The sequence below is a fragment of the Paroedura picta genome, chromosome 9 (genome assembly GCF_049243985.1).
Source record: "Paroedura picta isolate Pp20150507F chromosome 9, Ppicta_v3.0, whole genome shotgun sequence".
In the NCBI taxonomy this organism is placed as follows: domain Eukaryota; kingdom Metazoa; phylum Chordata; class Lepidosauria; order Squamata; family Gekkonidae; genus Paroedura; species Paroedura picta.
Genome location: NC_135377.1, coordinates 71,876,932 through 72,135,076, shown reverse-complemented (window position 1 = coordinate 72,135,076; position 258,145 = coordinate 71,876,932). Strand labels below are relative to the sequence as shown.

General features: G+C 43.6%; 2 protein-coding genes across 4 annotated transcripts; both read right to left on the bottom strand.

Moving 5' to 3' along the window:
- Positions 1 to 14,717: 14,717 nt before the first annotated feature.
- Positions 14,718 to 159,461, bottom strand: LOC143845171 (GDP-mannose 4,6 dehydratase-like). 3 transcript variants are annotated; one of them, XM_077353319.1, is made up of 8 exons: positions 158,554 to 159,441; positions 128,381 to 128,425; positions 126,241 to 126,328; positions 125,156 to 125,265; positions 65,909 to 66,101; positions 64,811 to 64,915; positions 48,834 to 48,961; positions 14,718 to 14,741 (listed from the first exon to the last, which is right to left on the bottom strand). In XM_077353319.1, the coding sequence occupies exons 1-8, from the start codon at positions 158,677 to 158,679 to the stop codon at positions 14,733 to 14,735; spliced, it is 804 nt and encodes a 267-aa protein (XP_077209434.1). In that variant the 5' UTR covers positions 158,680 to 159,441; the 3' UTR covers positions 14,718 to 14,732. The 3 variants fall into 3 exon arrangements, with proteins under 3 accessions (XP_077209434.1, XP_077209433.1, XP_077209432.1); XM_077353318.1 differs by lacking the exon at positions 14,718 to 14,741 and adding an exon at positions 25,037 to 25,087 and having other exon boundaries at positions 158,554 to 159,447; XM_077353317.1 differs by lacking the exon at positions 14,718 to 14,741 and adding an exon at positions 35,381 to 35,503 and having other exon boundaries at positions 158,554 to 159,461.
- A 65,180-nt stretch (positions 159,462 to 224,641) lies between these two features.
- Positions 224,642 to 225,448, bottom strand: LOC143844167 (uncharacterized). Its single transcript, XM_077351165.1, has 3 exons — positions 225,130 to 225,448; positions 224,891 to 225,010; positions 224,642 to 224,757 (listed from the first exon to the last, which is right to left on the bottom strand). The coding sequence occupies exons 1-3, from the start codon at positions 225,308 to 225,310 to the stop codon at positions 224,642 to 224,644; spliced, it is 417 nt and encodes a 138-aa protein (XP_077207280.1). The 5' UTR covers positions 225,311 to 225,448.
- Positions 225,449 to 258,145: the final 32,697 nt, after the last annotated feature.

Below are 258,145 nucleotides of genomic sequence, written 5' to 3'. Positions count from 1 at the left end.
TGGCCAGTGATCCAGCAGCTACACTGGTTGCCAATAGAATTCTGGATTAGGATTCAGGTTTTGGTATTTACCATTAGCGGTCTAGGCCTGATGTTACTAAGGGACTGCCTCTCTGCCTATGTCAGGGGTAGTCAAACTGCAGCCCTCCAGATGTCCATGGACTACAATTCGCTGGCAGGGGCTCATGGAAATTGTAGTCCATGGACATCTGGAGGGCCGCTGTTTGACTACCCTTGACCTATGTCCCCCCAAAGTGCAGTGTGCTTGAAAACGTCTGACTGGTTGGTTGTCCCTGGCCTCAGGGAAGTATGTTTGGCCTCAACTAGGGCCAGGGAGTTTTCAGTCCTGGCCCTTAATTGGTGGGATGAGCTCCCAGAGGAGATCAGGGCCATGTCAGAGCTGGCAGTGTTCCAAAGGGCCTGTAAGACGGAGTTCTTTCAGTGAGCTGTTGGTGGGGGGCCAATGATCCGGTAGCATCTTTGGGCCTCCCCAACGAAGGCACCCCCCTCTACTAATATCCAGCCTGGGATAAGCTTATTGGCAGGGATAAACCTTTTGGCTGATTATGATATATTGCTGTTCTATTGATCCTTTTAAATATTAATTGGTTTCAATTGTTAAAGTATTAATGTTTTACTGTTTTAGCTGCATCCATAACTGTATCCATGTACACCAGTTTTGGAACAGCGGTCTAGAAAATCAGTTAATAACAAACAGCAACAACAAAACTTAATTATGCACATTTTAAGATATTAATAATATCTGAAAATTTATATTATAAATGCATGTACCCTCTAAGCATACTGGGATTGTAACACACGTGCACATAAAAAATTAGTCAGCTGACAGCTGATGTCCATAATATATTATGTGGCAAACCTTGACCTTAGTAGCCATCACCTTTTAAATAAGAAACAGATTTTTCAGCCCCACTGCCAGTCTAATGCAACAACTAGAAACCTGATCTTTGCCGTAGCCTTTTCGAACTGTCAGCGGTCGACATAAAGGATGGGCTTGTTGAGATCTGAGTTTAGTTATCATTCACTTGCACAGAGCTGGAAAGGGGGGGGGGTTGCAATAGGACAAATGTTCCATGTATACCTAAGGGGGAGAATGGATTCTATAAAAACACCCTTTTAAATTTAGAGATCATTATAATTTAAGTAGAACATAAATATCTTGAGCCATGAATTCCAGGATTCTCCAGTATCCCAAGCATACTACAGTTGAGTCAGCAAATACAAGTTAACAATCCATTCTTTTTTAGTTAAATCCTATAATACAGGGCTGCTCATTTATCATTTTGCTTACAGAAGCACATATCAACAGCCTTCAAAAAAAAAGAAGTCATTTTTAAAAAGACATAATAATTCTGTATTGTATAGAAAAGTACCTGAAATCAATAGTGATTCCTTTTAAAGGGCTTACAACTGTTTGTAAAATGCTAACAAAAGCTGCTTAATGCAACTTACTTCAACCTCACACTATGATTACTAATTCTTCTTGCAATACCGGGGGAGAGAGCTCAAGAAACTTGAGCAAAAGGAACATAACAGTCAGGACCTTCCCACAAGTGAACAGACACAGTTTGTTTAATGGCTCTCTAGAACAGAAGAATTTTATATCAGATCTCAAGCTTCAACTTACACAAGATGCTTTTTAAACAAAAGCAGTTCCTTGGATTCAGGTTCACTTTCCCCCAAATGGTCTCTACTGGAAAACGTGAAACAGCCTGCCCTTGAGCAGAAAGACCTCTTTCCACGTGCAGAAGAACAAATCAGGGTCCCACCCACTATTTTAATGAAAAACAAGACTTATTCTGAAGTTTGATGCTTATTTAGGTATATCTTAGTGCTTTGTCACTTCCGCATCTCTTTGCACCGTGAAAGTGACACTGGTAATCTTTTTGAGGAAGCCTGTGCTTAGTAGAAGTGAACTTTAGGATGCCAACAACCAACAAACGCGCACACACAAATCGAGTGCATTTGTTCAAATGCAAAAGAACCACAATATAACTATGCAGTCAACCAGTTGCAAATTGACCGCAAACAAAGCAATGCCAAGAAAAGGCAAACTTTTTAAGGAGAAAAAAGGATCCCATGACGTTTAAGAAAATATCGAAGGCATCATTTGATTATCCTTAATCCAATTATTAAAACGTTACTACTTACACCCCTGAAAAACAAGGAGACTTTAGATGCTAAAGTCGAATAAACCAGAAGGGAGAGAAGCAAAAAATAGCGCTGCATTAAAAGTACTTGGAGGCCAGAAGCTTTGAACCTGCATTTAACTAGCCATTCCAACCTCATGAGGCAGGGATTGGAGAAGTCAGTGCTGGGAGAAACAGAGAACTCATTGTTTCCAGAAGCGAGCTAGCAAAATGCTGCTTTATATTTCCTCACACCACAGACCCTGTGCACAAGCCCTGGAAGGAGGAGGAGAGTTCGCCATCCAATTTTCTTCCCTACTATAAACTACCCCGAGCCCTCGCTCCTGGCATGCAACCTGTGGTAAAGGATGTTATGATGGTGAGCAATTTATAACTGGAAACTTCTGATTTATGTGGGATGGGAGCGTTTTCGAGCCCTCCCCCTTTCTGCCCACTCCACCTTGGGCATGGCAAGGTGAAAGTGTTCAAAGATGGGAGCCAGCACTTCCATCAGGCCAGCAGGTAAACATGGCTTTTTTTTTAAGGGAAGCTCCTGTTATTCCACACCTGTTCCCAAATGTTTATGCTGTAATTAAAGATCAATACGTACTTCGGAACAGATAAACATACCCTGTACATGCAAACATGCAAGGCACAAGGATGTCTCTGTTATCGGACCCTTTATGGTGCAGATTGGCATCCTCAGAAGCTGGATGCCAAAGATAACGAAACTAAACACAGGACATCAAAGAATGAGAAGCAAAAAATCACTGGCAGCCAATAAAAACAAAATTTCTCCTGTAGAAATGAGTAACAGTTTGTCACAAATTGATAAGAAGTTCAAAAACAGTTTAAATTATTTTGATTTGCTTTATTTGTAAAATTCCCACCATCGTACAGAGCAGGCAATCTGTTGGCTTTCGTCGATGGCCTCCATCTTAATGTATGCTCCATTCATCTCCCCCCTAGCATGGAGGCATCCCCTTGAAGTAGGGTGACCAGCTCTGCTTGGGGGGAGACAGATGGAGCATAGTGACAATATCTCAGCCCATTACTCTTGGGGTTCCACAGCTGAGGATGCATCTGTCCCAATTGTCCAATCCTGGCATATTTATTTCCTTTTCTAAGATTTCCTCCTACAGTTGAGCCTAAACAAATGATAGCCGTATAAACTTAGCTTGTCATTCCTGTATGGTCGTTAAATCTGTTAAACATCTTCATGATGTTGTGTCCTCTGCCAATAAGTGTGGACTGGTAAGTCCCATTTCATTGTCTCTGAGGATGGGTGAATGCACACAAAAGCTTACATCTTGAGTAAAACTTTGTTGATTTTAAAGGTGCAACTGGACCCAAATTTTGTTCTTTTACCTCACTAGTTGTCTGTTTTTCAGTCAGCTGCAGATATAAAGTCCTTTTGGGAATATAAATATATTAAAAAAAAAACAGTCGGCCAGCTGAGTGATGAGGTGAGACCTTGGGAGATCCATTTCAAACTCCCATTCAGTCATGGAAGCTCACTGGGTGATCTGAGACAACTCATTCTCTCTCAGCCTAACCGCCCTCACAGGATACACTGGAGAAGAGGAGAATGCTGTAAGCCATTTTAGGTCCCTACTGAATAGAAAAGTGGGGTATAAATATGAAACAAAAACAAATTCCGCCTTTTTCACTGTTTTTCTTATTTAGTGCGTTTAAAAAAATCTCATATACACATGATTCAGTTTCTGTGCTTTCTGTCACCAAGTAATCCATTCATGAACATTAAAAAGTGTTAAATACTACCAATTGGAAACCCTTCCAGGGCCATCACAAAACCTGTGTTTGACAAAACTCTGGTTGAAAGCTTGACCTATAGCGTTATTATTATTATTATTTATTTATTTATTTATTTATTTATTTATTTCCCACCACTCCTGGGAAGCTGGCTCATGGTGGGATGGTGGGTTACAATATCAGTCCATAGGCAATAAAATAAAAACCCATTTAAAACATTAAATATGGAGATATAAAATACAACAAGGCAATATAACTTATCTACCTTTCCCACCAATGCAACTCCCAGCAGAGGAGGTGAGAAGGAACCATAACTGAACACCATCAGATGTTCAAGTGATCGTATCTGCTTCTTAATGAGGGGAGGCCCCCAACTGATCTTCTCTCCGTCTTACAGGCCCTGCAGAATGCAGAAAACTCCCTCAGGGCTCACAGGTCTTCAAATGCCTAGTCTAAACATCCCACTGTGAACAAATTGATGTTGATGGCATGTTTTAAATGAAGTCATCAATTCTATTTGTTCATGGTGGTATGTTTAGACTGGATATGTGAACAAAATAATGCTCTAATTCAGGCTTTCTCAACCAGGGTTTTGTGACGGCCCCGAATAGGTGGGAGTTAATTAAGCTTTTATGTATTTTTAAAATTTGTTAAACATTTATTAGGTGATATAACCATATATAGTCATATCAGCCTTCTCCCTCCAATGGCCAATGATAGGCCTGGGAAGGGAAGGGGCCCTGGGTGGGCACAGATCTGCTTCCCAACCATATTCTGCACAATCACGCCACTTCTGAGGTTTCTCAAAGCCTGAAGAATGTCTCAGGGGTTTCTCAACAGTAAAGAAGTTGAGAAAGGCTGCCCTACTTGATGAAGGTGGTGATATGGATGACCGAAGCGTCTGTCAGAGACAGGTTAGTAGTAATTATAAGCTATTCAGAAATCGATGCCTGGATTGATTTGCTTCTTTCCCTATGCCCTTCCTGCCCCTTTTCTTTGCTTGCAGTTCAACAAGCTTTCAGTTTGACATACCAAATGGAAAAATGCATGAGTGTTAACTAATGTCATTACCCCCCAGATTTTTGTCATCATGGGGAGATGCCCTACCAGGACATCTGAAGTTGGGGCGGAGAGTGAGGACGCCAGCAATGAGTTTTTGGGAGATGACAAGCCCCCAGGAACGGAGCTCTACCATGAGAACAGACACCCAACACAAGAAGATGGCGGTAAGGATTGAGAGGCTGAAGTGTTCCCCCAGCATGGAACTAAAATGCATTACCATGAGGGGCTTGACTGGAGTGGAGGGATATATCCTCCCAGGCAGCCTTGGGACTGGCCTGCACTGGCTCCTAAAGCAACAAATTTGGCAAGGGCTCGCCAACAAATGCCAGCAGCAGGAAAATGCTACTGATGTCCTTACTTGGAACCTGTTTGGATTGGGATTGCGTGACATCCAGGATAGCTTCTTCCCCTCATAAAAGGGTCTGGATGCAATAATGTATTGGCAGAAACTGGGAAATATTTACATTTAAGGAGATAATATTCATTGAAAGACTCGCTCAGCCAATCAAACAATAATGTATTATGTTCATGGACCAGCTTCTTCTTTGATTAAAAGGTGAATCTTAGAAATTCAGTTATCATTTGCATTTATAGATTGCTCCTATCGCCCCTGTCATTTCAGCACAGTTTATAGTCATTCATTGATAACGGACACTTGCTATTCAGAGCATGATAGTTTTGTTCACCCCTGTACTTTGGTATTTCTCTTTTGAGGTCTTTACCCCTTTATATGTATTGTTTAATTACCCCATGCTACTGTAGAGCTTTTCTGTTTGCTGGATTAAATATTTTACCCTCCATAGTTCTGCAGGGAAGACTTGAATTGGCCTTATTCTGACAGAATCTGACCCTGTGGCCTTAATAATATGGACAAATCATTGCATGTTCTATTTGAACACCATTTAAAACTAATATTAGGGAATACTATATTTAGGCACTTATTATGGATCAGGCACTAGCCTGTACTTTGGCATCTCTATTTTACCTGCTGATTGATAATGATTTTAAGATTAGTTTGGCAGTCACAAAATTTGTTCCAGTCTATCCTTTGCATCCAAAAAATGAGGATGACTATTATTTTTTCTTCCTGCTCCAGAATGACTGACCAGGGCTCCACAGGAGCTCTGGAGGGGGCCCCCCTCTGTCTTAATGGACTCGGCCACAAGCCACTCCCTTTGCTTCCTTTCCCCCCTCCTGAACGTGACTGAGTTCATCCGTGTTCATCTGAGTTCAAAATCTGCCTCTAGTGAGAAGTTATACAATCATGGGGACTATTTTTCAAACGGAACAATATTATAAAAGTGAAAGGGCAATTAGTCCTTTTGGATTCAATCATTTCCTGCCATTCAAAAGGATGGGGCAATAAACGCACTAATTCCTACTAAGTTCGTTTTACATTTAACTGAGTCCTGACACGTTTTCATTAGGAGATTCTACTGAAATCAGTAAAATACACATGGCGGGTGGATTTGGGTTAGTTTATGACACCCACCTCCCCTAAACAAATATCCCTGGATGTAATTTATGCCGTTCTTTACATCACCCCAGGAATTCTTCCCCTTTTTCTGTAGCTGAATCCAAGACTAAATGGAACTTGTGTCAAATAGCACTGAAAACTTGAATAGAGAAAGTATTTGTCCACACCAAAAGCTATTTAAACAATTATTTAATTACCGCACCCCTTTAAACTGCAGTAAGCTATGCTGCAGTCCAAAGGTAAACCAACTCCCACCACACCCCAAATGAGCTTAAAGCATTCCAGCTGGGAGTTATTTGTAATTTTCCTGGACCCTGCCTCATGTTAGGTATTCTGACATTTTTATTGCCTGCTGTTCAGTGATAATGTGCAAGCGTGTAGATGTATTAAATTAAGAGAAAAAACAGAGCAGCACATACAAATGGAAGGACAACAAAACAGAAGCATATGTTGGGGGTAAATACATAAGAAGCCGCTGCCACCAGGTTCACAATCGACGTTAATTGTGGAAATGGTCAGGACTCTCCCTCACACGGCCAATTCTAATGGGAGTTCTATTCACATGACGCAGAATTCAATAACTGCACTTATATATACTGAATTTCCAGCAACAAATATGTGAAGATTTCAAATCAGAGGTTTGCAGCTGCAGCAGCCATCTGCCCTCCCATCCATAAAACTCAATTTTCCTGTTTTTTAAAATATTTTTTATCAGAGGTTGAACATTTTTTGTGTGTTCTGTTTACCTGGTATCATAAACAGAAAAGTGGTAGCAGGTTAAATTATTCCATCCATCCATCCATCCATCCATCCATCCATCCATCCATCCATCCATCCATCCATCCATCCATCCATCCATCCATCCATCCATTTGTTGTATTTATATACCACTACTCCCAGCAATGCTGGCTCATGGCTGTTTATATATAATAGATAAAAAGCCCATACATCTTAAAACATAATAAAACATTCTAATCCCAACTAATCAACAATAAAATTCCAGTCTCTAATGACTGCAGCATAAAACAGTATCCCATAATGCTTCACTGAGCCTGTTTTCTGCCTACAAATGCTGATGCCACAAAGGAAGGGGACAGAATGTTAAAGGGGCAGACATAGTTTAATACAGAGTTCTGACCCTGGGGGGGGGGAGCAGCCTGATCTTTTCACCCTGGTCCTTCCACCTGGTCTCAACCAAACACCTGGCGGAAGAGCTCCGTTTTGCAGGCCCTGCAAAACCCAGAGAGTTCCGACAGGGCCTGCAGCTCACCCAGGAGCTCATTCCACCTGGTAGGGGCCAAAACTGAAAAGGCCCTGGCCCTAGTCGAGGCCAGGCCTACTTCCCGGGGTTCTGGGACCATCAGCAGATTCATACCTGCCGAGTGAAGAGCCCAGCGGGGGACATAAGGAGATAAGCATTCCTGCAGGTAGGTAGGACCCAAGCCAATTAAAAAAAAAATTGGTATCTGCATTAAGAAAGAAAGCTACAGGCATGACTATTTATTGGGAAAAAAAACACCTAGTTTCATGCATTTAACTGAAACACAATTTATTACACAGAGATAGACAAGACATTTTAAAATTATTTCTGATAATACTAGGGTCAAAAAAGAACACATTTCTCCCAGCTGCAACCATCTTCAAAATGGTCTGTCTGTCTATCCATTGCAGCTAAAAAAAATACAAACCCTGGCTATTTGCATTATTTATTAAGAGCCGTTCGTGTGACAAATTATTTAACTCAGTGATTCCTAATAAGTCAAAGAACCGGCAGTTAGCTAACTCAGCATGGGGGCTGTTTGTGACAATTTATAGATTCTCTCAAGCGGTGGCAGGCCTTCAAAGCGTCATTGGGGGAAACCTTTTAATGAGCCACTTGAGAGGACAAGTATGACACCGTCCACATGGGAGGGATCCTCTTGGCAGCCTAGGCCGTTCTCTTTCCCATCCTGAAGCAGCTGCTAACATGTTTGCTGTACATGCCGCTCGTAACAGTGAAATATAGAGTGTTAAAAAAACGAGGGGAGACATGAAAGTCAGTTGTGTATCACCCACTGAATTCTCTAATCAGATTCCTCTCCGTTTAAAACGTCAAACCAAACAGATGAACTCTAACAGCAGCTGAAATGTGGGGAAATGCTAAAAGCCCCAAGGCTTTGGCTTCTCTGACCCTTTGGTGGTAAGGGGATTGTCCGGCTACAGGTCTCTTTCTTCCGTTATCAGGAGATTCTTTTTTTCATGAACTGGTGTGATAGTCACACGACGGAGGCTGGAGAAGTGCCGATGCAAAATTCGGATCGGGAGCAACGTGAAAGGAGCAACAGTATAAGAATTCAGATTGGCAACTTGGCCAAACTATATGAAAAGGGGAATTTCATGACCCACATGATACATTTAAAAACAAACCAACAAAAAAGAAACACGGGCACAGGAGTCTGAAATTGGGAGCGGGAGATCAAGGAAGGATGGGCAGCTTAAAGGTTCTTTCCTGCCATTTGTTCTCTCAAAATTGCCTTCTTCCTTCCTAAGCAGCTTCCCCACCTAAAGACCCAAGCACAGAAAGCAATCTGGGGGTTGTGCTTTTTGAGAGGACAAATGGCAAGTAAGGAGAAACCATTCTGGTCGCCCTTCGGGATTTAATAAATCACTTCATTTATAGTCCACCTTCCCAGGCTGAGACTTAGAGCAGGTCACAAAGTATAAGATAATGCATTGATGGAAAATCCCAAACAGCAATTGCAACTAGACTAGGACCACAGAAATTAGACAAGATATGTCACAGGCAATGCAAGGAAGGGGGGGAAGAACGACAAAAGTAGAAATAATGCAATAATAAGAAGAGTTGGTTTTTATACCCTGGTTTTCCCTACCCAGAGTCTCAAAGTGACTTACAATCGTCTTCCCTTCCTCTTCCCATCCTCTGGACATTTTCTTCTTTCCCAGGGGTCTATCCTATTTAACATTATTTGACTTGTTTGTTGCTCCATGGATACAGGCCATCCACAGGAAGTTAGGATTTTATGGTCTAGCCCAACAATTTCTGTTCCCTTTGGATTTTGACCATGCCAAAGAATTGGTGAAGCCAAGAATACAGAAGGTGGAAAGACAACATGATTGGAATCATTAATCCACTGTATGACGCCTCTCTTCTAAATAGATTATCTTTTATGACATCTTTCTAATACAGAAAACTGTGAATTAAGAAGGGCATTTATGTTATTGGACTACAATGCTCTCCCTTCAGCATGGGTAGAAGAAGAAGAGTTGGTTCTTATATGCCGCTTTTCTCTACCTGAAGGAGGCTCAAAGAGGCTTACATTTGTCTTCCCTTTCCTCTCCCCACAACAGACACCCTGTGAGGTGGGTGAGGCTGAGAGAGCCCTGATATCACTGCCCGGTCAGAACAGTTTTATCAGTGCCAAGGCGAGCCCAAGGTCACCCAGCTGGCTGTATGTGGGGGAGTGCAGAATCAAACCCGGCATGCCAGATTAGAAGTCCACACTCCTAACCACTACACCAAACTGGGTAGAGGGAAAATATAATAAGCTTCCACCCCAGGAATGTACTTGCATTTGCCAGGATGGTAACACCGAGAACACCGAACATGTGATTTCTGATTGCTGTATTTACAACCAATTGCATCATGAGTTGCTGTATTCCATCTTCACTGACTTAAGGGCTACTTCAAGATAAGCCAAATGTAAGGAACTTCTTTTGGATAAAAATAAGAATTTATCCTACATTATCGCCCAATGTGCAAGATTAGCAATTAAATGTAGCAGTGCCTGGCTGAATATGTACCAGGGTTAGGATGGATCTATTGAATATATTACAGTATTTGCTGGCGTATAAGACTACTTTTCCCCCCTGACAAACATGCCTACAAGTGAGGGGGTTGTCCTATACGCCGGGTGCACTTCAGTTGGGATAGACATAGCTGCCCATAGTTCTGTAATGTAACTCTATATTTTGAGTGGAAATGTTGGAGGGTCGTCTTATACGCCCAGTCGTCTTATACGCCGGCAAATACGGTAAGTATTTTGGAAGTTTTAATATTTTGGAATATTTAATTGTATATTACTATTTTGCATTTTGTACTGGTTGCTGACCGAAATAAATGTATCTATCTACTGAAAATGGCAGGCACAGCAAATATTTAGAAGCCATGGAGACCTTGCGCCTGGGGTTTGTTGAGCCCTAATTCAATTGGATGGCTTCTCAATCCTTAACTCTGATGCAATCGTATTTGTCATGTGAAACTTGGAAGGAATTATAGGTAGCTAAAGGAGGCCACCTCTGCATAATAGATTAAAACCCAGCAGGGTTTATATATTAAAATGTATTATTTTTGAGGATCAGGCAGTTTGCATTTCTATTTGTGCATATGCATGTTAATATTGAATGATCTAATATATGATAGGAAATAAAGCACATGTAACTTAAGGCAATCATTTGTATAGAAGAAGATGTGTTAGTTTTTATACCCTGCTTTTCACTACCCAAAGGAGTCTCAAAGCAGTTTATAATCACCTTCCCTTCCGCTCCCCACGATAGACTCCCTGTGAGGTAGGTAGGGTTGAGAGAGTTCTGATAGAACTGATATGTGAGAACAGCTCTAACAGGACCATGCCTAGCCCATGGTCACCCAGCTGGTTGCATGTGGAGGAGGAGCAGGGAATCAAGCCCAACTCTTCAGATTAAAGGCTACCGCTCTTAACCATCATATCATGCGGGCTCTGTTTTGCATGATCTTTTCTCCTTTACAACATGCATTTAAATATTTTTTTTAAATATTTTTTTTGTGAGGCTTGTGAGCAATGTTCTGTGAGCAATTTATCAGGCTATGTATTGAAATTCTTGTTTGAATATTGCTAGGTGAAAATCGATAAGTCCAAGATAGATTTTTAAATGTCAAAATTTAAATGTTCATTAGCCACGCTGAGTTTTCTTCTGTCTATTTTATTCATTGCTGATGGCATAAACCAGGCCTGGGCAAACTGTGACCCTCCAGATGTCCATGGATTACAATTCCCATGAACCCCTGCCAGCTGGCAGGGGTTCATGGGAATTGTAGTCCATGGATATCTGGAGGACCACAGTTTGCCCACCCCTGGCATAAACATTTGATTTTTTTCCATTACCCAATTATGCAGATCTAAGGAACAGCCTTATAGTGACTCAGAAGACGATTAAAGTACATGGTGGCAAATGCAGCCTTGCGGTCTTTGGACAGATGTCTTTCCCAATCTTTGTCATCCTTCAACTGAAAATAGTGATTATTCAAGATTATGTGCTATTTCCAACGGTAATCCCTTCCTTAAACAACATGTTTGGGTTGCAGCCAAAGTTAGTTGCTTTTTGTGTGTGTGTGTGTGTGTGTGTGTGTGTGTGGTGGGGCACGGGGAAAGTCCGAAAATACAATGGAAGCCCAAGCATCCATTTTGAGAACCAGAGTAAACAGAAGGTGTTAAAAGCAGACTGTTGACAAGCAGTCCCAGGCTGCCGATGTTAAGCAGATGCAAGGGGATGTTGAAATAAATGAAGGATGAGGAAGTGCTCGTAAAGATAGGGTAATTATTGGTTAGATATGTCAATAGGCAAAATGTGTGTGTAAGAGAGAGAAAGAGAGAGATGCCATTGTCTATTTTATTTCTAGATGTGAGCTAAATGTCTAAACTTGCTGCTTTGTAAAAGAGAACTGGGTTTGGATGATTCAAGTGGGTAGCCGTGTTGGTCTGAAGCAGCACAACAAAACAAAATCAGAGTCCAGTGGCATCTTTAAGACCAACAAAGATTTATTCAAGGCGTGAGCTTTCGAGTGCAAGCAGAGTGCTCACGCCTTGAATAAATCTTTGTTAGGCTTAAAGGTGCCACTGGACTCTGATGTTGCATTTGGATAAATTTAAGATTCAGTTTCTTTTGACGTTCCAGGACCCTGATATAACTGAATCAGTTGCAAAGTTTTTACATCTTGCCATGAGAGAAGAAGAAGAAGAAGAAGAAGAAGAAGAAGAAGAAGAAGAGTTGGTTCTTATATGCCACTTTCCCCTACCCGAAGGAGGCTCAAAGCGGCTTACAGTCGCCTTCCCTTTCGTCTCCCCACAACAGACACCCTGTGGGGTGGGTGAGGCTGAGAGGGCCCTGATATCACTGCTCGATCAGAACAGTTTTATCAGTGCCGTGGCGAGCCCAAGGTCACCCAGCTGGTTGCATGTGGAGGAGGAGCAAGGAATCAAACCTGCCATGCCAGATTAGAAGTCCGCACTCCTATCCACTACACCAAACTGGTGTAGAGATCATGAATGTATTCTGTCTCACTCCAAAGCGTTATATCTCCCTTTGTTTACTCTGTGTTGCAGTGGGTCCTCCCGTCCTTTCCCTCCTTATATTTTATTTCTTCTAATATGCCAAGAAAGGCTTTGTTGTTGTTGAGAGAGAGAAAGAGAATATGCAGTAGGAACCTATCAGAAAACTTAACAAGACTCTTTCATATGAAACCTGTTGCTTCAGGAATGGTATGAAACCAAAGCTGGTAAGATTCGGTGGAAATGAACAAAGACACACAACACCTACTCCTTTGTATTAAGCATCATTGGTTTTGCTCGTGGCCTATCCAAATCGTCTACACATCATTTCCTCCCTATGGAAGAGAGACAGGGAGTAATGCAGCAGGGAGCTAGATGCAATTGTTCCTAGAGACAACAGCAAGACACCCCCCCCCCTCCGCCCTGCAAATGTTCACAGAGTCAGCTCTATAGCACTGTCTTCAATTTTGGCAATAATCGGCATGCAGCTGACGTTGCTTCTCACGCATTGTGCTCTGCATGCCTGTGAGGATTCTGGTGCTAATCTTTGCTCAAGCAAGCTGCCCAGCCTGCACATCTCTAGGTACTGGACTTGCAAGATTCTCCTAACACTCTATGCATTTAACATTGAGCAGAGTTTTTCAAAAGGATTTTCAATTAAACCCACAAGTGCTTTAGAGAGATTACATGTAAATAAGTAGTCATCGGGAGTTAGAATATCAGGGGAAGGGGTTGTTTTGTAAGAGGCCAGAAAAATGAGAAGTCATTTGTAATTTGCTGAGGCTCTTCCCGAGAGGAAGGGAGAGGTGGGGGATAAGAATTCTAGTTTTCTCTCCGACTGGACAGACACCAAAGGGACAGACTTCGACACATAGCTCCTCATTTGAACAGTTTTGGCTCTGCATATATTTTTGCACTCCGTACATCAAAAACTTTCTGAACTAATGCAACAAACGAACTCACACATATTTAAAAGCGGCCTAATGAAAGCTGTATAATGGCACAGAAAGGAATAAGATAGGCTAACGAAGAAACTCAAAACCTGAAATGGTCCAACTTAAGAAAATGAGTTGCAGAAACAATATCATGTATTTTGAAAACCACATGCATAAAACCTGGGCGCTGCCTTTTACAGTTGTGTCGCAGGGATAACATCGGTGTCTACTGACATAAATCCTGCCAGGTCAAACTGAAATCTAGGGACTCAGATTACATTGTATAATGAACAGCATCTGCTTTCATCTCAGGCACAGCAGGGATGAGGGAAGAGGCATCATTCAAGATACAACAAATAAATCTGCAACCGGCATGGCACAGCGAGGCTTCTAGTGGGAAAGATGATGGAAAAGCACGAGGAAAATGCTTTAAACAAAAACAGCTGCATGTATGTATAAGTAAATTTAACACGGGAAGGATTTTACAACAGCAGCAACAACAAAAAAGCCCTATCTGGAATGGATGACAGGGTTAAATGTGCATGTCTGAACTAGATGTAGACATATTAGAACAACTTAATATCATGGGTGGTCAGCAATTAGACCAGGCTTTCTCAACTGGGGTTTCGTGAAACCATTGGGTTTCTTGACAGCCTTGGAAGGGTCTCCCGAATGGGTGAGAATCAATTAATTTTTAATATATTTTCAAAATTGGTTAGACATTTTCATTTTTTTTATTTATGGTCATTGATCAGCATCAAAACATAGGTAAAACCACAGTAACATTAGTAAGTTTTAACAACTAAACATTTATTGAGTGATGTGACCATATGGCCTATGATGGGCCTGGAGGGGGTGAGAAGGGGAAGAACCCCAGGTGGGAATGTACACAGCCTTGCTTCCCAAGCATATTCGGTGTGATCGGGCCACTTCTGGGGTTCCTCAAAGTCTGAAGAATGTTCCAGGGGTTTCTCAATGATAATGAAGTTGCGAACGGCTGAATTAGGCCATTAGGGCCTGATGGAAGCATTCTAAGAAACCTAGATGCAAATACAAAACCAGAAGTGGAGTGACAATATGACCAATTAACTAGTATGTAATGAAAATGTTAACCGGTTACCTGATTAAAATACATGTGGAAAACCTTATTAAAGTTGCCTTTTGGGAAATACCGAATGAAAAAAGAAGAAGGTAGAGAAGAAAAGTTTGATTTTATACCCTGCTTTTCACTCCCTGAAGGAGTCTCAAAGCAGCTTACAATCACCTTGTCAGTTTAATAATCAAAAGCTAGTTTATTATAAAAAGCACTGGTTATTTTTTTAAAATACTCAAATTTCAGACTATTCTCTATTGAATAACCCATTGGAAAGATGCCTCAGCACATCAGGTTCAAGGTTTGTCCAATACATTGAAAACATCTATTAACACAACTTCATTCATGCATTCTGCCCTGGACCTGTTTGCACTGTTATTGTCCGTTAACTTTGTTATAGGTTATTAATGTTAATATTATTATTGCTGTTATAATACGTTCCATGTAAACTGCCCTGAGCCTCAGGGGAGGGCAGTATATAAATACTGAATGAATGAATGAATGAATGAATGAATGAATGAATGAATGAATGGTCTGTAGTGCTACAAACAGAATACCATTTACTTATTTACATATCATACATGCCATTTACAGTCCCATTTGCATCCCTAAAGGTAGGCTGTTCATGAGCTTCAGATACACGTTGGAAGAAGGAAAAAGACAACTTTCGCCCTGCTCTGCCACCCCCCCCCCATCAAATTTTGTACAGGGAGACAAGACCTAGTAATCTAGATGCACTGGAGTGGATCTATCAAAGATCTCAGGTCTTGAGATCATGGCTTGCTATTGCTATGAAACAAATTTTAACAGTCTTAGTGTTATAGCCTTTTAAACCTATTCAACAGACTCAGTTGTGCACTTAGTTGTGGAGCTGCAGCCTGAATTTAGCTTTTCCTGGCATCAGGGTTCATGCCAGCATTGGTTTAATTTGAAGTGTCCCTCTAGTTGGCCATCAAGACTGTGTTTACACAACACTTGCGGTGGGACCACCATGCCCCCTGTCCCCCATGCCACAACCGCTGCCATAAGGTGCAATGGAACCTTCCTGCCCCAGAGTTGTGCTTCTGCATGCACAACTCTGGGGTGGGACGTGTGTGCTGGTGGATTTCTTCCCCTGTGCATATACAGGACACGGCAGCACATGCTGCCCCGTTGCTAGGAATTGGCGGTGGCCTGGTGTAGCCGCAGCCATGCTGTCTTTCAGCGTTCTGCAGGGCCTGCAAAACAAAGTTCTTCCGTCAGGTCTTTGGTTGAGGCTGGGGTCGGCGAGGTACATTGACGGCTCCCCCCCGGGCTTCTTGAACATCGTTAACCACCTTCTTCTCCGCCCCCCACTAGCAATGGGGGTGGGAAGGGGATTTTTGCTTCCACCATGTTGTGATGGAATTTAAGTCTTTTAATGGGCATTTTAAAGGGGTTTTAAGACATTCTGACCTGCCACGAGCAGCGTAAAGAGTGGTGGGAAATAAATTTAATAATAATAATAATAATAATAATAATAACAACAACAACAACAACAACAACAATAATAATAACAATAGGTCTGAGTGTCGCTCACAGAGGCTTCAACCCACATTCTCCAACCCACCTCCACCTCCCCCAGTTACAGTGTATCCTCCTTTCAAGCACCAAGAATGCTTTCTGATTTTGGACTAGCCCCCCAAAAATGCACATCTAGAATACCTGGGATGGCTTTCTGTTGTTGTCTGCGGTTTCAAATGCTACCTGAGATAGTGCCCAAATCTGTGACTGTTGCAAGACAGACCAAAGATTCCCTGGCCTAGGAGCCCTAAGGAATCCTTGTGAAAGTAAGGGAACAATACAGGTATACCTTAACAGGACAATATGGCCGCTGTAGAACTGTGCTCATTTTTCCTGGCTTACATAGATGGGATAACGCTCCTTGTTGCACCAGAAGAAAAATCGTACACAGCACTGATTGGCTGCTACCTGTACCATCACAAACCCTATAACATGGAATGGTTTTAAAAAATCATTTAAAATTAATGTCAAGCATACAGTTTATCGAGCGGTATGTTCTGTGCTCTAAATGTTTTTTCAAAGGTATCTTAAAATGTGGCATGTATAAAACATTTTTTAAAAATCTTATCAAAATAATAACTTTAATTCTGATAATACTAATTTTCAAAAGGTCAGCTCATAAGGCAAGTATGCAGTTTTTATCAAAGCTGGAAGGTTTCTCAAGGTTTCGGGCAGATTAAAAGTCTCAGCAGCAAAGAGTAATAATAAAGCAACAACCAGCATTTATGCCAGAGTCGCATACTCTACAGACTTGCCATCAGAGACAATTAAATGATCACCTTAAGCAGAGGAATTCAAATCATTTATGAGTTCATATTAGTGTTCTGAACACTGGGAGGGGGAGGGTGTAATCCTGGGCTACCATTAAAAAAATCAACATTTCCCAGACTTTGAGAGAGATTACACAAAGAACGATTTATCTTTTTATAAAAGTGATACATTGTAACTGCTGGATGTGTTTGACCTCAGAGCTGATTGCTCCTCCCTTTGCTTAAATTTAATTATAATCACCAGGAGGCAAACTACAAAGGTTTATCTATGCAGGCAAAAAGAATTTATTACTTTATTTATAACCTGACTCCCAATTACAGCTAAGGAAATCCGTGCTGCTTTGAGTCAAGGCAGAGTATAAATATTTCAATAGATAAATATAATATAGTCAGGTTTTGTGTGTCTCCAGTTTGCTAGATAAGGAGCCGCGGCCATAATTCTAAAACATGGCTAGATTAGTATCAGAATGCACAATGAAGCATTCTGGTTAGGAAAAGGAGAGTTGGTTCTTATATGCCGCTTTTCTCTACCCAAAGGAGTCCTAAAATGGCTTACATTTGCTTTCCCTTTCCTCTCCCCACAACAGACACCCTGTGAGGTAGGTGGGGCTGAGAGAGCCCTGATATTACTGAAGAAGAGTTGATTCTTATATGCCACTTTTCTCTACGCGAAGGAGGCTCAAAATGGCTTACAGTCGCCTTCCTTTTCCTCTCCCCACAACAGACACCCTGTGAGGTGGGTGAGGCTGAGAGAGCCCTGATATCACTGCTCGGTCAGAACAGCTTTATCAGTGCCGTGGCGAGCCCAAGATCACCCAGCTGGCTGCATGTGGTGGAGCGCAGAATCAAACCTGGTTTGCCAGATTAGAAGTCCACACTCCTAGCCACTACACCAAGCTGGTTACATTGGATTTGTTCTTAACAGAATTACAAATGTACTTCACCATGGATACTCAGCAACAACTTGTCATGGAAGTCCTGATCAATTGTTGAATGTCCAGGTTCAAAAGCTGCCTCCTCAAGCCAACCCAACAGTCTCTCTAAGAGATGTTTCATATACAATTTACTAATGACGCTCAAGAATCTTTTAGCAGGATCCGAACAACTGTCCTCCTTATTATGGCAGTATCGTTGTTTGATGTTTAACTGATCTGGTAAATACTACTATTACCATTACTACTAGTAGTACTACTAGTAGTACTTCTCCTGCTTCAAATACTATTAGGTTTACAAATGTGTTCAAGCTGTAAGGAAACTGTAATGTGATCGATATTACAATAATGCCTTAAAAACCTAAAGATTTATGTATTTAAAAACCCTTATTTAAATACATAATTCAAATACACGAAATCAAGCTGTAAGAAAAAGTTCAGGAGCAGGTGCTCTGAGACTGCAACTGAAATTGTGCAAGGTAGGTCTACAGTTTTGGGGAACCCCCATTTTGGGGGAATGGTCTCTAACACCACTTTACTCATCTCAGTTTAATTAATCACAGGCTGTTTTAATCAGGAACATAAAGCCCTTGAAACTCTGCCCTATATGTATTTTTAGTACTAATATCAATGTGAAAAAGAATGCAATGCCATTCTCATGTAAAAGGTCACACTGTCTGGTTACTGTACACAGAGATTAGAGTTAAATGCCACAGTAGACTATGTAAACTTAATTGTAGCAGCCTAAAATGGGCTTTATTTTTAATAAATGGCTGTTTGTACGACACCCCACTTTATGCAGTGGGTTGCTTTAACAGCTGGAACAAAAGTACAATATATTATCACATACCCAGCAATTCGACTCGCTTTCGTTTGCATCCATTATCACCCTAATCTACAAATTAGATCATTTTTAAGAACTTTGCCATGTCTTTTGAAAAAGTTGTCTTAGATTAAGTCTACTGTGCCTGTTTTTATTCAAACTAGTCGCTTGTAGCACAACATATGAATTTAATAAAGTGTTGTATTTGTACTAAAGATGTCATATGTCAATATTTACATTTTTAATTTCTTTGTAAAGTATGTATATAAAGAGAAGGAAAGCACAGAAGCCAAACTGTAATGAGATGCTTTACTACTAGTATTGCACATGATTTAGGACAGAGGAAAAAATTTTGCACTTAACTGTGGGCAGGCTTGTGCTTACGTATGACGCTCCTTTTTTTTCAGCCTAGGGACCCCATCCTCTGTTCCTTTCCCCCTGACATTTAGGGTGAGGTGTACCCTCTACCGTCTCTGATACCTTCCTGTTTGGGCTCAATGCTGCTGCTGGTTGTCCCCCAAATACCCACTGCTGACAGCTCTGCCCCCATCCCTAAGGATGCTCTAGGGCAAGGGTAGTCAACCTGTGGTCCTCCAGATGTTCATGGACTACAATTCCCAAGAGCCCCTGCCAGCATTTGCTGGCAGGGGTTCATGGGAATTGTAGTCCATGAACATCTGGAGGACCACAGGTTGACTACCCCTGCTCTAGGGCTCCTCAGTTCCCTAGCCAGTCGCTGCAACCACTGTGGAATAGGGTTGAGCGCTTCGGCTCAGTTCTGCTGCCTCAGTGATAGCTGAAGCCTGAAGGCACGTAAGAGGCCAGCACCGTGGTGCGGAGGTGGTGCGCCAGCTGGTGGCTGCACATAGGCACAGAGCTCTGTGCCTGTGTGTGGTCACCGGCTGGCGTACAGCTGCTCCTCCTCTCCACGCCGTGACGCTGGCCGCCTTGGGCTTCGGTGATCGCCAAGGCGGCTGAACCGCACTGAAACGCTGAGCCCTATTGTGGACCAGTACTTTCCTGGGCCTTAGTGTCAGGGGATGTCTCCCAGCCATCTTTGCACCCAGACATTCCTGGATGGTGAGATCCAAAGCATGTACAGCAGCTACCAGGGTAGGGTCAGGGCCAGACCCCAACTACTGACAGTACACAAACCCATACCTCCTCAATGCAGATATCTGGGAAGTACATGAGATATAAGAACCTTTTGATCAATTTGTTTTCTAAAAAATGACATTTTCTGCTTTTGCATTGGGAAAGAAAAACATAATCCCTGAAACTTGGTGTTGCCTTTAATCTGTGTAGATAAGGTGGCATACAGACGTTTCACAGTGCAATCCTAAGCAGAGGTTCATTGAAGCCCGTGGGTATAGATGAATGCAACTTTGTTCACTCTCAAAAAAACAAAATAGTTCTGATCATAAAACAGAGCTGGACAGCATCTATAATATTAAAGAGTTGCCAAAACCAGAAAGACAGAGAATATGTGATGCAGCATGTAAGAGAAGTCAAACAATGCCATCTTGCACAGCAGTTACTACAATCTTCATGGCAGGTCTGATCGAGGAAGAAATTTCAGGGAGCTGCAACAGGAAGGGGTGGTGGTAAGAGAGCCTCATTCTCATTTCACTGACAGCATTTCACCTCCACGGATGATTCAGGACCTGGGGACCAAACCCTATAAGGAAAAGCTGAGAAGCTTAGGACTGTTCAGCCTGGAGAAAGGAAGGTTGAGAGGGACCATGATTGCTCTCTTGAAGTATCTGACAGGTTGTTACTTGGAGGATGGTAGCGCGTGGTTCCTGTTGACAGCAGAGGACCCACAGTAATGGGTTTGAACTGCATGTAGAAAGGTCCTGGGAAGATATCAGGAGGGAAAATTTCCCAGTCAGAGTAGCTCATCATCGATTGCGTAAGGAGGTAGTGAGCTCCCCCTCACTACTGGTCTTTAAGCAGTGGCTGGACAGAGACTTATCCTGGATGCTTTAGGCTGAACCTGCATTGAGCAGGGGTTGGACTAAATGGCCTGTATGGCCCCTTCCAACCTTATGATTCTATACATCAAGTGAATCGGGGTCTATAGTAAGAGGGAGAAATTGCTGAAAATCATCCTGTAAGTGAACATTTACCACTGTATCCCACCTTGTCACTTATTAAATTAGCAGAAATTACTATATAACCACTATATGGGAATACTTCTTCCAGTATGGTGGTTCAAGATATTTAGAGCATACAAACAATGTCCATGGAATTCTCCCCAGAGGTATTTTTCTTGGCCTTCTATTATGAGCTCTCACCATTCTCCATCACATGCCTCAAATATTTCTATCTACAGCAAGGAACTCCCCAATCCTAAAAACATGTAGAAAAAGGATCTTCAGAAATCATCTCAAAATGGGTATACAAAGTATCCTTGGCATCTTAAGTAAGCTACTTACAACTGTCATACATTTTGTAAAAAACCTTGATTGTGGATGCAAGGCCAACAAGCAAACAATTATATTCATATTCAACATTCTCATGCATGAAATGAGAGAATTTTCTGCAATTTGAGTGTATGACAACATGAAAGTAAGCAACTTTGAGGTCCATCACAGTGACCCAGAGCTTCTTGGATAGTGGAGGAAGGTCTTCTTGCAAAGATAGCATTCTAAATGTTCATAAATTAATATATTTATTCAGGCCCTTGGCCTCAAATTGGCCTCATTCCTCCTCCTGCAGTGATAGAACCCTTCTGAATTGAGGATGTGGCTTTGTTGTCTAGAAATATAGCTCCCCATGCAGGTGTGGGAGGAGAAGAGTGTTGAGAAGAAAATGCCAAGTAATAACCTTTGTTTGTTGCAGACCAAATCCAACTATCATGTTTTAACATGAAAGAATGCTGACAACCGTTGAGCAAAACATTTTGGGTTAACTAGTCATTGGTCCCCAGTACTCATGGTTTGCGGGTTACAGGGGGATTGTGTGGCCTATTTGGCCCTCTTTCTACTCTGTCTCCTATTCTGCCGCGTATAAGGCTGCCTCTGGGAGGGCAGGAAAGCCTGCTGTCTCTGCTCAGAGTCCCTAAATGGTCGAGAACTCTGAAATCTTGGTGAGGGTCTCTGCCAACACCTTTGTTTCGGCATCTATCCCTAAGGATTTTGTGTATGCTTTGCAGTTTTTAAAGAAGTTCCATGTTATAACTGAAGAAAGGCTGTTTTACTATTATTCTTTTCTCTGTTTTTAAATCTGCTCTGTAATCAATGAAGCGACGAATTTTCAGCTTGCTGAACAGAGTCCTCTCTCATCAGTGGCAAGAAGAGAACTGAAGGAATAGTGCTGACCCCTCGACATCATGTGACTTTTGGCCTGGCAAGGAGGGGGATCTAGAACGATCTTAAATGGCTTGCTAGCTCCTCTCCATGGCAGGCCCGCAAAGATGCAGCCCCCCGCCCCCAAGTATCTGCACAAAAGCCACGATGGCAGAGGAGCATTTTCAAAAAACCAAGTGAATTGTTGTGAGTTCAAGGAAAGTAATTATATTTGTTATCTGAAGTCAAGTTTGAGGCCTAGACTGGTTGATTCGACATGCATATTCACCACCGAACTGCACTGAAAGCCACACTCTTTTCATAGCTAATCTTCACTGACAATTTGCCTCCAGCTACCTGTAAAGAGATTTTGACCATATTGCTAGTTTATATTAACACTGCTGTTAAAACTCATGGCAAGGTGAATAATCCCTCAGAAAAAGTACAAAAGTACAAAGCTGAGAACTCATCAGCAATTTCTAATCATTGTTAGTCTACACTAGGGGTGGCCAAAATGTGGCTCTCCAGATGTCCATGGGCTACAATGATCATGCTGGCACGGGTTCATGGTAATTGTAGCCACGGACATCTGGAGAGCCACACTTTGGCAACCCCTGGTTTACACTCCACCATGGAGGAGCAGAATATAAATTCAAGGATGTAAAAACCGCCCAATCATATAAAGTAGTGGTCCCCAACCTTTTTGCAGTTGAGGACCGCCTCCGGGGGTGGGGGAGAGCCGGCGGCCCAGGCACCACGCACGCGCAGCAGCTGTGTGCAAACATGCATGTGCAGAGTTGCCGTGCATGCGCGTTTGCGCCAGCAGGGGGAGCAAACGCACGGCAGCTCCGCGCATGCGCGTTTGCATCCATCGGTGTGCCAGTGGCCGCGCCTGCCTCTTCCCCCCCTCTTGCAGTGAGAAAATAGATGGGCTGCGAGCGAAGCGCCTGCTTTGGCGGCAAACTTTGGCGACTGCTTTGCTTGCGGCCTGGCAAGCTTCTCGCTGCGGGGGGAGGGGAGAGGCAAGCACGGACACCGGCAGCCCGGTATCGAGGCCTTCACAGCCCGGTACCGGGCTGCAGACCGGGGGTTGACGACCTCTGATATAAAGGACCAACCATCGGGGGGGGGGGAATAAATCTTTGGACATTTTCACAAATGGGAGCCTGTTTCAAAACTGAGACTAAAAATGTTTGCCATACTTGCAATGAAAAGCAGTGTATTGACGCTAAATTGGATTAATTTATTTTAAACCGTGTGTGTGTGTGTGTGTGTGGGGGGGAGAATTAATGAAGAGAAATTACATTAGCTTTGTCAGGTCTTTAAAAATAATCTGGGCAAATAGCTGATCTGCTATGAATCTTTTAATGAAGCATAAACTTTTGGGATACTGTAACTTGTTAAGCACAATCTCACGCCTCGCCAAAAGGTGAAAACTAGGAAGGGTGGTTTCTAGTAAGCAAGATGAGAGATTTGGCAAAGGAAGTTTTTTGCTTCATAGTCAACCCTGTACAGAGTTAACCGCACAAGGAATTTATATACCCTAGTTTAAAACAGTTACCATTATTTGCATAACATATTAACTTTTAAAAATGACATGTTCCAGATGATTTGTTTCAGTATCGCTTCAGATACCATAGCCAATTTGACTTGTAGTGGGGAAAAAGGACATTCTTTTTGTCATTTGAGGAGAACGGCTAAACTTTAAATGCATGGTTATAAGTCAATTTTGATTCTTGAAACAACAATATCCATCTTCCCAGAACACACAAATGCTACACTTCTAGATAGATATCTGTTTGTGTATGTCTCTTTGGAAACACATACACAGTTTTGTTTCATATGATAAGTATCAAGCCTTGACTGACATAACAGTTTGCCAGAGAAGTACCTACAGGGGAGAAAGAAGAAAATTTTGTGAGTTGTTCAAACTGGGGGTGGCAACCTCTGATCACAAACACATGTTGCTGGTATCACGAGCACTCTTCTTCCATGTTAGTTGTCTTTGTTGTCTTCTGTAAACTAGGGCCAATGATGAATATAGGAAAGGGTTTAACCCATACTATGCAGGGCCACTTTATCCATGCAGCACATGCTATAGCAGGGGTAGTCAAACTGCGGCCCTCCAGATGTCTATGGACCACAATTCCCAGACGCCCCTGCCAGCATTCGCTGGCAGGGGCTTCTGGGAATTGTGGTCCATGGACATCTGGAGGGCCGCAGTTTGACTACCCCTGTGCTATAGTGTCCTTAAAGAGGGAAAATGGGGAAGGAGAGAAGCTCCAGCCCTGATCCATGGGGGGGGGGGGAGAGGCACCGTGCGGGGCCCCTGGAAGGGTGGGGCCTATAGCATGTGCTGCATGGATAAAGTGACATCCTTTCCACTTTTGGGGGCCCCTCTACCTCCAGTCTGACTGCTCCCACCGCAATTCTACTCTGCTAGGACCCTGCAAATCCTTAAACTGGCTCTAGGGCTACCGCCCCCCCCCCCAAAAAAAATTCTTAAACCACTCTTGATACTATGTTTGCAGGATGGACAGAAGTCTCCTATCCATACGATATATATTTTCACTGATCACAACATCTGTGGAATCCGCACCCGCATGAATACTTATTTATTTTTTATTTATAATTGAAATTATATACCACCGTTCCCAGCAAGCTGGCTTGCGGTGGTTCACAATAAAATATTTAATAAAATACAATATATCCTAAAAACATCATAAAATACAATTCCAACCCATAACCCCATAATCCCACCCTATAATATGCAAAGCTCACTTACACCCTATCATTTATCTCAGCACTACTGCCTGGTCTATCTGCCTCAGTAATAAGTGCTCTGATTTCCAAGGTCTAATAAGAAAAAGTTCTTTCCAGTACTTTCTAGGTAAGGTTCCTTACCTGGAAATATCAGTAACCATCTCTGGGACCATCTGCAGATAAAAAAACATGTGCTCTACTACTGAGACATAGCTTTTGACAATATTTATGTGCAACTACTATGCGCGTAAGAGCCTCTTGTGGCGCAGAGTGGTAAGGCAGCAGATACACAGTCTGAAGCTCTGCCCATGAGGCTGAGAGTTCAATCCCAGCAGCCGGCTCAAGGTTGACTCAGCCTTCCATCCTTCCGAGGTCGGTAAAATGAGTACCCAGCTTGCTGGGGGGTAAACGGTAATGACTGGGGAAGGCACTGGCAAACCACCCCGTATTGAGTCTGCCATGAAAACACTAGAGGGCGTCACCCCAAGGGTCAGAAGACTCGGTACTTGCACAGGGGATACCTTTACTATGCGTGTACACAGCTATGCTTCCCAGCTACATTCTCCATGATCGTGCCACTTCTGGGGTTTTTCAAAGCCTGAAGAATGTTTCAGGTGCTTCTCAATGGTAAAAAAAAAAAAAAAAACCGTTGAAAAAAGGCTAGATTACAGTCTGGAAAAAGTCAGGCACTGTTTCCCATTCTATTGTCGTAATCATATCTGCCTTTATCACTTGTCTTTTGCTTTGTCAGTTTGAAATCTTAATAAAATACATGTAGAAAATGAAAATATTTCTGCATGGTGCCCAAGGGAATCATAGCTAGCTATCTTGATCAGGAAGAGGGTGTCTGGGAATGAAGGACCTACAACAGAGGAAGGAGAACAAATAGAGAAAGGCAGAGGGAGAGTGAAATGAATCTTTGCAGAGTGAAAGATGTTGCAGACCACCCAGGAGAGAAGAAAAATAGTATTCCCCAAATCCTCTTACTGAGCACAGTGGTTAAATGTCCAGTTTTAACTATTAATATGCTTTACATCCCCACCCCCCCAAATCCAGGCTTAAAATATTATCAGCACTTACAGGAAACAATGTGATAAGAAGTTAAAAATCATAACACAAGTCTTCCAGATTTCTTTGATCCCCAAACAAAAAAGAACAGCAAACCTTGCTGCTGTGTTAAAGAGCTGAGAAATTATCATAGGCTTAACAACATATTACAGTGTAGTTGTTGTTAGGTGCGAAGTCATGTCCGACCCATTGCGACCCCTTGGACAATGATCCTCCAGGCCTTCCTGTCCTCTACCATTCCCCGGAGTCCATTTAAGTTTGCACCGACTGCTTCAGTGACTCCATCCAGCCACCTCATTCTCTGCCGTCCCCTTCTTCTTTTGCCCTCAATCGCTCCCAGCATTAGGCTCTTCTCCAAGGAGTCCTTCCTTCTCATGAAGTGGCCAAAGTAACCCCCTCAAATTATTAAATTGAATGCAATTTTCCATTACACCTATATAAGAAAAGATTGCCACCTAGATAAGGACTGAAATATTAGTTGTAGCGATAGCAATGTATTTTCTCAGGATTATGTTTCTCAATAAAATAGTAGCTGCATTCAGATATTTACACTCCAATATTCAGGAACTTAACTTTTTGCTGTGTCCAAGCACATGCGTTGTTCCAGTCTCCTCCTTCAGGCTATGTTTCTAGACCTAGTTTTAATTTTAGTTTGCAATCCCTGCTTGGTGGGGAGGGGGGGGGGAGGAACCTTAGCTAGCCTGTGGACCTGCATTTATTAATTGTCGGTTATTGTGCTTACAGTGCAACTCTGGTGGGCAGGAGGTGGGGAAGAAAACACTAAGGGCCATTCCACACCAGGATCTATGTAGCAAATTGGTTGCGGAACGAAAAAACATCATTTTAAATAGTGGAATTCGTCGTTATGCATACCTGCCTTTGTAGTGGAATCCAGTTGCGTTTCTATCGTTTCCCACAAGTTTCCGGTCTCGGCAAAAATCGCTAGCCAGGAAGCGATATTGCCGAGCTTTGTCCTGCCCCTGGCCATCAAGCAGCCAATGGGCGGCTGTTATCATGCTCCCAAAAAGCCCCTTTCCCTTTAAGGAAGGTTTTAAAAAAACACACACACACACGTTGCAACGAATCTGCGTTGATTTGTTGCAACGGAGAGACCCATCTAGCAAGCAGGTGGTGTTTGAGCTGCCGTTTCATTGTTGCCACGCTCCCCCCAAGTGAACCCCTCCCCCCGCACAGGCGCGATTTTTGGCCGAAAATAGAGTGAAAAATAAAGGGAAAATAAACCAGCAAACGGGGCTGTGTGTTGCTTGGTGCTTTGTGACTTCAAACAGCTCTGGGGAAGGACTGCAGCCAGGCAAGCCTTGCTGGGTAAACGAAGGCTCGCCGGTGCGTTGATCTCCTCTCACTCCGAGAAAAAAAAATAGCAACCGCTTCGCCGGAAAATCAGAGGAGAGAGCTAGGGGGAAGGACTTTGCAGAAACCGCAACAATGGTAACGCTCAGAACTTTCCCGCTAGTATTGCAGATTGGTTGCAAGAGTGTAGCGCTTTCCGGAGGGTGAATCCACTTTTTGGGATTTCCCTGAAAGCGCTACAACGAAGCGCTTTTTGCGGATCGGTTTCAGGACTGTTGCAGATTGTCAACGACGTTGTGCATAACAGCAAAACAGTAGCGATTTCAATTTGCAACCATTGTGCAATTTTGAACGAGTGCGGAATGGCCCTAAGTCAACTAGCTACTATATTTCTGAAATATGTCAGCGCAAGTCAGAGTTACATTGACGTAGCTGCTCTGCTGCTGTTGGTTACTGTCACAGTCCCACAGTGGCTGCCTATCAGCACAGCTGATGGAAGAGGAGAGGAAGATGATGAAAGCCACTTTGGATCCCCATTGTCTTCCTGCTCTAAGGGGGGGGGCGCTCTGTCACTTAGGGGCAGATATCTGGAGTTACTCTGTCACTCAGGGGCAGATATCATAGAATCACAAGAGGTGGAAGGGCCACCCAGTCCAATCCCCTGCAGTATGCAGGAAATTCACAACTACTTGTCCGGCACAGTGACCCCAATCCCATGCCCAGATGATGGTTACCACAACTAGAATACCTGGTTAGTGGGGGAGGGGTGCTCAGTGAGCAGGGGATTGCAGAGTCCCCAGAGTCAATGACTGTGGGAGAGCTAATGCAGCAGAAGTCACCTCCAAGGCAGCTAACAATTTAAAACATATGTGCTAACATTATGTTGTAAAACCATTACTACAACCCTCTCTTGCCAACTTCCCTTATTAAAACTAAAAAGTTAAAAATAGGGTTCAAATAATCGAGTCCTCTGCCAGAGGACCAGCCTAATCTCACCAGCCTAATCTCACAATACCAGGATACCCAAAGCAGAACCTCCAAAGATGATTGTAATGGCTGGACAGGTTTATGAGAGATTAGGAGGCTCTTTAGGTAGGCTGGTCAAACCACACAGGTCTCTGAAGGTCAACACCAGAACCTTGAATCGTGCTGCAAACAAATGGGGAATTGGTATAGCTGGGCCATGACTGGAATGATAGGACCCATAAGATCCACTCTAATCAACATCCAGGCTGCAGTGTTCTGTAGCAACTGAAGTTTCTGAACACTTCTCAAGGGCAGTCCCATGTAGAGTCCATTGTAGTAATCTAATCTAGATGTCAACAGGTTATGCACCACAGAGGCAACCTGCCACAATGCCTATGCCAGCTATTTATCTGATAGTTAGTGCAATGCTATTTTGTAAAAACGCTGGTCTTATAGCTGCTGTGGGTTTTCAGAGCTGTGTGGTCATTGTCTTGTAGTTTTAGTTCCTCACATTTCGCCAGGCAACTGTGGCTGCCATTTCAGAGGTAAAACATGGCAAGATGGGACTCTGTTTTCACACTGGGAACTTTGCTGCTCCAGCTCCCATTCAGGAGCAAAAATCCTGGGCGGATAAGTTGAAATGGGCCAAATGCTCCCCCATGCGGGAGCAGGAAGAGGTGGGGCTACAGGCTGGAATTTGAGCCGGAGCAGGGTGCCCCACCTCTTCCTGCTCCCACATGGGGGAGCATTTGGGCCGGTGCAACTCAGTGCCAAAGTTCCCATCTTACCATGTCCTGCCTCTGAAGATGCCAGCCACAGTTCCTGGTGAAACGTCAGGGACTATAACTACCAGACCACATTGGCCACACAGCCCGGAAACCCCACAACAGTCAGTTGAGAAAGCTTTCGACAATACACTGTTGGTCTTACGTTGGTACACGAACCGTTCTGGATGCTGAATTCATTCTTCTACTGAACCAGCAATTGAGATCCCCTCTTTCAAAAACCTACATTTATAGGAGAACAAACAAGGGATACCCTTCCCTGAAGTCAGAATCATTCCTGTCAACCAACGAAGAGCAGCTAATTATCTATCACTCTGGATGTCAAATAAAACTGCTGTCACTTCACTCATGCGCTTGATCACGCTAGCCATGTAATCAACACCTGAGCGCACTCAGAGCCCCCCATGTTGCCACCATTCCGCAGAGCATCGAAAGCAAGTCGCTCCCAACCATAACGCTCTGTTCCGATTACCATTCTAAATCAAGCTGCTAATTTTCTGTCAATTACCACCCCTACCGCCAGCAACGGGAGAGCTCCCCGCAACCAGATCCATCTATGTCTGGCAATGTCAACACACTATCTAAGCGCATGGTCTCCTCCTCTCCAAATGACCGTAGCTATCGTTTCCAAATAATGCCTTTGATGCTGATATCAGGACTGTTATGACTGTTCAACTTGATCTGTTTTCACGCTGCTCGAAAACCCGTTCGATGTATGTTTCCAACTTTACCTCGGGCCGGTCTCAGCAATCTTGAAACTGCTTAATTTTTATCTCAACGATATTTTGGAATTTAATGCAAAAGGACTGAGGAAATGAACAATGTCAGGGAAAGGCTTTTTGCAGTACGAAACACAGAAGTTTATTTATCATGTCAGCTTTCTCCTCCCCTGTGATTAATGTAACTCTTTTAACAATTACGTTTGCTGCTGCTCCTTCAGTTACACGCACACACTGGATTTTTTTCTCCCGAGAAGGGCCTTAGCATACAGTTTTGTCTTGTTTTCACCTAGTTCAGTGTTGTAAAAATTGAGAAGACGCTCGATTCTGTTTTCTCCCACCTTTCCTCCCTCCGAGTCTGATCCTCCACCATATACTTGGGTGGGCAGATTCATGGGAAGCTTTCGGTTTTGTTTTTTAAAGTATGGCCACCACCATGCAGTTTGCTACTCTCCTGAAGCACATCTGGGCTTTATATCAGCCCTTTAATTAATCCTCAGTGAAAGCCAAGCTATGACATTTTGACTGGGCAGGCTCCAGTTTTGGACAGGCCTTGATTTATTGCAACTAAGTCTCGACCAACTTTGATTTATTTTAGCTTTGGGGAGAAGGGCATGCTCTGAACAGAAAAAGCACTGTTGGACACAGAGCACACGGCGCAAAGAAAGGACCTCCAACTCCTGTGGCCAAACGACAGACAGTTCAGACAATCTGCAATAAAAAGGTACCGTTGCTTAATGTATTTATTTCTCTGAGAGAAAGGATTAGTAAAAGACCCCAAGATTAACACAATTAAACAATGCTACGCACATTTAGCCAAGTTCAAACTATTTACCAGACATGCCAATGAAGGAAATCCATGTCTTATCTCTAAAAAAAACAATAAATCCCCAGTTACTCATTTCGGTTAATTATGGCTATCATCCGTATTCAGAAAAAGGCAAAGAAGCAGAGCCCATGGTTTCCCTAATGAGTTGCTTTCATTAGAAAGGATGTTCCATTGTCTTCCAATATGGGCTGGATGGATGTCATGCTGTATCAGATCTTCCTTCATCACAATCAGCATCTCTTTTGATGATTAAGCAAGTATCTGCTGCCAAGTTTTCTGTCTACAAAGAATAAGGCGAAAACTGTACTATTCACTTAAATCATGTAACATGCCTAAGTGCACATTAAACGGCCAAACTAAGCTGCTTCACAAGATCCGTACTGTAAAATACTCTTAAGGATTCTGTTCTTTGCCGTTTTAAAGATGCAAATAACTCTAGAATGATTCCATATCTTAAAGCAAACATTTATCTGTGAAATGTTAGTGAAAGCTTAAAAAAAATGTTAGGTTTCTCCCCTTTCATTATTTTCCTTTCTCCCATAAAAAGACAATGTATCACTCGCTTGGCCAGAAACGAATGTGGTCATGGTTGAAATGATCGAGAGCAATTTCATAAAAGAAGATCTCACAACGGGTTTGTGGATATTCAATCCGTCTATATGTTGAGGCTTTTTAAAAAAACCTTTGCGCTGATGATTTACAGGACTGATCGTTTTATCATTTTTATTTTCAAAATGTTTTAATGGTATTCGATTGTGTTCTGCATGGTCCAATGATGTAAACCACCCTTAGCCGGTTCGCTGGAAGAGCGGTACAGAAATTAAATAAATAACTCACGGCATCCCCTCGGCAGTCTTGGAGGGCAGATACACAAGAATCCCTTTTGCAGAAAGACTATGTGGAGGCGACTGAACACGTCTTCTTCCATTCTATAATCTAGCCCAAGACAAATTTATTTCCCAACTAAAAGATGCAATGCCATACCAATCTAGATAAATCGAATAGTAAATAAATAAATAAGAAGAGGTTTTTTTATACCCTGCTTTTCATGACCTAAAGGAGTCTCAAAGCAGCTTACAATCACCTTCTCTTCCTCTCTGTACAACAGACACCCTGTGAGGGTGGTGGGGCTGAGAGAGCTCTGACAGAACTGCTGAATGAGAACAGCTCTGACGGGATTGTGACTAGCCCAAGGTCACCCAGTTGCTTGCATATGGAGGAGGAGCGGGGAATCAACCCCTGCCTTCAGATTAAAGGCCACTTCTCTTAACCACTACAGCAAGATGTTGTTGTTGTTATGTGCGAAGTCGTGTCCGACCCATCGCGACCCCATGGACAATGATCCTCCAGGCCTTCCTGTCCTCTACCATTCCCCAGAGTCCATTTAAGTTTGCAACAGCAAGATAACATATAGCAAAATTAAACAAGCAACTCATCCACAGGATGATGGAGCATTAACATAGGTTTCATCACCTTTAAGACAAGGCAAAGCTAAACCACCACATGACTTATTTAAGCCATGCATGAAAGGTGGCAGAAATGTTAGGGACAGCTTCCAAATGTGTGACGAGTTCCACTGGGAGAGCGAAATCCAGAAAATTTCAGCACACACTTGGAAATAGTACAATGAGATGTTATTATTTAACTGTAAGACTTAAATAATCTCTCTGTAAGAGAGATTCCATAACCCAATGAAATCAGAGTCCAGCAGCACCTTTAAGACCAACAAAGATTTATTCCAGGTGTGAGCTTTCTAGTGCAAGCACTCTTCCTCAGGCTTTGTTGGTCTTAAAGGTGCCACTGGACTCTGATTTTATTGTGCTACTTCAGACCAACACGGCTAGCCATTTGAATCCATACCCAAACAACTGAAAGCACAAAGTGGATAAGATATTTGTTTGAAAGGCAATTTTCTGAATTGCACACAATATGAAAGTAGATGTTTAACTGTTCTGAGGTAGAAGATGCTACTTTTAAATCTCAAATAACTCAGAAGAAGTAGAGTGGCCCTTAGATTCTGTATGTTTTATGGACCTAGAGCAGGGGGTCGCCCAACCTTTTGACACACGGGGGCCGCATTAGCAAGCCCAGTGGCTACAAACCAAAATGTAACACAATTATTAACCTACTTATTTAGATCAAAAGTATACACTCAAAGGAAAATGAAAATGAAGAAATGTTAACTTTAATGCACTCGATTTTGGAACAATGTTTTACTGTGGAATCCTTTTATTTAGCTACACCTGCTTACCTAGTCAGAGTAATTTTTGTGGCTGTTTTCTGTTAGCCAAGTCATTGATGCCCAAGTCAGGTTTTATGACAGACATTCTAAAAATGTCATGTAAATATCTGTACACGTCAATTTCACAATTTTCATCTTGGAAAAGGTTTGTTCACAGATGTATGTGGTGTGAACATGCCTGCAGCAAATTTCTTTTCGATTGATAAATATATCGGGTAGACCAGAATAGAAATCTAACAGACTATTTTCATTGTCAATTTCCCTGGTATGGTCACTGGCTCCATATGAAAAAAGTTACTTCCATCTTCTGGCGCTACTTCAAATGGGTTCTGAAACATTCTTATTTCCTTTCAACGCTTATGGCAATCAGCAAATATGTTCTGAAATTCCACCCGCAATTGGTCCACTTGCTTTGATGGGCGGAGCCTCTAGAAATATTCAGTATGCAAAACACTTTGTATCCTTTTTTTTGCAAAAATACCAGGCATTTTACTGTCCTTTTCCTGCCGTTCTTTTGCAAAAGCAGACCTGACATCTCCTGAGCCCATTCACACAGCAACTTTACCTTCCTTATAGACATACATACCTTCCACGTGGTAATTCATGGAGAAGGGTTGTTAAAAAGCTGAGTGATATGGGGGCCTGTGCTTTGCTGGCTAGCAAAACTTCTAGAATGGCCAAAATGATATTATGGAGCAGTGGTCCCCAACCTTTTTTCGGCTGGGGACCAGCAGGGCAACTGCCCCGCCCGTACAGTGTGCATGCGCGCCCAGGCCGCACATGCGCGCTGCGCGGCCGAAATCGTGCATGCGCGGCACTTTCGCACATGCGTGCATGCGCAACAGTGCCTCGCGTGCGCGATTTCGGCCTCGCAGCGCGCATGTGGGCATGAGCGGCCGGGCCGCACATGCATGGCGCGGCCCTGATTCCCTCTCCCCCCCTCCCGCAGTAAGAAGCTTCCCGGGCCGCAAGCTTGCGGCCTGGGAAGTGTTTTACTGCAGGGCGGCGGGGAGAGGGAACCGCGGCCCGGCGCCCTGGCCTTTGCGGCCCGGCACCGGGCCACGGACCGCAGGTTGGGGACCACTGTTATGGAGGATAAGAACAAGAGGGGGCTGACAGTAGGAACCATGGAGACCCAAACAAACAATGTTTTTATTGTCTTTTTTTGCTTTGAAGGGACAGGATGAACAGCAGTAGATGGTGCCTCTTGAGGCAGGAAGAACACTGTGGGTCTGAAGGAAAATGCCCTGAGAATGATAGCAAAAATAATGAACTGGAAGGGGTGGGTCCCAGTGAGGAATCAAATATAGAGAAATTTCTGAGAATGATAGCATCAGACAAGCAGGTTGGAGGGCTGGACAGAAAGCGGTCAAGGGGCTGCATGCGGCCCATGGGCCTCAGATTCCTGACCTAGAGGATTTGAAGGAAACATAACCACACCATGAGGTTTGAGTAAGATTATTCACCAGTAACTTCAGACAACAGCACAGCACTAGGTGGCACTCTAGAGTGCAGAGATGCTATCTAGAAGTCTTTAGACAGAAGGAGGTCACCAAAGGCAATTAATAGGGAGATTAGAAAGATTGGCCACAGTAGGAATATGAACGACAAATGTGGCACAACCATTTTCTCTCTGCTGAATATAAGATGATTTTTCCGGTGATCTTGCTTGCAAACTTAATGCAAACTTCTGAACAGCAACAGACATATCCTGATGATGAAAAATGTGAAAACTTTAACAAATCAGGGTTTCACTAGGATGCTTTGAGTCACATACTGCATGCACATAAGTCCAACGCGGTTAGTGTGGACCCAATGGAAAATATAACTTCAGTTGAATTAACACAGAAAAGAGATAATGTTCAGTGGCCTTCAGTGGCATGCAAATCTTGCAATTCCTTGACTACACCAATGGAGTACTTTTTCCATACTTATATGATTGTATAGAGCCATCGTAAACAGAGTTGAACCTTTCTAAGTCCTCTAAGGCAGGGGTAGTCAACCTGCAGTCCTCCAGATGTCCATGGACTACAATTCCCATGAGCCCCTGCCAGCATTTGTTCTTTGCATTTGCTGGTAGGGGCTCAGGGGAATTGTAGTCCATGGACATCTGGAGGACCACAGGTTGACTACCCCTGCTCTAAGGAAAGCACTGGAGGAGATCCTATCCTTATCCAACCAGTCCACGGAGCAAATTTGGAACCTTCTACTGCTTAAGTGGCTGATTCTCCAATGGAATTGGGAGGAAATCTCCTTGGCTGCAGGATGGCCTCTTGGATTGGATTTACCTCAGCAAAGACTCTCTGTAAGAAAATGTGCAATTAACTAACAACTACCTTTAGTCAACTAATTACTGTCTTACTGACAGAAGAACAGGACATGCAAAACAACATCTTAATAATAATTCATACTATTAGTGTATGAATAAGCTCAAGGTCAGTCACTGTAAAATTACAATATAATGAAGTTAACTAAGCATAAAACTTAAAGAAATAAAATAAATAATAAAAAATATTTAATTACCTGAGTAAATTTGTTGCACTTCCATACCCCCTCAGTATTCAGCGAGAACAGGAACAAGCAACATGTCCCCCCACTCCAGGAATTTGGCATTTTAAAGGGCTTTCCACTGTCACACAGACACACTGGCTCCATACTCCTGACTCCAACTAGCATGAAGAAATTAAAGATGGCTTTTCCTTCCAGCCTACATGAAATATTTTCAGTTAACTCACATTCCATAATAATGTATCTTTCCTAGGAGTCTGCGATCTGTACATTTAAATGGGTCATTGATCAAATCATAACTGAAGCCAGATAGGAACTTGGAAAAAAAAACCTCTTTTTGAGCCTCATGAAGTTGATAAAGAAGAAACTGGTTTAATTTGTGAGCCATTCTGAAATTATACGGTTTGAACCGAGAGCAATTCTGTACCCTTAATTGGCGACTTCTTTCAACGTATCTACGAAGCCCGTTTACATATTCTTTGCTTACATATTCTGTAAGCAAAACAACCGTTTTCTAGACAGTCACCTCTATAGCTTCCTAAGACCTCAATGGACTCCAAAGGATTTATCTTTGCTTAATATCTAACTAATGACGGGTTTAAATACAATAGCAGTTTTGTGCATGGCAGAATGATGCAATCGGTATGAACACTTCCTCTGAATACCAAAAAGTTTGCACAGCTTTTGGTTTCCCGAGGCTCAAGGACTGCTGGAATGTATCCTGATGTAATGCTGTGACACAATGCCCCCAAGCAAGCAAGTGCTTTAAAAAACACCATCTGGCACTTTAGACCAAGCTATTTCTTAAAAAAAAAAAGTAACCTATATTTACAATATCTGATTGCTAATTAATCTTGTTAAAATGAACATATTTAAAGGATAATAAATTAAAAGGTAAATACCAGAATCTTCTTCAATGGGGATTTTGTCAGGACCCATAGCCAAAACTAAAAGCAATTTGGATGTTTCAATCTTTCAACATCTAGAAAACTCTTTAACATTTATACCTACCTTGAGGCTGGAGCCAGGTCAATCTGCTGGAGACCAATGGTGTTACTGTGTGTGTGTGTGTGTGTGTGTGTGAGGTTTCATTGATTGTTTTGTGATTTTATGACCTTGTTGTGAACAGCCACGAACCGGCTGGCCTGAGAGCGACAGTCAAGAAGTTTAATAATAAATACAGAAACGTGTATAATATTTGTACAATTTTTGAGGTCATTAATTCATAGGATTCAGAATCAGAATCGCACAGAGCTGGAAGAGACAAGCAAGGGCCATGCAATCTGGCCCCCACCTTCTCAGGGACTTAAAAATCACACATTCCTGACAGGTGCTCATCCAATCTCCTCTTATAAACTTCCAACAAAGGAGACTTCACCGCCCTCTGAGGCAGCATATTCCATCTACAACTAGCCCTCATCATCAGGAAATGGTTTCTAATATTTGACCCATTGCTCTAAAGCTGCAATAAACAAGTTGGCCCGCTCTTCAACATGTCTACATTTTACATAATTAAACACAATTATCATAGCATCCTTGACCATCTCTTCTACAAGCTACTCATACTCAATTCTCTCACTCTCTCCCCATTAAGCATGGATTCCAACCCGTCAACCATCCTAGTCACTCTAGTCTTCTTGAACTATGGCACCCAGAACTGGAAACAATATCCCATATGAGGTATAACCAAGGTGGAACAGAGTGGATTGTCATAAAATATTTAGAATTCTCCCATATTATTTTATTACTAATTCACAGTAGTAGGGAAAAATATGTCTTCCGTGCACAGTTATATATGCCATTTTATAGAGACAGAGATGATACTATATAATTAATAGCAGACTACACACTCGTAAGCATTCTTGGGTAACAAAACAGAACATCTGAATTCATTCTTGTCTAAAATGCTTTTGGTAGTGGGAAATAAGAATTATTTAATGGTAATGTAAATCCATGCTGTCATGAGCTATTGCAGTTTCCTTGCTTGAGTACCAGATAAGAAATTCACCTTCTATAAACTTGCTCCTCAATTTACATATAGCTATCAAGGTTACAGATGGGCCAAGGTTTTGGAGTATCCACTGATGCCCTTGGGGGCTCATCCCACAAAGTGCCCAACAACAACCATCAGTTCATCCTCCTGAGTCCTGTTTGCCCCCTCATTCAGAGGCAGAATGAAGGCAGAAATAGCTGCTACTTCTTGCATTGCAGCCATCGTCTACCCACTCAAGAGACCGAGAACAGACAAGTCGCTGATGTTTAACTCCTGGAGCAGAGTTGTTACTGGAGCAAGAGTCTGATGAGAAGCAACCTCTATCCTCTGGGCATGAGTCAGAGAATTGGGTGGATTAAAGCAGGGCTAGTCAAAACCTGTGGTCCTCCAGATGTTCATGGACTACAATTCCCATGAGCCTCTGCCAGCATTTGCTGGCAGGGGCTCATGGGAATTGTAGTCCATGAACATCTGGAGGACCACAGGCTGACTACCCCTGGATTAAAGGATACACTGAGCAGAATCTCAGTGTGAAAGCCACCTTGCTCTGTAATCTGATTCTCTCAATAAACAGAATGCTGCATTTATTGTTGATTACCTCTGTGGATCCATTAACTCCCAGGTAAAGTAAAATTGTCAGGCTTTTTACCCAGAAGGTAAATGGGTGGGGCTTGGTGATGTAGGGGGGGAGGGCTATCTCTGTACTCACAGAGAAACGCCCAGGCCCACCCCATCAATCAAAATCCTGATGCATTCCCTATGGGTAACCTGCACGGTTCTCTATCTTTCCTGGTGGGGCTCTCTGTATCCTCCTGTCTGGGATCTGCCTGCCTGCCTCCCTCAGGCAGCCCAAGGTGATACAGCAGCAGTGCCCAGCTCAGCTGAAGAGCAATGAGGTGGTGGTGTCTGCCCTGGGTAGCAGCGGAGTGACCAGTCACCAAGGGCCATGAGTATTCGTTAATCTGGAAGAAAGGTCATGAGGGTGACTGTCAAGCATCACACACCTTGCCCTGCTTCAGGTCTGCAGTGACGAACTACACCTCGCCCCATCATCAAACATACTGCCAACTTTCCCATGGGCCACAGAGGAGAGGCCTCAAATCCCCTGTCAATCCGAGGGAAGGCCTTGGGGATTGTGCTGGCCCAGGCAGCCACTGGGTGGCACACCACTGCAGAGGAGCACTGTGTCATGTCTCAGATCCATGGCATTTGGGCATGCTGCCGTCCTCCACCTGCAGTCCCTCACAAGGTGGTGCCCAGGGCACATGCCCTAGTTGCCACATCCTAGATATGCCTCTGAAAGTGCATGCAATGTGACTTTTCCTTTCAATATGGCTGTATCGTTCTGTGAAGAATCGTTTTTTCCACCAAATTATGGGGAAAGTCTGTGACAGTTTCTCTTCCTCACGGAAACCTCAGGGTTTACTTACTGCTACCTTTGTAAGAGAGGGCAAGTCAGCTCTAGGTACAGAAAATGATCTGAGGGAAATCATAGAGAAGCTGGCATTATCTTAAGTGAAGCATTTTGACAGGTAGATTTTTGTGATATTGATTCTCTTATTTATGTTCTGACAGAAACATGGGAGGAGAGATTGGAAGGGGGGAAAAAGGCTTTGGAGAAGGCGTCAGAACAACCATGCAGTAATACTGCTTGGCAGCAATAAAATTTCTCCACATATTTATCCTAGTAACCAGAGCTGTTGGTCCCCTGAGAGAAGTTTAAAGACTGCCAAACCAGCCCAATTGCAAAGTTCAGCTGCTCTATCTTTGGATCACTTACATTATTTGTTAGGTCAAGCCATATCCCCAAACACCTACAGCTGAAAATTCAAGTATTTGTTCTAAAACTCGAAGTGGCACATTAAGTATACCCTGTAGATTTGGGGAATGTTCCTTGACAAAGAAGAAGAATCATAATTGTTTCATGTACAAAGGGCAAAGAATTTTGTTGACAGTTTCTCTTCTCTGTAATAATGTACAAAATTGAAGAGCTACAGTTGAAGAGCTCATGACAATCTAACTTAACCGTCTAAAGTATTTGTACTTTATATGGAATTCACTGAGGGTGATTAACCTATATCTCATTCCAACAGTAAAGGGTAAAGGTATCCCCTGTGCAAGCACCGGGTCATGTCTGACCCTTGGAGTGACGCCTTCCAGCGTTTTCATGGCAGACTCAATACGGGGTAGTTTGCCAGTGCCTTCCCCAGTCATTACCGTTTACCCTCCAGCAAACAAGCTGGGTACTCCAACAATAGTTACTCCTAAAAAGATATTTATACGTGACTAGTTACAATAGAATTTGGATCGGGTGCACCTTTGCATACATATCTCATTAAAATGTGGTTTTGATGACCATTTGATGTAAAGTTGAAAAATATACTGTACCTGTGTCAGTGACTAACACAGTGACAACTTACAACAACTTATAGATATGGGGTCTTCTTAGCAGCGAGGGCACTAGAATTTACAATAAAATTTTGATGCTTTTATTGGCGTCAAGCATATGAAGGATAATATAGCAGATGTCCTCATGAACCACCAACTGTTTAGATAGATAAATTAATTATATATTATACTTTTATTACAGAGAAGAAGAAGAAGAGTTGGTTCTTATATGCCGCTTTCCCCTACCCGAAGGAGGCTCAAAGCGGCTTACAGTCGCCTTCCCATTCCTCTCCCCACAACAGACACCCTGTGGGGTGGGTGGGGCTGAGAGAGCTCTGATATCACTGCCTGGTCAGAACAGTTTTATCAGTGCCGTGGCGAGCCCAAGGTCACCCAGCTGGTTGCATGTGGGGGAGCGCAGAATTGAACCCGGCATGCTAGATTAGAAGTCCGCACTCCTAACCACTACACCAAACTGGCTCTTTATAATTTAAATTATAAAATTTAAATATAATTTTAACAAGGTACTCAGTAACAGAAACTTTAAAAAAGGTTCAAGTATAATGTTAAAGCACAACCTATTTTTTCCAATATAATTATTTGCTAGTACAGATATATTCTACATATCTGTACCTGGGTAGTTTTAAAGATAACATAGTCTGGTTAATAAAGAAATATTGGTTTAGTCTCCAAAATATGCCAACAGTTCTTAATTTCTCAATTGGGGAATGATTTATGCAAGATACATTGTTTGGCAATCCCCACAACCAACCTAGCTAAGTCTTAAGACCACCAGTGTTACAAAATTGCTTCAAAAATCATGGATGTCACCGTGATAACTATACAAGTACATTTGTGGAGGCACAGGAAACTAAACCAGATGGTTTTTCAGGGGAAAGCTTTTCCCCCTCTTTTTCTTTTATAAGTTACCTATCACCCCACTAATAGGTCAATCACAAGGGGGGGCGAGAATCTAAAAAACACTTTACGCTGAGAGCGATCTACATAAACAGACACGTACTTTACTTTAAATTCAACCATCCACATTTTCACGATAACTACAGGAAGGTACTGTAGCACAGTAGCTACGAAACATCAGTATAATTTTCTTGAAGAAAAGGAGGGCTATTATCAAAATTCGGCTTGCAGACACAACGGCAGAGTTTTGTAAATCGATGCCATATGATATGCGCTCAACAAGACTCCTTGTACATAAGCACAAAAACCATTTCCTTGCCTGCGTTATCCACTTTCCAATGTAGAACTTACTCATGTCTGAAATAATTATAGCCTACAGTCTTCTTCTTCTTCTTCTTCTTCTCCTTATTGCCAATCACTCATACGTATCCCGCATGTTAGGGAGAAGCTACTACAAGCGAGGCACAGTTTTTAAAAAATTAATGTGCTGCTGAAAAAAAAAAAGTCTGAACCTTTACTCGCCAAATACTTCATTCCATCACATGATAGAGCCTTTCCTTCTCCTGAGATGGCACGCGGCCAAACGTCGTGCCTATGGCAACTTTCAAGATTTATTAAGTGATCATTGACGGTAAACCTGCATTCTACATTAAATGCAGAAAGGAAGGGTGAAACGGTTAATTCAAAGTTTGCATTAATGTTTTTGCCTGTCTAATGCTTGCTGAACACGTGTGCAGAAAATGCATATGCTGGATCAGCAGGAACGTGAATTGTGAACCCTTTGGCCTGCGTGACAGCTTCCCACCTACTTTTGGCCTTGGAGAATTGGATCTCTGGCTGGACCTGGATAGGCCAGCTAGCCTGATCTCCTCAGTGTTCTGAAGCTAAGCAGGATTGGACCAGGTTAGTATTGGTATGGAAGACTATCAAGGAACACCAGAGTTGTGACAAAGTCACAAAGCCACCTCTGTTCATCTGTTGCCTTGAAAACCCTATAGCAGGGGTAGTCAAACTGCGGCCCTCCAGATGTCCATGTACTACAATTCCCAGGAGCCCCCTCTCTCCCCCTTGTTTTCCTCCTTCCTTTTCCTGTTTGCTTTTGTGTCTACTCTGTCAGTTGTCCTCCCAAGCTCTATCATTTAGGTTGGCTAGAAGTTTAGGTAGGACACTGGCGGACTCCTTCTCCTTGTCATTCACATGTTCCTGAATAGCTTTGTGTTTGGGATATGAGATATCCCCCTCAATACAACTTCTTGAACAGTCCATTAACCCAAGTGATAAGATGGCATTTACCTATCCATTACTATCGTTCGGACATTCTTATTCTAGTAGAAATGTAAAGGAATCTTGCTACCATGTTAGAAATGGGAGGATCTTTATCCCTTAGCAAAAATTTAACTAGAGTGTGATTATTATGGGAGGACAGAGATGAATGTCTACTGTAATGAGATAGTAAAGGTAGGATTAGATATTTTCGGATGCTTTCATAAAAAGGACAATATAGTAAGATATGTGAAATTGTCTCAGGTTGGGCATTATCACAAGGACATAAATACATCACATTAAGATTCATATAAGAAAGGAAGAAACTAATACAGGCAGAAAAGGATACAAAGCGATAAGTTGTTTACCCATCAAGGCTGAATTTTCCTTTCTCTTCCTGACTTCAGGCCTTGCCAGAGTCTCCTTTGGCAAGAAGGTGAACCAGGCTGCTAGCTGAATCTAACATCAATTCTGAGATTTATTCAAGGCGTGAGCTTTCGAGTGCAAGCACTCTTCCTCAGACTAAGAACTCCCTTCTGGGAAGGCTCTGCCGGCTGCAACAGACGGAGCCTCGGGCTTTCGCATTCACCCAAAATCTCTCTGGCCATTCGGCTCCAGTCTCGGCTCACATCCGAGGCTGGAGCCGAGTGGCCAGAGAGATTGAGGCTTTGCCTGTTGCAGCCGGGGATGGAAGGCGACTGGGTGGCTGCTAGACAATTAGTCAAGCGGATTGGAGGAGGAGGCACTCAGGGGCGGGGAAGCCGCCCTGAGTGGTGGCACTTAAGACATGAGACATGCTCCTCTTCCAACGCCTTACCAGAAATATATTATGCGGAGCAGATATGAAGATGGGTTGTAGGCATAGATTGTTTCTTGACATGACCCAAAGAGTTCTTGGGCCCCTGACTCTTAACCCGTGGTTTGCATGCAGTCTGTGGCCCCTGAATGAACCACCCCACTGCCTAGGATACGTTTGGGAGCTTTTTATTTTTATTTTGACTTGTACTTATTTGTTCCTTTATTCAAATTATACTTGAATAGGTTTGTAAACTGATCTCGGTCTTCATCCGGGAGAAAAATCACCAAATTAAATAAATATAGTTTGTACAAATTTAGAGTCCGGGGGCACCTTTAAGACCAACCAAGTTTTATTCAAGGGATGAGCTTTCGTGGGCATGTCCCCTTCCACAGAGACAATGCCATGGAATGGAAGTAATCAGTTCGTATTTATAGGCAAAATGTAAGAGTATATTTACATACAGCATAATGAAAAAGGGTAAAATGGCTTACATGGCTAGGAATCCCATTAAAAGCTGTGTGTAACAAAACAAAATTTCAAAGGCAATGGTTTCATTTTCTTTTGTATTTTTAGTTACAAATATTCAAGTGGTTGTGATATTATTATTATTATTATTATTATTATTATTATTATTATTATTAAATTTATTTCCCACAACTACCTTGCAGCTCGTGGCAGGTCACAGTGTCTTAAAACCCCATTAAAACCCCATTAAAAGACATAAAACATTCCCAACATGGCGGAAAGATCAATAAAAACCCGACTCCCATCCCCCACTACTATATACATGTATATTCACACATACACATAGACACACACATATATAATGATATTAATAAATGAAGTAGACAACTGCATAATGAATTTTAATTAATAGTGGCCTTCATGAACTATATAAATATGATAGGAAAAGAAACAAATGCAGGCTCTAATGTACAATATCTTAAGAACAAGAGAGAGAATGGAAGAAGCTTGGCATATCTTCTGAAAGTACTTGATAATAATTAAAGGGGAAAGTAGAAACAATTGCTGGTGATCCACAAAGGGTCAGTAATTTGTCAGGAGAAAACGGGTATGTTTCCCACAAAAACGGAAGCGACGGGATCCAACATAAATAAAGCACTGATATCAGAGAGCTATTACTCAGCTATCTGCTGGGATAATTTCACATATCACCAGCAAGTTCTTAACAAACTTTGTGCCAAAATTGTGAGGAAATGCAGAAAAGGTGGCTATATTAGATATGACTCTGACTGAAAGGAAAAGTTGAATGATAATACAGAAGGTACTAGAAAATTACTTTGCCTCCGTTTTATCAAAAAAGGTAGACTATAGCCACACAAACTACAAGCCTGCAGATTCTCTGGCAGTTAGCCTTATGTGAACCAATCCTAATGTTTTTCCCACACCAAATTCTTAATAAGGCTATATATTTGCAAACTCTCTTATTACAACTTTACAAATAAACTTGTCTTCCTGTCTTGTAATAATTCCGCAACTACTAATATTTGGCTGGTGAAGTAAGAGGCTAGTAATAGATTGATAAGTACTTTCTCGCTGCTCCAAGTTCTGTGTTTTGTGGGAATCTAAATTAATTTGAAATATGGGTCTCTTGGGTGTTCATGAGGATATTTGTAGGATGTCTCGGTATTTTTTGCATTGTATAGGAATGAATCATTGTCTGCTAAGTGCTTGCTGTTGTACTAGTATTAGAACAGATCTAGCAGATGGTTTATGGTACTGGACTGTACCAAATAAAAAGGAATAAATCAACTTCACAGAACAAAACAAGACATGGAAGATTCGTATGTCAGTATTGCTGATATACTACTTATCCCCAGCTACCCACCCACCGTGGTGCTGGCTCCCATGCAAAATATTCAATCAATGTTATACATCTGTTGTTAAAAGCATCACAACATTTAATAAGTGTCTGAACAGTTATGAACTCTTAAATCAATTCCAATCAGCAGAGTTAGCATTCAATGTTAGCCTTTTTTTCAAATAATAACACAAAACACTAAAGTCTTTTTATTTATCTTGAAAATTTAGCCTACCTTTGTGCCCAGAAAAAGTTCTCATGGTGGCTTACAAGAGGGGTAATGCAGCAAACAAGATAAATAAATACCTGGCATTAAAACAATCCTAACATATATAATAGGTAAGAAGCTCCAAAACTGAATCAACTATTAGAAGTGCAGAAGATTTAAAAAATTAATATGGTATCTAAAGCAAAAGAACTAGAATTGTGTTTGGGGATGTTATTTCACGGCCAGGGAACAATAACAAAGAAGGCCCCCAGATGTTCTGAAAGATGCATGCATAACAACTTTTGCTATACTCTACCTATAACATTTCACATAGACCTATTATGCACGGCCGCTGAAATGGTGGCATGGAGAACGAGGAGGAGGAAGAAGCGAAGCAAACCAATTATGCACGGGACGGAACACAACGGCGACAAAACCCAGAGTATCCGATTATGCATGCAGATACTCCAGAGTCGCTTCTGGTTTCGCCCTGGTCCCAGGAAGCTCCACTTTCTTCCACATCTCGCTAATGTGGCTTTTTCGGCGGCATACGTTGACTCTGCACCCGGTTGCCGCCTGCAGCGTGCATAATTGGTGATTTTAGCCACCGCCATTCCACCCTGAATGCAGACCTTCCACTCCGTGCATAATGGGCCATAATGGAGCTTGCCAGAGTTCAAGCAGCATAGAATCCCTACTTCTCATGATTTCTCCTGGACTCCTATCATGAGCTAATAACAAATAGTCATCTGTAGCCCGCAAGCCCAAGGCAGAAAAGGGCTAATATTCTGTAGTGTTACAGATGGAGATGGTGGCAAAATCCTATTTAGTTTTGTCCCGCTTCCTCTCCCCTGGAATTTACTCTTCTCCATGGAGGCAACATGAATAGAATCTATTGAATCATTCATTTAGAGATTCTCACTCCTCCCTTATTATATTCTTGCTATCCTAAAGTAGATTCACCTGTTTACAGTATCACAAACCAGGAGTCACTAGGAAATGACATCCAGGTATGTGAAAAGATTTTCTGATCTCTAAGAGCAGAATTAAAGAGTTCAAACTCAAGCTAGGAGTTAAATAGAAGTTCAGATATAGATGACAATTTTTTAAGGCAGGGGTAGTCAAGGTGTAGCCCTCCATATGTCCATGGACTACAATTCCCAGGAGACCCTGCCAGCTTTTGCTGGCAGGGGCTCATGGGAATTGTAGTCCATGGACATATGGAGGGCCACAGTTTGACTACCCCTGCTTTAAGGTGCGGCAGAAGCATGGGCAAATAGAATAACCTACTGTGTGGTATGAAGAGGTGCTCAGTCCATTGCTACTGCCTTGCTAGGGTCCATCTGGAGAGCATCTACTAAGAAGAAGAAACCCAGGAAATCCATCCTAAGTTGGTCAAACAAGCACTTCTCCAGTTTAGCATTCAATCCTAATGATTCCTATACTGTCGCGCTAAATGCAATGCTGTACTTTCATGAATGGGATTTCTGAAATATAATTTGGCCCTAATAAGCAGCTGGACAAGGATCAGGAGCTAGGACATCTGGATGAAGATCACAGCACTAGGGACGGAGGTGCTAATTATTGCACACATGCAGTTTCCCAAAACAGAAACCACCACCCCCACACCGGTTGCAAGTACAAAACGGAGAACACTCATATCGTTCCTGTCTTTCCCTCCATGCCCTGAACTTCAAAGAAGCCCAAGTGGTACCATTTAAAATTGAGACACCGAGTGAATTGCTGTTGCCCCAATCTAGATCCCTGCCTCAATGATGCACAATTTGACTTTAGCTCCCTTTCACATATTCAGTGTCTCGAGGACCCAACATGGGCCCAGTTAAACAGAGAAGTTAATCTGTGGGGAGTCAGGAAGGCCCATTATGCACGGAGTGGAAGGTCAGCATTCGGGGTGGAATGGCGGCGGCTAAAATCACCAATTATGCATGCTGCAGGCGGCAACGTATAACACCGAAAAAGCCGCGTTGGCAAGATGCAGAAGGCCTATTATGCACGCCCGCTGAAACAGCGGCATGGAGAACACGGAGGAGGAAGAAGCGAAGCAAACTGCTTACGCACGGGACGGAATGCAACGGCGGCAAAACCCAAAGTATCCGATTATGCGCACAGCTACTCTGGAGCCGCTTCTGGTTGCGCCCTGGTCCCAGGAAGCTCCACTTTCTTCCACATCTTGCTAACGCGGCTTTTTCTGTAGCGTGCATAATTGGTGATTTTAGCCGCCGCCATTCCACCCCGAATGCAGACCTTCCACTCCATGCATAATGGGCCGAAGAAAGTGGAGTTTCCCAGGACCAGGGTGCAACCAGAAGCGGCTCCAGAGTAGCTGCGTGCATAATCGGATACTCTGGGTTTTGCCTCTGCTGCGTTCCGTCCCGTGCATTAGCGGTTTGCTTCGCTTCTTCCTCCTCCATGCCGCCGTTTCAGTGGCCGTGCATAATAGGCCATACTCAAGATGAACTCTAGCACAGTTAGAAATTCTTTCGGTATGATTTTGGGACAGTCCCAAAACACGTGAAGAATCTGGAATGTTATTTACATCATCAACATATGTTTTAATTGGAGACTTCAGTGGATTACATTTCATTTGGTAGCCAGTATACCGAGAAGCTAAGGTTTCAGTCTTAAAAAGCACATGTTACGGAGTAAGCCCTGAACTTAATGGAACTTACTTCTATGGAATCATACTTAGGATTGTACTGCTTTTTGTGGAATTCCTAAACAACATGCATTTGTGATTTCAGGGCAACCAACAAGCTGGGCTACTTGATCTGCACAAAGTCAAGTCAAATAACTCCCCCCCCCACATTCAAAACAACAAATTCTGTACTGAGGATGACACTGGTTTGTAAAGGGGGTAACTGAAGGAAATAAACCCATTCTAAAATTCAGACACACAATTACATCTGTGCTAGATCATTGTCCTCACTCCCAATGAGAGAGCTCATTTGACTGCAAGCTGAACAGGGGGTGGGAGTTTAGAACTCTGATTGTATTGTATTTTTCTATGGTTAAAGGTAAAGGTAAAGGTATCCCCTGTGCAAGCACCGAGTCATGTCTGACCCTTGGGGTGACGCCCTCTAGCGTTTTCATGGCAGACTCAATACGGGGTGGTTTGCCAGTGCCTTCCCCAGTCGTTACCGTTTACCCCCCAGCAAGCTGGGTACTCATTTTACCGACCTCGGAAGGATGGAAGGCTGAGTCAACCTTGAGCCGGCTGCTGGGATTGAACTCCCAGCCTTATGAGCAAAGCTTTCAGACAGCTGCCTTACCACTCTGCGCCACAAGAGGCTCTTCCTCTTCCTTCTATGGTTAATGTTAATGTATTTAAAGGGTTTTTAGGTGTTGTACTGTATTTTATTGTCTTACTATAAACCGCCACAAGACTAATTGAGAGCAGTGGTATATAAATCTAAATTAAATCTAAATATCTATATATGTCTATCTCTATATAAAACGAAATCAGTTGTGCTTATTCAAATTTTTGACTTAATTGAAACATTCTTACCACTCATTCCTCCTTCCAATGTTTCTTCAATTCTATTTGAAATGGAAAGCTGAAGGGCCAACCCATACGGTCAGATTTCTCTAAGTAATCACACAAACCACACAACTGGCTTTTTCAGAAAATGACGAAAATGGGGGCAGCTGCCCGCTGTGACATTTAAAAAAGTAATTCTGACATGATTGCTTATATCCTGAAACCTAGTAATAAATCCACTATGAACGTCGCTATTTGAGACGTAAAAAATATTGCATGCACTGAATGCATTACTTATTGTAATATTTCTTCATACAGCTTCACATGACAAAATAATACTTAAAATCAGCAGGATTATAGGAACAAAATTGACCTTCCACAGTTAATGCTGACACTGTGTTCACTTCGGCATTGTCAAATCTAGATACCTCTTTGCATGTTCAGGTTACATGGAACCTACCTTCTAAAGGCAGCTTGTTCTCTATACAAGCTAGAGAATGGTTACATTTACAGGTGTATTCCATGACAGTCATATATTTTTGCTGAATCTTAGGTCGTATATTTTCACATACAAAGACAGGTATTTCACCATTTAGCGTACCTCAACGTAGTCCCTGGCATGTCCCCAGTCTCTTTTGGCATCCAGATTGCCCAGGCTGAAGCATTCCAGTTGCCCCAGGTGAATCTTAGCCACTGAACGGCTAATTTTTCGAGTTACAAAGTTAGCCCCTAAAGGAAAAAAGACAGAACAGAGGGATTAAAAACTGCTTGGTAACTACATCCCAGCTGAACATCACACACACAGTGTAAGATTGTTACTTTCCACCTTCCCTCCGCATCAGTTATGGAAACTCTGTTGTAATTTGTCAGTTCCTTCTGCATGGCGAGGTGGGCCAAGCACACATGTCACATTAGTTACACATTCTCATCGAATATCTTCCTTTGAAAATGTCAGGATTCCTAATCTGCAGCTTAAATGTTCGCACTAGGCACAAGGCCAAGAAAAATAAACCAGAATGAAAGTTTCTGGAAGCAAAATATAAAATATTACAGCGAGATAACTTACATGTTAAAGCACAAGCTAGGACCTTTTCTGCAAGTTAAGGTGAAATATAATTTGGATACTAGAGCATCTAGCTGGGAAAACAGACCTCTTGCTTGTTTTATGAGCGGGCAACGGTGGAATACTGTGTTTTGGAGTACAGGTCTTCTTAAGCTCTAAATGGGACTGGAAGAGAAGGAATTCCTGCATAGTCTTTGCTTTAGTTGAGGATTTGCCACCTATTCACTTGATATTAAGGGACAAGCACCATTCTGCCATTGGCCACCTGACAAAGCATAATTTCTTAAGTCTAGTCTAGCAAGGAATGTAGGCAAAACATATGATCGCACAGCTGACAAGAGTTTCAAATTAAAGTTATCTTTGTTTCCACGCAGTCCACAATACGATAACCAGCAAAGTAGCTGCTGTTGGTTTATTATATTTATATACCGCCCTCCCCGGAGGCTCAGGACGGTTTACATAAAACATAGAAACGATACAGGAAATAATCTATAACATAAAAATAACCATAACATTAATTCTGCTAACTGATAATTTTAACAGTGGTATCAGTACAACAGTACAAACAGTAGAAACAGGTCCAGGAGCAGAACGCATTGATGGATTTTTGGGAGGGAAGGAGCAGGGGCCCTGCAGATGTTGTTGGTTATGCCAGGTGGCTACCAAATGCCTAGCGAAAGAGCTCCCTTTTGCATGCCCTGCGGAACTATTTTAGCTCCGCTATTATTATGTACTTCATTTACACCCCATTTTCACCCAATGGAAACCCAAGGAAGTTTACAACTTTCTCCCCTCTTACAGGATATCCTCACAACAACACTCTGTGGTAGGTTGGAGTGTGTGATGGGCCCAGGGGCACGCAGCGAACGTCCAAGACAGAGTGGTGATTGGCGCTGGAACCTCCTTCACTCTAACCAAGGTTTTCTCAACCAGGGTTTCATGACACCGTAGGGTTTCTCAATGGCTCTGGAAGGGTTTCCTGAATGGGTGGGAATTAATCAATACTGTATATTTTATATTTGTTAAACATATATTGGGTTATATGACCATATACAGTCATATTGACCTCCCCCCCCCACCTTCCAAAATGGCCAGTGATGGGCCTGGAGGGGGTGGGATGGGGAGGGCCCCCCGGGTGGGTTTGTGCACAGCAATGCTTCCCAAACATTTTCTGTACAATCACACCACTTTTGGGGTTTCCTGAAGCCTGAAGAATGTTTCAGGAGTTTCTCAACAGAAAAAAACGGTTGAGAAAAGCTTCTCTAACCTCCACAGTAGCCTGGATTGGTATTTGATAGATCACTGCTAAGAACAAGATGCGAAGCCAAACCTGGGGTTCATATAGGTCACCCCTATTCCCCCAACAAATGCATGTTTTGCCTGCCAAAATTTCCCATGAAATATAGGCTTTATTTATTTATCGATTTTTATGCTGCCTCTCTCCGAAGGTCTCCCGGAGGTTTACAGTAATAATAATAATAATTTCCATCAAAGAAGGTTAAAACAAAGCTTTTACACCTAGCTGCCAACAGGCAGTTTAGAACAGCGGTCCCCAACCTTCATCTGGCCGGGGACCGCCTCCGGGGGTGGGGGAGAGCCAGCGGCCCGGCTGCCGCAGTTGCTCAAAAATGCGCATGCGCAGAACTGCCGCACATGTGTGTTTTGGCCACCAGGTGGCGCTAATACACATGCACAGAGTTGCCACGCATGTGCGTTTTGGCCACCAGGGGGCGCAAACGCGCATGCGTGGCAGTTCCACGTGTGCGCATTAGCATCGCTGGTGCGCCGGCTGCCGCGCCGGTTGCAGTGCCAGCCTCTTTCCCCCCCTCTCGCTGCAGGGGAGGGAGGCAGGCGTGGCCGCTGGTGGCCCGGTACAATGGCCTTTGTGGCCCGGTACCGGGCCGCAGACCGGGGGTTGGGGACCCCTGGTTTAGACCATTTGGTCCAAGTCATAAGATACAAGCTTGCAGAGATTGTGCTGACAAGGACAGAGCCAATTTCCCCAGCAGAGTTAGACTCTGGCTGCGTCAATGTAATGAAGGGGGACAGGGGACTGGGGGCAGGAAGGGAGTTACCAGAAAACGAAACTGTAAAGAACCCGGATGCATGCATGTAGCCAAGCCAAAGTTGGGAAAGAAGAAGAAGAGTTGGTTCTTATATGCTGCTTTTCTCTACCTGAAGGAGGCTCAAAGCAGCTTACAGTCGCCTTCCCATTCCTCGCCCCACAACAGACACCCTGTGGGGTGGGTGAGGCTGAGAGAGCCCTGATATCACTGCTCGGTCAGAACAGTTTTATCAGCACCGTGGCGAGCCCAAAGTCACCCAGCTTGCTGCATATGGGGGAGCGCAGAATCAAACCCGGAATGCCAGATTAGAAGCCCGCACTCCTAACCACTACATCAAACTGGAAAGCAGCTTGGGGGACTACATGACAATGATTTTGCAGCGCTGTGCCACTCATAGCCAGCAAGGGCATGAGTCCCCTTTACACTGGTGCATCTCCAACTTATAACAGTGTTTAGGTCAGCTGGCTCCCTGTTGTCATTCAGCCCCCCTATGGATTGCTCTGTTAATCTTGTAACCTCTGTGGACAGTGTTGCTGGCAGTGTTGATCCTTTACGTTGCTGGCAGAAGAAGAGAGAATTTTTTATTCTGGCAGAGGCTATCATACAGGTACAGCATGTTGAAACACAGTACAGTACTTGTATTCACAAGGGAACATTTTCCTTTTAACACCTCATCTAAATTATATACTTAATGGTATCATTAAAGGTTTACTTTGCATAAAAATTCAATTATTTATATATATACCAGAATTCGAACTATTAAAAAAACACCTGCTTTTATACACAGGGGTTTTCCCCCCTATTCTACTAATATAAATCAAACTCGACTACTGAAGTTAGCCAAATGTAATCAACCAAAAAAAAATTAAAAACCACACCAACTTTGATTTGAAAACTCTTAAAATATTAATACATATATATATATTCAACTGTCAAAGTCATCTAAAAGATGAAATCATCCTGTGTAGCAATAAATCAACACTTTGTTTAATTTCATCTGATCAATCTGATATTATCTGATTAATATTGCCTTTTGGCTATGATCTTAATTAATACACTCTTCCTAGGGGGTTTCCCAGCCAATATATAATAAAATATATCCTCTGTGATATTCTAATTCAGATAAATTCAGCAAGCCTCATTTACTTCAATTAAGCTAGAAGTTAATTCATTGCAAGATACTTCACAGAATGGCATTTACAGGGCGACAGGAGACATACAGACAAGACAAACCAACCATGAAATTTCTCAAGCAGAGAAGAACAAGAGAAAGAAGCAGCCCCATGTTCTTGCTTATTTTTCTTCTTTATTAACCCCCTCTCCCCCATCATTGTTAAACTGGTCTTGAAGAATATTTCTACCCAATCCCAAATAAGACGGCCTCCTGTCTGAAGATGTCCATACGAGATAAGACATCTCTGTTCCACTGAACTAGGAAAACAGAAGTTCTGCAGAGGCTACCTGAGAACTGAAATGGCACAAAGAAAGGGATTCATTCCCCATCTCTCTGCAATGAAGTCCCAATATAGATCAGAAGCCCAGCCCCTGATCTTTATCAGGAAAAAAACATTCCCAACACTTCAGCCAAGGTTTTGCCTAGTGTTGGTTATATCATGATCTTGAGAAATGTTGGCAGCTAGCTTGAGTGGTTTGGAAGCAAGTGAGCCAACCTGGAGATACACTCATACTGCTCATGGAGACAACCCTTACCCTAAGAATTAAGGCAGGCTTTCTCAACCAAGGTTTTACAAAACCCTGGGGTTTCTTGATGGCCCTGGAAGAGTATTCTGAATGGCTGGGAGTTGATTATATATATGAGCTGCACACCTCTTGACCAGCCAAAGCTTTCCATCTGTCTGCCTCTGGTGCTACCTTAATGTTTTCACTTTTCTTATCCTCAGCTTTGTTCTTTTAGGCATCCTCTTTTTGACCTGGTGGTGCACATGTATTCTTTCTATCTCTGCGTGTCCCCAATTTCCCTACCTTTTCTCTTTCCAGTGAGTGGCACTGCCTGAGCCAACCTGGAAGGGCAGGCTATAAAACTAAAGTTACTGTTGTTGTTAATATCCATTTATTCAGTCAGTCAGTCTGTCCTGCTACCCTTGCCTAGGACTATACTAGATGCGCTAATCAGCCTTGTCCTTGTGTGTGTGCATGTGTGTTTGTGAGGATCCTCACAAAAACCTTGGAGATTTCACATTTGGCCGGCCTTTCAACAACTTCACTGCCTCCCAGTTGAATTCTGGATCAGGCATAAGGCATAATTCTGGATCAGGCATGGTAATCACCTTCAAGGCTGTACACAGTCTGGGCCTAGTGTATATGAGAGACCGACTCTCTGCCTATACCTTCCTAGAGAGTGTTACGTTCGGCCACCACCAACTGTCTGAGATTCCCTGGCCCCAAAGAAGCATGGTGGGCTTCAACCAGGGCCAGAGCCTTCTTGTTTCTGGCCCCCATCTGGTGGAAGAAGTTCCCTGAAGAGATCAGGGCCCTCCCTGAACTCCCACAATACCAAAGGGCCTGTAAAAGGGAGCTCCTCCACCAGGCATTCACCAGCTCCCTCCCCCAGACATCACAGATATCCTCCATCTTGAACCCAACTGACCCCACCCCTACAGGTTCTGTTTGAAAAGTTCTATTGCGTTGCTATTTGTTATGGTATTGTTGATCAATACTGGTTCTTACTGTTATGATTATGGTTATTATGGTTATAATGTACATCCCTATGTTTTATGTAAACCGCCCTGAGCCTTACAAGGGGCGCTATTAGAAAAATAATGAATGAATGAATGAATGAATGAATGAATGAATGAATGAAGGAAGGAAGGAAGGAAGGAAGGAAGGAAGGAAGGAAGGAAGGAAGGAAGGAAGGAAGGAAGGAAGGAAGGAAGGAAGGAAGGAAGGAAGGAAGGAAGGAATTCTCTGTTGGTTCTCAATTCAACCTACTGGGCTCATATGAGGAGAAAGCAATTTCCAGTTTAAAAAAAAAGAAGTATATTTCCGAACTTTTGCCTTGTGCTATACTCCCTACCTATAAGGACAGAAAAATCAGTTAGACTGCTAACAGTGCTACTTAAGAATCCTGGGGTAAATGAAGTGTGGAATATTCAGTGAACACTCAATTTCCTGGCTTTGTCTCTGTAAAGCAAACACTTGACATTTTAAAAATGTTCAAAAGACTAATTATATTATTAAACTGGCATGCAGCTTGCATTCTACAAGGATAAACGCATTCTTGGTTGCCACAACAATTCATCCTTTCCAATCTGTTGTAGATTCCGAGTGGGGAATCCAATGCATGTCCTGCTTTAGATATATTCAAGTGTGTAGCCGTGTTGGTCTGAAGTAGCACAATAACATTTGAGTCCAATAGCACCTTTAAGACCTTGAATAAATCTTGGTTGGTCTTAAAGATGCTATTGGACTCAAATTTTGTTGGGCTGATTTAAATATGTTACTGGATGTCAGAGACCGCTTTGGAATTATTACAGTCAACCCGCATGAACTTTGATTTGAAATAATCAAAGCAATGACTATAGTCAAGAATCAGAGAATTGCAGAATCTTTAACCGCTCCTGTGGAGCGGATAAAATAAAACCCTAAGGGATAATGGGGAGGAGTCAGGGCAGGACCTGTCCGTGATAATAATACCGAGTGCCACTCAAGGGCCAAGCGGCCAATGGGGAGGCGCACAAAGCACGCCTCTCCATTGGCCGCTTGGCCCGGCCTCGCCTTAGCCGCCAGGGAACTCGCCACGCAGAAGGACAAGCTGCCTTCCACCACGGTTAGTCCTCCTGCCGCCTTCCCCTCGCCTTAGGGAAAGGAGCAGGGACACCACGTCAAAGATGCCGCGTCCCTGCTCCTTTCCCGGCTCCGACCACCGCCAAGCACTCAACCAAACCCAACTACCCCCAGTCTCCCCAGACCCATACTCGCCGCCGCTTCCAACTATGCACACAGCCACACACACAAACTCACGCACCCACCCGCTGCCTCCTATCCCCCCCCAGCCTCCCCAGACCCCTTCCCGAACCGCCGCGGCTTCTGCCGTGACACGCAGCCACACACACACACTCACTCACTCACTCACCCCCCACCCTCCCCAGACCCCTTCCCACGCCACTGCCATGACGGCCACACACTCACCGGATGCCTCTTGCCCCGCCGCCGTTCCCGCCTTTCCCACCTCCACCCCTACCCCCACCCTGACCGCCCCTTTCCCCGGCCTATCCCCACTCCCAGAGCCCCTACTCACCTTCCCGCCATCGTCCCAGGCGCCGGCCCTTTTCTTCCCTTTCATCAGCACCGCCCCTAGGCTGTGCGGCCTGCGTGGCCGCCTCTACAGCGCTGCAATGAACCAGGCATGCACGGACTCACACGCATGCCTGGTTCCACAGCCCACCACAACCCCGCCCCCATGCTACAGCACACATGGCCGAACTACTGCCCATGCGTCCTGCCCGTCCGTCGCCCACGCCGCCCCCCAGCACTAGCCACACCCCTTCCCCACCTGACACCCACGGCTGCCGCCCACCCCGAGACCGCCTCCCCCAGCCTACACATGGGGAGAGGATGTCCCCCAATGCCCCACCTCTGCCCATTTTCATAAATGGGCTTTTTCCCTAGTCATAGAATAATTGAGTTGGAAGGGGTCTCCTGGGTCATCTAGTCCAACCACCTGCACTATGCAGGACACTCACAATCCTATCGCTTATCTACTCTAATCAGCCAACCTCTTGAACCTTCACAGAATCAGCCTCTCTGTCAGATGCCTACCCAGCCTCTGTTTAAAAATTTCCAAAGATGGAGAATCCACCACCTCCCGAGGAAGCCTCTTCCACTGAGAAACCGCTCTGTCAGGACTTCTTCCGGATGTTTAGATGGAATTTCTTTTGCATTAATTTCATCCCATTGGTTTTGGTCCGGAGCAAGAGGGAACAACTCTGCTCCAAAAATATTTGAAAGGTTCCTGCAAAAATCTTTTAAATGTTCTTCTTCATTAAAGGCATCATTAAATACTTCATTAAAGGCATCATTGAACACGTAAGTGAAAAGGTTCATGTAGAAAAGAAGATATTCATTGTTTGAAGTCTGCGGTGTATAGAGTTGCTGAATCAAGCCAAACAAAGAAGAGAGGTACCCACTCAAAACAGCTGATGTTTCTATACATATTGAAATTATATTATATCTGAAGAAATATAAAAATATGCCATTGAAACGAATACAAAATAATATACAAACTGAAGAACATGAAACTGAAGTACATGAAAAACTGAACCTTTATAATTGCAAGGACATTACAAATTTGCCACAGCTGCATTCAAGAGTCTAACTTGAACCATTTCCGCATTAAGAGACATATCTTGCTTTACCACAGTTCCTCTATATATTTCTGAAAGGGCCATCTAGGCAGCGCTGTCCGGGTCTCAGGGCTGCTGTCTGGGCTTGTCCAGGCCTGTCCGGCCCTCGGAAACCACAGGCAGTGGGCCAATCTGGATGCGCCCAGCAAAGCTGGGTACGTCCAAATTGGGATGGCCCCTGGAGCGCCCACCTACAGGAGCTGATTGTGCCACTATGCGGGCCCTCCAATCAGGAGGCCATGCGCCCGGAGAAAGCTACTGTCACCAGGACAGGCCAGAGTTCTAGCCAGTCAGCCGCAAAGCCAGTCGGGAGGCCCAATCATTGGGCCAAAGTTCTAAAAGAGCCCGCCCACCCAGGGGCAATCAGGAGACATCGCTGCCAGTCTGTTCCTGACCACCACAGGGAGAGGAGGTCAGTAGGGCTGCCAAGGGGGATGAGAACAGAGGCTTGGACAGGCTGCGCTAGCCCTTTTCACCCCAAGGCTGTCCTAACTATCAAGTCCAACTGCAAATTGCCTCAGAACCCTGACAGAGCTAGCAGGAGGCTGGTGAGTGCTCTCCCTCCCCCTCCCTTCAGGCCTGCTGCAAAGGAGCCTCTGACAGTCCCTGACTGAGGGGAGGGAGACCTTTCCAAGAGCAACACAGGGGAGTCTGAGGGCATGGGGGTGGGTATTCCTTTTGAGGGGGGGGGAACTTCATCCTCCTGCCAAACACTTGGGAGAAGAAGGGAAGGTGATTGGAAACTGCTTTGAGACACCTGAAGCCTGCTGGGTCACTGCGGCACACCCCAGTTCTCTCAGACCTCCCACAGACCCACATCTCTCACAGGTTGACTATTGTGGGGAGATGAAGGGAAAGGGTGTTTGTAAACCACTTTGAGACTCCTTTGGGTAGTAAACAGCAGTGTACAAAACTCCAGCTCTTCTTCTTCTAAGGAGCAACCGTGAAAGAAGCAATTGGGCACATAATATTTTATGAATAGTAAAAAAATGGAGACAGAAGAAGCTGGGTGGACACCTGTGTACTGTGACTCCCCCATGTGTATTAGGGCAGGGGGACAAGAAGGAAAATGATATTAAATGCAGAACTGGGAGGAATTGGTTGCCATGTAATCTTTCCCTAAGAAGAGTCTCCAGTCTGATTTCCCTTTCACATATCTGAGGACATGGCTCTGGAAAGCTCATCTGTAACCACTATGCCCCAATTCCCAAAGGTCAGTCCTCTCCCATACTCAATGAACATTCCCCACCATAGGTTCTTGACACCCATATCTCCACACCCATGCTCTCATTTGTCTCCACGCCACCACAACCTCCCACACAAAACACACATTCAACCCCATGCCCTTACAGACTGGATAGCTCCTCCCCTTTCTCTTCCCACTGCCAAGCTCTGCCGCCCGTTGTATTCTTGGATACAACGGGCTTTACCTCTAGTGTTAACATAATAGCACTGCTATGTAAGACAGCTTTTTAAAAAATTCAAAACAGCGCTGTAATGTGATCAACCGTTTTTTTTTTAAGGCAGATTTTTTGGAACTGAAGGAAGGGGATGGAGGGAGTACGGCTAAGAAGAAAGGGGCACTTCCCAAACTACTCAAAATGGTGGGTGCGGGGAATAACTTGATTGCACACGTTCCCGCATTTGGCAGCCCCGAATTAGACCCCGCTTTAAAAAATGAAAACCAATTTTCTGGGTATTCCCTTGCTGCAAGGCAAGTGAAGGGGCAATTTGTGACTGCACCTGAAAAGCAAATTTTAGTGAGGAAACCAATGAAAAAGTCGAGCCTTTAAATATGCAAATCCAAATGATATCCCTAATGCAAAAACAGTCTTATTGTATTCCAAGGATAATAATAATAACCCAACAATAAATCGACAAACTACTCGATCTGTTTAATCACTGCCAAATAGCCATAAACTCCTGCAGAATTGGTTTGCATTGAATTTTCACCAAATTGCGCATGTGCAAAGAGACAGCCGATTCAAGCTGACTGGTGGCCATTGGCATCACTAAAGACTACTTAAATAAACACCAAAGCTGTAATGAAATATCCCATCTATGATGGATTAAACGATTTGTGAGTGATCCAATTGCATATTTCAACAATTGCCAACTGAATGGAAGAGTTGCACAGCAATGACAGGAGGAGAGAACTCAATCATGCACATGTGCAAAAAGCCAGGACTATGGTGAGGCTTTGGTGAGGAAGGCCTATGTTGAAGGAATACACTACAGTGATGTAACTAGTCAAATACCAGTACAGACTGAAGAACTATCTAAGCAAATGCAGAAAAATCCAGTCCCTGTTCAAGACCAGTCAACACAAGCAAATTGAACCAACATTTGTTCGATCATCCCTCACATCCACAATGGAAAATCTCATTCAGTTTTCAAAATAGAAGACCAATATCCTTTTTGAGCTTGAAGTGCACACAAATTCAAGTGCATGTTCTTTATCTGCCGACTTTCGGCAACCCGGTTGACCACAGCAATCTTTGTGAGCCCCTAGGGTTGAGGATCTCTTCAAGCAACGCACAGAAAAATTAGACATTGGGGGAAGAAATGTCATGGCTGGTTAATGACACCACTAAGATCAGAGGAATTCTGCTTTTGTTCGCTAAGGCCGGCCAAAACCAACACCAATTAAACTGCAGGTACTGAAATTTCACAGGCATCCCTCAAAGAATCTGGGTTTTAAAAACCCAGGCCATTTGCTGTGTGCATTTTCCAGAAACACTAGCTACAAGCCATTCCGCAAATGTTCATCAGCTAGCATTTTTCAAAGAAGTTTGCTATGCCTATCTTTCAATATATTTTCTGACAGATATTATTTAAATGCATACTTGATTTGTAGACAGATTTATAGAACAGAGTGTTGGGCTTCCCTACGGAGCAAGGGAAAATACTTTTGTGCTATATATTAGTGAAATGAAACGTTCCTGTCAAGGCTGAGCATAAGAAGTCGGCTGAACAGCCTTGTCCTCCTCGATGTATAAGAACCTGTAATACTTCCAGCACATTTCCAGCCAGGACTCCATCTTTCCAAGCACCTGAGGCGATGCTGCCTGAGCAAAAGGTTCAGACCTGTCTTTCCTAAGAGTTGTTATATTTGAAAGATTTATATAAGAATTTTCATTGTGCTGCTGTCTTGGTTGGGTATGACTTCACATGTGGGAAATGGCTTCACATGGAGCCATGGCTCCAGATTGGAGATCGAATCAGGTTCAAAGCATGGGAATAAACCTTTAAAGCCCTAAGTCAGGGGTAGTCAAACTGCGGCCCTCCAGATGTCCATGGACTACAATCCCCAGCATTTGCTGGCAGGGGCTCATGGGAATTGTAGTCCATGGACATCTGGAGGGCCGCAGTTTGACTACCCCTGCCCTAAGTGGTCTGGAGCCAGCATATCTGTGAGATTATCTCTTCTATCACCTCCCCCCCCCCACAACAGCACCGAGGTCAGCTGACCAAAATATGCTTAGGATCCGCAGCTGAAATGAGGTGAGATTGGTCTCAACATGGACCAGGGGCTTTTACACCTATACGAAACCACAGAGAGAGGTGCCAACATTTAGGAGTGGCTGCAGGCAAATAAACTGAACTTAAGCCCAACAAGATGGAAATGCTTCTAGTGGGTGGAAGGCCAGATCCAGGATTTCAGGTATCACCCAGATAGGCTTGCACCTCACTTCAAAGAACAGGTCTGTAGTCTGGGAAGTGATTTTGGACCCAGGCCTACTGCCGGAAGCAGGTAGTATCTGTGGCTGGGAGTGCCTTTTACCAGTTTTGACTGGTTAACCAGCTATGGCCTTTCCTGGGCAGAAATGATATGGCCTCTGTGGTTTCAGGTAAGGTCTTTGAGGTGGCAAAGGTACCAGAGAGATAAGATTGTTTATCCCCTGCTGCTTTGAAACACTCCGAAAAATATCATCGAACGTAAGCATTATATCAGATGCCGACTTTGTCAAGTGCATTGCCGTGACAATAAATAAAACTGGTGTACTGCTAGCACACAAAGTTAGCGAATAGCTTTCTTCTACTCTATACATGGTTGGAGCCAGTGATTCAGTAAGGCCCATTATGCACGGGGCAGAACGCCTGCGCTGGCGGTGGCAGTGCTTCAGGGAAAATCCCTGATAATGCTTACCGCCGCCAGCGCAGACGTGTCCCAGCCCAGGGCTATGGAAGGCCCGCGTTATACAAACACGGGAACTTTCGCAGCTTCCTGGATACTCCGGGCAGCAGCAGGGGATAAGGTGGGCCAGCGCTGTGAATAGCTGACAGCGCCGGGCCTTTTGGCCTGCCCGGCCCCAACCTACGGTGTCCCTACAGGGACACTGCATGCCCCTGCGGGCTCCACAGAGTCGCGGAGCCGGCAGGGACAACCCCCTGTCCCCGCCATAGCGTATGGAGGGGGGACAGCCCCCCACTCCCCCTGGCCCCGCCCCACCTCTCCCCAATGGCCACTGCCACTTCCCGTGGCCAGCAGCGTCCCGAGCCTCCTGGCTCCGGCGCAATGTGCGTGTGCACGCGCTACGCCGGGGCAGCCCTGCATGCCCTGCCCCCATGTGTACATGGGGAACGGTGGGGCATCCTGCCCCATCGCAACGACACGGCGGCAGCGCAGAGCAGCTGCCGCTGTGCATAATGGGCCTAACAGAGGCCTTCACTGAATACTCCCCTTTGGAGAATCACTACTGACAGTTTACATCCAAAGAAATTGGCATGGTTACACTGAGATGTATGAAGCTTTTAATAATGTGTTTAATGTTTTAAAGTTTTTTAACATTCATGTTTTATTGTTGTACAATAACAACAATAACAGGCTATTTTTGTACACTGCCCTGAGTTGCTAGGGAGCGCGGTATATAAATTAAATAAATAAACAAGCAAACAAGCCTTGCTGTGACAGTTTTCATTGGCAGTTCTTTACAGCTCTTATTTTGGTAAGTCATGAAAATCAAGAACCTATGCAAACCTAATTTATATAACTTATTAGACAAAGCTGCTTTTATACAAAAAAGTAACTGGCAGGTAGCCATGTTGGAGAAGGAAAGGCATAGTTATGAATTGCCCACAGTTTGAAAGTTTCTGTTGTTCTCATTACTTTAAAGCAGGAAAGCCTCTTAAAGTCTTTTGATCCAACCTGTCATTTGTCAGGGAATGAGGACAAGACAAATGACTGTAAAACAAGGCAATTGGATTTCCTACCTCTACAATGTCTTACTTGATTCCCATGACACAATTTTTATGTTATTCATTCTTGCCGTAGTAAAGCAAACTTATTGGCTACCCAGAAACAGATGAGTGCAATCAGTCTCTTATAAATATAAATTATATTTTTTCACCAAAGGAAATCAAATAGCCCTCCCTTATAACAACTGCTTCTAAAACTTCGTTGATTCTTTCAATAGTTTATAAAACACTTAAGAAAGGTCAGGATCAAGGATCAATAATTTTTAAAAGACTAAGTAGTATATTTAGTGCTTTACCCTTTACTAAACAAAGGAGGAACTGTTATATCAAACAAGTGGTTCAATCTCTGCTTTTCATTGTCCTGTAGTGTTATTTCCTCCATGCATTCATTATTTTGCACCTCTCTACAATTCAAGATAGAGTGTTTTCCTAAGCAACACCAATAACCAATATGCCAATAACTGAGCCAAGTATGGGTTCTGCTGCCACTCATTCAGACTGATCTAGGAAATAATAAATACCTCTATGTGGTATAGAGTACTTCTGAATGTTTTGAAAGAAGAAGTCACGAGATTCCTCCTAAGAACTCCTAATCCTGGACCCAAATCCACTAAATAACTATGGCTCCATGGCCAGCATTCCATTTTTAGCAAGGCATTTCATTGGGTGGTGGCAGTTCTGGAAGTGGACTATCTAGACCTAATTCCAGATGAATTCATTCCTAGGTTTGGGAAACAAGCACATCTGATTCCATTCATTATTTTCTCCAGAGAAAAACAGGCCTCCCTCTTGATTCTCTTGGTGGATTTTGATACTACTGACCACTAGAGGTGGGCACGAACCTGGAAAATGGAAGTTCGTTGGATTGTGGGTGGTTGCAGGTCAGGGGGATATCACGAACCCTAAACCCCAAACTTGAATGGACCCCCCCCTTGAGTTTGCTAACTGTTTAGCTGTTTCCTAGGGTGCTATACGTGTGAAATTCACTGTGGAGCCCCCTGACTGTATTACCTCATTGTGGCATTCTTCAGGCTTTGAGAAACCCAAGACGTGGCACAATCATGCAGAATATGATTGGGAAGCAGAGCTGCGTACATGCCTACCTGGGGCCCCTCCCCTTCCCACCCATCATTGGCCATTTTGGGAGGAGGGGGTGCATGTCAATATGACTATATATGGTCATATCACCCAATCAATGTTTAACAAATTTAAAACATTAATTAGCTCCCATCAAAGAAACCCTGGTTGAAAAAGCCTGACCTAAAGGCTCATGACACAAGTAGAGAAAAGACTGAAGGAGACACTCAGGTAACATGTCTTCAATAACTTATTAAGATTATAAGATGACTAGTAATTAAGCCCGCTGCAGTTGAAATACAGCGGGTGCTAGCGGGCCTATGGAGTTGGACGGGGTGGTTGTGTGGCCTGAGACCTTCCCCCATCAGCCAGCGGCTCCTCAAGGTCCTCCCCCTGCGCGGGCCCTACCTGAGTCGTTGCAGGGTAGGGAGGAAACAGAGTTGGGCGTGCTCGTTGGCGGGGCCACCGCCATTGGGGGCGGCTCTGCTGGTTCTGGCCCGGCGGGCGGCAGCTGCTGGAGGCTGGCTGGGCCGGCGGGGTGGGCGAAGCTGCTGGCGGCAGTGCCGCGGCTGGCGGTAGGGCTACGGCTGCGGGGGAAGGCGGCGCCAGCTCGGCCGCAGTTGCAGGTGTGACTTGAGGCTGGGGCGCGGCCGCGGGAGGTAGGAAGCCGCGTGGGTTGGTGGCGAGGCGGCCTGCTCGCGGCTGGGGCCGGCGCCGGCTCCTCCTCGCTGGGCGGGCAGGAGGCAACCTGCCGTGTCAGGGCCGAGTTAGAAAATGTCAGGTGTCAAAAAGATTTTTCCAAGAAAGGGGCCTTCACTGTCTATCCTCTTGTCTAGGAGTAGTCAAGCTGCAGCCCTCCAAATGTCCATGGACTACAATTCCCATGAGCCCCTGCCATCGAACACTGGCAGGGTCTCATGGGAATTGTAGTCCATGAACATCTGGAGGACCACAGGTTGACTACCCCTGAGATAGACCACTGGAGATAACCTTACAGTCTCATCCTCCTTGAACAGAGCCTCATGGGATGGCTTCCGATGGAAAGAGTTTTTTTTGGGGGGGGGGAGTCAAATGCTAATTAGTCCCAGGTCACCCTGATGGAAGGAGCCTTAACGTCGCACTTCACACGTTCAGTAGCTTTGAATCATTTGCTATAAAGCTCATATTCATTTATATTCTCCCCAAACAGTAACTATTATTTTAAATAGTTATACTGCACGATTCCATACGAAGGCTTGTGAGACAGTTTAAAGCTATGAGATACTAAAAACGGTAAGACTGTAACACAACAAAAAAATTTTTTAAAAAAAAAGTAGCAAAAAACAAAAGAAAAATGCATTAAAACAATTTTGAAATAGAACCAGATATAATCTGAAGCAGCTCTTAAAACCCTGAAGCAGCCAATGCGAAGTCAGGGAAAGCCTCTTAAAAGCATGGATAAAAGCACAGCAATCGGATAAATCAGAAAGCTTCACAGAGGAAGGGAAATTTAAGAGGCCAAAGAGGGGGAAAAAATATCTTTGCCTGGCACTTAAAAGCTTGTAAATTCAGCACCAGTCAAGCTTCTATATCGAGGGAGTACCAGATCTTTCTCCACTACAGAGAACATTCTTCCTCTGGTGCTAGCCCATGAAAACTAAGCTCCCCTCCCTTGATAGATCTCTGATGATCTTGACTCTCAGCCATGGATGGGATGAGAGATGAGACAATCCCTCAGGCGCCCTCAACCTATCTTGGGGGCAGATATACATGCATTTTTATCCAGACACACATCAGGGAAGTACTGAGAATATTCAAATATTTTTCTGACCTCTCCTGGGGCTTTCATGGTTGAAGAGAATACCATTCACAGCGAAAAGATTGTAGGCCTCCCTGAAGTTCACCACAATCCAATAGGCGTAGAGTTTGGCTGCCCCTGAAACGACAATTTCATTCACTGAAACACACATACGTACACCTTCAAGGAAGGCACAATATTCCTTGCAGACCACAGGCTAGGTAAGAAGTATAATTGCTTCGATATCAATAAAACTGTACGAATAAGCTAAACAACAGCTAGGCGACAGTTCGTGAAAGGCAATCATTTTTAACCTATAATTAAAAAAAAACACTGAGAGAATAAATGTAAAATTTGTTACCAGACTTGGGTAGCCCAGGCTAGCCTGATCTTGTCAGATCTTGGAAGTTAAGCAGGGTCAACCCAAGCTAATAAATGGATGGAAGACCTCCATGGAATACCAGGGTTGTAACAGGGAGACAAGCCATCTCTGTCTTGCCTTGAAACCCTACAGCAGGGATTCTTCCCGGAATCCTGGAGCTACACAAGGGCTCCCCAGGGATTCCGTGGCCTTTCCCAGAAGTCCAGATGGCCGCTGACATCACTAGGCATCACTGGAGCCCACTTTCCCTCTTGCTTTACAGGCCTAGTCTCTTTCTCCACAATGGAAATGGTAAATGACTGATTGATTAATTGACTGGCCCCAGCATCTTTCTTCCACACCCACTTCTCTGAAGGGGCATGCCATCATTTCCGGGGTTCCTCAAAGCCCGAAAAATATTTCAGGGGTTCTGGCTGAAAGGTTGAAAAAAGCTGCCTTATGGGGTCACCATAAGTCCGCCATGATGACAGCAGTTTCCACCACAGTATGTAGAGCAGATGCAAAGCATTTAATCTTCTGTGCAAATGGTTTCATTTCCAACAATCCAATGTTAGAAGCTACAGCTGCAGCACATAAGGAAAGGTTCGATCTAATTCTGTGATGCTGCACTCCCATTTGCTTTCCCTTGAGATATTCCTCAGCCCGTCTCAACACAGTCCACTCTCTGCTTTATTGAGGAAATGCACATTTAGAAAAATCGGAGACAGTTTATGAGCAGGGACAACATGTGGACAACCTAACAGACTTACCGTATGGCGACCTGGGATAAAAGGGAGTGGTCTCTTTTTGGGGTATTTCTTGCACTTTCCCAAAAAGTTCACTAGTTGAGGCTTGGTAGAACTTCACAGAGGTTATAAGACCACAAGTCTTGATCGCATCGAGGAGCCGTAAAGTGCCGATGCCGTCGACGTCAGCTGTGTATTCTGCTAAATCAAAAGATATCTGGAGAGAGCAGAAACACAAATAAAAATGAGATCATTTAGGCACTTTGCAAAATTTAGCACTCAAGGTTTCCAGCATGCTCCTTTACACCGACTGGCTACATACATAAAATATATGTTTCATTCCAATATCTTAAATAATTCTGTCTTCTTGAGAGAAATAATTCTATTGATACATATGTGATAAAATTCTTTCAGAGAAATGTTAGGGCCCAAGGAAGTCATTTTGCATCTTCCTTCCTTCCTTCCTTCCTTCCTTCCTTCCTTCCTTCCTTCCTTCCTTCCTTCCTTCCTTCCTTCCTTCCTTCCTTCCTTCCTTCCTTCCTTCCTTCCCTCCTTCCTTCCTTCCTTCCTTCCTTCCTTCCTTCCTTCCTTCCTTCTCCCAGTGGCTCACAACCATAAATTCCAATACAATCAATAAAATAATTCCAATAACATTAGCTGCCTCCCCCCTTTTTTTGACATTCCATCCCAGTGCAATAAAGGTGTACAAGGAAAACTTTCCATTTTGTGGCTGGACTGCTTTCTCTGGTTTTTAGAACCAGTCAAATAGGTACAATGCAACAGTATTCAGTGACCATGCCTGCCGACTGCCAGAGCAAAATGCTGTAAAGCAGGTGATACCATATTTTTAAATGGTAAAACGTTATTGGTTAGGGGCAGACTCTAATCAGTAAGGTTGTTTTTGATGTTAACATAAAAGGGAATCTGTGATCAAAGCTGTGCTTTATCTGATCAATTATCGTCTTTTTATTAGGATACTTTTACGTGGAAAAAGAGATTGTTATCAGGACATCTCACACGTACAGCATCTCGAACTGCACACCTTCCAACCAGCGAGCCTCAGTTTAAAATAACATCAATCTAAAAATAGCATTCGGTAGCAATTTGAAAAAAGAAATGGCAAAAGGGAGTCAGCCTTTTACCTTAGTGCAATCACTATAATGCCACTTCTATTATTATCTATCACGTTTTCTTAGATTTGCCCCAGGAAGGACTCTTTAACACCTGTTAGAAAGTGGGCAAGAACAGCTTTTGCCATCATTACATTGGAGTGACAGAAAACCTTTACTTACTGAATTCTTACCCACATATCTTACATCTGCTGGAGGCATGGGGGGGGGGGCAGGGAAGGGGGAGGAAGTCCAAATCAGACTTCCTGAGAAATGGTTTTTATTATGAAAGGACATACTGCAATAGCTGTAGGGGGAAATGTCCAGATGTGAAGACATTGTCTGTTCCTCACCCAGAAACCAGGGGTACCCGGCCACTCTGGTCTTTGGAGCACAGTTTGATTGCAAATTGTGAATGGAACCTTCAGGCTCTGGGGGGGAGGGGGAGGCATTTGGTTTTTCAAATACATAAAACTGGATCGCAAATGCTTGGTTCGTGCATCTTCTCTCATGGCATCTCTCGTCATCATCTTTGCATGTGAAAAATCTAATAAAATAAAAACAGGTGCCTCAGTTCCGAGTTTTCTGCCTACTGGAAGGAGGGAAGCTGTTGTTGACTTTGCGAAGCTATCTCAATATTCAGGTGTGGACTGCAAATACCTTGTGCATGTGTGTGCCAGAACTGATTTCCCTCAGATACTCTCTCTCCCCCGTGCATTTGCACAGCACACTCAAAGAAAAACCTCTGAGGAAAAACACGCTTCTTTCAGATTTCTCTGTGGGTGGGGAACAGTATTTGACTTTTCTCTCTGGTGTTCCAGCTAGGGATGCTAGCTTCCTGGTGGGACCTGGGGATCCCCTGGAATTATAGTTCATCTCCAGACTACAGAGATCAGTGGGAAAAGAATGCTTTGTAGGTTTGACTCGATAGATTTGTACCCCACTGAGGACCTAGTCCTCTCCAGGAGTTTCCCAACTTGGATGTGGTAATACTACCCTCCACCCCACCCTGACCTCTGCTGGTGGCCCAGGAGGACCAGGCAACCCTAGTTCCAGCCTTGTTCATTTTATATTTTCATTGAGTAAATTCCAAGTATGCACCAACAAAGTAAATTGTTTTACTGAGCCTTCGGGGAGGGCGGTATATAAATCTAAAAATAAATAAATAAAATAAATGCCACCAACCATGCCCCATGGTTGCCACCAACCATGCAGGTACTAAAGTAGCACATTCTTAACATGCCTGATTTTACATGCCTGATTCCTTCTGCTTTAGCCCAAAAGAGACATCATCATTCAACCTGTACTAGTCAATTTTTAATGAGATCAGAAGTGATCTGCCAGATGACCACTATGACCTACAAACACAATAGTTCAAATTTGACAACTGGATGTTAGTCAGAATTTCTGGCAGGATTATAAAAAATTTACATGGAATGTTTGCTCTGCTGTAGGGATTGGAATTGTTCATGTAGATATCCTAGATTTAGGACACTAGCCAATAAAAATGTCATCCCTTAACTCTAACTATTACTCTTTCAACTAAACGGAATTCTTTCACAAAAGAATACTTAAGTTTCTTGTCAATAAATGTCTTAGTGTGCATAAGAAAGGAAAGAGAGAGAAAAAGGAATGTTTAAGGATTTGAGATTTTAGGATATGTCATAAACTCTTATCAGTATATGCAACGAAATCTAACTGAATTCAATAGTAACCATTTTAGGATTATGATTTCAACCTTCTTTGTATCTTATTCAGTGGAACTAAGGAACTGACTAAGTCAGCCTTTTTCAGCTTACTGATCATGGAGGAGCCTCTGAAATAAATGTTCAGGCTTTGAGGACCCTGGGAAGTGATATCAGATGGCCATGTCTCCCTGCCACACCCCTGGAAGTGATATAACCGCATGTACCCTTTGATTCCTTTCACTCCCTCCTCCCACCTTTATTTCTAATATGGCGGTTCGACCTCATGTCAGCTAGAAAGTAGGGCAGGAGCTGAGAAGACAGCCCATACCCCCCATTCCATGCCACAACCAACTCCGCCCCCTTGATTTTTACACCCATGGCCTACCCACTGACCCTCCGGTTGTGATCCAGGTGGAGGTGGCCAGTTCCCTAGATCAGGGGTAGCCAACCTGTGGTCCTCCAGATGTCCATGGACTACAATTCCCATGAGCCCCTGCCAGCAGATGCTGGCAGGGGCTCATGGGAATTGTAGTCGATGGACATCTGGAGGACCACAGGTTGGCTACCCCTGCCCTAGATTATGGTCAAGTCCATTAAGACAGGAGGGGAAAGGCCACAGACCCCTTCCAGAGCTTGCATGGGCCCCTAGGGTATACGGACCACTGGTTGGGAATTCCTGATCTCATAGTCAGGGACAAAGAATCTATATTTTAGAACAAACAGTTTAGTGGCTACAGTGACAGAAACATTTTAAAGTTACGGAAATACTTATATTTAAAACCTTCGAAGAAACCTGTCTATCTACATGATTGATCTCATGCATACAAACACAGATCTGTACTATAGGCAGGAAAGGGTTTACTATTTGCTGCAGGTTCCATGAATAGTGACACAGTAATGCCCTCAAAGGTTTCTTATATAGTGAATCCAGCTGTACTAAAAGCTTTAAGCGTTATTATTTTAAAAGTCCAAAAGGGGAGTCTTGAAGAGTCACCAGAGAACCTTAGCAAGGGAGTTGTAAAAAGATATCCAATTCATTTTGCTTTATAGGAGCCATGGGAACCAAAGGCTAGGAATAAAATGTGGGAGGCGTAAAAGTGATTTTCAAAATTCCCTTTTAACACTTTGTTATTAATGTTATACACATGGCTAAAGGAAAAGTAGAAATGCAGCCTGTATTTGAATCTAATCTATACACTGTGTTAACCATTGTATTCCTGTACATTCTCACTGCATTTTGAATGTGGGGTTCTCAAATTGTGTAACAGAAACTAGAAAGCATAGTATGAAAATACCCCTAGATCTGTGGTCCCCAACCTTTTTATCACCGGGGACCAGTCAACGCTTGAGAATTTTACTGAGGCTCGGGGGAGGGGTAGTCTTTTGCCGAGGGACATCATTGCCGCCGCCTGAATCCCTGCTCTGCTTGCTTTCCCTTCGGCACCCCTGACTTCCCGCCGCCCACTGCGGGGGCACTGCCAGCAGCAGCTGCACAGTGCCACGCCGAGGGGAAATCCCAGCCATGGTGGCTGCTGGAGAGCACCAAAGGTGAGCTGGCGGCAGAGTGGCAGGGCAGCCCCTGAGGCAGCAGCCAGGGAGGAGGACGAGGAGGAGCCACAGCCCTGTACCGACTGATTTACGGACCGGTACTGGTCCCCGGACCGGGGGTTGGGGACCACTGCCCTAGATGATAATTCTGCAGTCCCAGTAAGAGGCAGCTCAGTGGGAAATGAAAAGAGGCAGGAATGGGGAACATCCTGGCATCAATTCAGAGAAATCCTGGAAGTAATGCCAGTCCTCTCTAGGAATTGTAGGCAATTTTATGATCAAACCAGGATATTTACAGAAGGTACATCACACCGTTGAGCTGACTGCATTTTTAATGTTTCTCCCCGATGCCACTTTGAAAAACAAATAGATAAGTTTTATTGTATTAGCCATTGGCCATCACAATACTGTCCAATCAAAAGTGTATACAAAAATATAAGATAAACTTTAAACTCTAAAATCAACAAGACTAAAACTGACTAATATATAGTCAGAATTAAAATGATAAGAAGAAGAAGAAGAAGAAGAAGAAGAAGAAGAAGAAGAAGAAGAAGAAGAAGAAGAAGAAGAAGAGTTGGTTCTTATAAAATTATTATAACACAATTTGTTTACATAGTTAGACTTAATCTTCTTGGTGGCAAGAACAAACAGGACAACTCTATTGGAAATATACGTATTGTTACCTGATACCAACAGGATTAAACACTCCGGTTTCGCTATGCTCCAAGCAGTGGGCAAAAGTTTTTTTTTAATGTATTTAGTTCTCATTGTACAGAGGGCAGTCACGAATATTATGAATAAGGTCCTCAAGTTCCTCCATACCACATATACAATGATGATCACATATGGAGGTATCGACCACTGCAAACTGCACTTCAAATGGGTAAATGCCCTTCTTAGTGCTAAGAAAGGTCACTGGGTATGGGGTTCTATGATGAACTCTTTCTAATGATTTAAAGAAGAGTGCTGCTTTAGATTGAGCTATTGCACTGCAGTCGATTAATGCATCCATATAAAAAATCCATTTACATAGAATGTTTCTGGATCCCAGAAGATCACCAAGAAACAGGAGCTAGGGCAAGGAGATGTCCACCCCCATCTTGGCACCCTCAAGTTCAGATGTATTCTAGATTTTTTTTTTAATTTTGAGATTGTGGGAAGTCTGCAGAATGAGAATAGCTTACCTACCAACTATTATCCCATGAACCCAATGCTTTTGTTATCTGGCTGGACAACTAGTAGTCACCTCAAAGGAGTTTGTGAAGATGTGGCACAAAGATAACAGAATGTGGAATGAAGTAGACAATCATTTAGTTTGAAAGTTAACATATTGAAACAAATTGTTTAGAAGAGCTGTTTTTTATACGCCACTTTTTACCACCTGGAGTCTCAATATAGCTTACAAACACCGTTCCCTTCATCTTCCCACAACAGTCACCCTGTGAGATAGGTGAGGCTGAGACAGCTCTCCATGTATAGCTAGCTGGATGACCTTGGGCGAGTCACAGTTCTCTTACAGTTGTTCCGACAGAGCAGGTGTTTGTATGCCACTTTGGGACTTCTTCAGGCAGTACAAAGCAGGGTATAAAAGGTGAGTTCTTCTTTTCTCAGAGAACTGCTACTGGCCCATGGTCACCCACGTGGCTACATGTGGAGGAGTGGGGAATCAAACCCGGTTCTCCAGATCAGAGGCCAATCCTCTTAACCACCACACTGCACTGGCTCTCCATTAAACACCTTCATCTACTTAAACAAGCCAAGCTCACACATTACTTCAACATAGTGATTTCTTCTATAATGATTGAACTGCTTATATTTTTCAAGAGAACCAAATAAAAATATTAGTTTAAAGATCTTTATTAGTTTGTCAGTCTGTGAGATATTCAATTATGATACTTTTCCTGAATTTTTGCACTTGCATGTTCCATATTGGCATCTCAATACTGTCAACAAACCAAAAATATGTGTAATTTAGTAGGCAAATATTATTTTCAGAAAGTAGTAGAAATCATTAGTCAGATGTTTCTTCTCTCAATTGTTTTCCTTTCTCTCTCTCTCTCTCTCTCTTTTTTTGCTTCTCTTTCTTTCAAGATCATTATTTCTTTCGGTCACATTTATTTCATCTTTCATTACAAAGATGCCCTCTCTCCTTGTTAGTAGCCAGATCCATCAACTTGCTGAGAGGCAGTTTATAGCTAACATTAGCATAAACATCCTTCCTAAAATATATCAGAAATCATAAGTGCAAGACAATACCAGGCCCACAATGGCAATCAAAAACAAGCCTGGACATATAGTTTAAAAGTGTAAGTGTGGCTGGCTAGCTAACAATCTCCACGCCCCAGAGAAATGCATAATTAAGGACAATGGGTCTCTCAAGAGGAAGGCAGGGAGGGAGGGAAATAGAGAGAGGCTGGGCTGCAAGCCAGCCCCAGGGAGGCCAGAGTGGCCTTTAAGGTCGCTTGCCTGGCCAAGATCCTGGGGCTAGGAAAACGCCACCCCCTGGCAGGATGTGGCCCACAGTGGCCTGGAGGTGGCACACCCAACTTTGAGTGGACAAGAAAATCCCCTCAACTGCCCGCCCAACTCCAGACTGAAAGGCCCCGCCGTGGCCTGTAAATGCCCCGATATCGCCCATCTGGATGGAGCCCCCAAAACCTCATCCACTGCCCTGATCAAGGCAGCACCAACATACACGGGTCACTTTGAGGGCCGCCATGCACTGGGGTGCCCCTTGGAGGTTCCGAAAAAGCTATGTGCTGCCCCAAATGGGGTAGTGCTAGCGTACAGCATTTTCAGAGCGTCCGAGGGCCGCCCCAGGTCATGGCAGCCCTCAGAGAGGCCTCGGCACACAGGTGCCACCCCAGTATCAAACTTGGTTTTCAGGCCAAAACTCGTTTTCTGCTAAGCAGCTGAAGCATGTTAACTATTTCCAGTCGTGATCAACTGTTATTGTTCAGCTAGCAAGAGCTACACATGTCCAGAACTGCTGTACTTCCTGGCAGTGGACGGGAACTTTGTGCTGCTGCTATGAGGAGGGAAGGAGTCCATGACATAGAGGAAAGAAGTGCACAGATATACAACAATGAAGTAAGAAATTCTATTCAAAACATATACTAAGAAGAAGAGTTGTTTTTATACCCCATTTTTCACAACCTGAAGGAGTCTCAAAGCGGCTTACAATCGTCTTCCCTTTCTCTCCCTACAACAGACATCCTGCGAGGTAGGCTGGGCTGAGAGAGCCCTGACAGAATTGTGACTGGCCAAAGGTCACCCAACTGCCTGCACATGGAGGAGAGATGGGGAATCAAACCCAGTTCTCCAGATTAGAGGCTGCTGCTATGAACCACAACACCAAGTTGGCTCTCAACAGTTATGTGCTCAGATTTGATTCAAATGGGTAGCCGTGTTGGTCTGAAGTAGCACAATAAAATCAGAGTCCAGTAGTACCTTTAAGACCAACAAAGATTTATTCAAGGCGTGAGCTTTCGAGCGCAAGAAAGAGTGCTTGCACTCGAAAGCTCACACCATGAAAAAATCTTTGTTGGTCTTAAAGGTGCTACTGGACTCCGATTTTAATGTGCTCAGATTTGTTACCACTTCTGTCCATGTTCATATTTTACCAAATGCAAGCCTAGATATTATACCTAAAGAACTGAGTTTTGAAAAATCTATTTAGCAGCCAATCTATCTGGTTAGAAAGATAATAAATAAGAACCTGATCATTGAGGTGACTAGGACAAAATGCCATTTGTCGTCTCCCCCCCAACCCCTAACTAGCCTTTCCAATAGACAAGTTGCGGGGTTAGTCAAACTGCGGCCCTCCAGATGTCCATGGACTACAATTCCCATGACCCCCTGCCAGCATTCGCTGGCAGGGGCTCATGGGAATTGTAGTCCATGGACATCTGGAGGGCCGCAGCTTGACTACCCCTGGACAAGAGGATAGACAGTGAAGGCCCCTTTCTTGGAAAAATCTTTTTGATACCTGACATTTGTTAGGTCTTTATTTATTTGAAATATTTCTGTGATGCTGTTCAAAGCATTTAACAGGAGAAATCTACAGCAGCATAAAAAAAAACCCGGTGGGGGCACAGAGAACGTTAGAAACGCAGCAGTTTAAGAGAAATAAAAACTAAGTTGTAGACATCCTCAAATTGGTCAGTACTGCCTGTAATAGCTCATGATATTACATAAAGCGACTGTTGTTAATTTTATTATGTTTTCCATTATTTCTGCATCCTGAAATAGAAAGACATGATAGTACCTGGGGTCTTATGCATGCAAGGAGCAAGAGTGTTTTGAATTGAGGAAAGGCATGCAATAAGTTTCTACAATGTGAAATATGGACTTCTAAAAAATACATATATGTCTTTCCAATAATCCAGAACAAATTATAAAATTTAACATCAGGGTTTATTTTGTATTTTGCCTTTCAGTACAAAAATTATAAATGGAGTGATTTCTTGTTTTGTCACATTACGGAAAATTTCCACACGTTTCTAACCCCAACATCTGCTTTCTGTTTCAATTACTGACACATCTAAAGATATATAATTATTGCGCAGTCCAAAATAGCAAGCAGGCAAGTTCCATTAAGTCAGAGAAAATCAGTGTATCTCTTAATATTTTCAGACACCTTTCCTGGCAACATGAAAAAGGAAAAAAAAAATCAGAGTAAGAAGTAATTATATTGTGGTTCTAATCCAATCTATTTAAAACACTAGGTCATTGTTTCAAAGACCATGCACAATTTATACGGAGTTTCTGATTCTGATGATATATAACACAGATATATGACTAGCAAATAGGCATTCACAAATACATAAAATACCATATAAGATTAAACAGTACATACCAACAGCTATAGCAAAACAATGGTATTCATGACTCTTAGAAGCACTACTGTTTTCTTAAACGTGTTTACAACCGCTTAAGCTTTCTCCTGTGCAAAATGTGAACTACTGCAGTATTCCAGTTTTAACAAAATAAAGTGCAACGAGCAGTAATGGTTTCTAAATGCGTTTCCCACAAAACTTGAAGCAAAAAAGATTCCACAGTAGTCTAATTCACATAAGAGGTTATTAAGCTGTCATCTTTGTACATACAACAGACACAATCATTTTTTCCCAGTTACCCTCTGAGTTTCCCTCACCGCATTCATTCCATTATTTTATAAGCTACACCATGTAATATTATAGTAAACAACAATAAGTTACTGCTGTTGACTTCTTAAATAAGCACCATCCAATATTCACAAGAAGAGCCTCTTGTGGTGCAGAGTGGTAAGGCAGCAGACATGCAGTCTGAAAGCTCTGCCCATGAGGCTGGGAGTTCGATCCCAGCAGCCGGCTCAAGGTTGACTCAGCCTTCCATCCTTCCAAGGTAGGTAAAATGAGTACCCAGCTTGCTGGGGGGTAAACGGTAATGACTGGGGAAGGCACTGGCAAACCGCCCCATATTGAGTCTGCCATGAAAACGCTGGAGGGCATCACCCCAAGGGTCAGACATGACCCAGTGCTTGCACAGGGGATACCTTTATCTTTAATATTCACAAGTAATAAAAATATTATTTTCTCCTGTATAACCAAGAATTCCTGTACTGGGTATAGCTTCATATTTTAGCCTCCATTTCTGACATCTCTAAACATAAGCACTTTTATGCTGTCAAATCTAAAAATCCAGTGCTGACCGTTCAGCTGCATTTCAGCAACCAGATAAATTTCCAACAAAAAGTAAAGACACAATTCGAAGAATTGTGCAACTCATTTAACGTTCCCAATGAGACTATGACTTTGTTTCCCACAGAGCAGCGTCTCACAGACTATATGAAAATCCTTTCATTTCAAAGGTCTTTGCACATTAGGATATCCCAGGTGACTATGCTTCAGGGTCTTAAAAATATTTCTCTATCAGCACATAAAATATTACATATAATAACTCTTCACTTGTGTAGCCTACATCAGTGGTCCCCAACCTTTATTAGGCTGGGGACCGGCAGGGCATCGGGCCGCGCCCGTGGGGACCGCGCCCGCGCGGGCCACGCCCACGGATCGGGCCGCGCCCGCGAGCCGCGCCCATGGATCGGGCCACACCCGCGGATCGGGCCGCGCGGGCGCGGCCCGGCCCTGATTCCCTCTCCCCGCCCTCCCCGCAATAAGAAGCTTCCCGGGCCGCAAGCTTGCGGCCTGGGAAGTTTTTTACTGCGGTGGGGGGGGGCAGGGAGAGGGAGCCGCGGCCCGGCGCCATGGCCTTTGCGGCCCGGCGCCGGGCCGCGGCCCGCAGGTTGGGGACCACTGGCCTACATCATACAAAAAGTTTTAGAGGAGAAACAATGACCATTTCCACACTGGTTATCAGATCTGGGGTAAAATCCTATTGAGAAGTGGAGTTTTTTCCTCTTTCTTCATAGTGTCATGGTGTATTCATGTACCTCCAAGTGTTTCTCCAGCTTTTCTCTAACCCAGTCTTTCACAACCTTTTTACTGTTTAGAAACCTCTGAGACATGCTTCAGTCTACAAGAAACCCCCAGAGTAGTGTGATTGTGCAGAATATAGCTGGGAAGCATGTGCATGGTCACCTGGGGTCCCTCCCCTTCCCATCCTCCAGGCCCATCATTGGCCCATGGGGGGGAGGGGCGTAGGTCAGCATGACCATAGCCATATCACCTGATAATTTAAAATATTAAAATTAATTAACTCTCACACATTCAGGAAACCCATCCAGGGTTGTCAAGAAACCCCAGGGTTTCATGAAACGCTGGTTGAGAAAGCCTTGCTCCAAACCTACTTTCCTGATATGTTTTGGAATAGGTCACAAAAAACGTTAAAATCCTTCCACAAATTCAACCTCTTAATCATTAAGCTGAAGACTAAAGAATCTTCAAAAAAGATGGTGTCCTTCAAATCCACGAAATCCTGCAGGACTTTAAAAGAGCTCGCTGGAAAGTTGGTCGTCTGTTCACGGTAGAAAAGGGAAAAAGAACCTAAAAATGTGTAAAAAAAGAGTTTTCCAGTGGTATTAGAGCCATCACAATAAATACACTTGAATCTGCTTTTTATTTCTACAAAATTTATGACTTGCAAAAGGTTGGGTAGGCAAGACATTGAAAATCTGGCATATACAGGGACCGCAGTCAAATAACTCCCAGAAATCTCCCCAGAAATCTTCTACAATATCAGAGGGAAATGGGGGGAAAATTGCCAAGACCAGGCACTAAAAGTGCTGTATCACACAGCATGCAGTTTCTTAAAGGTCCAAATACCACAGGAAATGTGCTTATCTATGAGAGCCAGAAAAACAACAAAGGTAAAGGAGTTCTTTCCTATTCTTTCCCTGTCCTACCCCCCACTGTGAAGTGTGTGTCGCTTCCTTTTAGATCCAGCCATTTCAGAGTGCATTTGGCTTTAATCATGTATAGGGCAGGAACTCCTCATCCTGTAGCCTTGCTCTGATTAGGAGTCAAATTCTACAAATTGGCAGATTTCTTCCTTTATTCTTGCTTATTTGATGAATCATTTGTTTTAAAGCATTTGAAAAGGAACATTAGGAGAGCAGCGGGCCCAGCATGTTACCGTTTTTCAAGTCTATTTATAACCACCCCTCCGACAAAAACACAGATCATTTTCACCTCCATAAACCAATATTTTAACAGTCCTCCTAGATTAATGCCGCAGCGCAATTATCCTGCAGAAAAAAAATCTGCTGACTGCAGCAACCACCAATCTACGAGATGTCATAATCAAGAGTACAAAAAATACCCCAGAACATAAGGCAGTGAAATCTCGAAACTGCTTCACTGGTACAAACCCAAGTAATTTCAGAGAGCCTCACCCCAGCCTCACATGGTAATCTGAGGACTAGTGAGTGCCACCTAGTCAACGCTGTTGTCTTCCCCATAACAACCTATGGATGCGAAAGATGGAACCTGAAGAAGGAAGACAGGAGGAGAATAGATGCTTTCAAATTATGGTGTTGGAGACGAATGCTGCAAATACCGCGGACAGCCAAAGTTCCCAACAAGATAGTTTTAGAGAGGAGCAAACCAACTATGTCATTAGAAGGGAAGATATTATGGCTAACACTCACTTACTTTGGACACGTCATGCGATCAGACTCGCTAGATAAATCATTAATGCTCGGCATGGTCAGCGGCAAAAGGAAACATGGTCGCCAAAGGATCTACTGGCTTGACACGATCAAAGCCGATACAGGGATGACCATGAACCAACTGAAAGAGCGGTCATTGACAGAGATGAATGGAGAAAACGTTCCTATAGAATTGCCTAGGGTTGGACACGACTGAACGAACAACAACAACAACAACAACAACAGAGGTCCTAGCCAAAAAAGTAGCTCTTTAGAGATAATCAGCAGTATAAGACACCTTCCGCCTTGCATGCTGAAGATTCATGTTCAATCCCCAGAATCTCCAGTTCAAGGGACGGAGGAGGGATGAGAAAGATCACAGTCTGAAGTTTCAGAAAGGAGCCTACCATCACAGAATACTGGATTAGATGAACCAGTAATTCTAGGAAGGAAGGAAACGTCATTTGTTCATACATTTCTAACATCCAGAGCCTCTTTTCTATGTTAACTATGAAATTGTTTTGGCTGTAACCTGCTTTTCTTTCCCTAATGTCAGACTTGTATACTCCACGCCAAAATTTGTGAGTATACTCATTTCTGAATACCATTCATGATCATAATATATATAGTCATCATATAATCAAGACTTACTCATAAGCCGCTTTACTCATAGGCCGCTTTGGTGTAGTGGTTGGGAGTGCAGACTTCTAATCTGGCATGCCTGGTTCGATTCTGTGCTCCCCCACATGCAGCCAGCTGGGTGACCTTGGGCTCGCCACAGCACTGATAAAACTGTTCTGACCGAGCAGATATATCAGGGCTCTCTCAGCCTCACCCACCCCACAGGGTGTCTGTTGTGGGGAGAGGAATGGGAAGGCGACTGTAAGCCGCTTTGAGCCTCCTTCGGGTAGGGAAAAGCGGCATACAAGAACCAACTCTTCTTCTTCTTCTTCTTCTTCTTCTTCTTCTTCTTCTTCTTCTTCTTCTTCTACTACTCTTCCAAAGAACGATAGTCTCAAGGTAACCTTAGACACATATCAAATCACAGTGGTACACTCTCTGGGTACATCTACACTAGCTTATTTTTATCTGGCCACAGTACTGTATTAAATACATTTGATTTGATTTGATACACTAGCTTACCATAATGCACTCTGTGAGGCAGCCCTTTAAAAGTGTTCAGAAAACTTCAGTACACTAGGGGTGTGCACTTCGGCATGGCTTGGCTGCCTCGGTGATCACCATAGGCTGAGGCGGCCAGCGCCACGGTGGGGAGACCAGGAGCGGCAGCAGTGCATGCAGGCTGCATTATGTCTGCATGCGGCCACTGGCTGGCGCACCACCAATGCCCCTCGTCTCCATGCCGTGATCACCAAGGCAGCTGAGACGCACCAAAGCACATATCCCTAGTACATGCAGAACACTGCAATTAGAGTGTTGACTGGAGTGGATCATAAGGACCATAATACTCCAGGCTTGGCTCAAGTATACTGGCTCCTAATATGTTCCCTGACACAATTCAAGGGGCTGTGGATCAGCATACCCAAAGGACCATCTACGTGTACTTACCTTACCACTATAGTTATTTTCGGAGGCCCTGCTTTGGGTGCCCACACCTTCTGAAATTAGGCAGATGGCAATTTAGCACATGGCCTTACGAGTTGTGGCACCAAAATTCCAGAACTCTCTCCCCAGGGAGACTTTTCCTTAGCCATCTTTCACAAGCAGGTAAAGCCTTTTTGCCCACGTTTGGAATTTTCCCTGGGATCATTCCTTCCTGCCCAAGGTTTTAATAGTTTTTAAAGTTCTGTATGTATTTCAGCTGTAGTTTAATGGTTTAATAACACCATTTAAGGGTCTGAATTCCATTGCCTCTTCTTATTAAAAAGGCCAAAATCACAGCAAGCCCACAATTGTTGTGACATAGAGTCAAGGAGTTGTAAGGGACTTCCAGGGTCATCTAGTGTAACCCCCTGCACAATGCAGCAAATTCACAACTACCTGCCCTCCCACAGTGACCCCAATTTCATGCCCAGTTGAAGCCTCCTCACAAGAAAACCAGAATTCCTGGCCAATCTGGCCTGGAGGAAATTCACCTCCTGACCCCAAAGTGGCAATTGGCATTTCCTTGGGCCTCCAAGAAAGGGCCACAAGAGCCAAGGATTGACAGAAGCCCTTCTGCCCTCCCACTTACAGTCTGCCTAAGTTCACACAACCAGCATTCCTGTCGTGTGGCTATCTAGCCTCTGAAAAACTTCCAAAGAAGGAGAACCCACCACCTCTCGAGGAAGCCTGTTCCACCGAGGAACCGCTCAGTCAGAACCTTCTTCCAGATGTTTAACCAAAAAATGTTTTGAATTAATTTCAACTGACCGGTTCTCGACCAACCCTCTGGAGTAAGGTGACCAGATTGTCCCACTTTTGAAGAGACATCTGGGGGTACCTAGCAAATTGTACTTATGTTGAAATTAAAAAATATCTATTACAATACTATTTTTGCATTCTATGAAACTTTTTGTTGCTCCATATAGACCAAATTTTTAATCAAGAACCCCCCTGGTCAATGATGTCCCGCTTTACCAATGTTAAAATCTGGTCACCTTACTCTGGAGCAACAGAAAGCAACTCTGCTCCATGCTTTATATTATGGCCATTCAAGTATTGAAGATGGTTATTATATCATCTTATCTCCAGACTAAAGCGGATCACTCAAAGTCCACAACTACTGTACCATATTTTCCCTTTGCCTTATTTCTTGTATATAGTTGCAAATCTAGGGAAATGGTCACAATCGCCATATCTCAGCGCACAAAGAAACATGCCAGAGAAGGCCAAAGTTTATTATTTTCTTAAATGCCAATAGAAAATATGTTATATCCGAGTTTAACAGGTAACAAAGCAGGTAGCAACAGCCTCAAAAGTGGATTCTCAAATCAGCATAAAAGTATATAGTCAAGGCCATAAAATATCATTCAAAATCAAACAATCTAATTTTCCTGATGCTAGATCAACAGATATCAACATGCCAATAATAATAAAGGGAAATTTGCAAGCACTATATTATCTAATCAAACCATGCTGTATTCTCTTTTCAGCTCTCACAAAATGTATATGAAACCAGTAAACGAGTCCAGTAAAACGAAACTCAGTTCAGACCAGACTGATGGCCTGTTGATTCCTAAAACTAGGAGGAAAAGATTGGAGACCTCTTGCTCAAAACCATTAAAGGAGTATGTTTGTGGGCTGGAGGTACTTTAGATCCCTACTATTCCTTGGAAAAGTAGATCTCTCCCATGGCATATGGTGTTCTTGCCAAAGCTGTGCACAACGTGTTTTTTTTAAGGGGGGTTAACCCCCCCCAAGAAAGATTAATTACAAGAAATAATTAAAAAGCTACCATTTTGCGATGGCCTATGGCAGGGGTAGTCAACCTATGGTCTTCCAGATGTTCATGGACTACAATTCCCATGAGCCCCTGCCAGCAAATGACTACCCCTGGCCTATGGTCTACAGGTGACCAGACTGTGGCTCTCCAGATGTCGGTGGACTACAATTCCCATGAGTCCCTTGGCTACTCATTGAATCCATGAAAACCTATTAACGATTGTATGAGGTAGAAAAATATTAGGAAAAGAGGTTAAAAATTCAAGATGAAGTGAGAAATAGGAAGTTTCACAAAAGTTCTGGATTGTAATGCAATCCCCACCTCGGTTAAAAATCTTGGGCACGGGCCTGGTTCTTAGCCTTTTCTCAACAGCATGATTTGGTCAGAGTTCTCGACATGTCCAGACTGGATTATTGCAAAACATTCCACGCGAGGATGACTTTGAAATACGTATGAAGTTGTCTTATATGGAATCAGGTGTTACATTTATTGTAATCTGATGACATCTGGACATTTAGTCTTGTGCAATTCATATATTTTTGTTACAGTTTACTAGTGTCTGCACTGTATAAAAGATGCTTTGAAGCAATGATGATTTATGTTGCTGACATAATATTCCTTGGCAAGTGGCTCAATCCTGTTAAGATATGGGTATATTTAGTGACATTAATGATCATTTGTTTTTACTCTACTAAGGACAATTTTGTGGCCACAGGTGCTCAGTTTGGTTTGTGGGTAAGAGCAGCAGCTTCTCATCTGGAGAGCCAGGTTTACCTCCTCTACATGCGGCCAGCAGGCATACTCACAGTCCTGTTAGGACTGTTCTCACAGAGAGTTCTATTATAGCTTTCTCAGCTCCACCTCTCTCGCAGGGTGTCTGTTGTGGAGAGAGGAAAGGGAAGGCTATTGTAAGCTGCTCTGAGACTCCTTCTAGAAGAGAAAAGTGGCATATAAGAACCAACTATTCTTCAGTAATATCAGGGCTCTCTCAGCCTCATCCACCTCACAGGGTGTCTGTTGTGGGGAGAGGAAGGGAAGGCGATTGTAAGCCGCTTTGAGACTCCTTTGGGTAAAGAAAAGCAGGGTATAAAACCAACTCTTCTTCATTCTTACAGATGTATCTCTCTTTCACTCTTTATATGAAACAGATGATTCGTCCAAACAGGGCAGTGTTATCTACTCAGACAGATGGCAACTCTCCAGAGAATTACCAATCCTTTTCCCTGGTGATGCAGGAACTGAACTTGGGCCTTCTGCATGCCAAGTAGATGCCCTACCTGTGAACTATGGCCTATCCTCAGACAAAATGAAGCTTCAATTACTACAAAATCCTGCACTCAGATGACTACTTGGGTTGACTACAGACAATACATCATGACAATCCTGAAAGTACTTCATAGGTAGATTGCTGGTTTGCTTCCAAACCCAATCTGAGATGCTGGTAATTATCTTTAAAGACCTGAACAGTATGGGACGAGGATACTTATTATACTTCCGCATCCCATATGTCCCTGCATGGCAATTAAGATCTGCCAAACAGGTCATCCTCCACATGCTCCTATTCACAGAAGTACAGAGGGGGGGGGGATCGCTACAAAGAAGAGGGTGTTGATGTTGTTGTTGTTGTTTTGCCATTGCACCTAACCTATGGAATTTCCATCCAGAAAAAACCCATCTGGAGCTTCTGCCTAACTTGTTTCAAGTACGCTAAAGCTAAGATGATTTTATTGATCATCTTCTGGGACTCTGCTCTTTGGCCCACTTTTTACTATGTGCAAATACAATGCCTCTAGAGCAGGGGTGGCCACATTGCGCCTCTCTAGATGTCCATGGACATTGGAGATGTCCATTGTAGTCCATGATCATCTGGAGAGCCACAGTTTGGCCACCCCTGCTCTAGAGCCCAAAGGGTTCAAAGTGTAGGACAGAAATGTTTAAAATAATAATGAATAATATAGATGACATACGTAATTTGCCTACTGTACACGTGCACATTTTTATTTATTTACTTTGGACTTGTTCCCAGCTGACAGACGGCTGTGAGATACCTACTGTAATTTACAGGAATAGCTCTAGATGACTGGAATAGCTTTGATGAAACAAGTTTGTCCTATATTTTATTCAACGTAGTAGTGGCGGAATGTGCCGTCAAGTTTGAGCTGACTTACAGTAACCCCTCAAGGGTTTGAAGAGATCTGGTTTGCCATTGCCTACCTCTGCATAGTGACTTTGGACTTCCTTGGTGGTCCCCAATCTAAGAATTACACACAGCTGATCCCGCTTAGCATCTGAACTCTGATGAGATTGGGTTATCCTGGGCCACGGGTGGGCAAACTGTGGCCCACCAGATGTCCATGGACTACATGTTCCACGAGCCCCTGCCAGCAAATGCTGGCAGGGGCTCATGGGACTTGCACTCCATGGACATCTGGAGGGCCACAGTTTACCCACCCCTGTCCTGGGCTATTCAGGTCAGGGGCTTGTTCATTGTAGTCATATGTTTTCCCTTTCAAGATTACAAATGAAACTTAGCTTCAAAGAAGACCATAAAACAACACTTAGTGTGTCCTGTAATTCTTCCGCAATGAGATGGTCAGTGCTAGACTACGCAGATTTACTCAAAATATCACTTAGGTCTTTTCAGTGGGGCTTACCATTAGAGGTGGGCACAGACTACAACATGGACTTCAAAAACGCACAAAATGTGGAGGTTTGGCATCCGCAATTCAGGATTTGAGAAGCCATGCCCCCCCATGAGCCCATATGGTCCTTTTTGGCTCTGGTGTGCTCGGCGGTTTGTGGGTTTAGGATTGCACTGTTAGTTTGCTTGAGCACTAGTAGAAATGAAGGTTGTAACCTCAAACTTAATGAGCTACCACAATAAAGGATGAATGAGCTACCTTTTTGGTTCTGGCCCCCGCCTGGTGGAATGAGCTCCTGCAGGAGCTGCGGGCCCTGCAGGATTTGCCATCCTTTTGCAGGGCCTGCAAAATGGAGCTCTTCCACCAGGCTAATGGTTGAGGCCAGCACCTCCCCTATATGATCGCCCCCCCCCACACATCAGCAGTGACCCCTGGTTCCCCGGATAGTTCCGCCGCCATCAGGTGGGATGGGGTGGGGGGGTTGGGGATTGTTTTTAGGGGGGGTTATGTATTAGGGGTTTTATGGGATTTTTACATGTTGTCACCCGCCGCGAGAATTAGGGGAGCGTCGGGCTAGAAATCCAATAATAATAATAATAATAATAATAATAATAATAATAATAATAATAATAATAATAATAATAATAATAAATTCTGTTGAACTTAGAGAGAATTGATTAGGTGTATTTTGCTGCACTGACCTGGATAACGCTTTCCTGACAGATCGGAAGCCAAGCAGGGTCAGCCCAGGCTAGTATTGGGATGAGAAACCTCCAAGGAATACAAGGGTTGTGATTAGGATTGAGCGTTCTGGCATGCTTCGGCCGCGTCAGCAAGCACCGGTGCCCGAGGCGGCCAGCACGCAGCACGGAGGGAAGGGGAGGCACCGGCTGGTGCCACCATACCTCCCCTCCGTGCCATGGCACTAGCCGCCTCGGGCGTTGGCATTTGCCGAAGCAGCCGCAGTGCACCAGAACGCTCAGCCCTAGTTGTGACACGGAGACAGACAATGGTAAACCACCTCCTTTGCTTTGAAAACCCCACAGGATCACCATAAGTCAGCTGTGACTTGTCAGAATGTTCTACCATGAGTATTTAGGAGTATATGATAAATCATGCAGAAGGAATTAAAAAGGGAGAAGGATTTAACTACAGGTCACAATAGTCAGCAGGAAGGATGAATGAGCCACTACAATAAAAGAGGGTAAGTTAAATGCAAAATACTTACCACAGTCACACTCAGTATACTTCAAAAAGTGTAATTCAAAATGTTTATATGTTATAGTCTGCCAGATATTGGTGTGCTAATAGCTGTTCTTTCAAGGCATAATGCCAGTTATCCTAAAATCCTAAACCCATAAGGGTTGAAATTCATAGAAGTCTATGGGCTTAGAAGGGTATGCTTCTGTTTAGGATTTTATTTTAAGTACCTTCACATTTAACACTTTGTTCTAAAATAAATATAAAGGGTCGAAAGTATTTAATCCTTATCCATTGTTGTTCCTCTATATATTTATGAAACAGCCTAGAGGGTGGGACGTGTCCGGCTGTCCAAGTTGGAATAGGGCCAATCAGGGTGCAGCCAGCTTTGCCCTGACTGGCCCTGCCTCTGCAGCTCCCGCCCTCCATCCCTGGACTCTAGCCTCTTTGCTCTCAGACGCCTCAGTGCCTGGAGCCAGCAGCAGGTAAGGGGAGAGGCCCTGGACAAAGGATCGTGGTGGAGGGCCTCCTAAGGAGGGCCTCTTGGCCTGCTAGGCTGGGCCTGCTGACGAGGGCGCTGACTGCTCGTTAAGAACTGCTAAGGAGCTGACTAGCTGACTGCTAAGGAGCTCCATTGGCCCTACTAACGAGCTGCCCAGCCCCCGCCTGCCCCACTTGATCTGGCCGCAAGCTGTGGCCCAAAGCCACCTTAAGCTGCCTGGCCAGGGGCCAGGGGAGGGGACCCTTTCAAGGCCCATTCTTAGGAACGGGCTTTGAAGCTAGTGTATTAAATAATTTCTATACCACCTTTCAACTGGAAAACCCCACATGTCAGAGATGAACAATTAAAACCCACAAATGTTCATAAAACTGCCAAATAAATACCAGGAGATGGATCATCAACATAAATAAGCATCCGATTTACAAGTCAGTTTTATCTACATTTTTTTGCTTGTTTTATTTTATTATGCTGACTGTCACAACGTCAGTCTCAGCCACCTCCAAAATTTTACGATCATGTCACATCACAGCGTCACAAAGATACCCCTCTTCCTGAATCATTGATTCCATATTATAATAGGGAATATGTTAATTTCAAATTTGAGTTTCTCCTTTCTTGGACATCTTGGGTAACTATGTGGAACAGACAGCTGACTGAACAATGTAATTTAGAAGCACAGGTCAAAGGTCATTTGGAAGGGATGCACTTTAAAGCTTACAATGGCCTGTTCCAGCTTCCCTATTAAAGAGGAAGCATATTCAGTAAAGGAAGGATGCTCACTTTAAATAAGGAAATGAGTTTGCAGGATGTACACATGCTGCTTTCTATTAAGAATAAGTAACTTCTACAGAAAAAAAAGTCAATAGAACCCTTTTATTTTTGGAAATTCATCTTAACTTGTGGTTTACCTTCAAAGATACATAAAGGAACAATTTAAAAGAAAATAATTGAGTCAAAACTTCTTGAATATTTTCACTTATTAGTTTTCAGATACCATGTACATTTTGTTTACAACCATAATTGATATTGATGTAATCAATTTTAGCTACAAGAACTTATTCTATTTTAAATTAAGAAAGATGTTTGCAACATTCCTGCAGCAGATTAGGCAAATAATGGCCCTCAATACTATTAAGCTAAACACGAACATAGCCTGTCTCTTGGAGAATTTGTTGTGAAACATTTTCCATATGATGGATATATTTTGCAGGATAGATAAAAAAACTCTATGAAACTGGTACCATGAGCTTTGAACTTGTCTTTTTTTTTAATGCCAACTAGAAACCACTTTTGAAACTAAGGGAGGATTAAAAGAAGTCCATGATACGGCAAGAGAGTCAACTATCCAAAAGAAGAAGAAAAAAGCTAAATATTCCTCCAAGCTAGTGGAAACCACTTACATAATCTGGCTCTTTGGATCCCAGCCATATACTCCTAAGAAATGGTCTGTCTTGGTATTTTTGTGCAGACTGGATGTAATTATTTAGTATACACAGATTTGAGCGGGTAGCCATGTTGCTGTGAAGCAACAGAACAAATTTTGAGTCCTGTAGCACTTTTTAAGACCAACAAAGTTTTATTCAAGGTATGAGCTTTTAAGTGGTATGCACACTTCGCATTGTATCCAAAGAAGTGTGCATGCACATGAAAGCTCATACCTTAATTATTTATTTTTCAAGTTGTATACTGCTGCTCTTCCAATGGCCTCGCAGCGGTTCACAGCAATATAAACATTAAAAAACAATAAGACCCCATAAAATCATCCCTTACATCAAAGGCGGCAGGCGATCACGTGTTAAACTTCTAATACCCCCAATTGTTTCCCTTCTCGTCCAGCTGGAGGCCAAGTCTTCTTCCATTGGGAGTGAGGCATCATATCTGGCTAAACCTTGGTGGGAATCCTAAGACAGAATACCGGGACTCCACTCTGGCCTCAACCATATGACTGGCGGAAGAGCTCCATCTTACAGGCCCTGTGGAAAGCAGACAACTCCAGCAGGGCCCTCATTTCTTCCGGGAGCTCATTCACCATATTAGGGCCAGGAACAAAAAGGCCCTGGCGCAAGACGATGCCAGGTGAACGTCCTGGGGGCCGGGACAACCAGTATATTCATAGCTGCAGAGTGAAGCATAAGCAACTAAGCGGTCCTACAGGTAAGTGGGACCCAGACCGCTTATAGCCTTAAAGATCAGTACCAATACCTTGAACTTGACCCGGAACCAGCAGATGTCGAAGCATGTCGAATACAACTTTGCTGGTCTAAAAGGTTTAGTATAAGGTTTAATTGGTGTTGTTTCTCTTTCAAGTAAAAACTTTTAAAGCCATGTGATGGGCACAGGACGTATTGTATGGAAAGTAGAACTACGAACATGAGAGTTCGGTTTCCAGTTTCTAACTGCAATACTATGACGAATTATTCCAGTTCAGTCTAAGCCCATTGAAACCGACAGATTCAAAGAGGGCTAACTTTGCATATCACTGCTGTGTGAATCTTGGAAATGCGATGTCTCCAACGCTGATGTGATGCAATAGTCTGTTGCTGATTGGTCAGGGTGTGAATTCAAAGAGGAAGGGTTCCCAGGCACCATTCCCTAGGAAATTTGTATTTTTTGTCTTTGTTACTTCATTTCCCCCCTCCCTCTTTCTTTGCCAAGGCTCAGTACCGTTCATGGACCACAGTTAGAGATTGTTAATGCAACTGGCATTTTTGCTGTTCCCTTCTCCAATATCTCCTTTGTTTCTAGTACTGGTTTAGAGACCTCCTTATGGATTTCTTTGGTTGTTCCCCCTGTCCTTCCCCGTAATTCACTGCTCTGAGGGAGGAAAGGGAACCTCCATCAGTTACAATACCAAAGAGTCTACTCTTCATAGGAGCCATTTTCTCCAAGGGAACTGATCTCTGTAGTTTTGGGATGAGCTGTAATTTTTTGGGGAGAGGGGAGTCCCCAAGTCCTACCTAGTTCACCCTCCAAAGCAGCCATTTCTCCCAAGGGAACTGACTGTTGCCTGGAGATAAGCTATAATTCTTTGAGGGGGGGGGGGTTCCCTAAGTCCCACCTAGAGGCTGGCATCCCTCCCTCCCTCTGCTGTACCACTCAGGTTGTGGCTGTCCTCAGCACCTTTGAACAATGCCCCCACTCCCCAATCATATGATGGGGGAGGAAGGCTGTGTTGTTTTCCATAAGTCCTCATGGCCCCCAATCTGTAATTCCTAATTGATGAGTGTAGCACTTTATTATTCATGCCTGAGTACTACCCACTCAGATACTAACTCTAGTGTAAGACCCAGAGATTTAATTAAGCTCACTTCCAAATCAGCGTGCTTAAAGAAATAGCCAAAATGATGAACGATTAGAGTTTAACTATTTACCTGCACCTATACTCCGTTATCCTATTCATAGGAATTGCGAACCTGTGGGTATGTTTTGTGGGAGCAAACGCACAACATCTGCACTTAGTTATTTCAATGAACACTGAGTTATTTCAACGTGCTCAGCTGAGGCTCAGAAATTAATCACGAAGAATGTTTCACTATGCTTTTAAAAAACAGAGAGAGAATTAGGCAGAAATGTAGGCCTAAACGTTGCTGGATTGTGGTGAAAACTAGAAAAGAATTTCGGAACGGAAGCCTTCTTTAAATTCCCTGCTCTGTTATCCCATTCTTCCCATCCTATCCCGCAAAGCCGCAAACGACTCCACTAGGGATTACAGGAGGAAGGTGGAATTCTTTTGCACCAAATTCTTGTTTAGCCCTGTTTATTTTGCAAGGCATGTCTTTGAAATATACAGAATTGCTTCCACTGGGCAGGGGTGGGCGGTAGCAGGGAGTCAATCCCAGCATGCACAGGAAGAAGTAAAAACAAAATGGGGAACAGTGTACAAGAGATGAAGGCTGCTTTTGTCAAACAAGACCTACATTCATTCTAGAGAATCACAATCTTTGGCTCTCTTGCTAGTTTTCGCCACTATAGCTTGCTTATCAAAGCACTTTATCAGTGGCAAAAGGATGTGGGTTAACCACCTCATTCAGCTCTAACTTCCCAGCTAGCAGTCTGTCACCAAACAGCTGTTTTTTCAATATGCACACTATGTGCTGCAGACCTAACTCTGAGGTTCTGACAAGAAGAGCATTGTATTATGGAGCTTGTTCGTGTTTGGAATTGGTTTACTTTAACCCTCCAGGGGAAAGAAGCCAAACTTCACTCAAAGTTTTTAATAATTTCAAGGGGATCTTCAATGTCACCAAAGCGACTTGTAGGTTCAAAAAGTACATTAAGTGTGAATACACTTCAAAACATGTATTTCCCCCTTATGATCGTGTATAATGTAAGATATTAAAATCAAATGCATACATGATCTACTTTCATAGGTACCGCTAAGGAACAGTACAAGGAAGAGACCAAATTATTTGGGATGAAATAGTTTGTGGGTAAGAAGCTACAATAAACATTAAAATTATTTAGGGTAGCTAAAAGGGGTTGGTCTGTGTATGCCGCTATGCACTTACGTATAGCATTTTTTAATTTACATGTTGTTCCAGCATTCTTGCTGCTTTTACCCTACCAAAAGTGCACTGAGGTAGGTCAATATTACTGCAAACGGGATACTAAACTGTTGGAAAAGAATGAGCTTATAAATGTAAATCAAGATCTATCTTTTCTATTACGGGATGTAGATCCATATACTACGAGGTCACTAGCATCCTCTCTCTTGGCAACTCAACATAACATTTAAAATTAAGAAATTTTTTATGATTCCCCCATGGGATAAGATATAATGGCCAAAGAGCATTGGAAAGAAAAGGAGGCTATAAACAGAATACTGGGACATGGCTGTTGCATGGATCACTGTGGCTAGTTCAGATGCTGACAGGTAAGGTAGGACATCCATAGATAAAGAGGAGTCTAGGATCACGTCTAGGCTCTTGACAGTGGTTAGAGTTGATAACTGGCTCTCATCAAAAGTTGGTGCTGCACAGGCTCACCTGGGCCCATTCTGCACACGCTAGATAATGTGCTTTCAATGCACTTTCGAAGCACACTGATAGTGCATTATCCAGTGTGTGCGGAATAGGCCCTGGAGCATATCGTCCCAGAAAGAGGACTTCCGTTTTAGCTGGGCCAAATGTTTTGCTTGGGAAATGAAGCTCGGTTGTTCTAAAAACGAGGCAAGATATAGCACAGGCAGTCAGAAGGTAATACCAAGTCTGACCAAATAATATCTATCAGATTTAATAGAAAGCTTATCAAGACAACTGTCAGTCAAGTTACACTCCAACTAACAAAGCTCGTAGGGAAGAAATTGAAAGCTTTTGTGGAAACGTCCAGGAAGAAACTGATCACACATCTAACTAAATAAGATGTTCTGATAATGACAGGTGACTGGAATGCCAAAAGAGGAAAGAAATCTAGTTGCAAGATTTCAACTAGGAGCACAAAGTGAAGCAGAAGACAGAATCATAGAATATTTTCAAACCACAAGTGGTTTTCAAATCTTATTGCCAGCATCCTTTTGCCACTGTTAAAACTTTGTGTAACCAAACAATAAAGGGCCATCCCTCTCTGTAGGACTGTGTACCACTCCAGTCTTCCAACCAGTTAGACCATGTTGGACTTTCTGCAGATCTCTGAGAACCACCACTGTGAAGTCTCAAGGCTTTAGTAGGATAACAATGACTCTTGTGAAATCATCAACTTGAAGAGGTCAGGAATGCCTCATCCTTTCAAGAGACTTTTTAAGGTTGACGTACTTAGGAGGAGGATAGAGGTGAAAAAAGAGCCTCTTGTGGCGCAGGGTGGTAAGGCAGCAGAAATGCTGTCTGAAGCTTTCTGCCCATGAGGCTGGGAGTTCAATCCCAGCAGCCGGCTCAAGGTTGACTCAGCCTTCCATCGTTCCGAGGTTGGTAAAATGAGTACCCAGCTTGCTGGGGGGTAAACGGTAATGACTGGGGAAGGCACTGGCAAACCACCCCGTATTGAGTCTGCCATGAAAACGCTGGAGGGCGTCACCCCAAGGGTCAGACATGACCCGGTGCTTGCACAGGGGATACCTTTACCTTTACCTTTAGAGGTGACAAATACTATTCCGCTCTGGAGCACATTTATAATGTTAGTACAAGACTGTGTTTCTATTTTATTGTTATTACATCCTTTGTTGTAAGCTGCTTTGCGTGGGAATGTTCAGCCAATAGAAGAGGAGGTTGAGAAGTGACATGATTGCTCTCTTTGAGTATTTGAAAGGTTGTCACTTAGAGGAGAACAGGGAAAAGTTCTTGTTGGCAGCAGAGGACAAGATCTGCAGTAATGGGTTTAAACTACATGAAGGACAATATTGGCTAGATATCAGGAAAAAACTTTTCACAGTCAGAGTAGTTCAGCAATGGAATCGGCTGCCAAAGGAGGTGGTGAGCTCCCCCTCACTGCCAGTATTCAAGCAGTGGCTGGACAGATTCTTTAGGCTGATCCTGCATTGACTAGATGGCCTGTATGGCCCCTTCCAACTCTATAATTCTAAATAAACTCCTTTAAATATGTTATTGTGTGAATGGAATACTGGTTTCCCCCAATTCTTGAAGCACCTACAGTGCCACATAATATATTTCTGGTAAGGGCTTGAAGGAGGAGCATTTCTCATGACTTAAGTGCCACTCAGCGCTTAACATCCACTCAGAGTGGCTGTCCTTCTCCAACCAGCTTGCCTGTCTGTCCAGCGGCCAGCCAATCGCCTTCCATTCCCCATACCTGACCACTCCCTCCTCCTTCCACATCCCTCTGAGGCTCGGAGGCTGCAGATCCCTGCTGTATGAGACCTGCCCCTTCCAGTGAGTTCCCTAACAGCTGCCTGCAGCCTTTCCAGGTCCTGCGGGGAGGGGGAGGCCATCTTCAGAGTTCTCCCCCCCCCACTCCCCGATCTAGCACCTGTTGTATTCCTGACTGCAATGGGCTTGGCCCCTAGTTAACTATAACTACAGTACTATTGCCCTGACCTGGAAAGCCCAGGCTCACCCTATCTCCTCAGATCTCAGAAACTAAGCAGGGTCATCTCTGACTAGTACTTGGAGGGGAGACTTCCATTGTGAAAGCAGGCAATGGCCAACCACTTCTGAACATCTCGTTTTGAAAATCCCAGCAGGGGGTGCCATAAGACTCCTGTGACTTGAGGGCCCTTTCCAACACCACCACCACCACCACCATATTTACCGGCCCAAAAAAACTCTTATTTTGATAATTTAAAATGTGCAAGAGCTAACATTTCTGTAAAGCCAATGTTGGGACTGTGGCTGGATTACATTAAGTTTTCCTTTTCTAGATGTGCGTGGGATTTATACATACCAAATCGTTAACAAAATGTGATCGCTTCCAATTTAGGAATGTTGGCTCCAAAATCAGAGACACATTTTTCAGGGCTCAATCATTTTTTTTGAATATTGCGCACTGTCTCCTTCATGTTTCATTTTCCCTCGCCTACACCTGTGGATTTCTCATCTGTTTTCCTTCTCCAAAGCTATAACACTGTCCTACCTTCTCCTCACCTTCCCTTCCCCATGGGTCTTATGTTTATTCAGTACATCCAAGTCTCCTGTATATAATCCCCATATTCTTAGTGCTTCTTGTCTGATTCCAGTTAAGGAGAAGAAGGAGGGAGTGTTAGCTAAAAGGGCCGTTGGCAGAACAGGAGCAGTGTAAGCAGAGTTCAGAAATAAGGTGGTTGAAGGCCAGAAAAATGGTTTAAAAACAGGAAGCCTGTAAAATGCAGAACACTTGAAAGATGTGACAACATTTGGAACCCTGAGGAATTCTAACATCTGTAGCTACTCTGTGTGAGCCCATATGTTCAGCTGCTGAGGTGTTGACTGTATGAATATAAGGCTTGAAAACGATTTGACAGCTCAGGGATTTGACTGAAAAGTGGTCATAAAATATTCAAATTCTGTCTTAGAATCCCCTGTCTGTATTCTAATTGCTTTGCTTACTGAAACCACCTCAACAGCATCAAATATCTATGCAAATAGGTGTTGTGTTTTTTAAAGGATGTTTCCAGTAAAACATCGAGCTGTTTAAGGATCTCATTTCAATTTGCATTTTTGGCTCTAGACATGTATGGCTTTATCAGATAGGTCCTATTGGCATACGTGGTGAAACACTTAAAGACGGCATGGCAAACACACATAATTGGCACGTGCATCGCTTTAGAAAACATGCATTTATTTACCTGTCAAGAAGTAATGGGTCCAAAGGAGCCATTATGGTCCAACTTGTAATTTACTCCTTAGTGCACTTATTATTGACCCAATGGTAGAAACTCATGGGACTGGTTTGTGGTCTGCTCACATCTTTTGAGCATATATATCAAGTGAGTACACTTCTAAGGCTGAAAAACTTATGAGGAAAACAGCCTGTCAATGAAACGGTTCACATTGATTTCTATTTTAGTCATAACTTTATGGACTGTGAGTAACCTGGGCACACCTGCAAGCTCCCATAATCTCAGCCATCTTATTTTAACAAGAAAGTGTTTATTTCCTCACCCAGAGAAACCTCAACCCTCTCACCTCTAACAAGCACTCTACTACCAAACACATTCAACAGGCATTGTGAGATTTCTTAAATCCACAAATAACTTTCTCCCTGTTCCCAGATCCAACAGAAACTCCTTGTTCTTACCTTCAATTTCCTTACTGTCTGCACTTACTGACCTCAATACACTCTTCCTCTGTTACATTTGGTTCTTCTGTCCCATCACTTTCAGCTGTCTCAAACAATTCTTCCCTTCCCTCCACTCCTGCATAACATTCTTGGTCTCTCCAAAACTCACATTCCTCCATTAACATTTGTTATAGCCCCTCTTCCTGACTGATGGCAAACATAACCACCCACAACTGAAATATTTTACTACTTTTCTCTGGTTTATTCAAAGAAACGTGTGCATTTAAGACATTCCAAAACAATTCTGCAGGGCCTGCAAAATGGAATTCTGCCACCAAGTCTTTGGTTGAGGCCAGGTGAACAACACCAACCCAGAAGCCCCCTCCCAATCACCAGGTGTGCCCAACAGAGACAACATCAGGCAATGCCAGACAGACCACTGCACATTACAAACTGCTAAACTGTGGTTAAGTGTTATAAGCTCAAATGGTTGATATTTTCTGTACTGTTGTGTTCAAAGTGCTACAAATTCAAACAGTTCTTGTGTTCTGTATTCTATGTACTATGAGCTGCAAACCATAACTTTGCAAGTTGCAAATGTTTCTTGTAAACCACCCTGAGTTGTAAGGGTGGGAAGCATAGAAATGTAACAAATAAACAAATACATAAATTCTAGTCTATCTTCTCCCTGAAAGGAAGTTTCTCCTGACCAGGACCTCATTCCAGTCTTGTGTTATCTCCTTGAGAGCATAGCGCTCTCGGGAGCAGGTGCATAGGCAGAGAGGCAGTCCCAGACCGCATATGGCCCTGAAGGTATTTACCAATACTTTAAGTCTGATCCAGTATTCAATTGATAACCAGTGCAGCTGCTGGAGCACGGGCCAGATGTGGGCCCTCCAAGGTGTTCACGTGAGATCCCTGACTGCTGTGTTGTAGCTAGATAGATACATTTATTTCCGTCAACGACCAGAACAAAATACAAAACAATAAAACACTATATAAAAAGGTAAAGGTATCGCCTGTCTGACCCTTGGGGTGACGCCTTCTAGCGTTTTCATGGCAGACTCAATACGGGGTGGTTTGCCAGTGCCTTCCCCAGTCATTACCGTTTTACCCCCCAGCAAGCTGCGTACTCATTTTACCGACCTCGGAAGGATGGAAGGCTGAGTCAACCTTGAGCCGGCTGCTGGGATTGAACTCCCAGCCTCATGGGCAAAGCTTTCAGACGGCTGCCTTACCACTCTGCGCCACAAGAGGCTCTTAAAACACTATATAAGTTTGATTAAAAGTTCCAAAATACTTCATGTATTCAATAAATCCGTCCTAACCCTTATACATATTTAGCCAGGCACTTCTACATTTAATTGCTAGTCTTGAATATTTGGCAGTAATATGGGATAAATTCTTATTTTTATCCAAAAGGAGTTTCTTTAATTTGCCTTGTCTTGAAGTAGCCCTTAAGTCAGTAAAGATGGAAAACAGTAATTCCTGACGCAATTGATTATAAATACAGCAATCAAAAACCACATGCTCGGTTTTCTCAATGTTACTGTCCTGGCATAAGCAAGTTCGTTCCTGGGGTGGAAGCTTATTATATTTTCCCTCTACCCATGCTGAAGGGAGAGCATTATAGCGCAATAATGTAAATGCCCTTCTAAATTCAGAATTATCAATATTAGAAAGATACGGCATAAGAGATAATCTATTTAGAAGAGAGGTGTCCTACAGTGGATTATTGATTCTATTCAAATCATGCTGTCTTTCCACATCCTGTGCTGTGTTGTAGCTTCTGGATCAGGGATAAGGATAGGCCTGGGTAGAGCGCATTGCAGAAATCTAGAGGTTGCATGGATCACTATGGCTAAGTGTTCTGGGGCCAAGTAGTGCGCCAGCAGCTTAGCTTGGCGCAAGTGGAATAATGCCAGCCGTACTACTCTTGTGACCGGTTCCTCCATGGAGAGACAGGAGTCAAAGATGACACCCAGATTTATGGCTGAATGTGCTACTAGTAGTTGCACCTCATCCAGTTTGGGCAGTCGTGCTCCCTTGCCTGGACCCTTCCTACCAAACCGTAGGACCTCCATATCTGAAAGATTGGTTTTCAGACAGCTCTGCTCAAGCCATCCCGTCACTGCTTCCAAACATCTGGCTAATGAGTCTGGGGGTGAATCAGGGTGGCCATCCATCAGGAGGAAGATATAAATATAAAGATTTAAACAACTATTTTCAGTACTCATCAATTTCTGTGTTATCTGAATTAATGTATACATTAAATTAATTTACAATTTTTTAACTGTCTGCCATTGGGATAGAGGTGGGAGGAGTCAACAAATACATACATTTTACAAGAAGTATAACTACTGTACAACCTGAATCTCTTTGGAAGAAGAAAAACTCTTTCACCAAGTGGGAAGAAATTTGGGGCGCTCCCGTGATTTCTTTGGCACCACAAAATGAACAGGTAGAAAGTATTTCAACTTTTTACAACCACCTTGTGTTTGCTTAGCTTAAACTCGTCTCCAATGCATACCTAGAGCTCATCTCCAAAATGCTTTACGAAAGTAAAGAGGACTGACACATTTCCCAGCAATAAATTCTACGGATCCTTAAAGACTAATATTTTTTTTGTGTGTGACAAGGGAGATAAGAATGCACCTTTATTCCCAGTTCAAGAGGGGGGATAAACTTAATTCAGAGCATATTTTACTTGCAGAAAATTCAGTCTCCATGGAATCAATGGCTTTTTAGCACAGATTAGTAGTAAATATGATAGCGGGGTTGCTGTTTAAAAAAAAAAAACAAAAAGAACACTCTACTCCTACCAACAAAAGAGCATAAAAGCAGGGATAAAATCATGATGCAATTGCCCCCCCCCCCCTTTCTCCCTTTCTGGCTGAGGAAGAAATCAAGGACTGTAGCTTTAAAAAATCAGCTGTGAGCTTAGTGCTGTGAACCTCTTAAAGGTACATCACAGGAAATTCCTATACCTTAAGTCAGGGGTAGTCAAACTGCAGCCCTCCAGATGTCCAGGGACTACAATTCCCGTGAGCCCCTGCCAGCAATCGAATGCTGGCAGGGGCTCATGGGAATTGTAGTCCATGGACATCTGGAGGGCTGCAGTTTGACCACCCCTGCCTTAAGTCTCACCGGGATGAAAACCCATGCTAATTACTGCCAAATCGGTGAATCCTTCAATGGAATGTTCTTCATTGTTTAAGGAAAGGCCTCCACTTTATTAAAGAGAAGATACATGAATGCCTGCAAATTCCTTCCCTGTCTAGTTTAGGTCTCAGATTTCATATATTCAATTGTTTACTTAGTTTGTCCCTGGGCCAGGCAAAGTGAAAGTGATTTACGTCACAGGCTTAAATGAATTGAATATACAGCTTCATTTGCTTCTGTGTTATCATTTAAACCCCACTTTTCTCCTCAGAGTGGATGCAAAAACCTTACAGAATTGTTCTCTCCCTCCATTTCATTCTCACAACAACAACTCTGGCCAATAGTTCAGGCGGAGAAGCCGTGCCTATGTTGAAGTCGCCGGCGCACTTTCATGGCATTGCGAGAATTCCAGCCTGGGTCTTCCTGTTCCTAGTTTGACATTCTAATCTAAGCAACCTCAAATATCGAGGCAGGGAGCGGGGGAAATAGGGGGCCCACCGCACAATGGTAGGGAGAAGCATGCCGCTCTCCCGCCAAGGTGGGGGTGGGGGGAGTACCCGGGCAGCTCTGCAGCTCTACGGAGCTGACAGGGGCGTGCGGTATCCCTGCGGAGACACCATAGATTGGGAGAGGTGCTGGGCCAAAAGGCCCGGCTCTGCCAATTATACACAGTGGTGGCCTGACCCAGCCCCCACTCATGCCCGCAGCTTCCCAGGGAATGCTGGAAATTCCACGTTCCCTTGACGCGGGTTTTGCAGGGCACTGTGCCGAGCCAGGAATGGGATGGTAGCAGCGTCATGCATTATCGGGGCTGCCCTGCTGCCGCCATCTCAGGGTTCCTGCCCCGTGCATAATTGGTCATAAAGAGCTTTTCATTTGGATCTGTCCCACTGCTCACTGGAATACAGGATCCTTTAAACAGTTCTGTTTTGAAGCACTGTTGAAGAAGAGTTGATTCTTATATGCCACTTTTCTCTACTGGAAGGAGTCTCAAAAAGCAGCTCACAATCCCCTTCCCTTTCCTCTCCCCATAACAAACACCCTGTGAGGGAGGTGAGGCTGAGAGAGCCCTGATATCACTGCTCAGTCAGAACAGCTTTATCAGTGCTGTGGCGAGCCCAAGGTCATCCAGCTGACTGCATGTGGAGAAGTGCAGAATCAAACCTGGTTCTCCAGGTTAGAAGTCCACGCTCCTAACCACTACACCAAGCAGGCTATCTGGGAGGACATGGAGCCACCAGAGTAGTGCTGGCCACTTTTGTCTGTGTCTCCCTTCCTCTCTGGTCACCTTCCATTCCCCCCTCCTTGCACTGCTTCTCTTTCTGTTTAATTGTCTATCCTTTTTGTGTGTGGGGAGGGCATCCATTTTGGTTTTGGCTCTATTTCCTTTGGTAGCTATTCTATAGTGGTTTATGCCACCTTGCTGCAAAAATCCAAAAGTGCTTTGAAGCTCAGAAAGGTTGGGGCCTTCTGCTACCACTACAAATATGTATGGCTGAATTATAAGAGGCCAGCTTCTTTTCTGATGTTCCTCTTTGTAAAAATTACTTGAGAGTGCATAGCCCAAATATTGACAGCCTATTAAAAATTCTCTTTCCCCCCCCCAAAGGACAGCCGTTTAACAAAATTAAGGATCTTGCACAGATAACAGGTAATTCTGAGAATGCCAGCTTTTAGATAGAATCTGAACTCTCCTCCTCCATGCTCCATCTGAGCAAATCAATACAAGATTAAAAAGCAATCTTAAGTGAACATTTTCAAGCTTTATGTACTATCACTCATGTTGCTCTAAAAGAGCCATTCAATGACCACAACTTGCAAACAGGCACAACTAAGTTTTCATTTTTCTTTCCAAAGAGAAAAAGAAAGTTCCTTATAAACTATCTATAGAGTTTGGCCACATAATGATGCTTCTTATTCTGTGGTCATTTTGGGGACCTAAACAGACCTTCTTGACCAACTTTCCCTGACTAAAGGGAATATTGGCATTCATTGTTCAGTCTCAGTCCAGAGAATGAAAGACATTTCCCCTATATTTCTGAAAGACAATGCTCCCTGGAGAAACCATTTTGTAGAGGAAATTGGCCTTTTTACTAGATGCTTCATATAAGAATTACTGGCACTGCAAACTGGTTAGAGATATAAATTACGCATTTCTCTTACAACTGGATGGAATCCAAGAATTTAAAATTTTTCACAGGCAATCTCAGCGTTTAACACAACTAGTACGCAAGTTAAATCCTTGGATTATATAACTGACACAGCTTGACATCCTCTTTTAGAAGGCTGATTTCAAAATTCTTTACTATTATGAACAGGTTAAGGTCCATGCTACATTCTTCCCTCCCACTCCCCGCTTCTGAGTGTGTGGTCATTTACACATAGGTTGTTTAACCTAGCCTGGATGTTATGAGGGAACAGGTTTTTTCACTTTTACCCAAAGCATTGTGGTGCTTCCTTACTCTCCCCCACGCACCAGTTTTCCTGGTCTTGCCCAGAGCCAGTTTATTCATGTAGCACAGAGGTCTCCAACCCCCGGTCCGCGGCCCGGTACCGGGCAGCCAGCGGCCGCGCCTGCCTTCCCCTCCCCCTGCAACGCACACGCGCATGCTAGCGAAAACGCGCACATGCGGCTGTTCTGCGCATGTGCATTAGCACCACCTAGTGGCGAAAACGCGCATGTGTGGCAACTGCGCGTGCGCGTTTACATGCAGCTGCTGTGGCCGGGCTCTCTCCCACTCTCGGAGGCGGTCCTCGACTACAAGAAGGTTGGGGACCGCTGATGTAGCACATAGCATGTGCTATGGTCCCTGCGCTTCCCCCCTAATGGATCAGAGCTATAGCCTCTCTCTTCCACTCCTTTCCCGTCTTTAAGGCCACTTGGAGCAACCCCCCCCCTTCCACTGTGTGGGGCCTCTTAGTTCCCAGTCTGGCTGTTTCTGCTATACTGTACTCAACTAGGGCCCCACAAATCCTTAAACTGGCTGTGGTGCTATGGGGCCTGCAAATCCTTAAACTACTTCTGGTCTTGCCTGCAATTCTCCCCAAACATTTTTACTATGTTTTTTTTTTTTTGAAAGATTGCAGCAATTCCAGAGCACCTTCCATGTGAATGGGAAAGTCCAAATTTTCCTCTTCGGCATGACTTTCCCTGGCCAAATGGCTATTTCCCCAGCTTTATGTTTTTAACTCTGCATTTTACATACTGCTATAGTATTATAACAACGTGTCTGACAATTCCCAGGTTCCTTCTTGAAAATGTGAGTTCACTGTCCCTTTTGTTGCAAAGATACATGTCCTTCTTCTTATAACTTCATAACAAAAGGGGCTAGATACTTTTAAAAAATTGAAAACTACGAATTCAAAAAACCTGACAGCCGATTGTTATAACTTTATGTCAGGTGCTGACGGGGGGAAATTATGAAAATGAATCCTCGTTTTGCAGAAGGAATGGCTGCAGTGGGCAACAGACTCATGGACCATGCCATTTGGAACCATATTAAATCCCCAAAATATTGGTATTTCCTGATATTCCCCAATCCCAAGGTAGAAAACCTTTAAAAAAGAAGTTTGAAAAAGAGTTTAGGTAAAAACCTTTTTAAAAAATGAAGTTTGGACCAGGGGGTCCAATTCTATGGGTTCCTAAAGAAGGCGTCCCATCCTTGATTGTTTACAATGGGGGAGGCATATAAACTTTAAAGGGAATGCAGTCCCTTTAATATTTAGATGCCTTTTGGAAGCTGTGGCAGCTTGAGTGAATTCTGAAGGCATTTAAAGGGCTTGCAATCCCTTTAAACACCCTCTCCAAGCTCAAAGTTTACTCTGAAGGGATTTAAAGGGACTGCACTAACTGTGGTTATCTGGCAGGGGCTCAGCCATTTCATATAGCCATATGAATATAAAAAAATATATCTGGCTGAAATAATATCCCAAAAATATCACAGCAGCAGTGGAAAAACCACCTGCACTCATTCTCATGTGCTTCCTCTTCCACATGGCTAGTGCATTTCCCTATTACTGCCCTAATTATATTATGTGACTTATATGTTCCATGGGGTTATCCATGTCTAAATTATTTGAATTATGCACAACAAGGACATACAATAACCTAAGATCAACCTCTTTAAATGTGTGGTACTCAGACACTTTACATAATTGCTACATGAGTACAGGCAGTGTCAAGAAGGAGGGAATAAATGCAGGGTAGAATGTCTGTAGCTTAATGTATAAGAAAGTTCTAGAAAGTTCTAGAATGAAAGTAAATTGACAAGATAGTGCAAATATGTACTTAACATACATTTAATATCCATTTTTAATTTATGTAAATGACACAAAAGAAAACTGTAGTCTCAATCCATAAACTAAACCAATAGATTATAATAAAATTTAAACAACATAGTATAATTATAATAAAATCAATGACACCATTTAAAACAACAACAGATAAAGGGTTTATAAGTAATTACAGACAGAATACTTGACAAATGTGTTTTCACATGCTTCTTGAATATGACAAGCAAAGTCCCACAATGTTGTCTCTATTACTGGGAAGATCTTGCTTCAAGTGGATACCATTCTTGCATCTACCCAGGGTTATCCTAAATAGCATCTCACCAGTAGATGTTAGCCTCTTTACAGCCTCCTGGAATGTAAATAAATCAATATGCCACCAGATGAGAGGAGGACTACGGGAACAGATATTCAATATTTCTTTTGTGCCCAAGTCATTAGGCCTTGGAAGGCCAAAACCAGTATCTTTAAATTGTGTCCAGAAACTAAAAAGTAACTAGCAGACATTGGAGTATGCGTTACAGGATCGCCTTCATTTTTGGTCAACAAATGGTAGCAGCATGTTGCAGTAATTCATTTTGGGGGGGCACACTTCAAGAGCAGCCCCATGCAGATCACATTATGTTAGTCTAATCTGGGTGTCACGAAGATATGGATGACAGTGGCCCCCTTTCTCTCTTCTATCAGTAGGCAACGTTATTAAGGGAAGCTATCAAAAAGAACCCCAGCCCCACTTAGAAACCTGGGAGAGGGAAAAAAGGAAAAAAATAAAGAATCCTATGAAATATTTTACTTTTAAGAATGAGTAAAATACTTAACTTTTAAAAATCAAAATATATATCATGAAAATGTCTGAGGAAATGTTGGGAAATCTGAGGGAACACCGGGGGAAGGGGGGACTAGGAAATGTTTTCTTTTTGAGTAAGAAAAAATGTGTCTTAAAAAAGCATTTCACTAATTCCAGACACATAGAGCATGAAAAACTCCAAAGACTTTAAAAAAATTCCCAGTGGAACAATTAGGGAAATTTGGGTAACTCTGAAAAAACTCTATTTTTTTTTCCTTTTGGAAAGACAAGGTCTTATTCAGTACGAAAAATGTTATATAAGGCAGTCTACAGCATTAGAGAAAAAGAATTCTGATGCATCCTGTAGACATAGCCCCCATTTTCGAGAATATTTTGATTAAACATAAATATTAGAAGCAATTAATATACCATAAGATGTTTAATACTACATTACTAGAAAGATCAGTATTTTCAGTTTTAAGAAGTATAACTGAATATCCAAATACCTATTGTAACCATATGTGAATATTTCTATCCAAATAATATACTTTATTTTCTTAACTGCAAAATTTGTTTTCTAATTTCCATCCATTTCTTTCTCTCAGGTGACAGAAATTAATATACATTAATGGTTGCCAGGGGTGTGGCTCTTCCAACTCTTTCAGAAGAACTGAATATACTTGAAATCTTACTTATAGGAAACGAAGACATTTATACCTCTCAATTCCACAGATCTGCCAAACAGTACAAATGAGTAAAAGAAGTTTAAGTTTGATAATAAATTATTACATATATTTAATTTTCCCCAAAAAACGTATGTGCTATTTTGAAAGGGGTAGGGGATTCCCATGATTTCAACATTTCTTGACATTTTTCCTCTCTAGGAAACCAGTTGAGTTCGCAACCAATCACTGTGCAACTAAGAAAAGCCCAGGCATGACAGTCATAGATGATACAGCACATGGCATTGGGCTACAGTTAGTTGCTAAGCAAAATGACCTGCCAATCAATATCATTTCCATTGACAGAATGAAAGGTCGGAAATGTGTGTAACTGGTTTTGTACCAAGGCAATGAATAATTCCAAATTCCCCTTTACTTATATGTCTAGTCGGCTGGGAGGATCGTGGAGTGTGTGAGATACTGCTGATCTATCTGCTGCTGGTAAGAAAGCTCCGTAAACCCCTCACTCCTGTGTCCCACTTGAGTGGGTTTCCCCAGTAAACTGTCCAGGGACTGAGAATACTCCGGTATGTATTCTTGTTGCTATCCTCTGCCTTATAAAAGCTGCTCTATTCGACATTCTTCTCCTTTTAAAACAATCCTCTAAAGAAAATCTTATGTTATACCTATTATAGATACAAACTCATCCTGTGTTCAAGAAATAAACATAATTACTAAAATGTATATAATTTCGAATACTGCTTAACTGAAGAAGATTCTGAATTAGCACTTTTAGGTGACATATTTGACTTGAACATGTATGAACATGTACGCTGGGCAAGTCGCAACTGGAAAATTATATAACAGGAACACATTTATTCTTCCAGGCAAGTTCTGAGTCCACGAAAAGAGGTGAATCCTATGCAGCAGCCAAAACATGCAAGTCAAAACACAATCTAACACGAACAAAGGACCTACACAGCCAAAATTTCAGCAATGCTAAATAATATCCCAACTGTCATTATGTCAAATAGCTTGGCACGTTTCCACAGCAAGACAAAAGTGACTTTTGTTTGGTGTCAAACATGCTCTGAGCGAAAAGGAAAAAAGGTACGAAGGGGAGAATGAGTTCTCAAATAGGGAAAAGAATGATGTATAAATAACAAATGTTTGCTACCTCTGAAAGACTACAAATTTATTTTACCAGTGCACACAGTGAATTAATTTATATTGCTGGAATTGGAATGTTACTGCTAAAATGTGTCCTATCATTTTGTAGGGTGAAATGGAATTTACAAAATACATGCCAAATGACATTAGAAACCAGTGCATCTCTTACTTAAATGCTCAGAATTGTCTGCGTTTTGAGTTCATAATTTTCACATCGTTGTTTAAGCATTTTTCTTCAAAATGTCCAGATATAACATTCGAAGCCTGTAACTGTTCCTTCAAATCTGTCCTTATATATAAATAAAAGAAACATTCTGGGCCACCAAAGGCCAATAAGAAAATATAAATTAAATTATATAAACAAGAAAACAAAAATTGAAATGGGCATTTGTACCAGAAAATGAGAAAACAGGTCACGTGCACCTACATCCTACAGTGCAATCCTAAACAAAGTTACACCATTCTAAGAATGCAATTATATTTAGGACCTACTTTATTTTTATATTAGAATTTTTAACAATAATTTCAATACAGATAAAGAAGCAAAAGGAAAAGGTTAAAAAAACAGCATAACAAGAGAGAGAGAAAAAGTAAAAGCACAAACAGATCAGACTCATTTCAGTAAACTTCTCCAGCCTTCCATACCTTGGAACATTGCTTATAAATTCAGATGATTCAGAGATCAAAAATCAGGATAAAAACAGCTATTCAAAATTGGAATTGTTTTGCCTGCATGTGATAGAAGACATAGTTATAACTGATGAAACTACCAAAAATATTAAAACATTGGAAGGAGTCAATCTAACAATGTTGTATTTTTATACTAAATATAAAATAGGCAAAATGCTTTCTGAAAAGAGCTGCATCTATAAATCACCAACAATTCAAAACAAATCAAAAGAGATGAAATAAATCCTAATGTTATTTTTTAAAAATGAAAACACCACAAATTTGCTTTTGAAAATACAGCAAACTTTTTAAATTCTTTGCTTGGAATATTTTTTCCAAATATATATATATATTCCCAAAGGAATGCTTCTGGAAGCGACTGAGCATAAATGCCAGAGCAAACTACTCCATTTCCTGTATGGAGTCAACTGACCCATTACATTCAGAGGCAGCCACCAAATGGTTCTTGCAACAGCTTTTACCAAGCGAGATTAGTAAGCACATAAAGTGGACTCTTGATATTGCACAAGAGGCACCGGGGCTGAATGACTCTTTGTTTCCTGCACTATCGCTACTAGCGAATGCATGTAGTGCAAAAACAATATTAGAACATTTCAATAAGAAATGGAACACAGAATGAGATTCTCAGGAAGATTCTCAGGAATACTTCGGATGAGCAGAGACCCACGGCAAAACGCTGCAGGGAAGCGGTAAAGATGAGAATGTGCCCTACTTTTCGGCCGTCCTTGGCCAAACTGGAAACAAACTGTTCCCTCCTTGTTTGTTTATTTATTAAGGGATTTATATACCGCCCCTCTTGGACATACTGTCTCAGGGCAGTTTACAAAATCTAAAACTCAATAAACCAGCATGTTCCATATAAAACAATGTTTTGAACCACAAATTGGACGCAATAGCATCAGCCAAGAGTACTGGATCAATGGTTTATAGCCTGCCAGGTACTGGGTACGAGGAGGTGTCGGAAGAGGAAAGGAGGGCAGACAAGGCGGGAGGTAGGCCTAAGATTCAGATTTGGTTATCATTGGCCTCAACCATAGACTTGGCGGAAGAGCACCATCTTACAGGCCCAGCAGAACTAATCTTACAGGCCCTGCGGAACTAAGAAAGTTTGGGCAGGACCCTCTCGGGAGCTCATTTCACCAGACAGAAGCCAAGGCTTAAAAGGCATCCTTGGAGCTCTGAGAGCTGATTTGCTGGATCAGCCCATCAAGGACTCTGCCAGAGCCCCAACAATGGCTGCTAAGGTGTCCTGTCGGCACCAGCAATGAGGAAGTCCAGGAAGACTCATCTCATTTGTAATAAATAAAGTAAAATAAAATAAAATAATTTCTCCCCCTCTGTACCCACCCTTACAGCCTGACCCCAACCAAGCAAGGAGTGCTACAAATTTGCTTAAGAAACTTAAAATAGGGGGTAGATTATATTGAGTTCGTTAATATATACTTCATGTTGAATTATACAAATTATACCAAGAAATATTTTTAAAAAACGATTCAGTAGAAAATATTATTTCAAAAACCTCAAGACCCATTGTTTTCTTTAAAATTCTCCTGGTATGGCCTTCTTCACGCGCATGCATTTGTTACCGCTATGAAAAACCAATACATAACTATGTTTTCAAATCTCCACATCTCTTAAATATACTACATTCAGGTGGGTAGCCATGTTGAACAGATGCAGCAGAACAAAGTTTGACTCCAGCAGCACCTCAAAGTTTTATTCAAGATAAAAGTTTCAGTATATTCAGCCTAAACCCAATCAGAAATCTGCTCCAACCCACAGAGATGGGTCATATCCTCCATTTCCTAATTTGCTCTAAATCATATTTCACCACCTGAATTTGCAAATTATATGTAATCCTTTGCCTCCAAACCACCTCATCACAATCTACCCCATGTTATTAATGATTTATACTTGAAGTGGGCTGAACTGAGTTTGAAACAATCGTTTTGTGGTCGCATAAACATGGTTTGACAATCTGGATATTACAGCTGATTATAATTACTGAAAACCAGGAAGGAGAGGAGGGAACGAGGAGGAGGGGAACTGCTGAGGCCAGGGGGCAAGGAAGATCAGGGCTCCCCCCTCACAGAATGGCGGCTCAATAAACAGCACCCCTCCACCTCCCTTTTTAGATGAGATAATTAGGTTTTAGGTTTTAAGTTCAGGAGGAGTTTTTCGCTGCAACTTTCTGGGTTTATAGGTTTTTATATTATTTGTATTAGTTTGTATTGGTTTTAATGAGATTTTGGATTTTATCTGATTGTAATCCACCTCAAGCCTCCGAGGGGAAGCGAGTAATAATAATAATAATAATAATAATAATAATAATAATAATAATAATAATAGCGGCTTAGGACAGTATACAGCATACATTCAGATTCACACATAAAACATATATATATACATATACATATACATATATATATAAATTTTAGAAAACAAATAAATTTTAGAAAACAAATTATAGAAAACAAATTATAGAAAACAAATAAATCACCATGTTAAAATAATAACATCTCGGCACCATCAGACAACTTTCCATTTTAGCCTATCAGAGGACATTGTCCAGGGGAGGCCCATTTGGTGTTATTGTAAAATTGATGTTACTGGCCCCAACCAAATGCTTGGTGGAAGCGCTCAGTCTTGCACGCCCTGCAGATATGGGACAACTTTTATAGGGCCCTGGTCTCCTCCGGATGTTGATTCTGCCAAGTGAGGGCCAGGACAGAAAATATCCTGGCCCTAGTTGAGGCCAAAAGCAAAAGATTCTGGAGAACACAGTGCAGCACATTTGCGTGCTGTGGCAAGTAAGACTCCTAAGGTCATGTATATTGGTAAAGATTCCTTTGGTGGAACAACTCATAACATTAGACCTTCTGAAGAATTTGAAACAGACATCCACTCCGGAAACTCTGTCTTTCACAAGGTTTATCAGAATAAAAAAAGAAGACATTTTATACAAGTTTCTCTGCATGAACTTGATTTCATGTTGATGATTAGAGCCAACACAGGTTCTTGTTTGGGTTCATAGTTGAGGCCAGACATAGTTCCTTGGGGGCAAGGACTATTCGCTTGATGGAATTCACAGAATGCAACACTCTTTGGGGGACATGGGAAGAGAGGTGATCCCTTGGGTATGGATCCCTTAGGACTACAGATCATCTTGAAGATAAGGACCAACACCTTGAACTTGGTCCAGAATTCGACCAGAAGCCAGCACAGCTGTCGAACGATTGAATGGATATGGACTCTCCAGGGAGTACCAATGAGGACCCAAGCAGCTGTTTTCTGGACCACTTGTAGTTCTCAGGTCAAGGATAAGGGTAGGCTCACGTAGCGTGAGTTACAGAAGTCCAACCTGGAGGTGGCCGTCATGTGGATCACAATGGCTAGGTGCTCCAGGTTCTGATTCTTCAGCCAAGTGCCCAGTAATGTTGCAGAAATTACCTGAAGATTCAGGGGAGTATTTTCCTCCCATCTCTTCTTTCTGTCCCCCTCAGACCAAATGAAAAGCCACATGTGTTAAAGAAAGGCTTCTAAGGCTGGGAGAGTTTCCTCCAACGTAAAGAATAAATCCTACTAGTTCCAACTTATCTCCACCTTAAACACTTCAGTCTGACCAAAAGGTGCTGTTTCACTAGGACAGAGGTGGCCAAACTGTGGCTTCCAGATGTCCATGGACTACCATTTCCATGAGTCCCTGCAGTAGAGTAATGAAGCTTTGTTGTTGTTAACTGCGAAGTCATGTCCAACCTATTGGGATCCCAAGGACAATGATCCTCCAGGCCTTCCTGTCCTCTATCATTCCCTGGAGTCCATTTTAAGTTCGCACCGACTGCCTCAGTGACACCATCCAGCCACCTCATTCTCTGTCATCCCCTTCTTCTTTTGCCCTCGATCGCTCCCAGAATTAGGCTCTTCTCATGAGGTGGCCAAAGCATTTGAGTTTCATCTCCAGGATCTGCCCTTCTATGGAGCAATCCGGGCTGATCGCCTCAAGGACTGACCAGTTTGTTCACCTTTCAGTCCAAGGGATTCGCAAGAGTCTTCTCCAGCACCAGAGTTCAAAAGCCTCAATTCTTTGACGCTCGGCCTTCCTTATGGTCCAACTTTCGCAGCCATACATTGCAACTGGGAAGACCATAGCCTTGACTAGATGCACTTTTGTTGGCAGGGTGATGTCTCTGCTTTTTAGGATGCTGTCTAGATTTGCCATAGCTTTCCTCCCCAGGAGCAAACATCTTTTAATTTCTTTGCAATGAAGCTTATGCTACATAATGAAGCTTATGCTACTTAAATAGCACTTTCACTGACAGAAGTGATTTTTCCCAATTCCCCCGACCATGGCCCAGTCAACACCTACTTTGTCTCTGTTGCTGAACTTGGAAGCACAAAACTCCCAACATGAATCTGATAGAAAGCTTTTGAGACAGCCATGAGGATTCTGTATCATCTGAATCAGCTCATTGCACATTTTCCAAATACCTGTGACTGGGGAATAGAAACCCAATGTGGGGTACCATTTAGAACAGTGATTCTCAACCTTCCTAAAGCTGTGACCCCCTTTGGGTCACCGAGACTGCTGCTGCTGTTGCTGCCATGGCGGCGGCAGCCTCGGCAACTCAAGGGGGGGGGGGGTCGCAGTATTAGGCTGCAGTGGTGTAGCGATGTAGCAGCCATGGTGGCAGCCTTGGCAACCCCTGGGAAAAGGGTCGATCAACCCCTAAAGGAGTCGTGACCTCCAGGTTGACAACCACTGGTTTAGAATATTAGAGTAGGATATGGGAGACCCAGACTCAAATTCCTATTCTGCCACGGAACCTTGCTAGGTGAGCTTGGCCCAGACAAATTATTAGACTCATCTTCCTCACAGAGCTGTAATGACAATAAAATAGAATAGATTTGAATGTCTGGATTGGCACTTTGAGAGCCAATCCACCTGACAATAAATTCTATTACCGGAACGCCAGAGATACCAGAGAACTGTACTGTAGAAGGTTTCCATTCTTATTGACACCACTGGCCTAAAGCTGAAAGGACACTCAGTTGTGGACATGAATGTATGCAAAAGAGAATCCAAAGCTGTTTGACTCATATGACAGGAATATGGAATTTGAGAATTACAAATTAAACTTGAAAAGGCAAGAGAAGAAATGAAACACTTAAACACTGTAATCCTGGGTGTGAGTGAGCAAAATTGGAAAGAAACAGACCATTTTTTGTCAGAAAATTACAAAATGCTTTACTCAGGGAAGGCAAACAGAAGAACTGGAGTTGCTCTAATACTGAGGCAAGATGCGACACAGTTATGATGTGAAATCTCACTGAATGGTATCAGCTTTCATGGATAACCTGGCAGTTAAACAAACATTGTTCAAGTTCACACCCCAGCTACAGATGCTGATGAGGAAGAAATTGAAAACTTTTATGCCACTGTCCAGGAAGACACTGATATACACCTAAACAAGTGACTAGAATGCAAAATTAGGAAGCCAAGCAGAATCAAATACTGTTGGGAGATTTGGGCAAGGAGCACAAAATAAAGCAGAAGAGCCATTCATAGAATCCTGTAAATACAACAAGTCATTCATTGCAGACACATGTCTCAGACAACCCAACAGTTGTCTGGACATCACCAGACAGCCAATATAGAAATCATCAATTATAGATGACATAATGGGAAACAGAAGACCTAGTAGCTCTGCTAAAAGAAGCCAGGAGCCCATTGGGATATATATAAACCAGGGGTAGTCAAACTGCGGCCCTCCAGATGTCCATGGACTACCATTCCCAGGAGCCCCTGCCAGCATTTGCTGGCAGGGGCTCCTGGGAATTGTAGTACATGGACATCTGGAGGGCCACAGTTTGACTACCCCTGATATAGACCATTCTGCACCTGGGACGGGGTAGAACCTGCATTCTCCTCCCTTAGACCTCAAGTCTGCCTGTTAATGCAGGTGGTGATGTCACTTCTGGGGGGGGGGCATGGCCAGCTGACTCCAGTTCCAGAAGTCCTTGTGTCATGAAATATCATTACATGACCCAAGGACTTCTGGAAAAAGGTTTTAAAAGGTTGCCTGATTATTTCTAGTTGATACAGTCATTCTATTTCATTTGCCAGTAGGCCATCAGAGAGCACTTTGGGCCTTTACCATACACTGCCAAGAGGAACAAAATGTAATAGGCTTCAAAGCTCGTTCATAAGAGCGGGCTTTGAAAGGGGTGCCAGCAGCGGTGGTGGTCTGAGGGGCCGGGGAAGGCTTTCCCGGCCCCCTCCCTCCCCCGCCAGTGAACCTAAAGGGCTCCCCGGCCCTGCGGTGAGTGGTTTGGAGACCAAGTCATATGAGGAAAGGTTGAGGGAGCTTGGTCTGTTTAGCCTGGAGAGAAGACTACTAAGAGGTGATATTATAATATTTGAAGGGCTGTCATATAGAAGACGGAGCAGAGTTGTTTCCTGTTGCCCCAGAGGTTCGGACCAGAACCAATGGGTTGAAATTAATTCAAAGGAATTTTCGGCTTAATATCCGGTAGAAGTTCCTGACAGTTTGAGGGGTTCCTCAGCGGAACAGGCTTCCTTGGGAGGTGGTGAGTTTTCCTTCTTTGGAAGTTTATAAACAGAGGCTAGATAGTTATCTGACAGAAATGCTGATTTTATTAACTTAGGCAGATTGTGAGTGGGCTGGAAGGGATATGCCAGTGTTATGTCTCTTGTGGCATTTCCTTGCATATTCAGGGAATCACTCATTGCTGCTGTAGATGAATTTCCTCTAGGCCAGGCTGTATTCTAGAAAAAAATTGTGGGGGGGGGGGATCATTTGGGCATGAAATTTGGGTCACTGTGGGTAGGCAGGTAGTTGCAAGTTCCTGCATTGTGCAGGGGATTGGACTAGATGGCCTTGGAGGTCCCTTCCAGCTCTATGATTCTACGTCTCTAAAGACCGAAAAATATTTACTTTGGCATGCTTCAATGCCCTGCCTTCAGCCCTTCTGGAAGGCAGACACCTTATTATTCCTTATTCACAACGGGTGTGTCCCTGCCAAGTGGGAAAGGATGAGACAGTAGAGCAAGTACTATTGTACTGCTCCTACTATAATGACATTCGCACACAATATATCACACCAATGTTAGTAAACTCCCCAGGAAGATCAGAACAGTTCTACTACACCTTCCTGCTTCTCCCTGATCTTTCTTCAGAAATAATTTGCAAAGTTGCAACATTTTGGAGGACAGGAAGTATACATAAGCAACTGGTTAAGTCCTTAAACAAGGCTGGCTTAAATGACACCTTCAAATCTGTCTGTTGGTTTTAGTATTGTATGTGGTGAGGTTTTAAAGCTGATTTTATAAAGAAATAAACTGAACAGAACTGGAGTAATAGGCATACTCTCTCTAGCTCCCAAGAACAGCTGAGTGGCACCATTCTGTACCAATTGAAATTTCCAAATTAATTTTGAGAGGAGACCAATGGATAGTGCATTGCAGCAGTCTAGTCTCTATGTTATTGTAGCTTGAAGCCAGACTTTTTTGGAGCTGCATTAACTTGCTTAACTAGTAACAATGCTGGGCCCAGGATAATCCCAAGTCTTTTAACCGAGTCAGCTGTAAACCATCTAAAGAGGGGAGCAGAACATCCTTCAAGGTCTCAGGCTTCCCAGCCAGCATTACCTCTGTCTTTTCAGGGTTTCATGTTCACTCTTAGCCAGTTTACCACAGCAGCAAGGCATTTATTCAGGACTTCTACCATTTCACCAGGACATTGGGACAGGAATATACAGAGCTGAGTATTATTCATATATCAATAATTCATATATCAACCATACAGCTACAAACGATTTGTTCCAAGGTCTTTACAGACGGATTGAAAAATCAGGGGGGATAGAATGGCACCCTGTGCAATTTCACAAGGTGGGCTCCATATTGATGACAATGGTCTCCAAAAGCAACCCTTTGAGTCCAGTCTGAGAGGAATGGTTTCAACTGGTTCAGGAAGCATTCCAATACTTCTGTCTTCGGGTGCCTCAATGAGATGGTACGATCTACTACTTCAAAGGCTGAAGATGTCCATTAAGAGCAACAAGGAGGCTTGGTCTTTGTTTACTCTCAGACGGAAGTCATCAACTAAAGCTAGCAGAGCTGTCTCTTTCCCATAACTTGGCCTAAAGCCAGTCTGAAAGGCGTCTGGAGCAGATGAGTTATCCAAGAAAAACTGGAGTTGGTCTGCTACTGCTCTCTCAATCACTCTGCCAAGAAAGGGTAGTTTAGGGACAGTGCAATAATTAGTCACGTTTTCTCTGTAGGGATGTAGCTTTCAGTGGCTGAATTAGCGACTTGATTTATAATAAACAAGTGAGAACTTGCAAAGACTTGTGGGAGACATCTCATTTCCCTTCCTCCATATTTCCTCTTTTCCTTTCCCGAAACCCCTCCATATCCTCTCCCATTTTCCTGCTTCCCTCTTCCCATCCAACATTTATCTGCCCCCTCTCTTCAGCTATCCCTCTCCCCTCCCCCCACACCTAGGAAAAGTATGGCCCAGTTATGTGGTGCTGGCCCACTTACAATGGTAGGGAAGCCTCAAGGACTTATGGGAGGTCCATTACTTGTCCCCATATCTCCCTCCCTGTTCTATTTCTTCTTTCCCTCTTCCTCTTTCCTTGCCTCTTTTTCTCACAATCAACCATTCACCAACCTACCTTTTTTCTGCCTCTCATTTTCATCAACATTTCTTATTTTACTTCATTTGTACCCCACCTTTCCCCACAGTGGCAACCAAGCAGCTTTCATTATTCTCCTCCTTTAATTTTTGTTCACCTACACTTGAATACCAAGAGCCAGGCCTACTTGAGCCATACAAGTCAGGCTGCATCAGGTCACCTAGTGGTTGCTCTGATGAGTCCTTCCTCAAAGGCCAAAACAAACCTGGAAAAGACCCTATCCCCACTTTTACTCGCAAAAAAACTAAGCCTGGAATGCTGTGGAAGCCTAGCGATGACCACTGAGAGAATCTGCTTCTTAAAGTTACAAATGTGCCCTGGGGGGGGGGGTTGCCCCCCCTTTTGTTTTCAGTGGTTAGGGTTAATATAGTATTGTGGTAAGTAATCCTATCTTCTGGTGTGCCCGTGTTACATCTGACATCCGGATCAGAGCATATCCTTAATATTTAATCAATAAAAACATTGACGAATTTATCACTGCAAATGGATGTTTCCTACGCTAACTTACCACATGCACCTTCATTTTTGCTATACAGTTACACAGAGTTAAGTTCTCAGAGAAACTTTCAGTTTTCCCTCCTGTAAGAAGCTTGTTGCTGTTGTTAGGTACGATGTCGTATCCGACCCATCGCAACCCCATGGACATTGATCCTCCAGGCCTTCCTGTCCTCTACCATTCCTCGAAGTCCATTTAAGTTTGCACCGACTGCTTCAGTGACTCCATCCAGCCACTTCATTCTCTGTCGTTCCCTTCTTCTTCCTCAATCACTCCCAGCATTAGGCTCTTCTCCAAGGATTCCTTCCTTCTCATGAGGTGGCCAAAGTATTTGAGTTTCATCTTCAGGATCTAGCCCTCTAAGGAGAAGTCAGGGCTGATCTCCTCTAGGACTGACTGGTTTGTTTGCCTCGCAGTCCACGGGACTCGCAAGAGTCTTCTCCAGCACCAGAGTTCAAAAGCCTCAATTCTTTGACGCTCGGCCTTCCTTATGGTCCAACTTTCACAGTCATACATTGCAACTGGGAAGACCATAGCCTTGACTACACGCACTTCTGTTGGCAGGGTGATGTCTCTGTTTTTTAGGATGCTGTCTAGATTTGCCATAGCTTTCCTCCCCAGAAGCAAGCATCTTTTAATTTCTTTGCTGCAGTCCCCATCTTGGAGTGATCTTGGAGCCCAGGAAAATAAAATCTGTCATTACCTTCATTTCTTCCCCATCTATTTGCCAGGAATTGAGAGGACCAGATGTCTTGTTCTCTGCAAGAGGCTACTTGTTACCAAATCTGTGGGTATATGCATCACAGCACTTCGAGGGAGAGGTGAAGAAATCAACCACAAGGACAAGAAAACTTCAAGTCAAAAGAACAAGGGAGAATATGCAACAACTAAAAAGCAATGAGAGCTCTACATGCTCCTCTCATGATGATTAGGTGCACACAGATTTAAAAGTTGTATATGTCTGTCTATAGCAGCCTTTCACAACTTTTCACCCTTGAGAAACCCCGGAAACTTTCTTCAGGCTTCGAGAAACCCCAGAAATGGAGTGGTCATACAGGATATAGTTGAGAAGCATAGCTTTGCACATGCTCAGCTGGAGCCCCTCCCTTTCCTACCCCTTCCAGGCCCATCATTGACCATTTTTTGGGGGGTGGAGGGTCAACATGACCATATATGGTCATAATACCGAATAGCTGTTTAACAAGTTTTTTAAAAAGATAATAAAAATTCAGAAAACCCTTCCAGGGCCCGCAAGAAACCCCAGAGTTTCACGAACCCTGGTTGAGAAAGCCTGGTCTACAGCATACCCACTTTTTCTTTTAAAACATTTCACCCATTCAGAAAAAGATCCCACCCCCCAATTTCTTTCCAAATTTTTCTGGCCTTTTTCTGAGTCTTCACATCTCTGACACTACACTAAGTTACAATATATAAACTTCTTGCACGCCATAGTAGAAAAATAACTTTTTACATTACTAATTTGTGCAGATAGATTATTAAAATGATCGGCACACACACTTCAGCATTTGCTTCCAGACAAACAAATTCCCAAAGCATTTGTAACACTAGCTGTAAATAGTTTGTGCTCAGCTTCTATGATTTGACGTGATTTCTGAAACCCCAGTTTTGTTTGGCATGCAGTCTTTCAATCACATTTGAAAAAGAAACAGAGAACATGAAAACCAGCACTTTTAACAATACTGTTAAAGATTTTGTAGCTTAGTCTTCACACCTGCATTTCCTCCTCAATTAAACCATTTAAACATCCTGGATTTTTTTTTTACAAGAAATCTCATATCACCAGAAGCCATCACACCTATTATATCACTACTGATCTGACTCTGAAAGACAGACCCCCTAAAAACTCATAAGCTGTAATTTTCAATTCTTTAACAGGAGGAATGAAATGGTTAGATGGAATGTGAATTTAAAAAAGTGGTTTTTCACATTTTGTAAAATGGGGAGGGGAATAAATCGAGGAATTACATAATAGCGTATATAAAACACCACTGTACTGTTTGAAGGTGATTATATAGCTTGGAAAATTAAGTATTGTATTCAGACTAATTAATTTCTGTATGCAAACTGATGGTATTAACAAGATTTTTTTTTAAAGCAGCCAGCCACAGGCCTGTAAATTGGAATAACTGGCTTTCAAACTTTATAATCACTTTTTTCCTGTGGACTGTGTTTGTTAAAGATCAGCTGATAGCAAAAGTACATACGATGCTAAATTGGGAGGAAATATTTGTGTGTATGTCATTCACACCCAGTGCTATAATACCTTTACTATGCTTACCTTTATCAACCACAATTTCATTAGTAAGTTACAGGAGCAGGTAGCAGAGAAAACGTATACTTTCTGAACATTACAATACATTGGTGCTAAAGGAGCGTATAGTATGAAATCAGTTTTTATTAAAATTCACACAGGGTAGGAGACTGAATGATACTATGTAAAAAAAGAAAATTTTCCAATAAAGGTTTCCAAGATATTGGCAAAGCAGTATCACTGTACAATTATGAATCTTGAGAATTTAATTACTACTGAACATTTAGAAATTGCCTAAAATGTTCATGTCAGGTGAAATTAATGACTTGGGATTTATTTCCACGTGTTCTGAATGCACATCTATCCATATATGAATACGATTGTGTCAAGATCAGACATCTGTTTAATTTCAGTAGGAACATTAATCATATGAAATTACGTCTGGATCATGACCACTAAAGCTATATGAATAAATCCAAATTTAGTACACACATGGTAAAATAAATTCAGCATCACTCATTTAGCCAGATATGTACAAGTAGAACAAAGTATAAAACGTTTATACTTTTTACAGTTTAAGGAATGGTAAACATTTCTTACTTAAATTACACCAAAACATATTATAATGAATTTTCAGTAGTTCGATATTGATTTGAAAAACGGTGTGTGTCGGGGAGGGGGATTACCAATGGCCTAAACTGCTACACCGCACTTCATTTCAAGAGACTCCATTAGAGATGCTCTCGTCTTGCATAAAAAAGTGACATGCTTCTCTTAAACATTAACCAGGAGGCCATTTTCAAATACAGCACGAGTTGTACACATCTTTAATGTACCACTTTCACCGCAACTATAACAACTATATGATGGATGAGAGAAACTTGAAAACGCCATTCAAGAAAGAAAGACCCTAATCCCTGGTCCGAGATCACTGCTCTTAAGGAATCCCAACCCGTTCTGAGAACTGACATTTCCTTTTTTTGAGTAGCTTATCTTTAAAAAGGCATGCAGGCTCAGCCCCCCACAGTACCCCAAGGCAGAAGTTAAGCCGCTCCAAACTTGCGGACACTTTCTCTTTCTCCCTTGTCTATTTATTTTGATGTGTATATTATCTGAGCTGACTTCAATCGCATTGCCCAAGTTCATGTCATACCTTGAAAGATTAGGCTTTCCACCTGGAACTATTCATGAATGTATAGCACTGCATAACCTTCACCGTCTCCTATTCTCCTGCCTTTTCAATAGTAGCATTCTTTCTCATTTAATAGATCGCTACAACTTTTACAAGCCTGCGGTTGGTAGAAGTCTACTTGCAGTGTCTGTCATGCGTCTTTCATTACAGTTTCCAAATTTAATGTTCCATTGTTGTCGGCAATGCTCTGCTGCCATCTATTTGACAGAAAGAAAACAACGTTCGTAATGCTACTTACCGGGATATATGTTCTCCGCCAAACCACTTGCTAAAAGAGCAAAAAAACGTGAAAGGGCATTTGCTGCAACCCCAGGTCTAAACATCTGTATGAGCAGATGCCTGCCATACCAGAGAAACATCTGTCTGAGGGCAGTGCCCGCATCCCTGCACTTACCAGCGGAGAAGGCTGGTGGAAGAAACGGGTGGCGAAACTCCAAGGAGAGGGAAGGTGGTCATTTACACAGTTCATTTATTTACATTTAAAACAGCTAAGATCTTATTCTATCTCAGGGGTAGTCAAACTGCGGCCTTCCAGATGTCCATGGACTACAATTCCCAGGAGCCCCTGCCAGCTGGCAGGGGCTCCTGGGAATTGTAGTCCATGGACATCTGGAGGGCTGCAGTTTGACTACCCCTGTTCTATCTCATCTATGCAGCTATATATACAGTTGCCTATAATATACAAGGGTAAGTATTGCTACTAGGGTTTGAATCTACACGTGCACAGGTTTATTCCAAACAAAAAATGTTTGAACGTGCCTCTGCCTCTGGATGGCTGAAGAAAAGCTGGTTCAATAATACACTTGACTCAGTCTCATTAAGATGCCTTAAAAAAAACCCTGAAAGCTGAATTTGTAAGAAAAAGGCCAGGCAAGTTGCACAGAGGAATTATTTTTATGACAAGGCATCTGCTTATTCTTCTCGTATTCCATCTACCCTATAAGCCCTGAGCTTGCCCCTTTAGGCTTCTTTTTGTTCTGCCAACTCAAAGAACAGTTAAAAGGATTTGAGCCTCTCAAGGATGCCCAAACAGTCGTTTTTATGTGGTCTAAATCAAAGAGCACAGAATTTTTCAGGAAAGCGTGCTTTCTCAACCAGGGTTTTGTGAAACCCTGGGGTTTCTTGAGAGCCCTAGAAGGGCTTCCCAAATGGGTGAGAGATCCTTTTTAATTTTTTCTAATTTGTTAAATATTTTTTGGTTGATGTGACCATATATGGTCATGTTGATCTCTCCCCCCCACACACACCAAATGGCCAATAATGAGCATGGAGGGGATGGGAAGAGGAGAGACCCCAAGTGGGTATCCACACAGCTCTGCTTCCCGACCATATTCTGCCCAATTGCACCATGTCTGGGGTTTCTTGAAGCCTGGAGAATGTTTCAGGGGTTTCTCAATGGTAAAAATGCTGAGAAAGGCTGGGTTAGACAGATGGAAACACCACATTCATAAGTATATAGACCTAGACGGAGTATATGTCAAGAAACAGTAGCTTCACACTTCGATATTCGTGTTTAATGAAAGTTTCTATGATTTTGTAGCAATACTTTTAAATTTACCCTCATTTAATTATGTAAACTTGTTATGCAAGAGTATGGCTGGGTTCAGAATATCTGCTCATGCAAAGTTACAGTCTCTGGGGTCAGTACATTGTTCCAATTATAAAGAGTACACAAAATAATCACCACAGAATTTTAAAAACGTACTATTTAAACGAATATTTTTAAAACAAGAATATAAATAACCAGCCAGATAATAAAGCCAATATAGTAATATTGGCTGTCCACTTTAACTTTATAAAAGTTGTTTCTAGGATACAATAAAACTACTTTAAGATTTAAATATCAATTTCAATCAACTTATTTTCCCCATGAAATTTAATTTGCCTGATATTGCTCCCTGTTTTCTATATGTGTCTATGTTTTAAAAAGGTAACTACTTCAGTATAAGGAACGTATAATGCCTTACTAAAATCATGTCTGATTTATAGGTTTAGTCAAGGCTAGACAACACTTCTAGTTATAGCAAGTGCTCAGATTTTACACAATATAAACAGCTACACTTTTGTGTGGTCTACTAATTTTAAGAGACATTCCAAACATTATTAGCTGCTATCAAGGTTACAGCTCCTCTTAAATCTAATAAAACAATCTGTTTGGACAAGGATCGCTGGCCTTTTGTAGACTGTTCGCTCTCACACACATAAAATATTTACATGTTATAAAGGAATTGTATGCAACAAAAGCTACAAAGCCCCATTTTTAAATGACACATTTGTGCTATTAACAGTGACCTCTGGAGACGTCACTGTGGCCTCTATTGTATGAGTTCTATCTAGCAAAAATTCAATACAGTGATGTTGACTTAAAACGACATGGAAGGTTCTCAGCATCTAAAACAGAAGTATCATTAAAACATTATTGAATTTACCTCAATCAGTAAGTTACAGGCTACACCTAATACAAGAAATGGAAACAATTTTACTTAACTCATTCCGCAGTTAACTCTATACTGCACATTGAAAAACAGTAAAAAGTAAACATCAAATTGTATGTTCTAGATGTTAAAATTATTTAAACTATATCTTAATTTTTAATGCCTGTTTTAACTGCGTGTTTTACTTAATTTTAAGAAAAAATAAAATTAATCTCCTCTCTTCTTCTGCCTCTTCAGCCATGCTTCCCAACCGTATTCTGCATGATGGTGACACTTCTGGGGTTTCTCAAAGCCTGAAGAATGTTCCAAGGGTTTCTCAAAAGTAATGAAGTTGAGTAAGGACACTTTATGGCATTTCAACTCACCCTTCTCCTTACAAAGATTTCAAGGTAGGTTACGACGTTAGTTTTAAAAAGTTTAAAAATACAAACAAGGTCGATTCTAGAATGAATAATTAAAATGTTCACACAATATCAACTGAAAAAAAATGACCTAACCATAGACTCCTTGTGATCAGCCAACTTTCAGCTTTCAAGTAAATAATCGCCAGAAAGGCTTTTCTAAATTTGGCTTGACATTGTGCGGGACCTTTCTGGTATACTCAGGAAAGTCAGTCTATAAAACTGGGAGGTATTGCTGAAAAAATGCTGGCACAGATAGAAATTGTCCTAACCTTCCTACAAGGCTACTTTGGAACATTATATATGGCACATTTCTTCTTTGTTTATTATTATTTCTGACCTCCTGTAATTTCTCTTAATAACTGATATGAATTACAGCTCTGTTTATAACCAAGATGATCTTTGCCTACGTTTCCTGAATGTCTAGAGATATGTTCTAAGAATTTTTTAAAAAGGAAACGAGGACAACTTCCTATTACTATACTTTCCTTACCTTCAATATAGTGCACACATAATTTACCTTCAGAAACCCATTGCCATTAATTAGCTTATAAAATATAAAGGAAAGGATAGCTCCCAGAAGGCATCATAGCATACTTTTACAAGGGTAAAACAGATTCAAGTGGGTAGCCATACTTGTCTGAGTAGCACAACAAAATTTGAGTCCAATAGCACCTTTACGACCAACAAAGATTTATTCAAGGCGTGAGCTTACAAGTGCATGCACTTTTCCTCAGACAATAGAACAAGGATCATAAGAGTACAGATATAAGGCGGACGTAAATTAGTAGTAGATTAGAAGCAAATTGTAAGCAACTAGTCTATTTTAATGGTTTCTTTTCACAACTGGTAAAGTGTCTGCCATTAATTACTATTCTTGACATTTTTATTTCTCCAGTGATTTTGTGAACTACAACTGAACCCATAGGACCAATTAGCTTTTTCTAGCAAAGGATTATCATACAGCATAATTTGGATGTTATGACACAGTTTACTAAACTCCCACAATAAGAAGTTCTGTTCAGGGATATTCTGTCTCAAGATCCGCAGAGGTCCCCAATCTTATCACCGGAGACCGGTCAATGCTTGACAATTTTACTGAGACACGGGGGGGGGGGTAGTCTTTTGCTGAGGAATGCCGCCTGAGCCCCTGCTCCACTTGCTTTCCCACTGGCGCCCCTGACTTCCTGCTGCCCGCTGGGGGGGGCACTGCCAGCAGCAGCTGTGCAGTGCCATGCCGAGGAGGAGCCCCAGCCATGGCGATTGACAGAGAGCACCAAAGGTGAGCTGGCGGCAGAGTGGCAGGGCAGCCCCCAAGGCAGTAACCGGGGAGGAGGATGAGGAGGAGCCACGGCCCGATACCGACTGATCTACGACCGATACCGGTCTCCGACCAGGGATTGGGGACAGCTGCGTTAGGGTATCCCATTGGATCAGCAAATACATGGGGATAAATATCCATTGATCATCATCAGTGAAAGAGCAGTTAATTTAAATAAAACAGTTTGGGCAAGACGAGGCCTGGATATCAGCTGGGTTTATTTGAATTATTAACTCCAAAATTAAACAGCATAGGTCTGCTTTGAGACAATCACTGTGGTGGTTAGAATAACAAAGAAATAGTATCCTTCTAGGTGTATCTGACCTCCATACCATGTTTCTTGGAATAGAATAGTATCGACGTTACTCAAAACGGTCATAAAATCAAGACAGCTCACCTATTCCACCTATTATGAAGGGAGCATGCTATCCTAAGGCTTGTTAAATAATATCAAATCATGCCAGAGCATTACATTTAAAACAACCTACCCGCCCCCCCTACAATGCAACTTATTTTTGGTTACTAAAATTTAGTCTGCAAAATAAAGTAAATCAAAGCAAACATATAATGCATTGACACTATTGTAATGACATGGTTGGCAAACTAAACCAACAGTACAGCCACATGCTTCCTCACCCATGCACAGTCATCACCAAAAAGAGACTGGAAGTTTGCAAAAATATGATCTGATCCACAAGGCCTGTAGCATCTTTTTAGATTTCCAGTAAAACCAGTAATGTATGCTGAAGACCACACCGACACTAGTTTGTATCAGCCTAGTCAGAAAACAAGGTTTTGAAAGGACATTCAAGCACAGAAACTATGTGACCATAAAAGTTGCTGCCTATCCAGATAGACCAGAGAAAGAAAACAGAGAGAGCAAATGGAATATAATCCCTGAAAGAAAACAACAAGGTTGCAAGAAATGACATGAAGCAGCATAACTCCTACTAGGGAATGAAAATGTCAACAATCAATGATGCACTCGAAAAAATTGTATTTAAAGTAAATGGAGTTTTGCTGAAAAATATAAGAAATGTTTAAGAAACCAAAATTCAGTTAAATGCTAAATAGGTGTGTACTCAAGAAAAATATTAAAAGAACAATGGGTTGGATCCAGTCAGTTTTTTCAGGCAATTTCATTCAATTCCCCTCTTTACTAGGGATGGACATCAGGCAGTTCACAACCTTAAATCCATGATGAATCTGGCTAGTTCAAGTCTGAAGGAAGTACCTCCCCTGAACATTTCCCAGGTCTTTTTTCTGGTTAAGTTCAGGGTTCATGCCATTTAAACCCTCTGTTTCATTACCTCTCTTCCTAATGGAGGGAAGCAAACTGGAGGTTTTAAATGGCTGGCAGCCATTCTGACCTCACAGCTAACAAGTGCACATACCCCACTGTAAGGCAAAAATGGCTACAACCCATTTCAGGGATCAGTTTTTCTAGTGATTTTGCTTGAAGCCATTTCAGCTGAGGCTGAAATGGCTGGCAGCCATTTCAGTGCTCTGTTTCACCTCCCAATGCTTTTAAGCAGAAGGATGCAAAACGGACCAGCCCAAACCCAGCCAGTTTTTTGGGGGGCTTCTGGGTAGTTTGGGTTTGGGGTTTTAGTTCAGGAACACTCCAAACCCTGCAGCAAACCAGAATTTTCCAGTTCGTACCCATCCTTACTCCTTACTAAAGCTCCCATTTCAAAAGGCTTTTGTGAAGATAAGTCTTATGTTCCCAGCATAACATTTTTGGTAGTCAAAGGGGCTCCATCCTCCTCTTTCACCAGTGGAAAATGTGCTTGGATCCAACCTGCTGTTCATTTCCAGTTGTCACCAGCTATTCAAAGCTGCCCCAAATAGAGTTACATAATTTCTTATATTTTAATAGTATTCAAAAAATAAAATAAAATGAAAGGATAACATTAGTACCAACTGATTAGATATAGATGTACAAATAATAGATGTTTAAAAGAGTTACAAAAAAAGGATTTTGAATAAATAATACCTTGCATATAGTCATCTATATCAGTGGTCCCCAACCTTTTTATCACCGGGGACCACTCAACGCTTGACAATTTTACTGAGGCCCACTGCCCTAACGCTCTCTGACTCTGGTCGCTATGGAAATGTTTAAACATCCCTTCAAAATAAGATACAGACACGCCACAACAATGAACATAAGGAACATTTTATTCTCATGGAAATTTTAACTCATGACAATGACAAATCAATGGGAACCCTGAGCTTGTTTCTCTGCAACGAGGTAGTCCCATGTGCGCCTGCCGGATCGTGGATGAAGTAAAGGGCCGGGGGGGGGGGGAGGCGTCCTTCGCGGCCCACCTCCAGTTAGTCGATGGACCACATGTGGTCCGCAGCCCACAGGTTGGGGATCGCTAATCTATATAACAGGAATGTCTAAAATTCAAAAAATTCGTCGATTCAACCCACTACATTCATTTTTGAGTAAAAGGTAAAGGTATTCCCTGTGCAAGCACCGAGTGATGTCTGACCCTTGGGGTGACGCCCTCTAGCGTTTTCATGGCAGACTCAATACGGGGTGGTTTGCCAGTGCCTTCCCCAGTCATTACCGTTTACCCCCCAGCAAGCTGGGTACTCATTTTACCGACCTTGGAAGGATGGAAGGCTGAGTCAACCTTGAGCCGGCTGCTGGGATTCAACTCCCAGCCTCATGGGCAAAGCTTTCAGACAGCTGCCTTACCACTCTGCGCCACAAAAGGCTCATTTTTGAGTAACAGAATGAAAAGAAGGTGGGGAAAAGTTGGAACGAAATACATAAACTGCATTTCCCACCTACCCCAAGTCTGCACACCTTTGTGGCCCCCCATAGAAAACATAGTTCATGACTGTTACTCACTTTGACGTGGCTTTGAGCTCCAAGGTTGTAAATTTCTGTAGGTTTAACTTCATTAATTATCTTCACCAGACAAGTACTATCTGTGAGATCGCCATAATGTAGCTTCATGTCTTCAGACAAAGAACACCAAGTTAGAATCATGAAGATTTGAATCTTCCATGCAATATTATGTGTAATTAAGGTGACCAGATTTTAACATTGGTAAAGCTGGACACCATTGACCGGGGGGGGGGGGGGGGTTCTTGATTAAAAATTTGGTCTATATGGAGCAACACAATTTTTCATAGAATGCAAAAATAGAATTGTAATATATATTTTTAAAATTTCAACATAAGTAGAATTTGCCAGGTTACCCCAGATGTCCCTCCAAAAGTGGGACAATCTGGTCACCTTATGTTTAATTGAAATGTGGTTCCCCATGAGCTGAAAATGTTAATTTAAAATACGAAGCCATGCATAGTGTTCCAAGGTGTTCTTCTGCCACCAGGTCACTACACTCATTCCTCACTCTTAGCTAAGGCTGGTCATTCTTTCACGATCATGAAGTTAATTCTGATTATCTGCAAGTTATCTCTTATCACAAAGACCCATGTCCGTCCACAAGTGTAATTGTGATTGCTTTGCAGGATTCGGTGAACTTTTCTTAAAATCCTGTGTCCTAAAACATTTTAACATTAACATTACTCATTATATTTACCAACAGCTGGTTTCCATCTACAACAGGGGTAGTCAAACTGCGGGCCTCCATATGTCCATGGACTACAATTCCCATGAGCCCCTGCCAGCATTCGCTGGCAGAGGCTTATGGGAATTGTAGTCCATGGACATCTGGAGGGCCGCAGTTTGACAACCCCTGATCTACAACAAAGCCAATTTCCTAAAATGTTCTACCATTAATATTATTCACTATATTTACTAACTGCTAGGTTCCATCTACAACAGGGTCTCCAATGTGGTGCCAATGAGTACCACGGCACTGACCAACTGTTTTAGAAGAGCTTGCACAAATCTTCTAACCAAGGAATGTTCCCATATTAGCAATCATGCAACATTAACCCTTCCATAAAACTTCAGCAAAATCTTACTTCCTTCTATATGAGCTTGTGGATTCTTGTAGAGGTGTTCAATCCGTCCAGTGTTAAAAGAGCTAGATCTACGGACAATTCCGTGCACCTAGAATAAATGAAGAAGATGCCTTAGTTCTTTACGTTGTGTCTGGAAAACTTGTTGCTAAAAGTTGCTAAGAAATTGCTACCATTTACTAGCCATACAAACGTATTTCAGAAAAGCGCAAGGGGGAGAGGGGTGGAAATGGAACAAATCATGAGACAACTTGAAGTCTGACATTTTACAGTGACAGAGTAAAAGTAGATAAAACATACATAGTGGGTACCAGGGCCAGTTTTAACAACACATGGAGAGGAGTATAGAGTGTTGTCCACACAGGGGGAGGAGTGTCCATGGCTTGTCTCCTTTCTCTTTAGAATTCAGAGGAGAAAAAAGCATCAAAGAATAAAGGCTTTGAATACAGGTTCTGCCCTGTTTTTCCACCTTCTGCTTTTGTTATAAATAAAATAGTTACCTTCCTTCTCAATATAACTGAGGCACCTCCTATGCTAGGCTTTCTCAACCAGGGTTTCATGAAACCCTGGGGGTTCTTGATGGCCCTGGAAGGGTTTCCCAATTGGGTGGAAGCTGATTTATTTATATTATTTAACATTTATTGGGTAATATGAATGCCCCCTCCAAAATGGCCAATGATGGGCCTGAAGTGGGCTAGAAGGGGAGGGGGCCCAGGTGGGCCTGTACACAGCTCTGCTTCCCAACCATATTCTACATAATTGGGCTACTTCTGGGGTTTCTCAGAAAATTGTGCTGCAACCAATATACCATCTTACTATAGTCACAGATCTTTAGTTTTCTGCATTAAAAAAATAAGAGTAGATGATAAAATACACACTTTTTAGGTGCTGCTGCTATTACTAGCACTGCTAAGCAGCTTCTCTCAGTGCTTGGTGCTATGCAACCAAGCAAACCAGAAATCACACAGAAGAAGAGCGAGCTAGAGACTGAAAAGTAAGGAGAGAATAGGGAAGAACCACAGAGCAATAGTGAACAGAAAAGGGAAGCTAATGGCAGTTCAAGCAAGGCTATGGCAAAGAATAGAGCAGTGGTTCTCAACTTGGGGGTCGGGACCCCTTGGGAGGTCACATGACCCTTCCACAGGGTTCTCAGCAGGGCAAGCAGCTTGGCCGGGGGGCTGCCATCCACACAACAGCCTTGTGGGGTAGATCAAGATAGAGCGTTCGTCCGTCTGGAGCAGAAAAGAGCGAGATCGGCGTGGTGGGACAAGAGGCAGCACTGAACTGAGAAACCCCAGGAAAAAAAATCAATTTATATACAATTATGAACAATGGATCTTCACGCCATTGGTCAGTTTCGGTTTAATTTCTGTGAAAGAACACTTGCATCATTTTATGGTTGGGGGTCACCAGAACATGGGGAACTGTATTAAAGTGTCACGGCATTAGGAAGTTTGAGAACCAATGGAATAGGGGAAAGGACCTGAGGGATTAACCTCCGGAAGACATAGTGCGGTTTAGCTGAAAAAGCTCACAAAAATGAACCATTTATGTTTTCCAATAATTTGGTATGAGTGTTCATCTCGACATGGTATGTGTAGAATGGCTGTTTACCCTGAACAAACAACCCAGGGGTTCTTTGTGCATTCCAGGACAGCTCAAATCCGCATTACTTAATTTTATTACAAGTTGGAACATTCGCTTCAGTTTAATCAGTTGTATATATAACTGAGAAAGCACGTTTATTTGAGCGTGAAACTTTTCCAAACATCAAATTCGGCAAAGAAAGTTTACCCATTTCAAAAAGAGCAAATCTTTTTTTTTTATTTGCTTTTTAATGTGACGTATTTCATCATAATACACTCAGCCAGCTTTCTTTGCTGTTTATCTGAGCGGCTTTGCCTCTCGGAGACTGCTGTTTATCTGAGCAAGTGGGAAGTATGCAAGAATGGCTATACCCTGAGGACAGGACAGTCTACGATAAATAATACAATAAGCTGGCCTGATTACAGGCCTATGTTGCACATTCTTGACTAAAGTTTTGATTTGTTATCTAAGGCTGAGTGGAAAACACATGCAAAGGGAGACAGCTTTCCGAATTATTCCAAGCGCCTGTAATCAGCCGCAAAGACTAGTCACTCACCTCATAGCCCCTTTCCAGGAGGAACTCTGCCAAGTATGAGCCGTCCTAAGAAGAAAAGAAATCATAGCTTCAGAGGATGGAAGTTTTGGGCTCCCCACGGTCCCCCAATCAGTGTTGTTCATCATTATTGAACGGACAACAGAATAAATGTAGTATCCACTTAATGTAAACATTTAAATATATGCTTTGCATAACTTCCACCAAGAAAAAAAAAAAAGCAACTGAACGTCTCAACTCGTAAATAATTCCCTTCAGATGCTAGGGTTCTCACTAGAACACCTTGGAGAGCCCATGTCCAGCCTGCGCTGAGGCAGCTGCATTGGTTGCTGGTTGAATTCTGGATCAGGTTCTGGTTAGATGGTTAGTTACCTTTTTACCCTTCCCCTGCATTTTATACATATTATAAGAGATCTGGTTTGTTCTCTTCAGCTGTTTGCTCCTACCTTGCTTTTCTTTCTATGAGTTAAATCATTTCCCTATGGCTGTTATATAGGGTCATTATGTGTCTGCCCATAAAGTGCCATCAAGTTTCAGCCGATTTATAGTGATCCCATAAGATCTGTTTGCTTTTGAAAATCTGAAGAAATCGGGCTACCCTGGAACACACAGGTTAGGTTCATTATCCTGTATTTCATCTGTGCATATACATATTTGCAAATTTACGAAATTCCTGGTTTGGAACAGTTTCAGTTGATTGTTCTGAAGGATTCTTTCTAGCCATACTAAGTATTTTTCTGTTCTTGGTTTTGCACGCTGTAAGGAAAAGGGGGGAGGGGAGAACACCCACTGCCAGTAATCTTGTGACGAGGTCTCCACAAGCACAAACAACCCGCTTAGGTGTTATGAGCTATTTGCTATAAACTATGAGCTATAAATATCCTCCCGACTTGTAATGCATCAACCAGCAGGCTATGGCAAGAAGCTGATGGTTTACCAGGCATATCATTCCGTGTAGGGAGAGGAACCACACCATGGGGGTGATTAATGTATCCCAAAACATGGCTCTCCGAAAAAGCCCACGGCTGAAGAAGATCATGCAAACTGCAAAAAGCAGAAATCATTTCCACGAAGCACTTTCCTCTTCTAGCTACAGGGTTCATTAATAGCGTCTCAAGGAGGGCCTATAAGACGGAGCGGTTTCACCAGGCCTATGGATGAGGCCAGGAAACAGCACCATGAAATTGCTGGCTTCCCTGTTTAAGAACCCACCCAACATTCCACAATGAAACACCAATTAACCCTTCACTAGTTTCAAAACTGTAAAACAGGCAGTTTTAGTATGATTTTAACTTTTAATTTATAAAAAGTTATTTACTTGTAAATTGGAATATATGTATTTTGAATCGTATTGTTGCTTTATTGATGTTATCCTGTCCTGAGTCAACCAGAGAAGGGCAGGCTACAGAATAAATATTATTTGTAATAAGTTTAGCAGTTTCAACCTGATACTTAAATTTTATTTTTAAAACTGACAACATAATAGATTGTGTGCATTGGATGAAACAGTGTGTTTTATGTCCTAAAGTAGTGGTCCCCAACCACCGGGCCGCAGCCTGGTGCTGGACCGCAAAGGCCCTGCACCGGGCCGCCGCTCCCTCTCCCCGCCCCCCCCCCGCAGTAAAAAACTTCCCAGGCCACAAGCTTGCGGCCCGGCAAGCTTCTTACTGTGGGAGGGGGGAGAGGGAAGCAGGCCACGCATGTGCCATGCACAGCCGAAATCGCGCATGCGTGGCACTTTTGTGCATGCACAAAAGTGCCGCGCATGCGAGATTTCGGCCGTGCATGGCGCGTGCGCCAGGCAATCGCCCTCCCTGCTGCTGCCGGTCCCCAGCCCGAAAAAGTTTGGGGACCACTGTCCTAAAGTACATAACTACCCTCAAACGATATACATCCTTGCTTAAAATATTAAAAATACGCTTCAATCAAAGAAAGCAAGACCATCCATATGGCACACAGCACTAACCTTTGCATGTTTATGTAAAACAGAGCTCTTCTATAGTTGAGGCCAGTGCATTTAAGATCTAGGGCCCTCCTTGCCAGTACATCAGACCTCCCTTTGTCATTGTCCCCCTGTGGTGCAGGAATACAGTTTGAGAGCAAGTTTGGGGGGTAGTTTTTATGCCGCCGAAGGATGTTGTTATTATAATTTTATGGTTTTGGGGGTTTTGTATTGTTACCCACCACAAGCCAATTGTGGGAGTGGTGGGCTATAAATTTAATAAATAAATGATAAACAAATAAATGATAAAGGACATTCCAGGAAGCCTTACTTCTTAATATGATTCCAACATAATAATAAGAAAAAAACAAATCTTATATGGGTGCTTGATCTTACATACTTAAGAGGATGCTCAAATGATAGACATTCCTTAAATAACCTAAGAAAACAGAGAGGTATGTTCTATAAAACACATGATTTTTGAAGGATAATTACTCAATATATACTCAAGATATACTCAAGCACATTTGTGGTATCACTAAACTGATGCCTGTAACTATACTAACAAAGTTTTCAGAACTTACTTTAATAATGCATCTTTGCTTTCAGTCAAGATATCTTATTTTACATACAACTGGCAATGAGAACGGGGTTTTCTGTAAAATGTCTCATTGCTCAGAGGGCACATTAGATGTGCAATGAGGCTCTGAAATGACAGGGCCACTCTGAGAACATTCACTGTATACCGGTGATGATGCAATGCATAAATCCATGCTGAGTGACAGCTATGGTATATGAGGGACACATTTTGTGGTTCATTTAGATCTCTCTCCATTTTTCATAGGCATTTGATATGACTCCTGTAGACTTTCATAAATCAGTGATAGAAAAGAAACAGAAAGACCTGGCATATAAATATTGTACCATACATGCAGTCTTAATAACTTTCAGTACCTGAAGTCTGAAAGAAATCTTATTAGATACTCTTATTATTACAAAACAGGGCTCTCACAAAGCCAGGGAAAATGCTGAAAAAATAGTTCGATAAATATAACAATTATGCCATTCACCCGCCATAAAAAAAAAAAGTGTTCAGCATTCTGCTTTGGTTGTGAAACCTGCGAAGATCTGAAGTTAAATGCAGTTGAATTCCGGATCAGACTTAAGGTTCTGGTTATCAGGCCATATGCGGTCTGGGCCCAGTGTACCTGAGGAATCGCCTCTCTGCTTACACCTCCCAAAGAGCCTTACGCTCTAGCAATTCCAACTTCCTGGTGATCCCTGGCCCCAGGGAAGCTCACTTGGCCTCAACCAGGGCCAGAGCTTTCTCCATCCTTGCCCCTATCTGGTGGAACGAGCTCCAGGGGAGATCAGGGCCCTGACGGAACTTGAACAGTTCCGCAGGGACTGCAAAAGGGAGCTCCTCCACCAGGCATTTGGTTGAGGTCGACCTGAATCACCGCTTCCCAAGGGCCCTCCTCCTGAGCCCCCTCCTATGGCACCCACCATAATTCCGCCCAACCCACTGGGCTATCAGTAGGAGTTATTTCATTGTTTAATTTGTCTACTGTTCCATGTTGCTTGTTGTTTTCACTTCATTCATTATTGTTAATATAAGTTATCTGTATTGTTTCTGTTCTGTTTTATGTGAAACGCCCTGAGCCTTCGGGGAGGGCGGTATATATATATATATAAACAAACAAACAAATAATGGGGACCCCCCCAAAGGAGTGTGTGAGGGGTGTGTGTATACTGGCATACATGTAAAATCCTGATTATTCAGGATGTTGACATGAAACAGACCTCACTGTAATTGCATCCTATCAGTGGGGTTTTGCCAGAGCTATTTCTCAGACTTTCCAAGCATCCTGGAACATTCTGAACCCGTGGTAGCATTCAAAACCTTTGTGCTTCCTTTCCAAGTCTTTTCAAGTGATAGAACATGACATGACAATGAGGTGGAAACCAGCAGAAGTGAGAAGCTACCAGCTTCTGATTCCCACAAGTATTGCTTCAGTGTTAATTTTCAGACTTATGTTTCACAAAGCACACTCATAGGACATGGTTTCAAGATATATTATCTCTATCCCTGAGCACCATTTGTCGTCCCTCTTTCAAGTGAGGCAGCATTTGACCCATAGTCAAAAGATTTAAGGCATTCACTCTTTTTTACAACTTACATTTCTAAAGTATTTCCAGATCTTCGGAACTTTCCAGTTGAAATTCAAGCGCAATACATAAGCTAACCCCGTTTCCATTTACAGTAAATTTAGATTGAATTCATATTGCCTAAAGTCCATGATTTTAAATATTACAATCTACTCCAGTTTTACAACTAGGTATCCTGTATATAAAAATATAACTACAACTATAGGAATGATTTGCCAACAAGCATAGAAATATAAACCAACTATAGAAATAATTTGCCAAAGATACAGGAGACTATAGCACTAAATTGCTAAACTTCTAATACATGTCTATTCTATTCCATACATAAGTGCAGGGACCATATCATCCACTTTACAACAACTATGCAGTTCCCATTTTGCCTCTGGGCATAATCTGAGGTATCTGCTCTGACTTTCAAGGACTTACATCCTTGAGCGATTATCTACATCAATGATTTCCAGCCATTCTGATATGATAGCCCATGAGTACAAATTTACTAGGCATGGGAGCCCATCCAGAGCCAGATCTATGTTTTGGGATATCTGAGGTGAATTATTACCTTGTTGCCCATCTAGTCCAGTACTGCAATTTCTGCACTGGCAAAACAGATGTTGAGAAACCCACAAATGTCAAAGGGCACAGCTGTTGCCAAGCAAGTGGCATCCCTCGTCTGCAGCTGCTACTGTAAAGTCATTCATTGCTGGAGGATTCTTCCTCCTCACTCTCATAAAACAAGGTGTAAAGGGAGAATGTCAGCTGTTGACAAGGATGAGGAGAGAAAGAATGAGGTCAAGGGCAGGCGCATCCATCCAAAAGGCTGGCCTGGGACTCAGTTTTGGATGCCAACTAACGATTCAGAGATCTTCTAGAACTGGCCTTCTCCATATGCTGACTCTGCAGGAGGTAAGCTCCGTAGCTGCTTCTGAGTTCTGAGTTCCCTCTATCTGAAGAATCAAATGACCCATCACTGATGGCAGTTCCAGAGATGCTATATTTCTAGAGATTTCACATATTTTTGAGGTTTTGATTCATTCTGCTCATTTTATTTATATTGTGGCAGCTTTTAAGGTTCTACAGTTTGAGTTACAGGTCGATGGGCTGCAGGAGAGATTTTAGTGGCTGCCATTTTGTTCTGTTCATATTGGCCTTTTCCCCCAAGACATTCAAAGTCACATCAACAAACAGGGATTACGGTGCACTGATTTTGTTGCCTTTTTTGCAGCCGTTAGACATGTTAAAATGTGTCTTTGGCCAACCGTATACAAGCATTTTCCTCAAAAAATGAGTTAAAGATCATCTTTCCTATTAAATGTATTCATTTTTGCGGCCACAGAATGAGAAGCACTCTGTCAACAATAATCATTAAAATCCAGGTTTGGAGGTCAACATCTCTTTCAAGGAAGGAGGATGTAGTGTGCCTTTTGAACTAAAAAAATGGAGGCAGTAAAAATGGATCCTGTTCCTTTGCAAAATGTGAATATTATTAGTTTCTATTTATAAATGGTATCATTATTCTCTGCAAGGCTTATATTCTTGGTGCCAAAGCTTCCCCTGAGGAGATTTTTATAATACCCATCAATTGTTGGGTTTCCTCTATATTGTCAGCTACCACAGTCATTTCCCAAAAACACATTATTTTTGATTTCAGAAGTTCCAGCCAGAGATCCAGTTCTGTCTTTTGCCCCCTGAATTAATACAATCTTCCCATTCCAAATTACATACAACATTGTGTGTTCTTGACTCTGATGCTAATCAATTTAATAACTTTATTCCTTGTTTATTTATATTTATTTATTTACTTGGATTTTTATACTGCCCATTCTTTACAGCTCTGGGCTGTAAAACATATATAATATATCAAGCTTTCTTGATATATCAAGCTTTCTTCTGAACACTTTATGAATTTCTTTCTTCTAGCAAAGAATGAGTTTATGTTAACTCTGTTCTCAATTCATACTCTGGATCTAATTCACCTGGTTTTCAAAATCTATTTCTACCAATCGAGCCCTTCATTTTATCATCTCATCTTTCTACAAATGTTGCTTGATAGTCTCTCTGGAGGTTCAATCCTTGGACTTTTGCTTCTCTATATTTTCTCATTTCTTCTCCACATACTTGCAATCTATTCAGTATCCTCAAAAATAAAAACCCTTCATAATTTGTTCCATTTGTTTGTTGGACTGTAAACAGGGGGAAAATTCATTAGTAGGTAAGTCTCCCCATTAGCTTTTTAATTAACGACAGGCGTTAAATGTATTAGTTCATTTGAGAGTCCTATTCTTCCTACCTTTTAAACAGCACAAGGACTAGAGACATGAAGACACTAGCTTAATCCACTGTCCAGAGGTCCAACAGGCACTGGGAGATTGTACCCCATCCCCTCCCAGGATCATCACCATCTCTCGGAGAAGTCTGAATGCCCAGCCACTGGTCACAGAAGGAAAAGTTGTTGAGAATTTGCTAGCAAGAATGATCCACTCACTTGCCATGAATCTCAGGACCATAGATGGGAATGGAAAGGTGCCTCTAGCCTCTGCCACAAGCCATTAGTCCAGCTTCTATTCAATAGTTTTTGTTGTTTTGGCATTATATTTCATCTGTTGCACACAAGACTACATGATCCATCCTAGTGCTAGAGCCCCTGCCAAGGGTACCTGCTCGACCTTTTGCTGTCTAATTGGTGTGTGATGGTTGTCAGAGTCTTATGCTAACATTAGTTGATGAAGAGATAGGATAGTCCCTAGTTACTGAGCGTCTCATCCAATGGTCAGAGGGGGACTCAGCCCACTGCTGGTGAAAAATACTGTAGGCATCCACCAACAGAGGATTGTTATTGACCTTGCTGTTTATCATCTGGCTTGTCACCTCTTGCGGAATAAGAGGGTTGGTGCAGGCCCAGCAGTTGGGTTCTAACTGGAAGCTGCCGCACTTTGGAGTCACAGAGTAGAGACTTATGGACAAGTCTAAATCTGGGCAGGGTTTGCGTGTTCCTTGAAGGAACTAGAAGTCCACGTAGATGTGGCCAGTTGCTGTCCAGCTGCTGAAGTTGCTTAGGGGGGAATGGCTACAACACAACAGCAGAACCACAGAACATGTGGAGTTACTATATTCATTCAATAACCATGGCCTGGCAGGAGGACATCAAATCTAGAAACAGAGGCTCTTTCTGCTTCATAAAAAAGAAATAATCAGACAACCTCAATACTAATGACTGCTGATTGTACATCCAGATAAGCACTGCTTTAGCCATTACAGTGGAAGATGCTGCACCTTTAATCAATCATACCCTAGCTTCATAGTTGCCTTTGGGGGTTGTCTCTCTGATGGTCAATAGCATCCCTCAGAAAACACCTACTATCACTGAAATCAGAGATAGAGTTGGAAGGCTCATCTAGTCTAAACTGCTGCACAATGCAGTAAATTCACAACCATCTGCCCATGCACAGTGACCCCAATTCCATGCCCAGATGATCCCCCCCATAAAAACAAATCCAGAATTTCTGGCCATTCTGCCTTGGAGATAATTCACCTTCTGACAATTGGCATTGCCCTGGGCATGCAAGATAGGGCCATAAAAGCCATTCACCAACACAATCCCTTCTGCCCACCCATCCCTCCTGCCCACCCATTTATAATCTGCCTAAATTCACAGATTCAGCATTTCTGTCAGATGGCTATTTAACCTCTGGTTAAAAACTTCCAAAGTAGAAGAACCTACCACCTTCCAATTATGCCTGTTCCACTGAGGAACTGCTCTGTCAGGAACTTCTTCCAGATGTTTGGCCAAAAATGTTTTGAATTAATTTCATCCCACTGGTTCTGTTCCTACCCTCTGGGGCAACAGAAAACAATCTACGTGACAGTCCTTCAAGTACTTGAAAATGGCTATCATATCACCTCTTAGTCATCTTCTCTCCAAGATAGACCAAGCTCTCTCAATATTTCCTCATACATCCTGGTCTCCAAACCCCTCACCATTTTAGTTGCCCTCTTCTGGACATGCTCCAGAAAAAAGAGATGCAGCTCAGTATCCGTTAGTGAGGTCTGATGGTCAACCTCTCTCTTACATGCAATCTTTGAAGGCCAGAAAGTGACTAAAGACAGAAGAGAGCAGGATTATACTCTACTTCAGGTATTGCTGAAATTGCAAAAAAATTTACTTTGTAATGTTCAGCTTCACAAATAGTTATGGAGAACTTGACAACTTGCACAATGTTCAGTATCATTTTGGTGTGATCCTGTAGGAGGTAGTATGTGGACTGTGCTTGATTTTGGAGAAGTACAGCGGCAAGCAACTATTTTTCTGTACATACATGCCTACTGAAAGTCTTGCTCTGCATGCCTCCATACTTAGAAGAAGAATCGGTTCTTATATGCCACTTTTCTCTCCCCGAAGGAGCCTCAAAGCAGCTTACATTTGCCTCCCCTTTCCTCTCCCCACAACAGACACCCTGGGAGTCAGGTGAGGCTGAGAGAACCCGGATATTGCTGCTTAGTCAGAATAGCTTTATCAGTGCCGGTCACCCAGCTGGTTGCAAGTGGGGGAGCGGGAAATCAAACCAGGCTTGCCAGATTAGAAGTCCGCTACACCACTACACCAAGCTTACAAATGAGGTGGGTGGTGAGATCCAACCTAGAGCCTCATCATGGATCACATAAAATCTACAAAATCACCTGAAGCACTGACTAGAACTAGGTTAGATGCAGGCAAAAGTTTATTATTTATTTATATTTTGATTTATATGCTGCCCCTCTCCGAATGGTCTCAGGGCAGCTGCCATCAGCGACAAAATCATGTACCATGAAAATTTAAAATATATTAAGGTCACCACATCCTAATTCCAGTGCCCCTATGAACCATCCCATTAAGGTGTCCAATTACTGTCCAGGCACAGCATGGAGGCTAATGGAGTATTCGGCTGGGTGTTACATTATTCCTCTTAAATAAACCAATTGGTTATACAGCTGGCATGGCAGTTTCAGTTTATGGTTTTAAGGTTTTAATATTATGTTTAATTTCTATTTCTTATGTATGTTTTATAAATTAATGTTGGAAGCAACTCCGAGCCAGCATGCTGAGAGGGTTGGGGTATAAATCGAAAAATAAATAAAATAAATAATACCTGATACTAAACATGCCATTCAGTATATGAAGAGCTAAGTAATCTCAAATATTTAAGCATGAAGGCCATTTAATATGTCTAAATTTCACTTGTAAATTCGAGTAAAATTGCTACATAGTATGAAACTACCAACAAAAAGGATAACCTATTACTGATAAAGTCCTATATACATATATAAAGTCTCATGTATGTAGTATATATATGACTTTCTATATGTATATATTAATTGCTGCAACTAAAATTCATGACAAATTCAAAAGATCACACTGTTAACTCAAACTGGAGGTCTCCTGGCTTAACTGGAGAAATAAGTGATTTCATTGGAGACCTAGCAAGAGGCAGGATCGCCACCTATGTGTATGGAGATGTTCCTTTAAGAAATTCTAAATAAACTAGTATGGCATAAACTGGAAACATTTGTTATTAAACAGAATTAATGAGGTATTATCCTAAACCAAAAACATATAAAACATACACATAAGATTATCTAAGGAAAGCAGAGGTGAAATGTTTTGGGAAGAGTAGTTGAAGAGGCATTCAGCAAAACAGCTACAGTTCATAAAAAGAAGGTAGAAGGCCTACACACAAGTAGGCAGCATATACAAGGTGTCCAGAACACAGATTGGTGTTGGGTGCTCTGTTTCCTAGGGAAAATGTTATCTTGGGCTATGCTGACAGGCTAGCCTCTAAAAGAATGTAGGTATGAGATTTCCTGTGTGTAACAGTGACCATAGAAGACATGCAATGGCTGTGGTTAGATGTGGACAATGTTCTAGGGAAATCTTGATAGGGACCCAGGAGACAGACAATAACAAGGACTAAGCCGTTAGACATTGCTAATTGAGGTCTGTGGGTGTAAAGAGGAGATTAAGCAATTGACAAGATCAGTTACCAGTTCTTGGAGGGCCAATTGTCCCAAAAGTATCCGTCTCTTGAGTGGAGAGGAATCCATTAGCAAAACAGCCCGTACATTCCCATGGAATCTAAGATAAATGTCCAGGTATGACCTGAGGATTGACATCTGACTGGAGTCCATATTTCTAGTCCCCCTCAAAAGCACACAGTGTATTTTTGCATTTGAGATGTAACTGACATCTATTCCAATGTCAATTTTGGCTAGGCATTGTGCTGCAAATTAATATTTGATGTGATAATAAAGAAGGGTGTTTCTGTGTATATGTCTATAAACTACTCCTCAATCTGAGAAGGGGTCTGGTTGCTAACAACACAGTGATAACTACAGGAAACAATCCTGTGCTGCTCCACTACTGTCAACAAGAACCAATCATTTAACTTCATTTATTTCTTTTCTCTCCGATGGGATTACACCATTCTCTTTTCCTCCATTTTGTCCTCATAGCAACCCTGTGAGGTAGGTTACTCTGAGAGCATATGACTGGTCCAAGGTCTAGCAAGCTTCCATAGCAGGGCAAAAGTTCAATCTCCCAGATTTAGTCCGATGCTCAAACCACTACACAACACCGGCTCTTATATAAAAGGGGTGGCTGGTGCGAGGATTACTTCCCATGTCAATATAATCCCACTCATCCCCAAAATATATATCCTTCACCTTCTTCACCTAACCACTTGCTTATAGATGATACAGGGGAAGCAGTTACGGAGAGCTGCCACGATAATTTTAACATTGTTCAGGTAACGGAAAAGCTATTCCTTTCAAATTGTGAGTCAAGGTGGTGGGCTCTATTCTGAAGGGTGGGAAACTCATCAGTTACTCACTTTGTAAAGCAAGGCAGGATGTGTAAATAGATTTTGACTATTTCAGTCCAAAATTAGTGAACCAATAAAGAAAAAGATGATTCATTACAAGCCTAGCTACAAGTATTCACAACATGGCAGCACACAAAGAAAATGCATGTAAAAGTGTTATGTTCACAGTGTTTTGTTTTCTTAATATATGCTGCTTTTCTTCATCAGTAGTATATCAGGGCCTGGAATATATCTTATTACACCTAGGCAGGCAGCACTCATTTACTGAGGTGTCCCAAGGGGGGGGTGGAATTGGCTGCAAGTTAATGTGACGCCTTTCTTGGGGTGAGGGGGAAAGTAACACTTTCTCAATAACCCCATCAATCTGAGACGGAAAAACGTGAAAGTCAATTTAACTGTGCCACTAAAAAACCAAGCTGCTTCCTAGTAAAAAATAGAAATTGTCAGCCTGGTTACTATACACACACACACACAAATACTATTTCTATTGAAATGTAAATTGCTTCACACAGCACAAGTCTTTTCATCTAATCCAGATATACATTTTACACATGTATATACAATTGCCTAAAAGAGTCACACTGGACATTAATCGAAGACCCAACTGAATACAGCGGAGAGCCGTCTTTTATTTTCAACTAAGCACGATGAAAGAACTGAGAAACTGTATATTTAGCGAAAGGTCTTTAATTAAACTGGCTACTAGGTTTCCGTGAAAGAGAAAGCTAGTTTGACTCGGCTTCTGGCCGTGGGAATATCCCGCGCTGCCAAATCCAATGGGTCTGTAATTCATTTTGGAGAATTTTAAAATTATTCACTCAGCATTTAAGCAATCTTTTTTTTTCCTCCTTAGTTCCAATGAATGATCATGTGACATTTCAATATAACCGAGCAAATAACTGCGGAAGAATTCAGTTTGTTTTGAAGAATATGTCGGCTGTGATCGTCATTTTCAGTTACAAGGAGAAGACATGATGCAGATTCCAAATGAAAGACTCGTTGCTTCTTGCTAAGGTAACCATCACCCAGACGTCAAGTTGGCTTCCTCCAGTTATTAGTCTTCTGGCAATGGGTGAACAGCAACAGTGAGATTTGCTTTGGTGTGTACAACTATACTAATATTAGAGAATTTTTGTATCCATTTAACATTTATTAACGTCACTATATAAAACTTCAACATCAACTAACCTAAAAGAACATGAAGTATCAATACTGAGTTTTATGTAAATAATTGATTAAAAATTGCTTCTATTAAGCCCGTTATATATTTTCAAACTGGTAACCACAGAAGTTGAACTTAGATATGAAAGAAACTGTTTTTTTTTCATTCCAAAACTGTAACATGAGCTCTCCTAGCTGTCCCACTTAATGAGACTCCAAATCTTTTTAAATTTAAAAATATCCTGTAAGATTACTGTCATCCATATATTCATTAAAAAAAAGTATTTTACATTTATATATGTGCCCATTATTACATTTTGGCTACTTTGTCATGTCAACAATGAATCAGTTTTGACACTATCCACTGGTATATAATTGAACATTTTCACTTATTTGAGCGTGTACAATACCACGTTTTTCTACCATGAGGACCCAAAAACAGCTCACAACATGACAGAAAAGATCTTCCTGTCTTAGGCTAAGAACCAAACTACACGTCACAACATACATGAGTCTACTAGGGTAACTCACAACCATATTGCATCTGCAAGGTCCTGATGGAAGCGCCATTTAAATGCCCTGAGGGGAACCCGTTCAGACTGGGACAGCGGGAGAGGAGTAGCTCCTCCCTATGCCATTTTGGCTTGGGAAAGTGGTGTGTGGGAAAGTAAAAGCATCTTCCTCTGGTCTGCACACTTTCAAATGAAGTCCACAGCAGAAACTACAATATGGCTGCAAGTCCCTGTGTCCAACTCATGTATGTGACAATGAGTAGTCTAGCCCTAGATGTCAAAGACCAAAAGGCTCTGTGGTACGAGCTGAAGAGTAAGAACCAAGGGCTTTTGGCTTTTGACATCTAGGGCTACACTACTCATTGTGACATACATGAAAGACTGATTATGCATGGCAGCAGCCTGGCATGGCCATTGCCGATACATTGAGGTGGTGCATCATGCTCCGCCGTTTCTTCTGTCCCCACGGGGAATGCATTTCAGTGGCAGAGCTGGTCTGCTGCTTTCTGAGTCCTCGTGGGGGACACATTTTGGTGACAGAGCAGTTCCGCCACTGAAATGCATTCCCTCCAGGAAATGCAGCCACAGAGGAAACATTCTGCCACACGGGACTACAATGAGGGGAGTATTTTCCAGGAAGATTGGACTATGTAAGAACATGATCCTACCTTCCTGCAAATTAGCAAAAAAACCCTATTTGACCCTGCGGCGTTGTGAAGCAGCACAGAGCTGAGTCCACTCCCCACCCTCCGGCCACCATAGTGTATATATTTATAAACCGCCATCCCCGGAGGCTCAGGGTGGTTTATATAAAATGCAGAAAACAATACAAGATACAATCCATAATAGAGCCAATTTGGTATAGTGGTTAGGAGTGCAGACTTCTATACCGGCAAGCCAGGTTAGATTCTGCACTCCCCCATATTCAGCCAGCTGGGTGACCTTGGGCTAGCCACAGTGCTAATAAAGCTGTTCTGAACGAGCAGTGATATCAGGGCTCTCTCAGCCTCACCTCCCTCACAAGGTGTCTGTTGTGGGGAGAGGGAAGGGAAGGTGACTGTAAGCCGCTTTGAGACTCTTTCGGAGAAAGAAAAGCAGCATATAAGTACCAACTCTTCTTTTTTTTCATATAGACGACCATAACATTAATACTATTAATTGAAAATTGGAACAATGGTAACAGCGCAACAGGTCCAGGAGCAGAACGCATTGATGTTTTTCTAATAATGCAGCACAGAGATTTGGATAGGAACCCCCTCACATCCCAATGTAGCCACTTCAGACGTAGAGCCGAAAAACAGCAAAATCTTTAAAAGAAGAAAAACAGACAAACTAAGGAATAAGGAAACCCTACTGCACTGGAACTCAGCAGCTGCTGGTCATCTACCCAGTGCCACTGATGAGCATATATTGCTATCTGACTGGAGAGAGTTTATACTGAAAACTACTAGCATTGTTTAACTTATAGCTTTTTAGATCCCCCATTGATCACCCACAGGGTTTAATTCATTAGCCTCACTCATGACAAAAGACTACCCTCTGCTTGGCAATAAATTGTTTTACAAATCTAGCCTCTTGCTTTCCCACCCACTGGCCATCCACTTGGAAGCCCATTAATAAGAGGAGCATGTCTCATGGCTTAAGTGCCACTCTGCGCTTAATACCCACTCAGCGCAGAAAGGGAAAAGCGGGATATAAGAACCAACTCTTTTTCTTCTTCTTCTTCTACCTCCAAGGTTATCTAGTCCAATCCCCTGTAGAATGAAGGAAATTCACAACTCACAAGCAATCAACTCACAAGCAAACCTTTCCTATAGATTAATACATAAACCTGTGAGCTAGCCAGACTGCAATAGTAATTGTCACACGTGCTGGAATGGAGAAGCACAAATGGTCTAACATTTTGTTTTTAAAAGCACCATAGTAATGGAGCCATTCTCTGCCTCTTTGTACTCTGACCAATTGCATAGATTCATCTATCAACACGGTGGGTTGGGGAAAACACTTCAGAACTAGCTAACAGTGGTCCATCAAAGAACTCATATATTTGTGCTCTAAGGCAGGGGTCGTCAACCTGCGGTCCGCAGCCCGGTACTGGGCCACGAAGGCCTCAGTACTGGGCCGCCGGCAGCCGTGCCTGCCTCTCCCCCCCCCCCCCGCAGCGAGAAGCTGGCCAGGCCCCAAGCTAAGCAGCCGCTTCGCTCACAGCCCAGTTAGCTTCTTGCTGTGAGAGGGAGGGGGAAGAGGCAGGCGCAGCCTCCGGCACGCCAGCGGACGCAAACGCGCATGCGCGGAGCTGCCACGCATCCGTGTTAGTGCCCCCTGCTGGTGAAAACTTGCATGCGTGGCTACTCTGCGCATGCGTGTTACCGCCACCTGCTAGCGAAAACATGCATGCCCAGCATTCGAGCCGGCAGCTCTCCCCCACCCCCGGAGGTGGTCCTCAACCCGAAAAAGGTTGGGGACCGCTACTCTAAGGGAAGTAAAAATGGAGCATTCTTTGCAAAGACTGAGATATGCTTGTTATTAAAAAGCTTTTCCAATATCAAGGAACACCCCAAACAATGTTTGAGTCCAAGGGCACCTTTAAGACCAACTAAGTTTTATTCAAGGTACCGTGTTTCCCCCAAAGTAAGACACTGTCTCATATTTATTTTTCCTCACGAAGACACACTATGGCTTATTTTCAGGGGGTGTCTTATTGGTATTTAGAAAAGTCAATGCCATCAACAAAGGTCTCTGTGTGGGGTGAGAGAGACCCACAGACTGTTGCTGGTCAGTGCTTTACTGGTGTTTATGGGGGGTGAGTGTGACTGGGGCAGCCAGTGCCGTGGCATTGAGGGGTGGAGTGCCGGCTGGCACGCTGGGGCCAGCTCTTCCCCTCCCACCAGGAAAGCAACCCCCAAACAGGACAGGGGAGGAGAGAAAAACACCCCCATATCAGGGTGGATTCCCAGCCCCATGCCCTGGCGCCCCCCGACCCTATCACAGACTGTTCCTGGTTGATGCTGTGGGAGAGAGACACACAGTGCTAAGTAAAATAGCAGCCACAGCTACAGCTTATTTTATGGCTATGTCTTATTTTCAGGGTATGGCTTTTATTGCACAAATGCTTAGAAATCCTGTTGCGGCTTATTTTATGGTTATGTCTTATTTTGGGGGAAAACACGGTACAAGCTTCCATATGCATGCACACGTTATCAAATACACTGAAACCAGATTACAGTTGGCAGCCAAGTCCAGCCACCACTAATGGATTCCTGATTAGATCTAGTGATCATCACATCTATATCGCAGTTAGAAAAGCAGAGCCTGGCAGAAAATTGAATTAATAAATTCCCCACTCAAACCTCATGGTTGAGGCTACATTTCAATCAGGGTCATCTTAGCTAGTACACCACTCGTAAAATCATTCCAACAAACAAAACTGTAAAAAAAAAATTTCCGCTGAAAGCATTATAACATTCTAGTAATATTCAAATATTCAGCTCTTTTTGAAAACACTAACTTGGATTGTCAATAAAACGTTGGTCCATTGTACAAGGTTTTATTGATTTCATGTGCTTTGACTTGACATACTGTACTATATATTTTATTTTCACTTAGATGGTACTTTCGGATGGACAGTATAATAAATGACTTGACTTGGCCTGCAATATATATACCTGGATCCAAAAGTTACTCTGTCGGGAAAGACATAAGGACACATTGCCCTTTCAGATGCAGGTTTGGTTTTGAGCCTACTTTCTGCTGCTAAATTAGCAACAGCAGGAAAACCGGGAAAATTAGAACCTCCTCCAGTGGTTGTGAATGGTTCCACTGTGCATGTAATACTGCCTTATCAAAATAGCATATTATCGAAAGGTCCAGAGAAATAATGTTCAGAGTTCAGACTAATTTATTGAATATTGGGCACTGCTTATAATATTCTGGAATAATAGGCTAAGAGAGAAACCGTTTCCTTAGGCGATTTATGAGCAGTTGCCATAATGCCTCTTTGTTTCCTTCTGTACTCTAGAGCAGCAGTCCCCAACCTTTTTAAGGCTGGGGACAGCTAGCAGGGGTGGGCCAGTGGCGCTGTGCATGCACTGGGCCAGAGGGCGGCCCAGTGGCGCTGTGCATGCACAGCAGCTCTGTACAAGCGTGCATGCATGGAGCTTTCGCCCATGCGCGTTTGCGCCCACCAGGGGCCAAACGGGCATGCACGATATTTGTACGCAAGCACGCATGCGCAAATCGGTTGTGCATGCGCATTTGTGCCCACTGGCGACTGCAAACGCTCCTGTGCGGCATTCCAGCGGCCGCGCCTCCCTCCAAGCAGCGCGGCATTCATCACACCTTGAGCGAATGCCCAGCGAACGCCACACTGCTGGGGGGAGGGAGGCGCCTCCCTCTCCCCCGCCCTGGCCCAGTGGCAAGGCTTCCGCGGACCAGGGATTGACGACCACTGCTCTAGAGTATGACAGAAGATATCTATTCTGTAATATGTTTTGAAAAATTAATACAAATATTGTAATGTTAAAAATATTGTCTCCATGTTACTGAAACTACTAGTATGTTGCCGAAGTAAATTTGTATTTTGAATTAACAATACCTGTTCAGTAAGGGGTGGTGAGAATTATCAGCTTTTGTTTTAAAATTATAAATAAATATATTTTGAAGAATAAATCCATGTGTTTATTATTGGATTTATTACCCGCCACTTCCAGACTGGCCAGCTTGTGGAGGGTAACAATCTTCTCAAAGCAACAACAAAAACACTGTACTCAGAAAAAAAAACTGCCATTAGTACAGAGGAAAATTCCAACCATGCTAGCATTTGGGCAGTTGCCAAAAGAAACCTAAACTCATTTTGTGACTACTTTATAAGATGCAACCTTTTTTTTTGGGAGGGGGGGGGGAGGACCAGAGGTCCTTTATATCTTAAGGACAAAATTCAGAAGTAAGCCTGTAGGCCCATAACAACAAAATTGGTAAAATTTCAGCTTTTCATTTGATGGTCTCCCTACTGAATCCTGAAATAGCCCAGACTTTTAATCAACATGCATTAGAAAATGTACTTTATATATAGATTTTCCTGTTTTGCACAGAAAACTCCTGCTGAAAAAGCACATTGAAAGTGCATTATCCAACATATATTCCCGGGAAGTGCACTTAGCCTTGACCGGGCCTTTTCGGTCCTGGCCCCTGGAATGAGTTCCCAGAAGAGCTGCAGGCCCTGTTGGAACTCTCTGGGTTCCGCAGGGCCTGCAAGACGAAGCTCTTCCACCAGGCGTTTGGTTGAGGCTGAGTGTGATAAGTACCGGAGGAAAGTGGTCCTCAACCAAGTTGCCATGCTCATGTGTAAGACCAGCAGAAACTATCCCAGAGTATTTTCCATCCTCAGCTGTTCCAACTTCTCATTAGAAAACTAAATAAGGGCTTAACATTTTGCTTAGCTGCCACAAAAATAACTATTATTTGAAAAATTTAAAAACTGAAATTACCACACATGACTCTGAAGAATGCTTCCTGGGGTTAGATTTTTATTTGGGGGAGGGGGACATAGGGCAAGATTTCTCTCTGGACAGATACTAGGAAGAGTTTACAATAACTAGGATTAGTTTAGAGACTTAGTTTAGAGATTACAATAACTAGGATTAGTTTACAATAACCATGCTACTTTTTAATGGCCTTTATATAAGGATAAAATAAGCATTAACCTTTTCCCCTATCTCAAATAAAATCAGATCTTCATATTCCAAACTGCATGGCCCCATTAGGCCTATGTAGTTGCAGATAAGAATTCTATGAGTTCCAACCTAAGATCTTGAGCCACCTGGTGGCATATTTGTCCTACTGCCACAGCGTACTCTAATAAGCATTTATTGTTGAACAGGACTTCACCTCTACCCTTTCAGGTGCCAATTTGACATTACAGAATTCACACATAGTAAAGTTGAGCGATATTGTGGGAGTAAAGCAACATTTCTTTTGCTTCTGGAAGCCTGCTCTGGGGTTACACCACAGACGGGCAGGTTCAAAAAGTACTTTGTGAACCGAAGTGTTTTTATATTATGCAGATTTTAATTTAATTAAGCACAAGGTACTTAATTTAATTTAATCAAGCACAAGGTACTACCACCTTTCACAACATTTTTGATAAGTCCAGACATAAACAGATTCCTGCCACCGGTAATAATTCCTGTAAGCCGAAGTGGTATTAGTGATTCTATATTCTAAACAAGTCCCTTACTTAAGAGGCACGGCACAGCAGATTGAGAGTGAATGAATTGTGCCCAAAACCCAGCAACACTGAAAACTGCTCCAGAATTAAACTGAGCCTCCTATTAGGGAAGGGTGCTTCAGTGTCCAAAGCGGCTGCTCGCGCCCGAAGTAACCAGCGCCGCGCCACGGGGGGGCAGGGGAGCTGCAGGCGTCAACATATTGACCAACGCACACATGTAAGTGCAGAGCTCTGTGCCGGTGTGTGTGTGTACCGACCATGGCATTGACGCCCATGCCTCCCCTACCACTCCCACCCCGCAACGCAGCAATGACTGCTTCGGGCGCGAGCGGCCGCTTCAGACGCCAAAGTGCCCAACCCTACCTCCTACTACCACTTTCAAATGAAGCTCTGGAACAGACCTTCTCTACTTTTTTACCATTGAGAAACCCCTGAAACATTCTTCAGGATTCAAGAAACTCCAGAAATGGCTCAATTGTGCATAATATGGTTAGGAAGCCTAGCTATGAACACGCCCACCCAAGGCCCCTCCCCTCCCACCACCAGGCCAGTCACTAGCCATTTTAGGAAAGGGAGCAGTTCAACATGACCATATATGACCACAGCACTTGATAAATGCTTAACGAATTTACAAAATATATCAAAAATTAATTAACTCCCACCCATTCAGGAAACATGGCCAAAGCCGTCAAGAAGCCCCAGGTTTTCATGAAACCTTCATTGAGAAAGCCTTGTCTGGAATCTTGCATCTCTTGACCCTTTCCATAGCATTCAAAGGACAATATGGACAACAGTCCCTTTTTTGGTGCCCAGCAAATGTATTTTCACAAGTGGGTGGGACCAGGTAGGGCTCCTGCTCTGCAGGACTTCTGATTGGCCAATGGAAATTTTAATTTTTTAAACGGAAAATCAACTTAAACATGGGGCTAAATCATTGCTAACTAAGGCAGAAATATAAAAAAGAAATCCAACTTGTCAACAGTTAAAAGAAAGTCTTACGCAACGGAGCTCTGTGTCTTGATTTGGGAAACTTAGGGGATCTTTGTCAGCAGGAGTAATATCTACTGACATGAAAGAGGTGATGGTGAGACAAATAAAAAGCCCCCAAAATCCAACTCAACTGAACAAAGAAATACCAACTCCTTAGAACCAAGTGATCTAATGTAGTACCACTCTATGGCCAGTTTACTATACTTGGGCAACAATGGTTGATCATGGGATAGATAATGATTATCTACATTTTTACTGGACTGGTTTCAGGTCTGCTTATGGGAAAGAGACAGTCTTGGCTGCCATGCTTGATAACAGATGTAGGAGGATAGGCATGGTGAGTGTAAACCTACCCATGTGTGGTTTGCAACATCATTAACTACGGGATCCTTCAGGACCATCCATCTGGACTGGAAATCCCGTATTAGTCAAGTCAAGACCCATTTAGGCAAACACAATAAAGCTTTTCACTTGGGGAAGCTGATTGTTCTCAAATAAAGCATTTCTCCATTTTTTTACCATTAAACAACCCCTTAAACACTCTTCAGGCTTTGAGAAACCCCAGAAGTGATGTGATGATGCAGAATATGGTTGGGAAGCAAAGCTGTGTACATGCCCACCCAGGCCCCTCCCCTTCCCACCCCCTCCAGGCCCACCATTGGCCATTTTGGATAGTGTAGGTAAGTTGAAATTCCCATTTATGGACATTTCACCTGATAAACGTTTAACAAATTTAAAAATATTTTAAAAGTTAATTAACTTCCACCCATTTAACTCCCACTGAGCGGTTTCTCAGTGGAACAGGCCTCCTCGAGAGGTGGTGGGTTCTCCATCTTTGGAAATTTTTGAACAGAGGCTAGATAGCCATCTGACAGAGAGACTGATTCTGTGAAGGCAAAGGGGTGGCAGGTGACAGTAGATTGGGATGTGAGTGCCCTGCATAGTGCAGGGGGTTGGACTAGATGACCTATGAGGTCCCTCCCTTCCAACTCTATTATTCTATGATTCTATGATTCAAGAAACCCTTTCATGAAACCCTGGTTGAGAAAGCCTGCTCAAATGGAACAATTACAGACTGGGGTAGGTGAACATGCTGTCCTAAAAGCATTAATCTGGAGTAGCTACCACCACTTAAATGGCTGCCTGGAGTTCTACAACATACAGGATCAAATCTGAATTATGCCTATGTTCATTAATACGACTTAACTTGTCTCTATATTAAAATTTTAAAACACATTTTCTACATCTCAAAAAAATGGTATGCAGAGTTTATGAACGTCTGAATAACTTAAAGGTAAACAAATAAACCATTACACAAAATAAAGTTTAATTAATGTCTGGATTTTTGTCCCGGTCATTAATAAAATTCTTACTTAATATAGTGTTCTTGGTTACATATCAAGGCTAGAGGACATGGCATTTAAGGGCTGAAAAGGTTTACCGCTCATCTCTATTGACACGTGAAGACTATTTCCAGAAAACTGATACATAAATCTGAGAAACACATTACAGAGAAGGACACTTGCTTTTTTTTTAGGATAAAAAAACATACTTATGCTAGGCCCCAATAACAGAGTCTACATGGATTTCAGACAGTCACAAAAATGTATTTGAATGTTCTGTTAGCAAGATACAAATGTAAATACAGAGAAAAGGGCAGAAAGGAAATAGTCTATGAAAGAAAGTTCCCTAGCTATCTATCAGGATAACATTTTAAGGTATTGAAGTTATTTGCATGTGTTAAAATCATTTGTGCTTTTTCTCATGGTATAAATGGCATGTGCTTGAATTTTCCGTAAACATTTCCTTATAAATGCAGAGTTTCTGAGGCTATGGAAATATGGCTAATCTACCTTTCATTTATGCCACCCTTCTGAATGTAAAAACATTCATCTTGGCCCGTGACATCTGCATTACCAAACGGTCAGAGATCTCAAACTCATCCAACTGGAGTTACAGGTCTGACAATTTAGCCCAGTCAGCACTCAGACACCACAAAAGAAACTTCATTTCACCACTACCGCAAAACCATTTTAAGTTTCTTAAAAGATCACCAGTACCTTAATGTTAGAGCATTTCTACAAAACATAATTACCAAGCCAAGCTTAACAAGTAGACAGTCTTCACCTTTTGTCCTTTTACCAGGAAACTAATTCTGTGTTTTGGAAAAGTAAAGTTCCTATATTCCACATATCTAATAGCTTTTATTGAAGTCTGTGTAATTTGTTCAACTAACGTGGCCACTTTTATTAAATTCGACTTAGTGAGAAAATCAAAGAGACGCCAAATGTCTCTGATCACCCACTCCCCAGCATATACTAAGTCGACTGGAGACTTGTCTAGCATTACTCAAGTACAGGAAGTCAGATATATATATATATATATATATATATTTGCTTCCAGCTGTTACATCAGGCTAATAGAACAGTGGCATATGAACAGAGACAACATCTGACACAAATGTCAACAAATGGAAGCCATGTCAGAAATAAACAGAACCCTTCTTTGCTTCCTGACCCAAAACGTAGCCCCTATTACTTAAAGAATTTACACTAATAACCTGATATTCACAAAATAAACAACCTATAAGGATTTTTACAGTTCCTTTAATTCATGGGCTGCCAATGGAGTCACAAAGTAAGAAACTTCCTAGTGAAAAACTTTTTTTTGCAGAACCCCAAATAGGGGCATTCTTTGAATTTTTATAATAAATTAAATATATACCGGGGGGGGGGGCGTTGATCCATGTTTGGTCATCTGTTTCTTGTCATTTATCTATGCGTCAAAATGTTTTGGATTTGTGCAATGGCGCGTGATGTATGTTGATGTATTTATGTTTTATATGTGCACATGTATTGTGCACACAGGTTGGGTCACTTTGCTCCCTAGTCTGTTGTTTCACTGAAACCTGAACTGACCAACCTTTCATAGTTAATGTGTTAACATTGTCATGAAACTGTTATTATTACTATTGTTCATTTGATGTTATTCTGAATTATATAATATATCTTTATGTTCTATGTTCTATTTAAACCACCCTGAGCTGCAAGGGTGGGCAGTATGCTTGCACACTTGCATACACATACCCTTGCAGCTCAATCAAATCAGTCAATCATCTGGTCTGATTAGGAACCATTTTGACCCAGCTATTCTGATGGATATTAGCGAAATACTGAGATGAGTGAAATCTTCCACTTGTGTGCTGGATGCACGCCCATCCTGGCTACTGCGAATTATGCCCAAAATAAAAAGCACATAAATGATCTCTATAATCTGATGGTTTGTGTAAGCTTCAAGCTATATTATATAACTGAAGCCTAAACAAACCTCCAGAAAAGAAACATATAAAACAAACCAGACATATAGAACAACTACAATACAAAAAATTTCCAAAAAAGAGAGAAGACTTCCCAACTGCTTTCACAATATACTGTGTGTGTGTGGGGGGGGGGGTTGTTTTGAAACAAAAAGAAAGCATAACAAAGTGAGCAGTTTATAAATCTTACAGTACTATTGAGATAATCCAATGACCAGCAAAAAGAAGGGGGTGGAGATGTAAACTTTTAGCACCCCCTTTTCTTTTGTGAAACCAGCATTTAACTCGGGCATCTTGTATTGCCTACTTGTATATTTTCTCCAAGAGTCTCAATCGAAACAGAGACTCCTCATCCTTCTCTATTTGTATTTTATTTATTTATTTAGATTTCTATACCACCCATTTCTTTGCAGCTCTGGGTGGTTTACATGTTGTTGTTGCTAGTTTTGAAGTCATGTCCGACCCCTTGCCACCCCATGGACAATGATCCTCCAGGCCTTCCTGTCCTCTACCATTCCCCGGGGTCCATGTAAGCTCACACCCACTGCTTCAAGTGAATTGGCTTTCGCCTTCATCCGTACCAAATATTTTTCAAATTTCCTCATTAATTGCTCATGTATACACCAGTGGTAGCCCATTTTATGCAAATTTTCTTTTAAGATATTAATTGGCTGAAAGTGTCACTCCTTTCTTCCACACATGTTACCATTCTGCTAACTGGATGTTATGAACTCGCTCGCCTGGGGCACCTTCCCTCAAGCACACAAATATATGGTCATCTGTCTACTACTTAAAATGCCATCCCTAGACCAAAAAAATGACATCCAATGATCAACTCCAGGTTGTCCTGGATAACTCATGGATTCTAGACCCTTTCCAGACTAGCAGCTTTAGTTGATGACATCCGATTGAATGTATTTGTTGATGCAAAAGGTAGACAAAGATCATCCTCTTTTGTTAATCCTCCTGGATCTACCTGCAGCCTTCGATACATTCGCCCTTTCTCATGTTTTCTCAGCCACTGACACAATATTAAGGGCAGCAGTGAAACCTGAGCTAACAGATATTCCAGTGAGACACATATTGCACATACACTTTCAAAACTTACAAATACACCTTCAACACACAGCAGGAGACCAACACCTATAAATGTCTGAAGAGACAATCCCTGCTGACAGTAAGCCTGCGATACCGGTTACGATCCTGTAAATCATTTACTGCTGCTAAGCATCCGGAATACATCCTGTTAGTTTAAGCAATGTAGGAGATATCGTCTACTTCAAGGAAGTGTAACCGTTAAATATATCATGCAAGTAGCAAAAGTCACTGTACAAGCAACTCTGTCAATACCAGTCGGTCCAAACCAGTCCTCAACCACCAGGTTGCAACCACATTTTATTGCATCCACACCCTGTTCCCAACAATCTGGGAAATTAATTGGGGAAAGCAACGTGTTCCTTTTCATCTTTGGCACCATCCAAGCTGCAATGGTTACTAGCAGTACAGAAACAACTACAAAAGGAACACTGCAGTCCCACCTTTTCAATGCATATTGACAGTAAGGGCTCAGTGCTCAAACTTGGGAGATCAGCTCATGTTATCACAATGAAAAGGCTTGGTCTGTCACATATGAATTAGGCGTGCATGATATATGCTGGGTTTTTGTTTTGTTTTTGCCAGTACATTAACTCAGCCCATTTTCACACTCCCCGTTTTGGAGACATTGCATGCCACTGTACGGAAGGTTCTTTTTAGCAAATGACAAGATGGTGACTATAAAGTGAACTCGGAAACAGACTGGCAGCCAACAAAGCTGTTTCCAAATGGGCAACAGACATTCCCACTAGCTAGTCCCTCACAGCATTTGAGCTTCTGTATTCTGGACACACACAAATACACAAATTCCTTCCTCCTGATTGCCCCCTGCCCTAGCCCCCATCCCTCTTGCTTCCCTGACCTCCATCCTGGTCCCTCCTTCCTCCCTCAAGCACATGTCCAGACTCCCTCCTCCCTCCCCCTATCTTTACCTCTTGGGGTAGCACAAGCCTGGCCTGCTACTGTGCCACTCTATGACTGTCCCAGCCTCCTCGGGCAGCAGTGGCACTGGCCTGGTCTCCTGCTGAGCCACCCTGAGGGTACCCCAGCTTCTTTTGGCATGCTCTCTGGGGCAGACTATGACCGTCACATCCATACCCTTTTCCATCCCCGGGGGCACACCAGAAGATGTGTTCTACATCAAAAAGAAAGAGAGCAGATACACTGATATGACAGAAGCAGTCTTAGAAGTGATCCAAACTCTCAGTTTTACTGGTTAGGGATATATAACAAAGGAGGAGGAGGAGGAAAAGCAAGAGAAGAATTGATTTTTAATACCCTGCTTTTCACTACCCAAAAGTGTCTCAAAATGGCTTACAAAAACCTTTCCCTTCTAGCATGGTGTAGTGGTTAAGAGTGACGGCTTCTAATCTGGCAAACTGAGTTTAATTCCCTGCTCTACCATATGCAGCCAGCTGGATGACCTTGGGCTTGTCACAGTCCTGATGGTGCTGTTTTGACTGAGCAGTCTGGTCATAGATCTCTCAGCCTCACCTACCTCACAGGGTGTCTGTTGTAGGCAGAGAAAGGGAAGGTGATTGTAATCCATTTTGAGTCTCCTTCGGGAAGTGAAAAGTGAGGCATAAAAACCAACTCTTTTTCCTTTCCCCTCCCAGACACCCTGTGAGATAGCTGGGGCTGAGAGAGCTTCAAGAGAAAAGTTCTGCAAGAACAGCTCTAAGACAACTGTAACTAGCTCAGGGTAACCCAGCTGGCTGCATGTGGAGGAGTAGAGCATCAAACCCAGTTCTCCAGATTAGAGTCCACTGCTCTTTAACCAATATACCATGCTAGCTCTCTTTACCACAATAAAAGAAATAGAATTGTACTTATCCAAAAGTAAAAATGTAACTAAAGAATCTCCCAGTTAGCAAAGCCAAAAGAAAAACGAGCCCTAGAAAAGGCCCATCTAAATTTATATAACATTTATATATAACATTTATATTAAATTTATATAACATTGCAGAAAAACCCACCGAACCCTTTAATGACCTGAAGGGGATTGGCAGAAGAGCCATTCTACAACTCAATGTCCTCAAGTCACTGATAACCCCCCTTATTTTTTGCACACCTGAGACCCATTTCCAATAAGGAAGGAGGAGCTAGTCCATCCAATGATTTTATTAATTATCCACATACACCAAGAGGACTGAGGCTTGACAGACAGCAAAAAGGCTTTCTCAATCAGGGTTCCATGAAGCCCTGGGGTTTCTTGATGTCCCTGGAAGGGTTTCCAGAATGGGAGTTAACTAATGTTTACTTTAAAAAAAAATTCTTAAGCATTTAGTCAGTGATACGACCATATGTGGTCATGTCAACCTGCCTCCTTCTCCCAAAATGGCCAATGATGGGCCTGGAGGGGGTGGAAAGGGGAAGGGCCCCAGGTGGGCATTTACACAGCTATGCTTCCCAACCATATCCTGCATGATTGCACCATTTGTTTTTTTTTTTTAAACTACACTTGCTAATTATTATCACTATCATAAAACCTAATCCACATTTATCTGCCATTTTTAAACCTCTAACAAAAGTGTTGTAATGTACATGTAAAATAATCTGTTCCACTTAATATTTCTGGTAAGGGCTTGGAGGAGGAGTGTATCTCATGGCTTAAGTCAGCGACTGTCCCACCCCTGAACGCCTCCTCCTCCAACCGACTTGCCTGTCTGTCCAGCGGCCAACCAATCACCTTCCATCCCTCATCCCTGACCATCCCCTCCTCCTTCCACTTTACTCTGAGGCTCAGAGGCTACAGATCCCTGCTGCGTGAGAGCTGCCCCTTCTGGTGAGTTCCCCTCCTGGGAGCCTCCAGCCTGCAGCCTTTCCAGGTCCTGGGTGGAGGGAGAGGCTATCTGCAGAGTTCTTCCACCCCAATCTAGCACCAGTTGTATTGCTCAGTTAAATAGGTGGTGTACTTCTACCAAGAATCACCAAGACACACAATAAATGTTTAAGAACTTAAGGTATAAAATGAGATTTCTGGTGCCAGGATGCTTGGGATTTGCTGAGCCCAGTTTTACACAGCATAGATATTAATCATTCTAGACCAGTTTTCAATCACCCTTTGCAGAGAAAAGTTTTGGGGAAAGTGATGCCTGAAAAAAATCTGGATATTTCTGGGGGAAACTCTATCTGGTTAGTTTCTGATCATGGTTGAGATATGGCCGTGTCACAGAAGATGACTTGGATGCCCTGTTAGATTATCTGTGCCAGTGATCCAATAGGAAGAGTATGTGGGGAGAAGCCACAGCTCAGTGGTAGAGCCTTTGCCCGGCATGCAGGAAGTCCGAAGTTCAATCCCTGTCTTCATCAATTAAAGCAGTGGTCCCCAACCTTTTAATCACCGGGGACCACTCAACGCCTTTTACTGAGGCCTGGTGGGGGGGGGGGGGGTAGATTACTCCTCTACTCTCAACCACTGTCCTAACTCTCTCTGATCGCTATGGTAATGTTTAAACATCCCTTCAAAATAAGATACAGACATGCCACAACAATGAACATAAGGAACATTTTATTTTCATGGAAATTTTAACTCATGACAATGACAAATCAATGGGAACCCTGGGCTTGTTTCTCTGCAACAAGACAATGACACCCGAAGTGTGTTGTAAAGGGCCGGGGGGATGAAGTAAAGGGCCGGGGGGGGGGAGAAAAGGCGTCCTTCGGGGCCCACCTCCAATTAGTAAACGGACCACATGTGGTCAGCGGCCCACAGGTTGGGGATCGCTAAGTTAAAGCATCTGGCAGTAGGTAATGTGAAGGACCTCTCCCTGAGTTCCTGGAGATCTGCTGTCAGTCTGAGTAGACAATATTGACCTTGATGGAACAAGTATTCTTTGATGATTCAGTATAACACGGCTTTATGTGATCATGTCTCAACTGATCATCGTACACATCTTATACATTAACCATGGCATTCTTCTGGACCATCTAGCAGGCCTTGGCAGCTCTACTCTTTGTCAGCTTCATCCCTTCCTGAAAAGGTAAGTGCCAGAAGGCAGTGTTTGTGACTTCTTCAGCTTCATAGCCCTTAACATATAGGGTACTACAGGGGTCAACTTTGTCCTGATTCTCTTTTAACAACTATGTGATGCCACTGAGAGAGTTCATCCAGAGACCAAGAGAGTTTGGTCATCAATATGCTGATGAAACTCAACTCTCCCCTTCATGCCCAATTCCAAAGAGGCAATGGAAGCCTTAAAACAATGTTGGATTTGGTGAAAGACTAGAATGAAACTGTATGCACACCAGATCAAAGGGTTCTAGATGGGGAAAACAACCTGTTCTAGGAAGTAGAAATTCTACAACAAGAATACAGCTTAGGGTAAGAGTAGAGGAAGCAGAAATTGACTACATCAAGAATACAGCTTAGGGTAAGAGCAGAGGAAGCAGAAATTGACTACATCAAGTATACAGCTTAGGGTACTTTTTGACAAACAAGTATCAAAACAACTTTCACTTGCTAAGCTATCATTCCTGGGGAAAAGCAACTGTACCAGGGTTCTACATGTTTTATCTTAGGAGCATCATAACTTATCAGCTGTAACATGCCACCCATGGTACTGTCCTTTGAAATGGTTTGGAAGCTACAGATAATACAAAATTTGTCAGCTGGGATCTTTACAAGAATTTGCCACAGTGATCATCCTTAACAGTGTTATGCCATCTACACTGGCCTTCAGTTTGTTTCTAGTCCCAATACACAGAACAACTTGGAGTACCTATGAGATCATCTCTACCCATACTGTCTAACTCAGGGTTTAAGAGGCATCTTCTTTAAGAAAGCAGCCTTAATTAATGTCCAGTTAGCTGAGACCCAATGGAGGGCCTTTTCTGCTTCTGCAGAATGTTATGCCCTCTTCCAATCAATTATTCTGGAGGGCCAACAACAGGTCACAGAGACTGAAGCCTTCTCCTGATGTTACTTCCTGGTACCAGTCTACAAAAGTTGATTGTCTCTGAATGCAAAGGTTCCCTTTAGTCACCATTAGTAGGCCGGTCTTTCATGAACCTGCTGAATCCCCTTTTAATGCCACAAAAAGTCTACATTTCCACCACTATCTGTATCAGGAAGTATTTCCTTCTGTCTGTCCTGAATCTTCCGCCCTTCATCTTCACTGTCTGCTTGCGGGTTCTAGACTTCACTAAATTTTATAGGCCTCTTTTGGTCCTCCCTCCCTCAGTGGTCTCTGTTCTACACTGAAATATCCCAGCCTCGTCAGCCCTTCCTCACAAAAATGTGCTCCAAGAAGAAGAGGAAGAGTTGGCTCTTATATGCTGCTTTATCTATCAGAAGAAGTCTCAAAGTGGCTTACAATTCCCTTCCCTTCCTCTCCCCACAACAGAAACCCTGTGAGGTAGGTGTGGCTGAGAGAACCCTGGTATTACTGCTCAGAACAGCTTTATCAGTGCTGTGACAAGCCCAAGGTCACCCAGCTGGCTGCATGTGGGGGAGCAGGGAATCAAACCTTGCTTGCCAGATTAGAAGTTGGTGCTCCTAACCACTACACCAACCCTTTGTACTTTTTCCAGCTCTGCAATGTCCCATTGCCCTTATCCCTTGGTAAGAAAGTATAGAGCTGCAAACTTCATTCCACCTATAGGCACACATGAAGCACTTTCACATTACAGAACTACACATGTATCAGGGAACTGCACACGTAGCCTTCAGCTATTTGCTTCCTGTTGCAGACTTCTTTCACCAAGTTCAGGTTTGTTTCGAGACTTACACACCACCCCATTTTCAACAACTCACGACCATTTACAAATGCACAAAACAGATCTAATCTAACCCCCCATATCTAATACACTTTAAATCTAAATTCTAAAACATTTAAACACCAGTTTTATTAAAGCAGAAGACCAGGAAATGTTAACCAGGGCTTTGCCACATCAGGTGACAGGTGGGACTTACCTGGCCAGTGATGCCAGTGATGAGAGCCACCTTCTTAGGACTCATTTCTCCACAGCCTCCTACGTCCTGATCACAGTTCAAACAGGTGTCCTGTGGCTGTTGTTGCTGCTGCTGCGGATGTGCCATGCCCCTGGCTAGGGGAGGAGCAACCACAGCTGCTGCGGCTCCCAGAAAGGGAAAGGAAGGCGGCCAGTGGCTAAAGTGCGCTCAGGGGAGGGTGTGGCTCTGCAGGTGCTCTGGCAGGTGAGGAGAGGAGGGCAACCCAGCCCCAGAGGTCGTCACAGGGCCACTGGAGGCACAGGAGTGATAAGACTGGCTGTGGAGTTAAGGAGCACAGATATTAACTGAGTGTGGCTTTGAGGGGGGCTCGAAAGGCTATGCTATGAACGTTGGGGCTTCTCCCTGCCTCCTTTTGTGGTTGCTGTCGCTTTCCTTTCGGGCCCCGACAGACATGTGCTTCCTCCAGGTGCGGCGCAGTCCTCTGCAGGTATCTGCGTGTCCTCCAGGTATCGTCCAATGCGCGTGTTCCAGATGCCGCGCAATCTTCTGCAGAGATTCGTGTGTTCCAGATGCCGCGCAATCCTCTGCAGAGATGCGCGTGTTCCAGGTGCCGTGCAATCCCCTGCGGAGATGCGCGTATTCCAGGTGCCTGCAATCTTTCCACTTTCCGCCTCTGCCAGGGGCGAGCCCCGTTCAAACCAGGACTTCGGCCATGCAGCCTCTCGGCCCGCGCCTTTTAAAAGTCTCGCGCTCCAGCTGACTGCCCGCGCCTAGCAACGGCCTAGGGGGGAGGGGGCGGCGAGAACCCGGCAACCTTGACAGGCAGCCCGGCGCTTCCTCGGTCCCTTGAAAATCAGCGGCAGCCGCTGCCCCCAGCCAATCACTGGAGGCGGCCCTTGCTCCGCCACGCCCCCCTTCGGGATTAAAGCGGCAGGCTGCCTCGCCGCCTCCGAACGAGAGAGCGTGACGGCGGCGGCGCTGATTGGGCGAGGGCGGCGGGCAGGGGGAGGAGCTCGTCGGGGCTCTGCAGCCGGATTGCTGTCGGACTCGGCTTCGGGAAGAGGCCGAGCGGCGATTTCCTGCAAGAGGACTGACGTGGAAAGGGGGAGCGGGAGCATGCGCGCTGGCGGGGCGCGTCTGAGCGTGCGCGGGGAAGGGAGCTTAGACACGTAAGGGAAAGAGGGCAGGGGTGGGAAATCTAGTTGCAGGGTGCTGGGTGGGGTTGGGTGGGGCTGAGAGGCGTGCACCTACTTATGCAATCCAGTTTTATTGTCAGGGTCTCAGAACAAAGAAGAAACGTCGATTCCTCACAAAGTCAAGCCGAAGAAACAAACGAAATCAGTAGGCTGGCCAATAAAGATTTCCACAGTCCAAAACTTTTCTTGGTGTGATCTATTTCCAAAATCAAAGAAAATCCTGAACCAAATCAAAGTATATGAAGGAATCAAAACGGGGTCCCATTAAAGTTACTGGTTTTCCAAGAATTCTTCCTCAGTGATTACTTCCTTTGAATATAGGATAAAATCAGAGTCCAGCAGCACCTTTAAGACCATCAAAGATTTATCCAAGGCGTGAGCTTTCCAGTGCTACTGGACTCTGATTTTATTGTGCTACTTCAGACCAATGCGGCTGTCCATTTGAATCTCAGGCTCTAGAGTACACATATTAACCAACCTCAATACATCTGAGCAATTGCCTATGTGATATTTTGAGATTTATAATAATTATATATTAAACCATCTATATGAAGATCGAACTTTCTAGCAATTCAGGTCATCCTATGTGACAAAAAGGATATTTCATCACTTCAGGTGCCCCCCATAAACCCTTTTAGGTTCCTCCTCACATTTTTCAGTCTGCACCCCGTTTGAGAATGGCATCAATCTAATCCCTTACTCAAGATACTGAAAGCAAGATAACAAAAAGTTTGCTACAGCATATGATGTAGCCTTTGCCTTCTAATAAGAATTGGGTCAAGAACAACTCTGTACATTCCAAGTTGCTGGAATGCTTTAAATTGCACTAGCAGGGGAGTAATTTTGCTCTTTCTGTCATCAGTATAAAATTCACAATAGAGTAATATGTGGGAAATAGTCTCATAACATGAGCAGTATGTGGACAGCAACTTGGCTCCAAATGCCAGTGCTTCAGGCTTCCATAAATTGCAGTAGATGGGAAGGCGTCAAAATGAGCTCTGGAAAAGGCCTGTCTAAATTTAGCAAATGAGATGGCTGATAGATAAAGGGCTGCTGAAATTCCTGTCCATGATTTTAGGGAACAGCATGGCTTTGGTAGAATTGCCAACTCACTCTGGAGTTCAATATCATGCTGATTGACCAAGGACTTGGCCTTTCTCAGACTGGTGTAGTGGTTAGGAGCAGCAGCATCCAGCTTGGTCTGCTGGTTAGGAGCGGCAGCTTCCAATCTGGTGAACCAGGTTTGATTCTCCACTCCTCCACATGCAGCCAACTGGGTGACCTTGGGCTCACCAGAGCACTGAGAAAGCTGTTCTGACCGAGCAGTGATATCAGGGCTCTCTCAGCCTCACCTCCCTCACAGGGTGGGGAGAGGGAAGGGAAGGCAATTATAAGCAACTTTGAGACTTCATCGGGTAGAGAAAAACAGTATATAAGAACCAACTCTTCTTCTTCAATGCCTACTCATTTGTGGGCAGACTGCAGCGGAAGGCAGGGTTGCCAACTCTGGGATCAGAAATACCTCAAAAAAAATTTGAGACTGGAGTTTAGGGAGAGGAGGGACCTTGGAAAGATACAAGGCCATGCTGTCCAGCTTCCAAAGTAGCCTTTCACTTTAGAAGTGGGATAAATGCATTTGCTTTAAAAATACATAATAAACAAGTGTAGCCTCTTTATGTAGCCTGGAGATAAGTTGTAATTCCAGGATATCCCCAACCCACCTGGGAGGTCAACAGCCCTAACTGGAGGACTGTAAAGGAAGAAGAGAGCTGGGGGGCATTGTACCCCACTATTTACTACCTGAAGGAATCCCAAAGTGGCTTACAAAAAACCTTTCCCTTCCTCTCCCCACAACAGGCACCCTATGAGGTAGGTGGTGCTAAGAGAGCTCTGAGAGAACTGTGACTTGTCTAAGGTCTCAATGGAGCTTGTAATAGCCCACCCTTCCTCTCCCCACAACAGCATCCCCATCTCCCCCTACAGCAAGATTGACAGAACATTTGCCAATTTCATGCAGGCAAATGAAGTCTTGGTCAATTTCATGAAGGAAGACTAGAAATGTGGTTAATTTCATCCAGCAGTTTCCTGCAGCTTTCTCCAAGTACAAAAAAGAAGCCATCTTTGTGTTACAATTCAGGAATGTCCTAATATAATAGCACCTTTTTTAAAAAATGCACTATAGTCAAGTATTCTGTATTGTCAATTGCCTCCCCCCTGATAAAGTGACACACTTAAAACAAAGGTGCAAGCAGGCACCATTTTTCCCAAGCTTTCTTTGAATTTGCATTGCTCCTGAGAAGGTGGGGGGGGTGTGGAGATGGGCTGCACAGCATATGGAAAAGGGGAAACCTTGGCCACCTTTCCCATGGGAGGGAGAGGGAAGATGGTGAGCCACCATTCATTCAAACTGCTTAAGAAAAGTACATCTAAGAACGGGTGATATTTATTCAACTCCCCTGGGTCCAGAATTGGTTTCTTTAGAAGTGGATGCACCACTGCCCATTTCAAGGCCGAAATGCCCCCTCTTTTAGAGATGGGTTTTGTCACCACGCCTTCTGTCAGCACCAAGAGCTCCTCAGAGGAATGTATGGAACTGTCTGCAGACACCGTGCGGGTACTTGAAATGAATTCGTTTCCAACCCAGCCGGAAATAAGCAGCAAGGCGTTGGAGATGGAGAATGCTCAGCAGAGGCAATTAGTCAAGCTTCAGACACTGACCACTTTGACTGTTCTTCGCCCAGCTCCTAGGTACAAACAGAAACTTAGAGAGAGGTGTAGATCTGCTTGCCTGCAAAGCCAGCACTGTTTGCCAGACACAGGCTCTAAGTGATTCCTCTGAACCAGCACTGAGGCCATGGCAGCAGCACACCTGATCCACCTGGCCAGCACCAATTTACTGCCTCCCAGATACATTTTACTAGGATAATAAAATGGAGAAGAGAATGACTGAAACCACTTCAGTCTCCACTGGGGAAAAAATTGGTCCCAATATGGGAGGGGTGGCCAACAGCGGCTCTCCAGATGTCCATGGACTATAATTACTATGAGCCCCTGACATCATATGGACCTCTGGAGAGCCACAGTTTGGCACTCCTGTAATATGGGATACTTTCAAGAACTTAAAAAAAAATCAGGTGCTTTTACCAGCCTTTTTCTGGATTCCGGGCAGCTTAAAGGTAAAGGTATCCCCTGTGCAAGCACCGGGTCATGTCTGACCAGTGGGGTGACGCCCTCTAGTGTTTTCATGGCAGACTCAGTACGGGGTGGTTTGCCAGTGCCTTCCCCAGTCATTACCGTTTACCCCCCAGCAAGCTGGGTACTCATTTTACCGACCTCGGAAGGATGGAAGGCTGAGTCAACCTTGAGCCGGCTGCTGGGATTGAACTCCCAGCCTCTTGGGCAGAGCTTTCAGACTGCTACCTTACCACTCTGCGCCACAAGAGGCTCTTCCGGGCAGCTTACACAAATGTAAAATCATGTTATAAAAGCATTAAAATAGCCAAGGCTATCAACTAAAACTACAATGACAAAAAAAATCAATGCCCTCTCTGCAGATTTATCTGTCAATGAAAAGCCACCTTAAACAATTCCACCTTACATAGTTTTTTTCAAAGTTTAACAGAGTGGCCACAACCGTTTCACATGGTAAGAGCTGCTACAGAAGACAGACATGAACAGGCTGAGAAAGTTTGGACCTGCCTATAAGAATACCTTGGTTAGAAGACCACAGTTACTACAGGAGAACATTCTGGGAGAGGCGATTTTGCAGGAAGACTGGTCCTAGGCCATGGAGTGCCTTAATGGCAAGAACTAACACCAGACTCAGACTCAGAAAACCTTTATTGGCATACACAAATCACAATCCAAAGAAACAAAAAGGGTTAGACAAGATTACGTTCCAGCACTAGCAAGCCTGAGTTATTTATTTGGAACATGCTTCCAAGGGCATCGGCTACCCTGGGAAATTTAATCGGATCCCTTTCTGAAAGCATTAATTTGATGACGAGGGATTTGGAATTGACTTTGGAATTTAAATCCATCAAATAGGACTGGATAGAATCTCATTGGGGAGAGAAGTCTGGACACTCCAAAACAATTTGTGGTAGTGTGTCCGGGACTTTACAACCATGTAGACAGAGCCTTTTGAAGGTGGGAATCTGATGAGACCTTCCCCAGAACACGCTGGAGGAAATGGAATTGACTCTGTAAAAAAAGGACGGACCTCCTAGCCAAATGAGAATCCAGCACTGTGCATTAAAGTGATTAGGAGATGCAAATTAGAGGGGATAAGAATACACCCCCAGTAGAGTGCAGTTAGGGTTTTGAAGTCTGGGTTGAGGAAATCCTAGAGAATTGGGGGTGACATCTGGAAAGGGGCAGGGGCTTAAGAGGGATGTGATGATGTGATGGAGCTCGTCCTCCCAAGCTGCCATTCCCTCCAGGAGAACTGATGCCTGCCCTCTAGAGATTGGTAATAATTCTGAAGTATTTCCAGTCTCCTGAGGATCCAGGGATTGTAACTGGTAAAGTCTAGGACCCATTCCACACACATAGGATAATGCACTTGTGTAGAAAAGGAAAATCTACTTCGAAAGTGCATTGAAAGTGCATTATCTATTGTGTGCAGAATAGGCCCAAGATACAATCCGCCATTTCTTCTGAACTTTAGGAAGTTAATCAGTCTGAAGCACGTCATTCCAGGAGCATCATTCAGTAACACATGATGAAAATAATTAAAATAATTATAGGGGAATATAGATAATCATAGTGACACCTAGTAGCCCCTTGTATAGTAGTCATTTAAAAAAAATGCTGCCCTTAAGTGACATCTTCTGTATGTCTTATAAAATCCAGATTGTCTTTAGCTACTGATATGTTAGCTCTTTGCAGTTCTCTGGCTAATTTTCCAAAATCTCAAATTACTTGTTGAAGAGGTAAATTACAATTCCGAGTCTAAACTGAGCTATTCAGTTCCTTTTCCAAGGAATGCCTATGGTTTAGTCTAGACATAGTCAAGATGCCTTTCCACCTCCCTCCGTGATAATTAGTAATTGGCAAGATTGTATCAGACTTCCTGTACAAACTTTGTAGACTAGGCCACTTCTGGAAATCAGGCCTCCTAAAATAAATCCATCCCGTATTTCATTGTTTGAATGTATCTGATGCAGCTAGGGATAGAGGCTTCCTTTGGATGGATTATCTTCTACATTGGCTTCAGAGATTATTTTGATTTATGTTTAATTTTTTGTTTCCTACAGAAGTTGAAGTTCAGTTAAAACTCAGATTCTTGGCTTTGCATAGCCAACAACGCTCAAAAATAAAACTGGTAAGAGGAAGTGGGCGAGGTGCATGGATACCCCTCCCCAAAAAAAGCTACATTTATTAACCAGCGCATAAAAATACTTTCTGCAGTTTTATTCATTTCATGCAAGATGTTCTCTAATCAGAACCAGTTCCCTACCCACTGTTCCTTTCTCTGGCAGCTGGCAGCGCTGGAACAACAGTAGACAGGAGGTATTAGAAGGAAAGCTCCCAAATAGCTTTATTAAAACAAGAAAACAAATGTAAATAGACTGGAAATGTTTTCTAAGAAAAAGAGGAAGATGAGTAGATTTTATATTCTGCTTTTCTCTGTCCTAAGGGGTCTCAATGCGGTTTACAGTCTCCTTCTCTTCCTTTCCCCACAACTGATACACTATGAAGCAGGTGAGGCTTTGAGAGCTCTGAGAGAACTGAATGGCCCAAGGTCACTAAGTAGGCCTCATGTGTCTCAAAGCAGCTTACAATCACCTTCCCTTCCTCTCCCCACACCCTGCAAGGCCAGTGAGGCTGAGGAAGCTCTAAGAGAACTGTGATTAGACCAAGGTCACCCAGCATGTGGGCGAGTGGGGGATCGAACTTGGTCCTTCAGATTAGAGTCCGCTGTTCTTAACTACTACACCATGCTGGATCCCTGGGAGGCATGGAGTATCTTAACTCTCTTAGGGTTAGCCTCAGATTTGGAAGCAGTTGTGGCTCAGTTGTATGGAGCTGTTCCATTTACCTGGCTGGATCTAGCCAGCTTTGGTGCTAAAGAGCAGAGGCAGTCCTCTTTGTTAACAAAAAGGCTATGCTGGGGATCATGGGACTTTAGGCTTGCTAGTTCCAGATTGGAAAATACCTGTGGATTTCAATGGGATATAATGTCAAAGAATCCACTTTCTCCATGTGGCCTGATCTCTGTTGTGTAGAGGTCAGTATAATCCTAGGAGATAGCCACCTACTGGAGGTTGCCAACCTTATGGGACCTCTATGGAGAAATGTCATACAGGAGGGGAATTAGGTGAGAATGAGTGAAAGAGGTGGCTGGATACAACCCGTTTTGGATCCCACGCATTTGTCTTTGCTTACATTATAATTAGAACATTTAAATATGATGACGATAGATTTGGGCTACCCAAATAGCTCTGGGTAATGTATCATTATGCAAAAAAGGTGATTTGGCATGAATATGATAGAAAATCCCCCTTCAAGGATCGCTGCCTTGTTGTGGCAAGGGGGCTTGCGTAGTTCAGTGAAGCTATGAGCTATGCCGTGCAGGGCCACCCAAGACGGACAGGTCATAGCTGAGAGCTCTGACAAAAGGTGATCCACTGGAGAAGGAAATGGCAAACCACTCCAGTATCTTTGCCATGAAAACTCTATGGACAGTTCCAATAGGCATAACGATATGACGCTGGAAGATGAGCCCCTCAGGTCGGAAGGTGTCCAATATGCTACTGGGGATGAGCAGACGGCTAGTACGAGTAGCGCCAGAATGAATGAAGCGGCTGGGCCAAAGCCGAAAGGATGCTCAGTTGTGGAAGTAACTGGTGGCGAAAAGACAGTCCGATGCTGTAAAGATTTTTATTCCATAGGAACCTGGAACGTCAGATCCATGAATCAAGGCAAGCTGGACGTGGTTAAACAAGAAATGAGAAGACTGAACATCGACATTTTAGGAATCAGTGAACTAAAATGGACAGGAATGGGTGAATTTAATTCAGATGACCATCAGGTATACTACTGTGGACAAGAATCTCGCAGAAGAAATGGAGTAGCCTTCATAATCAATAAGAAAGTAGGAAAAGCAGTCTTGGGATACAATCCCCAAAATGACAGAATGATCTCAGTTCGAATCCAAGGCAAACCATTCAACATCACAGTGATCCAGGTCTATGCCCCAACCACTGCGGCTGAAGAGGATGAAGTTGATCAGTTCTATGAAGCCCTACAACACCTTCTAGAAGCAACGCCAAAAAATGATGTGCTTATCATCATGGGGGATTGGAATGCTAAAGTAGGAAGCCAAAAGATAACCGGGATAACAGGCAAGTTTGGCCTTGGAGTACAAAATGAAGCAGGGCACAGGCTGGTAGAATTTTGTCAAGAGAATACAATGGTCATAGCAAACACTCTTTTCCAGCAACCCAAGAGACGACTCTACACATGGACATCACCAGACGGTCAACACAGAAATCAGATTGACTATGTGCTCTGCAGCCAAAGATGGAAAAGTTCTATCCAGTCAATAAAAACAAGACCAGGAGCTGATTGTGGTTCAGATCATGAGCTTCTTGTTGCAAAATTTAGGCTTAAATTGAAGAAAGTAGGGAAAAGCCCTAGGCCACTCAGGTATGAACTAAATCATATCCCCGACGAATACACAGTGGAGGTGACAAATAGATTTAAGGAATTAGATCTGATAGACAGAGTGCCTGAAGAACTATGGACGTAGGTTCGCAACATTGTACAAGAGGTAGCAACTAAAACCATCCCAAAGAAAAAGAAATGCAAGAAATCAAAATGGCTGTCTGAGGAAGCTTTACAAATAGCTAAGGAGAGAAGGGAAGTGAAAGGCAAGGGAGAAAGAGAAAGATACACCCAATTGAATGCAGAATTCCAGAGAAAAGCTAGAAGAGATAAGAATGCCTTCTTAAATGAACAGTGCAAACAAATAGAAGAAAACAATAGAATGGGGAGGACCAGAGATCTTTTCAAGAAAATTGGAGATATGAAGAGAACGTTTCATGCAAAGATGGGTATGATAAGGGACCAAAATGGTAGGGACCTCACAGAAGCAGAAGAGATCAAACAAAGGTGGCAAAATTATACAGAAGAACTATACAAGAGCGAGCTTAACATCCCTGATGACCACAATGGGGTAGTTACTGACCTGGAGCCAGACATCCTGGAATGTGAAGTCAAATGGGCCTTAGGAAGTCTGAGCAACAATAAAGCTAGTGGTAGTGACAGCATTCCAGTTGAACTATTCAAAATCTTAAAGGACGATGCAGTAAAAGTGCTACACTCAATATGCCAGCAAATTTGGAAAACTCAACAATGGCCACAGGATTGGAAAAGGTCAGTTTACATTCCAATCCCAAAGAAGGGCAATGCCAAAGAATGTTCAAACTACCGCACCATTGCACTAATTTCTCATGCTAGCAAAGTTATGCTCAAAATCCTACAAGCTAGGCTCCAGCAATATGTGGACCGAGAACTTCCAGAAGTACAGGCAGGATTTCGAAGAGGCAGAGGAACTAGAGATCAAATTGCCAACATACGCTGGATCATGGAGAAAGCTAGGGAGTACCAGAAGAACGTCTACTTCTGCTTCATTGACTATGCTAAAGCCTTTGATTGTGTGGAGCACAACAAATTGTGGCAAGTTCTTAAAGAGATGGGAATACCAGAGCATCTTATTTGTCTCTTGAGAAATTTATATGCAGGTCAAGAAGCAACAGTGAGAACTGAACATGGAATCACTGACTGGTTCAAAATTGAGAAAGGAGTTCGGCAAGGCTGTATACTGTCGCCTTGCCTATTTAACTTGTATGCAGAGCACATCATGAGAAATGCGGGATTAGAGGAGTCACAAATTGGGATCAAGATTGCAGGGAGAAATATCAACAACCTCAGATATGCAGATGATACCACTCTAATGGCAGAAAGTGAAGAGGAACTAAAGAGCCTGTTGATGCGGGTGAAGGAGGAGAGTGCAAAAGTTGGCTTGAAACTCAACATCAAGAAAACAAAGATCATGGCATCCGGCCCTCTCAATTCCTGGCAAATAGAAGGGGAAGAAATGGAGATAGTGACAGATTTTATTTTCCTGGGCTCCAAGATCACTCCAGATGGGGACTGCAGCAAAGAAATTAAAAGACGCTTGCTCCTGGGGAGGAAAGCTATGGCAAATCTAGACAGCATCCTAAAAAGCAGAGACATTACCCTGCCAACAAAAGTGCGTTTAGTCAAGGCTATGGTCTTCCCAGTTGCAATGTATGGCTGCGAAAGTTGGACCATAAGGAAGGCCGAGCGTCAAAGAATTGAGGCTTTTGAACTCTGGTGCTGGAGAAGACTCTTGCGAGTCCCTTGGACTGCAAGGCGAACAAACCGGTCAGTCCTCGAGGAGATCAGCCCTGACTGCTCTTTAGAAGGCCAGATCCTGAAGATGAAACTCAAATATTTTGGCCACCTCATGAGAAGGAAGGACTCCCTGGAGAAGAGCCTAATGCTGGGAGAGATCGAGGGCAAAAGAAGAAGGGGACGACAGAGAATGAGGTGGATGGATGGAGTCACTGAAGCAGTAGGTGCAAACTTAAATGGACTCCGGGGAATGGTAGAGGACAGGAAGGCCTGGAGGATCATTGTCCATGGGGTCGCGATGGGTCGGACACGACTTCGCACATAACAACAACAACAAATGATAGAAAATATAATGCAGAATTACTAGTAATACTGAACTTCTACTGTACATGCATCCAGGGGAGTAAGATTCTTTACATACAGAGACACTGCCCATGTCAACAAGGTTCTATAGAAACCATACAGCAGGTGTTTTTTTTGTTGTTGTTTTTTTTACTGCCCCATATACGATGCTATTCGGGCTAAAGCTCTAGACTTACTCCTAGTTAAATGTATTGGCTACTCCAATAAATGCAAGGTACAATTCCTTCTCTCCAATCAGGATCCAGATACCATTGATAAAGTGGCTAAATTCTGACAAATGGCAATTAAGTTGCGTGAATTTAAGAACAAATTGAATGTATTCTGATTTGCCCTAATTTTTATGCCACTAAAGGTTGTTGTTGTTGCTGCTGTTGTTGTTGCTGCTGCTGCTGCTGCAGCAGCATCCAGGGGAGTGTGGACGGACTCGGAGACTCTGGAATGGCCTTTCCCACAGGTAGAGCGGGCCTTAGGAAGTTAGGTCTTGCAGCCACTTTTAAGGTGGCCAAGTTGGCAAGCCTCTCTGTATTTTTGGAAGCAGCCCACTTCTATTTGTATTAAAGAACTAAAATTAGAGTTCAAAGTAGTAGGAAAGGTGGAAGTAACGAACAGCAATTATGATGCATGGATCACTACACTTTTATTAACGTAAGGGACCAAGCCCTATGAAGATAGGTTGAGGGACTTGGGAATGTTCAGCCTGGAGAAATGGAGGTTGAGAGGGGACATGATAGCCCTCTTTAAGTATTTGAAAGGTTGTCATTTGGAGGAGGGCAGGATGCTGTTTCTGCTGGCTGCAGAGGAGAAGACACGTAGTAATGGGTTTAAACTTCAAGTACAACGATATAGGCTAGATATCAGGGGAAAAAAATTTCACAGTCAGAGTAGTTCAGCAGTGGAATAGGCTGCCTAAGGAGGTGGTGAGCTCCCCCTCACTGGCAGTCTTCAAGCAAAGGTTGGATACACACTTTTCTTGGATGCTTTAGGATGCTTTGGGCTGATCCTGCATTGAGCAGGGGGTTGGACTAGATGGCCTGTATGGCCCCTTCCAACTCTATGATTCTATGATTCTATAATATTACCATAATACTACTGTGTGCAAAGCCTTGTGGATTCTGTTTCAAAATACTTCCATTCCCCCCTCCCCCTTCCTGAGTGGAACAACAGCGGCCCAGTGAGCAGTTCCGCTGTGTTCCCCTGCTAAGCCTGGCTCCAGCCAAGAGCCCCTTTTTCCAGTTTCTAACTGCTATTGGCCAGTTCATCAGCAAGAAGGCAGCAGCCGATCAATGCAGAGTCCCCTCCACAAAGAACGCTCTTGTCTGTAATGTCTCCTGATTCCTATAAGACGCTTAGGAAGCCAACGGTTGGCTGGAAAAGCAAGATTTTCAAAAAATAACCGAGTGGGTGGATTCTCACATTTCCATCTTACAGCATATCGTTTTCTTGGCAGAAACAAGTGCTAATTTAACCCATATTTTCCAACATTTTTTGTTCGCAGCCAGCAAAGTAACGCGGAGAGTGGAAACTGGCAAACCAGGTGATCCAACAAGCGGGGCCTTGGCCATTTGACTGCTTCCTTTTCCACATAGAATGGCGTTTGATTTCAGGAGCTTGGTATATGAATGGAACTGTGGGTTCTTCAGCAGTCCTGCATATGAAAAGTTCATGGAAGAGAAAGCTACAGACAGGCCACCTTACCCTGCCTCCTCCAGGATGCTATAATTTTAGGTCAACAATGAAGAATTGCTGAGAATGAGCAGAGGACAAGATGGGATTACAGGAAGGCACCGTAAACAAGGGCTGGTGGAAGAAACACGTGGATCCCAGGCTTGCATAGGAAGATTTAGTACTTAGTACTTTAGTAAAGTAGTACTTTAGTAAATGTATTTAGGCCTCAGGTCTTGAAGGGCTTTCAAGAAAAGAACTTGCCCTTTGAATTAAGCTCAAAAGAAAGCAGGCAGCAGGTGAAGCTGTTTCAAATTAGGGAGGCCAGCCTCCAGGTGGGACCTGGGGACCCCCTGGAATTACAGCTCCTCTCCAGCCTACAAAGAGAAAATGGTCACTTTGGAGAGTGAACTCTCTGTAATTGGACCCCGCTGAGGTCCCTGCCCCACCCAGTTTCCATCTCCAAATATTCAGGGGGGAGGAGAACGAGAAGAAGAAGAAGAAGAAGAGTTGGTTCTTATATACTGCTTTTTCCTTTTCACCATCCTGTAATTGCAACTCTACATACTGACAAGACACTGGGGTATGACCCCTAGTGCTGAATAGCTGTATTCCCTAGTAGTGTGTGTAGCAGTATTCCCTTTTGATAAGCCATTCAGAACAAAATCTTCATGACTGGGATCTGGGGAACTTGGCACTGAAGCTCAGGACTAAGTATTACCTCTGCGCAGAGATGGCTCTGGGCAACGTGATCCCATGCAGACTAGTTGCACCATGAAATGCAGTCAGGGTCCCTACCCCTAAATCTTAAAATATGGGTGAAAGGTTATTGGTAGGAACTCCGTCAGCATTGGCATGGTTCAAGCAGGAAAGAAGCTTTCTGTTTATACACACCAACTTGCGAATCTACACAGTTCTTCAGTTAGCAAAGTATGGCATTTTAGGCTACCTCAGCAGAGGGGAAATGTTGAAATGAGACAAAGTACTTTGTAGCAAGCAAAATAAAGTGTCTTATTTGGAGAGGAGCCGCCTTGTACATTCACCGATGAAGTCACAGCATATTTGGGTATCATTAAATGTTATCACTGCAAACCTTGGACTTGTTAAAAACACCAGTAGGGTATTAGTTGCCACCGGACTTCTCTTTAACCATATATGATCATCACACACATTGCAACATATTAATTGTCGCCAAATGACTCACATCTAAACAATACATATATCTTTGTCTACACCAAACACAGGAGCTAGCATTTATTTAATGCTGCAAGTTATCTTTCGTAAAACGTTTGGTGCTAAATATTTTGAGCGAGAATAACTCTGCCTTGTAAAGCATTTTCCTTATTCCTAAAGGGAGAACATTCTTGAGTACTCTCTAAAATTTCTTAATTTTTCCATTGGAAAACTGGAAGAAAGACTCCTCGGTTCTTCTGGACTTCTCCCACATTTTCAATCTCTGTTTACGAGTATACACGCAAAGTGTTAGTTAGACAAAGAATTTTCGTCCTGCCTAATTTGGATATTATGACACAGTTTACTAATTTGCCACTAATTTACTTTTTCTTTAGATCTGTACTCTTACGATGCTTTTTCCTTTGTCCGAGGAAGAGTGCATACACTCGAAAGCCCACACTTCGAATAAATCTTTGTCGGTTTTAAAGGTGCTGTTGGAGTCAAATTTTGTCAGGCTATGAATCCATGAGACTGAGAGCCACTCCGATTTATCTGATTTACAAATCAGATTATTAGTAGTTTGCGCAGATAAAACTGGATCTCTTTCTGCAGTTCATAACCTAGGGGGTGCCCAGCTACTCTTCAGAATATGATGATCCAAGAGTTACTAATTTCATTCATTTATTCAGGGAAGTCTCATAGCACTTAGCTTTCCACACAGAACAGCATAACGGACAATAAACAAGAGTTATTCCCTCTGTCTTTCTCTGAGGTAGCAACCACGTTGTCCAGAAGAAAAGGAGACCCAGGATCATGTCCCTCTCATCATTGTCCGAGAGGAATATTTCAGCAGGTGTAACCTTTCTCACCCCTGCACAACCAGCATCACCTGCCAAAATTCACCTTTCCTGCGCCATCCATAAATTCGCTAGAGTTCAGTCCTCCTTCGCATCTGGTCCCCGTGACAGCAACACAAATTACCTTTCCAATCTTTGAGGCATGCGGGAGCATTTTCACATCATAAAAAGTATAATGTGGGCAGTGGGAAGCCCGACAGAATGTGTAGAATTCTGTAGAATCACGAGAAAAAATTTCTGCAGCGCAAGCAGCTAAAGGGGTTTCATTTCCAGGAACTGCTGGGACCGGTAAGTGGAAACAAAACAGTGCTATTTAGAGCCCCGGGTCACAAAATCAACGCCGCTTATACAGCACCAGTGAACGTCTCATTGTTTATTGTTACCAAAAATATGATTTGTTCAAGAAGAGGCACTTCTCCGTAGATCAGAAAAATACGCTCAGGTCTTGTTAATATTACTGCTGTTTAATAAAACATTACCCTATAATTCCACTGGAGAACACTTAAGTCAGCTAGCAACAAAGAACCCAATATATGCCCAATAATTTGTTTTTGTGCAAAATAAAACTCTCCACAAATCAAACAAGTTAGACTATCTGGAATTCAATATTCATTATAGCGTTACATGCTTAATTGGTTGTAATTTAGAATAGCATTTTTATTAAAACGGATTTTTTTTTGTGTAGGGGGGGGGAATTCAGCCGTTCTTTCTTGGTTCTCGTTGTTCTCCCTCCACCCCCATCCTCCCAGTTACACTATCTGCTGTTATCAGAGCTTCTCAGCAAGGGCAGTCCTTGGATAATCGGCGAAGCGGTTGATCTGACTATATAGGAAATAAAAACACAGCTTCGTTGTTTGAATGAAGGAGGAATGCAGGATATGTCCTGCTTTCTTTTGCCCTGATGCCATACTATAAATTTTCTACAAGAATGGCAAAGAATGTCATATTCCGTCAGATTACTGATTATGGAGAATTTGGTCTACCGAATGAAGGCACAAAAAACGTAAGTCAAAATTTCTTTTCTCTTGATTCCCGCAATTCTAGAGCTTATGGACTTCCAGAAAAGAGGCTCTTTTACTAAATGGGTGGAGGGGATTCGGGCAGTGCAGCAGGGGGAAATTGAGTTTTAATTCCTTCAGACCATCTATCATAATACCTCTAGCCACAAAGCTGCTACCTAATCCATTAGGGTCCCACTCCTGTATAGAACTGGGCTTGTCATATCCTGCAGTAAGCAAAGTCAGTGAGCAAAACTCACGCACAACGAACCTGCATACATTCCACTGACTCCAATGGACAGGCCATCTGGGAGCAGGATTTTAGCCTGAGACTGAGGTCCCTGCTCCAGATGTTCAGATTCTCTGGGGCTTCAACATGGTTGCTCACAGTCTGGACTCTGGAGTAACTTTTTAGAGAGCAGCACTGACCCATGATCTCCTTTGGGACTATCTGAAGTGCATAGGTAAAAATGGATCCACATTTTTAAGTGCCCCATTAAGCCTGGGTCTTCTAACAGTCTGAATGATCGTATCTTTTTAACATGAGAATATTCTGATTTAAAAACACATGATGGATAAATTGGTTTCATGGTCCTGTAAAGAAATGTTCAGTGTGAATATATATTTGGGGTTTTTTGTAAGAAAGAAAGAAAGAAAGAAAGAAAGAAAGAAAGAAAGAAAGAAAGAAAGAAAGAAAGAAAGAAAGAAAGAAAGAAAGAAAGAAAGAAAGAAAGAAAGAAAGAACAGGCATCTCATTTGAAGGTATGTACTTCCCCCCTTCAATTCAGGAGACGGGTTGGTCAGTCACGCAACATTAACCCTCCCATAATTTCCCCAATTGTCATTGCCTGCCATTTGCAAAAATACTGAAGTGAACGATAGGACCAACGCTGATAATGATATTGCAGATGTAGATGCAGAGCTTGGGATTAATAAATTTTTAAGAGTCGGAATAAATGGCAGGAGAAGGAGCAGCTGATGGACGCTTGAAAACCAGATGGTGTATCTGGTAGGAATCGGGATGCCAGTTTGACAATCTAATTTTCTGGGAGTCGTTACAGCAGTGATAAATTTTTTAAAAAACCCTTGAGACAGAAAGCTTACAAGGCGAGCAATGTGGGAGCTTTCTGCGTTCCTCGGGGATTGCAAGATGGAGCTCTTCCGCCAGGTCTATGGTTGAGGCCAGGGTATGAGTAGAAGATCTGATCTCCACCCCCCCCCCACCCAGTGCTTGGTGCTAAGCAGTGCAGCTATGATGGGGGTTATGGCTCCCCTCTTGCCATTTCCCTATTGGATGATGGTTTTTTGGGGGGGGGGGATGTAGTGGACTTTTACCGCTACGTTCTTTTATCTATATACTGTAATTTTATGCCCTGTTTAATTTTAATCAGGTTTTACTGGGGTTTTATTGTGGATGATTGTAATCTGCCATGAGCCAGTCTTGGGAGTGGTGGGAAATAATAATAATAATAATAATAATAATAATAATAATAATAATAATAATAATAATAATAATAATAATAATAATAATAATAATAATAATAATAATAGAAAAATCAAATTCCAATATGTGTACCTTATTGCTATGGGCATTTGTTCTCCTTCAGAAAGAGCCAGTTACAGCAGGGGTAGTCAACCTGTGGTCCTCCAGATGTTCATGGACTACAGTTCCCATGAGCCCCTGCCAGCATTTGTTGACTACCCCTGAGTTACAGGATGCCTTGTTCCCAATAAGAAGCTAACATTCTGTTTCTGCGTATCCACCATCACTGCGAGAAGCTAAAGAGGTACAGAGATTAGAGCATTTGTCTTTTAAAACCCCAATTTAGGTCCATTTTTTGTGGGCCTGAACATATTCTGTTCTTAAGATGGAAAGCGAAATATTTATTTCCCAAGCCCGCATTTGAATATTCTCATCCAAAAGGCTATTTGCGAGCAAACCGATTGCTAAAATCATTTTGGTCCCCAGTAAAACACGGTAGCTCTTTGCTGCCTAAAGGACTGATAAGCAAGAATTAAACGGAGTTCATCTAAAGCTTGGCAAAGCGGAACTTTTCCCTTCCCCTTCTTTCTTTCTTTCCGTAAGACCCGGTGCCAAAAGCAATACATGTCCAATGTGGAGCTTTTGAAATCAGATTCCCAGCAGCATTTGATCTGAAGGGCGATACTTCTGGGTGTCTCTAAACATAGCTAAGATTAATTTGCTCTTTTCTTTGCGGCACTTCTGCCTTGGAAAGGTTTTGAAGTCCTGGCATAGCCAATACTCCCACCTACTGGTTTCCTTAAAAAAAAAAAACCAGCCTTGGGTTATGCATTCCCGTTTCTTCAGAATAAAACCATAATTTTGCATGTTGTAGGGGCGCTTGGTAGTTTCCAAGGAACGTTTAGCTCACTAACTAGTTATTTTCTAAGAATGCTCTTCTTCCGCTAAAATTTCAACTACTGCAAGGGCTCACTGAAAACCATTGAAGCTGAACCAATGGAAGTTGTAACGGAAGATGTTGTGTAGTCCACTGTACTTTCTTTTCTTAACAGCGGCTTCTTCTCATCTTCTCTTGTGAAGAAGAAGAGTTGGTTTTTATACCCTGCTTTTCACTACCCGAAGGAGTCTCAAAGCAGCTGACAGTTGCCTTCCCTTCCTCTCCCCACAATGGACACATTGTGAGATAGGTGGGGTTGAGAGAGCTCTGACAGAACTTCTCTGTGAGAACAGCACTACCAGGACTGTGACTAGCCCCGGGTCCCCAAACTGGCTGCATTTGGAGGAGGAGCAGGAAGAAGAAGAAGAGTTGGTTCTTATATGCCGCTTTCCCCTACCCGAAGAAGGCTCAAAGCGGCTTACAGTCGCCTTCCCTTTCCTCTCCCCACAACAGACACCCTGTGAGGTGGATGAGGCTGAGAGAGCCCTGATTTCACTGCTCGGTCAGAACAGTTTTATCAGTGCCATGGTGAGCCCAAGGTCACCCAGTTGGTTGCATGTGGGGGAGCGCAGAATCGAACCTGGCATGCCAGATTAGAAGTCCGCAGTCCTAACCACTACACCAAACTGGCTCTCAAACCCAGCACCCCAAATTAGAAGCTGCTGCTCTTAACCACCACACCAAGCTGGCTCCCATCAAGTCCCTCTGTTGTGTTTTCTGGTTCTCTGTCTAGGACCCACAGTCCATGTGTGTAGAATCCAAACTCAGACGATTGAATCTTCAAACTGTGTTTCTGCAGGTTAATCACCTAGAAGCAGGGGTAGTCAACCTTTAGGGGCATTTCCCACGGCTTAAAAATAGCACAATGGTTGCCGATTGAAAACGCTACTAATTTGCCATAACGCACGACGTCGTCAACAATCTGCAACAATCCTGAAACCGACCCGCCAAAAGCGCTTCGTTGTGGCGCTTTCAGGGGAATCCAGAAAACTGGATTCACCCTCCGGATAGCGATACACTCCTGCAACCAATCTGCAACAATAGCGCTAAAGACCTGTGCGTTACCATTGTAGCTGGTTCTTCAAAGTCCCTCCCCCTGGATCTCTCCTCCAAACTTCCGGCGAAGCGATCGCCATTTTTTTTTCTCGGAGCGAGCGGGGATAAACGCACCGGCGAGCCTCTTTCTGTTTAGAGGCTTCCCTGGCTTCAGTCCTTCACCTTTAGTCACTAAGCACAAACCACTTAAAAGCCCGTTTGCTGAAATAAAGTCCCTTTATTTTTTACACATAAATTCAGCCGAAAATCGAGCCCGTGAGAAGGGGGGGGGGGATTTTTTTTTATCACTCGAGGCAGCGTGCCAACGATCATACAATCAAACGATAGATCACATTAGGCAGCTGGATGGGTCTCTCCAGTGCAAGGAATCTACGTAGATTCGTTGCTATGGGTCTGTTTTTTTTTTTTAAAAAGCTTTCTTAAAGGGAAAGGGGCTGTTTGGGAGCATGCTAACGGCTGCCCATTGGCTGCTTGACGGCCAGGGGCCGGACAAGCTTGGCAATAGCGCTTCCTTTCTAGCGATTTCTGCCGAGACCGGAAGCCTGTGGGAAACGCTAAAAAAACGCAACTGATTCCACTACAAAGCCAGGTGTGCAAAACGACGAATTCCACTATTTTAAATGGCGATTTTTCATTCCGCAAACAATTTGCAACAAAGATCGCCGTGGGAAATGGCCCTTAGTCTTCCAGATGTTCATGGACTACAATTCCCACGAGTTCATGGACTTGTAGTCCATGAACATCTGGAGGACCACAGGTTGACTACCCCCTAGAGGACATAAAGTTGTTTTTCATGGATGAATTTCAGATGCATGGCAAACACATTCCTTGCGCAGAGAGTTTCCGAGTTTGTCAACTTTAACGGGGAGAAGATTGCTGCAAGCCTACTGTGAGTATAAGTGCTCTGACATCTCCAAAATCTAGCTTGTTTACTTGATTGGTAACACCCTCACCCATAATAATTTCACTATACGTAATAGGCTTACTGTCCGGTAAATGTATAAAGGAACAGACATGTAGTGTGATCCTCAACAACGACTTATGTGGACTTAGAAAGAAGTAGCTGTGCTTCAGATGGCACTGCCAATACTTAAGAATGACCCCCTTTCTGTACCATCCCAGCTGCCCAGGCAAGCCCAAGCCCATCAGAACTCAGAAGCTAACCAGGTTTGACTCTGGCTGGCACTTGGAAAGGCAACCTCCAAGGAATACCAGGGTTGTGATGCAGGCTGAACCTCTCCTGGCTATGTTACGCCCATGCCCTACAATAAATAACTAATAAACCATTCATTCATTTGTGCTGGGACTTTAAATATCAATGGCAGGGGTAGTCCAATTGCAGCCCTCCAGATGTCCATGGACTACAATTCCCATGAGCCCCTGCCAGCAAACGCTGGCAGGGGCTCATGGGAGTTGTAGTCCATGGACATCTGGAGGGCTGCAGTTTGACTACCCCTGATCAAGGACATAGTCAAGAAGAATGTGGCGGATCGAAAACCACCTCTACAAGGACTGTTTCGGAATAATGTTTCGGAATAATGTGGAAGCATTGATTCTGGAAGAACCTCGTTTTGTGCCCCTCACATCTTCCAAGGAAAAATATACGTTTCATAATACTTGCGGGTGATTCGGAAACTCTTTTAATCTTACCTAGGAACTTCTGCCTTGTAGAAGTTGGAGCCGATCCAGTCTGATTGCCCCATCTTCTCTTCCTTTGGCTTCTGCGTTATTTATTCCTCTTTTCCTGCACTGTGTTCGCTGCTAAAGCCAGCTTGTTCCTGAGAGACAGCTTGGTGTAGTGGTGAAGAGCGGTGGCTTCTAATCTGGTGAGCCGGGTTCGATTCCTTGCTCCTCCGCATGCAGCCAGTTGGGGGACCTCGGGCTCATCACAGTTCTAATGGAACTGTTCACGCAGAGCCATTCTGTCAGGGCTCTCTCAGCCCCACCTCCCTCAGGGTGCCTGTTGTGGAGCGAGGAAGGGAAGGCGATTGTAAGCCACTTTGAGACTCCTTCGGGCAGGAGTGAAAAGTGGGGTATAAAACCATACCTTCTCTTCTTTTTCTAGCCCTAGGCCTGATGCTCCCTGCCCCCGCAATTCCAATACACCTTCCCACGCTTCTGCCATTTTTCCTTTGAGCCCTTGTAGCCGTCAATTATGACCTGTCTACTCCCTGTTTCCATTCCTCCTCCTCACTTCACCACCCTGCATCTATTGCTCTTGTCATGTTTCTGGGTCCACAGATTATCCAACCAGCATCAGGAATGGCTTAAAACAAGAGCAATGAAGCTGCCTGTACTAAAGTCGTGTGATCATGTAAACCAGCTGTCCCCAACCCCCAGTCCGGGGACCGGTACTGGTACCGGTTCGTGGATCAGTCAGTACCAGGCTGCGGATCCTCCTCATTCTCCTCCCCGGATGCTGCCTCGGGGACTGCCCTGCCACTCTGCTGCAGGCTAACCTTTTGTGTTCTCCGGTGGCCGCCATGGCTGGGGCTCCCCCTCGGCATGGGACTGCACAGCTGATGCTGGCAGCGCCCCACCAGGGAGGTGGGAAGTCAGGTGTGCCAGCGGGAAAGCAAGCGGAGCAGGGTCTCAGGCGGCAGCAGCGATGTCACTCGGCAAAAGACTATCTCTCCCCCCCCCCCCGGGCCTCAGTAAAATTGTCAAGCGTTGACCGGTCCCTGGTGATAAAAAGGTTGGGGACCACTGATAAACTACCCTGAGCCTCAGGGGAGGGCGGCATATAAACAGAATGAATGAATGAATGAATGAATGAATGAATGAATGAATGAATGAATGAATGAATGAATGAATGAATGAATGAATGAATGAAATAGTGTAAGTCCATAAACGATCAGCTCCTCAACACAATAACCTGTAAATTGTATCATGACAGCCTTTTTACCGCAGTTCCTTCCCATCTTCTCTTTGACTCCCATAAAATCCTCCGTCTGTTTTCTGGCTCTCTATCCAACTTCCTGACTCTCTTGCTCTTGTATGACATCACTAGTGCCACAGCAAGGTCTCTTGGTGAATTGCAATACAGATAGGCGAAATGTTTGCATTCTCTTGCCATTCACAGCTCCCCCAGGGAAGGTTACACCCCAGTTTGAGAAACTCTCAGACTATATTTTACAGATTCTCAAGGAAACGAGCTTAGTCTTCTGCTTTACAAAATTTCACGCATGTCAAAGACAATTCCTTGGACTGAACCATAGGCGTTTGTTCCGTTTCCAATGGAATTGTCTTGCCTAATGAATCGCAAATTATTTCTGGACCAAAGACATAAGTGGCCAAGTCCTAAAAGATTTTAATGGTCGCCTAAATTTTCTTTCTTGATTGCTGTGATGGAATGGCGCCAAAGGTCACTCAAACAAGCAAGTTCACTTGTATTATAAATGATCATAGATCTGATGGAATGATAATGCCCAATGCCCCCCCCCCCCGGCCACATTGCTCAATGTATGTACATTTTTGGGTCAAGCCTTTACAGGTCATCGGAGATTATCCTTGAACACACCGGACGCTGCTTTTCCTGAGTCTCACTGCAGCTTTTGCAGGACTCTTGATTTCCCATTGTGCTTGCCGTCTCGACAGGATGTTTGACCTGAGACTCTTGTTTCTGGTGGAAGGGGCCTCAATTAGTTATCCATCTGACCTTTGCAATATTCATTAGCTTGTTAAAACAAAAGCCTTTTGCTACTGATTCACTGCAGGTATATTTTATTGTGTTTCCTTCCAAGAGGCAGAAGATGTTTTAGGAGTCTCGGGATTTAAGCAGGCCGCATCACAGAAGTTGTGCGTGATAAAGGAGGCATTGGGCGGTGCAGCCCCAAACAGAATTGGCTTAGAAAGCAGTAATACTGTTTAGGATGTCACCTGCAATGTATTGCATTGTTTTCTGGGATGGATCTAAGGAAAGCAGGAAAATTAGTCATGATAGAGGGAGATAAAGACACCTCTAATATAATACCTGCCTTTGGCATCCTAAAGCCAAGCGCTACATTTAACCCCCCTCGCCACTGACCCTAGAAAAGCCTTTCTCTACTTTTTTTTATTGTTGAGAAACCCCTGAAAATTTCTTCAGGTTTCAAGAAACCCCAAAAGTAGCGTGATCATGTATTGGGAAGTATAGTTGTGGACACACTCACCCAGGGCCCTTCTCTTTCCCATCCCCTCCAGGTCCTTAATTTGCCATTTTGGGAGGGGTGAAATGGGTTGACATGACCATATAAGGTCATATCACCCAATAATTCTTTTCCCAGGCTCAAAATATTTTATTTGTTCATTTCTTGCATTTGAAGTACTTTTCGATGACATTCATCATCATCAACATCGATGATATCTTTATCCTGAGATTCCTTGCCATAGACTTTTACAACGACACAATTTCAGCCCACAACTTTGTGAGGTTTTCCTTCTCTGTCTTTTCCAGTGTTGGCTCGTGGAAGCTGGTAGCAACCCTGGGAGGGAGCATCACCATCAACCATGACCGAGGAAGGCATTGCTGCTGGAGGTGTAATGGATGTTAACACCACCCTTCAAGAAGTGCTTAAGACTCCACTTATCCATGATGGTTTAGCCTATGGAATTCATGAAGCTCCCAAAGCTGTAGACAAACGCCAAGTCCACCTTTGTGTTCTTGCATCCAACTGTAACAAACCCATGTATGTGAAGCTTGTGGAGGCTGAACTTTATGCTGAACACCAAATCAACCTGATCAAGGTTGAGGATAACAAGAAACTGGGTGAGTGGGTAGGTCTCTGAAAGACCCAATAAATGTTTAACAAATTTAAAAGATATATACAAAATTAATTAACACCCACTCATTTGGGAAACCCTTCCAGGGCCATCAAGAAACCCCAGGGCTTCATGAAACCCTGGTTGAGAAAGCCTGCCCTAGAGTTTTGGGTTTTCAAGAACTGGTTCTGGAAGAAATAAATGGACTTGAACAGGCTAAGCTGTCAGTTTGGCACAATCTAAGTAATTTGAAGAGAAAAACTCTCAAACCGTTGTGCCAGCACAGCCATGTTATTTTTAAGCCAGCAGATGAAAGAAGGTGATGTAGCTGTATGGGACAGGGAAGCTTATTAGCACAGGCACCTAGACAATCAAGCCAAGATTGGGCAAAAGGGAAAAAAAGGTCAGAGTCCCTCAGTCAAACCGTTGATGTCCTACAAGCTGCCAGAGCAACGATTGGCTGGCTGGAGCAGGCTTTTATTTCAATTACCATATATACCCTCGTATGAGCCAAGGAGGGCTCTTTCAGTGTGAAAAAGGTGCTGAAAAACTAGGCTTATACGCGAGTGTTACAGGAGGGTCTGTTCGAAAATTATATTGACAAACACATGGTTTTCTTATGCAAACGGAAGATAGAGTGCCTTAGTTTCTGTTACCCAAGATACGCAGAGGTATACTTTCTGTTCCTGGAAGACCTATAGTTTCAGGATTTGGATCCATTTTACAACCCCTGGCCTTGCATTTGGACTTTTTTTCTAAAACCTTTTGTTCTCATCACTGGGTCTGAATTTAATAGCCACGATGCCAGCAGGTAGCTATGAAAGTTTTGTTTTTAATTCAGAATGGTTGCAAAATATTATCTTACATTGTCATAAAAGAGTAATAACAGAAATTGCTGTGCAGGAATCAATACATAAGCTGCAACAATATTTTTACTTCTATATTTTATTTCCACTAATGGTCATGTTCTCCCCCAAAGTAACCATCATCAAGAAGGAATCCTGTGTGACCTTGGAGAAGTGGTTTCTCAAGCTGCCTCCAAACCAGCATCCTCGCCACATTTCATGTATTTTCAGTTAGGTCTCTAACTTCCCCAGAAAAAAGATCTTTCTCTTGGAACTGGGGTTTTTATTTTATTTTCTTAATGACAAACTGCTGGACTGTATCCACAGGCCATACATTCCCTTGATAAACGTCACACAATTTGCCATTGGATGGGAGCATGTGAAGAAGCTAGGATCCATGATTCTGGATTAACCCCATTTACCTTCTTAATAATCCCAACTAAAATAAAGCTGTGCATGACAATGAAAATGCATCTCACCGGTGATATCTCCACTGCCAGCCATTTAAACCTAGCAATAGGGTGGGTGCACCCATCAGCCATTAGGTTTAAATCAGAGGTAGTCAACCTGTGGTCCTCCAGATGTTCATGGACTACAATTCCCATGAGCTCGTGCCAGCATTTTCTGGACATCTGGAGGACCACAGGTTGACTACCCCTGGTTTAAATGGCTATGAGCCATTAAAAACATTTGTTTCATTCCCTTTGCTTCAATGTGGGGGAACTAAAATGGACGAGTTAAATGGCTACCAGCCATTTAACCCTTTGTGGGCAAGTCTCCTCTTCTCCTGGCTGCAACAAGCTGTAGCCAGGAAAAGGAGGTCTTGATTGGTTAGTTCAGTTAAGGGCACTTTTGTTTGGTTCAGGATTCAGTTGGGAGCTGCCCTGAACTCTGAACAGAACTGGAATTTTTAGGCTTGTGCCAATCCCTAACTATGACTCACTATCAGAAGCTTCACACTCCACTTTTGGATCCTGACCCACAAGTTGGGAAATACTTCTTTAAGACTTGGTATGGGATCATAGAACTAAAGCTACAAAAATACAGCAATGCTATGCACAGTGGTTTCAAATGAAGCCCTATGCAAGACAGTTAGGTTTACTTCTACGTTACTACATATAGGATTGGGCAGTTCAATATATGTAAATAAGGCATTCGGGATAGAATACATTGGCCCCTGGCCTTGCAGCCAGCCATGGTATCTATCTTTTATGCAAAACAAAACAATCCATTCCGATGCAGATGAAAGGGAGGAATGTTCAAAAACAGATATTTTGTCCTCTGGGCAGAGTGCTGGCAGGCGAACGGGAGGGTCCGCTTGATCAAACAGCATGTGTTACAAACTGAGTTTGATTTTATTGCTTTCCAAAACGCTGTCCAAAATAGGTGGGTTTCTTTCTTCTCTCTCAGGAGGGGATCAAGTCATCTCGGTGTGTGTTTTTCCTCACCCAGCTGACCCAGGCCAGAAGGAATATGCCAAGAGAATGTAAAGTCTCCCCCCACCCAGTAGACACATCTAATTTAATTCAAGCTGCAGTTTTACTCCTTTCTTGGGACCATTAATTTTTCCTGTCTAAATCCCTCTTCCACCCACGTCTGACTCTCCATCACAGCAGCACTTATTATTACCACAATTGTGGACTTCCTGGCAGCGCTAACTACCCTGTTTCCAAAGTTGTCAAGGCAGAGGCACCCACGCACTGGCGAACCGGCATGTGAGAGGCCCAGGCGGCATGCCTGGAAACCAGTCTCATTATTCTGCTGCGCTTAGCCGAGCAGGTAGAACTGAAGCCTGGCCATCCTTCAGGTAAGGTCCCTCATCTTTATTCATTCATTTATTTATTTATAATTGGATTTATATACCACCGTTTGCCAAGAGGTCTCACGGCGGTTGACAATATAAAATCAAAGTAAAATCACATAAAATCCCATAAATACCCCATCTTAAGATGCTTCTGAATAATGTTGGGAACTGAACTTACCCCACATGTGGTGGCCTCACATCTTGAAGTTGAGAAGTTTAGCCATTAAAAGAAAACCCATCCAGCAGTGAGGTGGGAAGGTCAGCAAGGCCAATGGTGTCATTGGCCAGAAGGGATGCTACTGACCATTCAACTGTGGTGCACATGCTGCCCAAATTGTAGTGATTGGATGTTTTGCCTGCCCTCTGTCTGTCTGTCATTCCATCATTCTGTCCAACAGTCTGTCTATCTGTCATCTGTCCGTGAGCTACCACTGCATTAGAGAATATGAAGAAGAAGAAGAAGAGTTGGTTCTTATATGCCGCTTTTCCCTACCCAAAGGAGGCTCAAAGCGGCTTACAGTCACCTTCCCATTCCTCTCCCCACAACAGACACCCTGTGAAGTGGGTGAGGCTGAGAGAGCGCTGATATCACTGCTCGGTCAGAACAATTTTATCAGTGCTGTGGCGAGCCCAAGGTCACCCAGCTGGCTGCATGTGGGGGAGCACAGAATCGAACCCGGCATGCCAGTTTAGAAGTCCGCACTCCTAACCGCTACACCAAACTGGCTCTCTATCCGAGGTGGAAGATCCTAAGTTTACCAAGAGGGCCTACCCATGTCTGGGCTGCGTACCATCTGCAAGCTAAATGTTGCTCTTTCTAAAAAAAAAGTGTTCCATGTAGCAAACCAGGAGTCAAGGAAGATGTTTCTAACCAAAACTTAGGGGTTTGTAAAACCCTAGGGTTTCTTGACGGTCCTAGAAGGGTTTCCTGAAAGGGTGGAAGTCATTGAGTTTTTAATATGTTTTTTTTAATGTGTTAAACATTTATCACATGATATGAACATATATGATCATGTAGACCTCCCCCTCCCAAAGTGGCTAATGATGGCCTGGAGAAGGTGGGCAGCGGAGGGGCCCTGGGTGGGCATGTACACAGCTTTGCTTCCCAACCATATTCAGCATAATCATACCACTTCTGGGGTTTCTTGAAGCCTGAAGAATTTTTCAGGTATTTCTCAATGGTAAAAAAGTTGAGAAAGGCTCTTCTAGCCTATTGTACTCCATAAGATGTTGGCCAGGAGATTCCTTTATCTAGCATGATAAAAGGGACAATAGAATTAGTCAAACCATTCCAAGCATGTAGAAGTCAGAGGACGACAATGAAATTAATAGAATAATTAAAGTTAAAGGTATCTCCTGTGCAAGCACCGAGTCATGTCTGACCCTTGGGGTGACGCCCTCCAGCGTTTTCATGGCAGACTCAATATGGGGTGGTTTACCAGTGCCTTCCCCAGTCATTACCGTTTACCCTCCAGCAATCTGGGTACTCATTTTACCGACCTTGGAAGGATGGAAAGCTGAATCAACCTTGAGCCAGCTGCTGGGATTGAACTCCCAGCCTCATGGGCAGAGCTTCATACTGCATGTCTGCTGCCTTACCACTCTGTGCTACAAGAGGCTCATTAATAGAATCATTATACTAACGTAAAAATTGAAAATAAACAAATCTCAGCTTTGAAGTTTGACTACACACATCCTAATGGCAGCAGACAAAAATATCGCCACCCCCTCAATCAATACAGGGTTCTGGCTATCCAGAAGACCTGGCACACCTAGTTAAAAAGGAGGATAAAAATTTGACTCGAATCCCTTCATAAAATGGACAATACAATAAAGCATGCAAAACAGATTCAATACAATTCAATTCACATGGACAAATTCTATTTTCATAGGGAACATTATTGAATCTACCAGTTAGCAAGGCAGAGGGCAAAACATTTAACCTCACTAGCATAAAAGCTCTTCTCCATTGTGGATTAATGAATTGATAAAAATACGGGGCTGTATACTCCAGTCTAGGTCAAATTCCTATACTAAGTGGAGAGCATGTTTTATCAGCTACACTAGTTAATTCTTGTAATTCAATATCCAGAATTCCACGCAAGATATTGGCTTTCAATAAGAGATTTCTGTTTTAATGGAGGACATTAGCAAACCCTGTTCTCTGGAATGCAAAATCCAAACTGTTCCATCCCAGAAAAAGAAGATTGCCTTGTGCTGAATTCCCTCATGTCTTCCCATAGATGAGTCATCTATTTCAGGGGATATTTATTTTCTGATACATTAATTTAAGCAAAATATAGATCACTTTAGCAAGGTTTTTCTCTCAAATGTTTGCATGGCCAACAGTGCAATGCTAGAAGACTTCCCCAGAAATAATCCCCAGTGAATAATATATTTTTCTTTTATATATTTATTTAATTGATTTATATGCAACCTGTTGCCATGGATGTATTTATCAAAATATTTAAACGTGAAAATATTAAAGAATATATCATTTTATTTGTAAAACAACAGATGAATAACAAGTGTTTATTCAGAACAAAGTTTGAGTCCAGAGGCCCCTTTAAGACCAAGCAAGTTTTATTCAAGATACAAGCTTTATTCTAGTGCACTTTTATATTGAATAAAACATGGTTGGTTTTACAGGGACCCCTGGACTCAAACTTTGTTCTGCTGCGTCAGATCAACACAGTGTTTATCCAGTCGCTCTTCTTAAAAAGGGGGAGAGACTGGGCATTTTCTATAATCCAAGTGTGAATAGTTTATTTCAATGTAAAGCCAAAGAACTGAAGGTGATGCACACATAAAGTTCTCAGGATTTTAACAAAAGTTTGGGATATTTTTATACTTTCTACCCCTAAACACCATGTATGTGCCAAGACTGTCCCAAGAATACAGCCTCTAATTTTTTGATATTTTATTTTAGCTAAAATATATAGATTGCTTTTCAATAAGCTCAAAGCAGTGACATCAACAGATCTGAGCAACGAGGAGGCTATATTTCATCTTCACTGGTTGAAGAAACTGCTAAAACCCTACTTTTGAGTCATCAAACTGCTGTTGGCCACCATATATAGGAAGTCCAAACACTGGAGCAAATTATGTGGTTAAAAACGGTAGTAAACATTGCTTCAACTATCCCCCTGCTGTTTCCAGCATCTTAGCTGAAAGCATGTTAAGTACGGATGTTTTCTATTAAGATATTTGATACCAATTTTTGGAAAACCAGCTTGGTTTTAGCGTTGCAGTTTCTCACTCATCCATGAAGCTCAAAGGACGCCCAGATTCAATCCATCTCTCTCTCAGCCTCTGGTACCAGCGAAGAGTGTTGCGAAGATCAAAAGGCGTGAGAGAAATTAGCATGGACATTGCCCTGCTATCCTTGGAGAAAGAGTGCTATAAGCAAATGATAAAATGGGAGGTGGAGCACAGGCCCAAAAATTCCCAATATGAAAAATCTATGGAAAGGAAGTCACAAAGAAATAAAAGTATATTGTAAAATACTAGGAGGGACACTCGCCTGACACCATGGAACAAGAAAAGATGTGTCATCGTTACACTTGATGTATTTTTTTTAATTGGTGGATTTCCCCAGCTCACAATTTTAAGAGAGTGTCTTCCATGTTCCAGGTATGCCATTGGAACATGACCCCAACTTTAAACATTACAGGCTATTAAAGTGCATTTTTAAACAAAAATGCTTGGCTGATCTTGAGAGCTGAGAGAAGAATGGAGAAGAATGACATTTTGCTTGGGGACTGCAATCCTCAAGTCACTCCTATAATTCCTCGTCTCCCCTTCTCACCTCCATGAGATCCTTCTGAAGGCAATTGTCATCGGATGAAAAAGAGACCATTCCAGCAAATGGGAGAGAGAGCTGAATGGTTGCAAAAGTCACTTTTATAATCAGAAAGTTTGTTAGTCGTGCCAATTACAGACACGGAGCCGTGCAAGGGAGGGGGGAAATCCCCTCTAATGAACGGGCGATTGAAATTCTCCCCCCACCCACCCTTTCGTCAACCAGTATATGTAACAGAAATTACTGCAGTAATTATATTTTATGAGTATGAGTCATTTTTCTGTTTTTAAAGAAGTACTTCACTCTACCCATCTTTTTAGTATATTTCCACGTCTTGTGGTTTGGCTGGACGAAGCCATGCGGCAGCTGGTTTCTTGAAAATATTTTTTAAAAGAGCCAGACTCTTCACTTCTGGAATACCTGCGGACCACATATAGGGACATAATTGCAAACATCTGTCCACCCACCTATGAAAGAGCTAGGAGAAGTCATTATGAAAGAATTATAAAATTCTGAGCGTACAAGTCCAGGAACGATAGCTTTCTGTTCCCCTCTGCCTGTTTATTTTAAGGCTAAACAGACTGATGAGTTAATAGGTACTGTTTAAGCCCAACCATCGCATGAATGGGTATTCTGTGCTCAGGGCATTGTTGTAAGCCATCTGTTGATTAGAGGCTGCTTCTACCCTTGACAAAATTTCTACCAGCCTGGATGAAATGGCTACAACTCTCCAGGGGTGTGATTTCCCACTTGCAACTTGGCAGTCACACTCTGAGTAACAGCAATCCACAAACACAGGGTGCTGCAGCATGAATTTATTTGCCTAGTACAAATGAACCTTGCTTCACCATTAAAATGTGGCAGTCTTCAAGCATCACACTTTTCTTAAATGCTTTAGGACAGTGGTCTCCAACCTTTTTATCACCGGGGACCACTCAACGCTTGACAATTTTACTGAGGCCCGTGGGGGGGTAGTTTACTCCTCTACTCTCAACCACTGCCCTAACGCTCTCTGATCGCTATGGTAATGTTTAAACATCCCTTCAAAATAAGATACAGACACACCACAACAATGAACATAAGGAACATTTTATTTTCATGGAAATTTTAACTCATGACAATGACAAATCAATGGGAACCCTGAGCTTGTTTCTCTGCAACGAGATAGTCCCATCTGGGAGTGATGGGAGACAATGACACCCGAAGTGTGTTGTAAAGGGCCAGGGGAGGAGAAGTCGTCCTTCGCGGCCCACCTCCAATTAGTCGATGGACCAGATGTGGTCACGGCCCACAGGTTGGGGATCGCTACTTTAGGATGCTTAGGGCTGAAGCTACGTTGAGCAGGGGGTTGGACTAGATGGCCTGTATGGGCCCTTCCAACTCTATGATTCTATGATTCCATGATTCTATGACTCTAAAATCACCCCTGAATGAGGAAATGAACCTCCTGCAACTTCTCATACCCATCTCTTCCCACTGTTTTCATATTATCCCCCATCTGTTGTACAATACGTCTAGAGGTAGCATATTGGAATGGATTCAACCACCCTCCAAACTAAGGGGGCTTTCTCTCAACTTAAATGGCTCTTCCTCTGACACATTGGTTGAAGAAAATCTCCTTAGACTGGAGGAAGCCTTCAAACCTGAGGCATAAGGAAAATAGGTACACATATTTTAGTTAATATTTATTATTTAGTTAATAAATCAATTCTCCTCCTCCTTCTTGGAAAGGTACGCAGTCAGGAAACTCCAGACTTTCTTGTTATTGTTTTAGTCAGTTGATTATCTGATTTATTTCAATCCAATTTAAGACTTGATTTTGAGAGAAAGACTGTTTCGGTCGGCCTGATGGATAGCCTTTGCAGGGAGAGAGACTTCTTGATTGTAGTCTCTCAGTAGCTTTTGATACCATCAACCATGCTATCCTTCTGAACTGCTTGGCCAAAGTGGATATCAGAAACACAGCTCTTGAGATTCTTCTCCTAGCCAATTCACTGATTTCAGAAGAACACAAGGAGGAGGAGTTGTTTCACTACCAGAAGGAGTCTCAAAGGGGCCTTCCCTTCCTCTCCCACAACAGGCACCCTGTGAGGTAGGTGGGGCTGAGAGAGCTCTGACAGAGCAGCTCTGTGAGAACAGCTCTAACAAAACTGTGACTGGCCCACGTTCACCTATCTGGCTGCATGTGGAGGAGTGGGGAATGCAACCCAGCATTCGCAACTCTTAACCACTACTCCAAGCTGGCTCTTGCTGGTTACGCTGAGGGATTCCTTGTGATCTATGGAATCTCTCAAGATTCCATCGTGTCGTCAGTGCTGATTATTAGCTTCATGAGAGTTAATTCTCAGTTCTGGGATGAGACGCCATCAGCACACAATGTCTACAGACAGGCATTGAGGTCTCATCTGTCACATGTAATGCCTTTAACTGAGTTTGGGTGTTCCACTGGCTGTAATTCTTACTTTCGAGACGGGATCTGGTCACAATTATTCATAAACTGATGGCTTCCAGGTCCTAATCCGAGCAAACGGGAAGCTTCCTTCACTACTTGGACAGGCGTCATGAAGATTTACAACGGATAATAGCACCATGGCGGTGTAGTTACTCATTGTCTGAACCACACAGGAGCAAAATGCATAAAACCTGTACTATGTTAAAGGCAACTTGGAAAATCAGCTCCTACAGCTATTTATTTTGGGGTGTGAATTCTCGCCCTCCCTACTACTGCCGTTTTTCATCGATGCCAAATTGTAGCTTTGCTCCATGCCAAAGTCCTGTCTCCGTAATATTTTCAAGACATAAATGTATTACTATCCAATGTGAACAAAGCATCAGCTGAAGGCTCTCTCTATGTTCTTGACATGGAACCCTGTGCTAAGACCCATTAGTCTGCCTGAAACTTTAATTCCCAGACAAATGCTATAGGATTTAATATAGCTGTACTCGGCTCAGCATTACAGTTATCCTGTCGGACTGGGTCATATAACGAAAAGACCATGAAAGCCTGGTGCATGATGTCACTGATCGCTTAAACATATCTACGAGCCTTTATGTGGTGCTTCTGCAAACCAGAATATAAGTGTAGACTTTGTTCATTCTACCACATTCCGACAGGCTAGTTCCATTCCAGGGGAAACTGCAGCAACTCTGAAATTTGGAGAAAGCTGCCCCAATCCCTAAAGAGGTAAAACTGGCCTCAACCCAGGTCAGGGCTTTTCCAGCTCTGGCCCCAACTTGGTGGAATGCTCTGCCAACTGAGATGAGAGCCCTGCAAGACCTTAATCAGTTCCACAGGGCCTGTAAGACAGAGCTATGGTTGAAGCTGGGAATCATACCATCAAATGATGTCATATTCGCTGGCCTCCCTGCCCCCTCCCCCAGAAAACATCTACTGGAAAACATCTACTGGAGCACCAAAGCTGATCCCATCCACTGAAGAACAAACCCTCCTCTATGCCAAGTGGTGTCCATTTTTGGGAGACTTAAAATGTAATAATGACTTAAACGTTATTGATTGTATTTTAGCAATTCATGTTACCTACCCTGAGCCTCACAGGAAGGGTGGGCTATGAAAAATAAAGATTTATTTACTTTATTTTTATCTATTTCAGTGGAGCGATCCTTATCTGGTCACTCATGTAGTTGCTTTATCCTGAATCAGGATAACAAAGGGGGAAATACATACGGGAGGATGTATACAAGCAAGAAAAAAAGCCTTGTGGCTCCATAAATCTTACAGTTAACAGAAGAATTCCTATGTTCCAACTAGTGGTTAAAATTAAAAATGAAGAGAAGTTCTTGTCTTAAGTCTTTGATATATTCAAAACCAGACTAGACTCCTAGTTAGTGTCTAGTTTCGTTGTATAACTTCTTCAGCTTTATGATAAAAGATAGCACGTGACCAAGAAATTCATACAGAGCACAAGGTCTCTTGGGAACAGAATAGAGGTCCATCAAGGTCAGTACTGTCAGACTGGTGATTGAGGATTTTTACATCACTTCCTACCAGAGCCTTTAAAAAAAGTTGTATTAGATTATACAGAAAAGAAAACAGAAAAGAAGATAAAACAAGAATAAAGTCAACAGCCCTACATTAATCCACATGTTTTAGAAAGAAGTCCCAGGGTTCCTGAAGTTCTTCTGGTTGTCTCCTGGTCACTAGATTAGTAAGTTTCTCCAACACATTGAGCTTCCCAAGCCTTGAGTCCAAATCGGACAGGTCTTGCTGCCATCTCAAGGCAGCTAGAAGTCTGGCTGTGGTTGTCACTCAAAGAAGAATTATCCCATGAAAACAGGCAAATGGACAGGAAATATGCCTAACAGCATAGATTTAGGATCTAAGGGGAACTTAAGCTTTATAACTCCCTGTAATTTCTCATGTAGTTTTATCCAAAATGCTCCATTTTACAGGACCACCACATGTGAAAAAATGAACCAGTAGTATCATAACATTTCCAGCAGGTCCCGTCAAACGGATTTTGACATCCTGCTAATACCTTTTGGTGTCAAATACGACCTGTGAAGCATTTTGCACCAATTCTCCCTCAGTAGTTGATAATTGGTTAACTTAACATTTTTAGACCAAAGCTGTTCCCAAATAGCCATGGAAACATGTTCAGCCAAATCCTGCATCCATTTTACCATGCAAACCTTAACCTGCTCTGCTTCTGTAGTCAGTTTTAACAAATATTTATAAATTCTGCCCAGAAAGTGTGGTTTGTTCATCATTACTTCTGATTCAAATTCAGTCGGGTTCCTGAGAGAGCCCCTGCTATTGTAAAGTCCTCTTTCATTCTTAGCACTATATGCTAAGCACTAAATGCCAATATGACAGGACCCGTCTATGTTTTTGCCTTATAGTTTTAAATCTTGCCAATCTTTTACCACCACCAGAGCCCTTTAAAGTGACAATGTTGGGGGTTGAACCTGGGACCTTCTGCACGCAAAGCAGAGGGCCTTCCATTGACCGCACACAGCAGGCTGGTCCCAGATTTTGGGGGGCCTTGGACAGAGAGTGCCCAGGGCCCCCTCCTCTCTCCTTTGCCACCAGCCTGCTATGCTTCCCTTCTTTCCTGCTAAACCACATACCTGTGCAATTCCCCCCCACACTCCTTTGTGAGACCTCTGACCAGCTACACACGGAGATGCCTACACCGCCCACATGCCTGTCTCTTGACAATGCCCGGCAGAGTATACAGCTGCGAGCATAATCGGCAAGCAAGTGGGTAGCGGGAGGGTGAACTGACAGCAGGGAAAGTGCGTACGTGACAGAAGACTCCGGCCCTGGTAGCTGCCCCCCCCCATGGTAAGCTGATGGAGAGAGAAGTCCACAAGTGCCAATTATTCACCTATAACAATAAACCTTTATTGGCATAAAACAAGAGGCAAATACAGCCCAGCAGGGTAAAAATATAATAGGGTAAAATAATCTCAAATTATAAACTAAAACAGAGTTAAATCGACTGATAAAAACATCTTAGATCTGGCTCGATAAACAACCATTAAAAATTCAGCTGCACACAATGTGGTCTCTGCAGAGAGATCATTGAGCAGGAAGCGGAGTGTAGCTTTGTAATTAACTAAACCCCTGGGACGAAGTAGAGGATTGAGAAGTTTTCTGCGAAAACTCACATGAAGTTCACAATCTGTAAACCACTCCGCGGGAGTGGTAGTAATAAAGCAGTAAGGGCAATGTGGGAGGAGAAAGGGGCGGGGCGAGTCCGAGATAAAAACTTGAAGGGGCCAATCAGGAGCTGCGAAGCTTCAGCGCTGCGGCCCCAACAGGAGCCCTGCAAGGCTACCGGGCCAGCAGTGCCCAGCCTAGCGCCCATTGTATTCGAAAATACAATGGACTTTACCTCTAGTCTAAAATAATATGTGAAGTTGAGTCAGGACAGTTCGCAGAACACGGACACAATCTTTCCCTCCTTGGGACGTGCTGGTATCTTCCTGCTAGGACGTTCGAGGGAAGATAGCTCATTCTTGTCAGCATGAAAACTCTACAGAGGGATGGATTAATAAGAATAGAAAAATAATTCACAATTTTCCCTTGATTTGATTGGATCCCCAGGGCAGCGGGAGAACACACACAGGGTTGTGCTGGAAACATTTTGGACCGTTCAGCCACCAGGCCAGTCATTCCCCTTAGCCTTTCCCTGGTGGTAATCCTCAACTTGGATTGTCTGCATGGCAAGTTAAGTCAGGGTCTTTCTCTAGCCCACCAAAGAGGTGTGCGGAGAACCAGGGTTCTATCAGTTTGGTGTAGTGGTTAGGAGTGCAGACTTCTAATCTGGCATGCCAGGTTCGATGCCGCGCTCCCCCACATGCAACCATCTGGGTGACCTTGGGCTGGCCACAGCACTGATAAAACTGTTCTGACCAAGCGGTGATATCAGTGCTCTCTCAGCCTCACCCACCCCACAGGGTGTCTGTTGTGGGGAGAGGAATGGAAAGGCGACTGTAAGCCGCTTTGAGCCTCCTTCAGGTAGGGAAAAGTGGCATATAAGAACCAACTCTTCTTCTTCTTCTTCTTCTTCTTCTTGCTGCCTTCAGGGAGGTGGGTTGGCCAGTTTTATTTGAAAAGGCTCAACCGTTCTTGGCAGATCTGTCCATGTGTATTTTTAACTGCGTGTATTGGCTGCTGTGTTGCTCATTTTTAATTGTGCCTTTTGATTGTGTATTATGTCTAATTGTGTATTTTAACTGTGGATTCCTGCCGGAGACTTACAATGTTTTATGCCCTTGCTGTTTTTCTGCTTTGTAAGCCACATTGAGACGGAAGAGATAAGGTGGGTATGCAGGTATTTATTTAAAGCTTTTCTGTGGCTGCTTTCCATCCCAGCTCAAGTCCCCAAGGCAACAAACATGAAAGCATTTCAAATGTTAAAAAGCAGTTAAAATATAAAATGCATTTAAAACAATTAAATAAAACCTTAAAAACACACTAACAGAGAGGAGGGCTAATAAAAGTTCGTGAAGAATGCCAAAGAGAACCAAAAAAGCCTTTATTTGCTAGTGGGAGTTGCAGTGATATTTGAAATAAATAAATAAATTGTTTTTTTTCATGAGCCAAAACAGGTGCTGAAAGATTCTTGCAGATGCCATACTGTTTGGCCTAGTGGTACCCTTCTTCGGGTAATGGATCTTGTCCTGTGATTTCCATGCACACTCATAGAAATTTATGGTTGTAAATTATGTATAACTTTGGGTATTCATTCCCTTGTGGTGTGTATGTAGCCATCAGCCAGCAATCTGACCACTGCCGTCTGGAAAACAGTTGTCATTCTGGGAGAACTCCAGGCCTCACCTGGAGGTTGGGATCCCAAGGCTAAGGATCAAGCACCTGCCAACTTCCAGTGTTGACATAAATCTGAAAGGTACTTTGTAAGTATTTCATTTTCATGAAGGACAAAGCCACATTGAAAAATGCTGCATCTGGTGAAGTAATTCTAAGTATTTAAGTACATATAGAATGTCAGAGGCTTGAATCATGAAGTGAAAACCAGCACCTTTTACCCACCCAAAGCAGAAAAGTGGCCTTGTAACCTACTGATACTTATTGCAGCAGAAGCAATGACCAATGATACTCATAAAAAAAGAAAAGAAAATCCAGTTCATGCAGGGTTGGGAGTCTGAAAGGCAATGGCATGAGATGGAAGACCTAGTCTACACGGCCATTCACTTTGTTTCTAATATCCTCTTATGTTGTGGGAAGAGGGGTGGATGAACCACCCAGGGGGAAGTAGCAAAGGGCAGAGGCCCCTTGGCATGGGAGCTTATTAAAAACTGATTCATTCAACCAGATGGTGTAGTGGTTAAGAGTGGCAGCCTCTGATCCTGAGAGTCAGGTTTGATTCCCAGCTCCTCCTCATTCAGCCAGCTGGGTGACCTTGGGCCAGTCACAGTCCTGATAGTGCTGTTCTCACAGAACGGTTCTGTCAGAGCTCTCTCAGCCCCATTGGGGACTTCAGGTTCGTTTTAACCCATTGTGGGGAGAGATCCACATTATCCACAATGCCAGAGAATTCTTTCAAAATACTGTTTTAATAGCTGCTGCATTAAAAGAGGTGACACTGTGTCTTGTCTGAAATGCAGTGTCTGCCCAGAGACACACTGGGTACAGATTTTTATGCAGTCAGAATAACACACCCAAATTAGGTCATTATCTAATTAACCACTATGTACAAAGAAAGATAAAGTTTTATCCGATCAGCTCAAGGACCTTGGCTTATCTTTTGACTTGTTCATCTTCAGGCACATGGTGAGAGGCAGTGTATTCTCTGTTTAGTCCAGCTTCCAGAGATTTTCCTCCTGCTTCAGACAAGCTGTCAAGGCACCTTGCAGGTATCTTCACCTGTACAAAGTTCACTCTCTATTTATCTAATAGCAGGATGCCAACTTGGTGTAGTGGTTAGGAGTGCGGGCTTCTAATCTGGGAAACCAGGTTTGATTTCACGCTCCTCCACATGCAACCAGGTACATGACCATGGCACTGATAAAGCTGTTCTGACCAAGCAGTGATATCAGGACTCTCTCAATCTCACCCACTCACAGGGTGTCTGTTGTGGGGAGAGGAAAGGGAAGGCGACTGTAAGTCGCTTTGAGATTCCTTCGGGTAGAGAAAAACTGCATATAAGAACCAACTCTTCTTCTCCTCCTCCTTCTTCTGCAGCTATGGCAGAGCACCAGGATGATTAAAGAATAAAATAGCATTGTTTATGAAGAAGAGTTGGTTCTTATATGCTACTTTTGTCTACCCAAAAGAGGCTCAAAGTGGCTTACATTTACCTTCCCTTTCCTCTCCCCACAACAGACACCCTGTGAGTGGGTGAGGTTGAGAGAGTCCTAATATTACTGAAGAAGAAGAAGAGTTGGCTCTTATATGCCGCTTTTCTCTACCCGAAGGAGTCTCAAAGTGACTTATAATAGCCTTCCCTTTCCTCTCCCCAGAACAGACACCCTGTGAGGTGGGTGAGGCTGAGAGAGCCCTGATATTACTGAAGAAGAAGAGTTGGTTCTTACATGCCGCTTTTCTCTACCCAAAGGAGTCTCAAAGCAGTTTACAGTCGCCTTCCCTTTTCTCTATCCTGTGAGGGGAGTGAAGCTCAGAGAGCCCTGATATTACTGCTCAGTCAGAACAACTATGTTGTGGTGAGCCCAAGGTCACCCAGCTGGTTCCATGTGGAGGAGGAGCGGGGAATCAAATCCAGATTAGAAGTCCGCACTCCTAACCACTACACCAAGCTTTGGGTTACATCCCTTAAAAAAAAAAAGTTTTTTTTTGGTGGGGGGGAGTTCTATCCACATGAATCCCCCACCCCGATTTGTGTTTCTGATAAGAAGCACACTGGATAGCTTGGTGGTTTCCAAGTGCTGGCTAGCATGCCCCCAACCCTTCCCCTTCCGGATGAAGCAGCAGGTGGGAATACATCTATAATTGCCAAGGTCACTTTAATTGGATGAGGGTGGTCCCGGAGCCGTGCTGTGATTCTGAACGCCAGTGTTTTCCTTTGGAGCTTTACATTGGCAGACGGAGAGATGGCGGAGACTCTTAGTACATGGGAAACATCCCTTGAGGTTCCCGCACAGAAGAGAATACTATGTGTAGTTATTCCACCTAAGGGGGTGGAATAAACCTTTGTACCTCATGTGGTTTTAATTTCAGCAAGTGTTTGCACAGCAGAACACGAAGCCTTGTCATGGTGAGTTGGCTAGCAATGCCCTTTTAATGGCCAAGCATTACCCTTTCAAGACCTCGCTTTGCAATAATAAGGGCACAGCATGCGGCTGATGCAAAACACTATGATGAAGTTTGGACACATCAAACATGTCAATGTTTTTTGCACGGCGGCCAAGAGAAAACTTACATTTTTGCCCCTTGGCTAGGATCCGTTCTGAAATCGAGAGGATTTAGCTTGGAAAAGGCCAAACGATTGTCTTAGATATTGCGATGGAACAGGCTGCTTCAGCCCCTAGACCCTATTCTGCCTTGCCAACTCCTGGAGGAGACTTGTCTTTTGCGCTGTCTCTCTGTCTCTGTCTCTGTCTGTCTCTGTCTGTCTCTGTCTGTCTCTGTCTCTGTCTCTGTCTCTCTCTCTCTCTCTCTCTCTCTCTTGGGAATTCACCTCCAGTACCTGACCTTTCTGCAGGATTGCCTGTTGAGAGAACCAGGACTCCCAGATTCTCTTTCCAATTCTGAGGTCTAGCCTCTGTATTACCCTCTGCCAGTCCCTTGGACACAACAGGTTTAATTAACTGCTGAATGTATACCCCTCTAGGGATAGCTGCTTGGCAGCCTCTCTCCTTTCTTGGGGTCCCCCTTCCGGAGCGCATTTCTGAGCAAGTGGGGGCCCAATGTGGGACAGCGAACAACTACCAGCTTTCAAATTTATAAAAGAATTATACAAAAGGAAATGTTTACAAGCATACTTTTAGTACTGCACAGATTCAAGCAAGGGAATCCAAAAGAAATTGGGGGAAATCCTCAATCCTCTGTCCCTCTGCTAAACATACCTCACTCGATGTTAGATGTAAGGCAGCCTCCTATATCTTAAGAAGTAGCAAAGTTATTTTGCATAGCTCTTACTTCAAGGGACTGTGTACATGTTCAGTGTCCACCAGCTCAATGGGGAAGCATTGGGGACCTTTCAAACAACAAGTAAAAGGAAGAAAACTAGACGTGGATCACCTTGTTAAGGGAGTCTTTCCCATTGGCTTTCTGTTTCCCTGGCACAGTTCAAAACAAAGCCGGAAGCATCCAGTTCATTATCTCAACTTGGCCATTACCTTCAGTTTAAGAAGAAGTTATCTGGGAAGGACTGCTGGCACAGTCTTTTGAAAAGATGGTTTCTAAGTTCTTTACCTTGGTCATGATGTAATCACTTGGGGGCAACTAAACCGCAGAATGAAATCACTCAATATTTTGTCTGCTGTGGCCCCTCCAGCTTGTTGGTGGTAAGATTTGCTGTTATTGTTGCTGTCAAGCCATGGCTTACTTGTGGTGAGCCAACAGAACAGGGTTTCCCAGGCACAGTACTGAGGTAAAGGTAAAGGTAAAGGTATCCCCTGTGCAAGCACTGAGTCATGTCTGACCCTTGGGGTGACGCCCTCTAGCGTTTTCATGGCAGACTCAATACGGGGTGGTTTGCCAGTGCCTTCCCCAGTCATTACCGTTTACCCCCCAGCAAGCTGGGTACTCATTTTACTGACCTCAGAAGGATGGAAGGCTGAGTCAACCTTGAGCCGGCTGCTGGGATTGAACTCCCAGCCTCATGGGCAAAGCTTTCAGACAGCTGCCTTACCACTCTGTGCCACAAGAGGCTCCATACAGTAATGTGAAGGCCCCTCAATGGACCTGTGGTGTGGGAGTTTTCAGAATGGTGGCTGGGAAGAGCCCTCCCAGCCTGTGAAAGAAAAAGGGTTTTTTTTTTTAATTTAAAAAATTCTACCTTAATTTGGGCAGGTTGAACAATCCCTTTCCAAAGTGGCCAATGATGGGCCTGGAGGATGTGGGAAGGGGAGGGTGCTGGACATTTAAACCTTTAATGCCTGATGCTCCTTTCACTTTTGGGAGGGTGTGGCAGTGAGGCAGGCCAAGTGACATAATTTCCTGGTTCCTCAAAGCCTGAAAAATATTTCAGCAGTACCCCCATGACCAAAAAGTTGTAAATGGCTGATGTAGATACCATTTCTGCATGAGAAATCTGTTCCTGGACAGCCTTCGAATATTGGAGGGTTTTAGAGACCCCTCCACAAGATGTATCCTGCATCCTGAGGCTGTCCAGTAGCTAAGTAAAGTTTTGGCCATTTTTAACTTGTGATTTCAAGAATCGCCAAAATTGGATTAATATCCCTAAATTGCGCATCCCATTGGTGAGCAACCAGTAAGCAACCATGGATAATCCCGTGTGGGGATTAAACACGCAATACTCTTGGCAGCTTTGTCCTGCCCTCACACTGACCCCCACCTCCCGATTTCCTGCTCCAAGTAATTTTTTTAAAATCATAGAATCATAGAATCATAGAGTTGGAAGGGGCCATTCAGGCCATCTAGTCCAACCCCCTGCTCTATGCAGGATCAGCCCGAAGCATCCTAAAGCATTCAAGAAAAGTGTGTATCCAACCTTTGCTTGAAGACTGCCAGTGAGGGGGAGCTCACCACCTCCTTAGATGGTGCAGTCTGCATTGCAGCACGACTGCAAAATTAAATTATCAAAGGAAAATAAAATCTTCTTTAAAGTGTCCATGGTCTTTTTCGGATCAGGCAGGCAAAACACAGCCCCTTTTCTGTTTTCTAGAGGTGGGGGATGAGTTGGGAAAGAGGGGGGGGGCGGGTGATCAAGCATCCTTCTCCCGATCATACACGGGGTCTGAACACCTTGTTTTTAAGCCAACCATTAACACAAAATGGCTTTTGGCATTCCAGGGACTGTGCAGCCTTCTCACAACTCAGGCCAGCAAAAACAGACCCGTTTCTGTTTTCTGGAGGTGGGAAATGAGCTGGGAAAGGGGGGGGGGTGAGCACCTTGTTTTTTAAGCCAACCATTAACACAAAATTTCTTTTGGGGCTCCAGGGACCATGTTCAGTGTCTCAGAAATCCACCCAGACAGAAATAAAGTCCCAAAGAACAGGAATCCCAAAAGTAAGAGGGGGGGATGCTGTATTATTCTGGTATTTATCCATAGTAATGCAGAAGTATTTATTTTTATTAAAAATGCATCTGTGTTGTGGCATTATTGCATAGCAACATGAAAGTGCTTTAAAATTTTTTGGGGGGTACTTGGGAGGGAGAAGGTTTCAGACCACAAGAGCACTGCTGTACTGTGATTGATGGCTTGCTGTGATTGACAAGCCAAGGTGTGGAGGGGAAAGTTCAGCTAGTATTCTCTTGCAGCCTCGTCAGGAGGCAAAAAGCTGTGACAAGGCAGAGGGAAAATGCAGAGGGCTGCAAACGCGAGATTTACCATCCTGCATTTGCAAGCAGGAAGCCACTAGCATTTTACCCCTCTGTGCAGAAATGGTCAGTGTTTTCAAGGCAAGAAGCCAAGTAGAAACCAAACCTAGAATGCTGGCCAAATTGTGGTGGTTTCCTAACAACAGCCTCTGATAGCATATGTCCATTAAAGCTACAGGCATTCCCTGTATTGTTTTGGTCTCATTTTTAACTGCCATCTCTTTTTTAGAATTCATGTTTTTCTGCAGGCCTGAAACATTTTTCAGTTCATTCACTACTCCGGTATTTAGATTTGTCTCCTCATTTAGGTTACATAAGTATTAGAATAGATATGATACGATACAATGAGAGGAATGAGGGCATTTTTCTTATTCAGATCTATATCTAGATTATAATTCCCAAAACACTTTTGGGAAGCCATAAGACATGAATTGGTATAAAACAAGTATACGTGTCTAATAGAGACATGCTCAATGGAGAATTGATCTTCTCAAAATCTCTCCCTTAAAAATACATGAATTTAATTACACTATACCTTCACAGTTACCAATAAAACCTTCTTTGATCAAACTTACTTATTTATTTGCTGCCCCTCTCAGAATACCATCTCAGGGAAGTTTACCCAGTAAAAAAGCAATCAATTAACCACAATATAAACAAGTTAAAATTATAAAATGAACAAACTACAGTTGGTCACTACTCATCACCACATTGACCCACCTGATGTTGAAAATAAGGAGGAATCAAGGGAGAAACAGAGGGCAGTGGGAATTGTTAATCTGTAATATCTGAAAATTCAAAAGGGGTTTGTTTTTGTTAAACTCTGGACAGAAACTCTCACTTTAATCTTTCGACACTCATTGAATTCAGCAGTGTGAGATGGAAGGCTAATATAACGGGATCTGCTTCATAAAACTATTTTCCACAGGCATGCCTTGTATTTCGGCTGATGTCCCTGGAACACCTTGGCTCAAACGGCCGTGGGTGTGGTGACCATTTCCTGGCACAGAGAGAGATTTCAGGAAAGCATTGGCTATGCCTTCTCCACCCAGACAGGTTCTTGACCCTGATTTTCAAATGGCACAGGCTTTGTGTGTATATATTATCATTCTGACAGGACGCCTGTAGTACACACACAGCTTTTAATACTGTTATTGTAGAGACCGTTCTCCTTAAAATACACACATGTAAACCCCATGCCTCAGTTAATCCGGGTTTAAATGAAAGGGTGCTTTCCGGGTGGCAATGACAACAGAATGAACATTTATGCCTCTTGTTTTTTATCTCCATGGTTCAGACACATTAATAACTTTTCAAGGATTTGTTACCCCAAAATACCAGATCTATTTCACAGTAATGGTAGACTGCTTTTAGCGAGGGGGAGCAAAGCACAGGGAATTGGGGCATACAAAACGGCCATGTTGAACACAATAAACTTCTTTATAATCCAAAACTATAAATTTCCTCCCAATGAAGATATTAAGGAACGGCTTTTCACAAGTACAACTCCATAAAAATTCGTTCTACATTCAGGTATCCAAAACAGCTTGTGGTAGAATAATTCTAGAAGTTTCTATTTATGAAAGTTGTGACAGTGGTACTGGAATGAGAATAATTTTTATCTTTCTTTTCCCCAGAATTCCAGTCTTGTTTTTTGAAGTGCCGTTTATCCCTTAAAAAAGAAAAGCACATAGATGTTAGGTATGAGTCTATGCAGGGATTGCTAGATCTCTTCGTAAGACACAGTCCATTGCTTTAAAAGTGCTGTGGTCATGCCATCTCACTTGGGAATGGAATCATCTGACCCAGTGTTAAAGGCTACCATCATCTACAGTCTTCCTGGGAGTAAGACCCATTGAACAAGATGGGACTTAGTTCTGTTCATGATTGCTCCCATAGGCCCATTATGCATGGCGGCAGCTACTCTGCACTGCCACCGTGCCATTGTGGATGCCCTGCCATTCCCCGTGTACACACGGGGGTAGGGCGTAAAGGGCTGCCTTGGCGTAGTGCGAACACACGCGCGGTGCTCTGGAGCCAGAAGGCCCAGGATGGTGCCGGCCACGGTAAGCAGCAGTAAGCGGCAGTGGCCAGGGGGAGAAGTGGGGAGGGGCCAGGAGGGAGTGGGGGGCTGGTCCCCCTCCATACGCTATGGCGGGGGCAGGGGGTTGCCCCCGTGGAGCCCGCAGGAAGCCCGCAGGGGCATGTGGTGTCCATGTAGGGTCAAAAGGATGCTGGTTGTCCATTATGCATAGTGCCGGCCTGCCTCTTCCCCTGCTACCGCCTGGCGTATCCAGGAAGCTGTGGAAGTTCCCGTGTTTGCATAATGTGGGCCATCCATAGCCCTGGGCCAGGACATGCCCACGCTGGCGGCAAGCATTATCAGGGATTTTATGCCCCGTGCATAATGGGTCATAGTGGTCCATTTGTCCCGCCTCCCATGTTTTCCATTCTCCATTTGTCTAATTTGAGTTGCCACCTTTTGTTTTAAATATTCTGGCCTCTCTGAGAACAAGTGACAATGAGAATGTACAGGGCATCTTTTCCCTGGGAGCAACAAGGCTAAAATAGATAAAGACCTTAATATATCGCATTTGTGAGCATGTGCAGAATGTCCATGTGAAGGGAGGCGTATTTTCTTTTCTTTTTTAAAAAAATGCATTTCCTGTTAAGGAGGAAATTAACCAATTAAGTCAGCAGCAGTTCCCCCAGCCAGTTTTACATTGTCTAGTTCTGGCAGAAGGTCAAGAGGACCAAATGATGTCTGAGCCGAAGAAGTCTGGCTCGCCTGCCCTTAAGATTGCCATAATGAGCAGGGCTTTACATATTCAAAGCCAGTGAAAGAGGAGGGCAGGCAAGAACAATTCTGGGGCACAATGCTCCTTTCCCACATGTTGTCAGAGCATTAAAAAAGCTATTAGTTGAGATTGCTGGAAAGGAGGGCCATGGGCAGGCCAAGCTCCTTGTCCGTGTAAGTATTGCAAGCCTAACCTCAAAGAAGGTAGCCATATGGAGATGAGAGTTCTTTCTGTGGGGGCTCAACATGTTTTGTTACATGAGATGGCAACCAAAACATTCACTAACCACCACCACTTCATTCCCTCATCTGTGCTGCTTCAGCTCCTGTTGGTTGTCCGGAAGAAATAACCCTTCTTACCTCTTCACTTCTTACCCTTCTTAGCTCTTCACTTCTTACCTTTCTTAGCTCTTTACTTTTCCTCCTCTCCTTAAAAGCAGGGTGGCTAGATTCTTGTGTCCATTTTAGGACTGCCTGGAGAGAAACATCGTGTCCATTTGGTAGAGGCTTAATGTGTAGAAATGGGCAGTTGAAATGATAAAATGTGTCCAACATGTACTTGCCTACCTAGGAATAGTTTGCTTCTTAGATCACCCGTATCCTCCGCCGCCATCTCCTGCACCACCTCCTCATCTCCTGGTTCTCTGTCACAGCTGGCGGCAACTCCTCTACTCTGCCACCGCTGCCCAGATGGAGCAACAAGGCACCGGGGGTGCATTGGCTTTGGCAGGCAGGCTCGTGTGCTTTGAGAGTGGTGGAGAGGCGTGCAGCGGGCTAGGGAGGGTGGTTCCTACATAGCATAGAGCTTGTTGGTGGTCCCTGGCCCCAAAGAAGTGTGACTGGTTTCAACCTTTTTGGCCCCGGCTCAGCCTGGTGGAAAAAGCTGCCAGCAGAGATTAAGGCCCTACTGGAGCTATCAAAGTTCTGAAGGACCTGGAATCTGGTGCTCTTTCACCAGGTGGTGGCCAATGCTAGCACACAATGACATCAGAATGGGCTCTCTCCTCTCCTCTCCTCTCCTCTCCTCTCCTCTCCTCTCCTCTCCTCTCCTCTCCTCTCCTCTCCTCTCCTCTCCTCTCCTCTCCTCTCCTCTCCTCTCCTCTCCTCTCTCCTCTCCTCTCCTCTCCTCTCCCCACCATCTGAAACTGTGATACAGAAGCTAAATCTGGATTATTTTGACCCCTATAGGAGCAGGGTTAGCAGGAGTGGTTTAAGGATTTGCAAAGTCTGTAGCACCAGGGCCAGTTTAGGGATTTGTGGGACCCTAGTAGAGTACAATTTGGCAGGATCAGCCAGACTGGGGACAGAGGGATCCTCCGGAGTGGAAAGGGGTGTTGCTCCAAATATTCTTAAAGAAGGAAAAGAGGGAGCTACATGTGCTACATGGATACATTCTTTTAAGTAGGATTTTAGTTTTAATTGTTAATGGTTTTTAATTCATTTATGTACGGGTTTTAAATGTTGCTATCTAATGAATGAATAAGCTATGGATTTGGGAGGGGAAGAATCTGAAAAGACTATTTTAAAAAGTCCTTTTTCTCAACTGAAAAACTGAAGCGATTTAGAACTAAATACAGAATATTGCCTTATACTGTGGGGGATTTTTTTTTTTTTTGGAACCCAAGAAGGTTTCAACACCTTCCTGTACATGGAAGAACACACATGATTGCATCTAGAGAGAGACCCTGTCTCCGGGACAATTGCATAACTTATCCTGAGTAACTCCGTGGGAGGGACAGCTAAAATTTCAGTAGTAAAAATGTCTTAATGAGAGAGCTCAGTGTTGTTTCCATGTGCTAATGCAAACACCCTGGAACATGAGGAGCTGTCCTGTTCTCAAAAGTGATGGCTTAATTTAGTGTGTTCTTTCACAAACTCTCAGGCACTATTGCCCAAGTACTTGTGAAAACTAAACAGTTTGTAGGAGTCATCGTTGAGGTCACCAAAGGTCACCACTGGGATATTTTTTGTTTTGTTTTTGAGAGCTAGACTTGGTTTTGCATTTCTGAGGCTGAAGGCCTGGAATTTTTCAAGCAACCTTTTATTTTTACAGTGGCACGATTTCTTGGACAATTACGTTGTCCGCCAATATGCCAGTGTCGGTGTTTATGGATCCAGGCCACAAAGGGTTAATATCCTCAACAGGTGAAACCGGTAGTCATTGACATAGTGGGAGCAATTTAAGACCACTAAACATGAACCCCAGATGGTAGTCACAGATCTGACAGTTGATCAATTGCTCTGTAAATGACTCCAGGGAGTCAGGCTGAAATCCCTGGCGCTTGCTAAGCATGCTCATTTACTACAAAAATTTGACAGCATGGCTGGGCTTACGAACTGGTGCATGAACTGACTTTTCCAACTGTTCTAGAGGAAGTAAAAACTTGTTTTGGGGTAGCCTCAATGTATTAACTTGGTTCTAGATGATCTTTTATGCCTTATCTTTCTAAGATAGACAACTGTGAATTTAGAAGGGCATTTACATTATTTCGCTATAATGCTCTCCCTTCAGCATGGGTAGAGGGAAAATATAATAAGCTTCCTCCCCAGGAATGCACTTGCATTTGCCAGGATGGTAACATTGAGAGCACCGAACATGTGATTTCTGATTGCTGTTTTTACAACCAATTGCGTCAGGAATTGCTGTATTCCTTTTTCACTGACTTAAGGGCTACTTCAAGACAAGCCAAATTAAAGGAACTCCTTTTGGATAAAAAAAAAAAAAGAATTTATCTTATTTTATTGTCAAATATGCAAGATTAGAAATTAAATGTAGAAGTGTCTGGCTGAATATGTACAAGGGTTAGGATGGACCTATTGAACACATGAATTATTTTTGAACTCTTAACCAATCTTATATTGTATTTTACTGTTTTGTATTTTGTCCTGGCCGCGGACCGAAATAAATGTTTCTTGATTCTATATAAATGAAAAGAATTGAGGATTTTGAACTCTGGTGCTGGAGAAGACTCTTGCGAGTCCCTTGGACTGCAAGGCGAACAAACCGGTCAGTCCTAGAGGAGATCAGCCCTGACTGCTCCTTAGAAGGCCAGATCCTGAAGATGAAACTCAAATACTTTGGCCATCTCATGAGAAGGAAGGACTCCCTGGAGAAGAGCCTGATGCTGGGAGCGAATTAGGGCAAAAGAAGGGGATGATAGAGAACGAGGTGGCTGGATGGAGTCACTGAAGCAGTAGGTGCAAACTTAAATGGACTCCGGGGAATGGTAGAGGACAGGAAGGCTGGGAGGATCATTGTCCGTGAGGTCGCGATAGGTCGGACACGACTTCGTACCTAACAATATAAATGAACTTGATTCTATCAAAAAAAGGGAAGAATTGCTTGATTTACCTAAGAAAATAAGTTAAAAGGGGATTGAAACGGGGTATCAAGTGTATCAAACGAAGAGCATAATCTTTTTCTTTCTGTATCAATAATGTAGATTACTTGCATTGTACTATCTTTAATCTTGTAAAATAAAATAAAAAACTTTGAATTTTTTTTTAAAAAGGGAATAATTTTTTATCAGGTCACCTTAAGCCTGATGTTAAAAGACGAGATTCACAAATCCAACTAAGCGAAACCTGTCCTTCTAGCCGTTGCAACTAGAGAAACATTTATTTAACAAATACAGATATTTAAGCATGTGTCATTCCTTTCCTTTTAATTCAAAATATTTTTTTCAAGTAATAATAACACAACAAACAAAACGAACCAATAAAACAAAATTCCATAACGTTTGTCAGTTGAGTTAAACCTATGCCAATCTGTATTATAAAACGGTCTTTGTAACTCTTTAATAAATATAAACTGATATATACTTGCTGATCTATGATAAGTGACATTGGAAACACATTATATATCTCAAAAATTGATTCCTGTATTTTTTCCTCTTGCAAATTGTCACGTGGATGGCAAAGTTCTAACATTTGTGCATTACCAGATATCTGACTGAAAAGGTGTTATTTGTAGGATTGACAACAGAAATCTTGGGGGGGTAGGGAACTGGGGGGGGGCACCATTGGTGTGACACTATTATTTTACTTCTGGGCAATTTCCAGCAATTCTCCAAGCAGACTGGCATCACATCTGAGTTTTTCCCTAGCTGTGATGTAATATTGTTGCACCATTAGTGATTTTTAAACGTTACTGTCTTTAGCATCTTCTCATCTGGAAACCTGTCATTCACTTTCTAAAATGTGTTTAAATAACCACAATCCATCTAGCATGCATGGAAAATAGAAATTGCTGTCATGAATCCAGATTCCTCTGATAAATAATGCTTACAATTCCTAGTCACTAAACATTATAAAGTTGAACTTGCGTGCAGCCAACTCACTCCTTACCTGATTGGCTCTCTCTTAGGGTATGCCGCCAATAGGAAGAGAAAACTTTGCCAATGAGTGTCAATCAGTTCAAACTGCACTCTGCCAATGAAGGCCAATCAATTCAAATTGTATGCAGACAGCCAGGAAAAGCCTCTACCCTGGGAATGTTGTGAGTAAGTTACGGCCTTCAGACAGGAGAGTTTAGCCCCAATCAGGAGAGAGCTCTCAGCAAGGAAAGTCTAATAAGGAATCAGCTGTCTGAATCCAACTTCCTGCCAATTACAGAAGTTTGTTGCGTGGAAGAGGAGCTGGCCTCAAAGTATACCCTGGCCTCCTGTCCTCTTTCAATTTGGAGGACATGGGGGGGAGTGGCCCACCTCCTGGCGCAGCCTTTGTGTGCATTCTGGGGATGGTTGTAGAAGGCCCAGAAATAGTCCCCTGCTGATACTCTGGCACAGGGCAGCCAGGAAAAGCCTCTACCCTGAGAATGTTTACTCATGAATGAGAGCCAATCAGTTCAAATTGCACTCTGCCAATGAGGGGCAATCAGGTCAGATGGTACGCAGACAGCCAGAAAAAGTGTCTACCATGGGAATGTTTACTCATGAGTAAGTCATGGCCCTCAGCCAGGAAAACCTAATTGATTGCCAGTCATATCTGAACAAATGAGCCAGTAATACATATCACCTAGGCAAAAGCAGAGCTGGCTCATATTCATGGTGAAATGTGATAAGGGTGATATTTTGTTTAGATATGACTGGCAATCACTGAAGAAGACACTGTGTGTAGATTAGTCAGGAGATCCGAGGACTGTTTGGCAGCCAGGCAAGGGATGGCCAGAGGTGGTTGGCCATTGCCTGTCTCCGCATCGTGACCTCTGGTGTTCCTTGGAGGAACTGCCACCCGAAACTTCGGAGTTTATGATTTTATTTATTTATCATATGGCTTGTGAGTAGTGTAGCCAGAAGATCTGAGGATTGTCAGGCAACCAGGCATGGGCTGTTTGGAGGTGGTCTGATATTTCCTGCCTCTTCCTCATGAATGCTAATATTCCTTGGAGGAATTCCATCTAAATCCTAAGAGGTCTCCCTCTAATTTGAGTTGGCCCTGCTTAGCTTCTGAGATTTGATGAGATCTGGTTTGCCTGGCAACAAAGGAATCATCTGTAAAAAGGTTTGTTGATTATCTATTTGTGAAAATAAACCTTCATTTAGGCTGCCTTTCTAGAGGCCTGTGCTTTTCAGCACTACTTTTTGGACTTCTACAACCCACTTCCAAACTTCTGAATCTTCAAAAATAACCCACTAAAACTTTACATTGGGTAGATTTGTGCAATTTACATAATGAATTCAGAATCTGGAATTCATGATAAGGGAGTTTGGCTTGGCTCAGCTCAGAGTTAAAATCTACTTACATTAAAAACAAGACTCCACTACACAAAACCCCTACTAGCCCAGTCTCGAAATTCATTAATAAAGGTCAAGGGTGTCTTGCTGTTATAGTAAGTAACTAGAGACATCTTGGGCTTTATGAATACCTATGGAGTTCAGAATAAAGTTCTAGTCCAGTAGCACCATTATGCCCAACAAAGCTTTCTTTAAGACATATGCTTTCATGTGCATACAAACTTCTTCAGATATAGAATTTATTTGGTCTGTTGCCTCTGGCCCAAAAGAGTTGGTTGCAATCTAAAGACAGCACCATTTGAAGCAACTTTATTCATAATACATGACTTTGCACATGATGCACTTGGGACTAGGACTTATTATCATATCATGTCCTTTCTTTAATTTTTTTTTTTATTAGCTTTCTCAATCAGCATTTTGTGAAACCCTGAGGTTTCTTGATGGACCTGGAGGGGTTTCCCAAATGGGTGGGAGTTTATATATACATAAACATAAAACATTTATCAGGTGATACGACCATATTTGGTCATGTCATAGAATCATAGAATCATAGAGTTGGAAGGGGCCATACAGGCCATCTAGTCCAACCCCCTGCTCAATGTAGGATCAGCCCTAAGCATCCTAAAGCAACCTCTCACCACCCAAATGACCAATGATGAGCCTGGAGGTGTTAGGAAAGGTAGGGGCCCTGTTTGGGTGTGTCCACAGCTATGCTTCCCAACCATATTCTGCACCATCACGCAGCTTCTGGGGTTTCTCAAAGTCTGAAGAATGTTTCAGGAGTTTCTCAATGATAAAAAAGTTGAGAAAGGCTGCTCTAGACTGAGGAACAGTTCTAATGAACTTGAAAGCTCATTGGTTGGTGTTAATAAAAGGCATTTTGTGGATGGTGTTCTGTCTTCTGGGATTTTCCTTGAGGGTGGACACACACAATAACTTCTTATTGTCAACCTCTTATCCTAGTGTCCATGTAAACATCTTGCCCCTTTGTAGGTTGAGCCTTCAGAGGTGTCTTCCAGATCTTCTAGACATTGAAGAGCAGGCCAAAATAAAGAAGGGGGGTAGGAGAGCAAAGAACAGAGATTTATATGATTTTCAGGCTCAGCCTCCAACACAGATCTGTTCTCTTATCACTCTTCAGCACACTGTCGAATCTACATAAAGCTGCTAGCTGATATGGAAAGGCCGTCATTACAGCTGTGCATAGGGGGGAAAGTATCTCAGACCATTCTATGCTCTTGTTTTCTTCTCCTGCCTCCCCTTCCCCTGGCCAGTGTAGATTTATTACCTCACAGAACTTGCCAATTATGTTTGCATAGCCACTAATGAGGTCCCAGCAGTTTTCAACAATAACAGGACATTACCTCTCCCAAGATATATGACGTGTTTCTCCCCCCATCTTTCCCCTGCTCTGTGAATTTTTAGAAGGCCGCAAGTGCACCCTGCTACCTTTTTCTCCCATCCTTCCTTTGTTCTATGACTTCATTCCATCACATGACCCAAGTCAATTTTAAACCTTAACGTTTTAACCGAATTCTGATTTAACCATTTCATGTGCACAGAGTTGGCTTTTTTCATAAAATGCATCCAGTAGGGGATGTCTTTCTATTCAGGAAACCACATATAATGTTTATTTAGTATATATACACCCTATTTGTCTCCCAATTCTTTTTTGAAAAAAAATATTTCATAGGGATGTCAAGTATTCTCCTTTGGAAACATTTTACAGAGCAAGAGCAGCTTAGCTTAAAAAAGAGAATGATATAACCACACAACTAAACAAGATCCATGCTATATTATAGACAGATAACAAGGACAGTAATATATTTGACTCCTCTCAATTGTAAGGTCATTTCCGCACATGAAAGATGTAGCCATACAGCCTCCGAATGTAGGTGGCATATTTTGGCCTCTCCATATGATGTCACCTACATCCAGAGGCTGGCCAGCAGCCAGCTTGTGATTTCACCATTTTTAACTCACGATTTCGGGAATAGTGAAAAGTGGATTTATCACCATTAAATGTGCAAGCCACCGGTGAGTAACTAGTGAACAACCGGGGCAAAGAATGTATGGAGAGGGAAAGGCACGATAGACTCAGCAGCTTTGTCCTGCCCTCGCTCCCACCCTCCCCCCTCCATTTCCTGCCCAACAAGGGAGGCAGATTCCCCCCCACCAGTTCAAACACCATTAAGTCTCAGTGTACTGTTTTTTTTTTACTAAGTGCCTCCTTCCTATCTTCTTCTCTGTTGTCAGAGCCCCCATCCGTTCTTCTCCTCTCTTCCCCTTCCCCCAACTGATTCATCCACCTGCCACTCAGCCATTCCATCCGACAATTGCCTACGACTCCTCCCCTCCCTCTCCCTTCCTGAGCACTTCTTAAGCAGGATGCTGCCTCTGAGCCACCCAAGCCACCTCCATGCCACCTGTTCTGACTCCACACTGTTGCCAGGGCATCTGCCACAAGTGTCTCCTGTCGTCGCTGCGGCCATATTTGCATGAGCAAGCCTCACCTCCCCGGCCCGGCATGGCTCTGGCTTCAGGGCAGGTGGTGCTACCCTTTGGAGGAGGAAGGGAGGCTGCCTGCCTGCCAGTCAGCCCACCAGGCCAGCAGTGGGTGGCTGTTTTGCGATCTCCATTCTCTACCTGGGCCTGATCTGCTGCCTCCTGGGGGAGGACTGCTGGGCTGCTCCAGTGGACGAGGAGCACCTGCATCTGGCTCACTTGCTTGCTTCCAGCCATACACAGGCTAGGCCAGCCTTGCACTCTGGCGGTGGTGCTTTTCCCTTACTGCCCGCTTCCCATAAGGTGCCACCCCTGGCGACCGCCTGCAGCAGCCACAGAAAATCTGATCTAGGGATTTGCCATGTGTTGAGGTGAGTCCCAAAATTCCATTTTGCCCTGACTTGGTCTTAAATTGTCACCAATACGTGCCCTATCATCAGCAGTGGACTCCTAAGTAAAAAAATTAAGCAGTGGATTTGAAGGGTATGAGTCTGCTTAGGATTGCACAGTAACACTCATGCTTGAAAGTTCTTTTCTTGGAAATGCAGCTTAAAACTAAGGAGCTCTAGAAAAAGAATAGTGGCGTACAAAATGAAACTTCCATGAACTCAGAAGGTTGTAGCTTCCCTTACGATAACTGTATGGATAAATGGAGTTGAAAAACCTTTGCTAAAATTAGCACTTTATATTTCCCCTCTTCCATCAAAGAGAAAAGTGGCGACTTGATATGGCTTTCAAAGTAAATTAAGTGGACTGTCTTAAAATGTTTTTAATGTATTTATATAGATTTATGTATTTTATCATATGGATTTTTTGCACATTCCTAATATTGACAAATAGTATTGAATAATGGGTTGAAATGTCATTTAGATGGTGCATCCTGGGTGCCTTTATCAATGTGAACTTAGGCAGATTGTGAGTGGGTGGGCAGAAGGGGCTGTGTCGATGCTTGGCTCTTGTTGTCCTTTCTTGCATGCCCAGGGAAATGCTGATTGCTGCTTTGGGGTCGGAAAGCCAAATTTCCTCTAGGCCAGACTGACCAGGGATTCTGGGTTTTTTTGGAGGGGGGGACATCATCTGGTCATGGAATCGGGGTCACTGTGGGTGGGCAGGTAGCTGTGAATTTCCTGCATCCTGCAGGGGGTTAGACTAGATGACCCTGGAGGTCCCTTCCCATTCTATGATTCTATGTCTGGATTGGATTAATGGCATTTAAGGGTTGCCCAACTGTCTATCGCTGGATATGGTTCTCATTACATTGATGAGGTATCTCTTGAAGAAAGGGATACAATTGTATTAGGCATGCCTTGGAGCTGGGGGAAATGCTTTATGCATTCCAGTGACACCCTGCCTCTGGGCTGGAATGTGTTCTGGCCATGGCAGACAAGATGCATTCTCCAAAGCTTATCCCAGGGATCCCGATTGCACTTAGACTTTCAAGGGGGTGCTCTTTGCAATAACTCAGAGGAAATTGGGGATCAAATTGGGGTGTCTCAACTAACGAGAGAACAGGGGCCAGATAGAGCAAAGGGGAAATGTTATTAAAATGGTGTCAAGCATCGTGGTTTTGCAACTAAACCAGAGAAATGTGGATCTGAAGTGGTCTAAATTTCCCCGTAGCACGGAGCTTCATACCCCATGATATATTCTGTAATAGAAAAGGCTGAGACATTAACCGTATTACTTACACATTAGCTACACTGAATTTCTTGGACATTTGAAGTATTTTGAACTGCTGAAAACCATGTAATCCAGGCCTTTACTATCTAGATTTATGCCTCGAAATATGTGTAAACAACTCTCTGAATGCCTAAGGGCAAGAAGTTACATAAAAAGCAGCAAAAATATGCGCCTATTTATACTTCATGCACAAAACGGCTCCGCCACTTTAGGAGCGCTTCCAAGTTCCAAAGGGTGACATCACTGTAATTCTAGGAGGAAATGTTATATCTGAAAGCAGACGCCGAAGAACAAGTGGTCAACAAAGCAGAGACCGAGGAATGAAGCAATGAAGATGTTTCATTCGTTTCCTGTCTGATGCCATATTTCGGTACTTTTGCTACCATTAACTCTGCATGTATATAATCTAAAAACCAAATCAAACAAAAAACGGCCATGGACCACAGTAAAGTTTTATCCAATTAACATCAATCTATATTTTTGCCATAGTCTTCCAATATATGTGCTTGAGACCTGAGCAAAATATCAAAATGAGAATATAAGGATTAATGTTTCTTAATGCTTTACCTTTGTGGGGAGGGAAGGGACCATGGCTCCATGGAAGAGCCTCCACTTATGAGCAGAAGATCCCAGGTTCAATCCCCTGCACCTCCACTTAAAAGGACCAGGCAGTATTGTTGTTGTTGTTGTTGTTAATTACATTTCTTACCTGCCACTCCCAGCATGCCAGCTTGAGGCGGGTTACAAGATAAAAATAAACTCCACAATAAAACCCATTAAAACAAAAACTCAATAAAAAAACCCAACATGGCAGAAAAACAATCCTACCCCATCGATGATGTGAAGGACCTCTTACCTGAGATACTGGGGACAGCCGCTACAGAGCAGGCAGTACTGACCTCGATGGTCCAATGGACCAATACAGCATCATTAGGATGCCTATGAGGCCAAACATTAGGATGTACCTCTGTGAACTTCATTCTGCTAAATTTCATGCTATTCAAGGGTGAGCAAGTAAGCATCTTAATGAAAAAGATAGCCCATTTCATCTTACAATTTTCCTATACTATATCCTTAGTTGCAATCCCAGTTGTGGTGGATCCCTGAAATACATTTTAACAATGAAGTCAGATGAACATCACTGAGATAATGCTTTTTCAGTCGAGGTATAACTGTAGATGGAAAATAGGGTCAAATCAGATCCAGCAAACCCCCATTTCAAATATCTGGGCATAACCTATTCCTACAACAATTCCTGGGCAGAGCACAGGAGATCTGTCATAAAATCTATTAAAAGTCAGCTATCCAAATTCTTTCATTATAAAGATAATGAGAATCTACCAGCTGTAATGAAAGTGCATGAATCCAAAATATTGCCTTGTCTCCTCTATGGGGTCCCAGTGTGGACTGAGGAGCAAATGGAGATCCTGAAAGATTACAAGCCTCTTTCTTGTCACTGCTCAGAGTGCCTAATTGTGTAGGCCAGGGGTAATCAACCTGTGGTCTTCCAGATGTCCATAGACTACAATTCCCATGAGCCCCTGCCAGCATTTGCATTTGCTGGCAGGGGCTCATGGGAATTGTCGTCCATGGACATCTGGAGGACTACAGGTTGACTACCCCTGGTGTAGGCAATAAAACCCTGGTTGCAGAACTTGGTCAGCACTTGATTATAACAAGAATGTGGAAGCAAATTTTTAAGTACTGGCTTGGGTTGTACTTTAAGATCCCTTTGTGTGCAACTGGTCAGTGTCAGTCCAACAGAAAATAGCAACTATGCGATTAGATCTATGATTTCTGATTGGACATGGTGAGAAATCAATATTGCTGCAGATTATCTGTAGACTGGAGGATCTGGAAATTCAATTTCGGAGATCCGAGGCCGTTAGTTCGTGATTGCCAAAGCACTGGGGAATAACAACAGACTATAGAAGGCCTGGAGGACCATTGTCCATGGGGTCGCGATGGGTTGGACATGACTTTGCAACTAACAACAATAGAGATATACACCCCTATCTTTGCGCATTAGAGAATTAACTTTCAAGAACAGTTTTTTGCTAGCCAGAATGAACATCTTTCCTTCTAATTTAACGAAAGGCAGATTTAATAAGATCGCTGTTTCTCAAAGGCTGTGCTTGCATGGGTGACCCACTCCTGATACACTGAATCATTTAATCTGAGACTGTCCTCAGTTTGAGAGTTGTCATCCAGCTTGTAGGCTAATATTATCCATCTAGACGGGAAACACTGCATTGGGATAGCACTGAATGAGAAGGGCCCTGCGATTGCACTGATCTTAGTCCAGATTTCAGTTGCCAACTTGGAACGGATGAATGCTACAACTGCTGTAACCGAACTGGATTTTAATTGTTTTGTTTTGCAAACTTGGTTCACACCATGTTTGTACTATATTTTATTTCTGCTTATTCTTTGCTGTTTTTGTTGTTGTTGTTGTCACTTTTTCAGTCTCCCAACTGCAAACTGTTCTATTTTTCAATGTCCGAACTGCGGATTTTTATATTTTTCGTATCTCGATCAAAATTGTTAGGATAACAAGTACATTTCTGATCAGATTAAAAAAAAAACCTTTTAAAAAAAGGTTTGTATATGTACAAATCAAAAACAGCTCTGCCTTGAACCGCTGAATGTTATATCGCCACACCTAAACTCAGCGGGATATTGTTTCGTTGTTATAAGAAAGTTCCAAATAATAACCAAGCTGCCCAATGTATACTTAATGGATTAGCAGAGTGACTAAACGATCTCTTATTTCTGGCTTTTTCTGATGAAATGCTATCCTTTCCAAAGCACACTGGATGTTCCAGTTTCGTGCTCTCTCTTGGGGAAGGAATGCATATACATGAGCATGTGTCTACCTCTGCTTCCTTCCCGCCCACCTAAAAAGATCTTGAGATGGGGATGTGTCTGTTGTATCCACCTACGTCTCCGTTCAGCTAAAAAGGTTCTGACAACTGTAGAACGGAGCAGGATTCCAGTTCAATCCTTCATGTGTCAAAGCACCTTCCAGGAGAAAACCACTTGCCTTTAGGGGATTAAAACTCATCCACGAATGACATCATTTCACCTTGCCTTTCATTCTTGTTTCTGCTGGCAAGCTTCTCTGGCATCCAAGTCGGGATGACGCCCATCGCTTCGCTATGCCGCACCTTTCCTCATTGTTCTTTTGACCTCCTTACATCGGAGCGATTACTAGAACTTCGCCTTCTGCCTGGAAGGGTGGAGTGAATTATTTATTTCCTTTACCTCCTCCCTCCCTCTTCTTTGCTTGGAGCCCTGAAAGAATGGTCACCCTGCTGGGAAGAAAGGGGAAGGGTGTTATAAGAACTGGAGATATTTGTGCAGGGATCAGTTTTCAGGCATGAGCCTGAATTATGCAAAGAGGGCAAAACAGTGGGAGGCGGGGGGACAACACACTGAGAGGGACCAATCCGTCACGCGTGGTTTGGCTTTTTAATCGGGGACAGAAGTTTTCAATCATGCTGTATTTTTGTAAGGAATGCAGGGTGGAGGCTCTTTTTTAAATACAGAAGAGGGAAAAAGGGATAAAATGTTCTAATAGTCTCATTAGCACTCATTTAGTTGTTAGATTAAGGATGCATAACCTTGCCTACAAACAATTATCCCAAGGTTTAAGCAATATAGCATTCTTTCTTTGCAAACAGTGTGATATGGCAGCTAAGAAAGCTAATGGGCTATTAGGCTGCATAAATCTAGGCCTGCCTTTCTCAACTTTTTCACCATTGAGTACCCCCTGAAACTTTCTTTAGGCTTTGAGAAAGCCCAGAAGTGGTGTGATCCTGCAGAATATGGTTGGGAAGCATCGCTGTGTATATGTCCACCTGGAGCCCATCCACTTCCCACCCCCTCCAGGCCCATCATTGGCCATTTTGTGAGGGTAGGGTGGGTCGAAACAACCATACATGGTCATTTCACCCAATAAATGATTGACAACTTTTAAAAATATATTAAAAAGTAATTAACTCCCACCCATTCAGAAAACCCTTCCAGCACCATCAAGAAACCCCAGGGTTTCTCAAAACCCTGGTTGAAAAAGCCCGATATAAACCACTCTATTCCGCATTGGTTAGAGCCTCTTGTGGCGCAGAGTGGTAAGGCAGCAGTCATGCAGTCTGAAGCTCTCCCCATGAGGCTGGGAGTTCAATCCCAGCAGCCGGCTCAAGGTTGACTCAGCCTTCCATCCTTCCGAGGTCGGTAAAATGTGTACCCAGCTTGCTAGGGGGTAAACGGTAATGACTGGGGAAGGCACTGGCAAACCACCCCGTATTGACTCTGCCATGAAAATGCTAAAGGGCATCACCCCAAGGGTCAGACATGACCCGGTGCTTGCACCGGGGATACCTTTACCTTTATTCCGCATTGGTTAGACCTCATTTGGAATATGGTGTCCAGATCTGGGCACAGCATTTCAAGAAGGATATTGGCAAATTTGAAACAGAAACCAAGCAGGTTAAAGAATGTATGATCAAATGGATGCAAAATGTAGAATGTAACATTCCATTGGAAGTACAGGAAAGACTATGGTTTAAGGTAACCAAGCTTACATAATGTCAATCCTTATGAAAGAATTGGTACAAAATGTTTTATCATTGGTATATTACGGACAAGGCTCTTTTTTTCATATGTGGTGGAGGTGCACTAAGGTTAGCAAATTCTGGGCAAAAATCCATTCTCTATTAGAGCATATGCTTAATGTTAAATTTCCTATGAAACCTGAAGATATGTTGTTTAGTGTTTGTCCAGAGAATCTGTCGCATCAAGCAGAGGTTTTCTTTTTTTATGCCATGACTTCGTCGAGAATGATCTTGGCTAAAGACTGGGATGTTTTGATAGTATCATCAGTATCGGCTTGGCTTGAAAAACTTGCAGAACTTTCAAAAATGGCCAGACTAACTATTCAATGGGAGAACAACACATGAATTTCAAAAACAATGACGTTATTATACAGACTTCTTTGATAAAGAGAACTAAGTAACAGGGTCAAAGGGTCAGAAAACCTGGTCGGGGGTCCAAGATCTTAAACAACTGTCATATCTACTTTTTTCCTTCTTTATTTGTTATACTGCAATAAAAGAATAATAAAAAGAAGGATATTGGCAAGTTGGAGTGTGTTCTGAGAAGGGCAGCTTGGATAGTTGAGGGGTTGGGATCCACGCCTTACAAAGAGAGGTTGAGAGAGTTGGACAACTTGGAGAAGAGGACAAGGATAGGATAGCTAAGTTTTAACTACATGAAAGGTAGACATGTTGAAGAGGGGGCCAACACTGACTGCCACTTTCGAGACAAGGACTAGGAGCACTGGGTTCAAATTATGGGAAAGGAGGTTCCGCATCAGTATTAGAAAGCATTTTCTGATGGTGAGGGCTGTTTGTAAATGGAATATGTTGCTTTGGAGGGTGGTGGAGTCTCCATTAAAAGGTTTAAGGAAGAGATTGGATGAGCACCTGTCAGGAGTGCGTGATTTTAAGTCCTTGAGTAGGTGGGGGGCTGGACTAGATGGCCTTTGGTGACATCTTCCAGTTCTGTATGATTCTGATTCTGCAGTTCCTGGACAACAGGCCATGGGAGCAGCAGAGTTCTTTGAGGAAGGGATGAAGGAAGCAATCTCACTTATTGCTCATTCTATCATGGCTGGGAAGAGCCTCTTGTGGCGCAGAGTGGTAAGGCAGCCGTCTGAAAGCTTTGCCCATGAGGCTGGGAGTTCAATCCCAGCAGCCGGCTCAAGGTTGACTCAGCCTTTCATCCTTCCGAGGTCGGTAAAATGAGTACCCAGCTTGCTGGGGGGTAAACGGTGATGACAGGGGAAGGCACTGGCAAACCACCCCGTATTGAGTCTGCCATGAAAACGCTGGAGGGCGTCACCCCAAGAGTCAGACATGACCCAGTGCTTGCACAGGGGATACCTTTACCTTTTTATCATGGCTGGGACTAGGCTACCCTCTGCCATAGTCCAGGGGTACTCATCTTCTCTGTGGAGAAGATGGTGGTGCAAAACCAATGTTTTTCCACTACTGTTATATCTGCACAATGTAGACTTGCAGAACTCCTTGCGGGGTGATCAAGGCCTATTGTATTCTGAACCAGAATCCCTTTATTGACATAATCAACAGAACAAAAAGAGTAACATTAACATTTTTATGCAGTTACAGAGCTCGTGGCCCAAAGGTTGTCTCTTATAATGGCCAACAGGATCGAGGCAACTGTCATAATAGATGTAGGATCTGTCTTGCTTAACGTGATCTTTATCTGATGTTTCTCTTCTACACAAAGGATACTTAGGGCCATTTCGCACGGCTTCAAAGTAGCAGGATGGTTGCCAATTGGAAACGCTACAAATTTGCCATAACCCACGACGTCGTACACAATCTGCAACAGTCCTGCAACCGAACCGCAAAAAGCGCTTCGTTGTAGCGCTTCTAGGGGAATCCAGAAAAGTGGATTCACCCTCCGGATAGCGATACACTCCTGCAACCAATCTGCAACAGTAGCGCCACAGACTTGTGCGTTACCATTGTTGCGGTTTCTTCAAAGTCCCTCCTCCCGAGCCTTTCCTCCTAACTTCCGGCGAACTGTCCGCCATTTTTTTTCTCCGAGCGAGCGGGGATCTACGAGGCAACGAGACAGCGACTGGCTTTCAAGCACGATCACTTTCTGAAATTCTGCCCGGACACCACAATAGTTTTTCAAAAGCACAGTGGCACACACCGTCACGTTCCAAACATTTGCCCAAAGCTTAAAACCCCGTCTACCTTAGGCCAGTACTAGCGGAGTCAACGTACGGGGATCATTTTTAAAAACTTTCCTCTGAGCGTGCCAACGAACGTTCGCCGCTCGCAGTCTCCTGTTTAGATTACTGGGGTTCAATAGATATGATTCGAGGTGATTTCACGAGGGGCGGTTTATGTGTAGTGGGTCTTTGTGTGGTTCCGGGTGCGTGGTTGTGCTTGGGTGCGGACAACCCCTTCCAAGCGGAGTCGCCGTCCGCCGTTCATTTTAAAAAACCTTCCGCTGAGCGTGCCAACGAACGTTCGCCAGTTACATGTCATTGATTTATGCTTTGGTTGGTGAATATTATTGGGGAACTGTTGCGTACCACTGCAATTGCTCTTGGTTTTACACCGGCATGCGTTTTTGTAATGGCGGACATCTCACTAAAATGGCTCCCGCTGCATGTTCAAACTGCTCTTCCCGCGTGTGGACGAATCAGCGCATGCGAGAAGTCAAACAAAAGGCGGTAATCTGGCCATTAGGAGCAGATCCTGTTCCCGCGCGAGGAGTTTTGAACGTGACATGTGACCTAATGTGGCCAATGCGCGTGTCCCCTACTGCCCTCTACCAATCAGGAGCCGGCTAGTCCCTTTGTCTTTGTGTGCGGGAAGGTATATGATCCGTTGCACCCTGCACCTCGCACCACCATTTTGCTCAGCTACTAGCGAAAGCACCATGGAATCCTCTTCGCAAGCCTCGTCCGTCCCTGCAACCGGCCGTGGCCCAACTTGGAGGGACGCGGAGATCAGGGACCTGATCGCGATTTTCTCGGAAGAGAAAATCCAGGACGCCTTCCAGTCCTCTCACAGGAATAGGGAGGTCTTCGAGCAAGTGGCCATAAAGATGCGTGCCCTGGGCCACAACAGGACCGGCCTTGAATGCCGGTCGAAAACCAAAACGATGCGGGCGGAGTACATGAGAGCCGTGAACCATAACAAGGGTTCCGGCAACGAAAAGGTGACCTGCCCCTACTTCGAGGAGCAGCGCCAGCTGTACGGAGACGGGGAAGGAGCCGGCAGGCCGAAGCGCGTCGGGAGGAGCCTTAAGGTGGTTCGGAAACCGGCTGCCCCGGTCGAGGAATCACCCGCTGAGGAGGATCCCGGCGAGGGAACCTCGTCCAGCTTTCGGCCTCCACCCCCCGTCCAGCAACGACCAGCGGAATTGGTAACGGTGGACCTGATGGCCATCGCTCCTGGGGAGCCAGAGGAGGTTCCTGAGCAAACGCCCCTTGCCTCCGGTAAGTAATTTTCTTTTTATTTTATATTTTATTTTTTTTATATTTTATATTGAGCAAATGTGTGTTCTGACGCTTGGGAATCGTTTTCTCGTGTGTTCGTTGCAACGCATAATATGATAGGATGTTTGTGGATTGCTTTGGGTGGCTTTTTAAAACGGTTGTGTTTAACCAACAACCCAAACAGTTTTGCAGCATGCCTCAGCCATAGGCCTTCTGCAGCGCTCTAGCCACTACTTTGGGACCTTGATGTGTGGTTCAGGTTGTATGCTTGCTCCTTTTTCACTATTGTATGCCTTGTGTTCGTTGCAACGCATGCTATGCTTGGATGTTTGTGGATTGCTTTGGGTGGCTTTTTAAAACGGTTGTGTTTAACCAACAACCCAAACAGTTTTGCAGCATGCCTCAGCCATAGGCCTTCTGCAGCGCTCTAGCCACTACTTTGGGACCTTGATGTGTGGTTCAGGTTGTATGCTTGCTCCTTTTTCACTATTTTCTGCTCTTTTCCACAGAGACACAGATGCCTGGGACGGTGGTCCTCGAGTCCCCTGCAGCAGTAGCAGAGGACAGTGATTCTGGGGCGTCCACAAATGTTGGTAAGTATCAGTTGCAATAAGGGGGGGGGGGTTAACTGCTTTGTGCTTCTCTGTTCGTGCAGGGCAGCAGCACTGCCAAGAGACAGAAGAGAGTCCCTCAACGTTGCTGCTTTAGGGTTTGAAGCTTGCTTTGCCACACTTTGGTCCTAAATCATGTTCTTTTTTCCCTTTTTTCAGATTTCATACCCGGGACACAGGAGGAGGAGGAGCGTGGGGTGGCTGGACCTCCTGCCGTGCGCAGGCGTATACAGATACTAGATGGTGAGCGTGCATGAACTGTTCCTTTCGAGCCATGGCTGCAGGGCAATGTCTGTGTGCAATAACTGTGTGCTTCCTTTTCATTTTTGTGCTCCCCTGGCATTGTTCTGAGTCTTGGTTTAACAATATGTAACCAAGAAAGGCCACCATGGGCAAACAAACAATAACCATGTGCTCCCCTGGCATTGTTCTGAGTCTTGGTTTAACAATATGTAACCAAGAAAGGCCACCATGTGCACCAGGGTGGGTTTTGACTGTCTCGTTGTTACTAACAGTTCTGTTTCTCTTTTTTTGCCAACAGAGGTCCTTTCAGAAGACGACGAGCCAGCTGGCTCACCACCCAGGGGTGCTCTCCCGGCTGAGGAGAGGCTGGCCAGGGAACGCAGCAGGCTGCGGCGCGTCTCCGTCCTGACTAGTGTGGGAGAAAGGATCCTGGAGCACTGCCAGGAGGAGTCCAGGCGTGCCGCTGCTGCAGACCAGGCGATGCTCTCCCTCGTGGCCCAGGAGGGCAAAAAATTCCGTGCCATCCTTAGAGACTCGAACAACTCACTACGCGAAAGCGTGGAGGAGGTTCGAATGATAAGGAGGCTGATGGAGAGGGCGGTCGCGGTTATGGAGGCGGCCACCCCTCCTCAGATTACAGTGCACATCCCCCCCCCACACCCACACCCCCCCCACCACCTCCAGCACCCACCCCACCCACCCCCTCTCAGAATGCCGCGACCCAAACGAAAAGGAGGACTGTTCTGGGGAAGAGAGTCGTTAAACCCGCGGACAAGTTCTCCCCCTCCTAGTTTGGGCCAGTTTGTCTGGTTATCTGTGTTTGCTGTTGTCTGTTCAATAAAGTTTATGTTTTTGACTTTGTCTCTGTGTACCCTCTCTAGTGATTGTGCCTATTCTGGCACCGTTGTGTGGGTTGGAGGTTGGAGGGTGTTTTAAAGGTTAAAGGTGTTTTAGGAGTTTGGGGTGAAAGGTGTGCAAGGAGTCACACAGGAGTCTTTTTCAGGAAATTTAAAATAACATTTTATTTTCAGAAACAGTTCAACAGGGGAAAAAAACAAGGGAATGTAACTTGGACCCCCCCACCACCACCCCCACCCTCCAAGAAAGCCAACTGTGTTTTAACAAATTCAAATATTTAACAGGGATAGAAAAATGGACAAAGTAACTGGGAACCCCCCCAACACCCCCCACCCCAAAACACAAAAAGAAAACAAAACTTAGGTCCCACCGCTCCCCTCCCCAGCCCCTTCCATCTCCCTCACTCTCCTGCACAACCGTCCCACGGTCCCCCTAACTTTGCGGCGGAAGAGGTCTTCGTCCTCCTTCTTCTTAACTGTGTGGGGAGGGAGAAAAAGTACACATTAGTGCCACACATATTTTCCAATTTTTTTAGTTTACATGCATACACTTTTTGGTGGCCTTAGCCACAGTGTGAGAAGAGTTGGGCAGTGGGGAACATAACCTACGTTCTTCCGCCTCCCTCTGCTGCCTTTGCTGCTCTAACTCCCCTTTCAGGTCTGCCACTTCAGCCTCTAAGGCAGTCACCCTGGCCTCCATGGCACGCATCCTTGCCTCCATAGTTTCTGCTATAGAAATCAAACAAAGAATTTAATAGCACTTCAAATGGAAGCATCACAGCAGGCTCCCATATTGCTCCATGGGGGTCCACACACATGGGTCTCCCGCACAGACATAAAACTCTCACCTGCAGCCTGTCCTGAGGTGGAAGGTCCCTCTTCCTCCCCCTCCTCACGCTCAGGTGCTTTTGCCATCTTGGATGGTGATTGTGTGGCTGGGCAAAGAAAAAGAGAAATCATAATTAAAAGCACACAAACCAGAGATGAAACACAGCTGGTAGACACACCACAGTTAGAGTCAAAGCGCATAACCAAAGTGGTTCTACACAGTACTGGCGGGCTAAGTCAGAGGGGGTTGACAGCATCTAAATACTTTCTCGAATTTCATTGGGGACAGTAGGGGAAAGAGGCAGCTAGTCATGCCATGCATGTTTAAGGGCAAAACACAACGAGGGCAGCACTCACCCATATGCCTTCTCATTTCCAGGGGGGGCTTCCCAGCCTTCTCCCATATTTTCACCATCTGGTCGTGGAAGACCGTCCTCCCGCTTGGCTGCGGGACCCCCCCCCCACTGTTCCAGACTGTTGAGGAAGTCCAGCTTCACTCGCTTAAATTTTGTCCGGACCTGCTCCCAGGTCCGGACATAGCCCCTCTCCCTCAGCTTTGATGCCAACACCAGGTAAGCACCCTTGGTGTGGCAGTGGGTGCTGGCCATGAGGCGGCCAACACTTTTCGATTGGAGCACCAGCTCCAGAAGTGCCTCAGCCTCGGCGCGCTGCCAGAAGGAGCCCTTCCGTGGCTTCGGCATCTTCGGAATGACGGTTAGGGAACGAACGTGCTTTGCTCCGATCGACCAACCCTATTTTAAATGTATCAAAGCTGCCCACCAATAAAATTATTCCTTGGAACATAAGTGGATTGATCCTCCGGTTTGACAGGGGTCGCCAATACTTCCTGGCTACCCGCCTCCCCGAACTTTCCCCGTTCAGCGCTTCCGTATTGTGTGTGTCAATTTCAGTGGGGAGTTAGCATTTAGGGCTGTCAAAGTGCTTTTGGACCAGAGAATCCCCGTTTTTTTGCTGGCAAAGTACACAAACCGCACAAGACAAGGTTAAACAAAGAACACAAAACTTTATTCAACAACAGAGTGGGAAAAACAATTAAACACGCCTCCTGTTTCTGTAGATGTGGGTGGCTATGGCGTCCCGAACCTTGCACCCCTCAGCATAGATCCTTTTTCTCCTTGCTTCAGGGATGTCTTGAGTGTCCTCAAGGACTACAGGATCAGGTTCATCCACAGGGAAGGGGATGTTATGTCCCTTGTCCTCGCATATGTTGTGCAAAATGACACACGCGATGATCAGCGGAGTCACATTGTCTATATGCACATGGAGTCGGGACATCAGGCAACGGAACCGGGACTTCAGACGTCCAAAGGCACGCTCCACTACATTCCTTGCCCGGGAGTGACTGAGGTTGTAGTGGCTCTGCACGTCTGTCCTTGGCCGCTTGTAGGGAGTCATGAGCCAGCGTCGTAATGGGTAGGCTCCGTCACCGAGCACCAACGCCGGCACACGCACGCCCTCAATGGTGGCGGTGGGGTTTCCTGGAACAAAGACCCCTTCGTCCATGGCTTTCCTGAGGTTCGATTCCCTGAAAACAAGGGCATCATGCCTCCTGCCACTCCACCCCACCTCGGCATCGATAAACCGGCCGGAGAAGTCCACAGTTCCTTGCAGGAGAACAGAACAAAAGTCCTTCCTGTTCCCGTACTCCTTTATGCTTCCCCCGGGGGCACGGATAGGGATGTGGCTTCCATCGACGGCCGCAAAACAATGCGGGAATCCAAGCCTGGCGAACCCGTCCATACTCTGGAATAAGGGAAATAAAAGAATATAAGCCATGGCATGTCAGCGTGGGGTGTATCGCGTCTTCGTTGCTGACCTGTCAAACAAGAAAAAAAATTTAAAGGGCAAAGGGGATCGAATGACACTCACCGCTCCAAGCCGGTCTCCGAGGCACACGACTTTGCTGAACAATTCCGCCTCCATGGCGAGGCAGAACTCCTTAAGGATATCGCCAACCGTAGTGACTCCGAGTCCGAATTGCTGGGCAACTGTCCGGAAGTACTGAGGGGTGGCCAAGTACCACAATGCGACCGCCACCCTTTTTTCCACTGGCACGGGGCGCCGCATGCCAGTGACTTGCCTCTCCATGCGTCCACGTAGAGCCTCCACGAGTTCAAAAAATGTCCCCCTAGACATTCTAAAGTTGGCAATCCAGTGGTCATCATCCCAGCGAGCCCACACAAAATTTTCCCACCAGTCAGAGGATCTTTCGTCCGCCCAGAAACGGGGGGGGAACCGGACCTCTGCCAGAGCTTGCCAGTGCCTCTTTGCCGCCATGGTTGCCCGTAGAGAACGTCTTGTGCTGCTGGTCATCGCTCTGGCAATACGTTCTCGGTATTCCTCTGAAGCAGCCCTCCTATGCTGCACAGTGGTGCGGATACGCTGGACCACCGCAATCATCTGAGCCAACAATTGAACAATAATCCTCTCCATTTCAACGTTAACCTGTGATGCGGGCAGTAGGCTACGCAAACACAGAGAGGCCGACCGCGTGTCTGCCCAGGTGCATATAAGCAGGTAACCTGTGGGCGTGTACTGTGGGCGGGGATTAACCAATCAAACACATCAATGAATCAACCTCTGGTTCATAGAAAACAATAGAAAACACGTTCCAAGGGCGCCAATGATTTGACGATAACGCGTTGCTACGGGTTTTCCAGGGTTTTTTAAAAAAAAAGGGAACCCCGACAAGTCCGGCTTTAGGGTCGAGGTCAAAGGTGTGCCCGCAGTTTGATTGACGGGCACGGGAGGCCAGAAGCGCTAAAAAGGGACCTCCTTTGTAGCGAAAAGACGGAGAACCGGAAGCCTGTGGGTTACGAAAGTGACGAGAAGTGAAAGTGCTAAATTCCGCAAAAACCGCAGCTGTGCGTTACGGGCACAGCTAGTTACATTTCGCTAGTTGAAGTAGCGATTTCGCTAACAGCAACCAAATAGCAACTTTGAGCTCTGTGCGAAATGGCCCTCAATTTCTTCAGATGGCCGGCTAGCGAGTGTCAGTAACGTGCAAATTATGGGCCTTCTAATAGTATATGAGTTATTGTGTCTGGGACTTTGCACCTATGAAGGTACAGACTCTCGGCGGGAGGAATTTGTTGGAATCTGTCCTGTGTCAAGGGCAGACAAAACTCACAACAAGGCTTCTATAGAAAGAAAGCTTTAATTGGAAGTAGATCTGAACACTTAAACATCTGAAGTCAAGACTGTTCGATATCGGGAAAGCAAGCAGTTATCAATACAATTCTCCCGCAAAACCCGTTCCCAGGGGAGGGGTGCCATCCCCCACCCAGGTGCCATCCCGGGCTTCCTGCCAAAGTGTCTCTGTTGGCGCGGCCTTGGTCAGCTCGGCGCCTCAAACTGCAGATAAGATGTTTACAGGGACACTGGTAACAAAGTATCACAGCAGGGAGAACATGCAGTGTGAAAAGCGAAGGGGGGATCAAAGGAAGGAGAGAGGATCAAACGGAATACTACATAGCCATAAGCATACTGGTTACACGGGAAAGGCAGCAAAAGTTACACACACACAAAGATGGAGTCTCTCTGGTTCAGTTAATTCAGACATGGCAGAGAACAGGGGACTGATCGTGACATCCTGGGTTGAACTATTGTGTTCTGGACTACAGGAGGAAATGGTCTGCTTTGCAGTCCGCAACAATCGTTCTGCTAAGTACCCTGTGGATAAAATCTCTTGCTTCTATTCCAACTTGGACTCTGGATGAGGAGCAGGTCTATAAAGGAGCAGGTCCATAGCATGGGATGTTTCTGGACCCAGACCTCCTGACGGATAAGCAGTCAGTGGCAATGGCCAAAGTGCCTTTAAGCAGCTTAGCCTGGTAAGCCATCTGTGGCCGATCTTAGACATAAGAGATTTGGCAGCTATGGTGCATGCCCTGGCAACACCAAGTTTAGATTACTGCAATGTGCTCTATTTGGGGCTGCCCTTGTAGATTGCTCAGAAGGTATGGCTGATACAGAATGCTGAAGCCAGAGTGTTGACTGTGGAGTGGGTCTTATAGACCATATCACCCTTTTGTTCAATCAACACTGGCTTCTAGTTTGCTTCTAGGTTCAATTTGAAGTGCTGGTATGGACCTCGAAAGCCCTGTATGGCCTCAGACCAACATACTTTAAGGACTACCTCCTCCCGTATGAACCTACCTGTATATTCATGATTTTAGGAGGCCTTACTTCAGTATTCCTGATCATCTGAAGCTTGATGAGTCACGACCAAAGAAGGGCCTTCTTGGTTGTGGCATCAACTCTTTTGAACTCCCTCCCCAAGGTGAGATGTTTGTCTCCCTCTAACATTGAGCCAGTTTGGTGCAGTGGTTAGGAGTACGGACTTCTAATCTGGCATGCCAGGTTCGATTCTGCACTCCCCCACATGCAGCCAGCTGGGTGACCTTGGGCTTGCCATGGCACTGGTAAAACTGTTCTGACAGAGCAGAGATATCAGGGCTCTCTCACCTCACCCACCCCACTGGTTGTTGTGGGGAGAGGAATGGGAAGGCGACTGTAAACCACTTTGAGCCTCCTTCGGGTAGAGAAAAGCGGCATATAAGAACCAACTCTTCTTCTTCTTCTTCTTCTTCTTCTTCTTCTTCTTCTTCTTCTTCTTCTTCTTCTTCTTCTTCTTTTGCCAGCCGGTGAATACCCCCAATAACAGTTACCCCCAATAACACATATTGTTAATGTGTTTTTAATTTAATTGTTCTACAATTTTAACTCTAGTTCTACATAATGAAATTTGAGTCTGGAGGCATCTTTAAGACTAACAATGTTTTAATGGCATAAGCTTTCATATACATGCTTACTTCTTCAAAGAAGAATGCACATGAAGGCTTGTACTTCAAATAAAATTGTGTTGGTCTTAGAGGTGCCATTGGACTCACATTTGGTTCTGCTGTTTCAGAACAACACGGCGACCCACCTGAACCTATATTTTTGCCTGTTTAACTGTTTTAATTTTTTAGAAAATGCCACCACCTGATCAGGTGGAAAGGCGACCTGAAAAAGTTTTCACTAAACTTCTTGAAATGGCATCAAGATTCAGCCAAAAAACTGACAAGGTTAGTTGAGGGTTAAACACTCCTGCTGGGAAGAGGATGTGATTGCTGGTAGCTGCAATCTGGAGGGCAGAGAAAAAAGGGATGGCACATGCAGCTGAGGACTGGAATTTAACAAAGCAAAGAACATGCTTTCTAATTTTTTTAAGAATGTGCACGCCGCTTTTGTGAGCTCCTCGCCAAATGTTCCAGCAGGTGGAATGTGCAGTGTTTATATAGTGCATATTTCAATATACTAAGCAAATATATAGAGATTCAGCTTCTAAGCCGTTATTAAATTCTCTCTTTTTCCCCCCTTCTGCCTCTTCCACCTCAGCTTTAAATGCTACCACAGATCCCATAAGGAACCTCTCTCCACAGGACGGATGGCACTGAGGCAGTGCTGCCGTATGCCACCAGCTGAGAAAACAAATTTGAGAAAGAGCGGCTATGCTCAAGTTAATGAGCCCGAGGCAAACAACCCTCCCTGCAGCCCCAACCCCGTCCCTCGACTTCCCTCCTGCTCACCCCTCCCCTGCCCCGTAGGTATGTTGAGAATGGCAGAGAAGCCACAAGGCACGGAATGAAAGAACATTGCACAGAAGAAAGGAAGGAGAGATGTGCACCGTTCTACTTGTGACTTTTGTTTTAAAATAATGAAAACCAGAAGCCTAATCAAATAGAGCAGAACCGGTCCTTGTAAAGGAACCAAGCTTTCAACGCTGTTTGTGTATGCCCATAATCTGTATATCTATTAAGGTCCCATCTGGAACGGAAGCGAAGATGTAAACACAGCCGCCTTGGCGAAATGTAATTGAGAAGATGAAATGGAAGAAAAAGTTGTGCCAGAAATGTGCAGAATTAGAAAGCAGCCATCCTGGGGATCCAAAGAACCTCTTACTGAAAACTGTTCTCTTGCCACTTCTGTGTTTAGATCTCTGACTGCAAGACTCAGAATGTGGGTAGGTAATTAGAAAGACATTTCATACCTGTGTGCTAGATTTAGGCAGGCAGCCATGTTGGCCTGAAGCAGCAGAACCAAGTTTGAGTCGATTGCCTAAGGAGGTGGTGAGCTCCCTCACACTGGCAGTCTTCAAGCAGCGGCTGGACAGATACTTATCCTGGATGCTTTAGGGTGATCCTGCATTGAGTAGGGTGTTGGACTAGATGGCCTGTATGGCCCCTGCCAATTTTGTGACTCTAAAATGGCTGCCTAAGGAGATGGTGAGCTCCCCCTCACTGGTGGTCTTCAAGCAGCGGCTGGACAGATACTTATCCTGGATGCTTTTGGCTGATTCTGCATTGAGCAGTGAGAGACTAGATGGCCAGACTCTTCCAACTCTAAGATTCTATGAGTTCAGGGGCATCTTTAATATCAGCAAAGTTTTATTCAAAGTTTATTCAGTAGAAGCTTTCATGTGCAGACACACTTCATCAGCTACAGTGACACAGAATATCCTCAACTGTTTCCAGACATTGGACTCAAACGTCTTCTCATGTCCATCAGTCTTACTTAAAGCAATCCACACGTCCCGATTACTGCCTTAATCCCATCTCAGGTGTCATCACACAATCTCAGCTGTTATCACTTATGCATCTTCACTCTAGCCAGCCCTTCTTGGCCATTACCCCCCCCCCCCCCAACACACATATTTGTAATGGTTGAGGATATTCTTTCAATGTATCTAAAGGAGCGTGCATGCACATGAAAGCTTAGACCTTGAATAAAACTTTGTAGGTCTTGAAGGTGCCACTGGACTCCAATTTTGTGGCAGTCGGGGACATGGGCAGGGCTTTTAAGGAATTTTATTGCTGTTAGTGTTATTTTATGTTTTAAGCCACTGTGAGCTGGCAGGTCAGGAGCAGCGGCCTAGAAATCGAACTAATAATGAATGAATGAATGAATGAATGAATGAATGAAGGAAGGAAGGAAGGAAGGAAGGAAGGAAGGAAGGAAGGAAGGAAGGAAGGAAGGAAGGAAGGAAGGAAGGAAGGAAGGAAGGAAGGAAGGAATACTGTAATCATTAAGCACAGTCCCTCTGTGTTCTTATCCATGCAGTTATCCCTCTGTGTTGCTTATCCATGCAATAAATGATCGAAACGACACGTTGGTCACAAGAATGTTTGTATGTAAATATGTTTTCTTTTATATTTACCTCCCCCCCAATCTGGAGGTCCCCCTCCTATAAAAGTAATTACATTGCACCATCTTCCATAAATAGAAGGATCCTAGTACCAGAGGTAATTATGGAATAAAACGATAGGATCCACCTGATTGCTGACTGCCGCAGCTACAGTTAGAAATAACTTTTTCTCCAGCATTGTCGGTATTTGTAAGACCACACTTTGCAAAGAGCCCTTGGGAAGTTAGGAAGGCAATACATTTTAAAGGCCTGTTCTGAAAGCTGATTTATGTTTCATAAGAAGTAACAATATAAGAGCCTCTTGTGGCGCAGAGTGGTAAGGCAGCAGACATGCAGTCTGAAAGCTCTGCCCATGAGGCTGGGAGTTCGATCCCAGCAGCTGGCTCAAGGTTGACTCAGCCTTCCATCCTTCCGAGGTCGGTAAAATGAGTACCCAGCTTGCTGGGGGGTAAACGGTAATGACTGGGGAAGGCACTGGCAAACCACCCCGTATTGAGTCTGCCATGAAAACGCTAGAGGGCGTCACCCCAAGGGTCAGACATGACCTGGTGCTTGCACAGGGGATACCTTTACCTTTAAGAAGTAACAATGCTTTGAACAGTGAAATTAGAATCTGATGACATCTAGTGAGTCTGGGAACATGTAGGGGCAAAATGCCCTATCCTGCCATTAAGAGAAGCCTGGTTTAGGGATCACAGGCAGGAAGAAAATGCTACCCAATCACACACCTTACAATGACCCCATAGTGTTTTCAAGGTGCTAAGAGATGTTCAGAGGTGGTTTGCCATTGCCTTCCTCTGCATCATGACCCTGGACTTCCTTGGTGGTGTTCCCCCATCCAAATATTGAACAGTAGTAGCACCAACCCTACTTAACTTCTTAGTTCTGATGAGACTGAGCTAGCCTGGGCCATCCAGTTCAGGGTGAGATCATATAAAAAGAGTATTTTACTTGAGAAGATTCTGGGAAGTCTCATTCTGATTCTGGGACTCCTCATAGAGTTCCTTAGGGGCTCCCCGGCCTTTCCCCTATATCTTTCCTTAATGGACTCATCCACAAACTTACATGGTTACTATAATTGGGAAAGGGGGCGGAGCCTGGATGCCTCAACCTGCTTCCTTTCTCTCCCCTCCTCAGTCCTCCTCAGGCATGGCAGGGAGGTGTGGCCATGTTTCAGGTCTCCCGGCTCAGTTTCAGGGCTCCCCAAAGCCAGAAAAATATTTCAGGGGCTCCTCCATGGTCAAAAGGCTGCTCTGTGGACTAGAATTTTTCTCACTTTCCTTTTATAAGGGCATGAAATGCATGAGTCATCTGAGGCCAAGATGGGAAATAAACCTATATTGGGAATGTGCACCAACTGCTTATTTTGAGTGCTTTTTTATTTTACAATTAATTTTCTTTATTAACATTATCACACGTATGCTTTTTCTTTATTCTGTTCTTCGTTTTCCATGAAAAGCAAATGCCCAGCTGCAACTTGTCCCTGCAACTGGTGGGAATGAAATATTCCGAGGCTGAAGCACTCACCCAAGGGATCCTGCCTGCTAAATTTTCTAGCAGGTCCAAGAAAATTGTCCCCATTTTATAGGCAATTAAAATTCTTGCTTGCCTCTCAGGCGGAGGCAGATGTTTGGCAACCCAAGGAACTGGGTAATGGGCATAAATAATATATAATAGGTCCTCATTCACATTCAAAGCAGGGTGTGGAATCTATTTGAGAACGAAAATGGAGAACGCCGGTGAAGGGAGTGTAATCCTGCCCTGCATCTTGTTATGCTGCAATTCAGTGTTTGAAGAATTTCCCTTGAACCCGGTTCTGATACCATCAGGGAGCTGCTTGTAAAATTGCTTCAAGTTTGAGAGCGGCAGGGCAAGCGGTTGAAGAGGGCAGGGTTTAGCTATCCTTCATTATACATTCTGGTTTTTCTTAAAATTTAAAAGCAGGTCTCCCATCTCCTTGTTTCTTGACACGTGAATGGGAGATTGCCTGTCACTGCCTGAGCTGTTCCACCAGGCCTGTGTTTCAGGCCAGAAGTGACATCCGAAACCTCTCTGTGCAACTCACTCTATTGAGGGCTGTCTTGTATGCCCCCCCCTCCCCATGCCCCCTATGTGAGACAAGTATGATGGGACATTTTACTGGGTAATATTTAATCCTGGGTTTAGATGTTTTTGTGTTTGTTACATTTAATACTAGTTAATTTAAATTTTATTCTATATTTTTTGTAATTTGTTATTTATTCATTCATTTTAATATATTACCCCTCCCTGCCCACTGGCTTGAGGGGTTTGCAATATGCGTTACATGTACATTACCTATAAAATCATAATGAAAAACAATATTTAAAAAAAACATTATACAAATTTTATATTACTGTAAGTATTTGTTAGCCAATAAGATCCCCAAAATAACTGAGAGAATTGTGACATTTTTAGCAGCTGTTTGTCAATGAAAGATTCAGATACATTGATTGAAACATTGTTTATACTTTATTCTTATCCCATATATCTTAATTGGAAGACTTTCTTAAGTTTTATTTTGTATATTTGTTCCTATATGGTATTTGGGAATAATTGGTATTTATTATATACTATTCAATTTATATTTTTGTATGCCAATAAAGATACTGTACTGTATTACTTAAATGGACTTATTTACTTAAATGAACTTAAATGGACTCTGGGGAATGGTAGAGGACAGGAAGGCCTGGAGGATCATTGTCCATGGGGTCGCGATGGGTCGGACACGACTTCACACCTAACAACAACAACTGTATTACTGTAATCTGCCCTGAGTCTCGAAAGATAGGGTAGAATATAAATTCCAAAATAAATAATTCCCCTCCCCCCCCCCACAGATACAAAAAGCTTTTGGTGGGGGACAATTTCTCTTTATGTCACATTATTTCCTTAGCATTTAATATCTCAGTTTTCTCCACCTTTCTCCATGCCTTTTATCCTTGCACCAATGAAGTGCAGTAGGTTAGCTTCCATGAGAGAGTGGGATTTTTGTCCTGGGTCTCCAAGATCCTAGGCCTTTCTCAACAGGCATTTCACATGTGATATTCACCTTAAAAATAATGTTTTTTGGGAGGGTGGGGGTGGCGGTTGGCTCCAGACCATGACATGTTGGCCTTCTCTCCCTTCTATGAGGAAAAAGAAGAGCTGGGTTTTATACCCTGCTTTTCACTACCCAAAGGAGTCTCAAAGCGGCTTACAATCACCTTCCCATCATCTCTCCGCAACTGAGGCCCAGTGAGGTAAGTGGGGCTGTGAGAGCCCTGACAGAGCTGCTCTGTGAGAAATACTTTGACAAGACTGCCAGGGCTAAGGTCACTCAACTAGCTACGTGTGGAGGAATGGGGAATCAAACCTAGCTCTCCAAATTAGAAGCTGCTGCTCTTAGCCACTACATCACACTGGTTGGTTACTGGAGGTTTCCCTTGTGGTGATATGTTTTCAAAGGCTGTTGGGTGCTTCTTGGAAAGATGGTCCCACATCAGTTTCATTAAAAGAATAGTCATTGTCAGTCTTGGGGCTGGAGGCAACATATATTATGGGTCCAGGGCAAGTAGGCTATTGCATTTTCTTAAATCATTCCAGCCTGACCTGATGCTCTGAAGCCGCTCTCTTCTTAAATTCGCACCCACACTGGAGCAATCTTCATTGCTGAGATCACCCCGTATGCCACAGTGGGGCAGCAGGAACATCAATTGCAGGGCACCTATGAAGATTTACTCTACTACAAGCCTATTGCTATCTCACTGGCTTAGAGTGGAGTAGCAAGAAAATTGCACCAATATGCTAGAGAAAAGCAAGCAAAGAGACGTCCTCAGGACTTACTGGGGCATAATCTCTGAATATCAAATCTTAGGGCAGCCTCTCTCAACCTTCTTACCTTTGAGAAACCCCTGAAACATTCCTAAGGCTCTGAGAAATCCCAGAAGTGGTGCGATCATGCAGAATATGGTTGGGAAGCAGAGTTGCATACATGCTCACCGGGGGCCCTTCCCCATCCCACTCCCTCAGGCCCATCACTATATATATATAATTAATTTCCCACATTCAGAAAACCCTTCCAGGGCCATTAAGAAACCACAGGGTTTCATGGAACTCTGATTGAAAAAGCCTGCCTAGGGCCTGTGTATCCACTGAAAAAAATTATTCTTAGTGCATAAGCGTATCTCCCCATATCTTCTTGATTTCTTATATCCCCAAATCTTCTTGAGACCCAGCTTGGTGTACTGGTTAGAAGCTATGACCTCTAATCTGCAGAGCTGATTCTCTCCTGTTCTGCATGCAGCCAGTTGGGTGACCTTGGGCCAGTCACAGTTCTCTCAGGCAATTGCAAGCCGCCTTAAGCCTCTTTCAGGTAGTAAAAAAGCAGAGTACAACCCCCCCCCCACCAACTCTTTTTCCTACAGAGTTTACAGATGTGCCTAATACATTTCCTTGCCTACGAAAATGTTTCGTCGTCTACAGCTAGAAGTGATAGGAGAGCAGTGATTTATACATCTTGCACCATCTCATCACTAGGTGAACAGAAGCTTTTACATCTTGAAGTAATCACTGGTTTTTATAACAGCGAACAGAGCATGTTTGGGGTTTTCTGGGTGTTTCATGAGACTGCAGAATACAAGACCCAGGGAGATAATGCAGCGGATCGTCCCTGATACTCAGCATGTCAAATGCAACAGCACCCTCTAACGTCCATTCATGGCCAAAAACCCCCAAAGTAAAACCTTGGCATAATTTCTGCCGACAGAGTGATAAAGGCCAGCTACAGAAGATCACTGTAATTACAGTCAATTACCAGCTGTTCGAGAACACGCATTAGGACAGACTAATATGAAGTAAGTGAGAAGAATTTTGGCCACCTCTTTGAGAAATCATGGAAACGACATCCAAAAAAGGTTCAGTTTGCGGAGGAGGAGAATGAAAGTTGACATTTCCATTCGTCTTACTGCCTGGGTGTTACTTTGAGGCAATTCCAAGGATGTAAAGTTTAGTAACGCTTTCCCTCTAATCTGCAGTCGGAAAAGTTTGTGATGTAAAAATGGTGTGTTTCCCTTGGGAGCCTCGGAGAGAAGAGGAATTTGATGTTCGGTTTTGAGGGAGGGAACCCACAGTGACCTATGCAGTGATGTGCAAGAATCCTCCGCTGAGGTGGGTTGGCCATTCCAGGAACCGCTGCATGAGCCAGTCAGATGCAAGGCGTTGATGTGGTTCAGACTTTCTCACCTAGGGTTTCGTGAAACTCTGGAGTTTCTTGATGGCCCGGGAAGGGCTTCCCCAATGGGTGGCAGTTAATTAATTTTCAATATATTTTTAAAATTTGTTGAACATTTATTGGGTGCTATTACCATAGGTGGTCATGTCGGCCCACCCACCCCTCCCCAAATGGCCAATGATAGGCCTGGAGGGGGTGGGAAGGGGAGGGGGCCCCAGTGGGTGCGAACACCACTATGTTTCCTGGCCATAGTCTGCACTATCGTGTTACTTCTGGAGTTTCTTGAAGCCTGAAGAGTTTTTCAGGGGGGTTCTCAACGGTAAAAAAAGCTGAGAAAGGCTGTAGAATTGCCATCCCCACCAGAGGCTGAGGGGAAGGAATGAAGAAAGGTTTATGGAGGACCGGATACTGTTCAGCATTGCTCCTACAAAAGGAACTTGGAATTTTCCATATAAGGCATATATATTACAATTCCACCTTGACCTGGGCTGATTCTGCACTTACATTGTTTTTTTCCATTTGTCGATCCTGCTGAATTCAGATTGATTTGAACCAGGGTCTTCCTCATTGCTTTCCCCCAACTTGAAACAGAAAGTGTTCTGCACTTGGTTGGGAAAGCTCAGAGGTAGGAGAGTGGAGGGTGTGTGTGAAGTCCAGCCGGCATTAAAGGAGTGTGCTTACTTCTTCTCTTTTAAGTGCCGGTGGGGAAGTCAATTGCAGCATGAGGCTGGTCATCTCTTTCCTTTCCTTAATTGGCAGGGGTGGGAAGGGAGAGGGGAACCAAGGAGAGCCAGCAGCAGCCTCCCAGAGAACTGTGAGAAGTGTGAGATTCTGGAGCACAGTCACTTTAAAACAGATTCCAAAAGGAGGGCAAAAATAAATCTTGGGAGGAAAGTTTTGCAACAAGGAACCAGGAAGTCTTTGAACTGTTGCCCAGCCAATCAGGGACAGACTGTTTCTCTACCTCAGCAGCTTGATCAATTATACCGAGTTATAACCGCTCCTGGATATCGTGGAGGAAAGGTAGGGTTACCACAGCTTAATCATGCATTTTGCATAGGGGAAATTTAAAGCGCCCAAAATCAAAATGGAAATTGAATTCAGTGTAGACAATGGGGATTTATTTGGTCTGGGGGTGGACAAAAAGCCCTGTGCAGACTCTGCCCTGGATGGCTTGGGTTAGCCTGATCTCATCAGATCTCAGAAGCTAAGCTGAGTCAGTCTGGTTAGTATTTGGATGTGAGACCCCCAAGAACATCCAGCGTTGCTACAGAGAAGCAGGCAATGTCAAACTATCTCTGAAAGTCTCTTGCCTTCCAAACCCTATGGGGTTACTATACGTCCGCTGCAACTTGACCACACTCCCCGCCATCATTACAACTCCATATCTTCTACTTCATTAAAAGAAAGTTATGGAACCGCTTCTTAGGACTGCTTCGTTTACACCCCATTACAGCCAGTCTTCCAAAATCCATTAGTGACCTCCTTTCTCTATCATTTCCATAGACAAAAAACAAACAAACAAGCCATGTTGGTTGACACCAAAATCCAATAGCGAAAGCCATGTGCAAATCAAAATAAAACATAGTCTGCCAACTTCTCTGTTCTCTAGAGCTCTTCATAAGGCAAATGGTAATTCCAAATCAAAAAGAAAGTGGAGGCAATCTCTTAGGTCACGACTACGAAACTTCTTTGTTAGCATCTTGCATGGAACAGAGTGCTGACTTCAGAAGACTCGGGGTCCATGTGGCTTCTTCTTTGCCCACTTCGAAGATTCCAGAGGTGGGTGGTATCAGATTTCGCCCATGGCATGCTGGGATCAAGGTTCCCCCAAGAGAACGTAGAATGGCATTAGTTGATCAAATCCCTTCCTGATGCCAAATGGAACAAAGCTCTCTTTGAAATGCTGAGAACAAAGTAGAACTTAGTAGTTCAGATATTAATTTTATTGAATTATTTTTTGTTTAAAACATTTTTAGGCTGCCTCTCTGCCCAATCAAGTTCCACAAGGTACTATGTAAAACGCCAATAAAGACCAAACTGTACTAATATTTCCTAATGTCTTCCAGAGATGTTTTTCATTGGCCTGGAGGATTCCTTTAACAGCTCAATTCCGGTATTCCAAAAGCAGGCCAAAAAACACTGTTGCTGCTGCTTAGCAAAATGCAAAAATGAAAGTTATGCTACATTCTTGATTAAGACCACGCCAAATAATACGGAGTCAGCTTTAAGATTGTAGTCGAAGAGGTCTCAGGGACATGACTCCCGGGACACATGCATTTTCTCCTGGAATTGAGATTTTGTTTCCAGACTGTGAAAATAGAAAAGTGACAGAAAGGGGGCAAGTTGCTTGTTACTTATTTAGTGGGGCATGATCTGCAGATAACACATGTGACTACTGCGCAGGTGCTAAGCTGCTAGGTGTTTGGCACAGTGACCAAAACAACTTGGTGACCACAGGGGGAAAAAAAGTAATCTATCAGGAAGTCATCTTGCACGTAAACAAGGAAGTTCACACAAGGTCCCTTCACCAGGGCAGAGTCTGCACACAATAGATAATGCACTTTCAATGTACCTTCAAAGTAGATTTTCCTGTTCCGCACAGGAAAATCCAGCTGCCAAAGCACATTGAAAGTGCATTATCCTGTGTGTGCAGACTAGGCCCTGGTATAGTGTAGGTTTCAAAATTCTTGGCATGCCTGCTTTAAACTATACATATAATACAATACGTTAAACTATACATGAATATTCTCTTGATGCAATCAGGGACACTGGAAAAGGAGCTTCTTTGGATGCAGCCCAATGTGCATGTACTTAGGGGTTGTGCAATTCAGCAGCCAAAGTGGCCGTTCCTGCCCATAGCAGCCGCTTCGGCTGCCGAATTGCACAATCCTAATACATTGTCAATGTATGCCAAGGCTGAATAAGCATAGGTGGGATTCAGCTAGTGTATTCAGTTCTGCTCCTCCTCTACATGCACCTTTCTGTACAAAGTTATGTTCAATGTTCCTCTTTGGCATGACCAGGAAAGAGAACTGAGGAAAGAGCGAAGCAGATTAAGAGGCGGAGCTATGCAGATTGTGTTAGTTCTAAATGGTTCTATGGGATGGTGTAAGGCGACATGCTAGTCCTGTAGAGCAGTGGTCCCCAACCTTTTTTAGGCTGGGGACCGGCAGGGCAACTGCCCCGCCCGCGCATCGTGCATGTGCGGCCGCACCAGCGCATCGTGCATGCGGGGGGCGGGCCGCACATGTACGCATGTGCAGCTAAAATCGTGTGTGTGTGGCACTTTCGCGCATGTGTGCATGCGCGCATGCGAGAAAGTGCCGTGTGTGCGCAATTTCGGCCGCGCATGGCGCATGTGCGCGGGCGCGGCCCTGATTCCCTCTCCCCCCTTCCGCAGTAAGAAGCTTCCCGGGCCACAAGCTTGCGGCCTGGGAAGTTTTTTACTGCAGGGGGGGCGGGGAGAGGGAACCGCGGCCCGGCGCCATGGCCTTCGCGGCCCGGCACCGGGCCGCGGCCCGCAGGTTGGGGACCACTGCCATAGAGCGAGGCAAAGCTGCACCTTGAAATATACAAGCCCTCATTTAACTAAGCCCCTGTGTTGGAAGTGGATTTTTCAGAAGAGGGAAGTCATAACATACAAGCACTGAGATTGACCTTCTCAAAAGATTCATGCCTCAACCCAGCCAAAATAGAGTGCTTGAGAGCCAGCGTGGCATAGTGGTTAAGAGTGGCGGCCTCTAATTTGGAGAACCCTATTTGGTTCCCCAATGGGGATCCCAGGCCACTCACAGTTCTCTCAGAGCTCTCTCAGCCTCACCTTCTTCGTGGGTGTCTGTTGTGGGGAGAGGAAGGGACAGCGATTGTAAGCCCCTTTGAGACTCCTTCAAGACGTAAAAAGTAGAGTACAAAAAAACAGTCCTTTTCCTCCTTCCCTTCCTCTTCCTCTTCCTCCTCCTCCATTGGCTTCCCATTAATTGCTCATCTGTGGACTTTGACAGACCTTCCCCTCCCCCACACACTTCCTTTACCAGGTCCCTTCAGAAAACACCAGCCTGGAACATTCATGTTGCTGGATGGAGTGAAACGCCAACGCTGTGAGCTCTGAAACTCTCCAAGGGTTTGTCTGGAATGTTGCAGGGTTACAAACTCTCTCTCGAAATATTGTTGGGTCTTCATTGTGACTATAAAAGGACTGCTCTCTCTGCCTGCATGACTTCAGTCTCTTCCTCCTTGCCCTCCAACAGAAATATGAGAAGCCCATAAATACTGATTCTAAAATGACTCCTAGAAATGACAAAATTAAAAAACATGGCTACTACTAACAAAGCTGGTAAAGCGAAAATCTATATTGCTGAAGAGGAGTGATTACAGCATGACATTCTAACAATATTTATATGGGTTGGCTTGCACCTGGCTGGCAACTACCATTCTGGGGAGAAAAATACAAGGAAATCATTTCTAGAAGAAGTGTTCGATTTTAAACCTTGCTTTTCACTACCTGAAAGAGTCTCAAAGCTGCTGACAATTGCCTTCCCTTCCTCATCTCATAACAGACACCCTGCGAGGTAGGTGGGGCTGAAACAGCTCTGGAAGAACTGCTCTGTGAGAACAGCTCTAACAGGACTGCAACTAGCTCAAGGTCACCCAGCTGGCTGCCTGCGGAGGAGGAGTGGGAAATCAAACCTGGCATTCCAGATTGGAGGTCGCCGCTCTTAACTGCTACAACAAGCTGGCTCTATGGAGAGATGAGCTTCTGAAATCCTTTGACAATCAAACAAGCAAGCATCTCAGACAATTGCCTTTTCCGTTTTCTAAAAGCAAATCACACGGGGGAAGGGTTGAGCATATTTCTCTGTTGATTGGTTGTTTGACCTTGCCTTCCTCCCCACTGGAGACCCAAAGTGGCTTCCAGCGTTCCCCTCTCTGCCATTTTATCATCACACCAATCTTGTGAGGTAGGTTAGACTGAGAGCATGTGGCTGGCTTGAGGGCATCCAGCAAGCACCCATGCCAGGGTGATGATTTGAACATGGGTCTCCCAAATCCTAGGTACACAGTCCAACCTCACTATAATGCATGCCCACAACTCATACACTTTCTCTTTATAATAGGGCATGTGGAAATGTTAGGCATGCATGACATCACAGCTGGGGCTCCTGGAAGCCTGAAAAATTATTTCAGGGGCTCCTCCATGGTCAAAAGGTTGAAAAGGGCTGGTTTAGTGGGTATTTGTGTCCGTGGATTCCTGGTGTCAAGCATTTTGAATGTGCCAGAAACAGAGCACTGCTTCAATAGTATCCTGAAACGGAACTTTACAGAAATATATTCAAGACAATTGATCAAGGAACTCATGTTTTGATCTGGTCATGCACCAGGATGTCTGTTTGTTGATGCCTCTTTCGACCTGAGTCAGCACAACCTATCATAATTCTTCGCTTTGTTTCATTGCTACTTCCTTCCAAAACATCAGCATGGTCTGGACTTCCAATGAAATAGCTGGTGAGTTTATTTGCTATAGTCTTTGGCCAGCAAAGTAGTCATAGTATTTACGGACAGCCTTTATGCCAAAACAGAGTAATTTAGAGTAATAGAGTAAGATCGCTATAGGAAAATCCCTTTCTCACAAATGTCAAACTGAAAACCCTATGGTATTTGCCATGTTTAATGTGATTCTATTTGATTTGATTCTGCACCTCTACTATGGATACCATGTTGCAGTGTTCGTTGCATTGTTCCAACCCCTTTTGTTTAGAGTGAGCCCGCAGCCATTAAGTCTTGGGAATCTCACACGCAGCTCACATCTCCTGATCAGGTACCTTGCACTGTTGCAGGGGCCATTACATTTCATACCTTTTGTGATTCTTGTCCCCTCGGGCCAGCCTCATACCTGGGCTGTTCCTACCACCTTTCTGATAAATGACCAGCTCCTACCATTCCCATGCCTACCACCTGCAGCTCAGGTCAAAGCATCACCTTGTGGGGGTGTGGGGGGTTGACAATCTGAAAGCAACATAGGACCTGATCTGAGGGACCCTCCTCAGTTCAAGCAAAGTAGAAAACTTCAATGTTTCCTACTAAAAAGTCTGATTGTACAATCATGAGTTTTGTTAGGTTCTACGAGGGGCAATCCTCACAACAGAGATTTTGTCCCCGTGCTTGTGGACAGTCAGAAACCAACAAACAAGTTTTGCTACACTGTACCAGTTATAATGCTACAAGAAGCCATTTAATCCTGCCAATTCTAGACAAATATCCAAGTCTTGAATCAAAGGATAAAGTTAAAAAAACTTTTTAATGACAAAAATAAATAAATAACTCTTTATACTGCTAAATTTTGTGCCGCTGCCATTATACATTTCCTTCTCAATTCAAGCCGAATACTACAATTATTTGATATTTAGCCAATGCCAAATGTCTTTAATCTTAACACATTTTATATTTGTGATCCTAAACATTCTTTTTGTATTGAAATATTTCTCTTTTTGTATTTGTCCAATATTTTAATTGTGTATTTAAATTTTTGTCTGAATGACCGTAAATAGAATTTGACTTTGACTTATCCTACTTCATCAATGTTTGGCTAACCCCTTTTCTGACAGATCATTCTTTTTCTTCAGACAATGAACCAGCATTTTTCTTCAGCGCATGAAATGGTCAGCTTTTGGTCATCTACTAGAAATTGAATCAGAAGGCTCTCAGAGGCTGCTGAGTACTTTAGATCAGTGGTCCCCAACCCCCGGTCCGGAGACCGGTACCGGTCTGTGGATCAGTCGCTCCTTCCCATCCTCCTCCCCGGCTGCAGCCTCGGGGACTGCCCTGCCACTCTGCCACCAGCTCACCTTTGATGCTCTCCGGCGGCCGCCATGGCTGGGGCTCCCCCTCGGCATAGCACTGCACAGCTGCTGCTGGCAGCACCCCCCCCCCCCAGCGGGTGGCAGGAATTCAGTGGCAGTGGCGGGAAAGCAAGTGGAGCAAGGGCTCAGGGGGCAGCAGCATCCCTCGGCAAAAGACTACCCCCCCCCCGGGCCTCAGTAAAATTGTCAAGCATTGACTGGTCCCTGGTGATAAAAAGGTTGGGGACCACTGCTTTAGATGTCTGAAGCGACGTAACCAAGGACCAGTTATATGATTCATATCGTCAGCATGGAGTTCACACTGTATGTGAAAGCATTTCTACCACGTTGGCAGAGCACAGAAATTTGGGCAACTTCTTGGGATGATGTTGAAATCTACCAATGTCAAAGGTCAAGGGCCAAATCAAGCCCTAGAGAAGGCCCGCCTAAATTTAGATGAAATAATATCAGATAAGCAAGAAGCCGGCACCCTTTCAGTCCACAGCAAAAAGTCTTAGGTCAGCCTTTCTCAACTTTCTTACCATTGAGAAGCCCCTAAAACATTCTTCAGGCTTCCCACCCCCTCCAGGCCCATCATTGGCCATTTTGGGAGGGGGTTGATATAAATGTATATGGTCATATCAACCAATAAATGTTTAACAATTTTTTTCCTATTAAAATTATTTAACTCCCACCCATTTGGGAAACCCTTCAAGGGTTTCTCAGAACCTTGGCTGTAGTAGTGCCAATTCTTTTCAATGTCAAAAAGGCATTTTTGGCCTATGGATCTAGCCCTACCTATGCCTTTCTCCAACAACAGTACTGGGTCTTGACAAGATGGAAGTGGACTACACTGGCAGATTGTTGGGCTTAGAGTGACTATCTGATATATAAATGTCATAGTTTGTCTTTATCTTAAAACAATATAAAGGTAAGTTAAATGCAATGCCATAGATTGAACCCAGTAGCTGAAGTTACTGTTATGGACACAGACATGAAATGAAATGTGATTATGGATACGGTATCTGTAAGTCCACCTGTTTTTGTGACATAGGGGCTAAGAGAAAAAAAAAACCATTCCCTTAAACTTCCTTTTTCAACAGCTGATTTCCATTAAAATATTGTATGTATTTTTTCGGTAAGCCGGTTAAATCTCTTATAAGATGTCCAGATGACCTGGTCTCTGCCCCTCCCTCCCAGTTTCTAATTAAATGTTTTGAAGTTTTGTGAATGTGGTGTTTATTGCCTGGGGTCATAGCTGTGGAAAACCCCACACATATGATATTAGTTTTTTGAACAGGGTCAAATCCTCTATTGTAACTCAAACCACAGGTAATTAACGAATTCAATCAGCCCGAGACACAATTCAATTAAGCAAGGAAACTGTTCTCTTATATGTGGCTTGAAAAATCTATGTGTGTCTTTGGAGTGATGTCAGAAATTCTCTTAGGCCCATTATGCACGGCCGCCGAAACGGCGATTTCGGGTCACATGGAAAACGCGGAGGGGGAAGACGCGACGCATACCGGTTATACATGGGGCGGGGCGCGACGGCGGCAAAACCCAGAGTAACCGATTATGCACGCGCCGATCCGGGCGCCGCTTCTGGTTGCGCCCTGCTCACCCGGAAGCTGTGCTTTCTTCCGCGTTTCACTGACGCGGCTTTTTCGGCGGCATGCACCGAAGCTGCAGCCGGTTGCAGCCGGCTCCGTGCGTTATCCGTGATTTTAGTCGCCGCCATTCCACCCCGAATGTGCGCTAAAACCCCCGTGCATAATGGGTCTAAGTTAGCCTTTGTGTGTTGTTGTTATGCGCGAAGTCGTGTCCGACCCATCGCGACCCCATGGACAATGATCCTCCAGGCCTTCCTGTCCTCTACCATTCCCTGGAGTCCTTTTAAGTTTGCACCTACTGCTTCAGTGACTCCATCCATCCACCTCATTCTCTGTCGTCCCCTTCTTCTTTTGCCCTCGATCACTCCCAGCATTAGGCTCTTCTCCAGGGAGTCCTTCCTTCTCATGAGGTGGCCAAAGTATTTGAGTTTCATCTTCAGGATCTGGCCTTCTAAAGAGCAGTCAGGGCTGATCTCCTCTAGGACTGACCGGTTTGTTCGCCTTGCAGTCCAAGGGACTCGCAAGAGTCTTCTCTAGCACCAGAGTTCAAAAGCCTCAATTCTTTGACGCTCGGCCTTCCTTATGGTCCAACTTTCGCAGCCATACATTGCAACTGGGAATACCATAGCCTTGACTAAACGCACTTTTGTTGGTAGGGTGATGTCTCTGCTTTTTAGGATGCTGTCTAGATTTGCCATAGCTTTCCTCCCTAGGAGCAAGCGTCTTTTAATTTCTTTGCTGCAGTCCCCATCTGCAGTGATCTTGGAGCCGAGGAAAATAAAATCTGTCACTATCTCCATTTCTTCCCCATCTATTTGCCAGGAATTGAGAGGGCCGGCTGCCATGATCTTTGTTTTCTTGATGTTGAGTTTCAAGCCAACTTTTGCACTCTCCTCCTTCACCCGCATCAACAGGCTCTTTAGTTCCTCTTCACTTTCTGCCATTTGTGTACATGGACATTAATTTGTGTAAATACTTCATAAGAATACAGATCTGTGATGGTACCAAAACCTGTATCAAAGCAGAACTATATACTATAGTGGTAGGCTTTCTCAGGTTTCCTATTCCAGCTTTGGAAATTTCTAGATTTGGAGGAGGAACATAGAAAGGGTAGAGTTTTCAGAGGATTGCCAGCCAGTGGGAAATGGTGTGTGTGTGAGTGGGGGGGGGGCACAAGCAGGTACCACTGTGACATGTGATTTGGTGTTACTTGTGGGTTTTCCCCAGAAGTGACTTTACATTGTGATGGGGTGGGTTTTTAAAAAAAATTCTTCCACTGCCCAAGAGAGCAGCAATTGGAATCACAGGTTGTCAGTGGAAAGGTCTCTTGCCAAAGCAAGGTGCTGAACAGCCATGCCAGATGATTTGCCTCCTTGAAGCCTTTCTCAACATTTTTACCATTGAGAAACCCCTAAAACATTCTTCAGGGCTTCAAGAAACTCCAGAAGTGGCATGATCCTGCAGAATATGGTTGAGAAGCATAGCTGTGTACACACACACACACACACACACACAGAGGCCCTCCCCTTCCCACCTCTTCCAGGCCCATCATTGACCATTTTGGGAAGGGGGACAGGTCAACATGGTCATATCACCTGATAAATGTTTCACAAATTTTAAAAAATAAAAAAAGAATTAACTCCCACCCATTCAGGAAACCCTTCCAGGGCTGTCAAGAAACCCCAGGCTTTCATGAAACCCTGGTTGAGAAAGCTTGCCCTACAGTATTAATTTTAAGGAGATTTCTGAAAACTGCTCAATACAACCATCCACCAATGTTATTCTCCCCCACCCTGTAAAGGTAAAGGTAAAGGTATCCCCTGTGCAAGCACCGAGTCATGTCTGACCCTTGGGGTGACGCCCTCTAGCGTTTTCATGGCAGACTCAATACAGGGTGGTTTGCCAGTGCCTTCCCCAGTCATTACCGTTTACCCCCCAGCAAGCTGGGTACTCACCCTGGGTACTCACCCCCACCCTGACTACAGGTCTAATATCAATGAGCTCAGATAGTAGAAAAGTGACTGGGGTAGATACTGAGGTAATGCAAACAGGAGATGTGGATAGATTCAACAGCCATGACTCATGTGTTGCTTTTGGTTTAACCCCAGGGGTAGTCAAACTGCTGCCCTCCAGATGTCCATGGATTACAATTCCCAGGAGCCCCTGCCAGCATTCACTGGCAGGGGCTCGTGGGAATTGTAGTCCATGGACATCTGGAGGGCCGCAGTACCCCTGGTATGAGCTCTTGTGAGTCAGAGCTCACTTCTTCAGCTAATTAAAATAAAGCTGAAAAAAACAACAACAATGAATTCATAGTGCCAAAATACAATCCAATTAAGATTCCTGAAGAGCCAACTTCATGCAGTGTTTAAGAGTGGCTGGAGAGGCAGGATTGATTTCCATCTTCTCGGGGATTTAAACATCACTCGCTCCTGACAGGTACTCATTCCCTCTCCTCCTAAAAATTTCAAATGAAGGAGGCCCCACCACCCTTCAAGGCAGCACGTTCCATCTATGAACAGGCCCCCACCATCAGAAAATGCTTTTTAATATTTAAGTGGAATATCCTTTCCCGTAATTTGAACCCATTGCTCCTAGTCCTTGTCTTTAAAGCTGCAGCAAGAAAATTGGCCCCTTCTCCAGATGTCTGTCTTTTATGTAGTTAAACACCACTCTCATGCCACCCCTTTCTGCAACTCATGGTATTAGCAGAACCCCTCCCTAAGGACAGGGATGATTAGGTAGTGACTTCTGAAGGGTAACGTGTCAGTTTGGTTGCTACTGTATAGGCCATGATGGAATTATGCATTTAGCTTAAATGAATGGGAGACAAAATGACAAGAAGTGAACTGTTGATTTCTTCAGGATATATTGCTAAGAAATGTTGCATTATTCAACTAGAAAATGTCGGAATATTATACACTTTGAGGCAGAAGATGAAGAAGGAAGGAGTTTGTTGGTGATTCCTCAGCAAATTAAGTTTTCTCTTGCAATGTCTCTGTGAGGATTGCTTTTTTTTTCTGAGAATGGATTGACATTTGAGGAAGACAGAAGTTAAGTGACATTGTAACCTACAATTAATTTTCTTCAAGACCAGTTAATGCAAAGATGATAGGAGCTGTCAAAAGGGTGAGGCAATTTTCCTTCCCAAAGTGGTAAGCATATAGCTTGCCATTGTTCAAGGCTTAGCCTGAGAACAGACTGACATTTGAGAAAGACAGGAGCGACGTTGAAATAAACAAGTAACGTGGCACAATTAGCCAGAACAGAAGATCAAAAGGCCAAGGTAATGTGGAGTACAAATCTTGGACCTGAAATCAGCAAATGACCAAAATGTGTAAGAAGTAGGAAGGCCAATCAGTGAATGACTGAAATGTGTAAGAAGGAGGAAGGCCAATTCGAGACCAATCAGCGAATGACCAAAAAGTGTAAGAAGGAGGAAGGCCAAGAAGGAGGAAGGCCAATCAGCGAATGATCGAAAAGTGTAAGAAAGTGGAAGGCCAATCAGCGAATGACCGAAAAGTGTAAGAAGGTGGAAGGCCAATCAGCGAATGACCGAAAAGTGTAAGAAGGTGGAAGGCCAATCAGCGAATGACCGAAAAGTGTAAGAAAGTGGAAGGCCAATCAGCGAATGACCGAAAAGTGTAAGAAGGAGGAAGGCCAATCAGCGAATGACCGAAAAGTGTAAGAAAGTGGAAGGCCAATCAGCGAATGACCGAAAAGTGTAAGAAAGTGGAAGGCCAATCAGCGAATGACCGAAAAGTGTAAGAAGGAGGAAGGCCAATCAGAAAATGACCGAAAAGTGTAAGAAAGTGGAAGGCCAATCAGTGAATGACCGAAAAGTGTAAGAAAGTGGAAGGCCAATCAGCGAATGACCGAAAAGTGTAAGTAGGAGGAAGGCCAATCAGCGAATGAACGAAAAGTGTAAGTAGGAGGAAGGCCAATCAGCGAATGACCGAAAAGTGTAAGAAAGTGGAAGGCCAATCAGCGAATGACTGAGGTAGATCCAGAACTGACGATATTTGTCAAATAAAAAAAATAGCACTGCATTTACTGATATAAAGCATACATGTAGGTAAAGTTTGGCTAGTAGAAACAAGGTGGGAAAAAGCAGAGTTAGAATATGACAGGGATGCCTTTGGGACACTTGTGCAGTTCTGTGTTTATCTTCAAGAAATGTTCACCAAGTATGTTTGGCCGAATACACAGGAGAAGAAAATACTTAAAACTTTTACCAAATTGTCCAGTGAAAACTAGTTTGTCTTATTGAGTTACGCAACCCATTGCAGCTTGGTAATAATACCAAGACGATGATGTTCATGCATTAATTCTAGCTGGTTTCTGCCAATGGAAGATATTTCTGACAAGAGAAGAGAACTTTTCTGCTTGCCTTGTACAGCTGCAGCTAGCATTGCTATGCCTGGGTGGGAGACCGGTGGCGGGGCATGGTGCCAAAGTCATGACATCACTTCCTGCACAACCCAATTTCAGGGTGACATTCTAGCATGCACCCAGAATTGTAGAGCTGTGTCAGAAGTGACACTGTGGCATCAGTTCAAAGCGAATCACTCCACTCATCCCCCAACCCCCTGCGCTAAGCGTACCTAGCCAGAGCATAAAACAGGGGTAGTCAAACTGCGGCCTTCCAGATGTCCATGGACTACAATTCCCACGAGCCCCTGCCAGCGAATGCTGGCAGGGGCTTGTGGGAATTGTAGTCCATGGACATCTGGAGGGCCGCAGTTTGACTACCCCTGGCATAAAACATACCAAGCAGTTTTAAATTAATGTTGCAGGGTTCAGTCCAAACACCTGCTCTAAAAATGGTGTTTAAAGATTAACCCTGTAACCAAAAGCCTGGTAAACAGAAACCTTTGGGTCTGTGCATAAAGAAGAGTGCGTCGCACAGGCACCAGGTGAGCCACGAGGTAGCTATAGCAAGAGACCTGGCTGGCAACTCTTATCTACAGGCGAGGTGCTGCTACGGAAAAGGCCCTGCATCTGGTTGTTGCCTGCCTCACCTCTGGAGGTGCGGACACAAAAAACAGACATTGTAAGGCAGGCGTTAAGTTGTGGGCTGTCAAGTCAGGGAAGAGGTGGTACTTCAAGCATTCTAGTTCCAAGATATTTAGGGCTTTAAAGGGAAGGACCAGCAATTTGAATTACGTCCAGAAACAAACCTCTCAGACCTTTCAGCACAGGGTATAATCTGAACTTTTTTCTCCCATCACTGCCAATAGCTTGGCTGTTGCATGTTGGACTAGGTGATGTTTAGACCCTTTACTAAAGCTGCCCCACATAGAGTGTATTATAGTAATTTAAAATTGAAATAATAAGAGCATGGATAAATGTGGATTTGGGGGTACATCTACACCTGGTGTAATGAGCCTCTTGTGGCGCAGGGTGGTAAGGCAGCCGACATGCTGTCTGAAGCTCTGAGGCTGGGAGTTCAATCAAGGTTGACTCAGCCTTCCATCCTTCCGAGTTCAGTAAAATGAGTAGCCAGCTTGCTGGGGGGTAAACAGTAATGACTGGGGAAGGCACTGGCAAACCACCCTGTATTGAGTCTGCCAAGAAAATGCTAGAGGGCATCACCCCAAGGGTCAGACATGACTTGGTGCTTGCACAAGGGATACCTTTACCTTTACCTACAGCTGGTGTAGCAACCTAAGTGCACAAAACACACAATGCGGTTTGAAGGAGATCTGCAGACTCCAATAATAGCCCAGGTTCCAGCAGCACACACAGTGAATGCAACGGGGGTGTGGTGATGACCACAGGAATAACCAGCTTTACAAGAGGATTAGATAGGTTCATGGAGGAGAAGTCTGTCAATGGCTACTAGCCGTGGTGGCACGCAGCTTCTGAATCCCAGAGCCGGGAGGTCGTGTCAGGGAGGCCTTGGCCTCTCTGCCCTGTTGTTGGCCCTCCGGAGGAACCGGTGGCCCACTGTGTGTGACAGGATGCTGGACTAGATGCGTCAAGTACAAGACACATTTTTGTGTCAACAAACAATGGAGAAGTCATAAATTTTCTTCTTTATCATCTACTATTTGAGTATATTAGCCAACTCAAGCTAGCTTCAATGGCCCATGAAACAGGCATACCAAATTTTATGGTTGGTTTCCCCATCCCAGATGAAAACAATTAAAAACTACAAGGGACCTTTAAAAAAAAAAAGGTCCTATTAATAGTTGGGATTTCTGGGTTTTTGGAAAGTAATATATCCTGTGCCTAACATCAGCTGGCGTCAGAAGTCACTCTAAGATACGTTTAAGTTTCCCTTGAATCAGCCACTGTTAGAAAATTGATGGTTGGTTCCCTGGGCTCAGGTCTCCTGCCTCAGCTGCACACCCTGCTTGTTGCAGTGTCCCCCCCCCACACACACACACACTGCAAAAGAATGCAGGACATTCAAGTTATTCCAAGAAGCATCCTTGATGTCTGGACTTTCCTGAGAATGTTTCACACCACAGTTAGTGCTTACTGTTAATGTTCATACCTTGAGCTGTTTGTCTTGGCCGGGGCTGGTGTTTTGCTAGCTGGGTGGACACAGGCTGAGGCGGTCTTCCCTGTGAACTTGAGAAGAATCGCCATCTATCATGTCCTGGCCAACAGCAAAATCCAGCCGATGGCCTCGTGCTGTGCAAAAAGATTCAAATGGCTCGTCTCCTCCTCTCTGCCTCTGATCTCCAAAGGAGAGGCTTACAAAAGACGGCACCTGGACCAGTTGGAAATCCACGAGTGAGCATGGGTGTTACTTTGAGAGTCTACAATAGAAGCAGAAAGAGAGGTTTGATTTTTAAATCTTTATACTACAGGGTTGCTCCTGATGCTGTGGGACGTATTTTAAAGCTATGCCCTCAAAATAGGGGTGCCAATCCCGAGTTGGAGCCAGGAGACCCCCCCACCCCCACCCCCATTTTAAGGCTCTATGAAACTGTAGGAACTTACCAGGTGTGGAGAGGGAGCAACCAGGAAGTAAACGTGATGTCCCTGTGTCACCCAGAAGCAACGTAGGAATGTTTGGTGACATTGGGTTGGTGATGCTCTGTTTTTTGGGCAAAACTCTATGGTAAGAAGCCAACTCTATCATAGAGGTTTTGCCCACAATCCAGAGCATCGTCCAAGACATCCGCAACATGCTACATCACTTCCAGGTCACACTGGATATAGCTGCATGTATCACAGTTGTTAGTTGTTAGTTGTGAAGTCGTGTCCGAACCATCGCGACCCCATGGACAATGATCCTCTAGGCCTTCCTGACCTCTACCATTCCCCGGAGTCCATTTATCACACAAAACCCAAAATGTTTACTAGTATTTAACTGGTTTCAGAACTTCTGAGAAATTCCTATTATACACAGATACAGTGCAATATTATATTGTTCCCAATAAGGGGAGGGAGGCAATTACACAGCATCTTAGGAGAAACATATAGAAAACACACATTTTCTTGAGCTTCAATTTAAACCTCTAACAAGGGTGAGCAGTTGGAGAAAGACAGACAAACCTTTCCAGTTAAAAGGACCTCTGGAATGTGGCCAACCTTCCCTATGGGGTCAGAGAAGTCTAGCCATGTGACCACAAGTCCTTCAACTTTTGGACTCATTGGAGTCCCAGACAGCACCACAATAGCCTAACCACAAACCTCATTGACTAAAGAAATTCTGTTTCATGGGGCCCTTTGGATCTTCCTGCAATGTTCTCTGTGAGCCAATGTTTGTGTCTAGACATTTTCAGGTAGGCGGAATAGAAGAATGGAGGGTTAGGGTTTAGTTGTGTTTTACAACAATGAAGCCAAAAACATCTCCAGAACTTGTAACCCACCAAGACAAACGCAACCCACGAGCACATTGCATGGTAGCCCAGCAGTAAATTAATAATTAGTTTTTCCTGTTGGGCTGGAATATCAAAAATAGATCCATCCATTTACCCAACCATCCACATGTGTTTAATCTAAATCTTCTGTCTGTTCAAGAAAAGTTAGGAACCTAAAGGTTGAGCTTGGGGAAAAAGGAAAAAAGCTTAAGATCCAAATCTGTTCCACTTAGTATTTCTGGTAAGGCCATGGAGGAGGAGCTAGTCTCATGGCTTAAGTGGCACTCAGTGCTTAACACCCACTCAGGGTGGCTGTCCCGCCCCTATGTGTCTCCTCCTCCAACTGGCATGCCTGTCTGTCCAGCAGCCAGCCAATCGCCTTTCATCCCCCACCCCTGACCACCCCCTCCTCTTTCCACTTCCCTCCGAGGCTCAGATGCTGCAGTTTCCTGCCGCATGAGAGCTGCCCAGGCTAGTGAGTTCTATAACAGCTGCCTGCAGCACTTCCAGGTCCTGGGGGGAGGGGATGGCCATCTACAGAGTTCTTCTACCCCACCCCCTAACCCTGCACCCATTGTATTCCTGAATGCAACTGGATTGGCCCCTAGTATTTATTATAATTGCATGCACATAATAATAGGTTTAAAAAAATCTCAGTTGTGTATGTAGTTGTTGTTAAGTGTCCGACCCATCGCGACCCCATGGACAATGATCCTCCAGGCCTTCCTGTCCTCTACCATTTCTCGAAGTCCATTTAAGTTTGAGTTTGTTGTGTGTACTGTCAGTTGTGTATACTGTGCAGCAAGTGCAGAAACAACATTAACACATGGAACATATAAGGAACAAAACCCAGACACATTTCGATCCCTAAGGGGTTTTCCTCAGTGGTCAAATAAGTTTAAATGTTCTTTTACAGCATAGAAATATATAATATTGGGGCTTGCAAGGTGGTAAAAAAATCTAGAAAGTAAAGCTCCAACTAATACGTGTTGTATATAAGAATGTCTATTATGGAGCCCATGTTGCGAAATATTGTTCATAAACCACCACTCTTGGTGTTGCCCAACTCTCATTCAAAGTGCATGCTCATGGGGAAAGCAGGAGTAGTGTTTCCTCCAACAATGAAGCCAAGAACATCTCCAAAACTTGTAACCCACCAAGACAAATGCAACCCACCAAAACCATGCATGGTAGCCTGAACAGTAAATGAATCATCCACTTTTTGCTGTCTGCCTGGAATGTCAAACATAGATTCATCCATTTATCCTACCACCCACATGTGCTTATATAAATCTTCTATTTCCAGGAGAAGCACCTGTACTTTCTGACTGGAACCCCAAGGTGTTTTCAAGGTAAGGGATGTTCAGATAGAACACACTGATACAAAGGGACTGCCCTGACATTTGAATTGACAATGGGTCATATTCACCAACCTCTTGGCATTGCCTAATGCTTGATACCTCTTTGTAATAGAGTTGTCAAAAGGGGTGTTGTTACATTTGCACCTCATAAATGCACATACAGCTGGGAAACAGGGAACAAAGCAAAATGCAAACACTGAGGGCCATTCCACACAGCATTAATGTTGCTGAAGTGTTACCATTGTGTAATGCTGTTTTTTCTTCGTTATTCACAACGTCGTACACAATCTGCAACACTCCTGCAACACTCCCGCAAAAATCGCTTCATTGTAGTGATTTTCGGGGAATCCACAAAAGTGGGCCTTGGATTCCCACTTTTGGGGGATTCCCACTTTTGGATTTCCCCTAAAAAAAATCCGCTAGACTCTTGAGAGTAACCTGCAACACATCCGAAAAAGACATGTGCATTCTCAATACAGCGGTAGCAAGCATGTCGCTCCCTAATCTCTTGCACCCGAGCTTCCAGCATCACGATCGCCATTTCCCACCCCCCTTAAACCGGCCAAAGCAACGAATAAGCGATGCTTCTTTGGCTGAAATCCCTCCACAAGCAATTGTCCGTAAAGTTTCCGAGCACAATACAGCCCCCTGTTCAACACTGCCCGTAATTTCAGCCAGAAATAGCACTGGGGGGGATATTTTTTTTTTTTTTACTTTCAGAGCGTGTAAACGAGTAAGCGCCAGCTCCTAAGCCAGTGGAAAAGGTCTTTCTAATACATCGAATGAACAAATATGTGTTGCTACTGGTGTTTTCGTGTTTTGAAAGAACAGTTTTTTAAAGGGAAACACGAACACAACAGTTAATTGGCTGCTCTCTTTGATTGATGGCCAGGGGAGGGAGGAAGCATGGAAAAATATCGCCTCCTTTGTTTCGATTTCGGCAAGACCGGAAACTTGTGCATCATGAGAGAAGCGCTAGTGGGAGAACCTTTTTTTCCGATTGAACCGGCTGTGTGCGTTACCGAGACCTGCTGATTTTGCTTCCAGCGCTTTTCAATAGCTCTCAGACTTAGCAAAATTGCCTGTTGTGCAGAATTGCCCTGAGCATGCTCCAAGGGGCAAGAGGAGCAAAGGTAAGGGGGATAAATGGCAGGCCCAGTCCTGGAGGCAAAATACCCCTAGGCCACAGCTTGTACTGAGTACAGTCACAGGAGCATTCTGCACAGCACAGGGCATTGATCCTATATTGGGAGACCCACTTGTTGACCAATGACATGGAATATCAGTGGAACAGGCTTCCTCGGGAGGTGGTGGGTTCTCCATCTTTGGAAATTTTTAAACAGAGGCTAGATAGCCATCTGACAGAGAGGATGATTCTGTGCAGGCTTAAGGAGATGGCAGGTTACAGTGGATGAAGAGAGGGGCTTTTTGCACGGCTTCAAAATAGCACAATGGTTGCTAATTGAAAACGCTACTGATTTGGAATAACGCACGACGTCGTAGACAATCTGCAACACTCCTGAAACCGATCAGCAAAAAGCGCTTCGTTGTAGCGCTTTCAGGGGAATCTCAAAAAGTGGATTCACCCTCCGGAAAGCACTACACTCCTGCAACCAATCTGCAACACTAGCGATAAAGACCTGTGCGTTAACATTGTTGCGGTTTCTTCAAAGTCCCTCCTCCTGAGCCTGTCCTCCAAACTTCCGGCGAAGCGATCGCCATTTTTTTTTCTCCGAGCGAGCGGGGATAAACGCACCAGCGAGCCTCTTTCTGTTTAGAGGCTTCCCTGGCTTCAGTCCTTCACACTTAGTCACTAAGCACAAACCACATAAAAGCCCGTTTGCTGAAATAAAGTCGCTTTATTTTTTACACATTAATTCAGCCGAAAATTGGGCCCATGAGAGGGGGGGGGGGAATTTTTTTTATCACTCGAGGCAGCGTGGCAACGATCATACGATCAAACGACAGCTCACATTAGGCAGCTGGATGGGTCTCTCCATTGCAACGAATCTACACAGATTCGTTGCAATGGGTCTGTTTTTTTTTTTTTTTTTTAAACCTTTCTTAAAGGGAAAGGGGCTGTTTGGGAGCATGCTAACGGCTGCCCATTGGTTGCTTGACGGCCAGGGGCGGGACGAGCTTGGCAATAGCGCTTCCTTTCTAGCGATTTCTGCCGAGACCGGAAGCCTGTGGGAAACGCTAAAAAACGCAACTGATTCCACTACAAAGGCAGGTATGCATAACGACGAATTCCACTATTTTAAATGGCGATTTTTCATTCCGCAAACAATTTGCAACAAAGATCCCCGTGCGTAAAGGCCCTGAGTGTTCTGCATAGTGCAGGGGGTTGAACTAGATGACTCAAGAGGTCCCTTCCAACTGATTGTATGATTCTATATCACCCCAGCCCACATGCTAGGGGGAACCACATGGGCTGGCAAGTCCAGGGTTTCCACATGGACATAAGCTACTTCGAGGTCCCCTTGCTATCTGAGGGCTAGGGTAAGAGGGTATTGTTTCTACAGAAAAGATATGCAGTGACATGTTCCTCTATGGAAGTCCATGTGAAGTTAGTGGGAGGAGAGGGAAGAGGGCAGCTCCCTGATGCAGACACAGAGAGGTGTACCATAGAGTGATGTAGCACCCCACAATGTCCAGATGTGCTGAGTCACTCACTCCAACAGAAGCATCCCCATAGCTCAGGTTTTCTCAACCAGGATTTCGTGAAACCTTGGGGTTTCTTGATGGCCCTGGAAGGGTTTTTCGAATGGGTGGGAGTTCATTTTTTATGTATTTTAACATTTTGTTAAATATATATCAGGTGGAATGACCATATATGGTTATTTCAACCCACCTCTCCCAAAATGGCCAATGATGGGCCTGGGGGGGATAGGAAGGGGAGGGGCCCTGGGTGGGTGTGTACACAGCTATCCAACCATACTCTGCACATATTCTGCACAGGG

Coding starts and splice junctions, on each gene's coding strand:
- LOC143844167 (XM_077351165.1), bottom strand. CDS start 225,310: ATGCGCTTTGACTCTAACTGTGGTGTGTCTACCAGCTGTGTTTCATCT. Junction 225,011..225,129: donor CACCTCAGGACAGGCTGCAG/GTGAGAGTTTTA, acceptor TGATTTCTATAG/CAGAAACTATGGAGGCAAGG. Junction 224,758..224,890: donor GCAGAGGGAGGCGGAAGAAC/GTAGGTTATGTT, acceptor CTCCCCACACAG/TTAAGAAGAAGGAGGACGAA.
- LOC143845171 (XM_077353317.1), bottom strand. CDS start 158,679: ATGGCACATCCGCAGCAGCAGCAACAACAGCCACAGGACACCTGTTTG. Junction 66,102..125,155: donor GAGCTCAAAGCCACGTCAAA/GTGAGTAACAGT, acceptor TGCTCTCTCCAG/ATATCTTTTGATTTAGCAGA. Junction 64,916..65,908: donor TTATCCCAGGTCGCCATACG/GTAAGTCTGTTA, acceptor TTGTCGTTTCAG/GGGCAGCCAAACTCTACGCC.